Here is a 285836-nt window from a genome sequence, read left to right as displayed (position 1 = left end):
CCAGGACTGGACCCAGCACACACATCGTTCCATCCTGACAACTGCCAGGCTGGCTGAGTTCAAACGACTAAGAGGAGAAACGAGGAAGAGTTCAGGAAACAATGCAACGGGCATCCCTGCCGTGTTCTGTGTCTGGCCAAACGCTGTTGTCAGTATTCCTTTCCATTCAACAGTGGTTGTGGCCCATCCTTAGCCAAGAGCAGTACTGCACAAAGATGAAGATGCAGTGGTCCCTGCCGTCCAGAGTTCCAGGCCCAGCAGGCCAGACCCAGACACCCAGGAACCGTAATGACGGTTGGGTATGACCCAACAATGATAAAACCGTGTGTGCAGCAAAGCACTGGTGTGAGCAATCAGTGTGACTCTGTCCAGGGGAATCAGGAAAGACTTCATAGAGAAGGCGATACCTCATTAGGGTGTTGAAGGATGAACAGGAGTCTGCCAACATATTTTATATAATTGGCTCCTACCCTCAATCACTCCCTCTTCCTCCCTCTCTCTTTCCCCACCCACCTTCTTTGAAGCATTTTATGGGACATAACATTTGCACATCACTCCTCCATCACTAAGGTGGAGGGGAAGACTGGTCTGTTTACCATCATGTAGACAAAACACCCAAGCAAAGAGGGCAAATGTCTTCCCTAAATAAAATGCATGATGAAGCTCAGAATCCTCGATCGGCCCATGTGGCCCCCAGGAGGCTGGTGGGACAGGTCACAGCCTCAGGACTGCCCTGGAGGGGAAGGGAGGGCAGGCAGGGGAGGGGAGGGGAAGAGGACCTCCAGCCCCTCCCTGATTTCACGCTTCCACGGCCCCCCGCCAGGACCACCAGAATCACGAGGTGTGGGCAGAAGAAGGAGGTGACTAAAGCAAGAGACCAAAAGGCAGGGTTTTTAAGGACAGAAAAGACAGCTGCCTCGTGCCTACGGATGCAGATCCTGTGGGTCTGGGATCGCAGCTCTGCCTTCCACTCACCCCACCCCCATCACAGATTATTAAAAAGTAATTCTGAGTCGCCCGTGTGGCGCCTTAATGGTGCATCCGCCTCACACTAGAGGATTTGGCCAAAGGAGGCAGATTTAGAGGACGAAGTTAAACGCAGTCAAACCCGCCTTCCCCAGCCTGCTCAGCCGCGCCCTGCGGGGCGCCTGCGTCACCCGGCTAGGGCTGAGCTTCTCCGAGCTTCCGTCCTCCCAGCAGGTGGGTCAGACTCAGCCGCCTACCCGCGGTGCCTGGGGGGCCCTGCAAACCAGCACGCCAGGCCACCGCAGACTTCCCCAACCAGCGCAGGGGTCCCCCCCATCTGCTGTGGCAGCCCCACTCTCATTGCACATCTCGATTCATTTGCTGACACAACTGAGAATAATGAGATCGGACAGCCATGCAGCTCCTACGCTGTGCCTGGGAGGCGTCCGTAACCCCACTGAACACATGAGAAAACTGAGGCCCAGAGAAACCACCCACCGCACAGCCGCCTAAGAACATGGATTCTGGAGTGCGGCGGCCAGGTTCAAATTCCAGGGCTGCCACTGAGCTGCGATTTACTTAACTCCTTTGTGCCTTGGCTCTTCTAACTGCAAATGGGGTGCAAGCAGCACCCGCCTGGTGGGACTGTGGCGAGGCCTGAATGAGTTCACTCATGCAAAGCCGGAGCGCGGACCTGGAGCGACAAAGCACTGGGTGAGCGCGTGTTGGGGGTTGGGAGGGAGAGACCCCAGCCCGGCCGGGCCACCCCCATCACCCCTGGAGCCCTGGTCTGCCTGCTTCCTGGGCCCCTCACAGCAGCCGGGCAGCAGCGGCTCAGATCTAGGCGGAGGGTGGGCCGAGAGGAGGCTCCCCCTGCTCTCCGCAACAAGCCCCTTCTCGGCGGGTCCCAACCTTCACTCCAGCAGGCCTTTCAAGCAGGGGCCTCCCAGTTACAGAGCTTGTCCTGTCCAAGGTCACACCTGGAATCAGACACACGGCAGCCTAGCCCGCCCCCCAGGCCGCCACTGCCTTCCAGGGCCGTCATCCCCCTCTCCCAGCAGGCGTGTATATGCCAACGCTCCCCAGGGGCACCTACGTTCGTGCCCACTTGCAATCCATCCACGTCTTACCAACCATCAACTCGAGTCATTTATCTGTGGAAACCAGAGGCCCACGTGGGGGACCTCTATATTCCCGGGACACTGGAGTGACCGCTGCCCGCTGGAACGGCAGCTGAGAGCCACGGCCCAAGCACTGGGGGCGGGGGGGTGGGGAGCGGCTGTGTGTGGGTGCATGTCCAGGGGCCCCGGGAACCTTCTCGGTAACCCAGCACCCTCCTGTGATGAGCATACCCGCTGGACCAGGCTCTGACCAATGAATGACTCCTGGAATATGCAGGTCACTGGTGAATAGAACCAGGATCCCTTGCTGACCGGCACTCAGAACACTTCCAAACACTGAAGGACACAGTCTGAAGGCTCAGCTATGCAAGTCATAAAAGGCTTCATTCAGTAAAATTCCTGGATTTCTGTTTTAATCTTCCAATAAAACTTCAGCAAAGCCTCGGGCAGAGAGGGGCTGTAGGGTAACCACAGCCACTGTGAGATCACAGGAGAAACACTTCTGGGCTGGCTTCACTTCCCCAAAGTGAAGAGGCCAAACAGCCTGTAATAAGCGCAGGCCAAGGCTGACGGGCTTCACCCACGTGCGAAAATAACTTTGGGGATCCAGGCCCAGCAGGAGCCCAGAGGCCAGCCTCGGCAGCCGCGCCCACGGAGGCTGGAGGTTGAGTCGGGGTGCTGGGCAGGGAGAAGTGAGTGCCGGCTTCCCGGCCTGTCCAGCGCTGGGAGACCACTCAGCTTTGGACCCCCAGCTCCCTCACTCCCTCCCCCGGATAAAGGTGTGTGTTCCAGCCATGGAGACTGCACAAACTGGTCCCCACTGCACCATCCCACAGTGGGCCTCGCCGGACCACGCAGCCTCCAAGAAGCCCTTCCCAAGCCCAGCCCTTCGCAGGAAGGGACCAGAGAGCCCGTGTGACACCTGCACTTGGAGTCACACTGTGACTCTGGGTCACATCGGCGGATCTTTCCAGAAAACATCTGCATAACGGCTGCTGGTGTGTTCAAGGTTCATGACCTTTGACTAGTGACCCTTTCAGGGAATTTGTCCTAGGAAACTGTCAGACACATAAAGAGTTGCCTCCAGAGGTGTTGATTTGGTTAATGATGTCAATACCATTGTTCATAATGAAAACTGAGCTTCCTTCCAAGAATACAACTATAGGAAAACGATAAAGAAATGACAGTTTGGGCTTCCCTGGTGGCGCAGTGGTTGAGAGTCCGCCTACCGATGAAGGGGACACGGGTTCGTGCCCCGGTCCCGGAAGATTCCACATGCCGCAGAGCGGCTGGGCCCGTGAGCCATGGCCGCTGAGCCTGTGCTCCGCAACGGGAGAGGCCACAACAGTGAGAGGCCCGCGTACCGCAAAGAAAAAAAAAAAAAAAGAAATGACAGTTCTTAAGAGGTGCAAACTTCCAGTTACAAAATAAATGTCACAGGCACGAAATGTACAGTGTGGGGAATACAATCAGTAGTTATGTAATATCTTTGAACGGTGACAGATCGAATCTAGAATTATCATGGTGATGATTTTGAAAGGCACAGAAATATCCAATCACCATGTTGTATAACAGGAACGAACACAGAGTTGTAGGTCAATTATACTTCAAAAACAAGCAAACAAAACTCAGAGAAGAAGAGATCAGATTTGTGGCTACCATAGGTGGGCTTAGGGGGACGGGGAATTGGATGAAGGCTGTCAAAAGGTACAGACTTCCAGTTGTGAGATAAGTAAGTACTAGAGATGTAATGTACAACATGATAAATATCACTAACACTGCTGTATGTTTCACATGAAAGTTGTTAAGAGAATAAATCCTAAGAGTTCTTACCATAAGGAAAAAAGGCGCTTTTTTTTTCTATTTCTTTAATGTTGTATCTATACAAGAGGACGGATGTTCACTAAACCCATTGTGGTCATCAATTCATGACGTATGTAAGTCAAATCATCACGCTGTACACCTTAAACTTATACAGTGCTGTATGTCAATTACATCTCAATAAAACTGGAAGAAAAAAATTTTAATAAAGTTCTAAAACAACAACAACAAAAGATGTGATTGGGCTTCCCTGGTGGCGCAGTGGTTGAGAGTCCGCCTGCAGACGCAGGGGACATGGGTTCGTGCCCCGGTCCAGGAAGATCCCACGTGCCGCGGAGCGGCTGGGCCCGTGAGCCATGACCGCTGAGCCTGCGCGTCCGGAGCCTGTGCTCCGCAGCTGGAGAGGCCACAACAGTGAGAGGCCCGCGTACCGCAAAAAAAGAAAAAAAAAAAAAAAGAGTGATAGTTCATTCACTGTAGTTTTCGAAGGATTTCCAACGACGGAGGAAAATGCTGACAACAACATAATGTTAAGTGTACAAAGAATTCTAAACTGTATCACTGGGTTCTAATCTTTGCTCAGAAAGGGAACGATCAAAAGGTTGGACACTGTTATCTCTGAGGATTATCAGTAATTTCAGGTTTCCTTTTTCTTAGAACTTTCTTCTTGCAAGGTCTAAGATGAGCACGGGTTACATCCTTAATCGATCGCAACACGAGTCCGGATTTTCTGCTGTTCGGTGGGTCATTGGTTTTTAATGAACTACACACCTTGGTCAATTCAGGGCTCCGGAGGTCTGAGATGTCAGCATCTGGGGGGCCTAGGAGGGAGCAGGACCAAAGCAGAGGAGCCCTCCCTCCACTGTCCCGGCAGGGGTCTGCCCGAATAAGAGACAGAAGAAGCCCCTGCAGGGTAACTAGTGGATTAACTGAGGCAGAGTGGTGAAAGACGAGCAATGGTTTTCCAGCCTCCATTTGGTTCCTCTGCAGCAAATCTCTCCAGGCCTGCCCTGTGACCACACCTGCTGTGCCTGGCCCCGCCCACCTGTGCACTTCCACACCCACCTCTGCCACCCTGAGCCTCTCCAACTGTTTCCTGAGGCTCCAGCTCTCTCTAGCCACTTCCCCGGGGTGCCCTTTCTCACCCCATCTGTTCCCCCTGCCTAACCACAGCACCTGCGCCCCCCCCCACCCGCTCTGCTCCAGCCACGCCACCTTCTTTTTAACAGTTTTGTTGAGACAAAATTCACACACCATAAATGTGTCTATTTACAGGGTACAAGTCAATGGTTCTCAGTGCATCCACAGAGTTGTGAAAACATCACCATATTCATTTAGAATATTTTCGTCATCTCAAAAAGAAACCCCATACCTTTAGTTACCACTCCCCACCCCTCCATCCCTCCATCCCCCTGGCCCCTGGCGGTCACTTCCCTACCTTCTGTCTCTATGCATTTGCCTGTTCTAGACATTTCACACAAACGGGACCACACAATATGCGGTCTTGTGTGACTGGCTTCCTTCACTCTGCATCGTGTTTCCAAAGTTCATGCATTTCGTGTATCAGTACTTCATTTCTTTTAATGGCCAAATAACATTCCATTTATGGGTATAGCACATTGCCAATCCATCCATCAGTGGATGGGCATTTGGGTTGCTTCCACTGTGGGCTGTTGTGAATAGCTCCGATCAACAATCACGTACACGTTTCTATGTGGGTTTTTACTTCTCTGGAGTAAAAACATAGATATACATATATCTAGGGGTGAGACTGCTGGGTTGCGAGGCACTGCCCTTCTTTCTGTCCCCCAAACCTGCCAAGCCCATTCCCAGCTCAGACCCTGGTCTTGCATGCAGGCTCCTAAGCCATCCCTGATCACCGCAGGTCATTGTTGGTTTGATTTTCTCCGTAGCATTTACCACCATCTGAACTTACTTTGCTGGCTTCAGGTTATGTGTCTCTCTCCCCCTGATAAAATGCAAGCTCCACAAAGGGGGTTTGTCTGATTTGGTCATGACTGAATCTCTACCGCCTAGCACAGGGCTGGAGACTCAGGCGATACTCAATGCATATGGGCTTAAGTTAATGTAATTTAATTCCCCACATCTCAGTGAAGGGCCTCCTCTTCCGGGAAGCCTGCCCTGATCCTTCCCCCGCAGCCCTGGTCACTGCTTACTTGTCCATCTGCTCACTGGACTCGGGGAGGCTGGCGGGCAGGGCTTACATGTCTTCTTACTCTGCCTCACGTGTGCCCACGCGGGCCTGGCACACAGCAGGCGCAGATGAGTCTTGCCAGCTCACGGGTCCCCCTGACACCACTCCACCTTGCGATGGTTCATACCGCTCAGAGAACTGGGCGCTTTTCTCACCTGTCCCCCGATTCAACTCGCCCTCTTGCACACCTCGAATTGGAAGGACACGGAGTGTAACCCCGGCCACTGAGGAAGCCCCGACCGAGTTCTCTGATCCTGCTGGCCACTGCCTGAGAGAGCGCGCCCCATGGAGGGGTACAGCCCAAGAGCTCATGGAAATCCAGGCACTGGGCCCGCCCACCGACTCCCACTCAGGACATTGGAGGCGAGTTCGGGCCTCTGCCTTTATAACAAGCTCTCCCAGGAGAGTCTGATACACACCAGTTTGGAAATAAGTCATCGAGGACGTCAGTTCAGCGACTCAGGGGGAAAACATAAACGAAAAAGAAGGTGATACTATTTGCCCACCAGAACACGGGGACATCTGGTCAACCCCAGGGGTGGGGAGCCGGCTCTGCCAGTGTGAAGGAGAAAGGCAACGTGATTAGGTGCTGAACTGGGCACCTCCCTGAGCTGGTGCATTTGCCCACATAAGTTATTATGATTTCTTAAACATCATTCTGCTTCTTAAAGCCTTCTTTCCTCTCTCTGACAAATCAGCGGGGCTTTACTTCGTTTTGGAAAATCATTCCTTTTTTAAGAAACTGTGTGGGTGCTACTTAACTAATCATTTACTTTCTATAGCAACTTGGAAACAAACTGAACGCGCAGTGTGCTGAAATCATTTCTTGGAAGGTTCACGCAAGCTCACCCCCTAAATCCCTTCCCACTGCACAGTCCCAGCAAGCACTCGGGAAGGGACTAAAAACAGCAGGTCTGAGCACCAGCCTGGGGAGGGCACCCCACAGTGCTGGACACAGCATAAGGGCACCTCCCCTCTGAGCCAGGCAGCAGGCCCAGCCCTTGCCTGAATCAACCCCACCCACCGAAATGAACACTGAGCAGATAGGTATGTCCAGAAAATCAGTTTCAAGGGACACCAACACGTAGACCTGCCTGAGACACACCCACGGCCCCACTTGGGTGTAGGAATCAGGAAAGCAGGCCCCTTCCTTTCCTTCTTCCTCTCCTCCATCCATGTGTTCCTCTACCCCAATTATTTTCTGAGGTCCTACTATGCACCAGGCCTTAACTTAGGTATTAGGGTGCAGAGGTGAATTGGAGGCCCCTGTTCCAACACTGCACCCTCCAGTGGTGGAAGGTCACACCAACACCAATATGTACCGCACACCAGGAGAGCGTGGCCCGGTCCCCTCTCGTCCCGAGCCTCCGTCTCTGCTTCAGGAGCTGGGGAAACAGCACGGAGCTGGCCCTCCTCACTCCAGGGCGGCCTCCCCACATCAGGGCTGCAGCCAGGGCTTGAGGACAAAGCCAGACTCAGAATCTGCAGCCTCAGCCCACCGCCAGCGACGCTAAGCCCGCCGGGCTGAGCGGCCAGCACTGGCTGCTGTGTTAATGCTGGGAACGCTTTTCGTGGAACTAGCACTAAAATCCATTCCACAAATCTCTGGCTTCTTACACCGAGTGAGCCAAACACTCCTTTATTTTCACACGGACACGGAGGCGTGACTCTGAGGCCGCGTGGTGGCCCCTGAGGGGCCTGGGCTGGAGCTGCTCCTGGCTCCAGGTCGGGGTCCCATCTGTCCTGCAGGGCCTCCCGCGTGCCCGCCAAGTTCCCAAGCCGTGACAGCAGTTCTCAAACGTGGCTGCAGGTTAGAATCATGCAGGTGCCCAGGCCCACGAAACCAGGCTCCCTGGAGTGGGGCCCAGGCAGCAGAAACTCTAAAGTCAAGTTAGGGACCCCCGGATCCGGAGGACTTCGACACCCGGGGCACCTCAAACTCAGCATGGCCCCGAAGTCTGACACCATCCCTGTATTCAGGAAACTATTTCTGATAGAGACAGAAAAACAGACAGACAGACATGCAGACAAAAAGATAAATCAAATAGAGTTTTCACAGTGTAATTAAGGAAACGGGTGGAGACTAAAAGGACACGTTTAAGGAGACTGATGGGAAGTCTTTGCTGAAAAGATCCCCAAAGTGAGACGGAGGGAATCGCAGGCACACGGAGGCTGAGGTGGGGAGGGCCTGGCATGTTCCAGAAGCTGAAAGAACGGGGCTCTATAGAGTGCAGAGGGCAGGGTGAGTGGAGGCCAGGCAAAGAGTCTGGATTTTATCCCAAGAACAGTGGGAAGCCCCAGGACGGTTGTCCACATACAAACGTGGGTGGAGGGATGCGTATTAGAAACAAGACACGACACCCCATCAGGCTCCATCGTCACAGTATTAAAGGGTTGCCTTCTCGACCTTTATCGTCAAATCCCCACCAGCTTCAGAGACTTGAAAACACACGTGGAGTATGGAATCAACCATTAGTTAAATACAGGAAAGGTATCAAATCGATTTTAAATTCCCTAATCTCCTATTTCCATCCCATATGCCGAGCAGAAATAGAGAAAAAGAATATGCGTTACGTTTAACAAGGCACAGCGTTTTGAATGTCTTTAATCTCTGGAGAGAGGAATTATTTCAGTGGGCTGAAGCCGATACCTATAATTAATATCTATGAAAAGTTGAACCCAAGAAAAAACTTTTTCAGGCTCAAAACCCTCGTGTGATTTCTAGGTAATTAACAGTTTGGTCTCCACCACGGTAAAAATAGGCTTCCACCTGAAACTAATTCCCTCCTTGGCTACCAAGGCCATTCTCTGAGTGATGGAGGAGAAGAAAGCTATTTGAATCCATTTACGCGGCACAAATAGGAAGTGACACCTGGTGGGATGGGAGGTGAGCCGGCCAAGTGCAACTTGGAGCACAGACTCTCCTTGTTTGGGTTTCTTTCACTGTTTAGCACAAGCTTCTACTTCAGCCAAGTCCGACAGCTCACAAACCTCCAAAACTGAGCTTCTGCCCCTGGAGGGGCCCTCCTGAGTCCTGGCCCATCCGGTGGCTCAGCCCACCCTGGCCATTCACCCTGGTCTGCAGGGAGAGCTCCGCGTCACACGCGGGGCGGCCAGGCCACCGAGGGGTGCGATGGTCCGCCCAAGGTCACAGATAACCAGCGGAAGGCGCAGGCCTGGGACCCTGTTCCCCAAGTTCACCATGACCCCAGCTCAGCTTAGCTGTCCCCTCTCCAGGGCTCTCAGCTGTCCCCCAGATCCCTCAACCCTCGCCATCCTAACATCCAGGCATCCATGCAAGACCCCGGCCCTGCAGAAGGAGCTGCCCGCCACCCCCCTTCCGTTTCATCCATTTGTGCACCGTTGTCACACACACATCCGCACACAACTAAATAATAAGTAACTTGAGAGCAGAGGGCACAGGCCTTGGGCACTTTGGTTGTGGGCATGAGGGCCACACCCTTTCACCCACCCCGAGGGATCCGCCTTCTGTTCGCAAATGTTCAACAAATATTTGCTGATTCGATATCATTCAAAGTTGGCCGTGGGACCTCCCTGGCGGTCTAGTGGTCAGGACTCCGTGCTTTCGCCGCTGAGGACACCGGTTCGATCCCTGGTCAGGGAACTAAGATCCCATGAGACGTGCAGCGCAGCCAAATTAAAAAAAAAAAAAAAAAAGTTGGCCAAATTTTACCTCCAAGCGGCTTAAAAACCTTCATCTTAAGTAAAATCATGCAGATTCAGGCCCCTGGTAGGGGCTGTTTGTCCCGTGGACCCCCAAGCAGGTCTACAGGCAGAACGACGGACCCGAGAGGCCAAAAAGCAGCCAAGTCGGTTAAATGCGCTTTAAAAATAACTTTCATTTACCCGCAACTCACTACGGACTCTTCCACTCGCCCGTCTGTCCCACAAACATTCACTGAGACCCGCCGTGCCCGAGGGCTCTGGCACCTGCAAGGCTGCGGGGTCCTCGGGCCCCAAGCGGGGCCACGGTGTCCCGGGGAGATGAGAGAAGGCGCAACACTATGGTGTTGAGTGGGGGCTCCGACGGGGGCAAAGCAGGGGAGGCCAGCAGTTAGGAGCCCAGGCTGGAAGGTTCCAGGTTGAGGAGACGCGGTCACAGGGGCAAAGGTCAAGAGACAAGGGGAGGGAGGGACCTGAGGACAGTCGGTGGCAGCTGTGGCATGAAGGCCAGGCAAGGCTGGTGAGAGAAGAGGGTGGCGACAGGCTGATAACAGCCCCCAGAGATGCCCACGTCCTAATGCCCAGAACTGGTACCTATGCTACCTCGTAAGGGACTCTGCAGATGTGATGAGGGATCCTGAGATGAGCAGGTGGTCCTGGATTATCCAGGTGGGCCCAGGGTACTCACGAGGGTCCTTGTAAGAGGGAGGCGGACTGGACTGCAGCCCGGTGAGACTGACGGTGGACTTCTGACCTCCAGAACTGTAAGAAAATACATCTGTGCTGTTCCCAGCCGCCAGGTTTGTGTTGTTTGTGACAGCGGCCAAAGGAGGAATCAGTGCAGAGAAACGTGGCCTTGGGAGGACGGCCCTAGCCGCAGACCCCACCCGTCTGTCCACCACTGCCGGCCCCAGGTGGGCCAGTCCTGGGCTGGGTTTCCACTGGTGGCGGTGCTCACCATCACAAAGACAAGGCAAGCCGATCTCGCCTTCGCCTCCGCTTCCTAATGTATCAGCCGGCAGCAAAGCTGGGGCCACTCAGCAGTGCCGTGCGTCACCGTGCCTTCCCTGAGGTTCACGGGTCAACAAGGCACGCAGCCCAGAAAGCCAACCAGCAAAGACAGGCATCCTTCGCGCCCATCCGGACGACACACCCTGCTTGCGGCACTGCCTTCTAACACAACCTCAACTCGGTGCTGACCTCAGCTGCTCTCAGCAAGCCCAGACACCCTGGAATGTGCCGTCCCGGGAAGGGGGTGAGCCTCCCGTCGCTGGAAAGATCCCAGCTGGGGCTCGGTGGCCTCTGAGTCCACCCCGGGACTCCTCCTTGGCAGCCATCCTGTGCACAGTAGGTGCCCACGTGGCATCTGCTGAATGAACCTGCCCCGAGGGCCTTCCCACCCAACAGCTGTCCTTTTGGTGGAAGAAGCTGACTTCCTTCTCGGAGACAAGCGGAGGCCCATCTGTGATTCACCTTCTCCCACGAGTCCTGTCAGACACCAGGGCTGCAGACTGGAGGCAAAGACACCAAAACAAAGAGTCGCAGCCGACTTCCTGCCAGAGGGGAGCCAAGCCCTGCCCACGGCTCGCTGGCCGCCGGGAGCCCCTCCCTGCAGCTCAGGGTAGAGACGGGACACAAAAGGCTGGGGAGGCTGCTACAGCCACCCCAATCCCTGGAGGCTCAACCAGGGCTGCTCGGGCATCTGAGAGCCTTGCCCAGGGTCCACCCCCAGGCCCTCTGGGTCTCCATCTGGAAAGAGCCCTGGCCTGGGACCCTGCAGACCTGGTCTAGCCCCACTCTGCCACCCGCGGCTTTGGACTCTGTTCAAACCACTCGACTTCCCAGGGCCTCAGTTTTCTCATCTGTAAACTAAGGCCACGGGGCTCTGAGATGCCTTACGACACCCACAGCCCTGCGTGAACTCAGCGGCTCCTGACTTCTTTGGGTTGAGATTTTGGCAGCACAGGGACGGAGAGACTCAAATCACAGCCAAATCACGGAAGCGTGGGTCCCCTCGGCTCCAGGCCAGGATGACCACACCAGACACGGCCCACTTCCCTGACCGCCTTCTGTCCGTGTCACCATCTGAGAGGGTCGCCTCCAGCCTGCCTGGGCTGTCCTGCGGTCCACGTCCAGGGCGCCAAGACCTCGGGTGTCCCAGGACACGCCCGCCCCTGCCCGGGGTGGCACTGGCTGCCCCCTGCACTTCACCCCACGTCCAGCCACCGCCGCTAGGCCCCAGTGGACCTACGGTGAGCACTGACCAAAAGACAGCACAGGTGGCCCGCACAGGAGCATCCAGGCCACCGTGAGATGCGGTTGAGTGCCACACACCAGGAGTCTCCTCTGCTCTGAGCTACGTGGACGCAGGCATGGCCCCTGGCAGAGCCGACAGGCCTGCGGCTTCACCGCTCAGCGCACCATAAAAAGCAGAAGTGTGGGGCTGTCTCGGCCTTGACCACGTGGAAATCACGCAGCCCATAACTGACCCCTCTGGGAGTGCAGGGCATTGGGGGAGGGAGTGGGGTGTCATCGGCGGCCATGGGTATTCTCCCAACGTGGGAGGATGACCCTCCAATGACAAAGCCGGGAGAGACGTGACGCTGCTGCTGGACCCCCAACTCACGACAACGCCCTCTGCAGGGTCCTACCCAAAACTACGCTCTCGGTCTAGTGCGCGTGGGTCCAGGGTTGGGGCCCTGGCCTTACAATCAGCATATCAGCCCTCTGGCCGAGGTGACGGGTCGGGGTGGGCATGTGACCCATGCCGGCCAGTGGGTCTCTGTTCTGGGCTTCCACTGGGAAGGACTGGTGGACGGCAGCATTCTCCAGCCTCAGGTTCTCAGGGAGCCGTGACCCAGGTGGGCTGTCGGAGAAGGAGGCCAACACACAGGGAAGCTGAGCCCAGGGACAGGGACAGAGGCTGAGGGACACAGGCTGAGAGACTGCACCTGGGGCCCCTGGAGCCAGCCACACCTGAGGGCAGAACCCTGGACTTTCTGGACCTGTGAGCCTACGAGTCCACTTTTTCACTTAGGCTAGTTGGAGTCGGGTTTCTGTGACTTGTGACCAAGAATCTTGCTTAACACACCCCGTTCTGTGCACAGCCTTACAGAAGCCATGGGAATGGCAGGAAATAAGAACACACACCACACCCTCCTGTAACCTTAGACCGAACCAGGAAGACCTGACCAATCGGCCCAAACACACCAGGTGGGGACACAGGATGTGACCAGTACTGCCGACTAGAGGCTGGGGGAGAGGAAGACCCCAGAGGGCCGAGTGACAGGAGCCAGATCTCACTCCTGGGCCCCCTGCACTCTGTGCTTTCTCTTCCTTCCACAAGAATTCCTCTCCCCACTGGGGGGACGGGAACTCCACCAGGGCAGCCATGGAGATTCAGGGCACTAAAGGAGATGTAACCACACATATTGCTGGGAACGTTCTTGAAAGAATTAGACAGAAACAGACACCAGATAACGTTCATTATATACTTGCACTGCTATAGACAATGGACATTACATTTTCCTCCAGGTGAAGCAAGAATAAAAGGGATTAAGGATTAGCTGACAGAGTCTTCGCCCCTCGCCCAGGCCCCCTCCACCTCGTCACACCCACCTCCCTCCTAACGATCTGGGGACGTGTATGCACTTGGTCGATGATCCACGTCTTCTAAAAGGTACCGTGACATACAAAGTAACCTATCTACAAAACAGAAACAGACCCACAGACATAGACAACAGACCTGTGGTTGCCAAGGCTGGGCGGCGGGGGGGGGGGACTGGGAGTTTGGGGGTGATAGATGCAAACAATTACATTTAAAATGGATAAACAACAAGGTCCTGCTGTAGCGCACAGGGAGCTATACTGAATATCCTGTGATAAACCATAAAGGAAAAGAATATAAAAAAGAATGTCTCTATGTGTATAACTGAGTCACTCTGCTGTACAGCAGAAAGTAACACAGCATTGGAAATCAACTAGATTTCAATTAAAAATTTATTTTTAATTAAAAAAAACAAAGAGGGCTTTCACTAGTTAGAATTTCTGTTGTCTCTTTGTTAAAATTCTGAGAACTTTATTTGATTTCTTTGATATAGCATAGATGAAAAACAAACAAAAATAAAAGGCACCGTGACAAATGTTAGGTAAGTGACCGTCCCAGTGTCACCGCCTGGCTCCTCCCAGGGACCCTCCCTTCTGGGTTCTCCTTCCCCCACCCCACCCCAAATTCCCAAACTCACCAAGATTCAACAACGGGCCCAGCCTTTGCCCTGCTGTTCCCACTACCTGGATGCCCTCCTTCCTCCCACCCTCCTTTCCCGGCCACCACCTCTGGGAAGCCTTCCCAGATTTCTCCAGGAAGGGAAGTTCAGGGGGAAGTTTTGTTCCCTGCAGTAGGATGAAGACTCAAAGTCAGAATTTATTGACTTCAAGAAAAAAATGCAGACACATGAAATTTCTTGCAGTGAGTTTGTGGCCCCGACTCAGCCCTGCTGTAAACTTTCAGGCGTTCTGAGGAGCAGAGGGAGCTCCTGGAAGAGCCCTGTGGGCACCAAGGTGCTGGCAGCTGGCAGGCCACCACCACCTCCCCCAAAATGCCTCTCTCGTAGGCTCAGGAACGGCCGATGCCACTCAGCAGGTGGGAGATCCTTGTACCCCCTTCCTGGAATAAGAGGGGTGCCAGGCTCGGTGGGGTCTTGACTGGGAGAGGACAGGCGGCCCTGAGCACCACAGCCACCATCCCAGGCACCCCCAGGTCCAGAGAGGACGTCGGACAGAGAGAGGGAGGGAGAAAGCGCCAAGGACAAGGGCAGCCTGGCTGCTTTCCCTGAGCGCTCCCCACTGCAGCCCTGCACAGCACCGCCCAGGTCACCCTCCAGACCTCCTGGAAATGCCACCCCCTCCTTGGGACCCCTCCCTGACCACTAGCTCAATCGGGCCCTTGCTTCCCCTACCCCAGTTAGAGACCCCCATCACCTGTGCCTTCCCCCACAGCATCCCTCCCACCTGCCCCTGCCCTTGTGTCCCCAGGTCATCAGGTCATTGTCTGCCCCTCTCCCCAGGCAGGGACCATGCTTCATCCTGGCCATGTCACCCCTTCCACCTGGCAGAGGGTCTGGCCCATAACTCAGAATCGATGAACGAATCAACCACTGCAAAAGCCTCTCTGAAACGCTCTGGGGCAAATGCAAACTCAGGCCAAGCCCCCATGGGCATCAACGAAAGCTCTGGATTCGCTGGTGAGTGGGGTCATCTGGAGCTCGGCCCTCCTCCATCACGCTGAAAACAAGCTGAAGATGGCATCGGGGTGAGTTAAGAGGGAAACACCAGACTAGAAACGCTGACCTGTGAGTTTGGGATCACGTGCACGTCAGGCCAGCCGCCACAGTTAGGGAGCTCTGCCCGCCCCGTACCCAAACGTGCAACCCATCGGGGACCGAGCCTACCCACAGCAGCCCAGCAGAGGGGCACGTGCCGGCACCTCCAGCCGGCCTCACCGCCGGCGGGCCACCTTCCAGCGGAGGAGGTCCAAGGGCTTCCTACCGAGCAGGGGCATCTGGCCCGACGGTCCGCACAGGCCCCCCACCCCCAGACGTCCCACCCACCCCAGGACGGGCCAGCCAAGCCCAGAAGGATGAGGTGGCCTGGAGGGGCCGAGCAGAAGCTGGCCGCCCAGCATGGAGCCGAGCCCTAGCACGCACCGGCCTTCAGTCCACAGGCCCGAGTGGGCCTCGTCACCCCTTTTAGGATGAGAAAGACAAAGGTCCATGGGATTAGGAGCTGGCCGGGCCACACGTGGCCAAGAGGCGACAGAGCAGAGTGGACACCCCAGTGGAGGGCGGTGGGCGTGAAGAGGGCCTGAGTGTGGTCGGGGGCAGGTGGGTGAGGCAGACAGGACCACCCTCCGGGCTCTGCCCGTCCCAAGCCAGGGCAGGGGAGCCAGGCAGCTCGCAGACCCAGCCAGCGTCTCGGAGCTCCTTCCCGGGCTCACGAGACCCAGACCGGGGCACGGCCGCAGGCTCACCCAAGAGACTAGAGAAGATTCATCCCCACAGAGGACCCCAGGGACCCTGAGGGAGACAGAGCACGGCAATCCCGGCCCGCGGGTCCTGCTCGGCCCCAACTGAGGCAGAGAGGGGCAGAGCCACAGCCTCTCATCCTTATAAAAGGCTGCGTGGGCCCTGCTCGCGGGCTGTGGGGCTCAGGGGATAACGCTGCACGGGCTCTGCACTGGGCACGGGACAGGCAGGGCTGGGGCCCCATCACGTGACAGGAGCCTCAGCCAGAGCCCCGCCCCCGGTCCCCTCCCACCAAGCCCCTGCCCTGGCGATAATTCCCCATCACTCCAGTGGACAGCGTCGCTTGGATATGCTCCAGAAAACAGGACTCCCAGGAGCCCTGGAGAACTGAGGGCAATCCGCTTCCTTCCCCCATGTGCCATGTGGATGGCCCCCAGCCCCACCCTTCTCCCAGGTCAGAGGTCAAGGTGGCCAGCACCAAAGTCGGCCAAGTCTCCACATCCCAGAAGAGCGAGGTGCCAGGTCAGGCAGGGCAGGGCAAGGCCACCTCAGCACCCAGGGTCCGCCTGCTTGCTCCTCTGTGCCAGGGAAGGCACATGTGACTGCAGGGCCGGCTCCCTCCCTGGGGCAGGGGAAGCTGCGGGATCTAGGGGAAGCGGGTCCCAAAGGGCCCTTCCCTCCAGACCCCGCCCGTAAGGCCATGGGTTTCGGGTTTCCCCTTGGCTGCCTGCCGGGCCTCTGCTCCGTGAGATGGAAAGAAAGTCTGACTTGACCTTAGGAGGTGAGCATTTCAGGTGATAATTCGTATCAGGAAACTTGCAAAAAAAAAAAACAGACGTCAACGAGAAATCCTCCCTCTAAAAGTGGGCTCCTGGAGCCCACGCTGCTGGGCTTGGCTGTGCTTTAGCAAACTACTCAGGAAATGGGACGAAAATGGAGCCACGCCACCCCCCGCACGTCAGCGGGGCCCTGGCCAGATGCTGGGGTGAGCTCCGAGCCCACACATCCCTCAGCCCCCCAGGGAGTAAGGGGAGGGTGCGAGCACGCAGCCACAGCCTCCGAAGGTGGCACCTTCTCAAGCGTTAAAAAGGTAACGTGCTGGGACTTCCCTGGTGGTCCGGGGGCTCCCAATGCAAGGGGCCTGGGTTCGATCCCTGCTCAGGAAACTAGATCCCCCACGCCACAACTAAAGATCCCACACGTGGCAACGAAGATCCCACGTGCCGCAGCTAAGACCCGGCTCAGCCAAATAATAAATAATTTGTTTAAAGGTAACTTGCTGATGTGACTTTAAAGAAAAGACACGGGCAAACACAGAACGAAGGTGACGAGGACCAAAACCATTTTCGGGGGCTCCCCCACCCCAGGGCTGATATCAGGACCTAGTTATCCCCGTAAGGCTGGCCCAGAGGAAACGCTCAATGCAGGTCTGATGGACGGATGAATGAACGAGGGACCAAGCGGGTGACACTTAGAAAGACACCCATCAGAAAGCCGACCTTCCCAGCTTCCCCCAGGTGGCCCTCCAGAAAAGCACCTCCGTGTTTAAACCCACCCAGGGTTGCTTATCTGCTGCAAAGCGGAGCCAACCATCTCCTGGGTGCTGTGTTACGTTTTATGTGAATGAAATGAGGCTGGGAGCAGAGAAGCAATTTAAAAGCGCCAGCTTCATTTGGGGACTGATGCTCCCTCCCCACTGAGCACCCTGGCTCCTGGCTGAGCCACCCCAGCCGAAGGGCAGAGGCCCGGCCAGGGGGAGGCACAGGGCGCCGTGGCCTGGCTGCACGGCCACTGCTGCCAGTCGAAGCTTCTGGGCAGAAAGCTTTGGGCAAGAAGCAGTCTCTCCATCTCCCCCAAAGGGCTCTTCCCTACGGGGAAGGCTCAGGATCCTCACTGAACACAGGTGGGGACAAATGAGTGCTTTACAGAGCTTCAGAGGTCACATGGGGAGCAGGCAACTGAACAGGGAGGCCAGCTCTGTCACCCACCGGCCACGGGGTCCTTCCCAGATCCTCAGCAGAGAAGGAGGTGGGCCGGGCCTCTGAGCTCATAGCCCTTCAGGACCAATGAGCCCCTCCTATCCTACTCATCTGGTCAGTTGCCAGTGTTTACTGAGCATCTGCTAAGCACCTAGCACTGGGAGACAGCAGAGAACAGACAGACCAAAGCTCCGCCCTCGCGGGGTCCACACCCTTAGGGGCCTGGGGGAGATAGGACACTGGGAGCAGGCACTGGGGTGGGGGGTGGCGGAGAAGAGAATCATCCCCACGGGGTCCGTCTGTCCCCTCTCTTTCCCAAGAGCCACGTCCTACCTGGCTTCTTCACTTCTATTCACTTCATTTCTTCACTACTCACCTGTGATTCCCCGCCAGCTCTGCTGGGACCACAGAATCCAGGGGCCCATGAACTTGGGTGGAGAAACAAGAACTGGGTTTATTTTCATCAACTCCGACTGAAATTGGGCGTTTCCTTCATCATAAAGCAACAAGTCACAATGTTGTCATTAGTACCTGGGACTTTGTCACCAACAGAAATCACAGGTGTTTTCCCGGGCACGCTCACAGCTGTTGCCGACCCCGAAATATCGTTTACGTCCATCACAACTTCAGAACTGTGGTACTTATCACACTTGCTGCTAACTCTTGTTGATGTGTTACTAAAGAAATCAGCTTTAATATTCTGGTAACTTTATTGCCATAGCATTTATTTTTTAATAATCATCCTTTAATCCTATCTATTCTATGTTATGCTGGTTATAAAAACTACATTCTGAGAAACTTCATGGGCTTCTCCAGACTTGGGGTGGGGAGAGTCTATGGCACAGAAGGAGCTGAGAACCTCTGTGTCAGGATGGGCGGGGGGGGGTCCTTGGAGCCGGGAAGCCCCTCCGCGTGTGTCCCGGGGCAGCCCGTGGTGTGACACCCAGCAAGGCACCCAGCAGCCGCCTCAAACGACTGAGACAGAACGGCTGCAGGAATTAAATAAAATCCCCGAAGCCCCTGCACGGTCAAGTGATCAATCAGCACATAAACCTGGATGGGGTTAAGCAGTATCGATGGGAATAAACTGAAAAAAACGTAAGATTTTTTACTGAGCGCTTCATTTTTACGAGTGAAAATTGAATTATTTAACTGGTCAATGAGCTAGTCAATAGGGAAAAGGGCCTAAACGCAGGGAGGAAGTGAAGTGCACGTGAACTTGAAATACAAACGGCAGGAGCTCCGGACCACGCCCCCCTGGACCATTTCCTACCCCCCGCAGGCCCCCCACCGCCAGACCAGTCAGCCTATTTCTGACTTTCCAACGTTGACAGATCTGGATGTCCTGGGCTCCAAGCAACAGCCAGCCCCTCCCCTTGGGTCACACATAGCAGAATGGGGGGTTATCAGAAGAAACCAGAAACAGCACCACTCCCACCCACTGTACTGTCTCCCTGCTGTGTCCTTTCCAGGTATGGGATGGCCCTTAGTGCTGTGAATATTTCTCCCCCAAAACCACAGGGTGACAGATTTCTTTGGGGATTGCAACCACGCAACAAATTAGCAAGTGGGCAAAAACTCAAAGCAGACACAAGAACGATGTCTGCTGTAGTTAAGACCTCAGGCTCAATCCAAAAACTAACACAGAATTCTGCAATCCCACTTCTGAGTATACAGCCAGAAGAAGAGAAAGCAGGGGTTTGAACAGACATTTGTACCCCAATGTCCACAGCAGCGTTGCTCACTCTAGCCCAGAGATGGGAGCAGCCCAAGGGTCCACGGATGAATGAACAAGAAAACAAATGTGGTCCATCCACACAGTGAAATATGATTCAGCTTCAAAAAGGAAGGAAATTCTGACACAGGCTACAACTTGGATGAACGTCGAGGACATCATGCCCAGTGACGTAAGCCCGTCACATAAGGATAAACACTGTGTCACTCCACTTATATAAGGTCCCTAGAAAAAACAGCCAAATTCACAAACGGAAGTAGAATGGTGGTTTGCAGGGAAAGGGGGAGACAGGAGGCGATGGGGGGCTAGTGTTTAACGGGGACAGAGTTTCCATCTGGGAAGATGAAAAAGTTCTGGAGGTGGATGGTGGTGACGGTTGCATAACAATGTGAATGTACTTCATGCCACTCAACTGTATACTTAAATTGGTTAAGAGGGTAAATTTTATCTGTATTTTATCACCATTAAAAAATAACAATAAAGAAAAAAGAGTAGAAATATTTCTTGCACTAAAAAAATAGCACTCAGGGACTTCCCTGGTGGCACAGTGGTTGAGAATCCGCCTGCCAACACAGGGGACACGGGTTCGAGCCCTGGTCCGGGAAGATCCTACATGTCGCAGAGCAACTAAGCCCGCGCGCTGTTACTACTGAGCCTGCGCTCTAGAGCCCGCGAGCCACAACTACTGAGCCCGCGTGCCACAACTACTGAAGCCCGCGTGCCTAGGGCCCGTGCTCCGCAACAAGAGAAGCCACCGCAATGAGAAGGCCGCACACCACAACGAAGAGTCGCTCCCACTCGCCACAACTAAAGAAAAGCCCACACGCAGCAACGAAGACCCAACGCAGCCAAAAACAAATAAATAAATAAATTTATTTTTAAAAAAATAGCACTCAGGCTCAAGAGTGAAGAAGGAAATCGCATCTCAGACCCTTTTTAGCTGTGTGACTTTGGGCCAGTCCCCTGGATGCTGTGAACCTTTCTTTTCTCGTCTGTAAAATGAATATAATAATCGTATCTATTTTTTTAGGACTGTCTCCAGGACTAAATGAGTTAATGCCTGTGATGTGCTCGGCACAGCCATGGACACATAAAAGGGGACTGTGATTATTGACTTCATTATTACTAATCAGAAGCAATATGTAAATAATGAGAAATTGTTATTATAAGATAAAATTACCTCCGAAGGAGAAGCACGGAGGCGATCCTAAATGCCATCTCTGCAGCTAAGGCCTGGAAGATGGTATCTCTACCTCTGACGCCTCAGAATTATGCGCAGCACAGAAAACTCATAAAGAGCCCTTTCTGAATTAAAAGTGATCTGAAGAGAAGCAGCCACACTCGGCCTGGCTCTTTTCTTACTTTAATTTGAACTTAATTTATCTCTGAGCATCAGGAAACGGCGTCATGCAAGAGATGTGCCCTGTCGGAGTCAAGGCGAGCTCAACATTGCGGGAAATGATCTGCTTTTGCAAGAAAATCACGAAGGAAGGAGGGTGCTGTTATTTTAAGATCTTCGAGCTGGTGTGAGAAGAAACTAATTAAATGATTGTAATTTTCTGTGCAAATGCAGCAACTTGACTACTGCAGAGATGCAAAATAAGAAGGAACTTTTCCACCTCAAAAGAACAGCGGAGTCTTAATTTTTTCTTCTTTCCGGTTCTCCAGTGACAGCTCACATTCAAGTACTCCTATTAAACGTTTAAAACAACAAACAGAGCTTATGCGGGACAAAGATGATGTGCACACTGTGTGCTCTGGGAAGTGTCCTGGAATCACGGGGCTGGAGTAGAAATGGTTTTGTTGCTGCCCTCAGTGGGCTGTCAGTCGCCAGCTCACAGCGCAACTGGGAACAGGTTGCGAGAGTCTGTGCTCTGCAACCCACCGGAGGGACGGCTGCACCGTGGGAACCCGCGTGGGGCAGAAGCGGGGCCTTCGCCATCCCCACCATCCACTGGACAGAACCGGAAGGGCCACGGGTGCATGTTTCCATGGCGGTTCTATGCCCAGCATCCAAGCTCACGCCCCGAATGAGGCTTTCAAAGGGCTCCCACAGGCAAGAGCAGGCTGGGGACAGACCCACACGCATGCTTCACCCTCCAGATACTGGGATGGAGACCTTGTCGTGACCACGATGAGAGCCAGAGTTCCCCTGCTCCCTGAGCTTCCACACCTGGGCACACGCTGGCCAGGAACAGGGCTGCAGTAACAGCTGGCTTCACGGGTCATCACATCCCTCCGTGCTCCATAAAGCACCCATGCAAACTCGGGAATTAGGAGCGCGAGGGCGAAACGGGCTATTGGTAAGAATCTATAAATAACTCACTCTTCGGATGCTAAAAAAAAAAAAAAGAAAAGTGAGGAAGCTCCCAAACAGAAGGCAGTTTACAAGCTCGCCCTCCGGGTCTTCCTGAAATGGAAACGCTCAGGGATGCTCAGCGTGTCGCCAGCGCATGTTCTCATGGCTCCAGCTCTGCACTCCCACGGTGTCATCCTCGGGGGCTTAGCCTGCCTCTGACAAATTATAATAAAGTAACATGTTAAAACAACAGGAGCTCCAAAGAAGGCCTAATGCAAGCACTGGGCTGCCTTCTAATCTGAAGGGGCGTGCAGAAGAATCAAGTTAATTTATGACCTCTTTAAAACACTCTCAGGAACCCTCATGCAACCACAAATTAAATAGCCACTTCATTAAAGTAAACGTAGATCTGTGCAATGTGTTTGGGAACGTTATTAACAGGGCTGTTTTGATGCCTTTGAGCCAAAAGCTTCTTGATTGACGGACCTGTTCTTTCTCTGCCTGGTGCTCCGGGGTCTTCAGGACCCCGGGCCTCTCCCTCAGCCTGCACAGTCTCACCATCGCAACATCCTCCTCAGCCCAGGTGACACTGACTCTACCCACCCTTCAGAGCTGCTGGATCATCACCTCCTCCAGGAAGTCCTCCCTGACCTCCCCAGCACAGATCCTTAAAGCACCAGAATTCTGTAATGAACTCCTGTCCAGTCCCAATGTCCTGCCAGGACAGGGGCCATGAGTGATTTTGCTTGTCACTGTACCCCGGCACCTAACAGACCCTCTTAGAAAGCAGCTGCTCTGAAGGCTACTATGAGGTCTCTTCTCACCTGGGGCTCTCAAACTTTGTGTGATCTCTCCAGGCACAGACAGAATGCAGAAGACCCTAGGTGGTCCCAGGCACAGGGCAAGCGTACCCCCAAGTACAACACTGCTGCCTTGCATGCCAGGACTTCCCCAGGCTCTGCCCACCAAGCATACGTGTCCACTGAGCGACACCCATCCCACAACACAGGCTGCCCTCGCTCTCTCATCACTCTTGGTCCAGCCGCCAGGCCCAGGGTCCCCGACAGGCGGCACAGCTGGCTTCCTGACAACAAATGTGACAGGCACTCAGTGCTGGTCACAGCATCCCGTGACCTCTGTCTGCCTCTGTCCGTCTCTGGGTGGCCACTGGCCGCCCTTGGTGAAGCTGCCACGACAGAGAAGTGCTTCATCTGGGGGCAGAGGCCCACAGCCACGCACTGAGCAGTCACAACTCAGCCACCCATGAACCGGACCGCTCTGTCCAAGGGAGTCCCCACCCCAAAACGCCGGGAGGCCCGCACTGTGCTGGTCTGGAATCCCGAAATTTCTCACGGAAAGTTCGGCAGACTTGGAGCCACCAAGCCCGCCCACAAGAGCGGAGCGGAGCCGTCACCACGAAACCACAGCCGTCAGACTCAAGGCTACAAATCAGCTTTGTCGCTGGATTCATTCAAGAACCCGAAGGGCTTTCCACGAAGGCCTTCATGGTCCCTGGACGCTGGAGCCTGGCCGTGAGCCGTGAGGCCTCCGTGGGGGGTTGGGGAGCCACGTCCCGTCCATCCTCACCTGAACCCTCTCTCAGACCTGCTCTTCCCTCCCTCGGCCCCCTCCAGGGCCCTGGGCCAGGCCTCACCATCACAGCAGCCTCCTCCTCGAGTCTCTGTACAGGTCTCACCTCCACGGCCCCTCACCAAGCCCACCCTGCGCACTGCCCCCGGGTCACTGGCTGAAACTCAGCCCAGCCCTGCTATCACTCCCTGAGCACCTGCTGCAGGCCAGACCCTGTCCGAGCACTTTACGTGGATTACCCTACTGAACCTGCACCACAGACAGACCTATGAGCCTTCACTTCCCCCAAATCTAAGACACTGAGGCCCAGAGAGGTCAGTCCATCCACCCCAAATCTCAGAGCCAGAGAGGAGCAGGGCCGGGTACAAGCCCAAGAAGGCTGAAGCTCAAGCACCAGTAACCCCCCCCCCCGCACTGCCACGCTAGGCTGTTCAGCCTCATATTTGGGACCCATTAGGAGTGGACTTCAACCAGTTTCTTCCAAACTTCTTTCCTCTGATTCCTCTCCACGCACAATGCATTCACTGTCTCCGTGTATGACACAGACATACCTTCAGATTCCCACCTCCCAGACCTTGCTCAAGCAGTTCCTCACCCAGAATGTTCCTCTCCATCTCCCATATACTCCCCCTACTCGTCCCATAAGTCCACCCTGATGCCACCTCTTCCATGCAGTCTTCCCTGATTTCCCCACTGGGGAAGATGGTGCTCACCCCTCGTATCCCAACTGTTCACATCTATCCCTTTTTTCCCCACAGGACTACTCTGAGCTCCCCTGCGTTAAGCTCAGGGGATGCAAAAGTAATTGAGGCCCCTCCCCTGCTGTTACAAGCTGAACTGTGCCCCCCTCACTGCCCCCCACAAATCACATATTTAAGTCCTAACCCCCAGGACCTCAGGATGTGACTATACTTGGAGATATGGTCTTTAAAGAGGGGATTAGGGTAAAATGAGGCCACTGGAGTGGGCCCTGATTCAATATGGTTGGTGTCCTTATAAGAAGAGATTAGGACACAAACACAAAGAGAAGACAGCCATCTATAGGCCAAAGAGAGAGGCCTCAGGAGGAACCAACCCTACTGATCCCTTGATCTTGGACATCCAGCCTCTGAAATGGAGAATGCATTCTGCTGTTAAAGCCGTCCAGTCTGTGGCACTTTGCTGTGGAGGCTAATACACCTGCCCTCAAGGAACCTGACATCTGACAGCTGTGTTAGGTGTGACCCATTTCACACCTTCAGAAGCTCCATGCTTCTGACTTGGAGCTCTGGCTCTCTGGGTATAAAATATGCACAGATAGCAGGTTCCTGAAGATCCCTGAGCAGAGAGCATGAATAGTCAGGGCAGAATTACCTCTGCATACAGCTCCCCTCGACATCCTCAACCCTGCAGGACAGCACAGAGCAGATGTGGAGCGGGGGTGGGGGACATGCCGATCTGCTGACCACCAGCGACAAAACTGAACCAACTGGGCCTGGCTGCAGGAAGCTCACATTCTAGTCCACTGACGCATCAAAACTGAAGTTCCAGTGCCGTGAGGGAAAGCGTACAGGTGAGCTGTACTTAAGTATAACGAGCACGCGATTTCCCAGAAATGGTAAAATTGGGACAGGGCACGGCACCGTCCCATTGGGGCAGCATGAAGCCCTGACCTCGGAGGCAGGGACCTGCATTGCCATGCTTGTCTCCAGATCACACCTCTGCCTCTGAGGCAGCTCGGGAGATCCAGAACCTGGAGCCTCCGTGCATGACCCGTTCTGGATCCATCGAAGGTAACACCAGTTGGTTTCAATGAAACACTCATTTCACACCTAACAATTCATTTCTACAGCTAAACGGCAGACAGAAAGGCAGTGTTCGAACTTCCAAGCTAGTCCCCTTCTGTATCTCCATGGGAGCGGGAAGACACCGAGCCTTTGGAAGGAAAACGCACATATGTTCTCAGTGCTACAGCGACGGGGCCTGTCCCGGAATGAGCTCGAATCCTGCCGTTCCTTTCTGCAGATGCTCTAGAATACCATTTTAAACAGTCTATCCCTCTCCACGTGCTTTTTTTAACTTTGTAAAACACCTGACATGGTAAAGCGAACACCATCTCTGCTCTTGGAGAGCACATCTGCAGAGCGTAGCTCCTTGGGTTCGGATACCTGTGCAAATCAGATGACATAAAATTTTTAAAAGACTCTGCTCAGCAAATCAGCCTCAAGTTAGTTTCTTTTCCGTTTTAGCTTTCGAAGATGGGGCTTTCAAGCGGAGGTGAACCACGTGCAGAATCCTGGCTAAAATCCTTAGCCCTGCGGCTGCCAGAGGGACCAAAGCGCATTTCTCAGACACTTCACGTGCGGAGAAAACAATGCAACGCATGCGCGCGGAGTGCTGAGAAAATAATGGTTTGAAAAAAGGGTTTTCCTTGGCTCTCGGTTACAGCTTTCACTCCTCTTGAGTTCTTCCCAGGCAAGTGAAACCCTTAAAGCATCACCTGCTCCCCAAGTCAAAGGATGATGCGCTTATCCAGCGAGAACTCCCGTCTCCCCGACTTCCCAAGTCTGAGAATGGGTGAGGGGGGGGCGGGGCTGGCAAGAGAAGTGGGAGGTGCTTGAGCCAAACGCCGGGTCAGCATCTCCAGAACCACAGCCGGTAAGAGTGATGAGTACTCGGGCTTCGCCTCCCGTCTGCTGAGTGCCAGGCCACGCCCTGCTCTCCACAGCCACCCCTGCCCCCCATTTCCCAGCGGCCAGGGGAGAGCTGCCTCTCTCAAAGCTCCTCCCCGGATCTGGACTTCCCACCGCCCACTAAAGAGAAGTCAGCACCTCCCCACATTCCCACTCCCCACTCCCAAGCCCCCCCTCCAGGCAATCAGCTGCCAGCAGCCAGGAGACAGTCACAAGGAGTCACTCAGCTCAGCCACTGTCCCCAAGCAGCAAAGCCAGGTGGGCTCCTCTGCCAGGCCCCGCCCCCAGGGCCCCGCCCCACTGGCCCAGACTCCTCCTCAGTCTCTCCAGGGGAGCTCTGCTCTCAGGACGGGGGTGGGCGGGCGGGCTGGGTGTCAGTGAGCCCTGAAGGTGCTGGTCCCACCTGGGAGGCTGCTCTCCACCCCTCTGGGTCTCCCTAACTTCTCTCACCCCTACCGCCCCCCACCACGAAGCTGAAAAGAGTGAGCTTCTGGAAGAACAACCTGGGGGGAGGGGGCTTGGTTTGGATGTTCCGGCTCCACTGGTCTGTTAATGCTTACTGGTTCCTTTGAGTTACTGGTGTCCGGGTTACCTTGCAGGCCCTGAGTTACAGCTTACGGTACATAGGACACGATTTGTTCCCGAGTATTGGGAAGGAAGGAAGAAGGGCGGGATCCAGCTGCACGTCTGGAGGCGCCCCTCTCTCCAGATGTACGTGGGGACGTTCCCCCAAGGGCTCTTCGAGGGAGGGGCGCCTGCTCCCCTCCCTAAAGCACCGCCCCTCCCCCCCTGCTGGCCGGCGGAGCGCAGGGGGTCAGCGCCGACCCGCCCCTCCCCCCAGGGCTTCCAGTCTGACTGAAGACGGCTGAGGTGACCAAGGACCAGAGACCCGGCACATGCGTGAGAAGCTGGCTGGGGAGGGGGTCCGGCAGGGCGCCGCGCTCTGGACCAATCAGGCCCATCCAGTGCCGCCCCTGCCCCAAGAAGCGCATCCACCCGCCCCTCCCTTCTCCCCGCAGAGTTCCCCAGCCAGCGGGGCTAGACAGAGGAGGTGGGTAACAGTGCCGCCCAGCCCAGGCTACACCCCTGCGGTGACTAGAGAAGCACCTGCCTCCCCGCCCCTCCACTCCCAATGGATGCAGGGGCCCTGGCCCAGCGCGGCTTCCCCAGAACTTTGGGAAGCCTTGGTCAAGGAGAAGGGTCGGGGCTCAGCCACTGGACAGTGAGTGGACATTTATGGAAAGGAGTGACGAGGGGCTCCCATCTCTTCTCCCCATAACCTCGCGCGCACACACAGCTGCCACCTCCCTCCACCACTCCCTCTCCCAAAACTAGAGATGATCCACGTGGGGCTGCCGACAGGTGACCCCAAGATAGATGACCACGGGTTATCTGCTCCGGCGGGAATAGAGCGGGGTGGGAGGGAAACGACGCTGTGGCACCCCCCCCCGGGGAAGAATATGAGGGTATCCCCATGCCCGGGACACACCACCAAAAAGGAAGAGGCGGGATCCAAGAGGGGGCAGGACCCACAGAGCTGGTGGAAGGAGGCGCCGGAGGACCTTAACAGAAGTGTGTTTGCAGAGCAAGGGGTGTCCAACTTCCAGCTGGAGCGAGGCCGAAGTAGCGGCCAAGGTGGGGGAGGGCAGGGAGTGCAAGGAGCTGGCCTCCGCTCCCAGCCCCGCGGGTAAGCAGATCCCGGCGCATCCAGGTGCGTCAGCGGCGGGTCCTCAAGGCAGCCGCGGGTCGCCCTACGGGAACGCGGGGAGAGCGGCGGCCCCAGAATCGAGGGTCCCAGAATCGGACGCCGGGCTGACCGGGGAAGTCCTAGAGCCCGTGGAGGTGCCACGAGCGGGGTCCCGGGTAGACCAGGGTGGAGCGGGTCCTGGAACCAAAAATCCCAAAGCAACGCTGGGTGGACCGGGTGGAGTCTGAAGGCGATAAAGGCGCAACACCGAGTCGTGAATGATCTTAAAGGGCCTGGGGGCGCCCCAAGGTGGCCGGGGTCCCGAAACCTCTGGAGACACCCACCCCCCAACCTGCGATCTGGAGGCCAGTGGGGCCGCCCCTGAGGTGGCTCAGGGTCCCGGAAATCAGCGGAAATGCCCCCCGAGGTGAGGCAGGGCGCTCACGTATCTGGTCCCCAAGTAACCAGTGGCCAGGGGCCAGCAGGGGCGCCGCCGAGGTGACTCTCGTCCCCAAGTCTCCGAGAATGCCCGGGGTGACCGCGGGGCCGTCCGGAAGTGGGGGCTCCGAGGTGTCCGGGGCAGGGCCCGGGGGGACGCGCGGAGGTCACTTACGCTGCTGTTCTCGCCCGTCCAGTGCACCATCGCCTGGTTGTGCGTCGCGTCCCCCTTGAGCACGAACGACGTGCTGATGAGTGAGACCTGCGCTTGCGAAGCCGCTCCGGCCACCGGAGCCGCCCGTGCCCAGCGCCCCTGGCCCGCGGCGGGGGCGCCGTCCTCGCCGGGACCCGGAGCCTGACCGGGACCCGGGGCGCCGGGTTCCGCGCCACGCGCCTGCCGGTCCTCGCCGCCGCCGGGCAGCGCGCGCCCTGCAGGCGGGCTTGGCGGCGCCCGGGTCAGCCGGGCGCGGGGACCCAGGCGCCAGGACTCGGGGGAGCGCCCCGCCGCCCCGCAGGCGGCCAGCAGCAGTAGCAGCAGCAGCAGGAGCGGCCGCGAGCGCGGCGAGCGCGGCGGCGGCGGCGCCCGGGGGCTAGGGGCTCGGGCGGCGGGGCCGGGGCCCTTCGGGGCGCGCGGGGGTCCCCGGTGCGCCATGGTCGCCGAGGGGCGGCGGCGGGGCCGGCGGCGGGGCGGCGCGGGCAAGGGAGACCGCGGCCGGGAGAGCGGAGAGCGCTGGGGAGCGCGAGCGAGAGCTCAGAGAAAGGAGCCGTAGAGGGGAGGGAGCCGGCGGGAGGAGGGGACTCGCCGCTCCGCCGCCGCCACCCGCGCAGCCGAGGGCGCACCGCCACCTGCCGGCCGGCTCCGTGCCCGCCCGTGCGAGCGCCAGCCGCTCAGGAACCAGGGGCCGGAGGTCCTAGAGCAGGCCGCCACCCTCCAGGGCCACAGGCCACAGACCCCTCTCCTCCCTTCCTTGCTCCTTCCTTACTCCTTCCCTCCTCTCCCGCCCTCTTGCCTTCCTTCCGCCCTTTCTTCTTGCATTTACTGACCACTTACTCTTGGCCAGCAGAGTTCCAGGCAGTGGGGACACAGGGGTAAACACAGCCAGGTGCCTGTTCCCACTGCTGAGAGTCTAATGTGGGAGAAAGACCACACCTAAGTGGACACGTTCACGGACAAAATCACCCCAGAGAACCAGAATGAAGCCAGACCGTAAGTCGGGAGGTGGTCTCCGGAAGGAGCCTCTGAAGGAGTAACAGTGGAGACAGGACCTAGCTCCTTGAGGGTGAGGAGGAGACCTTCTAGGCAGCCGGAGGGCCCTGCGAAGACGCTAAGGCAGCTTCCAGATGACCTACAGGTGCAGCCACTCCTGTGGCTTAGGCTTCAGGACTTGCAGACAGTGGCTTTATGTCCCAACCCCGGGGGCCACCAAGGGGGCAGTCCCTGAACATAAGGACAGACGCCTGGGCGAGGAGAGGGTGTGGGACAAGGTCCCATTCAGAGCCTGGCAGCCACGGTGCAGAGCTGGGGAAACAGAGGCTCAGCGCACCAAGTCCCCACCCAAGGTCATGAACCTACTTTAGGTAGATTTCAATGTAACTTCATTGAGCACCCACCATGTGCTCCGCACTGGCCTCAGGGAAAAGACACAGGAGCACGAGATTCTCCGAGGCAAGGCCAGGGTCAGAGTAGCTGTGCATCCTCAGCCAGGGGCCACCCCGCCTCCTCCTTCCCCAGTGGCCCCCACATTAAATAAAAATCCTCAGGCTGTTGTGAAGCTGAAACTAACATACCATTGTAAAGCAATTATACTCCAATAAAGATGTTAAAAAAAAAAAATCCTCAGGCTCAGGCTTCCCTGGTGGCGCAGTGGTTAAGAATCCGCCTGCCAATGCAGGGGACATGCATTCGAGCCCTGGTCCAAGAAGATCCCACATGCCGCGGAGCAACTAAGCCCGTGCGCCACAACTACTGAGCCTGCGCTCTAGAGCCCGCGAGCCACAACTACTGAGCTCACGTGCTACAACTACTGAAGCCCGTGCACCTAGAGCCCGTGCTCCGCAGCAAGAGAAGCCACCGCAATGAGAAGCCCGCACAAGGCAACAAAGAGTAGCCCCCGCTCGCCACAGCTAGAGAAAGCCCGCGCGCAGCAACGAAGACCCAGTGCAGCCAAAAATAAATAAATTAAATAAATAAATTTTTTTAAAAAATCCTCAGGTTCAGCATCCCCGTCACACTCACCTCCCAGTTGGGTCTCTTTGCTTCAGAGAGAGAGAGAGAGAGAGAGAGCAGAGTGAGAGAGCCTAACGGGGCCAAGGAGCAAAGGCTCGAACGTTTGGGAAAGACAGACAGTGGGGCTTCCCGCTGGCCCCCAAAGAGCTGAAGCACCCAGCACCCTGTCTTCTGCTTGCTCACCCAGGCTCACCCGGAATTCATAGCCAATAACAGACTGGGCTCGCCCTCTGCCCAGTGCTGGGGTGGGGGGTGGGGCTTGGCTGGATACCTATGAAGTCTCCTACCTTGGAATGTGCCCTCACCCCCTCCGTGGTGTAAATTCCCAATCTGTCAGAGTCTACGTCTCCAGCTCAGGCCCAGGGTCGGGAGCCAGCAGCTGTGGGAACATCTGGTCTAGCACGGGGAGCAGAGAAGAACAGAACAGGGTCAGCGCAGCGCTGACGGGAGGGGAGACAAAACCAAGTGGCAGGCGGGCCCTAAAATGACGCCTACGAGCAAAGCAACACTGCAGACAGTGGCTGGTGGGAAGGTGCTCGCTGCACGGCGGTCAGAAGAGCTGGGTCTGTCCCGCCTTAGACACAAATTCACCAAGAGGCTCCCTGATGCTCGCTCAGTCTCCATGTCCCTGGCTGGGAAGGGAAGGGGGCTACACAGTCTCTAAGGGCTCTTCCAGTTGTTTGTTCGTTTTGTTTTGTCTTGTTTTTAAATAAAGGAAGGCCTCCAAGTACTGTCCTCAAGAAAACTTGACAGTGACACATGATCGAGCACCTACTGTGTGCTGGGCACTTTCCTAGGGACTGGCTGCGTCCTGGAAAAGAAGATGGGGGCCTCTGCTCCTGGGCTGGGTGATGTTGCAGGTTATATTTAACTCTCACCATCAGGCTGTCCCCATCTTACAGACACGGAAACAGACTCAGAGTGATGACTGCCCAAGGTCACCTGGCCAGAGTCAGGGGCCAGACTCCAGGCACGTTTTCTGGCCCCAAGGGGGCGCTCTTTCCACCCCACCCCGGTCACTTGCCATCTGTGCGTGTTACCCCTCCAAGGCGTGGAGAGCTCAGCCAGGCAGGGAGGTAATGTGAACACACATCACCCCCAGGCTCAGACCGAGGCCACGTCATTAGGGATTTGGTTAATGTCCCAACAAACCGGGGAGAGGGTCCAGGTCTGGAATGCAGAGGCCATGATGCCTCACCAGTGCTCCCTCCAGAACAACTGGCTGCCTCTGCCCTAATAAGGCCACAAGGCATTCGGAAGAGCAGGACTGATTCATCCCGTTTCTGAATCCAAATCCGGAGACGCTGTGATTCCCCGGATCTCTCAGCTCACAAACATCACTGGACCCCCAGGAACACAGTGATGAGGGAGACAGACAAGTTCCCTGTGCTGGGGAGGAGCGTCCGTCCTCATGCAGCTAGACAGATCCGGGGGAAAACCTAGACAGTGCTGCATACCCAGGAGAAAATAAGGCAGGTGTGCGATGGCAACGAGGAGGTGCTGGGGGCCAGGTGACTTGGAGCTGAGAGGCCCGGCACGAGCCTGGCGGGAAGAGCCATCCCAGCAGAGGGGGAGCACGTGAGCCCCAGCCCGGCCCAGAGCAACTGGGTATTCGGAGGAGGAACTGCCGGGCTTCACTTGTATCCACAGACCGCTGCAAAGCCTCTGGAGGGTCTCAGGCAGGAGAGTGAGACCAGCAGCGTTCTTACAGCATCACTCTGGCCGCCAGGAGGACAGGTGCAGGAAGGCACTGAGGACACGACTGTGCAGGACAAGAGAGAAGTCGTGGCAGCTGGGCACAGGGCAGTGGGCAGCGACGGAGGAGGGGAGAGTGGAGGGGAGCCCGCTTCTGGGTGCCTCCCTCACCCCAGTCTCACGCCCCCTACCCCCGCACTCACCCTCCTTAGTGACTCACATCAGGGACTCAGGAGAAAGGTGCAGGCAAGTGTAGAAAGCAAAGGAGAGCTTCGATCAGGCATCCTGTCCGACACCCCCGGCGCAGTGGGGTCTCCGGAGGCCACAGAGGCAGTGTCTGCGGTGCCCACCGAGGTGGCCGACAGCTCAGCAGGTGTCTGGGCATGAACACATGGAGGCAGGCCACGTGCAGGAGCCGGGGTTCAGCGCCTGGCATCAGGGTGCATGCGTGAGATAAATATTAAACCCCCTCCAGATCTGTAACACCTGATTCTTCACAACAGCAAGATCCTAAGACGGGGAAACCAGCCCCAGTCATCCTCCCTCTTCGCCTCCATGCAGGGCACTGGGCTCCAGATGGAGTCAGGCCTGGTCCTGCTCCTGGAGAGCTCACAGTCTGATGGGGGAGGCACACGGCTGAACAGTGAAGTCAGGGAAGCAGGCGATCCCAGGGAGGTGTCTGGGGGCCTAAAGGAAGGGGGAGCCGCCATCTGGCCTTCTGCTCTTCCACTCATCCCTCCAGGTAACAGTAACAATAACAACCGAGACTGCCACTCGAGCGCCTCCTCTGGGCCAGGCACTGTTCCTGATGGAAGAACCCAGCGCACCTCTGACTCCCCTAGAGGGTAAGTACTGTTTTCCCCAATTTAAAGGTGGGGAAGGTGAAAGCACACAGGGGGCAGTAATTTACCCAAAGGATTCAAAGGCCCACGTCCTCATGTACCAACTGGGTGTCCTGAGCGTGGCCCAACTTCACCTCTCTGTTCCATAAACTGCTTCACCTGTGAAATGGGGCCAGCACGGCCCTGACTCGGTGGCTCTCAATGTGTCATCCCTGGACCCGCAGCATCTGCGTTAATGGGTTGATTTCTGGGCCCACCCCAGACCTACTGAACCAGAAACTCCGGGCTGCGGCCCCGATCTGTGTCCAACACGCCCTCTAGGTGGTCCTGACGCACCCAGTGGCTCTGGGCCCAGGCTGCACAATTGGCATCACTTGGAGGACTTCAGAAAAATACCGACGCCCAAGCCCCACCCCTGACCGCGCCATCTCTGTGGGGCACCTCTAAGCTCCCAGGTGATGCCAATGTCAGCCAGCCGCGAGCCCCTGGCCTGCAGCACAGCTTTTTATAAGGATTCGTGAGAGGACAGATGCCGAGTGCCTGGCGTACGGCTGGACCACAGTAAATGGTGCCTTTCCTGACAGGTACGTGGGGGTCCCTGCAACCCCAGGCCAAATCTTTTAGTTTCAAGACCCAGCCTTGCTTCCCGGTTCCAGGACAATGCTCTCATCCAGAAAGCAGAAGAAATACTTCGTCACTCCAGCATTTTTTGTTTTGTTTTGTTTTGTTTTTTTTGCAGTACGCGGGCCTCTCACTGTTGTGGCCTCTCCCGTTGCGGAGCACAGGCTCCGGACGCGCAGGCTCAGCGGCCATGGCTCTCGGGCCCAGCCGCTCCACGGCATGTGGGATCCTCCCGGACCGGGGCATGAACCCGCGTCCCCTGCATCGGCAGGCGGACTCTCAACCACTGCGCCACCAGGGAAGCCCACTCCAACTTTTAATCAGACTGCTTGCTCATTAAAAGTCTCAAGCTTTTTTAAATGATCAAAGGTCTCTAGTGATAATATTTTAATTTCTCTTTATAATCGTGACGAAGCTCAGCAGACGCGGCTCCCCGAGCAGGCCCGTCTCAGAGACAGTCAAGGAATCACGAGCGATACTCACCAGGGACGCTGGGGGACCCGGCAGGAGGGAGGCTGAGGGAACAGGCTTTCGGGGTGCTGGTGGGGTGCTGGTGGGGTGCTGGGGTCCACAGAGGGGAGCCCCGGCCACTCCCTCAGCTGCCCAGCTCGGCCTCCAGCAATGCTGAGAAGCTCTCTGCCTGCTCCGGGGCAGGAGGGCAGCGGTAACTTGCAGACAAGTGTCCTGATGACTGTCAGGGAACAGCAAGGGTTCGAGGTACCAGCTTTGCGGAGAAGGATCAACCAATGCTACAGCCTCATCACCAGGCTGGCCAGGGAGAAGGCAGTGGGGACAGCTGGTCGGGACACTAACTTGGACCAGGACAAAAGTCTGCTCCCGCAACAGCAGGGAAACGCGTCCAGACGGAGGAGGAAGACGAGGCCCCACAGCGAGACAGACAGTGCGCAGGCTGCCCCGAGCCAAAGAGGGCGGGGAGACAGGGAGGAAACGGCGGCAGCTCCTTGGGTGGTGCCGCGTAGGGGTGCATTATAGGCAGTGGTGAGGGTGGTTGCTTTTTGGTGGTGGCAGGGATTTCCATCCCCGGAGCACCAGCACTGTGGGCCACCAAAGCCCTGACGTGTGAGAGGCTAGCCAGGTAGTAGGCCCGAACCGGACAGAGAGCAGATGACAAGTGGCCCTTTCCCGGCCATCAGGGCTCTCTTTAATCACGGACACCGCACAGTTAGCGCCTGCAAACAGCTTGGTTCATTTCTTCCGCTCATCAAATGTTTACTGAGCACCTACTGTGTGCCTGGCATGAGTCTAGGCCCCAGGGAGAGAACAGGAAATGAACCAGACCAAATCCCTGGAGGCATAAACAGGAACTGGTGGTGAGACCGGGAAGAGTGGTCCTGGCAGAGGGACCAGCGTGTGGCACGAGCTGGAAGAAGACAGCATGGGGTCCTTAGAGGAACCAGCGGGTGAAGAGCTCCAGGGCAGCTGAGTGCAGGGCAGGGCGGGCAGGGCCAGTGAGAGCGGAGGCTCCACGGTTCCTCAAGCGTCCACCACAGTGTCAGGGGACCAGGCGATGACCAGAACCAGTGCCCAGCCTCAGGAAGGTCAGCGCCAGCAATGGGGACAAGGACGTCAAAGACACTGCAGCAGAGACGTAGATACCTCCCCAGCACGGGGCACCAGCCCTGCTCCAGGCCTTTGCAGGGCTGCCTTGCTCCCCGCCCCGTAGCTGGGGGGGGGGGGGTCCATCACCGTCTCCTTTTCACACAGGAGGAAACTGTGGCACAGCATAACCAAGCAGAGGGGCTCGCCCAAGTTTACGTCAGCAGCACGAGGGTGGCAGTGGGCCATGAACCCACGCTTCCGCATGTGCCAACGAGCTCTGGGGCGTGGGGTGGGCCCGGGGTGCCCCACCTCTCCCCATGCCGGGCTCCTCTGCCTCAGCTTTCACATCTGTAACCCTCCCGACCCTGTGGGGCTGGGTTGACTGTCAGCTCCACTGATACCCGGTGAGACCAAGGCTCTCGGCGTGACAGTGACCGGCCTACCCCGTGCAGCAGGGAAGCACAGGCAGTGGGGCCTGAGCCTGGAACCCCAGTGCCCTGCTGCTGCCCACTCTCCACGTGACACAGAACACTGTGGAGACAGAGCAGGGGCAGTGACCACGCTGGCCAGTGCAGGGCAGGTGCCACCCGATACCCCACTCTTACTGGGTTGGAATGTGGCTCAGAAGTGAGCCCTCAGGGCCTCGGGGCACTACAGTACCTGACCATCTCCTGATGGGCACCAGGGGAGGCTGGGAAAGTAGCCCCCACGGGCCCAGGGAAGTGGGATCCCCCGTCTGTCCATCTGGGGCCAGAGCCCAGTTTGGTCAGCGTAGTGGGCAGGGCAGAGAGGAGAAAGGCTGGACCTGGGAGTGACATACAACCAAAGAGAGACCATCCTTGGGGAAGACGGCAGAGGCCGGAGTCTTACCACTGAAGCCGAATGCACAGGCCCTGGGCTGCAGCAGGAGCCCAGGGAAGGTCTAGGGACCAAAGCAGGGAGGCGGGAAACGGGGAGGACACAGCCAGCCCCGGGGGGCACAGCCTCCCTCAGCCCCACCCAGCCCCGCCCCACACACCAGGGTTCACCGGAACTGGGGAGGGGGCAGAACTTGCCAATAGCCTCCCATGTACCAGTGCCGGGGTGCATCGCTATTCTGATGTTAGAAACGGAGGAGGAAACAGAGGCCCAGAGAGGCTAAGTCACCTGCCTTGGATCACACAGCTGGAGAGCGGCAGCCCTCGGGACAAGGATGCTGATGGTAATGTTTCAGGTGCCCCTGTGAGCACACTGGCAACACCTGCCTCACAGGTGGGTGTCCTGTGTCTGCAAGCGCCCACCTCATCAGTGTGTACTTAGCGTGCACTGGGGGGAAATGAGCTCAGAGCGCGGGCGGGAAGCGAGGCCGGAGCTGAACTCCGCCCCAGCCCTGCAGGGCTCTGGGTGAGTCACTGAATGTCTTTGTGCCTCTGTCTCCTCCTGTGTTCAGTAAGAATGGTCATCAGTCGTTGTGCGGATAAATGAGTGTCTGTAAGATGCTCAGGAGGGCATTTCTGCAGAGTGCGCTGCAGAGAGAAGGCCTTCACGGGGGACAGTGACAGAACGACCCACAGTAAGTCCCGTCTGTGTCACACACACCTCATCTATGGTCTGTGACCGTCCACTCTGAAGACTCAGTCCAGACACCCAAAAGCCCCGTCTGGGATGCAGCGCACATTCATTCACAACGGAAACGTTCTCCAAGGCCGGGGCAGAGCAGTAAGTCCCAGAGATGCTCAGTGGGTGGGGGTCTCTAACTCAAGGGGCCCCCCTCTGCCCGCAGGGCAGCCCCCTGGGAAGCCAGCTGCCTCAGCCCAGCCACTCAGTGCTGTGTGCCCGGGGCCTCAGTCTCCCAAAGGGTGAAACGAGGGGGTGAGCTACATAAGAACTTCAGCAGGACACGAGCCCAATGAGACACCCTCCAGAAATGTACCTGTGGTTTAGGAAATGCCTCTGAGTCTATCCTGTGACATGTACGTATTAAGGACGGAAAAGTTCTGCAGTTTCAAAATCTGTTTCATTTTGATTACTTCAGTTTCCCCCCAACTTTCTGACCCTGTAGTTCTTTACTTCTACTTAACAGCACGAACACCCCAGAGAACACGGGCTATTATGGAAATAATAGCACGGAGGAAGAAATGGAGGGAAGAATGTATTCTGCCTCAAGTGTTGGTGTCAGAAAAAAATACATTTGAGCAGGTCTTGAATGATGAGTCGGGACCCAGCTGGAGTAAAACAGAGGGTACGGCGCACACAAGGGACAAAGGAATCAGGGTGCCTGGTCCGCTCAGGGTGGGCACACAGGCCTGGCCCTGCAGGACGGAGCCGTGGCTACCAGACTGGAGGAGAAAGCGGGCCCAGGAGCTATGGGCTTGCACCTTCTCCTGAGGTCAAAGAGAACCTTCTGGGGTTTTCAGAAAAGGAGCAACAAGATGAGATTTGTGTTGCGGAAAGCTAATTCCGGCAGCTTCTGAAAGCTGGAGCTTGGAAGAGAGACAGAGAGACCAGCTGGGGGGCCATGGCGTTGGTCCAGGAGAGCAATGACGAGACCTGACCAGGATCGTGGGGGGCTATGGAGAAGGAGAGGTAGAGGCGGCTCCCCAGAACCTCTGATTATGCAAGAGGAGAGAGGGGGAGGAGTCAAAGAGGCTCTGAGATATTTGGGAAAACAAGGATGCCATGTTCCTCATTAGGGAACAAATCTGAAGGAGAAGGTGTCTGTGGGGCATCCTGAAGGTATTCGTCAGGTGAGGCCAGGCGGCGCCGCAGTAACAAAGAACTCCAAATCTCAGAGGGGTAACCCAAGAAAGGTGTATCTCACCCATTCGCAAAGTCTTACACAGGTCGACTGGGCCCCCTCCAGCCTGTGGCCCCGCGGTCTGGAACACATGACCTCCAGGGTCACTGAGGCAGAGGAGAGAGAAGCACACAAGATGTTTTGTGGGGGTCAGACCTGGGAGGTGCTCCATCACTCACATCCTACTGGCCAGAGTCTCAGTTGACGGCCTCCACCTACCTGCAGGGGAGGCTGCAGGTGTAGGAGCACGTGGACATTTGGCGAGCCCTACTCGCCACGGTCACACTGCCAGGGAGGCTCCAGAGGCCCTTGGAAACGGTGATCAGCGGAGTATCAGGGCCTGAGACGTAGATTTGGGCATGACTGTTGAGTGAGACCACCCAGGAAAAAAAAAACAAAAAGGAAAAGAGAACAATGGGGTAAAAGAGGTAACACCTCCAAGGTTGCATTTAGGAATTCCCAGAGGATGACAAGATCTAGTCCAAAGTCTCTTGTTTCCAAATATCTGATTATTTGTTGTCACGTAGACAAGGCATCCAGAATTTTTGCTGAATTTTTCAGTTTCCATATGGTTCCTTGGCATCGCACAGGCAGCTAAGAGCAGTTGGCAGGTGTCTGAGTACCACACCATCCATAATGCTCTGTGTAAGGCCAAGGGCCTCACGATGACAGATTTGTCTGGAGCAGAGGTTTTCAAAGCCTTCAATTTCAATAAACGTTTTTTCCTTTTGTTTTTTGTGGGTTTTTTGCGGTACGCGGGCCTCTCACCGCTGTGGCCTCTCCCGCTGCGGAGCACAGGCTCCGGACGCGCAGGCTCAGCGGCCATGGCTCACAGGCCCAGCCGCTCCGTGGCATGTGGGATCTTCCCGGACCAGGGCACGAACCCGCGTCCCCTGCATCGGCAGGCGGACTCTCAACCACTGTGCCACCAGGGAAGCCCTCAATAAATGTCTTGAAAGAGACCTCACCGTATTCTTGCCTTTAAGATTCACTTCAGAAATCAAAACTTTTGCTACAAAACTAATGAATATGAAACTGATTTTTTTAGTTTAACTGCTTTGTACGCTTAACATTTTTTTCAAAAATAAAATTGTCCACAAATAAAATTTTGGTTGAAAATCATGGTTTGAGGGAAAACTCACTGTTTTCCTTGGAAAGTGCTCCTGCCTTAATCAAGACTACCAGAGAAGCAGGGGATGCTTCTTCCAAATGGCTCCTGCAAAGCCTTTTCCTGAGGCTACGGTCCCAACTCGGAGACCATGAGCTTCCTGAGCCCTGGGACTGTGTCAGTGTTTGTTCTCCACTTATCCTCACTATCCAGCACCGAGCTGGGCACAGAGTAGGCACTCGATCCATATTGGGTAGAGGGATGGAGGGATGGAGGGATGGAAGGGCCTTACACTGAAAACCCCTAGACATTCCGACTTCTAAACTACAACTGCTAAAATGAACAGCAATTTGCTGGAAGGGAAAAGCATTGGACTGGGAGTCAGGAGACCCAGGTCCCGTGTCAGCACTCCAAGGACTGAGCTTTGACAACTTGGGAAAATCCCTTTCCCTGTGGATACTACTCTTTTCCTCCTCTGCTAAATGAGGTCTCACCACTCAAGCCAACCTTTATACCCTCATATCCCGTCACTTCTCCCCTACCCATATCCTTCCAAGGGCCCTGAACTGTGCCCCAACATTCCTAGTCGAAAATGCACTTCAGGGAGGCAGAACTTGTACTTACAGCCAAGTGAAGAAGTTGGCAGATCCTCTCTCCAAAAGTCAATTATGAAACTGCACAAATTGATAAAAACAACCATTTCCACACTCTGGAAGTCAGCCAAGAGCATGCAACCATGGGAGAAGTGTTTATGCTTGAAGACGGCTGAACTTCAGGTACAAACACTGAGTCTGCAGCTTTCTGGCCCAGGGCTGCTCCCACACCACTGTCCCAGCTGGGGAGACTCAGAGATCCTGCAAGGTGGGGCAGGCCCTGAGGGCCAGCAGCTGCCGTGCCCCAGCGGAAGGGGAATCACACAGTTTGGAACAGTGGGTGATGGCCACGCCCAACAGCATTGTCTATGGCAATCACCATCCTGGAGGTTGTGTAGAACGACTGAGGCTATGTGACTCTGGAAAGGGCCCAAGCCAGCCACAGACTCCTAGCTGACCCTAAGGCCATGTATAGGCACACAGGAAACATCCAAGGCCTAGTGAAAAGGGAAAGCCGGGCAGACTTGAAAATGCCTAAATTTTGAATGTGTTCCTCTTCTCTCCACACACAGGTCTTTGACCTGTGTCAGATAGATAGATAAAGGCTTACTAGATCAAGGTGTTTCAGAATGACGTCTGATCAAAAACCGGCTGACCTCTAGGCTATGCAGAAACAGGGGCTCAAAAGCCAGGCTTAAAAATAAAAATTAGAAACTTAAAAAAAAACAAAAAACCCACAGCAGCAACTGCACACAGCAAGGGAGATGAATTTCACAGATTTAACCCAGACATGTTACTAAACAAACAAACAAACGAACAAGCAAAAAATAGCAACGACCTTCTGGAGGAAATCAAAATTCAGAGCTGCTACAGTATATAACCTAAGATGGTCAGTTTTCAACACCAACAAAAATATTATAAGAAATGCAAAGAAACAGGAAAATGTGACCAATATCTGGGGGTGGGCAGTCGTTAGAGGTCTCCAGAAATTGGATTTGGTAGTGAAAGACTTCAAAGCAGCTATCAGAAATATGATCAAAGAATTAAAGGGAAGTATGACAATTATCAGTCAACAAGTGAAGAGTCTCAATAAGGAGGAGAAATCATGTAAAAGAACCAAGGGCAGATCTGAGATAGCAGGAGATCAGTGAACTTGTAGAGTAATGCAAATTATCAATATGAGAACAGAAAGAAAGAAAACATTGATGAAAAACGAACAGAGCCTCAGAGACCCACAGAACAACTTCAAGCACACCTGTGTGTACTGTGGGTCCTAGTGGATAGGAGAGAGAGAATGGGGCTGAAAAAACACCTGAGAAGTAATACCCAAAAAGCTTTGAAGACTGATGAAAATCCTTAAACATCCAAGAAACTCAAGAAATCCCAAGTAGGTTAAATACAAAGAGATGTGCACCTAGGCACATCATAACCTGTTGAAAGACAAAGAGAAATCATGAAAGAGAAAACCAACTTACTAGGTATTGAGGAACAATATGACCAACAGGAAAAAAAACAGGACAGACACTGTGGAATGACACATTCAAAATGCTAAACGAAAAAGAAGGGCCACTAAGAATTCTATATCTAGCAAGACTATCCTCCAAAAGAGGCAGATGAAATCAAGATATTCCCAGATAAACAAAGGGCGACGGAATTCACTGCTAACAGACTTGCCTTACAAGAAATACTGAAGGAAGTCCCTCAGGCTGAAAAGAAATGACACCAGATGGTAAATGAAATCGATAAGAAGAAATAAAAAGCACCAGAAATGGTAAATATGAGGGTTAATATCAAATACTCTACAAATACTCTTAAATTCTTTAAAAGACATTCATAATAATCACAACTCTTGTTGTTTGGTTTATAACATTAAAAATGTAATATATATGTGATAATCATACCACAAAGAGGGGGAAAATTGAAACTATATTAGAGCAAGGTTTCCACATTTGATTGGAAGTAAGTTAGTATTAATCTGAAGTAGATTGTGACAAATTAAAATGTATTTTGCCGTCTCTAGAGCAACCACTAAGAAAATAATTTAAAATATATTATTTTTTTAAAGGGATTAAAATGGGACATTAAAAATATTTCTTTGACACAAAAGAAAACAATAAAGGAAGAAGAGAAGAACCAGACAACAACAATAGCAACAACAAAACCCACAGGAGAAATACAGAAAACAGCAAAATGGCCAGTGAAATGACATATATATATAAATTCCATTAAATGTGAATTAGACTAGGGGACTTCCCTGGTGGCACAGTGGTTAAGAATCTGCCTGCCAACGCAGGGGACATGGGTTCGAGCTCTGGTCCAGGAAGATCCCATGTGCTGCAGAGCAACTAAACCCATGCGCCACAACTACTGAGCCTGTGTACCTAGAGCCCATGCTCTGCGACAAGAGAAGCCACCGCAATGAGAAGCCCGCGCATCACAACGAAGAGTAGCCCCCGCTCTCCACAACTAGAGAAAGCCCGTGGGCAGCAATAAAGACCCAATGCAGCCAAAAATAAATATATAACTAATAAAAATAATACTTTAAAAAAAAAGAAAGAAAACAGAAAAGCAATAGAGAAAATCAATGAAACTAAAAGCTGGTTCTTTAAAAAATTAACAAAAATTGACAAAGTTTTAGCCAGATGAACAAAGGAAAACAAAAGAGAAAAAGAGGCACAAATTCCCAAAATCAAGCATGACCGATAATAGAGAAATTAATGCCAACAAATTATACTACTTAGATAAATGGACACATTCCTAGAAATACACAAATTACCAAAACTGACTCAAAATGAAATACAAAATCTGAATAGACCTGCAACAAAGAACCTGAGTTAATAATTTTAAATCTTCCTACAAGAAAAGCCCAGACCCACACAGCTTCACTGGTGAATTATACCAAATATTTAAAGACGAAATTATCAATCCTTCACAAACTCTTTCAGAAAATAGAGGAGGGAACACTTTTCAATTCATTTATTCCTCAATTTATCCCTTATTAAACTGATACCAAAACCCTTAACCAAATAGCACCAAACTGAATCCAGCAACATGCAAAAAGGATTCTACACCATGACCCAGTGGGATTTATCCTAGGAATACAAGGTTAGTTTACATCCAAATATCAATTAATGTAATACAGCGTATCAACAGAATAAAGGAAAAAAATCACATGATTATCGTACAGAAAAAGCATTTGAAAAAATTCAGTACCCACTGATGATAAAAACTCTCAACTAAGTAGAAATAAAAGGGAATTCTTCAGCCTGATAAAGGACATCTACAGAAGTCCACGGCCAATATTATACTTAATGATGAAAACAAACGAACAACAACAAAAGACCTGAATGTTCCCCTCAAAGATCTGGACTAGGGCAAGGACATCTGCCTGTACCACGTTTACTCAGTATTTTACTGGAGGTTCTAACCAGAGCAATAAAACAAATAATCAAAAGCGTCCAGATTCAAAATGAAAACATTAAACTATCTTTATTCACAGATGACACGATCCTTTATGTAGAAAATCCCCACAGATCCATAAAAACTCTATGAGAACTAAAAAACAAGGTTAGCGAGGCTGCACAGTACAAGATCAATATACAAAAAACAATTGTATTTCTACGTACTAGCAACTAACAATCCAAAAAAGAAATTAAGAAAACAATTCCATCTATAATAACGTCAAAAAGAATAAATTTCACAAAAGAACTGCAATACCTACACTGAAATCTACCAAACATTGCCGAGAGGGAGAAACTGAACATGCTCTAAGTAAGTGGAGAGATATTCCATGTTCATGGATTGGAAGACTCAATATTGTCAAGACGGTAATTCTCCACAAATTGATCAATAAATCCCATGCAATCCCTGTCAAAATCTCATTAGACTTTTTCATGGAAATTCATAAGCTGATCTTAATTTTATATGAAAATGCAAAAAGACCTAAAATTGCCAAAACTATTTTCAAAAAGAACAAAGTTGGAAGACTTATTCTACCTTTCAGACTTCCTATTAAGCCTCAGTAGTTAACACATTGGGGTGTTCATGGAAGGACAGATGTATAAATGAATGGAACAGAATTAAGAGTCCAGAAATCAAGTCTTACATTAGGTAATTGATTTTTGGCAAAGGTGCCAAGAGAATTCAATGGGGGGTAAAGGATAGCCTTGGATCCAGAACATATGGACTCTTAAAACTTGAGAAGACCCCCCCAAAAAATAAAAAGCAATTTAAACACGGACAGAAGAATTGAATAGACATTCCACCAAAGGAGATATGCAAATGGATAATAAGCACATAAGAAAACACTCAGCACCATTAGTCATTAGGGAAATGCACATTAAAACCACAATGAGATCCTGCTACATACCCACTAAAGTGACCATGATAAAAAAGACAGACACGAAAAAGATACGGGGAAACTAGAGCTGCACACATTGCTGGGGAGGGAATGTACAATGGCACAGCCACCTTGGGGGAGAAAAAGCTGACAGTTTCTTTAAAAGTTAACATGGACTTTGCATAACACACTCAATGCCCCGGAGCCTCACTCTCCTCATCTGGAAAATGGGGGTGACTATAAGCAGGTCCTGCGAGGTCCACCTCGCAGGGACGTGAGAGCAATGTCACTCCTAAGAATCCAACCGAGAGAAATAAAACATCCACCCCCACAAAGAATATACGTGAAAATTCACAGCAACATCGCCCATAATAGCCCCAAACTAGAAACGACCCAAATGCCCATCAAATGAGCGGTGGATAAACAAGATACAGCAGACGCATCTTTATCGATGAAAGGGAATGAACGGATAGCTGAGGCCTGCTACACCATGGACAAACCTCAGAAACATCATGCCAAGTGCAAAAAGCCCAACTCCAAATATGACATAGTGTATGATTCCATTTATTTCAAATGTGCAGACGAGGCCAACTTGCAGGAACAGAAAGCAGACCAGTGGTCGCCTGGGGCTGGGGTGGGGATGGGGACTGACTGCAAATGGGCACAGGCTGGGGTGGTGGCCTTGCTCCAAAGCTGGATTGAGGGATGACTGCACAAATCTAGGAACGTACTGAAAGTCGCCGGATGGTACACTTAAAATGGTGGATTTTACGATGTGTACACTGCACCTCAATAAAGCTGTTTTTTTAAAAAGAAAGAAAAGTGCTTCGGGCTTTCATCCTTCACTTGTTTAACCACCATTTCTTGAGCGTTTCCCCCATGTGGCCTCTGCTGGCTGCTGGTACAAGTAGCTAACGGAGACGAAAAGGCCACTGCTTATCTTACCTCGCCTCTCATCCCTCACAAGGGCCCCACGAGGTGGGCCCTGTGACCCTCACCCCCAATTTACAGATGGGGAGAGTGAGGCTCCCAGCGGGAGTGCTGTGCAAAGTAACCCGATTACCGTCAGAGTCAAGGTTTGAACTCGCGCAGCCCGCAGCCCGGCCCTCACTCCCACGCCCTTCACCTCCACCTTGGTCCTCACACTTGCCCCTGTTCTGATCCAGCAGAGCACCACAGAGGCAGCCCGAAAGCCTTCACCCTGGGAGCTGGCCTCCACCCCTCTGCAGGACGACCTCCCCTTGCTCCTCTGTACCTTTGCTCCCACCCCTCCCACCCTGCAGTGGCCTCGCCTGGCCGCCTCCCCCAGTTCCCATCTGCCCTTCAGGACCTGCTCTCGTGTCCCGCCCGTCCTGAACTTCGTCCTCCTCCAGCACGGGGTCCCACTCAGGGGCCACACCTCCTTGACTTGGCCTGACATTGGGGTCCCTGTCTTCCCCACCCCCCCAGACCTTAGGGGCTGGTCTAGGGGGTGAAGGTCTGTAGTGAGTTGACTTCTGTCCCCCAAGAAGATCCGTCCAAATCCTACCCCCCAGAACCTGTCCATGTGACCTTATTTGGAAACAGGATCTTTGCAGATGGAATTATTTAAGGATCTGGAGGTGAGATCATCCTTGTGGTTCTAAATCTAACCACCCATCTCCTTATAAGAGACAGAAAGAAGGGGACGGCCACGTGGAGACAGAGGCAGAGATCGCAGCGACGTGCCTACAAGCCGAGAAATGCCGCAGGTTGCCAGCAACCACCAGAAGCCAGGAGACAGGCCTGAAGCAGGTTCCCTTCAGAGCCTCCAGAAGGAACCAACCCTGCCCACCCCTCGACCTTGGCCTCTGGCCCCTCAACTGTGAGAGAATAGCTTCCTGTTGTTTTCACACGTGCAGTCTGTGGTCATCTGTTACGGCAGCACCAGGAAACTCAGACAGGGTCCATGCCCAATGCGTGTCTGCACCGCCAGCCCTGACACAGCGCTGGCCCCATCTGGGAGAACCAGAAACGTGTTTGAGTCTCAACCTCCTTGTCCCTCTGATTCATCAGTTGGAGCTTCCTCCCTGAGACGGTCAGAGCTGCTCCAGGGATGGTTTTGTCTTTTCTAGAAAATCGGATACTGCATCCGTGATCCGCGGCCTGCCCGTCTTCACTGGGAGCTCCTTACCGCTTCAGAGCAAGAGGCTCTGTCCTCACAGCAAAACCAGTCCAGGACAAAGGCCACTGAGAATGAGAACAGAAATCAGCATGTCTGGTGAAGGGCGGGGGCGGGCACATAAGTTACAAAGGAAAGAACAAAGAAGCTCAGGGGGGCTCCTGGAGCAGACAGCTCTCCTTCCTGCGCTGGGCGCTGGGACACAGGTGTGTTCAGCCAGAGAAACCACAGAGCTGTTTCCTCACGATACCCGCCCTTTGCAGGCTGTATACTTTATTCCCATGAAACGTTTTACAAATGGAACCGAGAATTACGAACGTGAACTGATTCTGCCCTCTATGTAACAAAACTGTAGATGTAATTGGACTAAAGGGCTGATTTTTAGGACCAGTCAAGTAGAAGTCAAAGCTTGCACTGGGGTATTTTCCGCTGTGATTTTTTTCTAAGAAAGTTCTGTGATGGCGAAATACAACATCCTTCACTTTGGTTTTTTTGTTATGGCTGGCCCACTTGACACCCAGAGAGCGGGCAGAACATTACTTCTGGGTGTCTCTGTGAGGGTGTTTCCAGAAGAAATTAGCATTTGCAGCAATGGACAAAGGTAGATGGTCCCCCTGGATACAGGTGGGCCTCACCCCATCCACTGAGGGCCTGAATAGAGCTACAGGTGGAGGGAGGGGAATTTGCTCTCTGTCTGGCTGCTTGAGCTGGGACATGGATCTGCCCTCGGTGGCCTGGTTCTCATGCCTTCAGACCCGGACCAGAATCTACACCTCCGCTCTCTGGTGCCCAGGCCTTCAAACTGCACCACCAGTTTTCCTGAGTCTCCAGTGGCAGACAGCAGGTTGCAGGGCTTCTCAGCCTCCATAGTTGTGCGAGCCAACACCTAGAATGAGATTTATCAGAAGACACAATATATGTTCTACTTGTTTTGTTTCTCTGGAGAACCCCAATAGAACAGCGAAAGCAGGTCCCTTCTCCAGCATAGTGGAGGGCTTCACCACATCAGAGTGTCCTTTTGGGAGCATCGTGCCGACTCCCTGTTCTTCTGTCACTTGCTCTCTAGTAGCACCAGGCTCTCCTTCACCACGTGCTTGTGACCGAAGCAGTTCCCTGACCTCACCTGCAGGACTTCATGAAACTCTGCACCTTTGCCGAGAGTCACCGCTTGCCTTTGCTGTTGGTCTGCATTGTGTTTGCCTGACTCTCGAGAAGGTCCAGAGTCCAGATATCACAGAGGCACGAGCCACGCTGACTTGGCAGGTGAGAGCGACTCCCGCAGTCAGACACGGGGTGGTGATCGGGAACTACCTTCTAAGTGGTCAGGTCAAAGTACCAGAAACTTGGGGCTTAAGACAACAAATTTTATTCCCTCACAGTTCTGGAGACCAGAAGTCCAGAGTCAAGGTGCTGGCAAGGTGGGCTCCTTCTGAAAGCTCTAGAGGAGAATCCATTTCCTCAGCTTTTCCAGCTTCTAGAGGCACCCACATCCCTTGGCTCGTGGCCCCCTCCTCCCTCTTCAAAGCCGGCAGCCTGGCATCTTCCCATCTGTCTCTGTCTGACCTCTCACTCGGCATCACATCTCCTTCTCAGACCTCTTGCCTCCCTCTCAGAAGGACCCTGGCGATTACCTTAGGCCACCTGGATAATCCAGGACAATCTCTCCATCTCAAGATCCTTTTTTTCATACCTGCAAAGTCCCTTTTGCCATATGAGGCAACATCATCACAGGTTCTGGGGATTAGGGTCGGATATCCTGGGTGGGGGGGGAATATTCCATATTATCAGCCACCTTCACCCCCCCAACCCAGCCACCCCCTGCTCCTTGCTCTCCCCTAATTGCCCAGAGCCTACCCCATACCTTCCTCCTTCTCTGGCCAACTAGCCGCCCGTGCCCTGCAGCCCCGTGCCCTGCTCGCGCTGAGGACTGGATGATTTCCACCACCAGTCCATCGCCTACTCCCTGGGTGACTCAGGAGGGGTCACTGAACGTCCAAATCTCCACCCCAGTCTCTCAACGACAAGTCTCGTCTGCCTGCCACGTCCATGGCGTGCGAAGGGACATTTTCCTCTGTTCAGCCCCTCCTTAACCACACCCCCCATTAGTCAAGGTCCAGGCAGGTGACAGGGTCACATGGACAGGTGGGCAGGGCCCGGACATCAAACATTGTGCAAATCTGCCTGCTGTTTCTGCCGTCCAGGTGGCGGGTGGGTAAAGGCTCGGGACGGGGCTTCCCATGTCCACCTTCTCCAGCGGCATCCACTGGACTGGATGGTGAGTACGGTGAGTCCGCGACTTAGAATCAGAAGGAGAAGGTCTCACAGCGGTTTCGACCCCAGACACGTCCACTGCCCCGGCACTCACGGGAACCCGACGTTCCGGTGCTGGACATTCATGTTGAGACAGTAAAGTGGGCTCAGCCCCCTCAGGAGCCCCAGGAGGAGGAGAAGGGCATGGTGAGCCCCAAATTGTGAATTTCTGGGGCCCTGACTATTCAATAGCATCAAAACCAAAAACTGCTACTCCTGTATCAATGAGACTGAGGGGGGCTTTGTAAGGGGCATAAACAAAGTACAAAGCCATGACGGACCAAGTGCCCATCGAACGATGGATGGGTAAACAAAATGTGGTCTGTTCATACGATGGAATGTTATTCAGGCTTAAGAAGGAAGGAAATGCTGATGCAGGCTGCACCCTGAGTGAACCTGGAGGACGTGTGCTTGGGCACACAAGCCAGTCGCACAAAGACAGATACTGTAGGAGTCCACTTGCATGAGGGACTTGGAACAGCCAAGTCCACAGGGACGGACACTGTAAACGTGGTCACCAGGGGCTGGGGAAGGGGCGCGGGGAGTTGTTCACTGGATACAGTTTCAGTTTTGCAAGATGAAAAGAGTTCTGGAAATAGATGGGGGTGATGATCTCACAACAACGTGAACGTGCTTACCATTTTCAACTATACACTTAAAAATGGTTAAGATGGTAAATTTTATATGTATTTTACCATAATTTTTTAAAAAACATAATAAAGGGCTTCCCTGGTGGCGCAGTGGTTGAGGGTCCGCCTGCCGATGCAGGGGATGCGGGTTCGTGCCCCGGTCCGGGAGGATCCCAAGTGCCGCGGAGCAGCTGGGCCCGTGAGACGTGGCCGCTGGGCCTGCGCGTCCGGGGCCTGTGCTCCGCGACGGGAGAGGCCACAACAGTGAGAGGCCCGCGTACCGTAATAAAAAATAAAATAAAATAAAATAAAACATAATAAATTACCACCACCACCTTCATCCTCTTCCCCATCTTCCTCATCTTCATTCCCCACGGTGGATTCAGGCCGGGACAGCTAACAGTCTCCACCCACATGCTGACTGTGATCCAATGGGAGCGTCTGCCTGGAGCTGCCCCCTGAGATCAAGGCTTAACAGGACCCTGTGCCTGATCGATGAGTGATGTCTGCTAGGGGATCGTCAGCAGCTGCGTGGTTCATCCGTCTTGGTTTAAGGTGTTGTGCCTCCCAGGGCATTTCACTTTAACAGGAGGATTTGAGGGTTGTATGTTCAAGGGTGGAATCTGTAGCACACGTATAATGGGAGGAGCCATCTGGGGGAGGGAACTTTCCTAGGAGCTCCCACCCACCGGCGAAACTACAGAGTGATTTCCAATCCCACGGAGAGGTCAGGTCTGCCAATGGAACCTTCCACCATCCTGCAGGACACCTGATTTTCCGTGCCAAGTTGTGGGTGATTTTCCCAGCTTCCTTTTCAAATCGCCGAAATCAGATATGGTTTGACTAGAGAAAGATTTGCAGGGCCGTCGAAACAAAAGTCAATTTCCGTAATCACATGGAGATCCTGATAGGTAAGTGTGCCGACAGGTGAGTGACGGTGGGATTGAAACACATTTGTACTAAAAATATTCTAAAAGCCCTTCTCTTGATTTATACCCAAAAGAAAATATTGCAAAGGAGAATGAGTTTTCAACTCAAGGAGCACTTATGCTTGATCTAACTAAATTAAGCTCTTTTGAACAGGTGGTTTTGCTCTGTTGCCTTTAATAAAAATAACAATAATGTGCATTTAGAGAGTGTTGCATCCTCTCCAAAGCACAGATCTTTTGCAGTGTACAGTCCCTCTCATCCGTGCAGGGTGACAGGCAAGGTGGGATGGGGGTTTGAGGGCATGAGTTAACAGCAGCTGATCACATTTGGTAAAATCAGCAAATTTCAAATACACAGTAAAGCCAGTGTCACAGTGCTCTGAGGCCAGAAGCCGGGTCTTCCCCTCGTTACGGACTAAATCATTTTCCCCCCAAAATTCATACGCTGAGGGTATTTGGAGGTGGGGCCTTGGGGACCTGATTAGGTTACATGAGGTCATGAGAGTGGGGCCCACAGGATGGAATTCGTGTCCTTATAAGAAGAGGAAGAGGGACTTCCCTGGTGGCGCAGTGGTTAAGAATCCGCCTTCCAATGCAGGGGACACAGGTTTGATCCCTGGTCAGGGAACTAAGATCCCACATGCCGCGGGGCAACTAAGCCCGCGCGCCACAACTAGAGAGAAGCCCGTGCACCACAACAAAAGATCCCGCATGCCGCAACTAAGACCTGATGCAGCCAAAAGTAAAAATAAATAATTCTTTTAAAAAAAGAAGAGGAAGAGACATAGCCCTTCCTCTCTCCCGCGGCCATGTGACGATACCATGAGAAGGCAGCCCCCGCCAGACACTGGAACTTCTAGTAATCTTAGACCTTGACCTTGTACTCCCCAACTTCCAGAACTGTGAGAAATAAATGTCTGCTGTTTAAGCCCCCTAGTCTGCAATGCCCTGTTTTGGCAGCCTGAGCTGACCAAGGCACCATCTTTTCTCTGAAGTTTGAGCTTGGGGCCCTGGTGTAGAGACGTCAGGAGGTGTAGCTTCGAGTCTCAGGCCTGAACTGACCCAGAGCAGCCTCGGGACGCATCCCCTCCCACCTGGAGAGCGCCGCCCTCCCTCTGGCTGGCCCACCCAGAAGTCGCACGGGTAAAAGGCAGGGACTGGCCCGACACCAAGCTGCTTGCAGTTCCCACCACTCCTCTCCCGTGACCCACACGTTGCTGCCTGATTTCAGGTGGTTCCTATGCACACATTCCCCGGTCCCTTCACCGCAGTTAATTCCTTCTTGCTTAGCTTTTAAAACCGATGCTCATTCAGTACCACCTCCTCCAAGAAGCCTGTCCTGACCACCCACCCCTCAGAAGAGTGACGACCCCCTGCCCTCCTGCAGCCTCCTGCAGATCCCAGCACTCGCGGTTGTCACTGTCTTGGGCACATCCGCCTCCCCCGCTGGAGCGGGAGCCACCTGGGGCAGAGCATGGGAGTTATCCCAGCAGCCGCACAGAACAGGCTCGACAGATGCTTCGAGACCCCGGTTTAACGTGAGGCTCGCTGCTCCCCACCTGCAAGCTCAGCCCTGTCACAGGTCTGGGGGGACCTGAGGAGCCTGAAATCTATGCCAAGTGGCTCTTCATTAGTCCACGGCCCAGCCTGCAGTTCAAGGACCTACTATCGTGACTTTGTAAAACAAGCCCCCAAATCCAAACTCAGCCCAAGACAGGGACTGGGGTCCAGCTCTGCCCCTGAATACCAGCCCTAGATCACAGCCAGGACCACCTGTGGAGTGAGTCCTGCGGGCCAGCCCAGTGCCAGCTCTTTACATGAGTCACCTCCCTCCATCTTGTAGGACAAGCATCATCACCCCATTTCCCAGATGAAGAAACTGAGGCTCCTGGAGGGAGCTGTTTGGGCTCCCATTGCTGGCAAGTGGCTGGGCTTGGATTGAATCCCACCTGACTCCACAGCCAGAGGTCCCCACCAAGTGTCTGGACCACCACAGGGGCAGCTGGGTCCAGGGGAAGAAGGGGGTGGGGCCCCTGCCAGAAAGAGTCCAGCATTTTCTACTGCTCTGGAATGCATGCTCTCCTTGCAGACGCTCTCAATCATCACCAAGGAGCGAGCTCTTCTCTCCTTACCCTTGACATTTTTCTTTGTATTGAGATTATTTTGATCGCAAGCGAGGGCATCCCAGCCAGAGCGCACAGCATGGGCAAAGGCATGGAGGTGTGACACGGGATGACAGATTTAGGAAGCTATGAATCATTCGGGGCGGGGCTGCCAGCAGTGGGTCCGAGGCTGGAGAGGCAAGCCCAGGCAGAGTAGTGAAGGGCTTCAGATACTGTTCCCCAGGTCGCGGGAGTCCCAGTGGGTCCGACACGTTGCCCTTCAGGAAGCGCCCCCTGGTGGCTGTTCAGCAAGGGGGTTGGTGGGTGATTCTGTGCCATCCCTAAATTACTCACCCAGACCTCTCCTCCAAGGAGTGTCAGCCCCAGGGCGCTGCCAGGAGTAGCTGACCACAGCCCGGCCCACCACAGCACCTGGACTCACCACCCTTCCCCTGGGTTTCCAGGCTTTCTTACCCTCAGACCTCCCCACCCTCCCCATTCAATGCAGTGATACGGAAAACACAGGTAAAGAAAACACAGGCTGGGACACGGAAGGGCATCAGCTTTCATTACAGAAAACAAACGAGGCCCCAGAATGCCAGGGAGCTTACGCTGCAGAAATTCCAAGGCTCCGGGGATGAGTAATATATGAACAATCATATAACTTTGCACTTTTAAAATGCTTTAATCCAAGGGTTTCGGGCCCTTTGAAAATCACACATTTGATTCAGGGAACATCCTCCAAACACCTCCTCTCTACGCTGGGCACTGGGTAATCCGGAATCATCCGTGCATTCAGGAAAGACCCAGGGGTGCTGCCTGGGTGCCTCACTCAGAGAGGTGATGACAATGGTTCAGTGAAGGGGCTTTCACACAGGCACAGGCTGGGGTTGAGGGATCTCCACAGGAAGATGTAGCTCTCCAGGGTCAACAGCAGGCAGTGTCCCACTCCTAGGCCTGACTGTGGACACACTGACTTCGGTAGCCATGAGTGGGGCCTCCGGACAGGAGAGCACAGCCTCTTCTAGGACCAAGTGCAGGCAGGTAGGAAAGCAGGAGGAAATACTCCGGCCTCTCTCTCCCCGGGCCTTCCAGCCTCCCGCTGGTGAATCCCATTGGCCGAACACGACTGCCTGGATGGGCACATCCACAGAGGTCAGCTTCTGGGGCTGCAGCAGGGCTGGGAAGGGGGATTGAGGGGGTCCGAGGGTGGCAAACAGACGATGGCCTGCACACGGGAAGGTCCAGGCACTAGAGGTGCAAGGGCGGCTGCTGGGCCTTTTTGCCCTAACTTTTCTCCTGTGCAGTATTTATTAGTTTCCCAGGGCTGCTGTCACAAAGTATCACAGATCGAGTGGCTTAAACAACAGCAATGTATTGTCTCCTGGACCTGGAGGTCAGAAGTTTGGGATCAGGTGTCAACAGGCTGGGTCCTTCTGAGCCAGAGGGAGGATCTGTTCTAGGACTCTCTCCTAGTTTCTGGGGCTTTGCTGGCCATCCCTGGTGCTCCTTGGCCTATAGATTTCTTCCTTCGTCATCACATGGCTTTCTGTGTGTATGTGTGACCCCATACCCAAATGTCCCCACTTTTAAAAGGACACGGTCATGTTGGATTAGGACCCATCCTAATGACCTCACTTCAATTTGATCATCTGTAGAGACCTTGTCTCCACATAAGGTCACGTTCTGAGATCCTGGGGGTTAGGATCTGAATTGGTTGGGGGGGGGTGCGGGAATTGGTTGGGGGGGGTGCGGGAACCACAGTTAAATCCACAGCACAGTCTAATATACACACATAAGAGTACATGAAACATATGAATTGGTTGGGGGGGGGTGCGGGAACCACAGTTAAATCCACAGCACAGTCTAATATACACACATAAGAGTACATGAAACGGAAATCTCCGGCTTCACCAGGACTCTCACCCAAGCGACCACAACCCAGGACAAGAAGCAGAACATGGTGGTCCCAGAGGCCCCTGGGTCTTTCCCGAGGTAGCCAGGATCCGACTGTGATGTCACGGCAGCCTTGCCGTGCTGTGTGGTTCTGCCCCCACAGCCCATGTGCACCTGGACCCAGAGCTCAGCTGTTATGACATCGCATAAATGGAGTCGCACACAGAGGCTAGCTGCTTCTGCTCACCACGTTTGCAGGTTCACCCTGTCACCGAGCATGCCTTCCCGCTGCAGGAGACTCACCAGGGCCCCGTCGTGTGAACACAGCACCGTCTGCATCCACTTCCACTGTGTGGACACAGCACCATCCCCCCGGGCTGTCCGTGCATCCCTGTCCTACATCCCTGCCCACGGAACGTCAGGGTGGATCTGCTGGATCCGCGGAGATGAGCACCGTGACTTCCCTGGAGAACGGCAAACTGTTTTCCCAAGTGGTGGCGCTGCCCGAGAGCAAGTTTCAGGGAGAGAACGGTGCACGGCACCCAGAGGAATTCGAACGTCTGTTCTCCAGAGCTGGGTTGCCGGCGTTCTCGGGAGGGGGGCCCTTCCTGGGCACCAGCTCTGGGCCAGGCATCCGTCCACTTTGTCTGGAATCATCTCCTAACGGCCCTGGAAGGTGTGGTCCACACGTCCCCAGTGAGAGGGCGGAGTGACTGGTCCAGGGTCACATGGCAGATCTGAGTTTGGAACCCAGACCTGTCCGCGCATGTGTGAACGTGAGGGAACGCACAGCAGGCAGTCGGGAAGAGAGAAGCTTTCAGATCTAACACCCTCATGCCAGGCGTAAGCTGAGAGGAGCAGAACAGGATATGACATCTCTGAACAGGCACAATATCGCTCAATTCTCCCCGGCCCCAAATCCCTCACACTATTAGCTCCTGGACATGCGGAAGCCCGTGCTCGGACTCCACCGAGCTGCCCTAGATGTGTTCAAACCTCGGGGCGATTTAAATGTGCTTTGTGCTTCATGATTCATAGACGAAGGAAGTCCTGGAGAAAGCCTGCTCAGGTGGCCACAGGACGCATGTTCGTAGAACAGCATTCACGTGAGTTATTTCTGGTCTGCTGGGCGGGAAGACCACACTTCTCCCTTCTGCAAGCCTTGGAGGATCTGTCCTGACCAGGGAAATCTCAGAGAATTTATTCTTAGGTAGAATCTGGGCTTTGCTCCCTGCTTTCCTAATCATCTCTCATGCAGTTAATATTCAACCGTTCAGAGCAGTGAGACGCGCCAGCGATTAACCGGAAACATTAATTCTCTGGAGTCCCGTTTTCAGCCCCTCTTGGCACCCTGGTGAAATCGTCAACATCAGCTATGTCTGTCCTCGTGGCTCTGGGCCTCTCCTTCCCCGGGATCAGGACCTGTCCCCCAAGCACCACGGTGGCTTCCAACCCAGGATAAGTTACCCTCGGCCAGCACTTTTCAGGTTACAAAGCCCATTCACGGGGGGCGGACATGTGGGTCACCCCTTGGCGAGGAGACAACGGGTAGCCCCATTTTACCAGATAAGGAAACTGCGTGTCTGGGAAACAAGCCGCCCGGCACAGAGCTAACATCAGGGCCGGAGCCGGGACCACACTGCTCTCCCCCACGGCTCATCTGAGTGCTGTGGTCACAGGACCATGGATATCCCAGTTTCCAATCTGCCTGGGAGACTGACATGGGGGGAACAACTTCTATCGAAGCGGCGAGGTTAACAACGCTAACTGCCTGGGATGGTTTGAATTGCGTCCTCCCGGAATTCATACACTGAAGTCCTAAACCCTGTGCCTCAGAACGTGACCTTATTTGGAAATAATAAGTTCCATTGCAAGAGTAATTAATTAAGATGAAGTCATGCTGGAGTTGGATGGACCTAATCCAACACCGACTGGTATCCTTCTAATAAGGGGACATTTGGACACAGACAGGCACGCAGGGAGGAGGCCATGTGACGATGCAGTCAGAGATTGGGGTGACGCTTCTAGAAACCAAAGATCACCAGCAAACCCCAGAAGCCAGGGCAGAGGCCTGGGACAGAGGCGCCCTTTCGGCCTCAGAAGGAACCACCCCCGCTGATACCTTGATCTTGGACTTGTGGCCTCCGGAACGTGGTGTAGGCCCCCAGCCTGTGGACCTCGTGATAGCAGGACACCAGGGCACCGCCCCTTAGCAGTGCCTGCTTAGCAGGGTGTGCAGGATCCCGAGGCTGGAGTCCAAACTTGGGCCCTGCGCTGCCGGCCGGGTGCCCTGGGCTGCGCCTCCCACCCCCTCGGAACTCCAGAGTCTTTAGGAATTAAGGTTGCCTTTGACAGCAGATTCTTAAATCTCACCCCCAAATGGCTTAAACAATAAGGAAAAGGTACTATCCTCACATCACAAGAGGTCTGGAGGAGGGGTCGCTTGGGGGCCCTGAGGGGAGACCCAGCTCACCCCGTGCAACCCCCTGGCCCTCAGAACCGGGAGACAACGAGTGTGCATGGTTTTAGGCTGCTGAGTGCGGGGCCATATGTTACGCAGCAGTGGGAAGCTCATACAGTGCGGAACAAGGTGAAAACGGAAGCTAGCTCGCGGTCCCTCCTCGTGGGAGCCAGGAACGCTCATTCAGACAGGAGATCACAGTTGAAATGAACTAGATCCATGTGTATCAACACAGATACATCTCCAGAAACATGGTGTGCAGTGAGCTGGGCGAGTTGCTAAGGGGATAACTGTGCGGCCCTCTATGTAAATATGGGCGACAGCATGTATCACTACAGCTAAAATGCCCTTCGTTGCAAGTGCCAAGCCTCCCTGCGAATGGCAGCATCACCCAGGGAACAGGGGCTGCTTCTGGGGATGGGAGGAGGGGCAGGAGGGATCGGCACCCACGCTGTGTCGGCAGCACTCAGGTCCACGGGCGGGTGTGGAGAGAAAGAAGTCTAAGACTGTAAACAGTGTCAATGGTGGGTACGTGGGTGCTTTGTGGTTGTTTTCTGATTTTTTCTGCATGTGTTAAGAGTGTTTAAAACATTTACATTGGTTCTAGTACCTGGGCCTGCCACTTATCCAAGGATCTGGCCAAACTTGGAGAAAATCTCCAAATGTCTTGTAGACCTATGGGTGGACCCATCCCTCCATCCCTTGGTTGAGCACCGTCGCCCCCGCCCCTTGCCCCCGAAGCCCTCTCACGGGTCACTGTGGTGCCCTGGCTCCTCCTCATGGAGAATCGGAGCCCTAGATCTCCCTGGGGTTGGCACTGGGTGTGAGGCAGCTCAAGGACGCACAATGCCGCCTCCTGGGGTTGTGCAAGGTTCACGCGGCGCAGCTTACAGGGCAGCCCAGCCCGTTAAGATCTGTGTCCAGCGCTAGCAGTTCTAAGGGATGAAGGCGGAGGGCCTACATCATCAAGGCCGTCCAAGGTCAAGATCAAGCCCCAACCCTCCCATCAGGGGATGGGACTCCGTGTCCTGAGCCCCATCACGGGCCAGCTTCTCCTTGTTTGGTCTGTTTACCCTCTGCACTCCTCCCACCCGGGGAAGAGATGAAGCTGCCCCTTACAGCCTCCCCCCTGCCTCTGGAACACCTCCTAAATTGCTCCACCCCACCCCCTTCTCCCCCATCTGCCTGGCTAAGGCCTCGAAGACAGCTCCGGAGCCACCTCCTCCAGGAAGCCTGCCCTGATCTCTGAGTGCAGGACTCTGGGCCCCTCCCCCCTCCAGCAGGGCTTACATGTCCCCCACATGGAATGAAGGATGTCAGCGTGTGTGTCGTCTTCTCCACTAGCCTGTGGGCTCCCTGAGGGCAGTGGCCACGTCTTATTCCTCACACCCGGGGCCCAGTGCGAAGTAGCCCTCCGGGGATGATGAATGAACGAATGAATGAACGAGTGAGCGAAGTGACTTGCCCAAGGTCACATCCTCCACCCTCACAGTGACAGCTCAGTAAACACGCCAGCCCCACCGGAGCAGGCGTCCTGAGCTGTCTACACGCGGCATTCCACAAGATGCCCGTTCTAGAAGGAACCAGAGCTCCACTCCAGCCAGCCTCCCCGGGCCAGGACACCCAGGGCCCCAGAGGGCCAGCGCTCCCCAGGAGGGGCCAGCCTGGCCATGCTGCCCAGGGTTCCTCTGACCCCCGGGGCCTGAGCTGAACTCAGACTGACGGTCATTCTCCCAGAGCCTCAAGTTGGACTTCTTTCTTAAATTTAGAAATAAATTGTTGAAGGTAGAAGGAATGCGTTCCTGCTGAAAAAGAACCTCAGCGTTCAGATACACATAAGCACATAAGAGTAAGTGTGCCCTCCCCTCCCCCGCCCAGCCACTGTGAACAAGTAGGTGTGGATCCTTCCAGATGTTTGCTCCCTCCCACCTCCACACACACACGCCAGTGTTTACTTCACGACGCCTAGACTTCAACATTGACATTCTGCCCTCTAACTCGAACGAAGCCTTGTATGCTTTGTCTAAAAGTAGATTCTAAAACACAGCGTCCAAGACACAGCCTCCGTAAAGATGTGGTTAAATAGATATTATCCACTGCCCAGAATCCAGAAAGCATTTAAGACGCATAGAGAAAAAATGTAATCCAACGTCATTAAAACCACCACTCCAAAGAGACTCTTCTTTGGGTCAATGAGAGAGAATCTTCTTTCATTCTTTCGTTGAACAAACATTTACTGAGTGCCTATCACGGAGCGATGCTTCTCTGACTGCTGGGGGCAAGCGGCACACGGCAGGAATCCCTGCCTCCTTGAGCTTCTTTTCTAGTGGAGGGAGGGAGACCATAAACAGAGAAATAAACAAAACTCTATTGTGTGTCAGACACTATGTTCCAAGGGAAAAGACAAAGGCAGGAAAGGGAGACGGGGGTGCAGCGAGGGTCTGACCACAGACTCTGGGCACCGCTCCAATCACTGGCCCGTCTCCTGCCCCCCTCTCTGTTGGCACCCACCTGTGCCCAGGGCCCAGGCACTTTCAGATTGGGAGAAAACATCACACCCTGAGCCTGGGATCTGGGTCCCTGAATGGCCAGGGAGGGCTGGATGAAACAACACAGACCTGTGAGTGGATGAACTCCCTGGGGGCGTGAACCTTAACCTGTGAGAAACAGGATGGAGAGAAAAGGTAGGCAGACCCATCCCACCTCTGTGCTCTCACCTGTGGACTCCTCCAAAACACGATCCCTTCCTGCAAACGCCCTGGAGAATTCCTGTGCACCAAGCGGCCTCCTGTGCATCGTCACGGTTCACCGTGAAACCCGTGACACGGTGGCCCCTTCCCCCATCCTCGCTGGGTCCCTTTCCCCTCATCCCCACCAGCCTGGACCGGCACCTCCCAAACGAAGCACGAACGCCGCAATCCTAGCCTCAGGCTCTGCTTTCTTTAGGACCACAAGATGCAGTTTTAAACATTCCAAAAGGCACTATCCTCACTAAGAAAGGACATTTGCCAAAAGCCTCAAAGAGGAGAGAGAAGCAGCCACGCGGATATCTGGGAAAAGAGCGTTCTAAGCAGAGGACACAGCAAGTGCAAAGGCCCTGAGGCAGGAGCATTTCTGGTGGTTTCTAGAGACAGTGTGGAGGCCGGCGTGGAGGGAGCACGTGAGCGGGAGAAGGAGCGGGGGTGGCGTCTGAGTGAAGCAGGAACCAGCTAGAGGCCTCTGACCGCGGGGCAACTTGATCTCCCAGGGTGCCTGGATGCTGAGTTGAAAACAGACTTAGGGGGATGCAGGGGGGAGGCAGGGAGACCCGATAATTCAATAATCCAGGTGTCAGAGGGTGGAGGCTTGAATCAGGATGGAAGTGGCAAGAAGAGGAGAGACTAGAAGAGGGATTCTGGATAGATTTGGTTGGCAGAGTGAACAGGCTGTGCTGACACATTGAAGACGGGGCATAGGAGGAAGATAAGATTCAAGGATGAGCCCCAAGATGTCCTGTCCCAGCACGAGAAGGATGGAGTCACCAGCAACTAAGATGCGAAAAAAAGAGGGAGGAGCAGTATGTGGGAAAGGGCAGAAGTCTGCGTTTGGAAATGTTAAGTTTGAGCATCAATTATACTCCCAAGGTGGGAAATCATGTAGGCAGCCGGACATACAAGATTTGAGCTGAGGGAGGCAAATGAGGACGGAGATGGGTATGTGATAGTCCATGTTCATGTCAGTGCTTCGAGACTAGATGAGATCACAGGGTAAAAAACATAGATTAATAAGAAAAGGGTCCGAGAATTGGGTGGGTGGAAGAATGGATGGATGAATGGTGGGTGGGTGGGTGGGTGGATGGTGGATGGATGGATGGATGGATGGACTGATGGGTGGGCAGATAGATGCATGAGTGGATGAGTGGGTGGGTGGATAGGTAGATGGGTGGGTAGATATTAGAATGGATGGGTATCTGTTGGGGAGATGTATAAACAAGATAGGTAGATGGATGAATGGATGTTATGACAGGCAGGTATTTGTTGAATGGATGTTATGGTAGATGGGTGTTTGTTAGATGGATGGATGCGTGGATAGATGCTAAAATAAATGGGTTTTGTTAGATAAAGTTTGAATGAAGATGTTTGTTGGGTAAATGGACGGTTGGGTGCACGCACGAGTAGGCGAATGAGTGGTTCCTCTTGGGATGTTTAAGATGCTTTAAGTTCTTAAAATGCAAGTGTTCAAGCAAGTTCACTGGCCAGCCTCATTTCCCTCAATGAAAATGTCTCATGGTTCCACAGTTATCTGTGAAAAGAAAGAGCACTGGGTTAGGAGTATAGGGCTGCTCTCCGGGACTGGGCCAGGTGGCAGGTAGATGGTTCAGAAGCCTACATGAACTGAGCACAAACTGTATGCAAGTGTCCTGCAAAACACACACATTACATTGCTATCTTCACAAAGCCCCTATGATTAGGATGACGGTGAAATTTCTTGTCCAAACCCAGCAGGGACACCGCTGAGATGAAAGGGAGCGTAATTATTCTCAGTAGTTATGCCGTGATAGCATGCACACAGCAGGACTGTCTCAGGCAACAGGACACGTGGTCACCTATCTGTGCTGTACTATTTGTCACCCCCAATTTAAAGATGAGGAAACTGAAACTCGGGGACATCAAGCAGCGTTAGAAGGTCCCCTCCTTCTCACTGGCCCCCTTCGCATCATTCCCCGCACTGAATGCGCCCACCTGACTGGGCAACCCCCTCACCAGGGCCAGCACCACTGACCTCAGACACCACTGCCCATTCGGGGGGCTTGCCCAGCAGCCCTGTGCAGGCGCAGACATACTTCTCCACGCGACCCTCCATGGCGCCGAGACCCTCCCTTCCGCTGGCCCTCAGCTTGGAGGAGGGTAATCCTGCTGCTCCCCGTCCTGTTCTCGGCCACACTCTTCCCAATGCCTGCGTCTGATCCGGGGGATGGAGGATGTCCTGACGGGGGTCCCTTGCCACCCTCGGGCCCCCCACTCCAGGAGCAGCTGAGAAGGGAACTGAACAGACATCTCTTCTCCAACACCATATCCTTCCTTCCCTTTTTTGAAGAATGATTTATCATGAGTTGAATAATTTGTCAAAAATTTATCACAAAGTGAACAACACTCATGTAACCAGCACGCAGATCAAGAAATGGGTCATTGCCAAGACCTCCAGCGCCCCTCCTTGAGCCAGGCCCCCCTCCCGATATAACCCCTATCAAAAGGTAACACGCTGTGAACTCCCAGGCGGTCCAGTGGTTGGGACTCTGTGCCTCCTCTTCTGGGGGGCCAGGTTCGATTCCTGGTCGGGGGGCTAGCATCTCGCAAGCACACGGCCAAAAAAAAATTTTTTTAAAACACTTCTCTTAATGGAAATAAAAACAAAAATAAACAAATGGGACCTAATGAAACTTCAAAGTTTTTGCACAGCAAAGGAAACCATAAATAAACCATAAATAAGACCATAAATAAGACCAAACCATAAATAAGACAACCCTCAGAATGGGAGAAAATATTTGCAAATGAAGCAACTGACAAAGGATTAATTTCCAAAATTTACAAGCAGCTCATGCAGCTCAATAACAAAAAAACAAACAACCCAATCCAAAAATGGGCAGAAGACCTAAATAGACATTTCTCCAAAGAAGATATACAGACTGCCAACAAACACATGAAAGGATGCTCAACATCATTAATCATTAGAGAAATGCAAATCAAAACTACAATGAGATATCATCTCACACCAGTCAGAATGGCCATCATCAAAAAATCTACAAACAATAAATGCTGGAGAGGGTGTGGAGAAAAGGGAACACTCTTGCACTGCTGGTGGGAATGTGAATTGGTTCAGCCACTATGGAGAACAGTATGGAGGTTCCTTAAAAAACTACAAATACAACTACCATATGACCCAGCAATCCCACTACTGGGCATATACCCTGAGAAAACCAAAATTCAAAAAGAGTCATATACCAAAATGTTCATTGCAGCTCTATTTACAATAGCCCGGAGATGGAAACAACCTAAGTGCCCATCATCGGATGAATGGATAAAGAAGATGTGGCACATATATACAATGGAATATTACTCAGCCATAAAAAGAAGCGAAATTGAGCTATTTGTAATGAGGTGGATGGACCTAGAGTCTGTCATACAGAGCGAAGTAAGTCAGAAAGAGAAAGACAAATACCGTATGCTAACACATATATATGGAATTTAAGAAAAAAAATGTCATGAAGAACCTAGGGGTAAGACAGGAATAAAGACACAGACCTACTGGAGAACAGACTTGAGGATATGGGGAGGGGGAAGGGTGAGCTGTGACAGGGCGAGAGAGAGTCATGGACATATACACAGTAACAAACGTAAGGAAGACAGCTAGTGGGAAGCAGCCGCATGGCACAGGGATATCGGCTCGGTGCTTTGTGACCGCCTGGAGGGGTGAGATAGGGAGGGTGGGAGGGAGGGAGACACAAGAGGGAAGAGACATGGGAACATATGTATATGTATAACTGATTCACTTTGTTATAAAGTAGAAACTAACACACCATTGTAAAGCAATTATACCCCAATAAAGATGTTAAAAAAAAAAAACACACTTCTCTTCTTTATAGATTTCTATCTAAACCAGCATCCCAAGACACTATATACTTTAACAGCCTTATTGCAGTATCATTGACAGATGATAAACTTATTTAAGGTGTAAAATCTGATATGTTTTGACCCTGTACAGCTCGTGAAACCATCACCATAATCAGGAAAATAAATCCATCAGCCCAAACGTTCCCTGGTGCCCCTTGTAATCCTCTCTCCACCGCCCCCTCCTCCCCACCGCCCTAATCCCTGGGAAGCCGCCAACTTCCTCCCTACACACCCCTGAGGTTCCCCACCAAGCCTCTGCTCCCTCTGCAGCCCCCATGCAGCTCACCTGCGCCCCAGACGCCACCTTCTCTGTGCGGCCACACCGTCTGTGTTACCACTGTGTCCTAACTGCTGCCTGCTCGCCCAAAGGCCCCAGACCAGCTCTAGGTTAGGAAACCCAGCCGAGTTCCCTGCTGTTGGGTAGGCTGAGCCACACCCCCTCCAAGGCAGCCCTGGCGGGAGAGGGGCCCTTCCAATTTCTTCTTCCTGGTTTCTCTCTCAGCCCTAAGCTACCATACAGAGTTTCCCTATACCTATGGGCACTCTTTCATCCGAGTTTAACTGTTCTTTACATTCAGCTTCTCTGTTTGACGCACTGTGTGGTTTTCAGCTCCTGACTGGACCCAGACTGCGGCAGTGACCTTGCCCTGAAATTAGAAGGACGTTCTCTCTTGGGATAAAAGTCTAGGTTGCTGTTTACTGCTGCCAGCTCGTCAGGGATACCGTTGGCTGTCTCATGGCTTGTTGACAAGTCAGCTGAGGCTCTAACCATTGCTCCTTGGAAGGAAAGCTGTCTTCTATAGCTGGGTGTTTAAGAGTTCCTCTTTACCTGTAGTTTTTGGAAGTTTTTACCATGGGGTAGAGAGATGTGGTTTCCTTTTATTTATCCTGCTTGAGGTTCACAGAGATTCCTCAACCTATGGTGTACTGTCTTTGTTATGGCTGAATTGTGTGTCCCCCACCCAAAAAACAATTCCTCTGTTAAAGCTCTAATCGCTGGTACCTCCAAATATGACTGTATTTGGAGACAGGATCTTTGAAGAGGTGATGAAGTCACAAGGAGGCTGTCAGGGTGGCCCTCATCTAATATGACTGTTGTTCTTATGAAAATAGGACAGTTTGATACAGACACAGAGGAAAGGCCATGTGAAGCCACAGTGAGAAGGCGGCTGTCTGCAAACCAACAAGAGAGGCCTCAGGAGAAACCACCCCCGCCAACACGTTGGTCTTGGACTTCCAGCCTCCAGAACCATGATAAAATAAAGTTCTGTTGCTTAAGCAACGCCCTCCTCCAAATCTGGCATTTTGGTATGTCAGCCCAAGCAAATTAATATAGTCTTCCATCAGTTCTCAGCCATTATCTCTTCAAATATTGCGTCTACCCCATTTCTTACCTTTTCTCCTGGAATTTCAGTTACACGTATGATAGACTTCTAACCGTATCTTAGCCTCTGTTTCTTTCTCTCTTCCATTTTCTATCCTTTGACTCTGTACTTCATTCTGGTTATTTTCTTTCAAGCCTTCTTATGTCACCAATTCTCTCTTCAGCTGTGGCCAATCTGCTGTTAAACCCATCCACTGGGTTCCCAACTTCATTGAGTATACTTTTGAGTTCTACAATTTCCAGTGAGGTCCTTTTTTGTGTGTGTGTGTGTGTGGCATGCGGGCCTCTCACTGCTGTGGCCTCTCCCGTTGCGGAGCACAGGCTCCGGACGCGCAGGCTCAGCGGCCATGGCTCACGGCCCCAGCCGCTCCACGGCATGTGGGATCCTCCCGGACCGGGGCACAAACCCACGTCCCCCGCATCGGCAGGCGGACTCTCAACCGCTGCGCCACCAGGGAAGCCCCCAGTGAGCTCCTTTTTATAGTTTCCAGATCTTCACTGACATCCTCAATCCTGTTTTTTTATCCCTTTGAATGCAGGAAACATAGTTATTTTAAAGCTCGTATCTGATAACCACTCTATCTGAATTCCCCGTGGGTCTGCTTCTTCACTCTGTTGTTTCTGTAGCTTTTGTCATGCTGCCTTGTCCCCTTGCGTGCCTGGTAATCTGTTATTGTGTCTAAACACTGTATTTACCTAACTGAGGTTTAGGATGATATCATCTCTGTCCAGAAAGGATTTACATGTGTACGCTGGTTGTCTGGGGCAGCAGCTATCCCGGATGAGCTCAGCACAACTTCAGGGATCAGGATTATGTGAAGTTGGCGTGAAGTGAAGTCCTGCAAGGGTCTGTCTACTCCTGTTCACCCTCACTTGTAAGGTGCAGCCCTTTGGGGTCCTAACTCAAAACGAGGTGGGTTGACCAGGTCAGGTGGCCTTGGAGGGTCCCTGTACTCATTTCCTATGGCAGCTGTAACAGATTACACACAAATTTGGTGGCTCAAGACAACATACATCTATTTTCTTACAATTCTCGAGGCCAGAAGTCTGAAATCAGTTTCTCTGGGAAAAGTCAAGGTGTTGACAGGGTTGTGCGCCCTCTGGAGGCTCTGGGGAGAATCCTTGCCTTTCCAGCCTCTGACATCTTCCCACACCCCTTCCTGCGTCTTCCAAGCCATCAGTGTGGCATCATCCTTCAGTGGCCACACGGCCTCACCTTCTGTCTCTGTCTTCTCCCTCTGCCTGCCTGTTTTAAGGCAAGTGTTAGCACTTAGGGCCCAGTCAGATAATCCAGAACAATCTCCCCACCTCAAGATCCTTACTCACATCTTTAAAGCCACTCTGCCATGGAAGGTAACACTCACAGGTTCCAGAGACTGAGACCTGATGTCTTTGCGGGGGCGGGGGGGGGGGCGTTACTCAGCCGGCTAGAGCCCTGGACCCCCGCTCCTGTCCCGGCACCGCGTGAAGCTGTCGAGGCAACACTCGACATCTCACAAAGCGTGCTCCGGGATAACCGTGGCCCCGGATGCCGCGCTCCCCTCCCCGAGCCTGTATCTCCCCAGAGACCCTGCCCCATTGTTAGTATTGCCCCATTTTCTGGTTCTCCTTCGTGGGAGGGATCGTCCCCCTAACGCTTCTAGGAAACAGAAGTTCCCCATGCTCTCTCCATGAGGAAGTGACAGTGGGCAGGGGCCAGGCCCCAAGTGAGGTCTCCCTGAGGGCTGGGAGTTAGGTGTTCCTATGTACCAGCCTTGGTCGTAGATCATAAGGACCCTGGCTTTTATGTTTAAATTATCAACCCTTTCTAAGTATAGAGCACTTTCATATTAGTTCATATTAGTCACTCCATTTAGTAATACTTATAGCACTATTCATTAACTACGCTCTACGTGCCAGGTTCTGGGTAAGCACTTTCCCAATTATTCGCACTTTTAACGCTCACGCTGAGCCTGCAGTGTGAGCACAACTGTCATCGCTATGAGATGGGGAAACTGAGGCTCCGGGGGCATGGACAGACTGCCCAGGCTTGCACAGCCAGTGGGCAGCAAAGTAATGCTCTGGACACAAATATTTCTGACTTGAAACCTTTATGCTTCCTTACATTGCGCCTAGGAACACAAACACGTGAGTGGCTCGAGCGACGCAGCACAGCAAATTCCTCACTTCAAATCCTCCTCCTTCCTGTTCTTAGTTCTTTCCCTGGTAAAATGCTTTCTCTGGCCCAGGTGAGTCAGGGAGGGGGTCCTAGAACTTGGAAACAAGACCAGTTTGACTTACTTTGACAGAAAATTGTACCTCCTAAGAGTTTCCAGAAAACTTGGCTCACATAAACCCCGACCCCCAATTAAGGGGAGGTGACCCTCCCAGGGACAGAGACAAGGTGGGAGCCTTTGGAAGCCTGCAGGGGCCCCAGGCATGGAGGTAACTCTTGAAAGCTGTGGCCTAACCCAGGACAGTCCCTGCTTGCTGGGGACACCAGAGAGAGGAGCCGACGGGGACCAATGAGGGATTAGACTGTGTTTAATCCAGCAACGTCTCTGCCAGGACAAGGGGGATCTGCTTTCAGAAGGACTCCCTGGGGGAAGAGAAGGGTTATTCCTTGGGGGTTTCAGCCTGCTAGAAGTAGCTGTTGAGAATAACTAAATCCATGTGTCTCATTCCAGGGCTCTCCTGTGAGAAAGGAGGAATCAATCAATAACAGATCAATCATTGCAGCTCGAAACCTTTTGATAAATGAGTTCAGCTAATACCAAGACACTGATTTCTAAAAACCGCCCTCTGAAAGGAAGCAAAGCGCCTAGGAAAAATGGCTAACTCCAGGTCTCGGGCAAAGACGGTACACAGTGGGTCTGCAACATCTTGCTGGTATGATAAAGAGTAACAGAGAATCCAAAATTCATGGGGACGGTACACTGCAGGGGGAAAAGGAATATATACATGAGGTGTGGAGTGGGGGAGGGAACACTCTGTTCAGAAGAATGGACACGATTAAATGGAGACAGAAAATACAACTAGAAAATCACCGCTTTTTGGCCATCATTGTACTCATTGATTCAGGCAAGGACCACGGATGGATGCTGAAGCCGCTGGTGAAGGGATGCTGGGTCATGACCTATCCCCACAGTCTCAGAACATTACCTGCTGGGTTACCGATGAATTACCAAGGGAAAGGCATCTTTATACTGGAGAAACCAGGTGGAGCCCACCTTAACCAGGTGACCAAAGGGGACAAAATGACTTCATGCCGTGTGCCTCCCGGCATGACGTACCGGGAAAGACACAACAAATGGTTGACCTGAATCTACAGTGAGGAAAAAATCAGCTAATTCAAAGCGAGAGACACTCTGCGAAATAAGTGGCCTGAATTCTTCTAAAGCATCAAGTTATAAACCTTTTATGGGGGTGGGGCTGTGCTAGGTTAAAGCAGAGCAGGAGGCGTGGCAGCTAAACACAACCTGTGATCCCTGACTGGATCCTGGCTTAAAAAAAGAGCCATAAAGAATATTACTGGGGGGCTTCCCTGGTGGCGCAGTGGTTAAGAATCCGCCTGCCAATGCAGGGGACACTGGTTCGAGCCCTAGTCTGGGAAGATCCCACAGGCCGTGGAGCAACTAAGCCTGTGCGCCACAACTACTGAGTCTGCGCTCTAGAGCCCGCAAGCCACAACAACTGAGCCCATGAGCCACAACTACTGGGCCCGTGAGCCACAACTACTGAGCCTGCGCTCTAGAGCCCACAAGCCACAACTACTGAGCCCATGAGCCACAACTACTGAGTCTGCGCTCTAGAGCCCGCGAGCCACAACTGCTGAGCCCACATGCCACAACTACTGAAGCTTGCGTGCCTAGAGCCCATGCTCCCAACAAGAGAAGCCACTGCAATGAGAAGCCCGTGCACTGCAACGAAGAGTAGCCCCCACTCGCCGCAACTAGAGTAGCCCCCACTCGCGCACAGCAACAAAGATCCAATACAGCCAAAAATAAATTAAGTAAATAATAATAAAATTTTTTAAAAAAGAATATTATTGAGTGGGGAAATCTGAATATGGATTTATTCTAGAAAATAATACTGTATCAATGTTAAATTTCTGGAGGGTGATCACTGTTGTGATGGTTAATTTTAGGTGTCAGCTTGGAGAGTGTTTTGGGATAAGATTAACACTTATATCGTTCAGTTTGGGGTAAAGTACGTTGCCCTGCATAATGGGGGTGGGCTGCATGCAATCAGTTGAAGGCCTGAATAGAACAAAAGCAGGTCTCCCCAAGGACCAGGGGATTCTCCAGCAGATGGCCTTCAGGCTCCATCTGCACCACTGACCCTCCTAGGTCTGCAGCCTGTGGGCCCACACTGTACCCACACTGCACCCGCACTGCACCCACACTGCAGACTCTGGATTTGCCAGTCCCCATAATCACAGGAGCCAGTTCCCTATAAAAAAAATCATGTTAGAGAGAGAGAGAGAGAGAGATGATAGAGAGACAGAGAGAGAGAGAGAGAGAGAGACAGATAGAGAGAGAGAGAGAGAGAGAGAGATGATAGAGAGACAGATAGAGAGAGAGAGAGAGAAAGAGAGAGATAGATCCCCTTCCAATTGCTCCTGTTTGTCTGGAGAACCCTGGCTAATACAATCGTGCTGTGGCTGTGTAGGAAGACATCCTTGCTCCTAGGAGATGTGGACTAAAGGATTCAGGAGTGAAGTGTCATATGTCTGCAACTTGCTCTCAGATCGCTCCGCAAACAAGAAAGCGTGTGCAGGATGTTAGGGGGTAGGAGATGTGTGTGTGTGTGTGTGCGTGCGTGTGTGTGTCTGTGTGCGTGCGTGTGCATGTGTGTGCGTGTCTGTGTGTGCGTGCATGCGTGTGTGTGTGTGGAGAGAGCGCGAAGGCAGCTGTGGTCCAGTATTAACCATCACTAGCTCTAGGGAAGAGCACACAGTTACACTGTTCTATTCTTCCCATGTTTCTAGAGGTTCTAAATGTTTCAAAATAAAAATACCCGTCGGGGAGGCGGACTCCTTTGATGCCTTCCTATTCCCTTCGAGTCTAGTTAAGACTCAGCACCTTCCGGGAGGCTGCTGGGTGTTGGGGACCCAGTAAGTGGCGCCCCACTTCCCTGTCCTGGTGCTGAGCCAACTGAGAAAGAGGCACAGGACTGAGCAGATAGGAAGCAATATATCAGCTCGGCTACGGACAGCTGATGACGCTGGCAAGGAGGAATGACCTGGAGAGAGCGGCTGGCCCCCCGCTGCCGCCCGGCCTGGAAGCAGCCCCCCAAGGAGAAGGAGCCTGCAGAGGAAAGCTGCCTTCCTGGGCGCTGGTCCAGGCGGGGGAGGGAGGGCAGGTCCAAAGAAACCGCCCCCCCACCCCGGACCTTTGATGGCAAGAAACGTGGACCAGAGAGTCAGCCGACCGGCAGGGCAGCCCTCCGCCTCCCGGGGAGCCGAGGACGAGGCCAGTACGGGTACCCGGCAACAAGGGCCTCGGTCCCCCTCACGCTGCCCGCGCCCACCTGTGCTCCTCGGCCTGCTCTTCCTGGGCTTCTCGGGGCCCAGAGCCGCCCTGGCCTTTCTACTCAAGCACTGTGGCTTCCCCGCCTCTCCCTGCGTCTCCCTGGGGGCTGCACAGTGCTGCGCCCCTCCCCCGCAGTCCCCGTCCCTCCCCCGCAGTCCCCGCCCCTCCCCAGTCGCTGCTTCTGCTGCTGCCCTTGCCTGTGGACATCTGTCTTGGTAAGGGGACCAGGGAGGTGGTTCGAGCCTGGCCGCCCTCCACGGTGTCCACTTTGGCACTGCAAATCCCAGCCCCGCCCCCGTGACGCTGGCTAAAGCAAGCGCTAGATGCAGCTGCGACGCGGGTGTATATAAATCCGGGTATGAAGTTGACCTTAGGGCCAAGTCAGCACATCTGCTGTGGGAGGGGCTCCTTCCCGCCAGGTGAGGCCTGGGGTGTACCATGTGTCTGTCCCTGTCCCTAAATTCTTCTGGTCTCTGGCCTCCTCTTGGAGCCCCAGCTCTGACTCTGGGGCAAGGGGAGACACCCTGGGCAGCACCTGGACCCAGGTGGTGGGCCACCCGGTGTACAGATGCTCACTGAAGCCCCCAGAACCTCTGGATGGTTGGAAGCAGACAAGGGGGCTGCTCTGTGACCAGCAATCCATCCCTGGTCATGTGGGCCCCACACGGCTCATGAGGGGACGGTATGAGCCTCCTCCCTGAGCACTGCCGGGGTGCTGGGAGCTGGGGGAGATCTGCGGGCCTCCGAGGGCTCCGTGGCGGCTTAGGCCACAGAGCACAATGCAGACTGAGGGGGAGCAGAGGAAACACTGGGAATGCACATGTGGACGAGGGCCAGAGCACGTGCGAGAGCAGGGCTCTGACCCTCGGGCCGCAGCCGCCAGCCCCGGGAGCCAGCCTGCTGGGAGTCGGACCCGCAGGAGGGCAGACTGCTGTCTCTAGTGACAAGCCAGGAGGCCAAACAGCCACCGCTGGACAATCGGCCAGGACTCGATCAATACTGACGGCCTCCCTAATCGTCGCCCTGCCTCCGACTCGGGACCAACCCCAGAAGGCCCCGCCTGCCCCCTGACCCGGGATGCCCCCCCTTCAGTCACCCTGAAGAACCCCCCCAGGCCTCCAGCCCCATCAGGCACCCTGAACCCCCTTTTCTCCACTGGGAAGCTCGCCCACGCCTCTGCCTGCCTCTGGGTCTCCACCAAACACAAGTGACAGTGGCCGACCCCCTGTTCAGCCAGCTCCAAGCAAACAGACTTCACTTTTCTCCTTTGGTTACTTTGTTTATTTCCTCAATGAACAGAGTAATAGGGACAAGCTTTAAAAACACACAACTTGGGACTTCCCTGGTGGCGCAGTGGTTAAGAATCCGTCTGCCAATGCAGGGGACACGGGTTCGTAGCCCTGGTCTGGGAAGATCCCACGTGCCGCGGAGCAACTAAGCCCGTGCGCCACGACTACTGAGCCCGGGTGCCTAGAGCCCGAGCTCCGCAACAAGAGAAGCCACCGCAGTGAGAAGCCCCCGCTCGCCGCAACTAGAGAAAGCCCGCGTGCAGCAGCGAAGACGCAACGCAACCAAAAATAAATAAATAAAATAACTTTTATAAATTAATTAATTAATTAAAACATAGAACTTAGCAAAACCACGTGAGCCATGCATCACAACTTCGCTGGTGTGAATTCAACTTACACGCACACACGTGTGCTCACCAGAAGCAACCCACGGACCAGCCCCTGAAGAATATGGAGGGGAACAAAGGGGCTTTGAGGGACGGTGTCATTCTGTTTCTTGACCTGAGTGGTGATCACACAGGTTTAGTAAATATTGTGAAAATCCTTCCAGCTCTACACTTAGGATCTGTGGACTTTTCTATGTGTGTGATTTTTCAATTAAAAGTTTACTCAAAATCCATGCCCAGAAAAAATCTGTGCACACTTTATAAAAATGAAGTGTGTAAGTGCATTAAACACTTACAACAGTCCTCTGGGGGAAAGGTGGGCAGGAAGGCGAGAGCGGGGAATGGGGATAGGGGATCACGGGCCACGAAGTGAGGACAAGCCCAACCCGGGGCCCCTCCGGACGGAGCAGAGGAACCAAGGGGTTGAAGTAGAAAAGGAGATTCACGCCGTATCATGAGTGTCCTGGGTTGTATTAAGAGCCTTCACGCCTCAGACAATGAGAATTGTAAAAGTTGCCAACACTCAGAGCCGTGAAAGTGTGGCTCGACCCTAACTGGCGGGCGAGTTTTGGATCTCCATCAAAGCTTTAAACACGTGACTGTTTTGACCCAGCAATCCGTTCCACTTCTAGCAAGACACGCGGTTGAGAACCGGCGGGCAGGCGGTAGGGGGCAGGCACCACGGCACGGCTGCGGTGATGTTTGTCAGCCAGGACGCTGGGAAACGCCGACGTGTCTCTGAGCGTCAGCCTCATGACGTGCACAGTGGACAGTCAGACCCAGACCCAGCCGGCTCCGGGCCACTGCGGAATGAGGTGGCCTCCCACCCACAGGGCAAAGGCCCAGGACAGAGCGAGCACGGACAGCAGGTGAACAGGAGGCACCACGTTCTGCTTCTGGAACACAGTTCCACGTTCATACATGTACTGAACAAATCACAGCGAATCTGAAAGTCCCCGCCAAGCTGTGGGGCGGCCACCTCGGGGCCGCGGCCGGGGAGGGTCCCCCTGTACCCGCCGATGCTCACGTCCTCACGGCGGATGCACCGCTTCTGCAGTTTTTAGATGAAACCCTGGTGGGAAGGGACAGGCTAGCTGAACGCGATACCAGGTTCCTTGTTGTGAGAAGGGCCTGGAGAAACACGTCCCGACTCCGTTTTGTCCTGTGTTTGCAGAAGACCCAGGCCAGGAGCAGGGAGCTGGGATCTCGACCGCAGTGGGAACTTGACCCGGCCCCTGCTCTCCGGGCCAGGGCTCCCTGGCCGATCGTGATCCCGGGAGCTGAGCAAGGTCATTTCCTGCTGCCCATCAGAAGCTGCTCCCAGTTGCCCTCTCCCCTGGCCACCTGCGTCCAGCCTCAGAAAGGCCTGTGGTTGCCCACCTGCCTGCAGGCCATCAGCCACCATGAGGACAGCAGCGGGCGGAGAGACACTGGCCTGGCCAAGCTCACCCGTGCTGAGCTCGGAGCAACCGGTTCTTGGCTTCTCACGCCTGACCCTGCCCAGGCGGTTCCCTCTGGGTCCACAGCAACCTGCCCCACCTCCTGCCCCTTCTTGCCTGGTGGGTCCCCCTCACCTGCTGCCACGCACGGACCAGCCCTCCAGCCTTCATGCGTCTGGCTCATCATCCAGGTACTTGCCAGCCAGGCCCCCGGGTCTGGAGGCCACCCCGGTGTAAGGGTGTCGACGCATCTCCTTATCCCTGGGGTTCAGATGTGGTTACTGAAGCAGGGAGGGCCCTGCAGGTCCCCTGACCCCAACACATCCCTGCGAACGGTGCCCTCATTAGCCCCTGTCCAGTCACTCCCCTCTGGAGAGGGGTTAAATGGGGGCCTCAGAAAGATATGCCCACATCCTCACCCCCAGAACCTGCGATTATGGCCTCATTTGGAAACAGCAGATGTAATTCAGGCTCTTGAAACGAGACCATCCTGGATTTAAGGTGGGCCCTAATCCAATGACCTGTGTCCTCATACGAGAAAGGAGGGAGACTGGAAACACAGGCACACACGGAGGAGACCGTGTGAGGACAGAGGGAGAGCCACGCCACCCCGAGGACTGCTGGAAGCGGCTGGGAGCTGGGAGAGGGGCCCGGAACAGACCCTCGATCGACGTCACCAGAGGAGCCACCCTGGAACAACCTTGGTGTCAGACGCCTGGCCTCCCGGACTGTGAGAGCAAAACTCTGTTATGTTAAGGCCCTTAGTTTGCGGCAAGTTGTTCCAACAGCTCTAGGACACGGACGCACCCTCTGGGGCCCCAGTGAACACAGGGCCACAGAAGAGGGGCTGCGGCCCCCTCTGCTGGGGGCCCCGCACCCCAGAGAAATCACAGCATATCCAGCATCCAGCATCCAGCGGGTCTAACTTTCCCAAAGCTGATGCCACCGGGACAGATGACAGAACGCACAGCTCAATGGACCCTCTCTCCAAGGCGACCCAAAAACCTGTCTCAGAGGTGTCCCCACTCTGCATGGTGTGTGACAAGCTGACTTCATCCGTCGACGGCGCTGCTCAAGCCGCCTTTGGGGGAGGCCCACAGAATCGCGTGGCCAAGAGGGGGGCCAGTCCCGCCAGCCCCGCCCCGCCGGCTCCCAGCGGCTTCTCCCTGCAGCTCTCGGGCTCACGGACGTGGCCAGAACTCGGCCTGCGGGGCGGATCCGGGGCCTCGTGCCAGGACATCGATCTCGGCCGCTGCAGTTTTCCCTTGTCCTTTACTGGCTCAAAACAGTGTGAAGCCGCATCTGGAGATGGACACTGTTATTTAGCAAAAGCGAATGTTCTGCAGGGTCTTTCTTGTCAGGAGAAAACACAGCTGAAGCCTCTGGGTTTGGCCAATTTCATGTTCTTTCTCCTTCCTGTCAGTCTGTCATTAGTCACTGTCTGAGTCAGCTCAGCCTGTCACGTAACGAAATACCACAGATCAAGTGGTTTAAATAACAGAGATATATTTTCTCACAGTTCCAGAGACCAGAGGTCCAAGATCAAGGTGTTGTCAGGGGCGGTTTCTGGCGAGGGCCCTCTTCCTGGGGAGCAGACGTCCATCTTCTCGCTGTGACCTCACATGGTGGAGAGGGAGTGAGCTCGGGTGTCCCTTTTTCTAAGGACACTAACCCCAGAGGGTCGGGGCCCCACCCTCATGGCCTCATTGAACCTTAATCAGCTCCTTAAAGCCCCCATCTCCAAATACGGTCACACTGGGGGTTGTGGCTTCAACATGTGAACTTGTGGGACACAATTCAGCCCATAGCAGGAGTCTTTATCCTCTTGGGATTTCATCTTTTGCATTTGGTCCAGTACACAGGTCTCTGCAGATGGAGACAAAGACGGGCTCTGCTGTGGACAGAAGCCCCCTCCTCCATGGAGGCTCACCCCCACGAGAATCCCAAATCCCCACCTGGCTGGTGACAAAGATGCCCTCCTCGACCCAACTCGAGACAGCCTCCACAGAGCCCTTTCTCAGGCCTCAACCTGGGCCGGCAAAGACTTGACCAAACACCACTGTAGTTTCTAACAGCTCAAGGCAGCCTCCCTAGGAGGACCCCAGGCCCCCTTGAAGAGCCTGCTTGGGAAGCTGAAGGCTGACAAGAACTGACTGTCTTTTCCAGCCCATACCTGAGGTGGGCCTGTGTCCCGGCCTCCGTGGGAGGGGAGGACCTAACTCCAGAAGCACAGTCAGCAAATCCAGATGGGCGCCACATGGACCCATGCCCCGTTCCACTCGTTGTAACTTTCAGCTCCCCAACTCCACCAAGCCCCCATCTCCCTACTCCCTCTAAGACGCCCAGTCACCTCTGCACAAATCCAAGTGAAGCTCGGGACACGCTGGACTCTTCCCTTCTGTGACAGTTATCACTGGTTGAAATCTGTCCTTGCCACTGCGGCCAGTGCCCGGCTTTGTTATCTTTGACACTGGCCACCGACCCAGCGCACACGGGGTCTCCACAGTTAAGCCTAATTCTCATGCCAAACCGCAGGTCAGAGCATGAAGAATCATCCACTCGCCCATCCCTTCAACAGCCCTGCCTCCTACTGTGTGCTGGCATTCGCAGTGGACACACTTGAACTTGAACTGCTTACACTGGCAGGTCCAAGGCAGTGGGTGCTGTTAGGAGGGGGCCAGCCATCAGGGGGCTGCGGTCCCAGCGGGTGCAGAGAGCCAGGCTGAGCACGGCACGTGGCGGGTGACACATGGTGCGTGGAGGCCCCTGTGCACACACACTGCTCCTGCCATGCTGACCGGCCTCTCCCCGACATGCCAGCAGAGTTCCAAGGTTCTTCCCCCACTGGAGAAGCTGCCCTCCCCACCGTAGTCAGGCATCCTGACCGGCTCCCGAAAGGTCCAGAATGCCTCCCAGGGCAGCAGCCCCCACCCGTGAGCAGACTGTGACCGTGGACGCGACATGAGCCTTTGCAACAGGGACACGCCGTGCCCACTGCCACGCCCCGTGAGGGGCTCCCATGATTCTGGACAACGGTACCGCCCAGAACTGCCTGCTTCCCCAGGCGCCAAGCTGGGGGACGTGTGTTAGGGCCAGGAGCGGGGGAGAGGGCAGGTGGAGAGCCCGGCCCCAGGCCTGCATCCCCGGCACAGCGTGTCTGGGGCTCTGCCCCCACAGCTGTGTGCCCTGGGCAGGTTACTCAGCCTCTCTGAGCCAGTCCACACAGAGGAGCGAACACCTGCCCTACGAGCCGGTGCGGACACACGTGCTGGGTGACAATCAGTGCACCTGGGCCCTTTCAAGGGACAGGAGCTACTTCTCCGAAACCCAGTGGCCTGGCTGTGGCTCATGTGGAAGGGGTGCCCCAGGGGTGAGGTAAGAGTTGTCTCTCTTTCCTCACAGGCCGAATATATTAACCCACCAAGGCCACTGTCACTATTGCTACTATTTTATTATAAGCTGAAACCTGAACCAGGAAAGGAAGCGTCATGCGCAAAGGCCCAGAGGCAAGAGAGACGGGCTTCACCCTCAGAACCACCGGGGCGGGACCCGGCTGGAGCAGGGGCGCATGGGTGAGTGTGCCAGGCAGGCCTCCAGAGGCAGGTCAGCACAGGGCCTCATGACTGCAATGGGGTTTGAACAGACGTGGCAGAGTCAGATTTCCCTGTGAGCGGACTTGCTCTTGCTAAAGTGTGAGAGACACACTGGGGTGTATGAGGCCAACGAGGAAAGAGAAGGCTCTGAGGATTCAGGTATGAGACGGTGGGTGTCCAGGCCTGGGCAGGGCCGGAGGGAGGATGCCACAGAGACCAGAGCTAGCTAAGAGGAAGAAACGGCAAGGCTGGCATGTGTCAAGGTGGGCGCAGTGTGGCTGAGGGGGCTGGAAGCATACGTAGCATCTTTCATCATCTACGGCACCTGGAGGCCCAGCCTTGGCTAGACAGAGCGCTCAACTCCAACTGGCCAAGGACACTGGGAATGGGTGTTGGGAGACAGACTCCCGCACCACGGAGCTCCCAAGTCCTACAGGGCCCCGCCTGCACTCACGGCACAGTAATTCTCGTCTCCCTGTACACAAATGAAGATGGTCAGTCTCCATCTGGGGTAGGAAAAGGGGATAAGCATTGTTACCCACAAGAGAGAAGTGAAAAGACCGCTCTGAGAGACAGCTATGATTCATAGCGGGGGTTTTGATTTATGAGGGGAGAGTAAAGGAACCCAGTCTGGATTGCTAGAGCGGGTAAGATGGGCCAGAGCTGAGGGACGTGCAGCCCTGAGAAATTCCATTTCGGGGCTGATCTGTGGGGTAAGACGGGCAGAAAAGCTGACAGATGAACGTGCAGTTTGAAAGTAGGAAATGACTTTCCAATACTGAGAGGGGATTTCCTGCCAGGCTTGGAGAATCGCCCACAAGCAGCAGAGAGCAGCAGCTCCCTCTCTGGACGTTCAGCTAACACAGGACTGCCCACACGTCCCTCTGGTGTGGAAGCCAGGCCCTTGGTGTGCAGAGATCACTCATCCAGGGGGCCATGCAGGACTCAGGTCCTAAATGAGGTGACAGGAGGTTCTCCGACCTGGCCCTTGAAGGGCTCTGTAGCCGTCAGGGCTCTCCAGAGACACAGAACCAGCAGAGTGAATGTGCGTGTGTGTGCACAGAGAGAGATTTATTTTAAGCAATTGGCTCGTGTCATGGCGAGGGCTGGCAAATCCAAAATCCTGCAGGGCAGGCCAACGAGCTGGAGACCCTGGGAAGAGCTGAAGGCCGTCTGCTGGCAGACCTCCCTCTTCCTTGGGGACTTCCGTCCTTTTCTCACGAAAGCCTTCACCTGATTGGGCGAGGCCCACCCACGCCACAGAGTGTCGTCGGCTTTCCTGCAAGTCTACTGACTTAAATGTTACTTTCATCTGAAAAATACCTTCACGGTGACACCTGGACGGGTGTTTGACCAAATATCTGGGCGCCGCAGCCCAGACAAAGTAACACAACAGGCAGACCCTAGCACGTGCAGGGAGTGGCCAGTCCAGGAGAATCTGGGCTCCAACGTGGGGGCAGGTCACCTGACAGCTCTCTCTCTCCTTGACACTGGGCTGGGGCCCCAGCTCTGCCACTTACAGGTGTGTGACCTATAGGCGAATCACTGAACTCCTCCGGGCCTCCGTGTCCTCATCTGTAAGTGGGGACAATCACAGTGCCGACCAACAGGGATGGCTCAAACGAGATCAACACACACAGAGCACTTAGAGCTCACCTGGCCGGAAGCGAGCTACCGCTCGCTGCTCCGTTACCAGGCTGCCCTGTGGCACAGTTTTTCTGTTCTTAAATCAGATCTAAACTCTTACACTTTGGGAAATAAAAACCAGCTGGAGACGTCCCTGATAACATTCTGGGTATTTTGAATTTATTTTTCTTCCCACACACATATCATATGGTATAAATAATTTTGCTTTTTTCACTTAAAATGTAACCATAAGCATTTTCCTATATTATGAAAATCTTTCATCAGCCCCATTTTTATGAAAACGATATAAAATCTTCTAGCGCATAAATATATAACTTATTTATTATCATCTATTGTTTCCAAATTTTTACTATTGTAAATGATTTTCATAAACATCTTCTCACCTCTTTATTTCTTTGTCCAAATTCTTTTTCCTCCCTTAATTCCCCAAAGTGGAATCCCTAAACCAAAGAGGAAGGCTCTTGAGAAACGGTGATGAATCACTTCCCAAAGACTTGTTTTAATTCAGCTGCCTAAAAGGTGGGTAGCGGCCTCCTCTGCAGCTGCTCAGACCCCACAATGTGCATTTTAGGAGCTACTCTCTGGCATCGTCTTAATCTCTTTTCTTTCTTTTCCCTTTAATGCCCACAAAGTTCTAGTTGTGAAAACTTTCAATCCCAGGCAGAGCAAGGTGGCACACACCTGGGTATTCATCATTCAGAACTCACAAATGATAGATTTTTCTTACAGTTTAAGAAAGTTCTTATAGTTTCTTAAATTCTTATAGTTTCTTACAGTTCTTACTGTCATTGCTTGAGGTCTTTTTATTATAAGAAACAAAACACTGCAGACACAGGCCTCCTTCACATCCCTGGGGCCTGTCCTCCCTCCTCTCCCAGGGCAACAATTACAGTGAAGTTGGCACATGGACAGCTAGTCTACACTCTCACTACCGTGTGTCCATAGGGAAATTAGAGAATTGTTCTGGTGTTTTTGAAATGTATGTAAACGATGTAAAGCATTAATTCTGCACCTTGCTCCGTCCTAAATGTTGCATTAAAACAAACTAAAATGTGAAATAAACAAAAAACGCCTCTTAAGGACCCTGGCAGGACCTGTATCACCTGCTCTAATAACATCATGTCCCACCATTTCCTCTCTTCCAGAAAACAAAGTTCATCATGAGTCCAGTAAAAAACATACAGATGTTTTTAATTCCCAGAATCACATGGTAATGAAAATGCTACATATCAAAACTTGTAGAGAACAGCTAAAGTTGTTCCTACAGGGAAATGTGTAGCCTTAACAGTTTCCACTGGAAAAGAATGACTGAAAACCAATGAGCTTTAAGCATCTAACTTAAGACATAAAAGTAACAGCTGAATAAACCCCAAAAAAGTAGAAGGAAGAGGATAAATAAGTGAAACAGAAAACAAAGAAAAATATAAATAACGAACGTCCATTATTTGGGAAGGCTAATGAAATACATACACTAATCTCTGGCAAGAATGATCAAGGAAAAAAACACATAACTAAACAATATTTCGAATTAAATGGCTACGACTATAGATATATTCGAGATTAAAATACTAATAAAACAATATGATAAGAATCTTCCTGACAATACATTTTAAATTTAAAATAAAATAGACAGGACTTCCCTGATGGCACAATGGTTAAGAATCCACCTGCCAATGCAGGGAACACAGGTTCAAGTCGTGGTCTGGGAAGATCCCACGTGCCGCGGAGCAACTAAGCCTGTGTACCACAACTACTGAGCCTGCATTCCAGAGCCTGCGAGCCACAATTACTGAGCCCACATGCCACAACTACTGAAGCCCACACACCTAGAGTCCGTGCACCGCTACAAAGAGTAGCCCCCACTCACCTTAACTAGAGAAAGCCCACGCGCAGCAACGAAGACCCAATGCAGCCAAAAATAAATTAATTAATTAATTAATTAAAATAAATAAAATAAAATAAAATAGACAAATTCCTAACAAGAATTATGACAACTGAACTTACTGAGGAAAAAAATTAAAATTTGAAGAGCCGCATGATTTAAAGTAGGATAACTGGGGCTTCCCCGGTGGCACAGTGGTTAAGAATCCACCTGCCAATACAGTGGACACGGGTTCAAGCCCTGGTCCGGGAAGATCCCACAAGCCACGGAGCAACTAAGCCCCTGCGCCACAACTACTGAGCCTGCGCTCTAGAGCCCGTGAGCCACAACTGCTAAGCCTGGGCGCCTAGAGCCCGTGCTCCGCAACAAGAGAAGCCACTGCAATGAGAAGCCCACGCACCGCAACGAAGAGTAGCCCCTGCTCACTGCAACTAGAGAAAGCCCGCGCACAACAATGAAGACCCAACACAGCCAAAAATAAAATAAATAAATTTTTTTAAAAATAGGATAACTGAATCAGTAGTTTCTCATAAAGAAAGCACCAAGCTTGAATGGTACCAAACGTTCAAGGAACAGATCATTCCAGTCTTATCCAAACTCTCCCATTCTGTGAGACTGGTATAACACGGATGCCAAAACCAGAGACAAAATGCGTGAGAGAGAAAAATTTAGCTGATTTCACTCATAAACAAAGATGGAAAAATCCTAAACAAAGCATTAGCAAGCAGAATCCAGCCTTATACACAAAATAAAGGTAAAAGTAAAGTGTAAATACACCATGACCAAGATGGGCTCATCCGGGTCATGCAAAGATGACGTAACATCCGAAATTCTTAAGCGCTTCACCATATGATCAGATTAAAGGGAAACATGATCATCTCAACAATGCATGAAAAGTTTCTGATAAAACCCAACACCATGACGTTAAATAAAACAAAAAAACATTTAGTGAATGAGAAATGGAAAGACATTTTCTTCACTTGAGAAGTATATCTACCAAAACCTAAAACAAACGTAATCTTTCCTGGGAGAAAACTTCAGAAGTGCATTCTCGCTGCTCCAGTAAGGCAAGGAAAATAAATACACGTATAAGAAAGTAGTAAAGACTCTCATTCACAAACAACATATCTACATAAAGAACACAAAAGAGACCTACCATCCAATTATGAGAAGTATTAAGAGAATCCAGAAAGCTTTTTGGACGTAAGCTTTATAGAGAAGACTCAATCCTATTTCTGTACACCAACAACAAGCAGAAAATGTAATTTTAAAAATATACCATGTAGAATATCCACACAAAATATTAACTACCTAGAAATAAATCTAATAACTATGTGCCAGGCTTTTATGGAAAAATCCTTTTGAGATATAAGGCATATACAGTTAAACCCCCCCCGTTGTGGTGTACAGTCCTGAGCCTTCGTCTAACCACCAGCACAATCAGAATGGAGAGCATTTCCATCACCCCAAAAAGTTCCCTTGTGCCCCTGAAGCTGTCCTCTTGGGCCCAGTGTCCTGTGTACCCAGTGGAATGTGTATGGCACTTAGGACAACGCCATCCAGTGCCAAGGGGCTGAGCTAGGGAAGGGTGAGTGGTAGCAAAGAACAGGGTAGACAGGAATGTCCCATTAATGGGACCCTGCTGGACAAAAGCTAACAGGTTCCTGGGCACAAAGCAGTTGGATGTTTTTGTTCAGTGGGACAGCAGCTTCCCCCACACCCAAGGGTTTCTCCAACCTCTAGCCCTGAAGCCCAGAGAGGTTAAGTCATGAACCCAGAGTCACAAAGCACCTGGGTGGCAGAAGTCCCAAACTCTCTGCCCTCCACGGCCGCAGACCCCCCGCTGCCCCCCGCACAGTCACAACCTCCCCACCATGAACTCTGCTTCTTGGCCTTTCTCTTCAGCCCAGAGGCCCAAGGCGTAGCAAGAGGAGGCGAGTGCAAACGCCACGTGAGCTTCACACTGACTTTTAAATGGTTTGGTGAAATGAGGCCTCCAGAGGCAGGTCTAAATGCTACCAGATGAGGTCAGGAGGGTGGCGACTTCGCAGTGGCTGCAGCGAGCGGGGTGGGAGGGACTCGGCTGCCTCTGGGCCTCGGCGCCAGGTCCACCACCAAAGCCCTTACGTCCCCAACAGAAGGGGTACCTGGCTTCCTGGCCCACCCCACCTGGAGATCCGGTGGGCCTCAGAGGAGAGGAGGACTCCATGCCCCATGCTCCTCCAGGGCTCAGCCTCACTCACTGGCAGTGGGCCTGCCCTTCCCACTGCCCTGGTCCCGGAAGAGCCCCCAAAGGGCAGGAGCCAACTCCGTTCAGGCCGTGTGCCCAGCTCTCAGCGCAGTAACCACAGGGCATGTCTGCAGGTGAGTGGGTGGCGGGTGGAGACAGGGCACCCTCAGGCCTCCCCACGTAGACCTTCCCCTCTCCCCTCCAGGACGGCCGCCCCTCCACGCATCGGCCTGCCAGATTCCCACCTGGGTTCAGACTCCTCAGTGTTCCCCGGCGATCCCGTGGCCCTGCATGGTGATGGACGGACTAGACCATGAACACCTCCAAGGCAGGACACAGCTGGGCTCCAACTCTGTCTTCCCCACTTATTTGCTGTGTGACCTTAAGCAAGTCACTTAAAGCCCCTGTGCCTGTTCCTCATTTGTAAAATGAGGTTAATAACAGCACCTAACTTACCACCTCACAACAGTCAGAACGGCCATCATTAAAAAGTCTACAAATAACAAATGCTGGAGAGGGTGTGGAGAAAAGGGAACCCTCCTACACGGTTGGTGGGAATGTAAGTTGGTGCAGCCACTGGAAAACAGTATGGAGGTTCCTCAGAAAACTAAAAATAGAATTACCATATGACGCAGCAATCCCACTCCTGGGCATATATCCAGACAAAACTATAATTCAAAAAGATACACCCACCCCTATGCTCATAGCAGCACTATTCACAACAGCCAAGACACAGAAACCACCTAAATGTCCATCAACAGATGAATGGGTAAAGAAGATGTGGTACATATATACAGTGGAATACTACTCAGCCATGAAAAAGAAAGAAATAATGCCATTTTCAGCAACATGGATGCAGCTAGAGATTATCATACTAAGTGAAGTAAGCCAGGCAGAGAAAGACAATACCATATGATATCACTGATACGTGGAATCTAAAATATGACACAAATGAACTTATCTACAAAACAGAAACAGACTCACAGACATAGAGAACAGACTTGTGGTTGCCAAGGGCAGAGGGATGGAGTGGGAGTTTGGGATTAGCAGCTGCAAACTATTACACAGAGAATGGATAAACAAGATCCTACTGTATAGCACAGGGAACTATATTCAATATCCCGGGATAAACCATACTGGAAAAGAGTAATAACAAGAGCACCTAACTTGCATGCATTTTACTTCAGCAAATTAAATGAGCAAATACATACAAAACGTTTTTGACATTTATCGTCTGTGTCCCCAGTGCCCAGGTCTCAGAAACACCTGTTGACTGACTCACTGACTGGGCAAACAACTTCGCCCCCGTCACCTCGCTGTGGCCTCTTTCTGGTAACAATGCTGCAGGTGCCGAGCAGTGATGTGGAGGCACAGAGTATAGACTCTGGAGCCAGGCTGCCAGGTTCCAATCCCAGCCCCACCAACTTCTCGCTGTGTGACACCAGGTGGCCCCTCAACCTCTCTGTTTCTGGGCTGTAAATGGAGGTGGTCATGTTTGTGCCCTGAAGAACAGCTGGGGGATGGGACAGAGGATGCGTAAAAGGTGCACGGTGAGCCCTCGAGAAGTCACTGTCGTTACGGCCATTAATAAGGATACCTTTGGGCTTCCCTGGTGGCGCAGTGGTTGAGAGTCCACCTGCAGATGCAGGGGACACGGGTTCGTGCCCCGGTCCGGGAAGATCCCACGTGCCGCGGAGCAGCTGGGCCCGTGAGCCATGGCCACCGAGCCTGCGCGTCCGGAGCCTGTGCTCCGCAACGGGAGAGGCCACAGCAGTGAGAGGCCCGCGTACCGCAAAAAAAATAAATAAATAAAAAATAAGGATACCTTTCCTTGCCCTCCTCCCTGGAAAGGCTGGGAAAGGGAGGCGAGGAAGCCGAGGACAGGAGAGTGATGAGGCCGTGATCACCCCGTCAGAAGGGACTGATAAATGGAGCCGGATCCAGAAAGGATTTCACAAGCCCCTCAAGTTGGCTGTAAATAAGGTGCTGGAGCCCAGGAAGGGGCTGCCTCGGCAGAGATAAATAGAGACAGACGGCCCACCACCCGTCGCCAGCAACCCCACCAGAGGCCCCAGCTCCAGGGCTGGCGTGTCAGTGGGCTTCAGGAGGCTCAGAAATTACCCCCTTTCAGTGGGTGCCCCCTGAAGATGGGGGGCAGGGACAAGCCAGGCTGGAGGGGACAAGTAGAGAGACTCAGCAAACAGTGGAGGGGCCTGCAGCCCCCGAACCTCCCCCAAGGCCCAGCTCGGGGCCAGGCTCTGTGCTTAGCAGCAGAGATGGTGGAGATGAATATGGCCCAGCCCCGTGAGAGCCATCAGGTGAGAGCCCAGCCCTGGAGCGGTTGATCCAGGGCCAGACGCTGCCTGGAAGGAGAGCCCCTGACAGATCTCGGGCAGACCGGGCAGGCAGAAGAGCAGGTGCTGAGCATGGGGAAGGGACTTGGCGGGGTCCCTGGTCCTGTCCAGAGGGGGAGGTGGGGCAGGCGGACAGGCCCAGGTCACGCCCGCACTGCCCTAGGGCCTCACATCACCCTGGGGGCTGCTCTTATCCCCACGTACAGCTGAGGAGACTGAGGCACACAGAGGCTAAGAAACTTGCCCGAGGCCGCTTGGCTAATACGCTGACTGAGCCAGAATGTGACCCCGCCCCCAACCCCCCAGGTGCCTTAATGCCTCTCGGGCAATAGGGAGCCACGGAAGGTTACTGAGGGAGGGAGGGGCCTGGCTGCCCTATGAGGGGCTGGGGGGAGGGGGAACGGAGGATGAGGCTGGAGGTGGAGGCCGGAGCACAACCCAGTCCGTGGCAGCGAGAAGCAGCTCCGGGACAGCAGAGCCAGGGCCACGTCAGAGTTTGGCAGTGATGGCAGCAGATCTGCCAGCCCTGAGGGCGGCAGGGGCAGGTCTGCAAGCCTCCTCCGATTGGCATTTCCCACCCCTTCCTCACGAGGTCAAGCACAGGTGGCCCACAAGTCCACTTCCCAGCTCTGCTGCCAGGCCCAGCTGGTGCCCACTTCCTCTCTCTTCCCAGAACCCACATCCCTGGTCCAAGGCCGGGGCCTCCTGGCTGCTCTGAAACACAGCGATGATGATGTGGCTTGGGACACCCCATTTTCAAAAGTCCCCACTTTACCTTTGCTGGGGGAGGCTGGCCCCAGTCTCTGCTGTTCTGCCCTGTGGCTCACCTGCAGCTCAACTATCCAAGAAAGAGGGAAGCTGTTTCCCTCCATCGGGTCTGCGATGCGGGCAGGGCGGACAGGTGGGTGGCGTCCTCCCAGCGAAGTCTATGCAGCCCCGCCCTGCCTGGCACAGACCCAGCTGGGTGCAAGAGTAACTAAACATGAAATTCAGATTAATGTTCTGTTTAGTCAGGATGTGACTTTCAAATCAGGCCCCGAGTCCACTCAGATTGACAGTAACCCATCTCCCAGAGCCCATCAATTAGCACCTGGTCCCCAGGCCCACCAGCCCCTTCGGCATCCAAGCAAGCGGCTTTCGCAGAGAAGCCCAGCGCATCGAGACAGGCGGGCGGGGGGCTTTGTGCCAAGACAGGCGGGTTGACACATCCCAGGTCCTGCCTTCCAAGGTCAGGGTCCCCCCCCACCCCGACCCGGGCTTCCACACCAGCCTTCCCCCAAAACCTCCAGTTGATGTGGGCTTTTCCAGCTTTATTGAGGGACAACTGACAAATGTGTAAGATATTTAAAGTGTATGTCATGGTGATTTGATATACGGATACAGAGTGGGACGATTCCTCCTATCTAGTTAATTAGCACAGCCGTCACGTCACACATTTATCATGTTTGCCTTTCTTTCTTTCTTCTTTTTTCCCTTTTTTTTTTTTTTTTTTGCTGAGAACATTTAAGTTCTACTCTCTTAGCAAAGTTCAATTATACAATACAATGTTATCAACCATAGTTACCGTGTTTTATGTTAGATCCTCACCCCTTATTCCTCCTACAGCTGAAAGTTTGTAACCTCTCACTAACCTCTCCCTCTTCCCCTCTTTCCCCACCCCCCAAGCCCTACTGCCCTGGCAACGACTTTTCTACTCTCCGTTTCTATGAATTTGACTTTTTTTTAAGATTCCACGTATAAGTGATACCAGGCAGTACCCGTCTGTCTCTGTCTGACTTATCTCACTTGCATGGTGCCCTCAAGGTCCAGCCGTGTTGTCACACATGGCAGGAGGTCCTTTCCGTGGCTGGATGAGATTCTGGTTGGTTTTTTCCCATTAATTTTGCTGCACTTTGCCATCTGCTACCATCGGTCCACACGAGAGCCAAGAGAAGATGCAGTCACTGGCCCATTCGATGCATTCCCCTTTCCCTGTGGCCCCTCCGGGCCTGGCACTGGCCAGCTGAAGGCTGTCCCTGCACTGGGACACCAAAGACACTGTGACCTGACGGTGTGCCCTGTTCCTGGCACCTCCTGTCTCACGCTCACCTTTGGCAGGTGCTCGACTCTCCTGACAGCCATTTCCGCACCTGAGAAATGGGGCGACACCACCTCCTGCAGAGACCTGGCCGTGCCCGCGTGTGAGCGGCTCAGTGACGCTCAACAAGTATTTATTCAGGCCTCCCGTGTCACAGGCCCCATCCTGGGCGGGCAGGGGGGTCAGGGGTGGACACCAGAGTGAACATATGGACCGAACTTTCTGCCCTCACGCAGCTGACGTTCCAGGCAGTGGTTCTTAACAGGGGTGGGTTTCTTCCCCCAGAGGCCACTTGACAATGTTGAGATGTGTCTGGTATTCACAAGTCTGGGGGTGGGGCTGCTCCGGGCCTCGGGTGGGTGGAGGACACAGATGCTACTCAACATCGTCTAACGGACCGGGCAGGCGCCCCACAGAGGGTGACGCAGCCCCAAACAGCAAGAGCGCTAGAGCTGAGGAGCACCGTTCTAGGGCGAGAGACAGAAAACAAGACAAACGAAGAAAACGAACAGATTGCTGTTAAGTGCTAAGAGCTAAAGAGTCAGCCCCACACATGGAAGCAAGAGCCGGGCTCCATCTTTGCCAGCACAGCAAGAATGAGATTTCGCAGGCAGGAAATACCCCCAAGCCTGAGACCCAGAGGCAGACTGCCCACCTGGCGCGGAACCAGGCTGGAGATGGCCCATGGTGGCTGCCGGTGGACGCGCCTGGGCCCCCAGAAGTGAATGGGGCCAGGCCCCTGCCCGCCGAGACCACCAGCCTAGCAGAGGCAACACACACATCGTGCCCAGTGCCCTGGCCACCTGTGGGCTGTGTGCTTTTCAGCAGGTGGCCTGACCCTCTCTCTCAGCCTCAGTTCTCCCGTATGTAAAATGGGGACAGTGGTGGGACTATTTTAGGGTCAAATGGGACCTAGTCATAGGAGTTGCTCAGTCAAGGGTCACTGGTGTCATGGTACACAGTGGGGGGGGGGTTCTGGAACACTGAGAGGAGGGAACGGTGAGTATGCCATCGGGACACAGAGGAGCTCAGAGAGGCTTCCCTGGGAAGGGACACCCACCTGGGGTCTCAAATGCAGAAGTTCACCAGGTAGTTAGATCAGGAAGGAAAGTAAGACAAAGGGACCCACTGGGTGGGTGTCACTGGGGTGTACATGTGTGTGTTTGGGAAGAAACTGGGGGACAGGGAGGGACAGGGCAGGAGGTGACACTGCAGCCCAGCACCTGCAAGGCCGTGATTGCCACAGCCAGGACTTTACTTCATCCTCACCTCCTGACTGCCCCCGACAGTCTGCTCTGGACTCCGCAGCCAGAGGTTCCCTTGAAACCCAAAGTCTGACCTTTCCCTCCCATCACAGGCAGTGTGCAAGCCACGTCCTTACAGAACACCACAACCTATTGGGACTGACATGCACACACCGCTGTATTGAAAATGGATAACCAACAAGGACCTACTGTAGAGCACAGGGAACTGTGCTCAATATTCTGTGATAACCTAAAGAGGAAAAGAACTTGAAAAAGAATGGATACATGTATATGTAAAACAGAATCACTCTGCTGTGCACCTGAAACTAACATGACATTGTAAGTCAACTGTAGTCCAATGTAAAATGAAAATTAAAAAATGAAAGCACACCCGACACTACCCAGACCTCGCCGTCTCAGCCCCTCTCTCTTACGCCCCCACGCCCCCTCCGCTCCAGCCACACGGGCCTCCTTGCTGTTCCAGAAACACTGGTGGCACACTCCTGCCTCAGGGCCTTTGTATCTGCTGTGCCCTCTACCAGGAGTCCACTGCCATCAGGACTCCAGGGTTTGCTCCACCCTCCTTCAGGGCTTTGCGCAGTCAGTGATGATGTCAAAGAGAACATGACCTTTGAGCTGGGCCTTGAGACAGAGTAGGGGTTTGTCAAACGAAGGAAGGGAGCCCCTTCCAGGCAGAGGGGTCCTGCAGAGCTGGAGGGTGCTGTGTGGGAGAGCACGGCAGACGGAGCTGAGGCCCAGCAGGGAGGCCTGTTAGAGATGACCCGGAGGAGAGAGGCAAGGAGGAGTTGCCACGCCTCAAAGGTGTGGAGCTCGGAGACCCCGGTGGCGCAGTGGTTAAGAATCCGCCTGCCAGTGCAGGGGACACGGGTTCGAGCCCTGGTCCGGGGAGATCCCACATGCCGCGGAGCAACTAAGCCAGTGCGCCACAACTACTGAGCCTGCGCTCTAGAGCCCGTGAGCCACAACTACTGAGCCCGCGTGCCACAACTAATGAAGCCCGCATGCCTTGAGCCCGTGCTCTGCAACAAGAGAAGCCACCGCAATGAGGAGCCCACACACTGCAGTGAAGAGTAGCCCCCACTCGCCGCAACTAGAGAAACCCCACGCACAGCAACGAAGACCCAATGCAGCCAAAAACAAATAAATAAATTAATTAAAAAAAAAAAAGAATCCGCCTGCCAATGCAGGGAACACGGGTTCAAGCCCTGGTCTGGGAAGAACCCACATGCCGCGGAGCAACTAATCCCCTGCGCCACGACTACTGAGCCTGTGCTCTAGAGCCCGCGAGCCACGACTACTGAAGCCCACCCGCCTAGAGCCTGTGCTCCGCAGCAAGAGAAGCCACCACAATGAGAATCCCGTGCACCGCAATGAAGACCCAACACAGCCAAAAATTAATTAATTAATTAATTAATTAATTCCTTTTTTTAAAAAAGCCCATCAGGGCCAAACGGCTTGCCCCACATCCAACCCAAGGTAACCCTGTCCGGATCCGGCTGCATCACTGCCTTGCTTTCCTTCACAGATAAGTCGGCATCATTGCCAAAAGCTCCCTATTTTGTTTTTAGATTTGTAAGTTATGGCGCTTACCGACTCTATAATCTTTTAAACGTACCTTCTCTCGCAATAGCATGTGGTTAATTAAGATCATCTGTTTCGTCGCACACACCTGCGGCTGTTCATTTTGCCGGCCGTGTGGCATTCCACTGGATGACTCTTCCGTAGCTGACTCGTCCAGTCTCCGGGTGACGTGCACCGGGCTGGTTCCCAGGCTCTGCGAGGGAACAAGGAGCTGCTGAGAACACTCTGCTGCGTGGCTCCTTCTGTGCGGGTGGAACTGCTGGTCCTGAGGCACTGAAGGCCCACCTTTAGCAGATCCTGCCAAGCCTGTTTCCAAAGGGGTGGCACCAACTCGCACTCCCACCTGCTACGGACAAGCCTCCCGATTGGTCCACATGCCTGCCAATGATTGGTCGGGGCATAGGCACGTAATGTCCATCTGGCCAATGAGATTGAGGAGAGGGCTGCCCCAAGGAATGCCGGGAGATTCCCTTAATTCCAGGAATGACGCGGAGGGGAGAGTACCTGTCCTCTTCGTCTGCACATCATTGTGTCCAGATGTGATTCTCCAGCCACCTTGTGACCACCAGGAACGCCCAGCAGAGCAGAGAAATGGAAAGATCTGGGACTTAGCGTCCATCAAGGAGCCCCTGAATTAACCACCCCTGGAGCTGCCCTGCCTTTGGATTTCCGCTTGTTACAGGGAACTGTGAATTTCTTTGTTGTTTTAGTCATTCTGAGCCGAGTTTGCTATTACTTTCCGTTGAATGCGCCCCAGCTGCCTCCCCACCTCGTTGTCGAGCAATTCCGTGGTGCCTTACTCTCCTTTGCAAGCAAATTCTTTTTCTGCTTAAATCGGTCAGATTTGATTTCGGTTACTTACAGCTTAGAACCCTGATGATACAGAGGAGAGTCTTAACGCAGGCCTGTCTGCCAACGAGCAATGGCGTTGAGACAGAAATGAGGGAGTTTGCTCGGAGGTGGAGATGAGAGAAGGTGGAGTTCCGAGGGTTAACCACCCACTCTCAGTGGGAACCTGGGAGGTCAGAGGGCAGGAAAACAGCAGGGGGCAGATCCTGGAAGGACTTGAACACCGAGCAGAAGAATATTGAGTTTATTCTTAAGGTCATGAGATTTTGACCAAAAGGGTCACCTACTGGAACTGACATTTCAGGGAATTTGCCTGGACTTAGGGTCCTTGGGGAGGGGCCTCTGGCATCCTCTGAGCTCCTCCAGAGCCAGTCAGGTCCCCACACCATCTAAGCGAATCCACACAGCTCCCTTCTGAGGGAGAGATTAATCTCTTTTCCAGATGAGAGGTCTGGGGTGCAAATCGGGAAGCGACCTGCCCACGCTGGCCAGCTGGGTAGGGGCACAGCGAGAATTGACAGGCACCAAACCTAGGCTCTTTCAATCACATCCTGCTGCAAACCCATGCATTAGAAGAGAGTTTGCGCTCCAGGTCTGATCCTGCCAAAATCGTCTGTGCTGCTCCAGGAAGGGAGAAACCTCTACACCGATCAGCAAAATGTTTCTGTAACTCTTAAGAGCCAGTGACCAGGTCACTAGCTTTAAGGCTGTCTCGTCACACGGCTGCCAAGGCCAATAAGTGATATTCCATCTTTTTATGCAACATTAATTTAAACAAAGCCTTTGCCAGATGACGATGCTTGTTTGTGTGTAATAAAGGCAGTTGAAGACATCTTAGAGCAACGCAGGAGCACTGAGGGAGAAAGGTGGAACCTTGTCGGGGTCTCAGGGCAACTAGGGGTAGCTCTTGGACCCTGGCCTGGGAGGCAGAGTCCAGAAGCTGTACTGCTTCTGCCGGGAAACGCCAAGCTGAGCTCTCTGCCAGCCTCTTCCCGGCCTGAACAACGTGCACAGGGCATGGGAGCTGTGCGGCTTTTGCAGAAACTCAGGGACAGTGATGAAGAGACAGCAATTCCTGCCATCTGCAGGGACCGGGCACTCTGGGGATAGATGCTATTTGATTCTCTCAGTCACCCCCTAAGGTAAGTGCTGCCCTTACCATCCTCATCGTATAGGTGGGAAACTGAGGCCCAGGGTTACTGGGGGACTCGCTCAAGTTCACACAGCTGACAGGTCCTGGACCCGAGCCCAGGGCTGTCTGATTCTGAGTCCAGTCCACTCACCTGCCCCTCACCGTGTGAGCACAGAATGACCAGGGAGGCTTCGTGGAGGAGGAGGCATTTGTGCTGAGCCCTGAAGGGTAAGTAAGAGCCAGAGCGGTTTAGGGCAGGGAAAGGCCTTTCCCAGAAAGGGGAGAAGGACGAGCTTAGGCACAGAGGTGAGCAGCCAGGAGGCAAAGCTGCAGGTCAAAACAGAGTCCTTTCAACCCTCCATGGTTCTCTCTTTTAAATTCATCTCAAGATGGGGAGCTGGAAGAAGCTACGTCCCAAAGGAAGATTTGGGGTTCCCTTTCTCCCTGGAACAAAACTCTTAGGCCAAAAAGGTTTTTTTTCATTTATCTATTTATTTTTGGCTGTGTTGGGTCTTCATTGCTGCGTGTGGGCTTTCTCTAGTTGCGGCGAGCAAGGGCTACTCTTCGTTGCGGTGTGCGGGCTTCTCATTGCGGTGGCTTCTCTTGTTGCGGAGCACGGGCTCCAGGCACGGGGCTCAGTAGTTGCGGCACGCGGGCTTATTTGCTCCACAGCACGTGGGATCTTCCCGGACCAGGGCTTGAACCCATGTCCCCTGCATTGGCAGGCGGATACTTAACCACTGCGCCACCCGGGAAGTCCCAAGGCCAGGATTTTAAAATTCTTTTTCCTCTTGGAGAAACATCCCCGGTTTCAAGCCTGCATTTTTGGCAACCTCATTCCCAGAGCCTCTCGCCATTCAGGAGAAACAATGCACTCAGACGGAAGGCACACAGCGTGCAACGGGGAGAGTAGCCTGGGAGGCCGTGAACAGACAGGGTGGGTGCAGAGAAGGAAAAGGAAGAAAGGAGGCCTGTGAGGGGTCTGATCCGGAGGGGGTGCCACAGCAGAGGGGAGGAAAGGAGCACCTACTACATGCCAGCACCACCGCCAGGGCCGCTGCCCACGCCTGCCCGGCAGCCTGCTTGGCCCGGATGCCACCCCAAACCCCAGTCCACCTTCCGGCCAACGTTAAAAACGCACCTGCTGGGTGCATGTGCCACTGTGTACCCGAGGCCAAGAACTCAGCCTCTGTGACTCCGTCCCCATCAGGAGAATGAATTTACTTCCTAGATCAGAAGGAACTAACATCATCAATAAGATAAGTGAGGAAGGGCTTCCCTGGTGGCGCAGTGGTTGAGAGTCCGCCTGCCGATGCAGGGGACGCGGGTTCGTGGCCCGGTCCGGGAAGGTCCCACGTGCCGCAGAGCGGCTGGGCCCGTGAGCCATGGCCGCTGAGCCTGCGCGTCCAGAGCCTGTGCTCCGCAACGGGAGAGGCCACAACAGTGAGAGGCCCGCGTGCCGCAAAAAATAAATAAATAAATAGGAGACATTCATTAATTGAAGACGTCCTCAATGGAAGGAGGACTTGTGTGGACAGACCTGGCAGCTGGTGAGGGCAGCAGCAGGCAAGCAGGTAGCCGCAGGGGGTGGGGTCAGCGCTTCAAGGACTCTGGGCACCCACTCTTCACTGGCGCTGGGACCACGTGAGACTCAGGCACAGGCCATGAGAAGCTCACGGTCCAGTGGAGAAGCCAACACACCAGCAGCCTGTGTGGAGGATACTTCTCTGCCCTACCAGGTTTGGCTTGGGGCCATGGCCTGTTAGAGGATGGGAGGCAAACAGAAGCTTTAAATGCACCTGTGTTGTGAGACTTGGCCTCTTGTGCTCTGGTGATCCGCCACAAGCCTGGCCCCCAGAATGAGACATGTTAGGAAACCTGAAACCAGCCCAAGGCTGGGAACCAAGCCCCACTGACCAACAGCCTTGGCCAGACTTGCTGCAGCCATCCTGAAGACCCAGGGGTGAGAAAATCAGTACTTTCTGTAATAAACCACCTAATTTGGGGATAATTTGTTATGCAGCATTATTGTAACCATAACTGAGTGATACATAATGACATGGTACAATCAGTGCTTGGTTAGAAGGATACCCAGGTGAGCTCAGAGGAAGCCCTGAGCAGTTAGAGAAGACTTCTGGGAGGAGGTGACATGTGGACTGAGCCTTGAAGGATAAGCATGAAAAGAAAATAAGTCTTTCCAGGCTGATAGAGTAACCACAGAAAAGGAACGAAGGCAGGAAAGAACATGGGCTCAGCAGGGAAGCTGCACTACCAGATGCTCAGTGTAACCAGAGCACGTGGGACGTGATCATCACGATAACAGCCCAGCTGGACCACGGCAGAACAGGAAACCCACAGAGTCCCTGGCAACTGTCGAGCCTGAGCAGTGATCCTTCCTTGGGGAGCCAATGGCCACTCTCGTACTTACTGCACCTGGGAGATGTTCTGTTGCCCACGATTCTCCACAGCCGTGGCTCAGTGCTCTGTGGGGAGGGAATCTGCTGGTCCCTGGGTCTCCATGGCCACCTCTGAGATGGTCATTGGAGAGAATGCCGTCATTCCTGGGGGCCAACCCCTTCGTAGCCCACCTGTTTCTGGTGCAACTTGGTTGGGGAGCCCAGGGACAGCCTTAGGGGTTCAATAGCCTCGAGCCCAGACAGATCTAAGGCGGCTTTAGTAACAGAATCCCCTCAAAAACCTAGAAAGCGTCCAGTCCATTCCATGTGCACACGTCCACAGTCTCGCTTAGGCTCAAAGCATGAAGACTCTAGTGTGTCCACCCTGTGCTCTGCCCAGGGCCCCAGCCTTAGCCCAGCTGTCTTCATCTTGAGGTCATTCAAGACACCAAGCTCCAGAGAGAAACACCGCCCTCAGCCGGATTAGTACTGGGTTGTTCTCTCAAGAGTACGTGCTGGCAGGAGGACTGGGGTATCCGGCCCATTTCCTGCTGCACCCGTGCCCCACCCCCAGGTCTGCCCACATCACTTTCAGTTTGCGGTAGAAAAGCACTGACCCTTTCACCTCTGGGAGGCCTGAGCTGGTCACCATACATGGCGGGCACAGCCTCATACTCACTGGTCCTCCTGCATCCCTCCTCATAGATGGGCTGGCTCTAGTCTCAGCTCACATGTCTCTTGAGGGACCTTTCCCAAAGCCCCGAGGAACCGGCCCATGCCAACATTCTGAAACTTTCCCTCCACCCTCCTCACGCTGCGACCAGACAGCACGTGGCCTTTGTCCAAAGCAGAGCAGAGGACCCTCAGATAGAATATTTCTCCACCGCATCGCATGGGTCACCAGCTTTCCAACCTGCGACGAGTCTGCACTAACGTCCCCTCCCACCCTTTTCCATTCAACCAAGTCCACATTTTCAGTGGTGTTACTCATGGCATCCGCTTCTGGGCACCGGAGTCCGCTTCGGCCAGGATCCCGTTCAGCTGCTTGTAACGGCAGCCTCCCTTCCACAGCCAGAGCTCCAAGGCAGGGCTGGGCTGCGTGGGACGCTGACTGTACCCGTGGGCACTCGGGAGCCTCCCTGGGAGGAGGACAGGCCCTCGGAAGGGCACTGGTTGGGGGGGATGGCGGGGCGGGGGAGGGCGGGGACTTCCTGCTTTCGCCAGCGGGTAAGATTTCAAGAACCACATCGGGGGAACTGACCCTCTAGGGTCACCCCCCCAGACTCCCCGTCAAGGAAGGAGGGAGCCAGCCTTCAATCCCCGCCCCCTCAGGAAAGTACCCGGCTGCCCGGCTCTGTGCCCAAGGCCGCGCCCTTGCAGGGCAGCCCACATTCAAGGATGGTCCAGGCTGGAATAGAAGGCCCTGACCATTCTGACCCAACATTTAACAACTCTGAAGGGCCTTTTAGCTCTAGAGCCCTCCATCAGGCTAGACAGGGCTGCCCCTGGGCCTGAGCTCAGCTGGACTTCTGCCGAACCCTGCTTCCCTCCCCTCCCTTTCCCGGGGCTTGGTTCCCAAGGGCACTCCCTGATACAACCGCGCACAATAACACCACCTCGGAGTCAGCTTCCTGGGAGGCCCCGCCTGGGACACCAAGGAGTAGCAGGTGCATCGCCAGAGGAGTGGTAGACGCTCTCAGATACAGCACTGGAGGAACAACCGGGTCCCCACAGCGGACCCAGGAGGAAAGATAAGGGCGCCCACACGTCTCAGGGGCCAGAGCTGCGAAGCCCTTCCAACGTCCAGGAAGGGCAGGTCCTGGAGCCGAGGGTCCTATGAGCAAAAAGTCCAGCAGTGCAGCGGTGGGAGACGAGGGGGTGGGCGGCAGGGGCAGGGCCTGACAATCCCAGCCTCGTAGGCAGAGCACACACGTGTGCACACACGCACCTGTGGCTGCCGTGGTGTCCCTCCAAACCGGGAGAATCAGCACAATCCTGTCTGTGTGCAGGAATGAGACACGCGAGAAGGCCGCCCAGGGAGGTGGTGCTGGGCACGGTATTTCAGTCATCAGGTGTCTGAACAGCCATGCAGTCTGGGGAGGTGCAGCAAACCATCACCCCCACCTGCCTGGATCACAGCCCCTGGGCAGTAGGAGTCCGTGGGCCGCCTGGGATGCTGGGAGTCTGTGAACCCTGCCGCCACGTTATAAATGCTCAACCCCCTCTCTGTGCAGCTGCCGTGTCCTGGGTCCAGGAGCCTGTGCCCTGGGACTGAGAGCCCGGCACACTTGGGCAGCAGCCCGGGGTGGCAGAGGCTTTGCCTCCAGTTGGGGAAGAAGAAAGGACTCAGAGGGGGGTTTCAGGGCCATCATGGAGGTGAAGGGGCCCTCAAGGACACAGAGGGGCTGAAGTTGGAGGTGAGGGCCGGGAACAGGAGGAGGGTGAGGCTGGTCTCTCCTGAGTTCATCCTGGGAGGGACAGCAAGGGCCAGAGGAAACAGGGCAGACTGCCTCAGGCAAAGAGCCCGGAAGACCTGGGGATGCGTTCCATAGCTGGACTCTCCAGCTAGGTTCTTATCTCCATCCCTTGGAACAGGCTGTTTCCTTCACTGTAAGGCTCTCTCCCATCACCTTTTCTCAGATAACAAGCAGGCTAGACAGCAGCAGTCCAGGATCGTCGGGAAGTTCCAGAACTTGTTCAGGGACCCAGACTCTTTCTGTCTCTAGGATCCTTGGGTTAGTGTCTCTCCTTATGGTCACAAGATGGCTGCCAGAATACCAGGCATCCCCTTGCCATTCCAGGCAGGAGGGTAGAGAAGCCCCACCCAGGAACTTGCACACACATCTCACGGCCAGCACTGAGTCCCATGGCCACCCAAACTGCAACAGGCCCTGGGGAATCTGCATTTTATCTGGACACAATGCTGCCCCCACACAAAATCAGGGTTCTGCCTGATGTAAAGAGGGAAGGGACTCATCGTTGGGTAAGCAACTCATCGTCTTCCAGCTGTGTGGAGGGTGGGCGGGAAGGTTCAGAATGGAGGCAGGAGCCCAGGGAGGGGCTGGGCAATGGTCCGGAAGAGAGCTGAGAAGGCCATGGGGCAGGAGGAGAGGGTAGCATGCCACACAGCAAAGCCACCTCCCACTGGTCCATGGGAGGAGCGGGCTGGCGGGGTCTGAGCCAGCGTGCAGGTGCCCCAAAGCCCGTGACCTTGCGAAGCTGGTGGTTTGGGGCCATGAGCACATTCCCATAGCAGCCTGGCCCAGGCCCCCTCGCGCAGCCCCCCACCCCGGGCCCTTCCGTCCTCCTTGCCCCAGTTACCTCCTTGCCCCAGGAAAAGCCTCCTGGCTTTTCCCTGGCGTCCTTGTCCTGGGTGCCCAGCCCAGGCCCGGAGGAGGGGTGGGCAGGGGGGAGGTTGGTAGGACAAGCCCAGGGAGGTGCTGTTGGCCCTGCACTTGGGGCTGGGAACAGTCCTTTTCTGGGAATTCCCGAGTCAACTCCTTTCCCTGTGCGGCGGCGGGCACGTGTTAAAGCCGCCTTAGACCAGAGGGCTGTGGGTGTGGGTTGTTTGGGTGGTTTTCTTAACATCCTCCCAGGTTTTAATTCTGCGGCGTTTGCCTAAACCTCTGCCTCGGAAGCCACCGGCTTGGGAGATCTGCAGGGGCTGCTGCAGGGGGCAGCTCAGCTTTCTTCCCGGCCCCGGTGGGACCGCCCGTGACCACCGACCACCGGCAGAGGGAGCGGAGCGGCCTGGCCCGGGGACCTGAGCCCGGCCTTCTCCCTGCAGGGCCCTGTTCCGACCCCCCTCACCACCCCCAAGTCAACCTGCCTCAGTTTCCCTCATCTGCCGTCATCCCTTCCCTGGCATCTGCCCTGCAGCCCCACCAGCGGTGCCTCTACCTCTGCCGCCTCCACGTGCCCCAGCCCTGAGAGGACACACGTTTACACACAACTTGCACACACGTGCATGTGTACACATACACTATGCATACGTGCGTGTGTACACGTATATGCACAGGTACATGCTCACACGTGCACTGTACACACTCACATGTGCACACACCACATGTGTGTGTGCGCGCATGCACTCATACACGCTCAAGTGCACGTGTACACACACAGGTACACGCTCACATGTGCACATGTACACACACTCTCACATGTGCACGTGTACACACTGCACACATTCCCACACATGTGTATGCACACGTGCACGTGTACACACATGCGCACAGGTACATGCCCACATGTGCACTTGTGTACACACACCACACGTCCCGACACGTGTGCACGCGCACATATGCACGTGTACACACTCACACGTGTGCATACGCGCATATTCACGCGCGCCCTCTTCTCCACCTACTGGCACGCCCACCACAGCCCACACCCACCCTGCCAGGACCACCAGTGGCCCTGCTGAGGCCCCGACACACAGCCGGCCTTCTCTCCCTCCCCCTCCCTCAGGGCAGCGCAGGGGCCCTCGTGCCTCCTCCAGCTGCGCCGCCTCCCTGGGCTCCTTTCCTCGCGCAGGCGCCGTGGTCCTGGCCCGTGACTCCAGCAAACTCCCCAGGCAGTAACTCTGTTCCAGCCGCCCCAACACAGCCAAGACCCTCCACGGGCCGGCGGAGGAGCTGTCTGGCTGCCTCTGTCTCTGTCAGAAAGCTCTGGTTGTGTTTGGGGGGTCCCACTGTGGCCCACCCATCTCCCACCCCAGGGCCCTTCTCAGGTCAGAGTCAGAACTCCACCGTCACTCCCTCCCTGCTGGTGGTGTCAGGGTTCAGCCTCCTGCCCCGCCCTTGTAGGTGCCACAGCCTTGGGGGCCTCTCTGGTTCTGGTCCAGCTGTGTGTCTTAAGGCAGGTCACTTAACCTCTCTGAACCTCAATCTTAGGACAGGGATACTGGCCTCTGCTTCAGTCCTGCGTTCAGCTTTGGCCCAACCATCTGGCCTGCCTGCTGAGGTCTCGCGCCCACCCTGCGGCAGGGAGGCCACGGCCCCGCCCTGACAGTCCGACTGGAGCCACCCGGAAGCGTGGGGGAGCTCCCAAAACTCCGGGGTGCTGGGCAGACGGACGTGCCTCTGTCTGTCCGGCATGGGGGTCGTGAGGATCTTTTGGTTCCTCTAAAGGGAGATTTAGCTCGTCCACTTTTCTGAGATAAACAGCCACCCCTCCCAAATAAAAGCTCTTCCCGTGGCCCCAGGCTGGCTGCTGGCTGGAAACCTCTTGGTTTTAACTTAGTCTCCAGAAGGTCTGTTTTCTAGACTTGGGTCTGGAAGGAGGTGTGGACCAGATGGAGGGAAATGGGCCTGGACGGAAACTCGCTGGTCCTGCAGAAGGTGCAGGCGGGGCCCCAAAGCAGGAGACACACCATAAAAATCCCACTTGGCTGAGTTACTGCCAAATTCTCACTTCCCCGCAAACGGTCCCTCTCATGTGTGCATACACACACACGCACGCACGCACTTCAAGGTGACGTTTGCATTGCCAGGAGAATCAGGCAGTCTTGTGTTGTCCTCATGCGCCCCGTCAGGGCCGGGGCCTTGGTCCCTGTTACCTTTTCTATGCTGAATGCACCGTACACATGCGGAGGCACCACCCAAAGTTGCGGCAAGGGCTTGCCCTCAGCATCCCAGCCCCCAGCTCGCAGGTGGAGGCCACATGGAGACCAGGGAAGCAGGGGAGGGGAAGGAAGGTGGGGAGAACCCGGGAGATATAAAGCTTACAGGGTCCCCAGGATAACACACTTGCCTGGAAGAGATTCCGGAATGCCCAGGCACAGCAATGAAACTGAGCTGTTTTCCTGGGCAGTCGTTGAAAGGTGCAAATCTAACAGAAACCCATTTTCCTGCAAGTATTTCCTATGAAATGACCCAAGAAAGGGGTGCTTTGAATTTAAAGACATGCCCCCATCGCCATGCTGAGTTTCACATGATTGTTAATGCTTGGGGCCCATTTTCAGAGTCATTCACCTAACAAATATACTGATTGAAAGCTTTGCTCTGTCCTTAGGCCCTGCTCTGGGCACTGGTGATACAGCAGTGACCGAGACATGCAGGACCCCTGGTCTCATGGGGCTGGTGTTTTAGAGGAAACCAGTGAAGGACATGTCAGGGGAGGATGCTGTTACTGTAGCTGTTTTCTTAACAGCTGTGGGGCTCAGCATCTGCCTTTACTATGCTACGGCCCTCATGCAGTAGGTGTCTTGGTTGAATGAATGAATAAACAAACGGAAAATAAAATGAGATCTGTAGGACCAATTTGCTAGATAGGAATAAAGTAACCCAAACATAAATCATCAGGAGCACAGCTGTGGCCCAGAAGTAGCTGATCCACCCCAGCCCTTGTTTTATTCCCCACGCCGAATCTCTCTCTCATGGGCCTCTTTGTCTCCTTGGCAGGCTTTCAGTTTTAGCAAATAAAAATACAGGACCTTCAGCAAGATTTGAATTTCAGATTAAGCAACGAATGATTTTTAGTAGTAAGTATGTCCCATACATTGTTTGGGATATATTTATACTAAAAACGATTCCCTGGGAATTCCCTGGCAGTCCAGTGGTTAGGACTCCACGCTTCCACTGCCAGGGACCTGGGTTCAATCCCTGGTCAGGGAACTAATATCCCACAAGTGCAGCCAAAAACAAGAATCTACAACTCAGTAAAGTAGTCATTGAAAGAAGCTAGAAATCATCAAAATAAAAATCCTACTTTGAAAAAAATACACATTAAAAGAAATTAAATAGGGCTTCCCTGGTGGCGCAGTGGTTGAGAGTCCGCCTGCCGATGCAGGGGACGCGGGTTCGTGCCCCGGTCCGGGAAGATCCCACATGCCGCGGAGCGGCTGGGCCCGTGAGCCATGGCCGCTCAGCCTGCGCGTCCGGAGCCTGTGCTTCTTAGCGGGAGAGGCCACAACAGTGAGAGGCCCGCGTACCGCAAAAAAAACAAAAAAAGCCCTCCCCGCCCTGTGAGGACTCCGTGCCTTGCCAGCCTGCCTGCCTCTCCTCCCTTACGCGTGAGGTCTGCCGGACCTGCCAATCCAAAATCTATCTTCCTGACACATGCCTAGCTCGAGCCCAGGCCTGGGAACCAAACTAGGCCCCGGAAGGTCTCCAAAGATTGGCCCCCTGGGCCAGGAGGGCTGGGGAAGCTCTCTCTTACTGTGGGATCTGAGTTCTGGGAACCACGGAAACCTGGATCGCGGGCAGTCAGCTTCCCCAGCTGCCCGGAAGAACTGCTCAATAAAGTCGAGGCCCAGTGGAAGGCAGACCCAGGAGGCGGAGAGAGAAGCGCACACAGCCCTGCCGCCCCCAGGTTCAGCAGAGCCCGGGCCAGCCCAACACCTGGCCTTGCTAATTACATGAGCCATCAACTCCCTCGCTGGGGCCAGCGTGAGCTGGGTTTCTGTCACCTGCAAGCGTAGCCAAAAATTCTACAACTAGCTGCGTGGGGGACATTGTTTTCGAGAACAGCTTGGTGAATTGGGCTCCATTTACCTGATTTCTGGCGCTAGCTTCGCGCCTAACCAGGTGATCCCAGCCAAGGCATTGTATCTTCCCACGACTCGATTTCCCAGCTATAAAATGGAGCCGATGTTCATAGCGGCTTCTAAGCACCCGTGAGTAAGTGATGAAACAACAGAGGTGAGAGGACGCTAGAAAGTCAAACTGCTGTTCAGAGGACTGGCTGGCGTCTCCCACCACTTCCACTTCCCCCCTCCGGACCACGGCTCCCTGACAACAGAAACCTCAATCTCCTCAGCTCTTTGCCCCCGACACCTGCCGCCAGACCTGGAAAGTGCTACAAGCCTGGGTGGGTTTACAGCCCAAAGAACCGAAAGCAGGGACTAGGACAGATGCTTGCACACCCATGTCCACAGCAGCGTTGTTCACAACAGCCAAGAGGTGGAAGCAGCCCTGGTGTCCCCAGATGGATGAGTGGATAAGCAAAGTGTGGTCCATCCACACAGCAGAATAACATTCAATCTTAAAAAGGAAGGACGTTCTGACACAGGCTACAACATGCATGAACATTGAGGACATTATTCCCAGTGAAATGTCAATCACAAAAGATAAATCCACTTACATGATTCCGCTTATATAAATCCCAGAGCAGTCAAATTCCTGGAGACAGAAAGTAGAATGTTGGGGGCCAGGGGCTGGGGGCGGGGGGACGGGGAGTTTCATGGGGACAGAGTTTGGGAAGATGGAAAAATTCTGGGGATGGATGGTGGTGACGGCCGCACCATCACGCCAAGAACATGCAGCAGTGAAGCCAGCACGGCTTCTGTGGCTGAGCCGTCATCATCCAGCTAGAAAAGAATATGAACCCAGGGGCAGCCCAGCAGCTGCACTTCACAATTCCAGGAGCCAGAACTTTTCTTGTCACCTGGCTGCCTCTCACCTCCCCGACCTCTGACCTCCGTGCTCCTTTCACGCCTGTGTCATCACAGCACCTTTGGTGCCTGCTTTGGAGAGAATTGGAATAACCCGTAAAGACCGTAACAGAAGGGCAGGCGGGTAGCTCATTCACCCCTGAACCCTGAGTACCTCACATCAAAATCAGGGACTTAAATAAATACGGAAGGATGGGAGGGAGGGAGTGGGGAGGGAAGAGGGGAGACGAGGAGAGCAGATGGTGGGGAGGAAAGGGAAGGAGGGATGAAGGGAGGGGGAGGGGGAGGGGGGAAGATTAAGGGGGCAGTTGCCAGCCTGGTATTGACCCAGCAGGGGCTTTGCACATAAATCTCTAATTGCCAGTCTTTTAGGCAAAATAAAGTAGTCATCAAATCTGAGTTATGGGAGCGTGGAAAGGAGCCAAGGTGTCTTGACACCTTTACAGGAATTCCACACTCCAAGGGCCAGGCAGCAAGCGGACAGCACGGTTTCTGACCCTTCAGCACATTCGGTCCGAGCCCTGGCTCTGGCCAACCCATTGGGTGGACGAATCACAGCTTCGCCTTCAGGGAGCCCGTGTCTGTACGATCAGAGGACAGACTGCCTGCGAGCTTCCTTGATTGCCCACAGAGCCAGCCCAGCTCATACTGCGGACACTCCTGGAGCTACCGCGGGGGACGTCCGAGGATCACTTAATCCTCACAAGCTCCCCATCGGGTGTGGGGGTGGCGCCGGAAGGAAGCAGAAGCAGAGGATGGGCATGGGAGAAACCTGCCAGGTCTCCAGGCTGCGAGGAGTTGGGATGTGAACGGAGGCAGTCCAGCTCCGGATCCCCGCGTGGTGCTGACCTGCCTCTCCCGGGGCGGGGTGGGTGGGAGCCCAGGACACTCAGGAGCCCCAGCATGGAGGGCCCTGACCCAGCCTGGGTGGGAGGGGCTGGGGAGGCTGCCAGGTGGCTGGGGCCTGAGTCAGAGAAGCAGAGGGGGGAGGGAGGAGACAAGCTCTCAGCTGGAGTGCAGCCAGGGGCCCGAGCCAAAATCCATTCCATTGGCCTGGTGTTTAGGGAATTGGGCAGAGGAGAGGTGATCTCACAGAGGAAAACGAGGACCAGACGCTGGGCCCCTGAGACTGTGTGAAGCGGAGGTATTTTACCCTAAAGGCAGTGAGGCGGCATGGCAGGGTTGAGGCAGCTGGTTGCCAGGGTCAGATCTGCCTTTTAGAAAGATGCCTCTGGATACCGCACGGAAGGTGGGTTCGAGGAGAGAGGTGAGGCTGAGGCCGGTAGAAGCCACCTAGACCACCAGGACAGTGGCCGTGAGGCTGGACACAAGTGGACACACTCAGGTGGACCATTCTGGAGACTTCCTGGTGACCATAGAAGCTGCACTGCACAAGCCCACAGCAGGCTCCAGCCTTGCCTCTGCCCCTTAAGCCATCATCGGTAAGGAAAAGATCACCCATTGCTTCCCACCAGCAGGAAAAACAAAAATAGCATGTGTTTCCGGTAAACGAACAAAAGCAAGAGAGGGCTTTCTTGGCACTTGGTACTGAGCCTGGAAAGAAGGGGGGTCTCCTGTGGACTGAATGTGTCCCCCCAAAATTCATATGATGAAGCCCTAACCCCCTCCCTTCCCCACTCCCCCCCCCCCCGAGCATGAGATGGTATTTGGAGGTGGGCCTTTGGGGTGATTAGGTCACAAGGTCATAAGGGTGGAGCCCCTGATGGGGTTAGTGCCCTCCTAAGAGGAGGAGACACCAGCGCTCTCTTTGTGAGGACACAGGGAGGAGGTGGCCATCCTCAGGTCAGGAAAAGAAACCCACCAGGAGCCCGACCATGCTGGTACCCTGATCTTGGACTTGTTGTCTCCAGAACCGTGAGAAGTAAGCCTGTGCTGTCTGAGCCCCCCCAGTCTGTGGTATTTTGTTAGGGCAGCCGAGCAAAAACAGGCATGACCACAGCAGCCTGGGATGTCGGCAGAGGGCCTTCTGGTCCAGGCTCACCTTCTCATCTTGAGATGCACAACCCTGGGGGCCTGTCCCCATTTGCAGATAAGGAACTGAGAAGAGAAGAGTGACCTGTGCAAAGTCACACATTTACTGAGGCGCAGAGACACCCCTCTAGGAGATACTTGTCATAGAATACGAGACCCAGCCTCAAATCCTGAGTCACCCTCTAATGGCGTCACCCTGGGAAATTGACTTAACCTTGAGCCTCAGTTTTACTCATCCATAAAATGGGAATAATAATATTAACCACAAAGAATCATTTCAACATATAAATGAAATGACGTATAAGAAATACTGTTGTAAACCGCAGAGTTCTGGGCATCCATGAGTTGGGATGCATGTTACTTCCTGAGGAAGGATGACGTTTTTATTTAGATGTCTTCTCCACTGGAAGAGCTCTTAGCCCTCCTTCAAAGCCCCTCCCCAACATCCCCCCCTCTAGGATGTTTATCGTGACTCTACCCTGCGGGATTCCAGGGTACAGACCCCAGACCAGCTTTCCCCCAGCACTGCGATGACGTGCCAATGTAGCTCTCCTCGCCAGTCCGAACTCATGGAGGGCAGGGACTGGCACCAGCTCCGTGCCTGATCCCCCAGAGGGGCTCAGAAAGGTTTGCTGAATTAATGCAAAATAAGGAAATTCACATTTACCTGGCGCCTACGTGGCATAGTCCCTTAAGCTACATGCTTTGCTTGCTTGCTATCACACTTGATAGAATCCTCCCCCCACCCCCAGGTGAGGACTGTCATCCCCACCCAGGAGAACTCGGGGGCAGGTCCCAGTCTTCAGCCAATAGAATCTGAGCACCAGTAGCCCCCATCACCTCTGGCGGAAGCTTCAGCACCAGTACAGGACATCTCATCCCCTTGTCCTGCAGAACCACCGGCAGCTCTTCAGGGAGCGGGGTCCCAGTCGGCCTGGGTTCCGGGGCAGAGCAGACGGGGTTGGTGCCCATCCTCGGTGTCACTGGTGCTTGGGCTTCCTTCCAGGACCCCGGCTCTGTCTCTGGGTGCTTGGCCTGGGTTTCTTTGCAGGTGGGTGAAAGTGCTGGGCAACCCACCTCCGGGGCCCATGATGGACAAGACTGCCGACAGTAACCTTGCCTTTGGGTGGGCGGTTCTATACCTTCTCCCAGGGCCCTGTGGGATTCAGTCCACTGTCCACAGGGGTCTTCTGCCCCCAAATAAAGCAGCCTCCTATGGCTCCTTCCCTCCCTCTCGCCTTCCCCCACTGACACTTCCTGCTGTCATCTCCCAGGTAAACTGCCTGCACGCAAAGCTTTATCCCAAGGACGGCTTTTGAGGACCCCAACCTCAGACAAGGGATGAGAAAGACGTCTTTTTTTTTTTTCATCCTGACCCTTTTATTGTTGCAATTAAAAAATAAAAGGTACTTAAATACAACGGTGAACACATAGGGCGAAACAGAATCATAAAATTTAATGTTGAATTAAGCAGTGAGCTGAATGTTTGGGTCTCCAAATTGGCTTTGAACCCAAAACCGCTTAAACATGGGTATGTTCACAGTTAACGGCAATTGGCTTATAGGTGAGAGATGAGGGTCTTGCAGGGCCCTCATCTGGCCCCTGAGTGCCGTGGGATTTGAGCAGGAGACAAGCCTTTGCTTCAAGCCCCTGGGATGGGGGAGCTGCTTGTTACGGCAGCAAAACTCAGGCGAGCCGGGAACCATGAGCCAGGTTGGAGATGCAGACGCAGGGCTCAGGGCGCGAGTGGCAGGGGAGGATCGGCTCACAGCGGTGTCCCACTCCAGGGCAGGCGCCCTTAGCCCACCTACCGGTGCAGGAGGTGGGGGGGGAGGGAGGTGACTCCTCCCAGCCTGCAGGACCCACAGGGCCCAGGGCCCCTGGCTTCACTGTGAGCAGCCAGGGCTCTGCCGCTGGTCCATGCAATCCTGCATCCTGTGACCACTGCTGTCCTCCCCACCGGAGGCCGTTTCTGCTCTTCAACCAGACCTTGCAGACCAGCACACACGCTGGCCCGGGGTCTGGAAAAGATGCCAGTCTCCTCTGGTGTTCATATTCTCCCCCGCAACGGAGCAGTATCCCCTTTCTCATCCACCTGGGGGAACGCCCACCAGCCTCTACACAGAGGCACCCCACTGAGATCGGCCCTGGTGCCCCTACTTTGGACCCTCCTGGGGACGGGGTTCTGTCTTTGGCGGGGAGTCTGGAAGGAGGTTGAGGGTGAATCTTTCTTCAGACCCTCCTTGGTCGGGCCAAAGGATCATTGCCAACTCTTTGTTTTCCAGACTCTGCAGTTTTTTTGGCAGCTCCGTGCTGGCTCTGGAAATTCTCAAGGTGTTTTTTGTTAAGTACTCTTTTAGCTTTAGTGAGAGAGGAGAGAGAAGAGGGGCGAGACACAGAGACAGAGAGACAGAGCGGGAGACATCTGAAGACCCACTTGGATCTGGTTCATCTCTCACAGCCATGGGCACAAGGGCAAACCTGAGGCTGGGGGGAGGGCTGCAGAGATCTGCTTAACAACTTGAAAGCCAGGGGCTGGACAAGTCCACCCCCTGACCCCTGGGCCTGGCTTGAAGGCTACATTTTTATAGGCTCTTTCTCTAGACACCGTGGCCGGAGTGCAGATGTGCATAAAACTTTCCTGGATGAGTTTCCATTGTTTGTTTTCTGGCCTCCTCAGGGACTGAGAGGTTCTCCCTGTTCTCACAGTGCCTGGCCAGAGCCGCCTGGCCTGGACTGGTGGAGAGCTCCCCGTCGCTGGAGGCATGCAAGCCAGGGATGCCTCCGATGGAGACGGCTCCCAGGCACCCAGCTGGATGTAACCCTGCCTAAGTAACTTCTCGCAGGGGCACTCCCTGCCGGAGTCTCGGCTCCAGCATCTGCCAGGGGAACGTGATCAGGTGTGGACACTGGTGGCTTGGGGCAAGTCCCCACCAGGTGTGACCTTGCACACGGGACTGTGTCACCTATCCTCTTTTCTCCATCTTTACAAGGGACAGGGGCGGCTCCTGCCTGGGTAAGGCCACGTGTGCCCAGACTTGGCACTGCCTCTCCACCCCGGCCACCACCAGGCTGCAGGCAGCACCTGGAGCCTTCAGGATCTCAGAAAAGGCAGGTCCACCCGAGAAAGGGGTGAGTCATGATCGGTCCACACCAGTCCTGGCATCACATTCCTCCGGCCTGCAATTGCTTAAAGGGTGGGCATGTATGACCCGGTGGTGACCAATGAGATATAAGGGGACTCTCATGGAGGAGCTTCCCTTCTTGACCCCAAAGCAAAGACCAGGGAGGGAAAAGGTCTTCCTGTCCTCCATCTTCCTGCCTGGGATGTGGATGTGATGACTGGAGCCACAGCAGCCTCATCCCTGGCAGCACGAGGCAGCAGCCGAAATCATGCCGGGGCCACTCCCTCCAGACTTCTTGTTCTGGTCCTTACAGGAGGAACATAAACTCCTATCTGTTCAAGTCCCTGCTGGTCAGGTTTTCAGACTTGCAGCTAAACTCATTCCTAACTGACCTGCGAAGGGCCTGCCCAGACCCAGTGCCGACCGAGGCAGAAAGCCCAACGTTCTCGCTTTCTGGGGGCCACTCAGCCTCAGCCCTGGGAAGATCAGGGAAGTGAACTTCCCAAAGAAGAGACCCAGCCTTTAGAAAAGCCCCATCTCCCTCCACCACGGGGAGCAGTGTCCCTCACACGTCACCGCCCACCATCCGCCCTCCTCTATCTAGCCTCAAGGTCACGCCCTCTTACAGATGAGGACCCTGAGGCTCAGAGTGATTAAGCAACTTGTCCAAGGCCACACAGGAAGGGACAGAGACTGTTTCAAATAAACTAACCAAGCCAGCCTTCTCTCCCTCCACTGCCTCCCCAGAGAGGCCAGCTGCAGGGTCCGGATCAGAGGCCAGCTCCTGGGCTTCTCAGGGGGTGCACATTTCTGGAGCATGTGGCCACGTCTTCACCCCAGTACACTGCCCTTCAGGGCCAATATCAATAACAGTGACTGCTGTTCTGTCTCGAGCACTTGCTCTGAGCCCCGTGCAGTGCTGAGACCTTTCATCCCCCTGAACCTGCACAGCATCCTGTGGGGCTGGTTCTGCTTCCCCTGTGTTTCTAGGGGAAGAAGTGGACGCTCAGCGGCGGGGGATTACTAGCCAGGGAGGGGTGGGGGTGAGCTAAAACTTGAGTCCATCAAACTCCAACACTCACACCCTCGCCCTACCTCAGACATCCCCAGAGAAGTTCCTGCAGGTAACGGAGCCCGGGGTGCACCCTACAGTGGCAGCGAGGGGAAGGAACCCGTCTGGGTCACCGAGAGGGCAGAGGGGAGGCGCAGGGCGGCCCCTGCCCCAGCTCCCCTCCCTGTCGTTTCCTCAAGACTTTTCAGCACCTCCACTGGGCACACACGCAGCCAGCGGAAGGCTGCACTGGCTGCAGTGGGCAGCCCACCGCGTCCCGCCCCTGACTGCGTGGAAGCCAGCTTTTATTAAGTTAGTTCAACGTGACACTCGTGCACCTATACCTTCCAGGTGCCTGGCCCTGTGCTGGATGTTGGGGATACACAGAGCACAAGACAGAGTCCTTGGCCTCAAGGAGCTTGTAGTCCAGGGGCCAGGGTGTGGGGGGGGAATGAACCCACAAAAAGGGCTGGCACTGCGCGTGGCAGGTGGCTCCGCAGAGAAGGTCCTAGGGAAGGGTTCTGACTTATACAGTGCTTTTCGGACTGTCTCACCTGGGGCACTTTGAGAGCAGGTGCGGGGCATCTCACCACCTCCTCCAGTGCTGATACCCACAGCCGTGCCCGGCACAGGGCGGATACCCGTCGTGTTTGTTGAACAGGCGTCGGCCCTGGGATGGGCCGGTTCCCAGGCGCTGGTGTACGTGGACGGTTGGTACCGGAAGCCCAAAACGGACCCGGCAAAGAGAAGCAGGTACCGGGAGCTCCAAGTCAGGCCGGCACACGGGCCACAGCCCAGCCCAGGGCTTACAGGCGCCGCCCACTGCTCCACGCCCCAAGCAGCTCCCAAAACAAAGGCCCTCCACTGTACTCCGCGATTTTCTGCAAGTTAGAATTCTGCCACGTAAATTACCCTGTATGTTGCCTTTGTGAAAATCATAACCTGCGTTGCGATCGAATACAGAATATTCCCTCTCAGAGCTGCAGGAGGTACTTAGCTGCTTTTCTCTGCCTGACGATCAGGTGTCCTGCTCCTGCCATAGGCATTCCTGCTGAGGTGGCTTCGTGACCCAGGGGCACGTCCTCTGCCCAGGCTCGGGATCCTGCAGGGAGGGCTGTTCTGAGGGCATATTGTCACGTTGTTCACTCAAGACCCTCATGAGCCCAGAGGTACAACTAATACTTCCCCGGCTGCACAAAGCAACGAGAATGCCTGCTCCCGCCTCCGCTCTCTGAAGACAAATTCCAAACGCCTGCAGTCATTCTCCTGGCGGTCGTTCGTCAGCCCAGATGCCTCCCCTGCTGGCAGGAATAGAAATGCACCGGCAGAAGGAAGTCCACCTTTCCCAGCTAAGGAGTGTGCTTAACATCACTTGTTGCATGGATTTTTCAAAATATAAATAGCGTGTGTAAGATATTTCCGGGAACAAAGAAAAATTGGGGGCCACTTATTTAAATCATCCCTCTGGGCTGAACTCTTGGCAGAGTTGGGAGTGGTAGTGGGGGAGGCAGCAAGGAGGCTCGGGACTGACCCGGGAACCACAGCTGGGCCGAGGCCCATTGGGCCACATTTATCACCTGCCCACTGAGCCACGTTTATCAGCTCGAAGCAAACCGCTTGCTTCTAGACAGGACCCGGCAAATGGCCAGACCTATCCGGTAAATCACAGCTGGTGTGGAACTGAAGGTGGGGGCAGCCCGGAGAGAAGGCTGGACTCCGAGACGGGGTGTCAGCAGCGCGGAAGGAGGCCGCTTGCAGCTCTGTCATTATCCCGGAGGAAGGAAGGGACCAGTAGGGGGCAGTGATGGGAGAAGGACGGGAGGAAAGACAGCTCCTTCTGTTCAGCTCAACGCCCTGAGAGGAGTCAAGCTGGACCCACAGCCTCAGTCAAGACAAGAGCAAAGACGCCCACACACGCACACACCTCTGTGTGGCCAGGGCCCCGACGGAGGAAGACACAGAGGAGAATCCTAAAGCAGCCTGGGCAATCTGGGCGAGGCTTCCTGGAGGAGGTGACGGCCCGGTTGGGACCTGAGTCAAAAGATAGCTATCAGCCAGGCAAAGGGAACTTGGGGTGGGGTGTTCAGGAGAGGAAGGAATGCTCCGGGCTGAGGCTCTAGAGACCAGGGGGTGTGCAAGACGTCAGTTCACTGTGCTGATGGGGTCTGGAGGGCACGCAGGGAGTTGAGGACGGCCATCCTAGGGATGTGAGCTTCATCCCGGTGGCAGCAGGGACCCACCTGTGGGCGGCAAAAAGGAACCACGGGATCAGATGTTCCCAGGGTCCCAGCCAGTGGCTCCTCTCCTATGTTTTCAACAAGAAAAGATGTCAGGAAAATGACATGGCAGATAGGAAACCAACATGGGAAACCTCTGTTGCTGGGGAAGTTGATTTTGGAGAATGTGGCTTCTATCTGTGGGCCAGTGGGTCTCCTGACAGCGGGCCCCAGGCCTCCCCAGTGTGGGCAGGCATCCTTCATCGGGCCAGGAGAAGTGTGCTCGGTCTCTGCTGCCAGACTTCATGGACTAGGACAGCCACCTGTCACTGGCTCAGAGCCCAGAAGCAGAGGTCTGAGTTGCTGCTCGTCAGGGCTCTCCAAAGGAACAGAACCGGGGATAGAGAGAGAATTACATAAGAGGAGGTTTATTATAGAACTCAGCTCACGGGGTTCTGGAGGCTGAGAAGACCCACAGTCTGCCATCTGCAAGCTGGAGACCCAGGAAAGCCGATGCTCTAATTCAGTCCAAGGCCAAAGGCCTGAGAGCCAGGCGGGTGTCAGGTGTAAGTCCCGGTCTGAATCCAAGAGCTGGAGACCCAGGAGCGGGTGCCTGAGGGCAGGAGAAGATGGACGTCTCAGCTCAAGCACAGAGATCGAATTCCTCCTTCCTCCACCTTTTGTTTGGAATATTCTGGAATACTATTCAGCCATATAAAAGAATGCAATACTGGGACTTCCCTGGCGGTCCAGTGGGTAAGACTCTGCGCTTCCACTGCAGGAGTTTGATCCCTGGTCGGGGAACTAAGATCCCACATGACACACGGTACAGCCGAAAGTAAATAAATAAATAATAATAAAATAAAATAAACATTTTTTTAAAAAAAAGGGGCTTTAAAAAATTGTTTTAAATAAAAGAATGCAATACAGATACATGGTACAATACAGATGAACCTTTAAAACATTCTGCTAAGTCAAAGAAACCAGTCACAAAAGACTTCATATTATATGATTCCATTTTAGGCAATGTCCCGAATAGGAAACTTTACAGAGACAGAAAGTAGATTATCATTTGCCGGGAGAGGGAAGAGGAGGAAATGCAGAATGACAGCTGATGGGCACAGGTTTCTCTTCGCGGCGATGAAAATGTCTGAAAACTAACTGTGGTGATGGTTGTATACGTATCTATGAATATACTAAAACCACTGAATCATATACTTTAAAAGAGTGAATTGTATGGTATGTGAACTATATTCAATAAAGCTGTTTTTTAATCTTTTAAAGAAAGGAAGGAAAGTGAAATATTGACCTCAGCTTCTACCATAAGAAACGAGAAATATAGGAAAGCTGAAACCCAAAATAAGCAGAAGAAAAGGAATAATAATAAAAACAAAAATCAGAGTAGAAATCAATGAAATAGAAAACAGAAAGCAATAGAGAAAATCACAAGTTGGTTCTTTGAAAAGGTTGATAAATTTTATAACCTCTAGTTAAATTAATCAGTAAAAGAAAGAAAAAAAAAAGACGACATAAATGACCAATATCAGGAACGAGAGGTAACATCATTACAGATCCTACAGACACTTTAAAAAAATTTTTTGCTCAGTTTGTGCCCAAACCACAAGCTTTTAATGAAAAACACTTTCCAGTTCTAAGAGATATGAAATCTCGGAAGAAGAAACAAAAACTCAGCGGAAACCATTTTGCTTTGTTTTACAAAATGCAACCATGTGCATTTTTTAGATTGTTTCAGGTAAACAGTTATAAAACAGTGTGATAAGCATTGTGATAGAAGAAGCCAAGTATTACATTTTATTCAGATTATGTATTCATGTGTTAATTTTCCCCATCAGACTCAGGGATTCTGTCTGATTTATCTCAGGATCCCCAGGAGCAGCCCACAGTAGGTGTGCAGTGAACAGTGAGTGAGTGAATGAATGGGTGTGGAGGTACCCATTCCCTGAGCACCACCTCCATGCCAGGTCTGGGACACAGAGAGGAGCACAGATTTGGGACTTTTTGTTTTGTTTTGTTTTTTGCGGTACACGGGCTTCTCTCTGTTGTGGCCTCTCCCATTGCGCAGCACAGGCTCCGGACGCGCAGGCTCAGCGGCCATGGCTCACGGGTGCAGCCGCTCTGCGGCATGTGGGATCTTCCCAGACCGGGGCACGAACCCGTGTCCCCTGCATCGGCAGGCGGACCCTCAACCACTGCGCCACCAGGGAAGCCCTGGGACTTTGACTTGATGGTATTTAGATGAGATTTTGGACTTAGAATTGATGCAGGAATGGTTTAGACCTGGGGGGATACTGGGATAGTGTGAACGCATTTTGCATGTGGGAAGGACGTGAATTTTGGGCAGCCAGAGGGCAGACTGTCATGGGTTGAATTCTGTCCCCTCCAAAGATACGTTGAAGTCCTAACCCTGCCCCCACCCCATGCCCGTCAATGTGACCTTACTTGGGAATGAGGTCTTTGCAGACGAATTAGTTATAGTTAAGATGGAGCGAGGTGGGCCCTGATCCCATTTGACTGGTGTCCTTTAAGAAGAGGGAAATTTGAACACAGTCACCGAGGGAAGAAAACATTTCTGTTGTTTTAAGCCACCTGTATTAGCTCCCCAGGGCTGCCATAACAAAGTATCATAACAGACGGGCTGGCTGAAACAATAGAAATTGAGTGCTTCACAGCTCTGGAGGCCAGAAATCCAAGGTCAAGGTGTCATCAGGGTGGTGCCTTCCAAGCTTGAGGGAAAATCTGTTCTCTGCCTCCCTCTCCCAGCTTCTGGGGTTTGCTGGCAATGTTTGGTGTTCCTTGGCTTGCAGAAGCATCACCCCAATTTCTGCTTTCATCTTCACATGACATCTCCCTGTGTGTCTGTGTCCAAATTTCCCCTTTTTATAAGAACATCAGTCATATTGGATTACAGCCCACCCTGATGACCTCGTTTTAACTTGATTACTCTGTTAAGACCCTGTTTCCAAATAAGGTCACATCCTGAAGCACTGAGGATTAAGATTTCAACATATAAATTTTGAGGTGGGGGGGGGAGAGAGAGAGAGAGAGAGAGAGAGAGAGAGAGAGAGAGAGAGAGAGAGACAATTTAATTCATAACACCTGTTCAAGGCTGGTTTCTTTCTCATCTTAATTGAAGATTTACAATGTAAATGGGCCATAAAATTTATCAATCCTGTTTTTGTGAAAAGCATTTAGGTTGTTGGTCTTGTATGTTTTGCTACTTAGAAGAAATTGAAATTGACTAAGCAGGAGGTCTCAAAGGGGTTTAATTTGCTTCCATTCCTCCCGATACTCTGCCAGGATTTTCCCAAGCATGTCCATGCCCATGTCTAGTAAAATTTTTCCAAACCCATCCTAGGTTTTTTTTTCTTACATTATTAATTGTTTTTGATTGTGGTAAAATATAGATAACAAAATTTTCCATTTTAACCATTTTCAAGTACACAGTTCAGTGGCATTAAGTGAATTCACTTTGTCGTGTAACCATCACCACCGTCCATCTCCAGAACTTTTCGAGACAGAAACCCTGTCCCTGTTAAATGACCACTCTCCATTCTCTCTCCCCTCTCAGCCCCTGGGAACCACTATTCTATTTCTGTCTCTATGGATTTGCCTATCCCGGATATTTCCTGTAAGTGGAGTCACACAGTATTTGTCCTTTTGTGTCTGGCTTATTTCACTTAGCATAATGTTTTCAAGTTTCATCCCTGTTGTAGCATGTGTCAGAATTTTCTTCCTTTTCAAGGCTGAATAACATTCCATTGTATATACATAACACATTTTGTTTAGCCATTTATTTGCCAATGAACATTTGGGCTGTTTCCACCTTTTGGCTATTGGGAGTAATGCTGTTATTAACATGACTGTGCAAATATCTCTTTGAGTTCCAGCTTTCAGTTCTTTCGGGTGAATACCTAGGAGTGGAATCGCTCATCCCAGATGTTTAACTGTCAAAAATCTTTAGGTCTGTGCACTTGGGTCTTACCTGATTGTCTAATACATTAGTAGGAACCAAACAGTTCCCCGGGGATTTCTACTCTGAAACTCTGGGAAACTCACCGTGTCCCCTGGAGGGAAGGATGTGAGGACTGACCTCTGACGCTCCTCCTGGCATCTCTGCTCAGCTTGACGCAGCTTTGATCCTTCAAGGAGGTGGGGGTAACGTGGTAACCACCTGGGTGACTCCAGACTGGCTTGGGGTGGACTTGCGGATTTCCACACAATCTGTTTACAATGAGCACAGATTGAATTCAGTTGGGATAAAAGCCAGCGGGAGTGCTGTTAGGTAAAGGATCCTGGGTTGAATAACGGGCAGCAAAAATCACAGGGAAGTCAGACGTCTGTTATATTTGAAAAGTAAGATAACATCAGGATTAAGGCTACCAGAGCCAGGACACACACACACAGACAAGACGCACACAGACAAGATACACAGAGGTACACACAGATACACACACACACAAATACACACACACACACACACACACACACAGGAGGGGCCCCTGTGTGGAGCGCCCAATGCGAAGTGAGCATCAGAGCCGTCGAGGTGAGTGAGAGAAACCAGAGGCTCCTCTGCAGCCTGGGAGGGACCAGGTGGGCGGGTGGTGACAGGTGTGACCGAGCAGAGACAAGGGAGAGGCCAAGGTGCCCAGAGGCGGGAGCAGCAAACACGGCTGCACAAACCAAAGGCCCCATCACCGCCTTCACCCACCTGCTCTTCTGCTCCTTCCGGTCACCCCTGAGCCTGCCCCTGAGCGCCACCACCGGCTGGCCCCAGTCTGGGTGCTGGCGGGAGGGCTGAGGGTGCCCACAGGGGAACCACCTGGCCCAGAGGCCACGCCTGGGGGCCCTGAGGCAGTCAGCGGGGCCGCAGCCGGTCTGGTGGGAAGACTGTGCAAAGCCGCCGGGGAGGCCACACGGCCCAGATGGTGCCACTGCCCGACGGCAGGCCCTTGTCCCGGGGCTCCTGGAGCCCCCGCCCCTAGACACGGGCCATGAGCACAGAATCCCCCTCACCGCCGCGTGGTCGTGGTAAAAGAAATATTCACATGGTGAGGTCTGGGGAAGTCATTCTGGCTTATCCGTGGGTCACCTTGGATTTCACGCTAACTCAGCCTGTTTGTGGCCTGTCAAACATACATTGTCCATCTGTTTAATTACTGAGGAAACGGGCACATTGACCAGATGTAAAGAATGTCCACCTTAAAAATAAAGGTTAAATGCCTCTGTTCCTGGGACGCCAACACTGGTCCTCCTTCTGTAATAGGGAAGAACCTTTCTGTACTCTATTACATGTTAATCAATAAAGGGATGTTGCCAATAAGCTTACATTACACATAAGTGTCCATTTCTGGGAATCCTGCTTCCCAGATAATGAGCATTAAGCTAAAATACCTTTGTTCAGCTCACAGGAAACATCCTGACCGGGCCCACCTGTGAATGACTGCAGGGGGAAGAAATGAACACATCCCCTCCAGAGGCTGACGGGAACCAGGAAGTGTTTGACTTTGCTCCCTCTTCTTTTAGTATAAAAGGAGCCTGAACTCTAATTCACACAGGATGGTTCTCTGGGGCACGAGCCCACCGTCTTCTCGGTCAGCTGGCTTCTGAATATTCTTTGTCCCAACAACTCCATCTATTGGCCTGTCTCACGGCAAGCAATACAAGCTTGGCCCCGGTAACAAAGTGAGACGTAAATGACAGAAAGAAAGATATAGAGAAGTCATAGCTGACTATACAGTTACTTGAAAAATAACGCTAATCAACTGAAAACAACTTTAAATAACCATTCAGTAAGTTGTAGTGAGTGAGGATCTCAGTGCAAGGAAAATGATCTGACCTCAAGGTGGCAGGAGAGTGGGATGAGAATCATTTGGGCTGCCTTTCGTCATGGCTGGATGGGGGGGGCAGGGGAGTCCCTCACAGTGTGAAACCTTCCGGAGACTGCAGCCCAGGGCCACCAGCCAGAGAGGGAGGAGGGCACGGGACCTCCTGGGGGAATCACTGGCGTCACTCAGCATCGTGTGGGGCGTCTCTGGGCCAGAGGGCTCTGAAGAGACACAGCCACCTGGAATCTTTCACAGGCCCCTTTGCTGGCAAATTTCACATGTGCAAAGGAGGCAGGCACCAAATGGCAAAAATATGTTTATCTGGCGTATATTTTAAGTAACTGGATGCGTAAAATTTGAGCTTGGGGCCAGCAGGCTTGGAGCTAACGGTCCAGGCTGCCGTGAGGAAGTAAGTAACCCAGGGCCACTATGGGGCCATCTTCAATCCATTTACATAACATGAGGTCAACATAGGAACACCATAGGCTCCCTACACACCAGTGGCGCATTTGCACAGAACAGCCCTTTCACACAGGCAGCAAAAGGAAAACTCTCCCACAATATATGCGCGAGAAAACAACAAAACCCTTCCTAAAGAAAAATTTAAGGGGATCTGAACAAAATGATTGCATCATTTTTCTGGAAGAGACAATTTAATATTATAAAGATGCCAGTTCTCCCGCAATTGATCTATACATTTCAACCTAAATATTCCAGTTCACGGGACTAAGAAGCTGACCCTAAAGTTCACCTGAAAGAGAAAAAGAGTAAGTATAACCAAAACATGTGGCTTTGATGATGAAAAAAAAAAGAAACAACCTAAATACAATATATTCATCATTAGGGAAATGGTTACATGATCAGCAGTTACCAGTAAAGAATATATTTACCGGCATGGAAATCAGTCTTTTTATTAAAAAAAAAAAAAAAAAAAAAAAGGCAAGTGGAGAACATAGAAATAACATGAGGAACCCATCTTTATAAAACCAAATCTATTAGCTAGTGGGAAGCAGCCGCATAGCACAGGGAGATCAGCTCGGTGCTTTGTGACCACCTAGAGGGGTGGGATAGGGAGGGTGGGAGGGAGGGAGACACAAGAGGGAGGAGATATGGGGATGTATGTATACATATAGCTGATTCACTTTGTTATACAGCAGAAACTAACACAATATTGTAAAGCAATTATACTCCAATAAAGATGTTAAAATAAATAAATAAATAAAACAAAGAGACGCAGTGAAGACGGAAAAAAAAATTCTATGCGTTTACCTATATATCTATCTACCTATCACCTACCCACATACACACATATGTACATGGCTAGGAATGTATCTGGAAGAATACATGACGACCTTTAAAAGTAGTTGAACATTTCAGGCATGCAGACTTTCATTCTGCGTTGTTTGGATTTTCACAAGAAGGTATTCATTGACCACTTGTGTAATCAAAACAGAAAATGTCTTTGATAATACAGAGGATTTTACCCTGCCCCTGATGTGGTGGGTCCTTCTCCTGCCCTGAGCACTGGGTCAGAGGGACGTAGTTCTCCCCGCCACCTCTTCCCACCCATCCCTCTGACACTCCATCCCTCGTCTGCAGGACGGATGAAGCCCCACCTTGCAGAGCTGCTTCGGGCTGAGCCCAAGGATTCCCCGCCCAGGGTCCAGCACGTGGCTGGTAGGTGACGTAAGCAGGAGAGGGCACAGAGGCCCCTCTTCTCATGAGTGCCATTGTTGTTGCTGAAGTTACCATCATCACACCAATAAGACGATGGTGAGAATTTCAGTGGAAGTAGATCGCAGGCAGTGCCATCACTCGGGGCAGGTTTGTGGGTGTCCTGATCTCTGTCACTGCACATCACGCTCGGCCACTCACACACCTGCTGAGGTCCTCCTGCTGGCGTTATGTGTAGCATGGGGCAGGGGGTGGCACCGTGCGGGGGGGAAGCCCAACCTCTGCCCCACAACTGTGCGTCGTCTGGCTCCAAGCCTCGGGTTCTTCATCTAGAAAACCCTCGCAGGGCTATGACGAAGCTGCCACACTGAGGTTGTCATGACGTAATTACACGAGAGACAGTGTGTGCTGGAAAGAGCACGAGGTCTAGAGCGAGCGAGATTGGCATCTGGATCCTGGATGCACCCCCTGCTCTGTCCATTGGGGTTACGGCCTTGGAAGTGACTGTCAACATGAATGTTAGTGAGGACCATGGGTTCTAAGGGACAGAAGACCAACTCAAACCAGCTTCAGCAAACGGGGCTAATTCGTAGTTGGTTCTCAAGGCTGGGACGGATGCTGAAATACCTCAGGAGTGAGGAAAAGGCTGCCAGAAGTGAAGATTTGGACACTGGAACAGGGACTCAGGCCCTCAGACTTCAGTCTCCCCACCTCCCTTCTCTACTTGTCTCTGCTGGTTCCCTCTGGGGTGGGGGGCAGGGATCACAGGGTCCAGATCTGTCTCCCAGCATGAGAACCCTGGCAGTGAGAGAGCTTCCTCCAGTTTCCATATAGCATTGCCAGGGAAGGATCTGATTGGCCCTGCCTGGGTCACATGGCCAGTCCTTGGACCAACCACAGTTGCCAAAAGGATGGGTATCTATAAAAGCCTGGGTCTCAGGCACAGCCTTCTGCCCAGTCTGTCACAAAAAGAAGGGAATTGAAACACATGCTGGGAGGTTCAAACAAAACAAAAAAAGCCAGTTGTAATTGTTTATTACAAAACAAGAGAAAACAACCACAGGGGCCACAGGATTCAATGAGTGAAGGTTTCTGATGCACTGGAAGAGGCCCTGGCACACAGTAGGTCCTCAACATGGGACAGAGAACATGCAAATGAGGTTCCCTTCCCCCAGCTGTCACCGCCACCCCCCGCCAGCAGAAAATCCTCCTCAAAAAACACTTTAAAGCATTGTGCATGTTTTTTGAACCCAATTTTTGAGCAACAGTATCTGGACCGAAGCATGTTTGCTTTGTACTCAAGACGCTTCTTGTTCAGAAATGAAACTCAGAACCGGCCATCTGTAGAATATGAAGCTGGGCAGATGGGCCGAGGCCCAGCAGGAGGGCAGGGAAGCCGGCGGGAGTGGACGGGCTTCTCCCTGGGGTCCCAGGCCCAGCCAGGCTCCGATCGGCTTTTCTACTGCCTTGGAACGCTGGCCTTGTCTCTGTTGAAAGGAAAATCTTCAGTTTTGAAAACTCACCTTAGAGAAAGTGCTTTCCGGGGCCCCACACCTCAGGGAAACGCAGTCAAGTCCGTGAAGCAGCTATAACTTTAATCATATCATGGAGAGGGAAACAATTCTCACGTGGTCATGAAAGGGAGGTTTTCTCCCCAGACTTCATGAAGCCCTAATTCATACATCCATTCACCTACGGGCGCTTGCACTGAGCCCCAGGGGCTGTCATGAGCTGCTGAGATCCGCAGCACATAAAACAGACCCCTCCTGCCCTCATGGAGCTTACGTTCTGGTCAGGAGAGGCCCACGGAGGACGAGACGAATAAGCAAGACAGATCTGCAACGGGATGGACTGGTGGGGCAGGGGGATGTGGACAGGGGGAGCAAATGCTGGAAGAACCAGGCTGGCTGGCCAGGCACATAGCGACCCAGTGCCACAGGCTGCAGCCCCTTCCGTGGCCCGCTGAGGACAGAAGGGGGCTGAGCTCGGGGCTGGGCTCCCCCGCCAAGCCCTGCAAGCCACGTCCTCATGGAGAGCACCTCTTTCTGACTGACACAAAGGCACCACAGGGGCTAATGGTGGCCACCGTGTCTGCTGTGAGCTAGTGGACGCCAGAGGGCACAGAGGAGAGGGCAGGTGGGTCCCAGCGTGGGGCTGGCCTTGTAGCCGGGACTGTGTGGGCTGGGAGTGCTCTGTACAGCGAGGACCGGAACAGAATAGACTGGGTGGTACCACCGGGGGCGGGTGTTGGCAGGGGCTGGAGGTGAACCTGTCCCCAAGGCCGAGCAACAGGACCTGCTGACAGACGGGGTGTCGGGGGTGAGAGTGGGAGGACCCTAGGGGTTTGGGCCAGAGATGGGGGCTGTGGTCAAGCGGGGTTGAAGGATTAGGGGTGGGGTGTGGGCCCGGGACAGACCCGGGCTCAAACCCTGGTTCCAGCATGCATTGGCTATGGACTTCACCCCTCTGGGCCTCAGTTTATCCATCAGTGGGGTGGGGAGATCGAGCATAGCCTAGAACTCGGGGGTGTTGAATGAGTGGGTGGAGAACCCACCCTTGCGGCCTGGCGAGAGCATGGCCCTGGCTCGTAGGAGGGGTTTGCTCCAATCCCTGGGATGTCAGGGAGGGGGTCCCCCATACCCAGAGGGAGTGGAGGGTCACGGAAGAGCCCAGGTGGAGCTGTTGCTGGTGTCCCCAAGCATCCTTTGTCCTCTGTGGGACTAGAATTTTAAGCTGGGAAGGGATCACTAGGAACAATGACCTCCTTCCCAGACTCCCTTGCAGCTAGGTGTGGCCATGTGACTAAGGCCAATAGGGAAGGAGCTGATATGGTACCTGGCATCCTGGCAACCTCCTTAGAAGACTCCTGCAGTGCAGCCTTTCCCTCCCCTCATCTCTGCTGGACTGCTGTTTGAGATATTGCTGTCAGGACCAGAGATCCATCCTCACCGTGAGGGCGAAGGCCCTGCCCTGGGGAGGGCAGAGCTGCGAGCAGGAAGGCGCCTGGGCCCCTGAGGACCTGAAGCCACAGAGCCACCTGGACTTTTGCAGATGGGGGACATAAACGCTTCTGGTTTGCTTTGGTTCCTGATCCAGGAGGGCTTAGGGTTAAGAGCAGGGGCAGGTGTACCCGCTGCTTCCATGGCTGCCCTGTGTGCACCCTGCATCCGTGTCCATGTTTCCAGACAGGCACCCGAGGCCACCGGTGGCAGGGGAAGGAGGTTCCTAAGCGGGTCCAGCCACAGGTCCTGGGAGCCCCTCTGCCCTCGAGCCCTGCTCGTGGGAAGCCCGGGCTTTTCGCAATAAGTGTCATTAGCCCCGTGATACAGGCAAGGGACCCAATCGTCTCTGCTCATCTCAGGGTCATAGCTGTCACCTCAAGATGCCTCTGGCTCCTGTTCTGGGTTTGTGATCAATCCAAGGTCAGGGTCAAGGGAAGACAGAGTGCAGGTGCCCAAGGTCCCAACAGGGATGAGAAAGAGGAACTCAGGAGGGAAAGGCTGATAGTCCTACACTCTCCTCCCATTTACATTTTGTAACATTTCTATGATGGGCATCCATTATTTTTATAATGAGAAACTGTCCCTCCCGCCAACCCGCAGGCTTTGCACCCTTCTGACCTTTCTTCTGGCCAATGGCTGATTCGACCGACACGCAGGAGCGCTCCAATCACAGTGGGCTTGTGATGAACAATTTAGTCAGCCTCGGATTCAGACTCTCTCTGACGTCCAAGGGCTCTTTAAGACACTCTCCTCGGGATTGGGGAGTTTGCCGCTGCTCTCTCCTTCCCTGTCCTTCCAGCGTCTCTGTGGGAGGAACTGATGGTGCCGAGGGCTGCGCCTGAGCCGTACCTAGAGGCCACTAGTTCCAGGCGGCTGCCGTTGGCCTTCAGATGCTCTCGGGGAAGCGGCTGCCAGTTAACGTGTTTGCTCCTTCCTCGTGCAACTGATTTGGCTCCTTCTGCAGAAAGCTATTTCAGCTTGAACGTCTGTGGCCCCTTCTGGTGGCATTTTCTTACCAAGAACATGCATTTCAGTTTGGCGCCCATGTGCTTGGGAGGAATGTCGGTGAAATCTGCCGGTTTCAGGTCCCTCTTCCAGCAAAGTCTCTTACCCGGGGAGCCCCTGTTTCCTCCAGGTGGAGGTTTTTATTTGGTGGGGGTCTCCTGTAGCACGGAAACAAATGAACAAACAAACAAAAGTGGGCCAAGAATAAGACCCCATGAAGGGAATGGGAACAAGGTTTATGGTTACTCCATTCTGTGTACTGATATCCCAAATACAGATAAAGTGGAGAGGAGAGAAGTAATGCCCCTCAAAAGGCCGGGCTGGGCTGTGGTCTGGGGACCCGCACAGATGGCCTGTGGAGTCCAGTGCCCTGAGACAGCAGATCTGAGGCCCTCATGTCCTCGCTGGTGGCTGGAGGGGGGCCGCCGTCTGCTCCCTGAGGCCACCTTCTCACTCCCCCGTCCGTCTTCGCACAAGCAGCAGTGATTCGAGTCTTCCTCTTGCTGTGAAGCTCTCTGCCTTGGCCTCCTAGAGGAAACTCTCTGCATTGAAAGGGCTCACCAAGGTCAAGCCCACCAGATACTCTCCATGAAGGTCACTGACTTGACACGCCAACTACATCTGCAAAGCCTCTTCACAGCAGCACCTAGATTAGTGTTTGACTGAATAACCAGAGGATGGGTATCTTGGGCCCATCTTTAGAATTCTGTGCACCACACCCATCATAGCCATATATATATTCTTTAATTTGCTTATTTCAGAGTTAAAGGATGAAATTCCATGCTCCAGCTGAGGGACAATAATAATAATAATAAAAGGTGACGACGCACCTTATGGCAGCAGCCAACGTTCTGATGAGGGTTCTGGCCCTGACGGTCACATGGGCTGGGATTAGTCGGGAAAAACAGGCAAGAGCTCTGCCTTTTCCCAAGTGTGTGACGAGCCTGGCCCATCCCCCGTCTCCCCATCACCGCAGGGCAGGCTGGTCCAGGAGAGGACACCTGCGCGGAGCCTGGCACTTGTGGGCACTCAGCTGTCATGAGCATCACACCCACAGCCCACATGCTGTTGCTTCTGCACAACCTTCTCCTGAGGACATTTTCTTTTAAACACAGCCCCATCCTTTTTGGGGGCACCATGGGCTGTTTAGCTTGCTCTTCCTGCACCCCCTGTCTGGGCCACCCACTCTCTTGGCTAGAAATTCATTCCAAGGGCTGATGCAGGAGTCTTCCCACACAGGCAGCTTCATCTCTGCGTGCTGATGACTTGCAATGTGGTGACAAAGAACTTCCAGACTTCACGGAACTACCTGAGCAGGCTCCCAAGGGCGTAGTTCCCAATGCTGCCACGAGGTGGCAGCACAGACAGGCCTCTGTTCCGGAAAATCTGCCGTTTTGGACGTAATAGATCTGGGGCCTGGCCTCTCGGCTGTCCTGCAGGGACCAGGGATTCAGTGTCGCAGAAACATCGCCACGGCAACAGCCAGTGCCTGGCTCTGTCTCAGGACACAGCGGCTACCACTGTTGATCGTCCCCATGCTGCACTGTGAGCTATTTACGGCAGGATTCCCATCTGATTCCCTTGAGCCCTAAGAGTTAGGAAATGAATAGTTGTACCTCTTTTAAACCTCACAATAAATGATATCATCCCAGGTCTACAGGGAGGGAATCAATGCTGAGAGCAATTAAATGACTTGCCCAAGGTCACCGCCAATGAGAAACATGACATGTTTTAAATTTAAAAAAAAAATTTTTTGGAGTATAGTTGATTTACAATGTTGTGTTAGTTTCAGGTGTACAGCAACGTGATTCAGTTATACATATATCTATATTCATTCTTTTTCAGTCTTTTCCCATATAGGTTATTACAGAATATTGAGCAGAGTTCCCTGTGCTCTACAGTAGGCCCTTTTAGACTATCTGTTTTACACATAGTAGTGTCCGTATGTTAATCCCAAGCTCCTAATTTATCCCTCCCCCTGACATGTTTTACATTTTGTTACAGAAAACTTCGGGGCTTCCCTGGTGGCGCAGTGGTTAAGAATCCGCCTGCCAATGCAGGGGAAAGGGGTTTGAGCCCTGGTCCGGGAAGAGCCCACACGCCGTGGTGCAACTAAGCCCGTGCGCCACAACTACTGAGCCTGCGCTCTAGAGCCCACGAGCCACAACTACTGAAGCCGGCGTGCCTCAACTACTGAAGCCCGCGCGCCTAGAGCCGGTGCTCCGCAACAAAAGAAGCCACCCCAATGAGAAGCCTGCGTATCGCAACGAAGAGTAGCCCCCGCTCGCCGCAACTACAGAAAACCCGCGCGCAGCAATGAAGACCCAAGGCAGCCAAAAAATTAATTAATTAATTTACAGAAAAACCAAAAAAAAACCCAAATATGGCATGCAGGCAGCACCACACTTGGGACACCACGGGCTCCAGCCCAGGACACCTCCTCTTCCAGCACCTCGGCTCCTTCGTGGCACGTGATACGGTAGCACTGACCTTTGATAGATTAACAAAAACATTTGTATTTATGAGCTTTGACTGTGTCCCCTGAGCCTTCCTCGGTGCTGTTCTTGTTATGCTTCGTGTTTTACTCTGATAAAACTGAAGGTGAAAGAAGAGGGCAAAGAGAAAACAACACACATCCAATTCCCCTCACCCAGCACCAACGCCGCCGTGCTGTGTCACATCTGCTTCCTGGGTTTTGGTTTTCGCCTTAATAAAACTGACAGGTAGCGACGGAGTCCCCTCCGGCCACCAGCCCTCGCCCCTTCCCCCTCCTCCGCCGCCGCCGCCGCGGAGCCGCAGGCAGGACGGGTGGTGCTCCCCTAACACTGTTTTTTTTTTTTTTTGCAGTACGTGGGCCTCTCACTGTTGTGGCCTCTCCCGTTGCGGAGCACAGGCTCCGGACGCGCAGGCTCAGCGGCCATAGCTCACGGGCCCAGCCGCTCCGCGGCGAGTGGGATCCTCCCGGACCGGGGCACGAACCCGCGTCCCCTGCATCGGCAGGCGGACTCTCAACCACTGCGCCAGCAGGGAAGCCCCCCTAACACTGTTTTAACCGACTTTTTTAAAGTCCTGCGGTTGCCCGTGGACGTGCTTTTGTCCTTGGCCTATTTGCATTTAGTCCACACTGAGCGCCCGGTGCCCGGCACGGTCGCAGCAGCTCGCGCTGCAAGGGAGAACAGGACAAATGCCAGCCCCGGCGCATCGCCGACTCCCAGAGGAAAGGGCGGCCTGAGACATACAACGTACAACCACGCGGGAAAACGGACTGCCACCTCTCTGCTCTCCCAAGTCCGTACTTCCGGCGTCCCACCCCCATGCTCCCTCCCTATTGGTTCTTCGTTTGACCACGCCCCTCCGCGGAGAGTCTCCTCCCACGGTTTCTTTCACCTTTCACCTCCTCACCTGCTCGGGCTCTGGAAGGCCTCAGACCCCGCCCACCGGGGGAGGGGAGAGTGCTACTCCAAGACCGGCAATTAGTGGTGAGTATGATCTGTCTATCAGAGGAGAAGCGGTGGTGGATTGGCTGAGGGGAAGTAGTTGGGAGGGGGAAGGAAGCACAGAGTCTGCGCGAGTGTCCTGGTGGCCGAGAGGAGGGGCCAGCCGCCTCCGCGCATGCCCCGTGCGCGCGCAGACCCCGCGGCAGTGATGGCGGCTCGGTGCGTGAGGGTGGCGCGGCACAGCCTTCCGGCTTTGGCGTTGTCTCTCAGGTAAGGGGCGCCGGCTGCCCGGGCTGAGGAAGGGCGCGGTGTGCGTGCCGCCCCCGTCCGCTCAGACCCGAGTCCTGCCCGGCTCCGGCCCGGGCGCTGTGGGCGGCGGTTCCCCCACGCGGGGCGCGGACACCGCGGGGTTGCCCCGCGGCCTCGCTGCCCGTGCTGCCCGCGCGGCGGACCCGGGGAGGATGGGACGGCGCCCCGCGCGAGCCCGAGGCCGCGCCGAGCCTCCCGCGAGCCCAGGCCGGCGCGAGGCGGCCGCGTGTGCGGGTCCCCGGGGCGCGGGGCGGCGGCGCGCTGGCTCCTTCCTCTCGGCCCGAGTCCTCGTCCACCTCCGCGTGCCCAGGAGCCTGAGGTCAGAAGGGCAGCGGTGCCTGCCCCACGGTGGCGACAGCGGCTTATTTATACAAGAGCGGTGACTCCGCGGCGGGGGTCACGAGGCAGTGCCCTCACCTTGGCTTTTCTTCTTTCGTGTTTTTTTTTAAACCGGCGGTTTCTGCTTTTTCAAAGTCTAGCCTCATAAGTTAGTTTAGAGAGTGCTTAGCACCGTCTGCGTTGGAGGAGCTTCCCAGAACCAGGTTATCTGGTAGAAGACAGATTGGGTAGAAGCTGCGCAGAGCAGGAGCTGGGCTTTCCCCGCAGGAGCTGCTTGAGTGATGGGGACACCGGGCCGGGCAGCGTGGACTACGGTAGCGCGCGGGATGCAGCGGCGATTCCAGCCCGATACGTGGTGTAGAACTGTGTGGGAACAAGCCCCCCTGGAAAGCCCGAGTGAAAAGGCCTCTTTGCTCGAGTAATTTGTGATTTTTGTATCTGGAATTAATTGCCAAGACGCGTGAATTTCTGCTCTGAGAACTGGGTTTGTGGCAAGAGGCTCACGTTGGGGAGTTTAGAGAGCTGAATAGTATGCGTAGCTTTCGGGGTAACTGAGCCCCCGGAGCCTCCGTCTCCCTCCCTGCAAAGCAAAGCGAGACTCGCTCTGGCTGCTGCGGGAGCCTCTGGCGCTCCAGGAGGGGGTCGGCAGAAACAGCTTGTTCAGCCGTCTCCTTCTGACAGCGATCTGTTTCCAGTTGCCGTAAACATCCTTGTACATATGCTCTGTGTACTCCTAGCTTTCCTGTTCATTGAGGCAGTTCGTTTTAATCTGGGAAGAAATCGCATGTGGTTTATTTTCAGGTTGGACTGTGGCATAATTAAGAGTTCCACTGGACCTGGTGCAGAGATGTGTATCATTCCTTAATGGCTTTGCGGCCTTGAGTTTATCACTTAACCTTTTTCATGTGGGGATCAGATTGGGTAATACTTTAAATCCCTTGCAGCATTAGTTTTAGAGCTCTTTGTATTTCCCCTGTACATACCATCCCCATGCTTTCCAACCTCCAGTCCTTCCGTCTTCCTGAAGTGCGTCTGTCTCATCCATTCCTGACTCTGTATGTGAACTCTTACTTATCCTTCAAAGCCTCGCTGCACAAACCCTTTCATTGCCTTCCATTTACCCAAAGCTAGAAATATTCTACTCTGAGCCTCCCAAAGTGCATGGTTCCTCTTTTATCACTTTCAGACCCCACATTACGGTTCTTTGTGTGTAGATATCTTTTTTGCATGCCCGAAGTACCGTGTGGGCAAGATCTCTGCCCCTCCAGCTTTGTAATCAGCATCAGCACTGGGCCTCACCTCCAGTAGTAGCTACTGCATTGCTGTGTGGTGGGCCTGGGTGACCATATCTCAGAAGGAGATGTTTAAAGTGGGAAGAAGAGGAGGTTAGTACCATAGCCTTGGTACACTGACATGTTAGTTTAGGCATTTGTTGCAGAAGACTTTATATCAACAAATAGCTTCTATACGTCATATGCCTTTATTGGATCTGAAATAAATCTTTTCTCCCCCATGGGTCAGTAGCACATAGTTTTAAATTCTGATTTCTTAAGTCATACATCTGACTTTAAGAAGCAAAACAAACATCTTAATTTCTAGCGTGTGGACTTGTCTTTAGGTCCTCTCCTCGGCTGCTGTGCACAGCTACAAAACAGAAGAACAATGGCCAGAACTTGGAAGAGGACATGGGTCAGAATGAACAGAAGACAGATCTGCCCTCTGCAGAGAAGACACTGATGGAAGAGAAGGTCAAGCTGGAAGAGCAGCTAAAGGAGACCATGGTAAGGTTGCGGGCTCTGGGGGGAGCGTGGTCGTTCAAACTCCAGGTGAGTCTTTTCCGAGGACGTCTGGCCAGCCTCCGTGACAACAGAGACGGAGCCCAGACAAATCCCATCGTTGTCCAAGGACTACGGCTGGGTCCTATAACAAGTTACTACCGGAGAAGGGATAGAACCCAAAGCCTGTGTGGCTCTGGTTGTCATGAGGGTCATCTCTATGTGCTACCTAGATTATATTGAATTGAGGCTTAAAATGGTCTTTACAGGTGAGGACTATTCAGTAGGGCCCTTTAAGCTGGTCCTAGGGAAGGACAAGGGTGGGGGGCAGAGGTACGGCCACGTGGCGCTCTCCTAGGGAGGTAGGAGTTCTGTGAACTGATTAGTAATATGGATTATGACCCCATGTGGAAAAGCATGAGTGGCACAAATCGAGCTCTGTGAGCATTTAAGAATGATAATATCAAATACTGTGTGCTGGGGCCGTTCTCACCCCTTTATTTATATTAATTCTCACAACAACCCTGTGAGTCAGCCGTTAATATCCCTGTTTACAGATGAGGAAACTGAGGTCCAGGACGGTTTGGTAAACTTGCCAAGGTCACCTGGCCACTGAGTGGCAGGGCGAGGGCCTGAGCCTGGGAGCCCTTGCTCTTAACCACGGCTCTGGAATCGCCTGAAGGCTGAACACAGTAACCTGGTGCACACGAAAAATAGAAATTCCAGGAGACGGATGAGATTACAGGAAAAGTTGGTGCAAAATGAGGAAGATACCAGAATTCAGATGATTAGTACACAATAAATGTTTCAACTGAATCATATCTGGGCAATGTTAACAATACCAGAGGTTCATTGATGGGGTTTTTCCTCTTCTGTGGCGTAGAGGCCAAAGCTGTCCACTCAGGTTCGTTGTTCTCCTAGACGTCTCTTCAGGGTGTGGGAACTGAGCGGGTCAGCCCCTAACCGGGCTTCTAGGATTCCCTTAAGTTGGAGATTCTGCTGAGGAATGAATGAATGGTCCTCCCTGGAGGAGAGCCATCGGAACCATGAGAAATGAGAAGCCTCTCCTTGTCCTTCCCCAGCTGCACACTGAGTGAGAATGCCCTTGGGGGCTATGTGAATACGCGACACCGGGCCATCTGTTCCCCACTTGCTGGAAACAGTGACACGGGTTAATGTGTTTGTGTTTATTAAGCAGCAGCTGTCTGTAACCCAAAATTTCAAACGTGATGATAGCTGTTGTTTGTGTTTTGACTTGGAGTTTGTTACATCAGATATGCTTTCTTACGAATTTGTTCCATATTTAATTCACGTGAATCAGTCTTTCTTTCTCCCTTTCTTTTTTTTAAGGAAAAGTATAAGCGAGCTTTAGCAGATACGGAGAACTTGCGGCAGAGGAGCCAAAAATTGGTGGAGGAGGCGAAACTATATGGTAACTTTCAACGTTACATGACATTGACCGAGGGAAACACGGGGCAAGGGAGGGGGTATCAGAGTGCCAGGCAAAGGGGCCAGCCCCGTGAGGAGGTGGGGAGCCTGCTGCTTCACTCCCTCCAGTGTTGGAGTTGGGTCAGCCGTTGTCTAGAAGGAGCAAAATTGCCCTTAGGACTCGCACTCGGAGTGGTGAGCGTGATTCCTTCAGTGAGGAGCGTGTGCTTTGCTCTTCCACAGAGACCTCGGTGTGAGCCTGCAGGTAACTAGCACGTCGGCTCTATGAGGTTCGGCTCCTTAGCTGGAGCAGCCCTAACACTGGTCTCACTTAGGACCTCCTCAGATTCTGTTTGCATTGTCACCTTTGTACGTTTCTGTTATCGTCCTTCCCGTTTTTACGGTTGAGATCAGTGAGGTTGAAATGACTTGCCATTCAGCGCAAACCTGGTAACGGCGCTGGCACTGAGGCCCGTCTCCCAACCCCAGATGTGTTGTGTTGATTACCCAAAAGGCTACCATTTGAGTACCTATGGGGACGGAGCTTTCAGTCCCCCTGTTGTAGATGCAGAACCTCAGGTTCACAGCAAGACCTTGAGTGCTCACAGTGGAAACTTGATAAGATCCGAGTTCAACACAGAGAACAAATCTCTTTTTTTTTTTAATTTTATTGAAGTATAGTTGATGTACAATGTTGTGTTAATTTCTGTTGTACAGCAAAGTGATTCAGTTATACATGTATATATTCCCTTTTTTTTTTTTTTTTTTTTTGCGGTACGCAGGCCCCTCATTGTTGTGGCCTCTCCTGTTGCGGAGCGCAAGCTCCGGACGCGCAGGCTCAGCGGCCATGGCTCACGGGCCCAGCCGCTCCGCGGCATGTGGGATCTTCCCGGACTGGGTCATGAACCCGTGTACCCTGCATCGGCAGGCGGACTCTCAACCACTGCGCCACCAGGGAAGCCCTATATTCCCTTTTCTATATTCTTTTTTTTATATATATATATAGATTTATTTATTTATTTTTGGCTGTGTTGGGTCCTCCTTTCTGTGCGAAGGCCTTCTCCAGTTGTGGCAAGCGGGGGCCACTCTTCACTGTGATGTGCGGGCCCCTCACTGTCGTGGCCTCTCTTGTTGCGGAGCACAGGCTCCAGACGCGCAGGCTTAGTAGTTGTGGCTCACGGGCCCAGTCGCTCCGCGGCATGTGGGATCTTCCCAGACCAGGACTCGAACCTGTCCCCCGCATTGGCAGGCAGACTCTTCAACCACTGTGCCACCAGGGAAGCCCTCCCTTTTTTATATTCTTTTCCATTATGGTTTATCACAGGATATTGAATGTAATTCCCTGTGCTCTACAGTAGGATCTTGTTGTTTATCCATTCCATATATAATAGTTTGCATCTGCTCATCCCAAACTCCCACTCCATCCCTTCCCCACCCCCCTGCCTTGTCCACCACAAGTCTGTTCTCTGTGTCTGATTCTGTTTCTGTTTCATAGATAGGTTTATTTTTGCCATACTTTAGATTCCACATATAAGTGATATCATATGGTATTTGTCTTCCTCTTTCTGACTTACTTCACTTGGTATGATAATCTCCAGTTGCATCTGTGTTGCTGCAAATGGCATAATTTCATTCTTTTTTTATGGCTGAGTCATATTCCATTGAATATACATATATACCACATCTTCTTTATCCATTCATCTGTCATTGAACATTTCCATGTTTCCATGTCTTGGCTATTGTAAGTAGTGCAGCTGTGAACATAGCAGTGCATGTATCTTTTTGAATTATGGTTTTGTCTGGATGTATGCCCAGGAGGGGGATTGCTGGGTCATATGGTAATTCTAGTTTTAGTTTTTTGAGGAACCTCCATACTGTTCTCCATAGTAGCTGTACCAATTTACATTCCCACCAACAGTATAGGAGGGTTCCCTTTTCTCCACACCCTCTCCAGCATTGGTTATTTGTAGACTTTTTAATGGTGGCCATTCTGACTGGTGTGAGGTGGTACCTCATTGGAGTTTTGATTTGCATTTCTCTAATAATTAGCGATGTTGAGCATCTTTTTGTGTGCTTATTGGCCATCTGTATGTCTTCTTTGGAGAAATGTCTATTTTGGTCTTCTGCCCATTTTTTGATTGAGTTGTTTGGTTTTTTGTTATTGAGTTTTATGAGCTGTTTGTATATTTTGGAAATTAAGCCCTTGTAGGTTGCATCATTTGCAAGTATTTTCTCCCAGTCTGTATGTTGTCTTTTTGTTTTGTTTTTAGTTTCCTTTGCTGTGCTAAAGCTTGTAAGTTTGATAGGACCCATTTGTTTATTTTTGCTTTTATCTCTGTTGCCTTGGGAGACTGACATGAGAAAACATTGGTAGAATTTATGTCAGAAGATGTTTTGTCTTTGTTCTCTTGTAGGGGTTTTACACTGTCTTGTCTTCTATTTAGGTCTTTATTTAAGCCATTTTGAGTTTATTTGTGTGTATGGTGAGAGGGTGTGTTCTAACTTCATTGATTGACCTGTGGCTGTCCAACTCTCCTAACACCACTTGCTAAACAGACTGTCTTTTCTCCATTGAATATTCTTGCCTCCTTTGTCAAAGATTAGTTGACTGTAGGTGTGTGGGTTTATTGCTGGGCTCTCTATTCTGTTCCATTGATCTATATGTTTGTCGTTGTGCCAGTACCATGCTGTTTTGATTACTGTAGCTTTGTAGTATTGTCTGAAGTCTGGGAGGGTTATGCCTCCAGCTTTGTTCTTCTTCCTCAGGATTGCTTTGGCAGTTCTGAGTCTTGTGGTTCTATATAAATTTTAGGATTATTTGTTCTAGTTCTGTGGAAAATGTCATGGGTAATTTGATAGGGATCACATTAAATCTGTAGATTGCTTTGGATAGTATGGCCATTTTAACAATGTTAATTCTTCCAGTCCAAGAGCACGGGGTATCTTTCCATTTCTTTGAATCATCTTCAGTTTCCTTTACTAATGGTTAATAGTTCTCAGCATGTAAGTCTTTCACCTCCTTGTCAGGTTTATTCCTAAGTATTATTTGATGGGATTTAAGAGGTATTGTTTTTTTTACTTTCCTTTTCTGATATTTCATTGTTAGTGTAAAGAAATGTAACCAGTTTCTGTATGTTAATCTTGTATCCTGCTACCTTGCTGAATTCCTTTATCAGTTCTAGTAGTTTTTGTGTGGAGGGTTTTCAAAATATAGTATCATGTCATCTGCATATAATGACAATTCTACCTCTTCCCTACCATTTTGGATACCTTTTATTTCTTTTTCTTGTGTGATTCCTGTGGCTAGGACTTCCAATACTATGTTGAATAGAAGTGGTGAGAGTGAGCATCCTTGTCTTGTTCCAGATTTTAGCGGGAAGGCTTTCAGCTTTTCACCATTGAGTATTATGTTGGCTGTGTGTTTGTCGTAAATAGCTTTAAATGTTGAGGTGTTTTCTTTGTACCTACTTTCATAAGAGTTTTTATCATGAATGGTTGGATTTTATCAGATGCTTTTTCTGCATCTACTGAGATGATCATGTGGTTTTTGTCTTCTCTTTTGTTGATGTGCTGTATCGCATTGATTGATTTGCATATGTTGAACCATTCTTATGACCCTGGGGTGAATCCAACTTGGTCGTGGTATATGATCCTTTTTTCCGTGTTGTTGGATTCGGTTTGCTGACATTTTGTTGAGAATTTTTGCATCTGTATTCATCAAAGATACTGGCCTGTAATTTTCTTCCTTGGTGGTGTCTTTGTCTGGTTTTGGCGTCAGGGTGATGGTGGCTTCATAGTGTCCTTCCTCTTCAGTCTTTTGGAAGAGTTTGAGAATTGCTATAGGTTCTTTGTGTGTTTGGTAGAATTCGTCTGTGAAGCCATCTGGTCCTGGACTTTTGTTTGTAGTGAGTTTTTTATTTTATTTTATTTTATTTATTTTTGGCTGCATTGGGTCTTTGTTGCTGCGCACGGGCTTTCTCTAGTTGTGGCAAGTGGGGGCTACTCTTTGTTGCAGTGCGCGGGCTTCTCGTTGTGGTGGCTTCTCTTGTTGTGGAGCACGGGCTCTAGGCGTGTGGGCTCAGTAGTTGTGGCACGTGGGCTCAGTAGTTGTGGCGCATGGGCTTAGTTGCTCCTTGGCATGTGGGATCTTCCCAGACCAGGGCTCGAACCCGTGTCCTCTGCATTGGCAGGCGGATTCTTAACCACTGCGCCACCAGGGAAGGCCCAAGGCCTGTTTTTAGTGTGGATGCCTGCCACCTCTTTCCTCATCATATCCTGGCCATTATCCCCTTGATAGGAGGTGTGACTGGTGGTGTGGTGACCAGAGTCTGCACTGGATTTGAGCAGGGCCTCCTCTCTGCTCTGTGGTTGTCACAGCCCTGTTGGGGGCAGGTCCTGCTCCCTAGTTGTTGGAATAGAGGCCCCCAGATCCGTTTCTGAGCTGCCTTGTGGGGCAGGCAGGATTGGAGCGCTCCTGCTGGAAGGGGAGCCACCCAGTATCCCTCCACCAGAGCCATCTACCAGGGAGTGTGCTCTGTGATGCCATCTGTCACCTGTTGTGCGGGCTCACAAAGTGCGCTGTTGTCAACTGCCCTCGGCCCCGCCTGCACCGTGGGAACGCAGGCAGTTGGCCCTGGGGTCCCTCAGGTGCTGTGTGCACAAAACCACCAGCACAGATCCACTGAGGTCAGGTACCAGGACCGGAGTAGTCGTGCGCCTGGACCTGCCGTGGGAGCCACCCAGACCCTGGCCCTGCTTCTGTGCGTGCCCACAGAGCCCACAGCTGCGAAGGCCGGACCTGTCCCAGCCGCGGGAGCACCCTTTCCACTCGGACGTCCCGCACGCGCTGCTGAGTTGACAGAGTCGGCGGCAGTGGCGTGGATCACACAGCCGCGAGGAGGGGGCTCTGTTTTCAGTCTCACCTCCGCGTGTGGGCACTGGTGCTCCCAGAGCTCATAAAGGCGGCACCCAGCAAGAGGCTGCCATGGCGGGCCCCACCCTTCCCTTGCGGGCCCCTTAACAGCGGCGCTTCACCTCTTCTAGGAACTCTTCGTTCCTGGATGCGGTCACCTCACCTCCTGTTGCTCCTCCTCTTCCGGGTCATGGCCTGCGCTGGCTGCGTGTCTGTCGCCCTCCATGTGTCTGGGTTCTTCAGGGCTCGGAGCAGGCCTCCCCCCTCCTCTCGCCGTCCCCCCTACTGACTTGCCCTCCCACGGGTCTGAATGGCATCCACGCACAGGTTCTCTTTCCAGTTCAGACATTTCTTCTGCGTTCTAGCCCTGTATGTCTTTACCTGGACGTCTCAGGGGTGTTTTAAACTGGATTCTCTCCTCTGCCTGTGCTTCCTGTCTTCCTCATTTGAGTAAATGATACTGTTGCCCGCCCAGGTGTCTAGGTCAGGCATGTGAACTGTCCTCTCCTCCCTCAAGCTCACTCCCCTCCCATCCGGTGAGTGGTGATGCTTGGACTCTGCTTCATCCACTTGTCTCTGCTGCCTCTGCCGTGGTCCAGGCCAGCTTCAGCTCTTGCATCCCTGCTCCACACCCTAGGCAGAGTGCCCACAGCAGACCTCTACCCATTCCACTGCACCATCTGGAACCTTCAGCTACTCTGGGTCTGCATCTTCCTGGTAGGCTGGCCGTCCTCAGTTCCTCCAACGTGTGGCTCCCTCCCGACTCTCCAGGCCTCAGTTCCCAGAACCCTCCTCTGCCTACCCTGCTGAACCACGTCCCTTAGGTTAATCTGTTCTCAGCACTCACGAGTGCGCCTTGTGTAAGTATCACTGTGATTGTACTTGCCACTTGTGTGACCATTTCTTGCCTGTCTCAGAGACCATACGGGAACTAGCACAGGGTTAATCCTTAATAGACGCTCCCATCTTTATCAGATAGGTGGAATTTTAATTTCATTTTAAAGCAGTGGGGTGAAAACCCTGTGTGAAAGAGTAAAGCCTAAAACGAGCGCTGCCTCCTTCGAGGCGCACAGCCTTCAAGACCCGAGAAGACTTGAGTGGGCCGTGCTAGAGCCTCACGGTCGCTGCGCTGCCAGGGCCCGGGTGGGGCGGGCCGGGGGAGCTGAGCCGTGTGCGCCTCTCATCCGCCCTGACCTCCTTCGTTCAGCAGCTGAAGCATTGTCTTGGAACCACAAACGTTTGTATCTGTGCGAAGTTTTTTAACACGTTATTTCTTCTGTTAGATAAAGGTTAAGGCTTGGGGTGTGTCCCGGTAACTTTTACCCCACGGTGCCAAATAATTGCTAACGTGTATTGAGTCCTTAAGTGTTCTAGGTGCTCTGAGTGTGTGTGGTTTTGTCCTCATAACCTCACTGTGTTAGGTACTGTTATCCCTGGTTTATAACCAAAGAAGCTGAGACCCAGAGAGGTTAACCAGATCACATGGGCAGTTCCGTGACAGCCAGGGATGTGGCCCCAGGCCCGTGCTCTTTAGCTGAGGCAGCCACCTGCGCCCCTTCCTGGCTCTGCCGTCTGCGGGGGTTGCACGTCCTCTTAGCCTGGAGCAGGACTGATGGTGGTTCTGCAGGTTTTCAGCTGCTGGTCTTTATACCTCATTGGCTTTTGTCTAAACCCCAGAAAAGTTTGTCTGTTTTTTAATCCAGCCATTGAAATTCTAGGGCAAACTAGTGATTTGAGACGGTGTCATTAAATAGACCGTGTGTGACGTAAATGGGGCTTACAGTGTTGAGTTGCCCGTGCAGTTGGTACAGAATGCAAACGCTGTTCTTCTTTAACTTCGTGTAGGCATTCAGGGCCTCTGCAAGGACTTGCTGGAGGTGGCGGACATTCTGGAGAAGGCAACACAGTGTGTCCCGAAGGAGGAGATTAGAGACGATAACCCGCACCTGAAGAACCTCTACGAGGGGCTCGTGATGACTGAGGTCCAGATCCAGAAGGTGTTCAGGAAGCACGGCTTACTGCGGCTGAACCCCGCGGGGGCCAAGTTCGACCCCTACGAGCACGAGGCCTTGTTCCACACGCCGGTTGAGGGCAAGGAGCCGGGCACGGTGGCGCTCGTTACCAAAGTGGGGTACAAGCTGCACGGGCGCACCCTGAGACCCGCCCTGGTTGGGGTGGTGAAGGCGGCTTAGCGGCCCCCACGGGCTCCGGGGCTTTGTTACCATCACTCGCTGACTCAGGCCACTTCATCTTTCCTCAGCTGCGGGTGCGTGTGACCTTTTCCTAAACCTTGTTGCCAGGCTTTAGTGACCAGTGGCTGGACAGGAAGTAAGCCAGTTGCACAGTTGTGTTAATGAACATTCGGGAGTTACTAGTTCCACGTGCTCACAGGACAGGCCGGCGGGATGCTACCGGACCCTAGGGTATCAGGAAAAACACCGTGTCTGCTCAAACTCTGGTGACGTCAGAGTATTTCAAATGAATAAAAGGTCTTCAGGAGTCCTGCTGTTTGCTAGCTGGCTGCGCCGGCTGCACTGCATCCTCTGCGTCTCACTGTAGCACGCGAGTTCCTGGACTGCTTAGCCACCACCCGTCACTCAGTGAAGGCAAGGCAAGAGTTTAAACATTTTTCTTGCTAAGAGAAATTGTACGACACCCTTGGTGAAGAACGCGTTTGCGTTCGTTTATGATCAGTTACTGTCTCGCTGCTAAGAGCGATCGTCTTCTGGCTTTGGGAGGTGTGAGACCAGCGGGCACACCCTAATGTCCTCACCTCCTTATTTTCCCAGTAACTGAATTTGACACACTCAGTTACTTTCGTCCTGTTTTGTTCATCTCTTTATAGAAAGGTTTAAATCTATACCCAACTAGTTACTAATGACCAGAAGGTACTTTACCCCTAGTAAGATGGACTTCCTTAGAAATCTGAGGGACTGTGTGCTTGGTATGTTTTAAATGTTAAATTTAAAATTTTATTTCAGAGGATTGAAGCCCTGTTGTTTATTTTCCTACGCTCTGCTAGCTGTGTGCTTTGGTGGAGGAGATCCTTACTAAGCAGAGAAGTCTGGCTTAGCTTTCCGGGTCTTTGCTCAAATCCTGCAGCTGTGCGCCTGACACACGTAAACGTGTTGGCTTCTGTCCCGGAAGGGGACCGTGGACACTTGGAAGCAGCAGCAAGGACACATGACCGGCAAGCGCTGGCCCTGTGACTCGCCGCCAGACCCTCCGATCCTCGCTTGAGGGGAAAAGTTGAATGACTGAGGTATTCTTATAAACGAGGGGAAAAAAAGTAACCTTCCACTAGCTTTGCTTCTAAGAGGTACTTCTAGGATTAAAGGTCAATACTACGTAAGAAAGGTGGGTAGTCGATTTGAAAGGTGTAGGTGATATTCCCATAATTAAAATTCCAATTTATACCATTTCAAGAAATTTCCCCCCCTTTTTATAAATTTATTTATTTTTGGATGCGTTGTGTCTTCGTTGCTGCGCACGGGCTTTCTCTAGTTGTGGCGAGCGGGGGCTGCTCTTCATTGTGGTGCGCGGCCTTCTCATTGCGGTGGCTTCTCCTGTTGCGGAGCTCAGGCTCTAGGCGCGCCGGCTTCAGTAGTTGTGGCGCATGGGCTCAGTAGTTGTGGCGCACGGGTTTAGTTGGTACACGGCACGTGGGATCTTCCTGGTCCCCTACATTGGCAGGCGGATTCTTAACCACTGCGCCACCAGGGAAGCCCGTCCCCCTTTTCTTTTAAGCTGCTTTAAATAGCTTGGTCAAGAGCATAGCCCAGAACTAAAGGCAACAGTACAGCATATTGAGAAACAGCCGAGAGTTATGCCTGCTCTTTACACTGTGGCTGTGAGCACAGCCTTTCGCCTCCCTGGACTCATCTGTAAAATGAGGGTGAATAAAGAAGTAATTTTCAAACTAATTTCTTGGAACGTGTGCAGTCCCATCCCATCCCTTTTCACCTAGAGCTGCACCTGCAAAAAGGTGCTAAACCTAGAGATGGTCTCGCTTAAAGGTGATCAGCTATTTGTTTACTGTTTCACTCATCCACAATCACCGCTAACAGGAAAACATTTAATTTTGTACACACTGACACTGGCAATTAAAGACCCGTGGGCTGCACTCTCGTCGAGTTCCTGGGTTTGCGCAGTCGTGGCCTGGATTCGTAGCACGTGTAGGTGACAGAGGCAGCGCTGTCTACTCACCATCGGTTCTCCCGGCCTGGCTCCACGAGAGCTCTGGCTGTTCCGCTTCTTTCAGGGAAGGAGAGTGGCGTAAAGGGGTTTCTGCTTAAGTGAAATCTATTTTAACTCCCCACAGTCTGGAGGAAAGACTGGTGTGACACGGAAGTGCCGCACTAAGACGTCACGGGCTGTCCCCCATCCTGATTTTGAAGGCTGGCTCATACCATCTACGAGACTGAAAAGCTAAGGCTCCAGGGGCAGGCGGTAAAAAGCAAGCAGTGACACTATTTGGTTCTCAACCTGTTTAATATGTAAAAGGGAAATAAGAACAGTAGGCAGAGTTTCGGTTTTAATACATTCTCGGAATGTTGGCCACCCAGAGCATCATTCTGAATAGCTGATTATCTTTTGTGACTCAAAGAGTTTAAATTCTGAAAAGACCTAATTAACTCCATGGGATTATGGTGACTAATTTATCATGAGAATTAAATATAGAAATTTAAAGGCTCTGAGCTAACAGCAGGGTAAGGACTAATGTGACAGTAATAGCTGGAGTTGATGGGATAAGAGGCAACCAATCATAAAATTACATTTCCCTTGTAACGAAGCGTTAATACTCTAACATAAATTATACATTCATTATGGTGTTTGTTTCAAAACAGTCAAGCCTAGATAAATTCTTCATACCATCAAAGAGATACACATACTGAAAACCTGCTTAAACACAAAAGTTTTTCACTTGACAGCTCTCAGCCAGGGCCACACACATTTACAGGGAGCTTTTGCTTCTCAAGCTTAATGAAAGTCTGGCAATCATTTTATATAAAAATAAGACTAAAGTTAAAACCTCATCAAACTAGGAATCTGATGTAGAAAATCAATGACATCAGAGTAGCTAAAGCCAGTAGTTCTCAAACTTCAGCCTGCATCCCGGTCACCTGGAAGGCCAGTAAGAACACAGCTCCACGGGCCCCACCCCTAGAGTTTCTGAGGACTGGGGCGGGGCCTGAGTACCTGAATTTCTAGCAGGTTCCCAGGGGGTGCTGATGCTGCCAGTCCAGGAACCCCAGGTGAGAACCACTGGCTGAACACCTGCGGGAACGTAGCACTGCCTCCGTCTCTGCTCAGTGGTGGACGGGACCCGCTCTCCGCCAGCCGTCGTCCTGCGGGGCACCGGGAGCAACAGCACGGCCCGCCACCGCGTGCTCACAGAGACGCCCTGGACTCCTCGCTAGGCCACAGGGAGCGCTTCTCTGCCAGCATGCCGTGCAGTTTACAACTAAAGCCATATACAGTGTATCTGAAGGGCTTACTTAATGCTGAAAATTTCACCCCTAGAGGACAGAAGAACGTAAAAAGAAAGGAAAAGGCACCGTAATTAAGTCGTTCTTGGAAATGATGAGGTTTTCTTCCTTTTTCTTTCAAATGACTTCACTTTAATGTAACTTCAAGCCCAAACACTCCGGGAGGTAAACAGTCTTGGTAGCTATGAGGGAGGAGGAGAGGCGAGAGGCAGGACGCGCCCCAGGAGGAACTGACTGCTGGGCTCTGGCCACTCCACCAACTCTAAAGCAGGGCCTTGGACACAGGAGCCCTGAGCAGTGGGAAGACGAGGGACTCCTCAGGTTCCGGAAGGAAGGTACCGTCCAGGTCCATGAAAGAGCGCCCCTGGGAGCATCTCTAAACAGGGCCAGGCAGAAGCCACCTCTGAGTGTGGTTCAAGACGGTGACCCAGAGAAGCGGTGCCCAGGCCTCGCCCTCGCCAAGCTGAGCGCCTGACACCACCCCAAGTAAGATGCAGGGCCAGAGTCGCAGCGAAAGAGGTACCTGCAACCAGGGTGAAAACCCTGGGGGGAGCTAACGCCAGAACCCAGAGAACTCTCAACCGTGAACCTTCTAAAACGAGTTCTTCCAAGTAAAACGCATGCAAGTTCTCAGAGCAGCAAAAAGCAGCCCCAGCATTCTGGCAGTCCGTGCGGGGCCCGGTGCCCCCGAGACCCAAGGGAGCCTGCCAAGGGCCGCTGCTCCTCCCACGGTGACCCCCTCACCCCCGGGAACAAGCCGGGGCGGTCGGATTCGGGAGCTACGGACGCTCCATTTGGCCAACTTGTTCCACACCACATTCCTCCTCTCCAGTCCCTACGGACGCCCTGTCCTGTCCTCCCCCGGCCTCTCTTCCACCTGCCCTGCCCGGCCCCCATCTAAAGTGCCACGTGCCGGGCTGTGCCGGGGTGTCAGGTCACAGGGCAGAGCTGGCAGCCCGGCAGGGCAAGGCGTCCCTCTGCCCACAGCACAACAGTCACGTACCAAAGGGAAGAAACTCACAAAGGGAAATTACCCAATCTCGTAATTCTCCAAACTGAACACTTAAAGGCAAATCGTCATCTTAAAGTATTACTTTCAGGACTAAGGTAAAATAGATACTTGTCTCCCTCATGATCTGATCTAAGTGTTACTATTGCTTCTGAAGAGGACCATAAAAAGAACTTATATCCCCCAAAGAGAACTCAATTTGTTTAAAAAAGAGCAACGGGAAAAAAGCGTTTCCTCGCCCCTCCCCTACCCCCCCCCACCCCCCGGGTCATTTTGGCTCACAAGCTTTTCAGCATCACTCCAGGTCTCACAGGGACTCGCCTTCAGGAAGCATCCCTGGAAATCCAACCACTCTCCGTGAGGAAGTTTAAAATCCTTTTCTTCAGGACCTTGTCCAGGTAGCTGGGCAGGCGGCTTTTGGAGGGGATGCCCTGCCGCTTCTGGAGGTGGTCCTTGATGATGATGGTCTTGACGGTCACGTAGCGAGCGGGGCTCAGGTTCACGGAGCTACAGAGCACCTTCTCGCGGTCCGACAGCAGCTCGAAGCCGGGCAGGTTCTCGATGGCGGCGAATTCGCTGTCCTTGCCGTCCTCCTTCCCCCGCTTGGAGCCAGCCGTGTTCTTGTTCTCCTTCCGCTTCTCCCGCTTGTGCCGGGCCGCCTCGTACTCGGCCGATTCCTCCATCTTGGTGATGCCGTTGCGCCGGTACCGCTGCAGCTCCCGGATCTTGGCGCGCAGCATCTTCTCCTTGTGCATGTTTTCAAAGAGGTCGTCGAACTCCTTGCAGGACATGAACTGGTAGAGCGGCCGCAGCTTCAGCCGCAGCTCCTTCTCCTCCTTGGTGACCTTGCGCTTGGCCGTCTTCTCCTTCTCCTTCTTGTCCTTGCCCAGGAAGGCGGGCACCAGGTTGTAGTCGCGCGCGATGTTCTTGCGCCGCTGCCGCTCCTTGAGCTTCCGCACGTACATGTCCACGTGCGCGCGCTTCAGCTCGATCTCCACGTCGTCGTCGTCGTAGTTGACCGAGAGCCCGCTGATGAGCGTCTCGGCGTCCTGGTCGTACTCGATCTCGTAGTCGTCCCGCAGTGGCATGTAGCCCAGCTGCTGCTGCTCGGCCACCGAGATGTCTAGGGGAGGCAAGGGGGTGGTGAGGCTGGGAGACAGGGGGCCTCCACTGGGGCAGGTGTGGTCTGTCACCCGATTGGGGATGGTGTCGGGGATGCAGGCTTTCCCCAGGTTTCCGTGGATGTACATGCTTACATAATGCTCCATCACTTCCTGGGGAGTCCGGGAAGCGCCAACGTGAGCAGCCATATCCTCCTACAAGGGCAAAGGTCAGAGGTCATTTCCAAAGTCAGAGTGTCAGACTCAGGGTTCGCGCGATTCCCTTAACGCTTTCACAAAGGTTCACCTGAACTACTTCCTATGGCTTCATTATGGTCCCCCCCGCACCGGAGACACTCCTCCTGCACGTTCTCTTGGGCTGGGCTGATCGCGTGGAAGTCAGCGCTAGAGGGAACTTCGAGGATTCCGCCCGCGAGAAAGTGAGGACCCAGAGAGGCACCAACGTGCACGGGGTCACGGTGCAAGCTGGCGGCAGAGTGGGGCTGGAACCCATGTCTGAGACCCCGACTCTCCTCCGGGCTCCCTAAGAGGGCGAGCAGAGGCCCCTGGCACGGGCCGATCTGCCCGCCGCGCGCCCCGCACTCGGGGCGGCTGTCGGGCTGAGGGGCTCACAGGACGCGGGCGCACAGCCAGAGCTCTGGGGCGCCCGCCTCATCCCAGCCCACCTCTCCATTCCCACACCGGACAACAGACGCACCCGGGTCTCCAGCGCGCTGCCCGCCTCCCAACAGAAACGGCCGAGGCCCGGTCTTTGACACCCCGGCCCCGAGAGTCCGCCTGTCCCTTTCCTAGGGGGCGGTCGGGTTGAGTGGGAAAGAGCCTTTCAAAGGAGAAGGCGAGCCATCACTTCTGACAGCCCCCGTGGTCTGGCAGCTGGAAACGCCCAGGCTGCAAGCAGGCGTTCATTCCTACAGAAGGTAACTGCCCGCGAACACAGGGTTATTAATGGGAGGAAATCGTACAACTCCCTCAATCTTTTCCTTCTGCCAAGAGGCCTCTTCCTCAAAGTCAACCGCTAAAGCCACTTCAGAAAGTAACTGCCCAGAATGCGCACTCATTCACCGGCAGCCACTCAGCACCCCGCCGGCCTCGCTCACCCCGCGCTCTGCCCTCCCGGCTCTGGCAGCCGCCGGGGCGTCGCACAGGCTGCCTTCCGCCCCAGAAACTCGCGCCCCCCGCCCCCCGAGATCGGGATGCTCCCTGCACCCCGAAAGGCCAAACTGGAACCCAAGAAAACAGCCGGCCCCCTCGGGCTGACGCTGCTGACAAACTGGGCACGGAGGGGAGGGGAGGGGAGGGAAGCATTAGGAAGGATCCCTGGTACAGTGACCAGACCCAGCGGCCCTCCCGGAGGTGCCGCGCAGAGGGCGGGGCTGAAAGGCACCGGAACAAAGAAGGCTGGACCAGGACCTAACTGCAAGGCCTCTTTCTGAGCACCATGCAGGGAAAAGGGAGGACCAGAGCTAAAGCTAGACTCTGTCCCATGGAGAAACTACATGCTTTCTTCTTTAAAAATCACTCTTAGCGGGTTTCTTCCCTGGTGGAACAGTGGTTGGGAATCCGCCTGCCAGTGCAGCGGACATGGGTTCGAGCCCTAGTCCGGGAAGATCTCACATGCCGCGGAGCAACTAAGCCCGTGCGCCACAACTACTGAGCCTGCGCTCTAGAGCCCGCGAGCCACAACTACTGAGCCCGCGAGCCACGGCTACAGAGCCTGCGCTCTAGAGCCTGTGCTCCGCCACTGCACAGAGAAGCCACTGCAATGAGAAGCCTGCACACGGCAACAAAGAGTAGCCCCCGCTTGCCGCAACTAGAGAAAGCCCGTGCGCAGCAACGAAGACCCAACACAGCCAAAAATAAAATAAATTTATTAAAAAAAAAACACTCAAAAAAATCACTCACTCTTAGCATCAACTCTGTCATTATCCTTCCCCAGGAAGCATTTCGTCCAAAAAACAACAAAACAAAAGCAAGTCACAACCATTCCCAACAGCTACTGTCACTGACGCAGGCTGGCCCCGCCCTCCTCGGAGCCTTGAGTCCCACAGTAAAGGAGCAAGAGCCCCCCTCAGCGGCCGGCGAGGCTCTCGTGGACGGTAACGGTCTTCCTCCACCCCACCCTGGGGCCCGGGAGCCCCTGGGACACGCTGGGAAGACACTGTCCCTGACCCACGCCCTTTCGGGAGCATGTGACCCTGGTGAGCGTGTCGGGAGCGGGACTGCCGCCTGCGCCTGGTCTGAGCTGTCAGCTCGGGGAGCCGCGCCCCTCGGCCTCTCCCCCTCACCGCAGCTTCCACCCAGGCTGCGTGCGTAGGAACTTGGGCCCCCGATCTGGGCCCCGTCCCTGGTGCGGTGCAGACCTGCTGTGAGAGCTCTGCCCTCCAGCAAGTCCGCTGTCCACCCTGAACCCCAGCGACCTGCCTCCCAGAAAGCATCAGATGCTCAGAGCACCACACTGAGGGTAAAATTTAAACCCTGAAAGAACAGAAGGATTCTCGGCAGTAAAGCTGCATCTGACCAAACCAAGGTATTTTTATTGATCTGAGGTTCTCTCCATCAATCCCGACACTCTGGGAACAGACCGCAGAGGCTGTGGAGGCAGCAAGGAAGCCTGGGGGCCGCAGGCCAGGGATGCACGGCGCGTCCTCCCGGCGAGGGCTCCCGGGGCCTCACCCGCGTTCGCTCCCACATGGGGCAGCTGAAAACGCACGCAGCAGAAGGGTGTGTTCACGCTGCTGCCCTCGTGCCCTCGTGCCAAAACGGCTGGGAGACAGAAAGCTCTCCGCCTGTGGTGCATCAGACACCTTCTAAGGACACACGACTCCAGCCCCGTCCCCCAGGGCATCGGGTGGGGTTGGCAGTGGGCCACTTCACTGCACACCTTCTCACGACTTAGCGTTTTCAAGTTATGAACGTACTGCCCATTTTTAAAACTAAGGAATAGTCCCAAGCAGAGGGAAGCATCGGGAAAGGGGACCCTGATCAGCTCTGTTCACCACTGTGAGGCCAGGGCCCGGCAGCCAACCCCAAACTACAGACGCCCCACAAGCACCGGGCCAGCACTCCCCACAGGCGTCCCGGGCCCAGAGACACGGAAGGAAGTGTGCAGACCCAGAGAGGACGAGACGTGGCAGCTACCTCAACGGGGGTGCTGGTGGGACCCTGGGCCTGTCTGTGCGTGGGCTAATGGCTCTGGGCCAATGCTGGCTTCCTGCACGGGGCAGATGCACGATGCTCACACTTCGCGAGGGATTCTGTGTGCTGGGTTTTCACTTCTTTTGAGTAAAACTACAAGTATTTTTTAAGTAAAGTTAAATTCTGCCTCAATTCTCTGTTTACACAGGTCTAAGATTTTCATCCAAAATGTGTAAAGGAAAAACATACAGAGCCCTTAAAAGACACGGCTCTTGGGCTCCCCTGGTGGCGCAGTGGTTGAGGGTCCGCCTGCCGATGCAGGGGACTCGGGTTCGTGCCCCGGTCCGGGAGGATCCCACGTGCCGCGGGGTGGCTGGACCCGTGAGCCGTGGCCGCTGAGCCTGCGCGTCCGGAGCCTGTGCTCCGCAACGGGAGAGGCCACAACAGTGAGAGGCCCGCGTACTGCCAAAAAAAAAAAAAAAGACACGGCTCTTGTGTTCCAGGGGGCGACACCCCAACGCTTCCGTGGCTGCACGCCTCGCTCTGCAAATCTGCAGACACTCCCGCGCTGCGTGGAGGCCAGGCAGTTTCCGGCCTTGCCAGGCAAGAGGGCCACACAGCTGCGGGCCCTGCGCTGACACCTCTGTTATCCAGCTCCTCTTCAGGTAACAAAGGGGGTCTCTGGCTCCAGACGGACCCGGGTGAGGGGTTATTTATGAAGCCACAGATCAGTGGGGCGCTGTGGGGCTAGCGCCCTGTCACCAGGAGCCCAGGAACCCCCACCAGCAATCAGGCCAGCCACTGCCAGGAGACACTGGCCGCCAGCTGCTGCTGAAGAGAATCGCCCCCCAGGGGCCACCACGTGGGCTTAACGAGCAATGAGCGAGGCCCGGGAAAGCGCGCAAGATCCTGGTTTCCAAGGACCCTCAAGCAGGGAGGGTCATAATGGAACAGTCTAAGTGACAGCGATGACCCAGCTCTGATTCTAAAAGGAGTCCACAGAAGGCAGACAGGTTCAGGGAAGCGAAACCATAGAAAGATGATAGTTAAAAACAGCAACGGCACTCCTGCCACAGGCCCAGCACCCTGCTCGTCACCCCCTTCAAGCTTCACGTGTCAGTGGTCACACAAGGCCAGCCCACACACATGAGAGAAGTGTCCCATCACCAAGTGACAGCGTCCCATGTGACAGCAGGGGGGTGAATGGGAGGGAAGTTCTTTCCCTCACACGTTCAAGGTCAAAGTTGTTGCTTAATCTGGATGGATGGATAGACGGATAGATAGATGGACAGAAGATGGATGGATGGAAGGACAGATGAACAGAAGCATGGATGGACAGACAGACGGCTGGGCAGGCAGGAGCAACAAAAGTGAGTTTGGGGGAAAGAGATTTGAAGAGAAAGTTCACTTCAAGTACAACTAGAACTAAACAAGGAACACAACTGTATCCTGCGGTTGGTTCCGCTCCCACCGCAGCACGCAGTAACACACCACAAGTAGCCCGAAGTCTAACGCTAAACACTCAGAAAAAAAGAGACTCCCATCTTTGCAAAAAGGTAAGGAGAGTTAGGGATGCTGCTTCCTTAAGTCCTCCGAAAAATAAAGGAAAACGTGTCTCTCAGACACTGAACTGGGCCCGTGAAGTCTACTTTCCAAGGTCACTAGACCCAGGCCAGGATGCGGCCTCTCCAGGAGAGGAAGGAGGCCCCAGTGGGCAACAGCTCCACCGGGCTCTCTGGCTGCTCTGCACGCCCTCCGGCCTTTCCAGGCGCACGCATGCCAGCCTCCAGCACCTGAGCAGGGAAAGGGAGAAAGAACCGTCTAGAGAGCCGCCAGCACTGCGGGCCGGCCCGCTCCCGCCAGTGGCGCCGCCTCGGGGTCTCTGCCCTCCGTGCTGGCCGCTCTCACCCGAGGCAGCCTCGGCCCCTCCTGACCTGAAAGTCTGCTCGCCGGGCTGCCGTGCCGACATCCTCCAGACAAGTGCCGACCATCCTCCACGTGCGCAGGCTGGGGCCAGGCCTCGCGGCCCACTCCTGGCTCCACCCCTTCACTGCTCAGCAACTCAGACGAGTCACCTCTCTGTGCCTCAGTCTCCCTGTCTGAATTACGGAGGTAATGCTACCACCTCCTTCACGGCACAGAAGAGGGAGTTAATGAGGTGATGCACGCACAGTGCTTTGGCCCAGTGCCGGGCACAGTGTGCCCCCAGGGATGTTGGCTATTGTTACTACTACGAAGCTGTCAGCGTCACTTCCACAACCTGTGTTTATTCTCAAGACCCAGATCATCTCCTCCAGGGAGGCTTTGACGATCCCCAGAACTAGGGTCAGATTCTGGCTCAATTACTCACTAGCGTGGGGTCCTTATCCTCTCAACTTCTGCTGCTTGATCTGTAATTCCTCCTCTTAAAGGGTTTGGTCAGGATAAAACAAAAATCATCATGAATAGCGTACGACCCTTTACATCTGTCACCTCGTTTCATCCTCCTAGCAGTTCCCACGAGGTACCATGACTTTTACAGACTGGGAGAATAACCCTAGGTGAAGCTACCCCCAGGGCACCGGCCAGCACTCGCCCACCCGGTGGCGCAGGGCACAGCAAGAGCAGGCCGTGCAGTCAACTGCTTTCTGAGACGTTCAAAAGGCAGCGCAAGGCCCCGCCGCTGGGCTCCAGCTCTCCCTTCCAGACGGACCACATCACAGAAGTGCAGCCGCGGCTCCCTCTCTCCCCTCCGGGATGTGTGAGGGCACTGCATGACCTACTTCTTCCCGGGCAGAGAATTCAGTCCAATCTTTGTGCACAAACCAGTGCCTTTAACAGAACGACTATCTTTAGCGTCACAGAGCATCCTTCCTGTGCAGGCTGGCGGTTCTGCTCTAGAGCGTCCTAGAGAGCGCACATCCTTTCTCGGCGGCAGCGTCTGCCTTTGCTCCGGAGGCTCAGGGGCCAGGCCCGGGGCGGACGTGCGCTGCATCTCCCCAGAGAGGCCCCGCTCCAGCTTCCTTTCTCTTTAAGGGAAGAAGCCTCAAGGGGACAGAAGCAACCCGGCAGTCCCGGGGGCTGGCTTCGGACCCGGACCCGGACCTGCAGCCCCGCCTGGACCTCTGCGCCCCCGCATGCATGTGTGCCCTTCTCCTCGGACCGGCTGCGAGGACCCCGGGCCAGGCCAGCCCCCTGCGCGCTCACACAGGGCCCTGGACGCGGCCATTGCCTCCTCCAGCCCCGGCCGGTCACCTTTCACACTGAAGAGAACAGCCCGCCTGCCTCTGGGGGCTGGAAGGACGCCCTGGGCCACCCATCCCACATCGTAGGCCCCAGACCTTCCCCTGCCTTCCAGCCCGACCCCTCCTCCGGGATGCGCTGCTGTCCAGGTCAGGGCCGCCTCCGACAGCAGAGGTTGGTGACTAACACGGGTCTCTCGTCTGTGCTTCCAGGTCATCAGCCATTCCATGGGCCCTGTTTCCCGGGGCCACTAATCCTGTCTGCTAGGTTTTTTAGCTGGAAAGTTCTGTAAGCCTCCCCCCAGTTCCAGGTTCCCTGTCTGCCTCCCTAAACTCACTCAGGATTCACCAGCTCACACAGGGGACTGGCCCTCAAGGGGACTAAAGCCTCTCGGGCCAAATCAGGCCACCTGTGAAATAGCCTGATAAAGCTGTGTGCCCCACTGCAAAAACAGAGCACGGCAGGTCCTCAAAAAGACTACACAGATCCAGCAATTCCATCTCCTGGTATCTACCCAAAATAAGGACTCCAAAAGATAACTGCACACCTACATTCACTGCAGCATCATTCCCAACAGCCAAAAGTGGAAGCAACCCAAGTGCCCATCGAGGAAGACTGGATAAGCAAAAGGTGGTCGGTCCACATAATGGAGTATTATTCAGCCTTAAGGAGGAAGGACGTCCTGACACCTGCTACAACCCTGACGAACCTGGGGAACATTATCCTAAGTGAAACAAGCCAGTCACAAAAGCACAAACATTATTACGTGAACCCACTTACGTGAGGTCCCCAGAACAGGCAAACCCACAGGGACACAAAGTAGAATAGCAACTACGAGGGGCTGGGGGAGGTGGAGACGGGGGACGGAGTTTCTGTCTGTGAAGATGTTCTGGGGACGATGGTGGTGATGGCTGCCCAACGTGGATGTACTAATGCCGCCGAACTGGACACTTACAACTGGTTAAAATGGCAACGTTTATATTATGTATGTTTCACCACAATAAAAATATATAATTTTTTTAAAAATAATAAAAGTTTTAGAAGTCACAGGCCGTGCTCCACATCAGTGGTGTTTAAGGAGGGCCCCTGGGCCAGCGGCAGCTTCACCGGTGAAGTGGTGAGAAATGCAGATTCTCACACCAAGACTCAGACCTGTGACTTCAGAACCCGGAGGGGGAGGGGGGCAGGACCCGCGTTTAACAAGCCGACCAAGCGCTCTCAGTCACACTGCTCTGCATAACCGTGCCCATCCTGGCTGGTTTCTCCATCCAGGCTCTTCCCCCCGCTGCCTCCTCGCCATCCGCAATGGCGACTGAGAACCCCGCCGTCGGGAGGCTCACGGGATGGACTTGCCCGCTCCCACCAACACAGAAGGGACTTGCGCCTGGTTGAGAAGGTGACAGTTCTCATGGTCCCCAAACGAGGCTCTGCTGACCCACTGCATTAGGACTCCCAGAGAACGTCTGTAAACACCTATTTCCAGACCTCACCCAGGGGCTACTCTGTGCACCTAGCACAGGGGCTGACATAAAACGGGCCCCAGGGCTTTCCTGGTGGCGCAGTGGTTGAGAGTCCACCTGCCGATGCAGGGGACGCGGGTTTGTGCCCCGGTCCGGGAAGATCCCACGTGCCGCGGAGCGGCTGGGCCGTGAGCCATGGCCGCTGAGCCTGCGCGTCCGGAGCCTGTGCTCCGCAACGGGAGAGGCCACAACAGTGAGAGGCCCGCGTACCGCAAAAAAAAAAAAAAAAAAAACGGGCCCCAAGTAAGTGCCAGATGAACAAATGAACCAACGACTGCACAGCACAGCGATCACCTACATATCCGGCATCACCCAGGCTGCCGGACGCCTACTGTCATCTACAAGCGTAAAACTCCTTGTTCAGGACATTCCACCTGCCTCCAATAATCAGGCCGAATGTCTGTGCACAAGCACAAGCCCCCGCAGAGTCCACAGAGAGCTTCGCCTCCTTTTTCAATTTGAAATCTAGCTTCAAGGCCAGCTTGAACCCCACCTCCCCCTAGAGTCCTCCTGACCACCGTCTGCAGGAGCCCGGGCCTCCCTCAAACTGTTCAGTGCTCCAGCAACCAATCAACAAACGTAGAATATTTCACCCTTGTGTTTACATCTGTATCTGCTCCTGCAGGATCCGTGTCTCATTCTGAATCTGCACAGCGTCCACAACACAACCGGCTGCCCTTGGGGGAGGAGGTCTCAATACCCACGGTGATGAGACCCTGTGGGCCCACCCGCCAGCCCTTCCCCGGTCTCGCCGTCACAGCTGTGTGTCCCCCCCGGCCCCCGCGGCTCGTCCCCAAACCCTCCCGGCCTTACTGCCAGTACCCCTCGGCCGGGCCCGCAGCGCTGGGACAAGGCGTGAGCAGATGGCCCGGGCTTCACGGCAGCCTGTCCCCACAAAGTCCCCACGACCCCGCGCTCACACGAACCATCGGAGAAATCAGAATGAAGGCTGTCACCTGCCTCCGCGCCACCGTCCCCACTGCCTTTCTCCACACTTCGCACTCAGCCCGTGAAAGCCGGTTCCTGCACCCCGCCCCGTCTCACCCACTCACCTCCCACCGAGCCCGGTCCAGACCTGGCTCCTCACGTCGCTCGTTACCCCGGGGAGGCTAAGGCCCAGGCTCCGGGGTCAGGCCTGTGTCTAAACCCTGGCTCCACCGCGTGGAAGGCTGGGGCATCCTGCACGAGCACTTTAAGTTCTCAGAGTCGCTGCTCTTCAGCTGTAAACTAAGAGCAACCCCACAGGGCCGCTGGGAGGAGCGTCACCCAGAACCGGCGCTTGCCAACGACAGCAAGCGTGGGACACACCGCTTACGAGCGCACACCGAGCGCACACCTGGAAACGACACACATCTCAGAGCAGCAGAGGAGCTTCTGATGACGCACAGTGAAGCTCAGGGTAAAGCAGCCCCAGAGAGCACAGCTACAGACACGGGAGCCGGCGCCTCGGCGTGGCCTGTGGCCCTCCAGGCCTGGCTAGCCTACCCCAGAAACCCACCCCCGGTTCGGCAGGGAGAAGCACCCGGCTTTGTCTCGGCTTTGTCTCTCGTAACAGCCGAGCCTGCTGCCGGCCGGGAGCCGGAATCTGCATTTTTAACAAGCTCCCCAGGTGATTCATGTGCAAGTTAAAGTTTGAAAAGTACTGCTTTCCAGAACGCCCTCCCAGCTTCCTCCGATACACTACAAATGTTTTAGTCCCCGGCTTGTTTTTCGAGCATTTTCCACAGTGCTGCAGGGCAGGCAGTGTAGACAGTGCAGCTAGGAGCACAGCCTCTGAAGTCAAACTATTCAGTTTAAAACCTGCTGCACTGGGCTGCCGGGAAGATCTCACAAGCAACACAGGAGAGCTCAGCACGGTGCCTGGCACCCAGCTAGGCTGTCGGTCCACGCTAGCTATTCTGAGCTGCTACTGTAGAGATAAGAGCTGCAAGAATGAAGTGGGGAAGGGAAGGCTCTCTAAGGCACTGATATACAGGAAGAAAGACTAGTCACGAGCCATGATCTGGGGGAAGAACTCTCTAAGCAGAAGAACTAAAAAATGATCAAGGAGGATAGCAGCGGGGATCCCAGGAGTAGGCAGGAAATATAAGGCCTGCAGGCCCTGAAGTTTCATCTGCAGAGAACTGGACGCCACTGAAAGCTGATGTGACGTGACGTGTCCTCAAAGATCACTCTGATCCTGTTGCCTGGAATGGGCTGCAGGGCACAAGCATGAAGCAGAGAGGCCAGTAAGGAGGCTCCCGAAGTGCTCGGGCGAGAGGTAAACATCAGCCCGGACTAAGGCTGTGACAAGAGGTTAGATTCTAGAAATATTCTGAAGACAGGCCTGCTGCTGAACTGGACCCAGAAGGCCCTGAGGATGGCTCTTCATGTGCAGCCCGAGCAACTGCTCGAGGTGTGAGATCTGGGTCAGGGAACGTCGAGGTGTCCGGGAGACAAGCACGAGGATGTCTGGGACGGGTTTGCGATCGAAGGCCGGAGCTCAGGGCAGAACTCCAGGCTCGGGGCCAGCTGCTCACAGCACTGTAAGCCCCTGAAGACCCGCGTGAAGCCTTTCTGTAACACGCTCAGAGCAGATGCTCCACACACATCAATAAACGGCATTTCAGGACAAAGTGAGAAGGAAGGTTTTGGCGGGTGGCAATCATGACGCTGGTGCCTAGGTGAGAATTTGTACAGCAGTGTCTCTAAGGAGTTGGGGAGAAGAGTAAAGATTCCAGGGCTGTGGAACGGGTACTGGTCCCTGAAGACTGGCTCACTTTACAGAAAGAAAAGCAAACATAAATAAAGGCAGGGTGTGTTTGGGAATGTGGGGAGAAGTGTGGAATGTCTTCCAGTAAGCCCAAGAGGAGGGGTGTACGGTCGGCTCTTGGTACCCGTGGGTTCAACCCCGCTTCACCATTTTATACAAGGGACTGAGTACTGGAGGACTCTGGTGGCCTGGGAGGGTTCTGAAACGCATTCCCCATGGATACTGAGGGCCGGCTGTACTGCTGGAGAAGTGGCAGCAAGATGAAATACTGGTTCGGGGAAGCTAGGGGACCATCAAGTGGAAGGGTCTGGAAAGATGGGGAGCTGGGGTCGGGTCTCTCCTCCCTACTTCTCACAATGCCTGGAAGTGGCCGCACATCCTTGGCGGTTGCGGCCCAGAGTACAGCCAGGCTTTTTCCCTTCTAATAGGGATGAGAGCTTCCTCTTGCAGAGTGAAAAGAGCGCTCCTCAGGGACCACCTAGAGAAGCACCGCCACGTCTCTCTCTCTCAAGGAGCCCGCTGTAAACGAATCCAGTCCAGCTCTCGCCTTTTCCTCTCAGATAAGTGTCCCTATAGAAACCTCCTGACAGAGGAAGAGACCAAAACCCAGGACGGGACGTTCCTGTGGCGGAACCCACTGAGTCCTCCTCACACGAGGTCCTGGTGTCAAAGAGACGCCAGGATGAACAAGTGCCTGGCAGGGGACACAGGCCACAAAGCGAGCGGGGCCATGAAGGCAAGGTGAGCGCCTGCGAGGCGGTGGGAGAGGCCGCGGGCCCGTGAGGAGCTCGTCTGGCCTTCACCACCACTGTCCTCCAGGCAAAACCAACTCCATCCTCGGGCGCCTACTGCTGTCAAGTCTGCGGACCTGCCTGTGTCCCCCGACTCCCACTCCGTCCGGTGTCTCGCCCAAGAGGTGCATTCGGCAGACACCTACGGAAGGAATCCCAAAGGCGGGGAAAACGGCCCTGGTGTCAAGACAGCCACGGTCCGAATCCCCGCTCCGCTACTTCCTGCTGTGTGACCTTGGGCGGGTGGCTTAACCTCTCTGCGCCGGGTCTGGGGCGTGAACTGGCCCTGTCCCCCCGGCCCTCCACGGCCGCGCCGAACCCGCAGGTGCGCCGGCCTCCCGGCCCGCTGCTCACCCAGTTTCCGAAGCCGAACTGCTCGATGGCATCCAGCAAAAGCTGCTCCTCGCGGCTGGTCCAGCCGCCCTCGGCCTCGGGCCCCCACAGCGTGAAGCGCCCGCCGTCCACCAGCTGGTAGCCGTGGTAGCGGCGGTGGTGGCCGATCTCGGCGCCGGCTGAGAAGCACTCGGGGCACAGCTCGATGTCCTGGCACTCGGTGCAGCGGAAGCGCAGCGGGCTCACCTCGGCCAGGCAGTACACGCAGTACTTCTTACCGAGCTCCGCCATCTTCCCCCGCCCGCCGCCCGCGCCCGCCGCCGCCGCGCCCGCCGTCAGCGCGCCGCCGCCCGGGCCCGCCGCCGCGCTCCAGCAACCGTCGCCCGCCGCCGCGGCCGCCGCCACCGCGCCGCCCCGCCCAGGCGCCGCCGGAGCCGGCCTGCCGGGCCGCGTCCCGCCTCAACACGCAGGCGCCCTCGGGCCGGCCCGGCCGCCGCCGCCGCCGCCGCCGTCGCCCCGCTGCACCGCGCAGGCGCCCCGCGCGCGCCACCGCGCGGGGGCCCGGCCCGCCGCGCTGCGCCTGCGCGTCCTTAGCGCCGGTCATCCGCCGCTCCCAGAGTCTCCCCGACGCCCCGCCCCAGGCCGGGCGCGGGGAAAAGGGCGGAAAGGAAGCGCGGCACACGCGCCACGCCCCTCGTGGAGCGAGCCTACGGCCTCCCCCAATCAACGCTACCCGTCGTCCGCTCGCGACCTCCCATTGGCCTGTTCTTGCCAGGAGGCGGGGGAAAGGGGCAGGGCGTCAGGAGGACGTCCAGCCAATCGCCGAGCCCACCGCGCGCGCCCCTGGTTGCCCCTGGAAACTTAACAGCCTGCAGCCAGGGTCCGTGGCGCCGGCCCGGCGGGAGGGAGATGGACGACCGCTCCGACCACAATGGGGACCCCGAGAAGGAAGCTGGAGCTGTGGAGAGCCTGGCCTCACGGCTGTCCGGGATCAAAACCAGCTCTGGCCCCCAGTCCGCGGCCGAACCCGCGGAGCCGGAGGCGGAGGCAGTAGAGGCTTCAGAGGAAGGCGCCGAGCCGGCCGAGTCCCAGGAACAGCCGGCGGCCACCGAGGTTGCTGGCGAGAAGGGGCCCGGAGAGCCGGAGTGGCCGGCCGAGGCCGAGGCGGAGGCCGAGCCACGGGACCTGGCGGAGGCGGGGCCTGAGGAACCAGCGAAGCCGGAGCCCGAAGGCGGCCCCGAGGAACCAGAGGAGGAGTGGAAGGAGGAGGACGAGGCGGAGGTGGCGGCGGAGCCGAGGAGGAAGGAAATCCTGTCGCAGGTCTGTCTGCAGCAGGCCACGGCCGGCAAGGAAGAGGCTGCGCCAGACCGAGAGGCTGAGCGGGAAGGACAGCTGGCGGAGGAAGGAGAAGAGAGCGAGGAGAGCGAGAAGCAGCTTGTGCAAGGAGGCCTGGGCAAAACCGAGGACGAGCTGGGGGATTTGGACGAGGGACCCGAGCTTGAGAGCTGCGACTGGACTGAGGAGGTGCAGAAGCAGCAGGAGCAGCAGCTGCGCGCCGAGCTCCTGGCACAGTTCCGCTCCCTGACGGCGGAGCGAGAGCGCCAACAGCGTTACAGCATCTACCTGCAGCACAGGATCCTCGAGGCGCTGCGCAAGAAGGGCCTGGATGCAGCCGAGGTGCCCGAGAAGGGCGCGGAGCCTGAGGCCCCCGAGAAACAGCAAGCGTACCTACGCCATCTGGCCATGCTGGAGGATCTGAAGAAGCAGGAGTCAGATGACCTGCGCTGGTACCACCGCGAGCTGGACCAGCTGAAGCGGCAGTGCGAAGAGAAGCTCTCCCGGGTGGAGGAGGAATGGCGACGCTTGCAGGCACTCAAGAAGCAGGTGGTGATGCAGGCCATGGGCAGCTGCTGGATGAGGGGTGGTCGCCAGGCCGCTCTGCGAGAGGTGGAGCGGATCCAGGCGTTGGAGGATAAGAAGGAGAAGGCGATAAGCGCTGTGAGGCTAGAGAACGTGCAGCTGAAGCAGAGTTTGGTGCACTTTGAAAACAAGCTGAGGGCCCAGGAGGACCAGACAGAGGGCCTGCTCCTGATAGATTTTGAACAGCTTAAGACTGAGAACCAGACCTTGCATGAGAAAGTCGAGGAGAGAAATGAGGAGCTTTTGAAACTGCGCAGCAAGGTGACCAACCATGTGCAAATCATAACCCATGTGAAGGAAAAGTTACACTTTGTGGACATAGAAAATGCGTGTAAAAAGTCAGAGCTTATGCAGACTGAGGCTCAGGTGGCCCTAAAGAGGGACATCCTGACCAAGACTAAGCAAGCCCGGGACAGCCTGCGGACTGACAACATCAAGCTGAATCAGAAGTGCGGGCTTCTGGGCAAGGAAGCACTCCTTCGGGACATGGAAGAGAAGGTGGACAGGACTGAAGAACTCAGCCAGCACTTGGAAGCCCTGAAGCACCATCACGCTGGGCTTATTCTGTCCTGCAGAGGCGTGAAGCAGAAGATCAGGGAAGCCAAAGCCTTTCTGCCTCCTTGACGGGAAAGAGTCGGCAGAGCGTCTTCGATCTCACCAAACTTCATCCTTCGTTAACGCTTATGCTCCATTTCTTGCCATTCTTAAGGCAGCCTATGATGCCTGGGATGGAACTGTGTTTTGTCTTCTTAATTTTTCAGCTTCCCAATTAGTGCTGCGCACAAAATTGAGTTAGCACTCAGTTCATACAGGGTTAAGTAAAACAGGTACAGAGGAACGAACAGGGATGACTTACTCCTCATAAAAAGCTGTCAAAAGCCCTTTTCTATCTGAGCAATTCCATAATTTCAGTGTCCTGACACTGAGGAGAACTCCTTCCTCCATGTGTGACAGGGTTCGACAAAGGGGCAGGGTGCCAACAACATTCCTGTGCATTAAGCTGTGTGAAATGCCCCTTGAATGCATTGAACTGTGTGGTCCTGAGTCTCCCGGCTCGGTTCGAACCTCACTAATTCCCTTAGTCTAAAATTGTTTTGCATGTAAGTAGCACTAGCTTCTGGGGTAATAAAAAAATACCCAGGAACAGGAGGAATGAGAACCAGGGAAAGGAGCTGACGTTCCTTCGTCTCTCCTTTTCCAATGAAAGGAGGCTCAGTCTGTCTGCTTAACTGTGAATGTTTGTTTCTGGCTCAACGAGTCTTCAATTCTAATGAAACGTTTTCTTGGATCCACGAAAGAAATGCATTGATCTGTACCAAAAAATGAAATTTTGTCTTCCAGTGAAGACAGAGTGGTGACTGTATTGTGTATTTTGCCAGGTGCAAAATATATAGACTGGTGACTGCCGACTGTCTGTAAGCCTTTTGTTTTCAGCGAGATATTTTCAGATCTTGGACCCTCACTGTGCACATGATTTCACTCTGTATCAAATATTAAAACATCTCTCATTCCTTGAGTTCATGTAAGAAACACCTGATAGGTCTATCTCCTTAACCTGGAATCAGTGATGAATATTTTCCGGTTTCTTTGACACTTTGGGGAGCTAGGGGCTTGGTTTTATTTCTTCTTAATCTTAGCTTGAATTTTGAGATGTGCAGATTTGGGATTAACAGTATTCTCCCATCGCTAAACTTAAGAATAAGAAAGATCATAAGGAGGGTGATCTCTTTTTTGGTGCTAAACACCTTTGGAAACCCTTCTCTAGGCAGATGACTCAGTTGGTCGTGAGAAAATCACAATAACTTTCATCTTTTGATGACATGATTTTGTTTTCTGAAGTGTGTTCCCTTTAAAGCCAATAAAGGTTGATTAAAATTCCTTCAGCACACTTACACACTTTTTTATAACACTGTACTTATCAGAGCACACAAATGTTAACAAGGAGGGGAGTAAAAAGCTTTGCCTTCCTACTTCCCTTCTCCTCAACCTCTACTACCTCTAATTTCTGTCTTCTCTCCACCCTATTCATCAAGACCAAAGTGAAGTAGTGAATCACTGACAAATAGAACTTGGTTTTCCCGGTGTCTCAAACTGAAAGCGACACAGGCGCACTAGGTTCTGTTGTGGCTGAGGAGGCTTGAAAGTCAAACTGGCAACAGGCTCGGTGCCTTCACCAAGCGAGCAGCTTTCATTATCAGTATCCAGCCCCTTGGTTCACTAGAGAGAACAGGTATTTTCAGCTGACTCTGAACCACTGGCAGTTACCCAGGTGGATCCAAACCTTTCCTCATAAGCCTTCAACCCAGTGACTAGCAGGTCTCTGCGAGCACAAAGACACAAAACAGACTGATGAGGCTGGCCTTGCTTTAAGCAGCAAAGCTGCCGATGGTCTCTCAAATTACATGACCTGTGCTGGAGATGTTCCAACTGACTAGATAATCTGTTGATTATAGAAGCCAGGACCCTAAAGCATCCTCTCCCCCGTCTTACAGCCCTCTGCACCCCACAGCAGCCTGCGTTTAGCCCCATGCCAGCCTTTGACCCACCGCTTTGTGAATGTCTGCTTCATCCTCTGTGCCCCCGAGACAAAGGCCCCGGAAGACAAGGACTGTTGGCTTACCATCCTCCTTAATGGCCAAGCACAGTGCCAAGCACACAATCAATGTTGAATAAATGTGTTGGACTAATGCATGATGTCAGTCTCATTTTCTGAAAATAAGGGTTACTTGAATGCCTATTATATGTCAGGCACCAAGTTCTATGTCAGATTCAGAAACAATTACAGGCAGAAAAGAGGATTTCTCACGAAGTAGAACCACTGAGGAAAATGACAGGGGAGCAGGCTTGCAGCCACGGAAGAAGGACATGCACAGAGTTGTCCATTCCAGCAGAGACCCTGCCTTCCATGAGGGGAAAGTTATAGAGAGTAGTGCCTGAGTTTGGACTAGAAATCCCTAAAACTAAGATTATTTTTATGAACACTAAAAGGCTAAAGTGTTTTTTTATCTCTGTGTCAAAAAGTACAGGGCTTCCCTGGTGGCGCAGTGGTTAAGAATCTGCTGCCAATGCAGGGGACACGGGTTCGAGTCCTGGTCCGGGAAGATCCCACATGCCGCGGAGCAACTAAGCCCGTGCGCCTGCGCTCTAGAGCCCGCAAGCACCTCAACGAAGAATAGCCCCCGCTCTCCGCAACTAGAGAAAGCCTACACGCGCAGCAATGAAGACCCAACACAGCCAAAAATAAATAAAATAAAATAAAGTACAGGGCCTGAAAAATGCAGACACGAGAAAATTTGAATGAGGTGTTACATGAAACTAGCCTTCTGGGTTTTTTTTGTTTTCAACACTTTATTCTAATTTCGAAATACAAATGTACAACCACTTCTAATCTTCAGGTAGACAGCCAAGGCCTTCCCTTAAGGGTAGATTCTTTGATTCTCGAATGACTGCACCCATTTTGAATTGTCTATGGATTTCAGAAACTTAAATTTCTTGTAAAATAATCTCAGCACAGACTCCATTATTATTTTCTTTCAAAATCCTGGCCACACCACTTCCTAAATCAGGCAAGTTGCTCAGCCTCTTTGTACCTTGGTTTTCTCAGTACCCATTTCAGAGTTACTGTGAGGAGCAAACAGATATTTTATATAAAGGCTTAACGTAGTGCCTGACACACAGCAAACACCCAACAGATGTTAACTATTTTCCAGTTGTGTCACCCACACCCAATTCAATAGCATTTTAAAGAGATCTGCCTTTATTGAGACTTTTCAAAGCTTTTAGTGTTCTTAGAAACAACAATTTCTTTTTGCACCATCGGTTCACATAACATTAAATTATGTAAATACAGTAACTACTACCATTGGCATAAACAAACTTTGGAACAAGAATCACAGTGACTTACACTCAACTCGTAGATGTGGACATGCCAGAGAGCAGCCTACTGGGCCAGGAACGTTCAGGGTAAACTAGCCTTTTTGAAAACATTGGTCTGAGTCGGACGTGCCCACTGTTACAGAGGGTTTTTTGTTTGTTTTGGGCAGCAGTTGGCAGGAGTGAAGCAGGCACTATCTGGATAGAGCTCCAGGCATCTGAAAAAGAAACGCTTTTTTATTGGTAAATGAAAATCATTTTTTGGTGACATCACATTGGAAATTTTGTACTACATAAGTGGAAATACATGTTCATCTGCAGCTGTAATTTAGATTTTTGCCACTCAACAGGGATGCCTGTCTATAAAAAGAGTTAATGCACCCCAATTTGGTACTGTTTATGTTTTAAACTTTCAGGTAAGTCTTAAGTCAGAGTGATGAAACATGCAAATGCTATGAGTGAAAAGGACTCCAGGAGCGTACCTCCGCCGCTTCCCATCTGAGGACTTCCTTAGCTCTAAGTTCCCTCCGCTGGCCGCGCCCTTCCTCTGGTCCACCTGGTGACCAACAGCTCACCCCAAGGCTCCACTGGGTGGCCGGCACCTCCCCACCCCACTGGCAGCACCTCGTTCCCTCTCCTGCCTTCTCGGCAGGCTGCACACTGCGGGGGCGTGGTTTTTGAACTGTCAGCCCCCAGTTTCTCTCGGGAAAACGGTCCCCAACTTCCGCTCCCACCCACGGCTCACGCGTTGCAAGGGGGTCCTCCCCCAGGGGCCGGCCGTCGGGCACGGCTCTACCTCCTCCGAGCTGAGGTCAGAGGTCCCAGAGGAAAGCTTCCGAAGGCCCCAGAGCAACGTGTTCTCTGGGGAGGGGTGTTTCTGAGCAAGGGCTGGGGAGCCACAAGGCCAGAGTCTGAACCCCAGCTCTGCCACCAACTGGCTGCAGGGGCCCAAGCAGATCACTTCTGAGCCACACCTCAGAAATGGGGCAGTGACAGAGCCGCCGTGGACAGGAATCAGGTCAGCCACGGAGCACTCAGCCCAGAGCCCGGCACGGGTGGAGCAGTGAGCGAGCCCCCGGCAGTCAATCCTCGAGCACCCTCAGCCTGCGGAGGACGGACACCACAGGGCAGTGGCCCAGAGCGGTGAGGCAGGTCACTCGCGGAGAGAGGGCACCGTTTCTGAGCACCGTGTGAGGGCCCAAACACCCCACGAGCCGCGCGCCTCCGAGCACTGGAAGGAAGGGCGCACCGAAACGTGGGCATCGCTCTGCCCAGCTCAGCGGGACCTGGCGGCCTGCTCCGAGCCCACCGCTGCCACGGGCGGTGCTGCTGGTCTCCACCCCAGACGGGAAGGGGCCACGGCCGCCCGCTGACCTTACGAGGCTCCCAGCAGGGTCGAGGTACTGTCAAGAGCCCGGCGGCTGGCCCAGAAAGCCCGATGACCTGCTCGCACGGGCGGCAGGCTCAGGGATGTGAGCAGGTGAGTGTGGCAGACATGTGGAGACGAGGGGCTAAAGCCACGGGCGCTCAGGCTCGAGGGGCAGCAAGGCTGGGGCTCCCCTCCGCCTAGAAGGGGTGCAGCGCTAACTTTCCAGCCCTTGACTAAATTACTATAACTGTACCATCTTCCTTATTTAACTGAGACTAGTAAGTGGATTTTAAAATATTCAAACAGCAAGATACTCAAGATTTTACCATGCTTCAGGGTGAGAACTCCAACTTTAAACCAAACTGCCGTGAACGTAAGTAACAATTTTACATGACTTTTATTTAATAAAACCACATATTTACAATTGAAAAAGTCCTAGTTTGATACACTTTACTAAATAAAATTAAAGGTTAACTGTACAAGCAATTAAAACATGATATGTAGAGCAAGTGTCATCAGGGGTTTTCTATCAGCAAACTATTTAAAATAGTCAAAAACTGAGCTGTTAAAAAGTACCCTTTAAAGTGAACGTTTCTCCAGATGGGATTTCAATGACTGGTGGGGACACAGCATCCGACTCTGAAGTACCAGCTGCACAGAGGTCCCAAACCTGAAGTCTCACATCCTGAAAATCAATGGCACGGGAAGCGGAGAGGGCAGGCTTCCAGGGGCTGCACTTCAATTTCTGCTTCCAGTTTTTCTAAACGAGAAGGTCAAGCAGAGAAGCACAGCCCTGTGCTGTCCGGCAGCCCTCTGCGGAAAGGTGCGAAGTGACCCTAGACTTGGACTTAGAACTTCCCGGCCTCTGAAGTGGACGCATCAAACCAGCAAGAGCTTGTGTGGTCCCTGGACAGGTCAGGAAAACCTCCTTTGAACTAAAGATGTGGAAGTATTCCAGATTGGCCTGGAATCCTGTTTAAAAATGTAATGCATATATGGTGCTATCCAAAGAGATTTATGTCAAACTGTCTGACGATAATGTTGAGGGCTGGGGTCTGACTACACGTGAAGTTGCACAAACGCATTCTCGATAACTTGCCCACGCCCCCTGCTGCATCGCTTTCTGTCACCACTTAAGGAACATCTTTATGTACAGTAAGAAAATATATACATCTTTCAAGAACAGAAAGCCCATGTCATGGAACAAAACCAAGTACATCCGTGAGGAACGGTGTGACAGGGCTCGCGGCCCACTTCCCAGGCCGGGCTCAGCCTGGGTTACGCTCAGCCGCGTGACGTCAGGGAACGGCTGTGTCTGGAAGGCTGCCGAGAGCTGGGTGGAGACACAACACCTCCTCCAAGAGGTCAGGCAAGTCAGCGTTTAAAGGCTGAGGCAGACGGTGTATGCAAGATGCTCTGCAACCTCCCTGGAGAGTTCAGCCAGGAACACAAGGGAAAAAATGACACACGGAACAGAGCTGGGACGGAGGGCATGAGGATGGCCACTGGCTCGGCACCTTGCTTTGTACCTGAAGTGTCATCGGCGGATATGGCAGATACAGAAAACCTATAAAAATAATGCTGTAGTTAGGCTCTACCCCAACCCGTGTCTCCCTGCCGCACGCTATGCTCTCAGAGCCGAGGGCGCTCCCGACATCAGGAACCAGGTCAGCTGGGGGCACTCCCTGGGGGTGGGACAGGGGGCTGACAAGGGCTGCAGGGCAGCAGGTGCCCTTGAACCTGGCCTACTGAGCGCGCCAGAGACCAACATGCCAACGCGTTAGCATGGAACCGGTTTCCATGGAGACTGGCCTGTCCTTTGGACCCTTCTGTGCCAAAACTCTTCATGTCTTTGAATTTGGATAACCAAAGTTCTCAATACAAAGTTCTCCAAATTAGTCAAGGAAAAGCTAGAACAAAAAAGTTGCTAACGAACTTGGGGGAAAACCAGCTATGCGGGGGAAAGGCTGCCAGCACGGATACTGAGAATCCTGACAAGACGTGCGGGCTGCTGGATCCTCAGTCCTTACAACCGTCCGTCTGTAAGTCAAATGCGTGAGGCGGGATCACCGCACGCAGGACTGCGCCTGCCGTTTAGGGGACAAGGGGAGTGCGCTGGCAGAACAAGGGCGCAGCCCCCGACCCCGCCGTGCTGCGCCGGCCTCCACAGGAGCCAGGAGGGTGCATGAGGGGGTGGGTCTGAACGCCCTCTTGCCTCCCCTCCGGCTCAGAGGGGCCGCCGCCGTTCGTTTCCCACTAGCGTGAAGCCTGTCTCAACTGTTGCAGCATCTCCGTGCGCACCTCCTCCTGCTTGGACTCGTCGCCACCGCTGGACAAACGTGGGCGCAGCCTCTGGGACAGCAGGGCTCCCACTGCAACCTAAGCATGCACTGTCAGCCCTCCTGCTGGAATTCTGTCAAGGCAACGTGGTAGAAGGTCAACCTGAAGGTCAGATCGTGTCCCGGGGAGCCCATGCGCACTCGTCAGCGGCTGTCCTGTGAGAACCCACTTTCCTGTAATGTTATCTTTGGTAGTTGGGCTTTAGAAACATGACCTGCGGCCCTCGAAAGATTATCTCGGTAACTAAATCAGTAATCCCTTTCTGACGAAAATATGAGCCAATAACATCTCTGAGGTCTCCCAAATAACGTTTCTCATGCACCCTGGCTATGAAAAATTGTAATGTACTTTCCAGTAGTTGACATAAAAGCATTACAATTTAATTAACTTTTGCTGCAAAGAGGGGAGGGGATTAGCCACTGCCCTATTTTTAAACCATGCAGAATATGCAGTGGTTGGCCATGGCCATCATTCCACCGAGCTTCTTAAGGCTTAGCCTTGGTTTAATTCTTTTAAAACTTTTTTTGTTTGTTTTGTTTTTGTTTAAGGCCAACTCCAGCATTAGGAATCAAACGTGAAAACAGCCCCAGTTCTTCAGAGCTGCCAGTGTGTCCGCCTGTAACAACACAGGTGCCACTTGGAGAACTGCTTCAGTGCCGAGCGCAAGTCCACCTGCCGCCTCAGTGTCTGAGAGATGGGCTTCCTTTCTCCATTTCCCGGCTGTCCTTCTGCAAGGCGGTCAGTACCTGGGAATCACAGGAAGACATCAGTGGGTGATCTGCAACACACCCTGAACACAGGTCCTGACAGCCTCCTGTCACCTGCCACCTCTCTGGTCCGTCTGCCACTTCATCCAGACCCACCCTTCAGCGTGGAAATCCGAGCACGCGTCGCCGGGCTAACGTCTACGACCACTTCCCACCAGCCAGCAGGTACCAATGGCAAGGCAGGGCTACGGGGCTCTGTTCCTTCCACAGTCTGGCTCCAGCCCCCGCACGCCCCACTCTAGAATGCCAACATCCTCTGGGGCCTTCACACGCAGCTGCCCCCGCTGCCCTGCCCCTCTCTCTCCACCAGCAAATGATGCATCCTTCTAAGGCCTAAGAGACATCAGCTCCTCGCACGCCTTCCTGGGAGTTCCCAAGGCAACTGAGCTCACTCAACTGGGTGCTCAGCTCTTAGTTAACACCTTTGTTTTTAAAAACATGACATTCCACTCTGATTGCTTTATAACAGCCGTGACATAACAATAGGCCCCATTTATCGCACGCCCACTCTAGCCAAGCAGGGCCCTTGCCAGGCACCTCCAGCACAGCAGCTGTTTAATCCACACAACACTGTAAGTCACCTGAACAACAGACACTCATACAAGTGACCTGCTAAAAGCCAAACAGCTCATATGGACTCAAACCCAGATCTGTCTGATTTCATAACCAAGGGACTCTCTGTAGCACCTGTGCTAAACTACCTGGGCCAGGCACTATGCCACTTTAACTGAATTACAAAGTACAAGGGGTAAAGCAGAAACATTTTCTGTGGGTTTCAAATAAATTGCGCAGAAGGGCTAAAGGTAGAGAAAAGTCCCTCTCTCTACGTCTAAGTAAGTGACACTTTCAGCTAAACATAGACACTTAACTGTTTTGTAAAGCGCACCAGGATCTTAACCTTAAGCACAGTGTTTAAGAGAAACGGGCATAAAGCACAGTTCCCATGGGACCTGGAACTAAATAACCTCGTGGTGCCTACCAGCAGGCTAACTCCCATTACTGTCCCACCGTCAGAGAATGTCCTACTATTTAATAACCTTTGACCTGGTTTTAACCAATAATTTTCACCTAAAATGCAAGGAGCAAAATGACAGATCTGGATTCAGTCCTTCTCTCTTCGCGTGTCTCTGTGGGTACGCGGGCGAGGGTGGGGATAGAGGGAAGGACCAGTGAAATACTGGGATGGCCAAAGAGTCCCTTCGGGTTTTTCCGTAATCTTACGGAAAGATACTAATACTAATTAAGGATTTCAAGATGTAGCCCCGTATTTTCATTCTGCGTTAATCAGAGAAAGGCTCTTCCCTCTTGCCAGATCCCTGATAATTATATAGCCAGTCCCGCTCACACGTGAGCTGAGTTGTTTTAACGGCTTTGCTGAGATACAGTTCACATACCACACAATTCACCCATTTAGAGTGCACAATTCAGGGGCTTTGAGTATATTCGTAGATATGTGCAACCCTCGCCACCGTCAATTTTAGAACATTTTCATCACCCCATCCTCCAGCTATCACAGCCCTGCCCCCCACCTCGCCCATTCCCTTGGCAACCGCTAATCTACTTCCTGTCTCTACAGATTTCCCTTTCTGAAACTGCATATGAGTGGAACCACACAGTATGTGGTCTTCAGCGTCTGGCTTTGTCACGTAACATAATGTTTTGAAGGTGCATCCATGTTGTAGCATGAGTCAGTACTTCATTCCTTTTTATAAACGGAACATATTTACTTCAGAAATGCAACTCATGTCACACTAAGCACAAAACAGTGGCCACCCCGCCCTGTAAAAGCAGGGGAGCATTTCACAGTAACACCCAAGGGCCCACTATAGCAGCTGTGCTCCTTCCCAAAAGACCCAGATAGGAAGGAAGACCACCAGCCAGAGAGCATCATGTAACAGGACAGGGAGATGAGGAAGGACTAGCCGCGAGGCAGACCGAAGGGCCCAGGTGAGAGGGGAACCTCTCTCTGGTTAATAAGTAAACAGGAACTGAACTGTACACTTGTAAAAAGGTGAATTTTATGGTATGTAAATTAATAAAGCTGTTATAAAAATAAAGAGTCTGCTAACTAAGACCAAAGGGAGAGAGTCTAATCACCTATGAAGTAATCTGGCCAAACATAAAAACTGACTGAGCCTTCAGATCTGTCAATTTACAGGACATACAGCGTGGAAGGACCACGTTAAACACCACCACAGGGGACTTCCCTGGCGGTCCAGCAGTTAAGACTCTGCGCTTTCACCGCGGGGGGCGCAGGTTCAATTCCTGATCTGGGAACTAAGATCCCGCGTGCTGTGTGGCAGGCACGAATGAATGAATACATTTTAAAAACACCACAGGGATAGAACCTGCAAAATCCAGATAGTGGGAACTGCTATTGGACAAATGACCTCGTTTCCTCAGTAAATAAAGGGGGAAGGGAGAAGTGGAAAGGTGGGTAGCCTATACACTAAAAAAAAAAAAAAAGACTTAAAAGACATTTCAACCAGCTGCAATGTGTGGACCTTATTTGGATCTTGACTTAAGCAAACTATAAAGCTGCGGCTGACACCTGACAACAGGAACCTGAGACTGGAGATTTGACAGGTACATGGGGGTCCGTTATTCCATCTCATTCCATTTTTGAATGTACTTTAAATCTTCTACTAATAAAGAAGATTAATCAGGAACACGCATCGTATGGCACACCTGAGCAAGTGCAAGCCCCCCCGGGACCTGATGCTCAGGCAAACTGAGCATACGCTGCGTCAGGAAGCACGGTTTTATTCTTTCCCTTTCGGAATGATCAAGACTAGAACCAGACAACAACAGCCAATCCCACAGGGGACAAAACCTAAGAGGGGTGTCCAGAGGAGAAGAGAGGAACCTAGAAGAAGCAGGCCCAGGGTGGACGCGCTCCCGCGCTATCGGCTCAGCTGCTCCGCTAACAGCTGCTAGAGCCGGAGCAACATATCCCCACATCCAGGGAAGCCCTCCTCCCGCCCTCCCCCCTCCCCCTCCTCCCCCCACCCTCCTCTGCCTCCGCAACTGCTGAGAACACACAGTTCACCTCTTTGGGCCTCCCTTGTTTATCCGTGACATGGGGACAAGTTAGTTCCCTTTGTTTACTGTCTCTGACATTTAAAAAAAGGGGGGAAGGCTTGTTTTACAAAACACTATCTGACACGCAGAGAGTACCGGGATGGCAAACCAGAAGTTCTGACCTCCCAGTGCCACTGCAGAAGGGGTGGGAAGGCTTTTATTCTCCAGCCCCTTCTTCTGGCAGAGACCCAGAGAGGAAGCGCCTGCCCAAGACCCCCCTGTGGCAGAGCCAAGCCTCAAGCCCAGGTCACCTCACTTCCAGCCCAAGAACCACTCCAGAGAGGGCTGTTTCCTCAAAGGGCACTCGGCATAACTCACTTCCTGAATCAGACCACTGAGCCATGGCTCTACGGAGTAGAGAACAAAAGACCCGCTTACCTGAGCCCACTTCTTGTTTCGACTTTGCATCTGAACTGCAGCTATGGAAGCAAAAAGCTCCTCTGCCGGCAAGTCCTCGGGCAGCCGCGTTAGGAACTGAGCTATGTGAATGAAGTCCATGTGGGTCAGGATGTCCTCGAACAGCTTCAGGAGGCCCAGGGCCGTGCGGAACAGAAACTGCTCCCCGTCACGACAGAACACATCCCACACACGACAGGCCAGATCCAGGGGCAAAGATTTGCTGTATAAAGTAAAGATCCTGGAAAAAAAGTTTGAGTTGTTCGCATTCTGGATGGCACAAAGAAAGAGCTCTGAATTCAGGTTGAATCCATTAAAATGCTCCCTGAGTTAGTCACTTTCATACTTACACTGCGAGGTGGTGGGGGGGAGGTGGAGAAGCCCTAAGCCTGCATTAACTCTGATGGTCAATTTAAACATTTTATAGAACAGCATTATCAGGGAGCTTCCTTGGTGGCACAGGGGTTAAGACCCCGTGCTCCCAGTACAGGGGGCCTGGGTTCGACCCCTGGTCAGGGAACTAGATCCCACATGCGTGTCGCAACTAAGGAGCCCCTGAGCCACAATGAAGGGGCCCTCCTGCCACAACCAAGACCTGGCACAACCAAATAAATGAAAAACAAAAAACAGCTTTATCAGCTTTCACAGAGAATCTCAAACACCGTACAGTTTCTGAATTAGACATCAATTACTTCTGCATACAACACATATTCACCGTGCACCTACTATGTGCTTATTACTCTGAGGTAAGTGCTAGATATAAGGTTAATAAGGCAGACAGAGCTTAGAGTCTGGTAGGGAGTAAAAACAGTCAACGGAAATGTATAATTCAGGGACTTCCCTGGCCGTCCAGTGGTTAAGACTCCACGCCTCCACTGCAGGGGACACAGGATCGACCCCTGGTCAGGGAACTAAGATCCTACGTGCCACGCAGTGTGGCCACAAAACACACACACACACACACACACACACACACACACACACACACACACACACACACACACACACACACACACACACACACACACACACACACACACACACACACACACACACACACACACACACACACACACACACACAAATTCAGCATACACAAGTACCCATTACTTCTGAAGAGTACCATACATTTTTCTCCCACTAGGGGTCAGCAAAGGAACAGAGTAAATTCTTCGAAATAAATTTGACAGTGGATTACAAGAAATTGATCTTATATTTAGCAATGCAAACCATCAGATGAAAAAAGTAAGTGAAACACAGATATGTACCCCCTTAGAAAACTGGGATGATCACAAATCAAACTACCAAACAAATACAGTCTTAGGTGAGCAAACAGGTCTAATCATCTCTACCCTGGACTTGGGCCTATGTCACAAAGCAAGGCGAGTCCAGGGTGTGATGCAGGCCAAGCTGATTCTCTGTGAATCCGCCCTCCTCCCGCAGCTGTGAGACGCAGCCCGGGTGCCATCTCCGGGTGCTTCCTGACCCCCACCCGCTCCGGGCCCCGCTCTGCCCCTGTGCTTTGACCGCGAGCTGTTTGCTCCTGTCTTCCCCACGGACACTGCCCAAGAGCAGGGACCCCACCCACTGCATCTCCATCCGCAGCACCTGGCGCAGCACCTGGCATTCTCTGCTGAGGAAGTGTGTCCACAAACTCCCAGCCGATCCAGGACGGTACAGGTGTTAGTGGTTCTCGCTGCCTTCTTCCCTGTATTAGTCCTCATCACAAGTGGGGACGTTCTCTAGCCCTCCTGGAAAATCACTTGTCCACAGGTTTCAGTATTTCCTCAGTGCCCATGCTGACTCGAGACCCACAGGGCCCGTGAAGGCAGCTGAGCTCAGGTGCTGGACTCAGACGGCGGGGCTGCCTTGGTCAGGAGGTAGTGTCACCAGGCCTTTAACAGCAGGACTCTCACTCTCCTACAACATATCCTACCAGAAACATTACACCGGGACCTCGCTGGTGGTCCAGCGGTAAAGAATCCTCCTTATAATGTAGAGAAGGCGGGTTCGATCCCTGGTCAGGGAACTAAGATCTCACATGCTGCGGGTCAACTAAGCCCGCGTGCGGCAACTACTGAGCCTGCACGCCTCAACAAGAGCCCGCGAGCCGCAACTAAGACCCGACGGGGCCAAAAGTAATGAATAAAGTAAATAAATAATAAATCTTAAAAAAAAAAAAGAAATGTCACCCCATGCTGGCAGACGTGCTCACAGGTTTCACAGGCACGGGCTTCCTGTCTGCCGCAATCTACTCTGCCTCTCTTCCCCTGGCAGGATGCTCTGCGGAGGAGCATTCATACAGCGTGCTGAGACCCAGTAACCTTCAGGGCTACCCCCGTCAGTGCTTTACAAGGTTCAAGAAAGGCATAATAATCTAGATTTCAACTCAGATGATGGAAGAGGGAGACAGATGTCAGAGAAAAATCACCCCAGCTCCCGCCACCAGTGACAGAACCAGACCCTGAACCCATGCCCTGAATGTCCACAGTGGGCCACGTGCCCTCAGGCAACATGCTGGGGAGGACAACCTACCTTTAAAAGGTACAACCAACCTTCAGCCTGAGGGTTTTACTGTCTCAAAAGACAGAAAACCATCTCATTACTCAGTCTAGAAAACACAGTTCAAGGGACAGCCAAGAGATCTTTGTTTCGCCTCTCAGTCTGAACATTCTCAATTCTATCTCGAAGACATTTTATTTTTAAAAAATGAAAAAGAACTGACCTAATCCATGCCAATTCATCAGTGGAAATCAAACCTTTACATCTTAAAAGCAGAGTCTTGAGCAAAAAAAGATGGGAAAATTGAGTAGGTATAGGCAAAGAGGGAGAAAAACAACAAAAGAAATTTCTCCAACATAATATTCTCGAGTTCAGATTTGTGTGTGGGTCTTCATAAACTACTTCAGATATATTCTGAACTTTACAAAATTAAGCCAACATCCAAATGATGGAGAATGCCACGTTCATCTGGGACACAGTAAAAGTTCTATACAAGTGTGATTTATTATTACATTTTTTAAAAATGTATACCAAAAATGATATATATTAAACACATTCGAAGTACTGTCTATGGAGTGGGGATGGGATAAAAAGGAATAACGACAGACAAACAAGAGTAGCCTTGCATGAAACAGTGACACTAGTTTACCATGAACTCAGAAGTATGATTAATTTAATCCTCTTCAATTTACATTTTTTAAAAAATTCACAAGAATTTACCAATCAAGCTGTTATCAACCATTTGCTTTACTGAGTTGGCAAATACGGATTATTTGCAGGTAGCATTTGTAGTAAGTCAACGGTTCAAAGTTCAAAAAACTCACCCTGAACTTAGGATGAACTTAAGATATAAAAACTGGACTTCCCTGGTGGTGCAGTGGTTAAGAATCCGCCTGCCAATGCAGGGGACACGGGTTCGAGCCCTGGTCCGGGAAGATCCCACATGCCGCGAAGCAACTAAGCCCGTGTGCCACAACTGCTGAGCCTGCACTCTAGAGCCCGTGAGCCACAACTACTGAAGCCCGTGTGCCTAGAGCCCGTGCTCTGCAACAAGAGCAGCTACCACAATGAGAAGCCCGCACACCGCAACAAAGAGTAGCCCTTGCTCACCGCAACTAGAGAAAGTCCACACGCAGCAACGAAGACCCAACACAGCCAAATAAAAAAATAAATAAGATATAAAAATTACAGCCAAGCCCAGCCCACCCCAAAAAGAAAAAAAAAAAAAAAGGGAGCGCCACCCTTAATGCCTGTGATGCCCACCTGCTCCATCCTGCCAACCATCCTAGGCATCCCATTACTCCATGAGGTCACTTCCGAGATCTGAGCCCTGCTGGTTCTCATCAGGTCAGTCCATTCATCATCAATATTTTCCAAAGCCTGCTCTATGCCAGTCCCTGTTCTTTGTGCTGAGGCTATACAGCACAGAACAGAACAGACAAGTTTCCCTGCCCTCAGGGGTGGAAAGGATATGCACAGAATGTCAGATGTTGATTTAAATAAAAGCAGGGGTGGGAGATAGGGACTGCCAGTGTGGCTGTGTAAACAGGACGGTCAAGGAGAGTGCCTCACTGAAAAGTGACACTTCCATAAAGCCCTGAAGAGGAAGCGGCAAGGCAGGAGAAAGGGTCAGGGAAGTACCCAGACAGAGGAAGTGGTGAGTTCACGAGCTCTGAGGCAGGAGTAAACCCAGCAACACGCAAAGAAGAGCAAGGAGGCCACTGGGCTGAAGCCAAAAACAGCCAAGGGGAGAACACGAGGATGCCTGTGGGGACCAGGGGCCCAGCCCACAGGACCTTACAGGCTGTTACAAGGTCTGCAGGTTTTATTCTATGAGTGGAGCATCTGACCAGGGGTGGGGCCTGTCCCCTGCGCTGAGAAGCGCCTGCAGGGGAACGCAGGCCTCACTGGGCGACCACTGAAACAATCAGGCAGGTCAGCACAGCACGGCAGCAGTGGAGGTGGCCTGAAGCAGAGAGACTGTGGACAGACTCTGCGATGGATGTGTCTCACGGGAAATGCAATGGAGGGGTCTAAGATGCAATTCAAAGGATGGAGTTCTCGTTTAAGGAGATGTGGGATCGCTGGTTTGGACAGGAAGGTCAGGAGGTGAGTTTGAGGCATGTTACGTTGGTAAGCCGGACATCCAAGCGGATAAATGAATTAATCTGGAGTTCAGAGGGCTCTGGGCTGGCGACAGTTTGTGTATAGATGGTATCAGATAGAGGAAGTATTCTAGAATCAGAGAGTGAAGAATGTCAAATGCTGCTGAAAAGTCAAATAAGACTGAGAACTGATCACCAAGCACATACTTCATGCAGAAAAGTAGGAACTGTGCCATACATTGTGTCATTTACTATTTTTTATGTACTGAAATGGAATTATTAAGGCCTTGAATGTACTATATCTTAAATAAAATGTGCCTTTCAAATAAAAACATTTTAAAATCTTCCCCTGGCAAATGTCTACTCACCCACAGCTCAGCGTAGGTGACCCTCTCTGGGAAGGCTGTTTCCTGGCCCCTGGGCTAGGCTGGGTCTCTCCCGTTAGATGTTCACACTGCACCTCATACATCCCTTTCATAACATTCATCGAATGGGGATGGGCCTCCCACCCCAGCTACCTTCCATGCTCTGAGCCTCACAGGCTCTGGGAGGCCTTCCAGCAGTCAGCTGCCGGCCCCTGGGATCCAGCCCGGGCCACCTCCCGCTCGACACCAAAAGTCCAGGGTCACTGCCTCCCGGTCTCCTGCTCTGGACGGCCAGCCTCTGAGCAGGGAGGTTGTTCTCCTCCCCCCTCCCCTTCAAGCAGGGCTGCTCTGATGTGCTCCAGCGTCCGCAGGCTCCCTCCCTCTCCTCCCAGCTCCTCTTTCACTGGAAAACCATTCATTACCAGCAGCTTTCAAATGCTTGACTGTATTCTAAACCACATTCAGACTCAGAACCAGCTGTGAAGAGGACACTGAAACAATGCTCTCTCCTGGTTTCCTCTCAGAAGAGTGGTTAATCAGACTCCATTCCTGCGTGTGAAGAGCCACTCAGCTCCCGCGGGGCTGAGGTGAGCCGCACCAGCCCACAGCCCACAGCCCACAGCCCAGGAACACGAGGGCTGCTGTGCTGTGTGCACAGGGCCCTCCCTGCCTGCAGTCCTGCAAGTCTGCTCCCCAAGGTGGACTCGGCTTCACCCTGCTCCAGCCAGGATGCGTGTGGAAGAAACGGGGTCAGACGGCGAAAGCCCCACGGGCCTTCCCGGGACCGCTGGTGGTGTTCTCCCATGGAGGAAGAGAGAATTCGAGGATTTCTCCCCCAAGACACGCTTGCTTTGCTCCCCTGGACCACTGCATATTACTGCACTGTATATGAAAGATGACAGTTTCAGGTACCGATTCAACTAATACATAAAACTGTCCTTTTCTATTGCTAAACTAATGAAGTGGCTATAGGCTCATAAAAGACAACAAACACAAATTGTGTGTATCTATCTCCCCCTTAATGTATGTAAGAGGAACAGTTTCTTCCCTGTCAAGCCTTCACAATTTCCAGAAAACATTCTTATCTGGCGATGCCTAATCTAACTGCTTGCCTGCCAACAGGGAGCACAGTCGGGGAAGGGAGATGGGGAGGGAGTCCACCACTTCCAAAGCCGGGCATGGAGGCAAAGCTCCTTCTCAGGAACCAGTAGTGGGAGAACGGACACCCACCCTGGTCTGCTTCTCAAAGGCCCTGGCGCTGCAGGTAAAACAGAGCCGCCAGGAAGCACATACTTCCCGGGGCTGGGCGCTGCTTTATAAGCTCCTACCTGGATTACCCAGTTTATTCCTTGAGGAAGTACAACAACCACCTCCATTTTACAGGTGAAGAAACCACAAATAAAGGGAGGCTGTAGGAACACAGACTTAGCCTGAGGTAAAAGGGCAAAGGTCACCTAGCAGTCTCCCTCATGGAGAAGCCACCGTCAGAGACGTGGACCTTCACGGCCTGACATCACCGATTTCCAGCTGTGCCCACATTTTCCCATCCTGACCAGTTCCTAAGAATGAGCCTTCGTCCCCAGAGCCCTGAAACCCACTCCCAAGCCCACGGTGCTCCAGAAACTCAGACAAGCAGGGAAGACGCTGCTGGATAACTACCGAGCCTCCTTAGATGCCGTGAGGAGTAAATAAAACAACACTGGACACCCAACGCACAGCTGCATTCATTAAAAAATTGAAGGCAGTTGTATGTGTCTCGGTTCAAACTTAATTAATAAGCCCAACCCCTGACGCAAGCCTGGAAGCCATCAGCCGGATCCGCCTCTGAGCCCCCAGAGCACCCTCCCACTTGAGCCCGAAGGTGTTCTCACCTTAGGTGCAGCACCAAGCAGCAGGTAAATAATGTGGCCCCTGCATTAGCGCCTGGGCTCCATCTCAGCCAGGCTGCGGTGCGCTGGCGACCACAGGCTGCGCGGGCCCTTCCTGCGAGCAGCTTTCCCACCTGCGGCCTTGGAACCCTCCTCCAGCCCTCCACACGCGCTGAGGAGGCCCCCGCGTGGGCCGGATTCTACTCCGGATGCCGGGAGCTCTGCGCGACAACCCCACCCTGGAGGAGCTCTCAGGCAGACCCGGAAGTTAGAAGCTAATGGGTGAGGGGCTTCCCTGGTGGCGCAGTGGTTAAGAATCCACCTGCCAATGAAGGGGACATGGGTTCGAGCCCTGGTCTGGGAAGACCCCACATGCCTTGGAGCAACTAAGCCCGTGCGCCTGAGCCTGCACTCTAGAGCCCGCGAGCCACAACTACTGAGCCCGCGTGCCACAACTACTGAAGCCCGCGCGCCTAGAGCCCGTGCTCCGCAAGAAGAGAAGCCATCGCAATGAGAAGCCCGCGCACCGCAACAAACAGTAGCCCCCGCTCGCGGCAACTAGAGAAAGCCCGTGGCAACAACGAAGACCCAATGCAGACAAAAATAAAATGAATAAATTAATTTAAAAATAAATAAATAAAAGCTAATGGTGAAATGTATGCAAGATGCGATGGAAACTAAAATCTTCCGACGGTAATTTCACCTTGAACCTGCCTTTAAGGTAGAGACTGAGTGTAATGACAGGATCTCCAAGTATCACCAAACGTCATTCAAGAAACGTTAATCAGGATAGAGAAAGTTCTGCTTGACTCTTTTATTAATTCAGGATTATATATTACAAAACCTACTCACGCCTCCGAATAATTCTGCCGTTTGACAGCAGTGGGAAATGTCTTTGTAAGTTAAATGACCACATGTCAGTCCTCTGCCTGAACACTGAAAACTCTGTGGGAAGATGAGCACAGCGGGCAAGACCCTGTTGTGACCCTCCCGTCTCCGTGTGAGCAAAGAAGAGCGACAAGCACACTAAATAAGACCCCTTGTCAGGAAGGCGGCATCGGCAAGTGAATCTAAGTCTCAGCTGTGAAGTCTCTGTAGCGCTGGGCAGACGGCAGCCCCCAGTCCACGTGGGGAGGCTAGCACCCGAGTGAGCCTCGGGCTGGACTCCATGGATTTTAAACCCAGGACGGGCCCCTCAGGAACAGATGCGTTCTTGGCTCTAGGACTCTGAGCCCAGCACGGGGCCAGGCACTAGGGACACAGAGGGGACTGACAAAGCTCAGTCCGTTACCGGAGCAGCAAGAAACCAACGATGCTCTCAGTGGGTCGGTGCTGTGATGGACGGAAGCGTCAACTGCTGGGGTGGAGGGGAGAGAAAAGAGGATTCTGGAAGAATAACTCTTAAACTGGTCAAGACAACGTCCTATAAAGCTACAGTGTTATAATCCAGGGGGTGGAGAAACTGTCCTGGGAGTGAAGAAGGACAATTCCTAGATGGCCTCTGGTGGGCAGACGGCGGGGCAGGAGAGGAGATTTTGTCATCTAATCTGAGCACCTACACAGCTCACCCAGGACACTCGGCGGCCGAACCACAGGGGCTCCACAACCCTCCGACATGGACAAGGAGAGTCAGCCACCGGCACCCTCTGCAGACCACACACAGTGCAGCTCCACCAGGCGTGTGCAGCTCAGGCAGGCCCTGATGTCAGGGCTGTAGATGCGGCTTTGGGAAAGTGATGTGATGTAGCAGAAGAAGCAAAAGCTCTGAAGAGAGACCGATCTGGACCGCTCACCACGGGTGTGACACTGGGTAAGGGGCCTCAGTGGCTTCCTCTGTGCTAAGACGGACCTGCTCCAGATGCTGTGAAGGTGAAACAAAGCAATGAATGTCTCTGAAATGCCAGCGTCTAGGGCAGGTCCTGAGCAACACCTGCTCTTTCCCTGGGCCTCCTTCCCATTGCCCACCCTGTTTCTGATCTGAGCTTCTACCAAGAGCCTGAATCACTGCAGACCTTCTATAAATGTGGACTGCAAGGAATCATGAATGCACTCAACTCAAATAGTTACTAAGGCCTGCGCTAGGACTGCGGATACAGGCAAGGTTCTACTTGGTCCTAATTCTAGAAAGCAGTCCAGCACTTCACCAAGAATAAGCCAACACCACAGAGGCCGAGGCACCAAAGCACAGCGGGCAGCATTCACGAGGCATCAGGCACCGACATCACATCACAAAGGTCTCGGGAGAGGAATCCTCGGAGCCCCGTTCATTGAGACACCCAGGGCTCTGCTGCACGTTCACTGCCCACGTGTCTGACGCACACTGTACGCGCTCTCGTCAGAGTGCTGATGCGTCTTTGAGCTCTGGGACCCACCTCGTGGGCTACGCTGCCTCATAACTAAATCCCTTAGCGAGGACTCTGTGGGGAGGCGCACAGGCTCTGGAGCATGAACACCAGCGGTACCATCCAGCTGGCCGGGTGGCCTTGGGCAGGTCACTCTGCCTCTCCGGGCCTCTATTTCCTCACATGTAAAACAGAGGTGTTACAATTCCCTCCAAGGGCTTGTCCTAAGGGTTAAATGAGATCACGTGAGAAGCAGTGGAGTCAATCGGTGCGAGTCCCCTTGGCCTCTGCCCCCGCTGGGTTACAGCTATCCTCGGCCTAGAAAAAAGACAGAGAAGCGCTCCCCAGGACAGCGCTCTTCACACTGCCCGTCGTGACCATCACTGATCTCTTGCACCGTGACATCATCAGAGTAGGTCAGCACCAGCTTTTTGAACAAAAACAATAGGAAATTCCAGGGCGCTCTGCACATAGTAAAGGCCAGGTGCTGCTTCAAAACACCTGTCTCAGTCATATATGTATATATACATATTACATTGCTGCACACATGGCCACACACCGGGTCACAACACAAAGTTTATTTCCTTTTGCAAGTCAGGGTGAAAAAAGTTTGAAAGACACTATTCCAAGACAGTGTTTTCCAAACCTCCCTTTAACCTGGAATCCTAAGAATCTAACTTGGGGGCCTAAAACAGATAAGGTAGAAGTTGGAGACTCTGGTCCCATGTGATCCTCTCGTAACACCCTCCCCGAGGGGTCACAGGCCCCAGGCCTGGGAATCTGTGAGGCCAGGGTTCATAGTCAAATTACAGCACACGTGCACCAACAGGGGTGCAGAGGCACAGCCTATGCAAAAGTTGACTGTTCATGGTGTAGAGAAATCATTTGTTGGTTAAATTAAGGTGGCCTTTCAGGCAGGCCCCAAACACTCCCACCCGGCACAGCCAGACAGGTGAGCCCAGCACCCCAGCAGTGGCCGCTTCACGGCCTGATGTCTATACTATTCTGTAGTGACGTCAGCACTTGTGGCCTCAGCTACGAGCTCTGACCTCCAAACCCTTGTTCCCAGCAAGAATTCAGCGTAGTCAGAACAGTCTCAGGGTTTAGAACGGAAGTAATGAAACGCCAAAAGTCCCAAAGGCTCATTCCCACGGGTGCAGACAAATCAGCTTTATTTAAGGGACTGAGCCTCGTTTCAGATGACATTCGGACTTGACCTTCTAGAAGTAAGTCTTTTGTCTCCTGAAAAAAGTGAGCAAAAAAAAAAAAGTCAAACCAGCTACACGTTCCCAGCAGTTTTAGATTCACTGCGCAAATTAGTGCTGGAGCCCAAACGGGCCTTTCAGTCGAAGTACATCTTTCCTTCTGCAGAGCCCCTTCTGCAGGGCGGGGCAGGGGGGTGTAGGGTGATCACCTTACAAGGCCCTGAAAGGCTAACCATCTGGGTAGACAGATGAGGAAACAGGCTCAGAGAGGCTCCACGGCCCTCACTCAGGCCACAGTTAAGTAACGAGAGAGGCCGGGGGTCGGGCGGGACTGTAGGACCCCGGAACTGACACTCCTCCTGCAGTGGGGCCTGAGGCGCTGCTCCCTCTCTGCCCCCGGCTACCGCCAGCCTTCTCAACTGGCCCCCTGCGGGTGACATTCCAGCCTTTCCCCAGGCCGCCACATCCACTGTGAGAGAAGACTTGCCGGTCTACCGCTCCACCCCGGAACTCTCTGGAAGCCTGTAAGTATACTCGGAGGTCCGACAGGTTCCCTAAAGCTGCCCGGTCGCCGCATCCGGCCCCTCTGATCTCGGCTGGTCCCTGGTCCCGTAGCACTTGCCCTGGGGCCCCAGCCCGCCCTGGCCAGCGCCCCTCCCTCACCCTCCACCCACTTCTGCGGCCTTGGCTCAGGCCCTGCTCTTCCACCCTTCGTCTGTCCCGCCTCCAGGCTCCCCCGCCTCCCCTAACCTAAAACTCACTTCCAACAGAACGCACCTCCATCCTCACCCCAAGCAAAGGCCTTCAACTGCTCCCTCTGGCCCCGGTAATCCTGCCCGAGCTCCTCAGCTTGGCATCCAAGATGCACCAGACTCGGCCTCCCGAGCTCTCGCCAGCCATTCTCTGCCCTGCACTTTAGGTTCCCACATCGCCACGCCAACTGCTGCTGCCCTGATGATGCTGCAGCACCGCATGCTCATGTCACGTCTTGCTCAAACTCCCGTGTTACCTTGTGTACCCTGACCCCTCGGCCTGTCTCCAGGCCTTGGTCCTCCCCTTGTTCCAGAGACGGCATTCATCACATGCTGCGCAGCCTCGCTGTGCACGGACAGCCTCTCCCCCGAGACAGAAGCTCCGGACAGGCAGCTCCGCCTGCCTGTCTCCGATCCCAGCGGAGAGCCCGCACAGACCTGGTGCTTAGCGACGCCTCGCAGAAGGAATGGGTAAACGGCACCTTGGCAGCTGAGAGTCCAAGACACCCTTCTCCCCTGGAGGGAGTTCAGGAGGACCAGTCACAGTCACAGGCAGCGCTCAAGAGAGTAACAGAGCCGAGCAGGTGACCAGCAGCACGGGGCTGAGGACACGGGGCTGAGGACACGGGGCGTATCGTGCTCAGGGCGGCTGGGGAGACTGTAAGGCAGGACGTGGGGCTCAGGTGAGCCCTGAGAGAAGCTGGCAGTGAGGAATGAAAAATGGGGGCACGGAGATGAGAAAACACTCTGAAAACACATAAAAATGCAGTCTTACCAATCGATTAGGTAGATGTCTGGAGTTAAGTTGTTTTTCTTGAAATGAGCAAATAATTTCGGCAAATTTTCTTCAAAGAATACCTCAAATGCAGCAAAATAAGTCAACATCTAGGGAGATAATGTGAAATACACTAATAAACTCGTTATCAGCACACGTTTCCAATCTACCAAAAACAGTCAATATACTTACACCTTTAGAATCTAACAATCATCTTCGTATGTAAATTCTCACACACCTTCATCGGCAACCCGAAACTAGGCACTACACAGGCAATTTCTAAATAAGCTCACTCTCTAACCTCATATAACGTTACCGACTACATCTTATTATTTGTTCCACTTGTAGATAACTGAAACTCAGAGCAGTTGCGTAGCTTGCCTAATGAGGTCACATCACCAGCGTGTGGCAAGGCAGGGCCCTGAACCCGTGCCTGTCCCGCAGGCTAGGCTGACTCCTGATGGGCTCAGTCTTTTCTAAGAACCAGGAACGAATTAACTGTCGAAAATGATCTCAAAAAACACGCCTGCCTCCCTGCTGACCCCCAGCATTTCCAGAGGGCATATAATGCTAATACTGAGGCAGGGCAACAGCGCTCTGGCTCAAAAGTGCAGCTCTTCTGAGGCACTGAGGGAGAAAACGCTGAAGGGAAGGGAAGCGGCCACAGCCTGTTTTATGAGCACATGCTTTTCAACTTCTTACAAGGTTTGCAGGGAAACGAAACACACAGAGCAGCGGTGCGGTGCTGAAACAGAAAGAACAGCTCCAAGTGGGTGGGAGCGATATGATCTCAGAGGCTGGATGCACGTGGGCAGACGGCAACTCCCGGATGCTGTTCGCACATCTTCATGAAGGCATGTACGGTAAACCCGGGGTTCCCAACTGGGGGGCATCTGCCTCCCGGAGGACATCTGGCTGTGCCTCGGGACATTTCTGGTTGCTCCATCTAGAATGGGGGGGTGCTACTGCATCTGGTGGGTAGAGGCCAAGGATGCTGCTAAACAGCCTCGATGCACAGGACAGCCTCCACCGCGGCTACCCGGCCCCAAATGTCCACAGCGCTGCTGCAAAGAAACCCTGCTGGAAATGCAGGTCCCACTCAACGTTATGATTCTATGATTTTTCCTTAATAATACAAGCTAAAATTTTTAAGCACAGTTTTTATCATGTGTTTCCAAAGAGGAAGCTGGGGTCTTATCTTCAAAATGAGGAGGTGTTTAGATGTAAGTCATTTTATTATATATAAAGAGTTTTTTCCTGACTATGAAAGTAGTATCTGTTAAAATGCTCACTGTGGAAAACTTATGAAGCACAGAAATGAATAAAGATCATCCGTAAACACTGTTACGATTGTGGTATATTTCCTTTTATCGTTAAATATGGTAGCTGTTATGGAATACGTTCTGTTATACATGCTTTTGAAAAACTTAGCATTTTATCTTAAATATTTCTCCAATACAATTCTTTGCAATCAGTACTGCGCTGGATATATTTCCAGATTTTAAGGAACCATTCTGCATTCCCTTAAATCCCCATTTTTAAATGTTTTCATTTTTTACAATGAAAAATAATTTTAAATTTTATTGAATAACTACAAACAACCGTGTAATAACCACCTTTGTGCAGAGTGCCTTGCCCACACTTGAACTTTCTTAGAACCGATTCTTACGAGCAGAATTATATACCAACGCCGTTTACTGCTACTGACATCTAACACCAAACTGTCTTCTAGAAGGACTCTGCCGATTTAACATTTCCCTTCACAGCCAGCATTCAGCAGCAGCTTTAAAACAGTTCTTTAAAAAAAAAAAATGTATGTATGGGCTGAGCAAGAAATACTCAGGAGTCCTTAAGGTGTCAAGGAGAAATACTGCCTAGCTGATCTAAATTGTTAGATCGCTTTGGTCCTAAAGTACTGACGATAAATTAATTATCAGTGAACTATCAACAAATGATCAGCAAATCAAGACAACGTTAATTAAAAAGCTGATGATCTGCTGAACTGGTGACTCCTCGTCTGGGCTACGGGAAGCAGAAGGGGTTCCGACGCCGGCTGCTCGCGGACCAGCTATGCGCCTCGAAGGAACCCCGTCACTCCCGAGCCTCACTTCCTCACCGCGCCAGGAGCAGGTAGGGCCTCCCTAGGGCAAGGACTGCCAACTCCTTCCTGAACACGCCGCCGCCCATGGAGACGCTGGTCTCAAACGCGTCTCCCCTCCTGCGTACCAGCCCACCGCGTGAAGCAGAGCCCCACGTGGCAGCGGGCAGCCACAGGGCCCCACCATGCGACGGGCTATTGGACAGACCCTAACGTGGGGCCTGCTCCTGAGCTTCTGCTTGGACACAAAGTGTGTACGTTTGTGCAGGAGTCTCCCTCCTCCCTCACTTAAAGAATGTATTTTCAGAAATACTTTCTCAAAGAAGGTACTAAGAAATTCATGCGTATGGCTATTGACCACGTTTTTAAAGTCCAACACAACGCCCCAAATGAGCCGCCACGTTACCTAGGGCGACTTATTCTCAGTATCTTAGTGGAGGGAGAATGCATTCTTTATCCCGCTGAAGAGAATGATTAGGCAACGCTTGCTGCGTGAGGACACAGCACCCAGGACACAACACACACAGGGGATACTTACGAGGCCGTGGTCCACTCGGAAAAACGCCATTTGACAGGGTTTATTCAAAAGATTAGAAAAAGCAATGAAGGCATCTGCAGTATCTAAGTTCAAGATCAACACGGCCGCTATAAAGGACATGCCCTGAACCTGAGAGGAGAAGAGAAAGGGGCGTTAAACGAACGGCAGCCGCCACAGTCAGAGCAGCTCTTCCATCTTATTGAAAGAGGAACCCAAGCACCCTCACGCTGGAAGGTCCCACACTGCGCCCACCCATCGCCACCCACCAGAGGCTGGACCGACAGCCTCATGGATCCCGGCCCGCCCTGACTCGGAACCAGCGCCCTGGTGCGCCAGCCGCCTGTGTGAGCTCCTTCAGTCCCACCCCTAACACGTGGGAAACCGTAACCGCCCCCACCTCTGCATTTGACACGCTGCCCTGCAGAAATGTACAGCTTCCTGGTGCCGCAGAAATGTACGTCTGAGCGAACACGTCACTCTTTCTAAAGCCATGCATGCACACGTCTGCTAAGCCACAGAAACGTCAGCAGCATAGCTTTAAAAACTGTTCTTGCTAAAAGCTTTCCTGATTTAACGCTGAGAAAAAAAAATCACATGCAAAAACTGAAAATCAAACCCAGTTAAAATGTAGTCAATGCCACAGAGCGGCCATGTCAGCTCCATTTCTCTACGAGGAAACTGAGGCAAGTCATTTACCGTGAGACTTTCCATACCCAACAAAACATGGCATTCAACCCGACATCCGCACCTACGATGTGCCGGGCAATATTGTGACTTTCTAGAGGAGAACATTATAAAATATTGGAAAAGTTCACTTACATAACCCACATCCGGTCGGTAACAAGTGTAAGCGCCCAAAATGCTGTGCAACATGTCGTGGTACGGGCCACCCTACAGGGACCAACACACCAAAGACATGCGTCAGCCGTGTTAGTGCTTGGGTGATGGATGTCGCCGCCACCAGGCACACCTGCTGTTTCTGAGCAGACCTCGTGGCCAAGCATTATTAAGCAGCTCGGCGCGTAGCGCGTGACTGGACAAACGCTGTCTACCGACCCACAGCTGACCAGGTCATCTGTAGCTCCGCCTACGAAGCTGAGCTGAGCTGGTGGGCCAGGTGTGAGCCCTGCGCTAGAACAACTCCCTTAGCTTGGCTGCTGCTGTGTGACTGTAGTTCCCCGGCAAGTTCAGCAGGTGACCAGGTACCCAGGCTCTTCAGAGCCGGTGCGTGCCCACCGGCGCTCTGCCCCCCCCACCCCCGGCACGCCCCCCTCCTGACCACCCTTTCTGCCTCCTTTGCCCTAACGGCCACTGTCTGGGTTTCTTTTGTATTTTTCAGCATGGCAGGTGCAGGAGATACCCTCTGATTCTTAAGTCCTAATAGCTACCTTTTTATTCTAAGCATTCTCCAGCTCTTCCATCCCTCCAAGATTTCCATTTGTTCCTGTAACTTCTTCCAAAAATTTAAGTGTTGGAATTTCTTTTTCCTAACTGAGCACAGAGGTGCCTCGCACTGATGCGAACGTGTCTGAAGACACGGAGCTGACGGGCTCAGCCCACGTCACATGCTCACTGTGCACGTCCGCCGTGTGGCTACACGAGAGTGCCATGGCCCAGCCATCCCATCCTGACGTATAAAAAGAAGAAGCACTTCCGAACCACAGAGGGACAAAAGCAAACAGCAATGGGAGGGTAAAAAGACGACATCCAGGGCTAAGCGGGTAAGAGAAGGGGGGACAAGGAGGGACCCTGCGGTAGCGTCAAATGTCCACCCGAGGATTAGTGTCGACTGTCACCAAGTGAAATCTGGTCTAAGGCCAAATGAGAAAAAAGCAAAAGCACTATACTGAGCTTTCCTTAAAGCTAAACGTTCTTAACTTACAAGGTTTCCCACCACCCTTCTGATTACGTCCCTCTAACTTTGGGGCTAAATGGCCTTTGTTTGGTGAAAATATGGTGCCCAGATGGCAGTTCCTTATTTTAAACGTCCTTAGCTTGCTCTGGACATTTCATAGTTTCCCCACACCCCCCTTGGATGTTTTCAATACCGCCCATTTATGAAATCTAGAACTTTGGGAACCACAGACTGAGAGAGACACGCCTGAAGGAAGCCAGAGCACAGAGGAAAGCCAATTGTCCCCAGCCTCACCCGAAAGAGATCCCTAAAGCTCTCCTCCTCTTCTGAACACGTCTTTCAGCACCAAGTTAATCACCCGGTGACTCTCAAAGTCAGTGATGCCGAACCCCCAAGAGACGTTCCACGGAAAACATTCTGGGGCCTGGGTCTGGGAAAGGCTGGACCTCGGTGCCCACAGGGTGCAAGCACCCTCTCAGACCCTGTCCCAGTTCTGTGACGGCCCTTCGTGGCTACACTCCAAGTGTGTCTCAAAGCTCTGCCCTTACACTCTCTTTCCTCCAGAGCAGGGACTGCCCTGCAGCTGGTTCCTACCTCAAACAGAGCAGCCAACAGTTAGTAAGTAGGGTCCACGGAATTGAGCTGTATCCTCCCTGTTCATTCCTTTAGCGAGGTTCCCTCTCCCAAAAGGAACTGGGGATTCCCTGAACCATAAGCTGTTTGATGCTTCCATTCTGGTCCTCCTTCTGCCTGGAATGTCTTTCCCATTCTCTGGTCAGGCTGTCAATTCAAACCTAGTCCAACCACAGCCCAAGAGCCACTTCCTCAGTGACAGCATGCCTGATGCCTCATCCCTGACCTCTCCCGGCTGCCGTATGTACTACCAGGAGAGCACCTGGGACACGCCACATTTTTGAAAAGCCCAGCTGTGTCTAAGCTCTGCACCTCCCGGCTCACTCTAGGTGGTCGCTAACTGATCTGCTGTAATTTATTCCACTGTCCTTTACTGGTTACCTGGTATGTACAAGGCATGATGCTAGCAACAGGGGCATGACAGAATCAGATTGGGTATTCCTAAGTCATATTAAATATTTGTTGGAAAGGATCAGTTACCCTTATTTTTAAAAGTCTAACTGTATTAACAAAGGACCCTCCCTCCCAACAAAAATCCCTAGTACTTTTCAAACTTGATTACAAATACATGCAATTTGACATCTGTGAATTTTAGACAAAACATACTTAGAGCAACAAATCACTGCCACCACCTACTTGCTGGAAAATGCAGAGATTAGGGAATGTTCTGGAAATGTCCAGTTTAATTAGCTCCAGACTGGCTTCTCTGTCTGCTGCTGAAAAACCAGCATCTGTCAAAAGATCAAGAGTCATCACACCTCTCAGAGGTGAGTGTGTGGAATAACTGCGAGGCTCAGAACTTTTACAAGAATGAAACAAGGGAAGGAAGTTCCTCCGAAGCACACGAGCCTAATTACAACTTGAACCAACAGGATCAACAATTTGTAGGATTTCTTGCTTTAAGAGTTAAAAATCTCAGAGCACCATCTAATGTTAGCTCATCATCAGACATTTTCTAGAGTCTGAAATCAAAATCTAATTTGAAATTACCTTTTATCAACGACTGTCAGTGGAAGTAAGGGCACGTCAGGGAACAGACACAAATGAATTCCAGACACAGAAAACACCAAAAGAATCATTATTTAATCCAGAACATCACTGGTATGAACGTAGAATATGTGTGGGTTACCGCAGTATAACACTCATGTGTACTATTTCTAACAAATAATTATGAATAACTTGCTTTATATTTTTTAAATTCCAATACCACACAGACAGTATTAAAAAAGAGTGGCAAAAAAGATACTAGTTAACCAACAGAAGTAATCATAACCATTCTCGTGTGTCCCAGAAAATCCTAAAAGCATAACCTAGGAAATACGCAGTGTTCTTCTCTCTTTGGAAGTAGCTCTGATGCTCCTATATAAACCAACACTCAAGCAATCCCGGGTGCCAGGCCACTGTACATCACTGAGCAGTGAATAAAGGAAAAGATATCGGTCATGACCAGCCCTCCAGCATGCTAGGACACTAACAAGTCTCAGGGACTCGTATAATCTTTCTTATAAAAGTTCTCTTCTTTAACCTGTTTGCTCTAAAAACTCCCTTTTCGGGGATTCCCTGGCAGTCCAGCGGTTGAGGACTCGGCACGTTCACTGCTGTGGCCGGGGTTCCATCCCTGGTCAGGGAACTAAGATCCCGCAAGCTGCTCTGCGCGGCCAAAAAATAAAAATTTAAAAAATCCCCTTTCCCATGAAGCTTTTATAAATTTGCACCAACCACTACTTCAGTTAAGTAAACCTTCCTTGTCATGTACTAAATGATGATACGCGTAACTGATCAAAGGAGCCCACTGGGGTTAGCGCCATGTATACCTTCGTTCTCCACTTCAGAGCCTCCCGTGCTAAAGCACCGCCACCGTTCCTTGGCTCGGGCAAGACAGATGTCAAAGAGCTCTGGAAGAGAAGCCTTTGGGTAAGTGTCACGTGCACACGTGTCTCCTCAGAAACACCAGAGAAGACACTGCTGCCTCGTTCAAATATTTACAGTTCAACTACGCACCACAGGCTTATTAGAGCTAGTAAAACGATCCCCCCAACTTAGCCAGAAGGTACTTCTATTGTCTATAGACATCACTATATACAAAGAAGTACATAAAATGCCTCCATGCCCGGTATTCACTCTGTTACACAACCCACCCATAAAGCGATATTGTTTTGATGTGTTTGTGAGTCTCTTGCCTTACTAGACTGTGAGCTCCTTGGGGTAAGACCATGAGGGTCTCTCATTCATGTCTGTATCCAGAGCAAATAGCTCTGGGATTGACACATATCAATATAATCAATGAATACCTGACTGATGAAGAAAGGGAGAAACAAGCAGAAAGCCCAGAACAAGCAGAAAATCTGGTTTCAAATAAAGACAAGATGGAACCGCTACCCCCTGGCCCAGTCTTCCTGAACTTGCTGCCTGAAAGTGGGAGAGGGGTGCAAGCAACACAGGCAGAGGTTTCAAAAAATAAGGATTCTTGGTGGCAGAGACGTATCAAGACAGGTCTCTCACAAGACAGCTTCCAAATCTCCTCCATATTCAGAACTTATTTTTTCAATAATTCTTCTCTTTGGGTAGTTAGGCAACAGTTAAATAACTCACACTCACAAATCTCACTTTTATACCCAGACCTCCAGGGGTATAGCCATGCCCCACTCCTCCCGAAAGACGGAACCCACAGAGAGAGGCCTCCCAGGCCTCTGCTGGCCCACCCGTCTGGTGGGTGCCTCCCATGCCGCCCAGCCATCGGTTGCCCTGGATCACGAACGACCACTAGTCAGTCACTAAGACTTCAATTGCAGCTACCCAGAGAATTTCGACCACTTTATTTTCTCCATCAATATTTCTGGAAAATAAAGCAGAGCACATCTGCCTTCCAGACAGTATGTGCTATTTTTTTAAATACAAGTTAAATTCTAGTAACACTGTTGTGTTCCAACAAGCTAAATTTTGATTGATGACCTTCTTCCAACCTTGTGAAGGATCTGATTTACCATCTACACTAGTCTGCAAGGGCAGTACAACTATGAAATATAACTTCACACTAACGTCATCACCTGGAAGGACTGCATGCATCTTAACTCAAATGCTTATGGAACAAATCTGGAGGTGTGCTGAGCTGGAGGCTAGAGGGTCTGGGGAACTTCCGCCCACTCCCAGTTTCCAGGAGGTGGGCTTAGCTTTGCTCCTTTTGGCAGGAGGTGGAGGAAAACAACTGTGTGGCCCCTGACCACTGGCAACAACTTTCCAAATGAGGTTATTTGACAGTTAAAGCACAGATGCTGGCAGCCTCAGGGTAAAATGGCTCAAAGTGTCAGTTTTTAAAACACCCGCATGGTTTTACTGGCGTGTGTCTGTGGGGGGGAGAGGGAGTTAGAACAGTGAACACACCTTCTTTCCAGACGAAACTTCAAAGTACAAGGGTGACTTCCCAAAGAGTGAAGTTTAACAGTACGATTAGGTTGACCTTCAGTGAGTTTCCAACTGCACAGCCACAAAAAGAGCAAAACCGTGGGGCTTCCAAATCGCAACACAGGCTTCAGAGTCAGCCAGTGGCTGACTTTCTCAGTAGGGAAATAAGGTCAACAATACCTGCCCCTCAGACCGCTGCCAATGTTAACTAAGACGCGAGTAAAGAACCTAATCCGATGCCAGGCCTCAACAGCAGACTTCAAGATCATCTGTGTTGTCACATTGGCTTGAATATGCAGCAAAACTGAGGTTAAGAAGGACCCAATAAGGTGGCACCCATTCATTCATTCATTCAGCAAATACTTCCTGAGGGCCTGACTGCACAGAGAGCTGTGCTGGGCTCGGGTGATGGAAAGGAAAGCATGACAGGTGAGGCCCCAGCTTCCTGAGCATCAATTCTATGGGGGCAACTGACACTAGGCAGCTAATTACACAAGAAAGACACAATTTAAATAAAACGAGCCAATATCAAAATGTAGACAAACTTTCAAGGCATGTGACTGCTTAATTAGCCATTTAGCCTGATATACTATGATGATACGGTCTATGAAGGATTTTAATTTAAATAAAATCAGTGCAGCCAACAGTGAGCACCAAAAATTAAACACACACACACAGAGTACCCTGCATTACATCCAACTGGTGTAGAGTTGTTGATACAGTTTAGAAATTTTCAAGAACAGGGACTGAGATAAATGGTCATCCATTTCTCCAAACATCTACTTCCAGGGAAGCTGCGGAAAAACCATTTCCACAAGGTAAATGCTATACATCTTCTCACGTACAGATGCTAAGTTTGGGGCAGCTATGGATTAGCCGAAAAAATGGAACTTTGAGGAGATCACAATGAAAGGAAACCAGTCCCCATTCACCCAACCAGCTGTCATTACTCAAGACGGAGCACACCGCCGGCCAAGGCTACCACTGCACGTGGTGAGATCAACACCTGACAAAATAAAAATGACAATAACGACACGAGCCCGAGCCACACAGAGAAGACACAAATCAATCTACTTTAAACTCAGGGGCCTTCAACAGGGTGAAAACTGCCACCACCAACTCCACAGCTGGGCACTGATACAGAGAAGACAAGGAAGGCGCTCTTGTCCTGAGCAACTGAGACGGCAGACAGGGAGGAAGAGGGAAAAAGGAAGGATTACCATTTCTTCAGCACTTAATTGTAAGTCTATGAGCTCCTAGCGTCAGTTTCACCCTGGGTCACAGCCTGCAGAGCGCTGGGCGGAGAGGGGAGTGAACCAGTGAACACACTGGTGGAGGAGAAGCACACCCAAACTGTACGAGTGCGTATGGCGGGACAAACAGCCCTAAGAAAGGAGGGTACAGAGCTCGCCTCCCTCTGGTCTCAAGCTACTAGACCCTCGAGGACCCAGTCCTAGCACAGTATGCTGTCCCCTCTAAGGTGCTGACGTATAAGATGCCTAGGGAAAAAAAAAAGTCACAAAAAACCAGAAGTACCCCAGATACAGCACCTCCACAGAAAGAACCATCCTTCCCTTCCACTTTCACGTCCCCATCAAGGCTCGCTTTCTGCAGGACTCTGAGAAGAGATCCGAACATGGCTCAGCCCACGAAAGCTTTGAGCCCCATGTATGCTCCCCACGTACTCAGGGAAGGTGACAGCTATCAGGAAGAAGGCGGGCGTCCGCTCTCAACTGACACCAGATAACTGTAGCACCCAGGAGGAGCCCCGGCTCCCCACCGGCTCCGCTCCTGGAAGACACACTTACCTGGCCTCTCCGAAGACACAGCGGCGTGGAGATGGCTGCATTTCTTCCTAATGGGGCAAATGGGACAGGAGAAGCCACAGGACCCAGGGGTGGACTCCCCAGGCCTAGGGTCATGCAAGCCACTCACCGTGGGTGATGTTTAACTCGTTGCCAATGGCTAAGCTCCAGACCTTGCCTCTCACGCTGGGAGGGATTCCCTGCCACCATAAGTCTCGAACTTTCCTAGAGCACCACCTGGACAAAAACGGAAGCATGAGTTTATGAGTTTGTTCTCAGTGACGAAATGTTTGTCTACCCATGTGCTTAACCCCAAACCACAAAAGCGGGGGAGGCACAGTCGTTACGTCACAGCCCCTGGCCTCAGGGAGCTTACAGTCCACCGTTCCAGACAGACAGGCCAGGAGGTCGACAACTACCTTCCACTGGGTTACTGCTGTGCCAGGTGTGCCACAGGCACTGCACACGCAGAGATGGGCGCCACAAACCAGGAGCCCAGGGCGCTACTGTGGAGCCAAATTCTCAGTGACCAGTAGCAGTGGAAGCAGAGGAAGGGTGGAAAGGATGTTCTGCACAGGAAGCACAGCAACGAGAAATAAGCCGGCCTGCTCCGGGAACGGCAGGCAGCTGCGCACGGTGTGCGGAGCCAGCAGGCACTGCCGCAGAGCTGCTGACGGAGGGCAGGCCCCAGGGGGCCTCGAGAAGGGAGCCCGAGGGCACAGCCGCCAGCCTCTGCACAGCTGCACACACACAGCTGAAGCGCTCAGGCAAGGCAACTCTAACGGCAGGACAGCTCTGCTAACTCAGAACGTTCGGAACTGCAGAGTCGCTGAGGTCTGCTGGTCACAATGAACACACACTGCTGACAGACTGGGACAGACATAAAGGTGCCAAAGGCTCCCAACACGGTGCTCCCCGGCACAGCGCAGAGGGGAGAGCACGGGCTGACGCTGCAGAAACCGGGGCTGCAGCCCCATAACACCCTTAGCTGGGGAACCCGGAGCAAACTCCTTCTCCTCTCACTATCATTCTCCCTAAACCAAGATGATGGAACCTTCCCCCTGACCCCCAAGGGCTGCTGTGAGGATTAAGTGGCACAAACCAGAAAGGTGCCCGGCACCCAGCTGGCGGTCATTAGGCGGCAGTTCCTGTATGAGTGCAGGCGTCTGGACCACATCAAGCATCAGTCAGTGTGGGGTGGGCCAGGGCTCTGCAGCCACACAGGGAGTCAGTCCAAGGGTTCTGAGGACCTTAACTCCTGTTACTGGGCCCCACTGCCCAGAAAAGCAGGCTCTGGGCACAGCGTGTGTTCCCCATGCAGAGCCTCAACAGGGCAACCTCTGCTCCCCCCGGACCCCACCCCCACAGTGGGAGTGAGTAACACCCAGGCAAGCGCCAGAAGCAAGTCCCCAACAACCTGACACACGGTTCAGGTTGGAAGAGAAAAAAAGGAAACTGGCGTCCAAGCTCCCCCAGCTCCTGCTGAAAGGGGGAGGCCCAAAAGGAGCCACCAGCCTCTGTGCGTGGCTCCAAGACTGCTGTCCAGACACCGGCCCCTAACCATTCTGACCACGCAGGAGGAAAGACCTACAGCTGTCCCTCAGACGCGAAGGAGACAACAGTGCCGGACTCTACTGTGTGCCGGCTACCGGGGGCGGTCACCAAAGCACACCCGGCGCCCCTCCTCAGACAGGACAACAGAAACTCGAGCAGACAGATGCAGTGTACCCAGCGGGGTCCTCTACAGGCACCTGGAGCCAGGGCGAGGGCAGGAAAGGCTTCTCCAAGGAAGACTGAGCTTTAAAGAACAAAGTGTTAACCGAATGAGGAGATACAGGGCAAGAGCACTCGATGCAGAGGGAATGGAACATGCAAAGGCCCTGAGGCTCCCTAAGGAAAGGGCACTGTCCAAGCAAAGGAGAGATGAAAGGTGAGGCTACAGGGAAAGGGACGTGCTGTCCCACGAAGGGTCCTGTCGGCTAAGCCAAGCAATTCCAATTTTACACCGAGAGTCACAGGAAGTTACTGAAATGTAAAGTATGGAAGTGACACAGATTCGTGCCTTAGAAGATCCCTCTGGCTGCTGAGCAGAAGACAAGTGGAAGGGGTGGGAGGGGAGCTGTCACAGTACCAGGTGAGAAACGACAAGGGCTGAACCAAGGCAGAGGAAGGAGACTCTGTGCAACTTAAACTTATCAGATAATTTCATCAGGGGCTGTGAGAGGAGCTACAATTAATACAGCCGCTTCCCCTGAATTCTGCAAAGAAGTGTAGCGTCTAGAGAGCTTACATTGTTTCCCAGTTAGGCAAAATCTCATTATTCCAAGTGAGGACAGCATTTCCAATACTTTCTTCTAATCTGCATCTTTCTTCCAGCTGCTTTTTTCTCCTCTGGGCTTCTTTCAGCTCTAGAAATCACAGTTAAAAGAAGGAAACATCTATTAACTGATATCCACTGATTTCAAGCTAGGTGACTTTTCTCAAAGAGCCAGGCTGCAAAAACACCAGGAAGAGGGCAGTGAAGTAGAGCACTGAGACCTGACCTCTTCCGAGACTCATTTCACACCTTACGGAGTTTAGAAAGCTTAGGCGTTATCCACCTTTTAGTAAGCTTTTCTGTAACGTGATACAGTATAACATATAAACAGAAAAGTATACAAATAAGAACCTAATGAAATTATCACAAAATAGACAAACCCATGAAACGACAGCCCCAGTCAAAAGACCGAACAGGAACAGACACACCAGAAGCCTCTCTGTGCTCGCCTCACCCTTTCCAATGGAACCTGCAACTTCACTTCTCACAGCTTCAGAATAACTCTTAGGGTATAACAGCAACTCTGAGAAATACCATGCATTTTCATTTATATATACTTTTTTTGTGGTAAAATACACAAAACATAACATTTACCATTTTAAGTGCACACCCAGTGGCGTGAAGTACATTTCACATTGTTACGCACCCATCACCACAGTCCATCTCCAGAACTTTTTCATCTTCCCGAACTGGAACTCTCTCCCCACGAAACACTAACTTCTCAACCCCCCAACACACACACCCCGCCCTGCTCCCCAGCCCCCGGCAACCTCCACTCTACTTTCTGTCTCTATGAATCTGACTCTTCTAGATACCTCATATAAGTGGAAGCACACAGCATTTGTCCTTTTGTGTCTGGCTTATATCACTTAGAATAATGTCTTCAAGCTTCATGTTAAGTGTGTGTCAGAATTTCATTCCTTTTTAAGGCTGAATAATATTCCATTGTACAGACAGACCACATTTTACTATACATACTTTTTAAACATCTAAGAATCATAGGGTTTTTAGGTGTCACAAGGCACTTTGTCAAATCCCATCACATCTTCTTGTAAATAAGGAAAACTGAGCCCACAGACAGAAAGAGATCTGCCTCTCCAGCATCACTGGCTAAAGCTTTCTCCAGCCTAGTACTTTTATCCTACACAGTCTCTTTCCTTGTATAAATTCAAAGTGCTATTATCTTGAATGAGGTAACCAGGAATAAGTAGTTAGTAGAAACATACGTTTTTGATGAAAATTATAAATCTCAAAATATTAAATAAAGCATTCACCAAAGTTCAGGTTCTACAGCTCCATCAGGTAAAGAGAAAATATCCACAAAGACACAAAATCTTGTGCTGACTTACATAACCAAACACATGTGAGCTCCATTACCTCGTTTTTTGGCCTGAACCACCATTTCTTCATACTGTTGCCTGTGTTTCTGAGCTTCTTCAGCTGGCTTCGCCGGGAGATTTCTTGATAGAAAAGAAATGATTTTTCACCATTTTAAATATTAAATAAGAGAAACTTGAAGCATCATTTACTAACAAATGAAAAGCTCAAAGACCAAAACCACATTTGTTAGATGATAAAGACGCAGCTCTTTCATAAACTAAAAATATTTTTTTACAAAAGTATTAAAATAAGCTCATTTTTAAAAACTTGGAGTCTAAAGATTAGCAGAAAGAAGAAAATAGCAATTAACCATGACTCCAATGGAGATAAACACTTAATCTTTGGGTGTTTTTTTTTTCACCCCAGTCTCCAAAGAAACTTTGATTTGACCACATCGCACGAATACAATAATTGTCAACAGTTACCCTTGAAGTAGAGTACCCTAACGGCATATGTTATTGATACATCTATGTATGAATATATTCCCTGGCCAGTTTTTTTAAGTAAGTTTCATACTAGCTATGTGGTTCATCTCATTTATATACACACACACACACACACACACACACACAGATTCATACAATAGTTCTAAACGACTAAATGTGCTATACAACTCTGAATCCCGGTTAAAAAAATAAAACGCATGTTCTCTTTCAGAAACGTGCTGGTGAATTTGCTGGTCCTTGAAAACTGGGAGGGCGGCAATGTCTGGCTGTCTGCGCACATCACAGTGTTTTTGCTGCAGGAGAACAGGGCACGACTTCCCACAGCTCATGTTTTAGACAGCATTACAGGACGGATCCTCACAGTGCGGCGGCTGCTACCAATAATCTCTACCTACCTTCTGAATCCTCCATTTCAGGGTTTCTCTCCCCATCTACCCACACATCCACAATTTCCAAGGACCGAAAATTAACATCAGAAGACACATTTCTTCTGCAGACTTCATCAATTTTAAATGTCAGGGTTGGCAGGGACCTTAGGGATCCTAGCCGAATGTTTTACAATCTCTCTTTTTCTTAAAAGCTGTGGACGGGCTTCCCTGGTGGCGCAGTGGTTGAGAGTCCGCCTGCTGATGCAGGGGACGCGGGTTCGTGCCCCGGTCCGGGAAGATCCCACATGCCGCGGAGCGGCTGGGCCCGTGAGCCATGGCCGCTGAGCCTGCGCGTCCGGAGCCTGTGCTCCGCAACGGGAGAGGCCACAACGGTAAGAAAAAGCTGTGGAATCTTTCTATTCAAATACAGTGTTCTATGGAAACTCGATGCTTAAATAGAGATAAGCTATGGCCTGGTACAATGGAGCAATCCCTTTCCCTTACTAAGGTCTCCAAACACGATCTACAAGCCCGTCATCAAAACCCATCTCTCCTCATCAGATGGATGGAAACCAGAGGCCCAGAAGGGAAGGGAACTTGCTGGGATCACCCAGCCTGTTTTCTGCAGATCCCAAAGAACCAGGAGGCTAGTCCGGGAATTGTTCTACAATACTGGGGTGCCTCCAGAGCACCCACTTTCGAGTATACTTCCTGGTGCTTCTTACCGTTACAAGCCAGTCTACAATTAATAACAGCTCCTTAAGCATCTGGAAATGCTAAATTAAAGTAAAAAATCACCTGAATGGAAAATCCTGATCAAAAACTTCTACATTAAATGAAAGTTTTCCAAATCAGTCATGCTACCATATAGAATACACATTAGTGGAGGGAATGAAGAGGGGCCCCGCATTTTTAGTAAGTGACGTGCTAATTTTTCTTCCCCTTTTCTAATGGAAAGGTGACTAGCAAATGTACTTATCCCTGAAAACAAACTCTCCACAGACTCTTCTTCAGACTCACGCTGGTCTGTCTTCCAGGATGAGTGCGGTGGTGGAAAGAGGCTCAAAGTCAAGATGCTTCCTCACATTCTGCTTTGGAGAGGGTGGCCTGCTAGGTCGTCCAGCCTTGTCTTCATATTCCTAGGACAAAGAAACCAGGGATAACTCCAGGCCCGGCCAATTCTGATATTACGAAGCCCTTTTCAAAGTAAGCAAGGTGTTTTGTTGTGAAGTCCTTTAAGTCGATTTTGAGGAGGATGCACTGAAAATATTTCTTGCACTTTAAAAGGAAAAACTGCCCATGAAAGGGGTTCAGCTCTGCAGTTCAGGCCATCACGTTATGGGGACTGTGGGCTTCCCATACTGGTAGGGAAGTCGCTAAGGATCTCATCATCCCAGCTGCTCCGCTAAGGGCCCGCAAACATCGACTCGGGTCTCCTAGGCTGCTTCTGGGTAAGAGGTGTGTATTCTGTCTTCTGGACACTGTAAATTTGAACTGATTATTGCAGTGGTCACAGGGAAGCTCAGAGTCAGAGTGATAGCCAATTCTAGCATTCATCTGACCCCCACCCCTGGCTTCATCTCCCACTCCCACCCTAAATTTCTAATGCATTTCCTTTTACCCCACAGCATTTTATCTATTTTTGTTTGCCTTTCAAACCTTTCCTGAAATGAGGATGGGCTTAAAAATTAAAAATCTTTTGCTTGAAGATGATGAAAGCTGTTTCATTTTCTTAAAGCAGAAACGTCAAGAAAGAAATTCTTTAACATCTTTGTGCGAAGCCATCACTGCAAGCTGTTACACGAATAATTGTGCCATGCCCTGGAAATCTACGAGCGGCCTCCACACTTCCAGGTCATTAATTTGTCCTATGAGCTGCAACCACAAAACCTCAGTCACACCTGGTGACCCACATTCCAAACACCCAACCAGCAGAGTTCAGGAGAGCCAAGTAATCTGTGCCAAAGAGTCCAGTTTCTGCAACTGTGTGTGTATGCGTGCCTGTGCATGTGTACCCTTAGCCCTCTGCAAAAATAAAAAAACAGTGTTCTCTTGTTGCCTATTATAGACAAGGCTCTCAGGACCCTCCCTTAAGGGAAGGCAACCTAACTGGGAAGACAGGACAAACAACCCAGTAGTTTAAACTAAGATTTAAATAACCACTCCCGATACAATAGAAGCAGTATCAGGAGTGGAAAGTGATGACTTGCTAAATGAATTTTATTAACACTAGTTGTCAAGTGGGGTGTTACTGGTAAAATTATTCGGCAAGCAATTATTCTCTCAGCCAGGAAAGCCTACAGAGGCTTCTAAAAAGTTAAAAGAAAAAATGTTTTCCTCAAAACCCACAGGCTATGAGACGCATGTGCACCAAGAAACAGGTCGGTGGGGCAGTTTCTGTACATCTGGATGTACAAGGTTAGATGTCTTAACATTGTTCACCCCGGTGTAAAATGGTTCCATTAAAATCTAAAACGACCTCCACTCACCCAAAGCGGAGAAAATGGACTCACTGTGTCATCCATTCAAACATCTGAGCACCTCCACGTGCCAAGCACTCAGCTGCAACTTCACATGCTACAACAGCCATCCCAAGTATCCTATGTAGCCATCAGATTCTACATACGTACCCAATGTAAAATCTTTAATTTTATAGGGAATCTACCAAAAGTTGTGTGCTGAGAAAGATCCTGAGGCACGCTGCATATTAACAGGAATTGTTAGCGAACGCCCTGTACGGTGCTACTTACTTGCTGATGCCAGTCAAGTGAGCTCTATGCCAAGGCCAAAGGTGCTGAGCCCCGAAGTCAGATGCCCCAGCGTGCGGATGCCCACCTCCACTGGCTTTGTGTGCTTTACACATAGTTTAACTTTATCTCCATAACGATCTCTATGGCAAGTGTCACCGCATTTGACAGGTAGGGCCACTGAGGCTCAGAGTGAAGTGACTTGCCCCCAAGTCCACAGCCAGCAAGGAGCCGGGCCTGCAGGACTCCCCACTCCGCCACTCTGCGCAGGCCCAACCTCTCCTGTGGATATACTCAACAAACAGGTGTGCAGTTCTGGAGGGAAAAGGCCAGGTCCTACTCGAGTTAAGTGTGGTCTTCGGGGCCAGACGGGCCTGGGAGCAAATTCAGATCCACCAGGAACTAGCTGTGACCCCCGGCAAAGCACAGCTTAGAATCCCTGCACCTCATTTCCACATCTGCAAAAAGGGAAACAGCACCTAGCAGAGAGGGCTGTCTAAGGAGTGGCAGAGGCTTGTGAAGCAGTCAGCACAGGCCTCTCGGTGCAGAGGAAGTGCTCCGTAAAGGCTGGCCCTGGCTGCCGTCTGCCATGACCCTTTTTCTCCTCAGGCTTGAAACTGTATAAGGCAGAAAAAATGCTCTATGGCCAAACAACAATCAAGGAGCCCTGCAAGGTCTGCAAAGAGCACAGGTACGAAGACGCGTTGTAAAGTTAATTAAATGCCTTGACTTGTGATTTTAAAAAAATCAGTCTCTTCAGTTAGAGCTCGGAGACTCCATCACAAACGGTAACAAGCAGCACAGTCGCAACGGGCCAAGCACTTTACACACACGGAATGGGCTCCGCTTGCCCTTCACACTAGCTCCCCACAACCCCGAGAGAGGAGCTGCCAGAAGGTGGAGGCCGGGCTGGGGCTGGAGGAGCTGGACCAGAGGCCAGCACCCTGGCTCTGCCCCTGCACTGCTCACCGCAGACCGCCACTCGCTAGAATGCATGATCCAGTTTAATCATTTATATTCAGTCTAAATGAAGCCTTCAACTATGACACAAACCTGTAATAGTGAATTAAGTGCAGATGCAAGTCAAATACTTATGTTTTAACCACACAGAGCCCTGCATGATTTAAAAAAAAGGAGGCCTGGCCTGTCCATACTTGAAATCCCAGGGAAAGCCTTTTCAAAATTCTAAATGGCATTTCAGAATACGAATGGCTTTGGAAATTGTTAACAGATCCTACTCCAAATGTAGTTCTCACACTGCTACCTAGAGGGGTCGACAGTAAGCTCATCTTCCAAGCCAGACAAACCAACTTCAGGAACAAGAAAGGGGACGATTCACTCTCAGGACAAACAACTTTCAGCTGTGAGTTACCAACACTGAGGTCAGCATGTGATATGGCAAGAGCTAGGGCTTTGGAAGCGAAAAGACTGAGTTCTAAATCTAAGTCCTGGCTCTGATCTGGGGCAAATCATCTTGCTTCTCTCTCGGCTATAAAACGGTAGCAACTGTGAAGACTCCTGTGATGATGAGATCACGAGACAAACATTCAACGGCTGCCCATAAAGTATGAGCCCTTTCTGTGTGCCAGGCAAATGGTGGGGTCGGCCCAGCCCCGGTGCAACTCATCGTTCGGAAGTTTCTTCTCCTCTTGGGGCCCTTATGGAATCACGTTGAAGTCTCTTGCTTTAAACCAAGTAACAATACCATTCATTGCTGTGCTCATCAGAAGTCCTGCAGGCTCATCAGTATAAACCATCCATTCGAGGAACCACTACAGATTCCAACACGCTGCATAACCCTAGAGGGAATTTAGAACAGGGTTCTGCAAAGTTCTAGTGGCAAATCAGTTTTACTGGTCACGACAGTATTTTTTTTAAATCAAACAACACAAAAATACAGAGTGCACACAGTAAGGACAGTTTGTTTCAGTTCTATACCTACTTATAGCTATGCCTTCTTGAGAGAAATGAGTCTCAACCTAAATTTTCTAACCCGGGGATGGGGGTGGGGTGTTGTGTCAGAATAAAAAGTTTACAAGTCACTAATTTAGAAGAGGTCACAGTCCCTGCCCAGAGTGGTGTGCCTTGTATCCTGCTGGGAAGGTAAGACCAACACCAGAGACACAGCAGCTAACAAAGCCTACTGCACCCAACGGGGGGCTAAGTGCGGCTGTGGTCTGATAATGCAGCAAAGGTTCAGGAAGAAAGCAGTGCACCAGGGCAGCCGAGCAGAGCCTCAACTCACACAGGGGCCAGGAGCTCATTTGTGAAGGGGCCTGGCACTTTAGCAGACCTGCAGACCCCACCTTGAAGGGCTCACTCACTCTAGCAGGGGCAGTACGATGCCAGCAGAGGCTATGAAGCCAGAGCAGACGATAAAAATGTGGGAGCCCCAAGGACAGGACACCTGTGGCTGGAGAGAATCAAAGGAAACAGCTCATAAAGGGCGCCACCTCAATGGACAAAGGACAGGGGAGAGCTGGGCTGGAGGCCGCGAGGGAGGGGCAGCCCGACAGCACAAGCAGCAGCCGGGAGATGACGGCGGACAGGCTTCTCTGTGGGTGAGCACGAACGCTCTACGTGGCGAATGGCGCCGGGTCCAAGTTCTGTTCTAGACTTCATGGTCTCAACAACAAGCTTCCCAGAGCTGACGGGACAAGCCAAGACCAAGCGAGAGAGAGAAAGGAAGAGCTAGACTGGGGTAGAGCCCGAAAGTAAACAGTGTGAGGTGTGATGCGCCCATTCGATACATGCAATGGCAAGGTCTCCATCATGTGCATGATCTGAACAGTGCTGGAGATAAGGACGGGGCTGGAGATAAGGAGATTAGACTCCTAAATAAAGTTATAATCTGCCAGCTGAAGAAGAAAAGAAAAAAATGTCTACCTCGACAGACATCTGTGTAAGAGGAGAAGATCAAGATCCTCAAACAGTAAAGAAAGTGCTCCTGGTAGGATGACAAGAGGGGTGTCACTGCTACGCACAGAACTGGAAGAGTGCTGTAAAAGACAGCCAATTACGCCCAAACGTGGTAACAGAAGCCCCCTGGCTTCCTGGAAATCTATGTTAGTTACAAGGAGAGAGGCTCATCAGTTAAAACCTGTGCTTAAGCCTTGGACTCAACTGGTTATAGCATCAAGATTAGCCTTTTAAAATAACCAGGGGGTTTTAGAGGTACATCTGGAATAAAGCATAGCAGGTCACCACGTGGCACCTATGAACAGACTGACGTGAAACCAGCGTGAGGGACAGAGAGTACGGCAACCCTGTGGGCGCCGGCTGAGGACCCTGCGGGGGAAGCACTGTGAGTTGGCAGCAGGCCTGGGTCTGAACCATCACCTCCAGATCATCACCAACGGCAGCGTGACCTTGGGCATGTTCCTTCGCCCCTCCAAGCCTGCTTCCCCACCTATTAAATGAGAATGAATTAACGAAAGACACATGGCCATAGCAGGTGCCTCAAAATGACAGGGAGTATTACTGTCATTATTTTGCCGCAGAATTACTTTTCACAACACTTCCCGCTAAGAGTGGTGCTTAATAAGGTTGTGAAGAGTAGATGAAAGTAAAGAGCCCAGAACACGGCAGCTGGCGTCACACTTTGCCATTTATAACAAGCAACTTTTGGGGGGAGAGGGGTGTTGTCTCACAATCTGGGACGAGATCTGTTCTATTTTGCCATTTTTAGTGGTTAAGAGTGGCCTGAACAGGTCTTACAAATGCTGGGACTTCCAAAACGACAGTACTGGTGACCAATGAGGCTGACCTCACGGTAAGAAGGACCCTCCGGAATCCTCTGAAGGGCTCCTCAGACTTCAACTCTTTTCTCTCCTTACCACAGTCTTTTTCCCAGAAAGCATCCTCTAGGTTACCAGAAATGTTGGCATTTGGGACAGCAACTCTCAGGGGGCCTTTCTAATTGTCATGTTACTTACAAAACATGTAGAACACAGAAGTTCACCTGTAGACTGGTGAATGAAATGTGTTAAAACTGAACTGTGGGTTTTAACAAGCTTGGTTACTGCTACGATCTGACCACCTTACTCGGACCCTGAGCAAACGGGGTACAGCCTGAGCTCCGTACAAAGGCTTCTTGCCCCCAGGATCACGGGCAATGAATGCCATTCAGGCCTCTAAGAGGGGTGCCTGGCCTGGCCTGACCTCAGTCTGAACACAGGGTGCGATCCCCCTCTGGGTGGTAAGAATTAGGACGCGCTGGCTCTCTCTCCTACAGTCCCCCACTGTACCCATTAAAACTCAACCCTGTGAGGAAATTACATGGAATCACAGACAAAGAATGGCAGGGGGGAGGAAGGCGCATCACCGCGGCCACATGCAAGCTTCAGCTCGTTGGAACAGATGCGTGTAACACACACACATGCACACGGGCGCACCCACGCTGGGGCCTCCGGCCGGTGACGGGCGGGCAGACCCCCGGAGGGGCGCGGGCGGGGCCCCGGCCCCACTCACCATGAACGCCGCGGGGCTCAGAGGCGCGCGGCCGGCGGCTCCATGCCCGAGTGAGCGGGCGAACGAGCGAGCAAGCGGGGCTCCGCGGCGGGACCTCGGGCGGCGGCTCCGGCGGCCGGGCGGGGGCGGCAGGCCGCTCAATCGCGCGCAGATGCCGCGCAGCCGATCCGCGGCTCGGTTTCGGCGCGTCAGGCCTGGCTCGCCGGGATCCTGGGCGCCGGGCGGGGCTGGGGGAGGACCCGGGTCCCCCAAGTCCCAAGGGGTTCCTCCTCTGGCCGCCCAGGTAGGGAAGGTCACGCGGCGCCCTCCAGACACCGGACGTGCCCACGCAGGCGGGGAGTCCAGACGCGGGCTGTCCGCCCGCGATACAAACGGGGCCTAAATGCTCGCGCCAAGCGAGTTAGGCTGCGTCCTCAGCACACAAATATCACGCTGGAAAACGTACACTCCAAAAAGGAAGCGGTGACACGCCAAACAACGTACGCCAAAGCTCTGCTTTGTGAGATTTTCTAAAAAATGACACAAGTACATTACCGGAAGGCACTACATAAGAATAGTAACACTAGTAACCTCTGGGTAGTGGAGTGACTATGAGCCATTTTATTCTCTTCTTTATACGCTACTGCGGATCAAATGCTTTCCACAGTAAGATCCGTTCAATCAGAGCGTCAGGGTGCACGCAGGAACACCTAGTGATGGAAATCTGCCTAGTGACTGCTTCTCGGGGACTGACTGGGAAGGGGCAGAACATATCCCCAGGGGGTTGCAGAAGTATCGTCTTGATAAACATTCATCACAACTAACTGAAGAGTACACTTCGGACGGCAGCATTCCACTGTTTGGAGAGCATACCTCAATGTTTTAAGTCTTTAAAATCTGCATAAGGTCAAAATTATTTCTGGTCAGCCCATGGGTCCAATGTCCAAGTGCTGAACAAACTGGGCTTGAGACAACACAGACTCTCCTTCCGGAAGGGAACTCACAAGTCCTCAGACCATGGTACCACGCTTTCCGCAGCTGATTTTCTGGATGATAGCATTACCAAGTTGCCACCAGAAACTTCTTCACTCAGAAGGAGCCTACAATGTCCATCAAGCTATAATCGAGAAGACAGACAATGACAGGTGATGGCGAGAATGTGGAGAATCTGGAATTTTCATAAGTCACTAGCAGTTGCAGCCATTTTTGAAAACAATCTGGCAGTTTCTTACGTAGTTCAATATACACCTACCGCACTCCTAGGAACCTACCCAAGAGAAATAAAAAATACACCCAATAAAAGACTTGCCTGCCAATGTTCACAGCAGCATTATTCATAAGAGCCCAACACCAAAAAAAATTCCAAAAACCCATTAAGTGAGGAATGCATAAACAGCACTGACGCAACAATGAAAAGGGCACTGATACCCGCTACCACATGGACACCACACGGGTGAGCCTCAGGGACATTGTGCTTAGTGAAAAGATGCCAGACAAAAGGTAATGTGCATGATTCCATTTATATGAAATTTCCTTCTCTAGAGACAAAGCTAATTGACGTTTGCTTGGAGCTGGAGGCGGAAGCGGAGATCCACTGCAAACAGGCGTGAGGGGACTTTGTCGAGGGGTGAAAATATTCTAAAACCGGATTGCTGTGACAGTTGCATAGCTGCATAAGTTTATTAAAAGTCATGAACATGTACAATGAGTGAATTCTATGGTATAAAAATTATACCACAATAAAGCCATTTTTTAAAAGTAATAGGATAAAACTGGAGAGGCTGATTCTGGCTGGAATGATTAGGGAAAGCCTTGTTATAAAAAAATTATTCAAACTTTGGAAATAAGACAAAAGCATGGAGGAGAGGTGCCTTTTCCATTTATACCTGGGCGTTTTTGGGTTTTTTTTTTTTGCGGTACGCGGGCTTCTCACTGCTGTGGCCTCTCCCGTTGCGGAGCACAGGCTCCGGACGCGCAGGCTCAACGGCCATGGCTCACGGGCCCAGCCGCTCCGCGGCATGTGGGATCTTCCCGGACCGGGGCACGAACCCGCGTCCCCTGCATCGGCAGGCGGACTCTCAACCACTGCGCCACCAGGGAAGCCCCTACCTGGGCGTTTTTAATATGCCTGCCTGAGGTTTATTTAATTCTCTAGGAGAATGTGCCTGTGCTACTTACTACTCTATTAGAGCCCAGACACTGTGAAGTGACATATTAACTTGTGGATTTATGTCCAATAGAATAGATAACTCTGAAGATGATGTTTTCTTAAATCTAATGTAGCAACCTTATTCTAACTTTTTTGGTTTTATGTCTATAAATACCTAGTTCCTCAAATGCCTTTGGAATCAATTTTACCATCTTACTGGTTCATTTAACTCATTTAATGCATCTCCTCAATGTGTTAAATGAACCTTTAACTAACAAGATCATTCAAAAAAAAAAAAGGTAAATGTCATGAAAGAATGGTAGAGTAACTGTTTTAAGAGAATAAAGTGACAAATAACTAAAGGCAATACACAAACCTGATTGGAGGCTGGTTCATAAAGAACAGTTTGGTGTAACTAGAGAAAGCAGAACATGATCTGGTCACGAACATGGTCTGAACATGGTCATGGTAAGATGCTATTATGGAAATTAACTGATAATTTTCTTAAGCCTGATAACACCTTCATGGTTGTGTAGAGAGCTGAATGAATGCTGATGTATTTATGGATAAGATGTCATGATATCTGCAACTTACTTTCAAATGATTCCATTTTTTAAAACTAGAAAGAGGCACAATAAGTGAATATGGAAAAATGTCAACAACTGTTCAATCTAAGTGGAGCATATATGGCTGTTCATCATTAAACTATTCCTTGAACCCTTCTCCAGGTTTGAAATTTTTCTTCACAAGGGGAATAAACCAGTAAGAAGGCTGATGACCAATCCTTTAGATCTCATCTTAAATACACATCCCCACAGAAACACTTCCTGCCCTACCATGTAAACTACAGCAAGGCCCTGGTTCCTCTCTCTCCTAGCATCAGGTTCTGTTTTCTCATAGCACTTAATCACAACTTGTAATTACATGACTCTCTGATTAATATTTATTTCCCTCAAGAGACTGTGAAACCTCTGAGGGCGGGGTCTTACTGTAGTCTTCTCCGCGCTGATTGCTAACAAAGTACATGGCACAGAGGAGACACTCAGCATCACTGTTCCATCCTTCATTGCACCCGTCCGATAAGCACTTATGGCGCTTGGCCTTAAGAATAAAGATGAACAAGGTCCCTGCCCTCAAGTCCCTCACAGACCAGCAAACAGACAATTACCACACTATACGGGTGCTCAGTCCTATGACTGAGAGAAATCTGAGGGCTCCAGGAGCCCCAGGAGGCAGCTGGCCTGGCCTGAGGAGTTACTGGTGACTCTCCAGAAATAATTCCTGCAACTGGAAGAGAGCTGGCGTCCTTCTCACAGCGAGGCGTGGGTTCTCAGCCCCTCCACGCCTCCTACCAACACGTAGTGCTATGCATACTGTAGACATCAGCCAACCGGGGCCCACAGGCTCACTAAATGTAAATACGAGACAGACGCATTAAGCATGTGTTAAATACACATTAAGATGTGCTTCCAAAGCACACTGCTTATCTCCTCTGACCGGCTGTAACCTGCAGGTTACTTTACCAACAGTTTCTATCACATATTTCGGAACTGGGTACCATTCATAAAGGTTTAACTATTATACCATGTGATGACAGGTTGACTTTTACTAAATTTTGAAACTTAAAGCAAAAATAAGACGTTAACAGAAGCTTTTTCTCTATCTCAATCTGGCATTAGATGTGACTTCTATCTTAATCCACCTGAAAAGAATTCTTCCTCCTGAAGTTTTTGAGTTAACCAGCACTCAACCCCCTGCTTCCTGTATCTCCACCAGCACACTGGATTTACTTGCTTATTGATTAACCTACACCATTGTTGTCTCTATCCTTTGAGATCAAGGAGGGAAGACTGGGTGATTTGTTTGATGCAGCATCCTAAGAGACAGGCTGACAAACCCAACCTTGCTAGACCACCAGGTTTCACAGGATCAAAAGGTCACTGAAGGGCTTCCCTGGTGGCGCAGTGGTTGAGAATCTGCCTGCCAATGCAGGGGACACGGGTTCGAGCCTTGGTCTGGGAAGATCCCACATGCCGTGGAGCAACTGGGCCCGTGAGCCACAACTACTGAGCCTGCGCATCTGGAGCCTGTGCTCTACAACAAGAGAGGCCGCGACTGAGAGGCCCGCGCACCACAATGAAGAGTGGACCCCACTCGCCGCAACTAGAGAAAGACCTCGCACAGAAATGAAGACCCAACACAGCCAAATAAATACATAAATAAAATAAATCTATTTAAAAAAAAAAGGTCACTGAAGGAACGACTTCAACCTGGGAGACTGGTTAAGTGAACCATGATACAGCTACACAAAGGCCATTACTTAGTGAGTAAAAACGAGATCATGGAAGAATATTTAATGATATGGGGAAATGTCTCTGTTGTCATAGAGATAAGAAGAAAGTCTACAAAGTGGAATGTTTTGAAATTTTGACATTCATCCATCTAACAAACCTGTATTAACCATTCACTAAAGCTAGGTACTTACTATTCTGGGCCCTGGAGATAAAGTGAGAACCAAACAAGGTCTGGTCCTAGGTTTCATGGGCTGTGCAGAAAATACCTGAGAGTTCTGTGACAGAGTGACAACGGATGGGGCGACAGTGGGTGGTTCTTCAGACGGGGTGGTCAGGGAAAACTTCTTAGAAGACACCACCTAGGAAGGAGCATCTGAGCTAGGACCCGATGAGTCTCATTCAACCCTAACAATCCCATGAGGTAAAGTACTGTGCTACGCTGAGTGACGGCCCCCAAACATGCCCATGTCTTAATCCCTGGGACCTGTGACTGTTACCTTACATGGCACAAGGGACTTTGCAGATGGGATTAACGTTATGGACCTTGAGATGGGGAGATTATCGTCAATTATCTGGGTGAGCCCAAAATAACCACAAGTGTCCTTAAAAGATGGAAGCAGGGACTTCCCTGGTGGAGCAGTGGTTAAGAATCCGCCTGCCAATGCAGGGGACATGGGTTCGAGCCCTGATCCGGGAAGATCCCACATGCCGCGGAGCAACTAAGCCCGTGCACCACAACTACTGAGGCTGTGCTCTAGAGCCCGCGAGCCGCAACTACTGAAGCCCACGCGCCACAACTGCTGAAGCCCGTGCACCTAGAGCCCGTGCTCCGCAACAAGAGAAGCCACCATGACGAGAAGCCTGTGCGCCGCAACGAAGAGTAGCCCCCGCTCGCCACAACTCAAGGAAGCCCATGAGCAGCAACAATGACCCAGCAGAGCCAAAAATAAATAAATAAATAAATTTATTAAAAAAAAAAAAAAAGATGGAAGCAGAGCGAGATGTGACTATAGAAGGGGAAGGCAGTGTGTTGATGGGAACAGAAATTCCTTGGCCACAAGCCAAGGAATGCCAGCAGCTTATAGAATCTGGAAAAGAAAGAACAGATTCTCTCCTGGAGCTCCTAAAAAGACCAGCCCTGCCAACACTTTGATTTTAATCTGGAAGACTCATTTCAGACTTCTGACCCCCAAACTATAGGAGAATAAATCTGAATTGTTGTAAGCCACCAAGTTGGTGGTAACTTATTACAGGAGCAACAGGAAACGAATATAGGTACTATCACCATCATCTCCCCTACCCCCCTCGATGCAGCAACTAAGGCTCTGAGTAACTTCCCCAGTTAAGTAAACAGCTGGTCAGATGCAGGGTGGGATTTAAACCCAGGCGGTCTGGCTCCAGGGCCTCTTCCTATCAACTCCCCTGATGCACTGCCTCTGAACTAGGATCCCAAAACAGTGTTCCCTTTGTGGCCCTAAGGCCTTGTTAACTACCAGACACAGGCATAAGATCAAGGAATAAATGCAACACTTGCCTATTAATTAGGGATATCACGGAGTTTCCAGCACCAAAGAGAAGACTCCACCCAAAGTGCTTCCACACGCTGACAAGATGTTAAGTAATATTCTGAGTCCAACTTAGACAAGCAACTTAAAGGGGAGTTTAGAGGAAACTTAACTCGAAGGAAAGCAAGGTTAACAGCCTTGCTCTTCTCAAATCTGAGGTTTCTCCAAGTCTACGCGGGCGCTTGCCGATGACGCCTCCTCGGGAAGGCCAGCTGTGCTCCGGGCCCTGCACCACGCACCACAGCCCAAGACAAGCCAGCCGGGCCTGGCAAAGACCCAAGAAGCGTCTCCCCTGCTGATCCAACAGTGTTTAGAGATTATCTAATACTTTAAAATCTCAACCTTCCATCGGGAATTAGATCAATGTGAAAAAAGCAGTTTTCTTTGGCTGTCAGTATTTTCATGTCAACACATTAAATTGCTCGGGGAAGGGCAAAAGCACGTGAAAGCTCCCAAGGGCCACCTCCCCAGGCCTTCCTAGGAAGCTGCCTCGATTCAGCTACTTCCAGGAAACGTGCTTTTCTGGTTCAGCTTATTCAACAGGCCACCCAACTGCAGACGCTATCGCCTGAGCCCAGAGTCGGTCAGAAAGTGGATTCAGAACACGGACGGTCGCTTCCGAAGAGCCCCGGCCACAGCACCTTCAAGGTCAGTGCTGGGCAGGTCTCCTGAGAACCGATCGTGGACACACCAGAGAGAAGCTGCACAACTCTCTCACAAACGTATGCATGTGAGTGAAACGTACAAACGTAATCTGGCTCAGAGAAAGGCCTGGGAGGGTGGGCACTAAACGGTCAGAGACTACAACCAGGAAGGGGCTGTGGAGTCTCGGGTGAAGAGGGCTTTCCCATTTGATTCTGCCCACCTCCATCATTTGGGTATTTTACAGGTATTTTTTCATGAACTATTTTTTATAATTTGAAAAAAAAAAACAATTTTTAAGCCATTTCAGATGGAATCCAAGACTGATTTTGGCAACGGCAAGTTCCCAAACACACTGAACACGCCTGAGCAACAGCAAAGTTTTTGTTTTTATCCACTCAGAGGAGTAAAGATGTAGCCATGATGTAAGACCAGAACGAGAGAAACCACTGACCTTTACTGAGCTCCCACTGGACACCAACCACTGCTCCAGGAACACCCACACTTCATCCTACTGAACCTTCATGAGCACAGGCATGATGGGCATTATCTTTGCAGAGGAGAAGACCAAAGGTCAGAGAGGCAAAGTCAAGTCGGCGGCCTAAAGTCACACAACTGACTATGAGTGACAGAATCAGGACACAGACAAGGGGCTCTGTGATCCCAAAGTTAGAGTCCTTCCCAGGCCCCCTGCCTTCCCAAGCCTGAGACCCCTCTGACCCCAGCACTGTTAGTGGTCCCAGTAAAGATCTGTCCATTTCCTGTTCTCTGAACTCCTGTCTCTTCCTGGGAGCCACAGCGGTAAGACTGAAAGTGTGCTCTGAATGCTGCCCTCTCAGACTGACGGGGAAGTGTCCACATTAGGAAAAACAAGCAAACCTTAAGAAGCACTATGCACTAGAATTTCAGTTTATATTATTAAAGGCATCTGAGGTAAGAGAGTTATATTCCTCAGATCAACTAACTGTTGCCACGACAACAGTAGGAGACAATCTACCCATAGAATAAAACAAAGTTCAAATTAAATGACCACGCTGCCATTTCCCTTTCTTCTCTCTCCCCCTTTTCTTTCTCTTCCAGAAAGGCATCATGTAGAAATTTGATACGTAATTAACTTGCTGCCTCTCTAAAATCCAAAATGAATAACAATTAGACATTGAGGTGATTTCCTGATAGACTCACCCTCACCCGAAAGGTCCTGGTCCTGTACACGCGTGCCACCTACCACCTGGACAAGCCAAACTTTCCAGAACAGGCTCAGCTTTCTCCTCTGGATCACCCCTCACTGGGTAAAGTTGCCCTCTTTGCCCTACCACTAGGAAGCTCAGTGTCAAATTTGTAGTGTGCCTCTACGAGCTACATGGGAATCTGTGAGCTGTAGTCTGGGGTATCCACTAGGCTCTTGTTTCGTCTTGTGGTCCTTTGCCCAAATTCCTTAACACTTTTTCGTCTACCATTCTGCATACTTTTTAAAAACTTTTTTTAGAGTAGACGTGCACACAAAATAAAATCCAAAAGGTATAAAAGGGTAAACAGTGAAAGTGGGTCTCCCTCCTCCCCCAGTTCATTCGCCTCTCCAAAGCAATGCTATTATTATGTTTCCTAAGGGGCCTCCCTGATACAGTATGCGCACTTACGAGCATATGCATGTATCTCATGCATACAGAGCACACTGATGGTTATTCAGCTTGCTTTTTTAAGGTATGCACTGCATTGCATTTAGGAATTTAACCAATTCCCTACTGCCAGGCATTTAGATGGCTTCCGGTCTTTTCTAATCAATCTTTTTTGTAATCTTCCAATCGTTTGCAATCAATACCCTTATAAAACCGTCAGTTTACCTACGCAGTAACTCATCTGTAAGATAAATTCCTAGAAGTGGAAATGCTGGGTCAAAAGTACCCTAACTGCTTGATTGATTCATTCATTCATGTTAGTTTTATTTTTTAAATTAACATATAGTTAGCTTTTTGGTGTGTAAGTTCTAGGACTATTAAAACACACTGTCTTATAGCCATCACAATCAAGATACAGGACAGTTCCATCCTCCCCAAAACCTTGTCCATGCTCTCCCTTAGTACTCACTCCTGGCACTGCAGCTTTATCTCTTCAAGCATATCATACAAATGAAATCATACAGCACATATGTAACCTTTTGAGACTGGATTCCTACAGTCAGATAATACCCGTGAGATCTGCCCAAGATTGTTAAAATCGTGGATTACACTGATTGATTTTCAAATAATAAACCAGCTTTGCACTCCTGGATAAATGCCACATTTAAATGTATTGCTGAATTCAATTTGCTGATAATGTGTTGAGGACTCCGTGTGTCTTCATAAGGGATACTGGCCTCCAATGTGCTTCTTTTGTACTGTCCTTGTCTGGTTTTGCTATCAGGGTAATACTGGCTTCATATTATGAGTCAGTCCTTCCTCTTTGAAAATTGGTGTTATTTTTCTTCAAATATGCAGGAGAACTCATCAATGAAACCCCCTCTGGGCTTGGAGATTTCTTTTGCGGGAGGCTTTTAACTAAAATTTCCATTTCATTAATAATTACAGGACAACTTGGGTTATCTATTGCATCCTGGGTGAGTTTTGGTGATTTGTGATTTTCAAGGAAATGGACCATTCCATCTAAGTTATCAAACTTACGTACATAGAGTTATTCATAACATTCTCTTATTATCCTTTTAATTTCTTCAGGGTCTATAGTAGTATCTCCTTTTTTCATTACTCTTACTGATAATTTGGTTCTTCTCTCTTTTCTGTCAGTTTTGTTAGCATTTGATTTTGTTGATAATTTCCAAGAACCAGCTTTTGGTTTCACTGACTATTAATTTTTCTGCTTTCAATTTCAGTGATTTCTGTTCTTATGTGTATTATTTTCTTCCTTTTGCTTGCTTTGGGTTTATTTGCTCCTTTTACAGTTTCTTAAGGTAGAAAATTAGATTGGAGAACTTTTTTCTTTACTAATCTGACTGGTTTAATGCTATAAATTTCCTTCTAAGCACTGCACCCCACAAATTTTGATAGGCTGTGTTTCTGTTCAGTTCAAAATATTTTCTCATTTTCCTTGTGACATCGTTATTGTTCCAAAACATATTTAGAAGCATGTTGCTTGTTTAATTTCCAAGTTTGGGGAGATGTTCTTGTTATCTTTCTGTCACTGTTTTAGTGTAATTTCATTGTGGTTAGAGAACGTATTTTGTGTAATTTTAATCCTTTCCGATTTAGTTTCTTTTATAACGCAGGTTACGGTCTATCTTGGTGGCCATCCACGTGTGCTTGAAAAGAATGTGTGTTGTGCTCTTGTTGGAGGGTGGAGCGTTCTCTAAATGTCCGTTAGCCTGGCTCACTGACGGTAGGTTCTTCTATGTCCTGGCTAATTCTGTCAATAGTTCTATCAATTACAAAGGGGGTGCTGACACTTCAGTTGTAACTATGGATTTGTCTACCTGTTTCAGATCTGTCAGGTTTTGTACCATGTATTTTTGCAGGTCTTTTATTAGGTACACACTCATTTAATAGCATTATGTCTTCACTGGTAATTACCTTACCTTATCCCTGGTAATTTTCTTTGCTCTGAAGTCTACTTTTTCTGATACTAATCTATCTACCCCATCTTCATTTTGGCTAATGTTTTCATGGTGGTGTTATCTTTTTCCATCCTTTAATTTCAACTGCCTACTTTATATTTGAAGTGAATTTCTTTTTTTTTTTTTTTTTTGTGGTACACAGGCCTCTCACTGTTGTGGCCTCTCCCGTTGTGGAGCACAGGCTCCGGATGTGCAGGCTCAGCGGCCATGGCTCAGGGCCCAGCCGCTCCGCGGCATGTGGGATCTTCCCGGACCAGGGCACGAACCCGCGTCCCCTGCATCGGCAGGCGGACTCTCAACCACTGTGCCACCAGGGAAGCCCGAAGTGAATTTCTTTTAGACAGCAATCTGTCAGGACTGAGCATTCAGACACACAACTGGTATGCTCACACAATTTACATGAAGGTAAATTATTGGTATCTTTCAATTTGGGCCTACCATCTTATTTGTTTTCTATTTTTCCTTCTTCTATTTCCTCTTTCCTATCTTGATTTCAGTTCTTGGAACTTTGGAGAATTCTATTTTAACATACTGTGTTTTTCACTCTCTCTATGTGTAGTTTAGTGGTTGATCTGAGATTTACAATATATATTTTTCACAATCTAATTAGTATCAATATTTTAGCACTTCAAGTGGAATGGAGAAACTTTTCCATCATATCCCCTCCTCCTTCGTGTTTTATTTGTAATACGTATTACATCCAATGTGCTGAAAACCCCATACAACATTATACTTTTTGCTGAAACCAAACATATTTAAAAGAATTCATTAAGAGAACAATGGTCTACTGTATTCATGTGGACATTTACCATTTCTGTTCCTCTTCCTTCCTAATGTTTCAAGTTTCCTTCTCGTATAATGTCCCTACTGTCTGGAAAACTTCCTTTAGTAATTTTTTTAGATCTGCTGGCAACAAATTCTCTCAGTTTTCCTTTATCTGAAAAGATCTTTATTTCACTTTCATTCCTGAAGGGCATTTTTGCTGGATATAGAATTTGGGGTTGATAGTTCTTTTCTTTTAGCACTTTAAAAATGCTGAAATCACTTCCTGCTGGCCTCCATGGTTTCTGATGGGAAAATCACAGTCAGCTTCCTTTTTCTTAATTTGTTAATATCTTATACATCTTTTACACGTGAATATAACCGAGAAGTATTACTAATTTATCTAAAGGAGCCCCTTCCCCACTTCCCAATAACGGACCACAAAGCCACAACCACCTCCTGCCAAGGCTACACCAGGAGCACCTCTTTAAGAAGATTTCATCCACATGACCTCACTGGAGCAGAGGCTCAAAATTTCCCAGCAAGTCACTACTTCTCAAACCTTAGGGCACATCGGATTCACCCACAGAGCCTAAACAAAAACAAAACACCTGTCAGACTGGAAGCAAGGTATGAGAAAGAGAAGTCAAGAGCAATTCTAAAGTTTCAGGCCTGAAAAAGAAGGCTAAGGCTGTCATTCACCAAAATGGGGAAAGCTGCAAAGGGAACAGGTCTGACAGAGTGGAAAAAGAAAATCAGAGTCGGGACTTCCCTGGTGGCGCAGTGGTTAAGTATCCGCCTGCCAATGCAGAGGACACTGGTTCGAGCCCTGGTCAGGGAAGATCCCATGTGCCGCGGAGCAGCTAAGCCCGTGCACCACAACTACCGAGTCTGCACTCTACAGCCCGTGAGCCACAACTACTGAGCCCACGTGCTGCAACTGCTGAAGCCCTCGTGCCTAGAGCCCGTGCTCCGCAACAAGAGAAGCCACCGCAATGAGAAGCCCGTGCACTACAACGAAGAGTAGCCCCCGCTCACCGCGACTAGAGAAAGCCCGTGTGCAGCACCGGAGACCCAACACAGCCAAAAATAAATAAATAATTTTTTAAAGAAAAAGAAAGAAAGAAAATCAGAGTTTAGCTCGGTGCTTGTTAGCCACGAAGTGTCTATCAGACGTCCAGGTGGAGCTGTCCAGTAGGCAGCTGGCTGCCTACGTCTGGAGTTCAGGGGTGAAGGCCTGGCTGGTGGTCAGCGTAGGCATGACATTTACAGCCTGAGTCCAGCGGAGATCTCCCAGAGGCGCCCACAGATGAAGAAGCGCTCGAGAGGCACCCTAATGTTCAGAGGGCTGGAAAGCTGAGGGCACCCAGCAAAGGAAACTGAAAAAGGAGGAAGAGTGTGGTGACCTGGAAGCCACAGTAAGAAAGCCTCCCAAGGAGCAGAGAAGTGGACAAGGGCTGAGGGAAATAACCACTGGACCTAGCACCTGGAGGTCACCTGAAAACCAACCTCAGAGAAATGTGCTCAGTGGTACAGAAGCGTCTCAGGACGGCTGCGCTCTACTTTTCCTTCACAACATTTATCACAGCTACAATTATCTGTGGAGTTACTTGTTCAAATCTTTCTTTCCCCGACCCCTGGTAAGTTCCAGTGAAGGCAGGGGCCAAATAAGTCTTTGCCCTTCATTATAATAACCAGGATTGATCCACACAGTGTCTCAAATTTGTGGAACACGTGAAAGGACCATGGAATCCAAGAAAGAAGGTTCCTCTTCATTCACAAACAAAGGACTGTACTTCTGAGACAGCATCGCCTCCCGCGCCAATGTGGCCAGAGCCCTGGTCCATACAAACCCAATGACAGGAGATCTGAAGGCAGCTATCTTCAAATACCTTCTCCCCGGCTTTATTCTCAAGAGCTTCGCCAGTCCACCAGCAATGGCCGAAAGTGTACACGGCATACCTGGGCCCTTTATTTAACCTGCTGTGGGCAAAGACGGCTCTTTTCCTCCTAATAGCCAGCATTCCCTTCTCACACAGCAGTGGTTCTTAAATTTTGGTGTGCGTTAGAACAAATGCCTGGAGCATTGTTAAGACACAACGTGTTGTGCCCCAGCCCCAGAGTTTGTTTCAGTGTGTCTGGGGTGAGAGGCCTGAGAACTTGTGTTTCTAACAAATGCCCAGGTGATGATGATGTTAGCTTGGGGACCACAATTTGAGAACCACTGGTTTAGTGTGATTCTCATAGTTATTCTTGGTCATTTTTGCTTCCCCTAGGAAAAATCATAATGCAAGCTGACAGAAAATTACTTGCACTTCAAAATGTTTATGAAATTTGAAAAGTTAACGGGAAGTATCAATAACATTGCATCATTTCCTTAAAAATGGCAACCAAAAAAGAAGGCCCAAACCAAGAGAATGTGGTCCAGTTACAGTGAAGTCAGCTGTGCCCCAGAGCACCCTGGGCAAACCACATACAGCACCCAGTCCACTTAATGGACCAATTTATTAACAAAAAGTCACGACAGCCACACCCGAGTGCTAACTCTGGGCCACACACTGTACTAAACATTGGGCAAAAATACTTCACATACATTATCTGTTAATTTATAAGTTAACAGGCCCATTCTGCAGATGAGGAACCAGAGAAGTCACTGGCCCAAGGTCATACAGACAAGAAGAGGGGACGCCGGAAATCAAACCCGAGCCTTCAAGTCCAAAGATCTTGGCTGGTGTTCGTACCTGAACCCTCGGCTCACCACGGGCTCCTTGAGACATGTCCACCCATCCGCTTTTGTGTTTCCAGTGCCCAGTACAAGACCTGGCCCCAAAATGGCGCAAGGTTTGCTGAACAAGCAAACTAAGGGATCTATGGAGGGCACAGGCTCACCCTCTCACACTGTGGTCCATTTCTCAGTCAAAGGAAACAAACAATGATACCAGCAGACACTTTCTAGCACTTGGGACATTCATAACTGCTTGCAGCACATGATGTATACTCACTCATTTAATCCTCACCACCTCGGAGGTAGGTACTATTGTTCTCCTAACGTTAAAGAGCAGGAAAATGAGGCTCAGAAGGGTTAAGGAACTTGCCCAAAGTCACACAGCCAAAGTGTAGCAGAGCTGGGATCCAAACGCAATAAGTCTGACTCCAGAGTCCATGCTTTTAAATCACTACGTGATGCTACCTCTCTCAAGTATAAAAAACTTCCAAAGACAAAGGGAAAAGGAATTAGAGTTTACTAAGTATCTCAGTTATGCTTTAGCTCTAACTAGAGTTATTGTCACCATTTGGGATCACAAGTCTGGACACTCGGACCCCAGTGATGGGCTCTCTAAAGTGGGGAGGGGAGGCTGTGTGAGCCGACACCTGTGACAGCAACCAGCTCAAGCCTGGTGCCCAGGAGCTTCCTCCCAGGGGCAGGTCCCCGGCTCTGGATCCCTCTCAGGCCTTGCCAGCTCGGGGGAGGAGGGGACAGGGTGACAAATGAGAGGGCCAGAGACACAAAGCATGAGCAAACAGGACAGAGGCAGGATTGTATGACGCATGCAGGTACGATTACATCCTTTATTATTGATGGTTAGAGCCAGATGGCCCTCTTCTTTGCAGTACTGTGTTACTACATAATTAGCTGACCTAGTCACTTCAGTTCACAAAAATCCTTTAAGTCCAAGAACATAATCCACGTTCACCTTAAAAAAACGGTACGACACAGATAACAAAGAAATTCAAACATGATGCAAGTGACATTAAGAGCCATGGGAAAATCTATTTAGCATGATGGTTACTTTTTTGAGAACCATAGATTTCTTTAAGAATTTTATAACAGCTTAGCTACTGAGTTTCCTAAGAAATGTATAGCTTAGCTCTGCATACAAACACATCACATTTTAATTGTGTGCTATTTTAACAAGCCTACACAATAAGTGATTCAAATTCAAAATGTAACAGTCTAGAAAAATGAATTCCAACACTGATTTACTTTGTGAGTTTCCTAGGTCCAGACAACTGCTATAAGGAACACTACACAACATTCAAAACATCTTTAATTTGACGAGGCATAAAAAATGAAATACGTGCAAAGCCAGCTTGTTGTCCAAGCCAGAGCCCCAGCACGTGCTCACACACTGCAGCCCTGGACCTCACATGTTTATCCTCAGAGGGCCGCAATACTCTGCAGCCCCACTGCCACCACTGCACTGAGCCAGACCCCACTGTCTCCCACCTGGACTAGTCCAAGAGCCACACTCTCGCCAGGGGGACCTCCTCACTCCCTACATGAGTAAAACCCTTCAGGGGCTCCCCAGAGCCTCCAGGTTAGAGACAGGTTCTGCATGCATCACATCCCACCCCACAGGCCCCGTGGACAGCCCCTCTCACTGCTCCCTGGGTTCACGCTGCACGAGCCGCCCAGCACCTGCCCCTCCCTTCCTGCAGGGGCACAGCAGCTGCGAGGGCCCTGGCGCCCAAATGCCTGGGGCTGAACTCCAGCTCTGCCGCTTACTAGCCGCACAAGTCACTCAGCCTGGTCTCAGGGCTTCTTTGGTAAAATGAAGACAGTAACAGTGCCTTCTTCATAAGGTTGTTGCGAGTCTTAAATGAACTAGAAACCCACGTGCTGGCTCATTTATCGCCAGGACATAGTAATCACTCAGTACACGATCCCCATTACTATTAATTCTCTGTCACACCGTTAAACTCAGACTTCTGTGCCACGTCACCCACCAGGCCCGGCCTCCCTGCCACGCACCTGCAACACCTGCACTGGCATCACTCCCTCACCAGAGGGGTGCTCTGGAGCCTGGGTGCAGTGCCATCTCTCTTAACTCCAGTGCTGACACTTAGAAGTGTTTGTTGAACAACTGTCCGTGAATACAAAACTGAGGTTGGGGGGTAAGGCTGCTGCGGGGCAGTGTCACAGCACCGGGCAAGCACCGCACTGTTAGGACGGCTGGGACTCAGGGCCAAGCAGAAGATGCGGGTGGTAACAATCAGGGCTGCCGAGGCCGCTGACACCCGGGGCCTGGCTGAGTCTGTGCTTGAGCCCCCCTCCCCGCGAAGATGAGCGCATGCCTCCAGCAGCTAGCATCACTCCCTCCACGGGGAGCGAAGTAGCCCAGTGGTGGTGAGATTCCACGCACCTGGCCTGGCCCTGAACCCCACCTTCTCCTCCCAAGACATGTGGGCAGCGTCGGCCCGCGAGGGGAAGAGGTCATACTGCAGCCTGGGTAACAGTGGCCCTAGGTTTCCTGGTCCAAGGAAGCACTGGAAGGATTAAGTCCTTCCCAAGAAACCCCTGGGATCAGAGAGGGAGAATTCTTTAACATCAAACACAATTAATAAAAATTAGATCGTAAACATATTTGCAACTCTTATTGAAAAAAAACTGATTAAATTTCATCAAGTTATAAATATCTAAAGCCCGGCTCTCTCAACTGAACTTTCCTACGTGTGCATACGAGCTATAAGAAGTGAAAAAGGTTAAAGTCATCCACATTCTGAAGACAGACTTAAATTTTAGGTACTTAGCATGCAAGTGAAAGCAAACTTTCCAATCTCAAAGCCTCCGGAATGGTCCTTTCTGCACGGTTCATAAATGCATGCTGTGCCGCACGTTGCTGTGTTTCTGTATCGTGTATACCTTTTGTATTTTCTTTGACTCTTTCTGAGCATTCTCTCGCAGTGGTACTTTTCCAAATAACTTCCATCCCAAGTCATTTTGTTTGTCAAGTCTTGCATTTTGTTTTCTAGCAAGCAAATTCCTATAGGAAGAAAATAAAAGGGTTAGGGAATTGTTGGGTATTTACAGAAACACTAGGACAGCCAAATCACTCTCTAATGAAAACAAGCAGACTTTCCTTTCAGAGAACAATGTGATGAACCACAAACTTTAATTCTGCAGACTTGATTTTCATGTCGACAAAGAATTATGAAGCAGGTGAAAAGACCTTGAACCACAGCAAGCTTTTTGTTATTCACCAATAGCATGTACGAGTTCTATCATTTGGAGTAAGGAAATGTATTATAGCGTAACAAAGCATATCCAAAAAAGTGAGCTTTGAAGTCAGACCAAACTGAATTGAAACCCTGGCTCAATCACTCACTAGCTGTGTGACTCTGACCGGTAATATTAACCTCTCTGAGGCTCAGTTTCCTTATGTCTAACAAGGGTCACTATATGAATTAAAATTACAGGTACATGATCAGTGCTCAAAGGATAACAGTTGTTTTAGTACTTAAACCTCTAACTTAGTTTAAATTATCTATAAGGTAAATTTATACTATCTATTTACAAAGAGTCTCCATGTATCATAAAAAGAAAGCCACTCATGAGATAATCACAAGGTCTTCTCTCCCAACAACACGTGAACAAACCCAGGTAACATAAATAAATCCCAAATGGTACTACAAAATAAACTATGTTTTGGAATGCATTGTATTGGTACATTCATTAAAAACAAATGGTTTCTAGGGCTCACTGGAAAGTATAAGATGAGCATGAAGCATCTTGCGTGCTAGAAAGAAGGTGCTCAAAGAAATATGGGGACAAGTTTCATGAAAACAGTACCAGCTTGAAAAGGACTCTCACTAGCTAAATCCGGAACAATGTAATCATCAAAATAAATAATGGGGTTATAACCCATCAAATGAAACAGAAATCCATGAGCCCAAGTGGATATGGATACAAATACACAAACAGAGGAGGAAGGAAAACTCTTAGAATGTCCCCCTTATAAGTAGAGAAAGACTGATGGGGTTAGGAATTAATCAATGGATGCTGAAACTGGTAGGTGAAAGCTGGATGAAGAAAAGGAATTTTACTTAGTTTGAAAGTATCTCCCACAAATTACTTGTAATGACAAAGACAAAAATAGTTAACTTTACAGTCGAGAAACCTCATTAGCCAAGTGATCAAAGCTGGCATCCCCCAGGTCAGGATGGACAGCACACGTCACCTGCTCTGATGCTGAGAACAACACACCATGTCAATGGCAGTTACCAAAAGTGCATCACCTGAATATAACCATGAGGAGATGCAGACACACCCAAACTGAGGGACAGCCTATGAAATAATGAATCTCACTCTAAAAAGGCCAGTGTCACATGTGGACAAAAAAATAGTGCCTGTCATTTCGGTAAACAGAGAATGTTGCACCCATCCAGCCATTAGCCACTGTAGCCATCTCAACGGTGCGCCCTGAGGGGATTCTGGATGGAGAAAAACTGGGATCCTGGCCCTAGCTAGTGAAGATGCATACCAAAGGAATAATTTCAATCAGCCCAGACTCTTACATCTTCCCATACAATCGTTAACTTGAGAGGTCTGGTTTGTGATTAGCAGTAATCTTTTGATGCTCAACTGCATGGTTTTTTGTTTTTGCTTTTTTCAGCAAAAACTCCTGTATATCCTGGCTCCTTGCTTATCTCTTTGGAACAGTCCCTCAGAGCTATCTGCGAGGCTGCCTTCCTGGGCTATAGACCTCAGAAAGGCCACCAAATAAAACGTAATTCTCAACTTTTAGGTTGTGCTTTTTTTTTTCAGTCGACAAAGAAAGGCTGAAGAATTGTTCCAGATTAAAAGGAGGCTAAAGAGACCTGACAATTAAATGCAGTAGGTGGATCCTGGACCACATCCTGGACCACGGGCCAAGACAGGTATAAAGAAGACTACTGGGACAATGGACGCAATTTGAACATAGAGTATAGAGGAGAACAGCATTGGGTTAATATTAAATTTCCTGATCTTGATAACTGTACTACAGTTACAGAAGAGGATGCCCTTGTTCTTACGAAACATACTGACATACTTAGGGGTAAACGGGCATGATACCTCCAAATGATTCTTCTAATGCTTCCTCAAAATTCTTATACACTTGGGCTTCCCTGGTGGCACAGTGGTTGAGAGCCCGCCTGCCGATGCAGGGGACGCGGGTTCGTGCCCCGGTCCAGGAGGATCCCACATGCTGCGGAGCGGCTGGGCCCGTGAGCCATGGCCGCTGAGCCTGCGCGTCCGGAGCCTGTGCTCCGCAACGGGAGAGGCCACAGCAGTGAGAGGACTGCGTACCGCAAAAAAAAAAAAAATTCTTATACACTTACATAAAATAGATACCACACTCACAGAATGAATAAAATAATGGAGTAAAATGTAAATGGCTAGTGAATTTGGGTAAAGGACATAAGGGAGTTCCTTGTATTTTTCTTGCAAAGTCTCAGTAAATTTGAAATTATATAAAAAAAAGTTATTATACAAAAACTTTCAAACAAGTTTTCTTTGTATTCTTCCTTGTTTTTCTGTTGTGGTTATAATAGAACCTATTTCAGAAATGGTTTCATACCCCAAGGCAATTTATATTTACATTAGTAAGAAATGAAGTTTGAGGTGTCTCCAGGCCCAACCTGTTTAACATCTAAGATTCAGCCAGCCGTGAAAGACTTAACACGATTAAAACCAAGCTAAAACCTCAGCCACCCAGAAAGGTTCTAAGAATTTGGGCATCCAGAGCCTGGATCCACTAACGGCTAACATTTTGCTAAAGAGGAGTTGCCTCTGAGGAAGGGAACTGGGTGCAAGGGACAAAAGGTGAGGAAACCAAACGCACCCAGAAAGGGGAGGGGCCAGGAGTGAGAGGTAGGCCTCCCAAAGGACCCTGACCTTACTCTGGAGGGACGTGAGTTGCTGAGGGTCTAGAGGGGTAACAGTAGAGAACCGCTCAGAAGGGACTGGGTACGGGGAAACTCAAAAGAAGCCTGGGCTTTGTGATCTGGGAGGCTGGGTGTAAACGGTGGTGCTATTCGCTGAGACCAACCAGCAGGAGGTGAACCAAGGGGAACAGAAACCTTGGCTTCTCTGCCCACTGCTAAGGCTACATAAGTTCACACAAATGTAGTGCAGATAAAGTTTATCAAAAATCAAAGTTGTGGGACTCCCCTGGCGGTCCAGTGGTTAAGACTCCACGCTTCCAGTGCAGGGGGCGCAGGTTCGATCCCTGGTCGGGGAACTAAGATCCCACATGCCGCATGGCGAGGCCAAAAAAATCAGAGTTGCAGAATTCTTTTTAGCATAAGAGCTTAAGCTATACATAACAGGCCACGACTCTTGAAAGGTCTGTAAAAGGTATCTTTGGATGTATTACTTTTTGTGAAGTTGCAGTCACCACACGTACCAGGAGCTCTGAGCACAAAGGAATCCGTCCCCAGCTTCAGCTGCTGTGCCGTCTGCGGCCCTGGCGCAGGCACAGGGAGTGGGGAAGCCCACCAGAAAACGGTTCCGGCCGCCGGCTCCCCTTCCAGGTCGAGGGTCATGGAGAGCCTGGCATGGAGCTGGCTGCCGGGCCCAGGAGCCAGGTGGCCCCAGGGACCCGCCTCTGCCCATCACACGACCCAACCCCACTCCGGGGGCCAGGTGCAGTGCGAGAACACGGGCGGCGGGGCGAGCCGTCCCTTCGGCACCTGTGCTGCCTTCCTGACTGGGTCTCAGAGGAGCCCTCAGGGACGCCCGCAAGTGCGGAGGCTCCTCCCCAGTCCAGGAGGGCCCAGAGGGAAGACGCGTCTGTGGATACCTCGGGAGGCCCCCGCGTGAGCTGTGTGACCACAGCCTCGGCCCAAGCCCGGCCCTCAGATGCCTAAGAGCGCTCTCGTGCTCCTGGGGAAGGCAGTGGTCACAGCCGCCGTCCCTGACACTTCACCAGGTGGCAGAACACGGGGGCTGTGTGACTGAAGCAAGTCCTCTTACTGAACACAGGTTACTCTGCAAAGCCTTGCCTGTCTGCCTGCCACCAGCCCAGCCCCCAGGCCTGGGCTCCCACACCAGCAGTTTCTAGAGCACTCACCAAGTTATTCTGTGTTTGTTGGAGCTACTCTGTCTGCTCCCCTCTCCACACACCTTTCCCCTGGGGTGGGGTGGCCCAGGCGGCAGGGCAGAGTCATCTCTGCATCCCCAGCGCTCTATCCAGCATGTGTCTGCTGGCAAATGGAGCAGCCAGCATAGGTGTCTGCAGGGGACGCGAGGAGGCAGGGTGGGAGCCGCCCCAAGGCCAGCGGGGGCCACCTCCAAGGGTGGGGCACACGCATGGGCACCCTCAAGGCAGGGCTCAAGGCAAGAGAGACGTATCTGGACAAATCAAAGCCCAGGACTGAGAATTACACAGAGGTAGCCTCTGAGCAGGGGCAGGAGTCCCCCTGGAAAGGAGGGGCAGTGGAAGGCGGGGGGCTGGGAGAGGCCGGGGCAGGGGGTGGCAGAGGACAGCACGGCAAGCTGGCTCCTGGGGGGAAGGAAGCCAGCGGGGGGTGATGGCTCCGGGGGAGCACCTGAGCACCGTGCCAAGGAGGCGATGAGAACCGGGCACCCCAGTAAAGGGCCCTTCGGTGCGAGGGCTAAACCCCTTCGCCATAAGGAAAGCAAGCACTTCCTCTATTGGCCGCGCTAGGGGCCTCGGCTGATGGCCTCAATTCGGTCTCCGACTGAAGGGCAAAAACAACATGGAAGTGGAGGAGACTCTTACCTGCACCTGAAGGGAATCAGACCACCAAGGGCTAATAAAGAACCCGTGCCGCTCCTGGATACGTCCCCTGTCTGCAATCCACAGGGCACAATGACAATCTTACCAAGACTGTCCACGTGGAGGTTCCCTGAGAGCCACCCAGGACTCCAGGCGATGAATCCTGCCCCACCTACCTGCACACATGCGGACACAAGCACAGCAACCTGGCACCCCTCACCCCACCTACCTACACACACACACACACACACGCGAGCGTGCGCGTGTGCGGGAGAGGGCATGGCCTAACTCCTCACTCGCCCCCTTCTTCCAAGCGGCCACTCAAACCCACTCAAATCCACTCAAATCCACTCAAATCCACTCAAATCCACTCAAACCCACTCAAACCCACTCAAACCCACTCAAACCCACTCAAATCCACTCAAACCCACTCAAACCCACTCAAACCCACCCTCCCACAGCTGGCACCGGAAGCACCTGAAGACTCTTCCGAAGACAGAGGACAAGCACGTCTCCCAAGAGGCTGACCGTGGCGACTAAGCCTCCAGCAACCCTGCCCCGGAAGCACCCCCTACAGGCAGGGGGCCAGAGTGCAGATGCCTCTCAACAACCCACCAGGCCTCATTCATTCAGCGAATACTCTCTGACGGCCTCAACTATACTGAACAGAAAAGGCAGCCTTATGTGCTTAGAAACCTTCGGCCTCTCCTCAGGCTAACGGCAAACCGCTCGGCCCGATGGCTATGGTCTGGCCGCCCCCTCGGGCCCGGGCCTTTAAGGGCCTGTGGTCCCTGTCCCTTGGGCACGGCTCCGTGACCCAACAAGCCCTGGGCACCTGCAGAACTCCAACACCATCTCTTCACACAGCGGCCGGGGCCGTCTCTTGAAAGCACGGATGGACCACGCAGCCCCGGCCCCAAATCCCTTCAGTGGCTTCCAGCTGCTCGCGGCACCGTCACACATGCTGTTCCCTCTGCCCTCGAAGTGCTCCTGAAAGAGGAGCCAGGAGTGCCTGCCTCACGGGGGGTCGTGAGGATTAACGAGGCGCTGGACCCCGCAGGCCGTGCACAGGCACTGGCATGCACGCTTGGCCACCAAAACTCCGCCTGGGGACTGAGCGCTGGCGAGCAGGGAGTGACCGCCCCCAGGCTCAACGCCCTTCAGCCGAGCCAGCCCTCTGCACCCGAAGGCGAGGCTTCAAGAACTGCGGGCTGAAGGAAGGTGACCTAGGAGGCTCCGGCTCCACCTCAGGAAACACGCTTTGGGGGCTGCCACATCCAACTGCAAGGGAAGAGCCTCATCCTGAAAGCCTGAGGGAGGCAAGAAGAAGGAGCCATCCCTGGCATCTACCCCAGGGCTTTCTGCAAAATATTTATTCCTGTCTCAATACGCACCAACTCAGAGGACAAGATATGGGACACCGGTGACAAAGCAGCGTTCGACATACAGTGCGTCAGGTCCTGCCAGCTCCCCCATGAGGCTGGATGCTCACAGGCACCGTGGACGCCATGCCACAAGACACCAGCGCCATCAGATTTAGGAGCCAGCTTGCTTACTGACGTTTAGCTGGGACGAGGTGGACCTGTAGGATCCCAGCCCTCAACAGGAAGAGTCAGGCGTGAGCCTGCTCACATCCTGACCACACCTTCCCTTTTCTCAACCTCCTCTGCACTCGAAGTCACCAGGATCCTTACTGCTGCAGGCTTGTCCCCTGTGCCCCACTGACAGGAGGTACAGGCAAAAGGCGGCTGAGTGTGAGTGGGGAAAGCAACACCTGGAGACCTGAACGCCCCTCACCTTCTGACAAAAGGTTTGGCCCTGTGCTGACCAACACCAGAGCCGCTAGCCACACGCGGCCACTGACCACTTGAAGGGTGCACATGTTGAAATGATGTATTGGCTTAGAAAAGATTTTCTTTCAAGTGTCACTGAAAGACTGCAACAGCCCCAGGGTTCATGATCTACTCATAGGCAGGCTTAAAGGATCAGGGGAGCCTTGAAGCTTATACAATTTGGGGAATCCTCTTTAAAGAAAGAAAAACTCATTAGGTACAAGTGAGAGGTCCTGAAGGTTAAGTATCGTTAACGTTGTCATAAACCCAATTATATGTCTTTGGCTTCTGAAACCTGGGACGAGTGTCGCAGCGGCTGCCGGTGCTCACAGGTGATGAAACTCCAGCAGGTGAAACTCCAGCACCAACTTATGTCCAACGTTCCATGTCTCTGTTTTTAGACAAGTGATCGTAGAGCCAAAAAACCAATAATACCCTTTCTTCGTAGGTGTTGTGAGGCCGAGGTTGTCACCTTCACCTCCACCCCGCACGAACTTAACTTTCCCAAGTTACTGAAGCCAAAAGAAGGCGATTCCAGGAGCAATTAAAAATGCTCGCTGACAGGGCTTCCCTGGTGGCGCAGTGGTTGAGAGTCCGCCTGCCGATGCAGGGGATGCGGGTTCGTGCCCCGGTCCGGGAAGATCCCACATGCCGCGGAGCGGCTGGGCCCGTGGGCCATGGCCGCTGAGCCTGCGCGTCCGGAGCCTGTGCTCCGCAACGGGAGAGGCCACAGCAGTGAGGGGCAAAATGCTCGCTGACAAGATTATGAGGTGTTAGACCTGGGTCCCTGTGCTCGCGAACATCGAGGTGCGGTGAGTGCGCTGATAGCAGTGTGGGCCCTCCAGCAGGCACTCAAGTACATTCCTAGATACTATTGACCTGTGATTTTGTCTTCTGTCACCAGAATGTAAAGTCCACGAGGGTGTATGCTGTCTCTTCTATTTACTGTGGTGCCTCTAGTGTCTGGAACAGTTCCTGGCATATAGGAAAAGACTCAAACTTACTGAATGTATGCTTTTTTCAGGGAATTTTCATAAAGATTACATGAGAATTATCCCCGCCCATTTAAAATAGGAGAAGCTAGGATTCAGAGAGATTGAGGAGTCCTGCCCAGAGAGACACAGCTAAACGGCACAGAGCGAGGCCACTCCCTGGCAGGTGTGGAGTCAGGGCTGTCCCAGAAGACAGAGGACAGCTGGGATGGAAGGACGTGATCCTCCCTGACCTGGTGGAGCAGGTTCCACAAGCCAGCGGCACTCCTCAGGGGTTTCTCAAAACTTCTCAGAGTCTTAAGAAATAAACCTCTAAAGTCCTCCTCCTTCAAGACAACGTACGCTTGAACTCCCGTTTGTAATTCAGTAATTACTTGGGGCTTCTTGCCCTCCCCTCCTGTCTCATTAACAAACTGTTAGCAAATCCTGCTTCCAAAGCAATCAGAAACAAGCAGAAACACCAGCTGCCCCGAGAACTCCCTGGCCCAGATGGGTATCTTCTCCACCACTTCCTGCATCACAGATCACCTGTCAGGCACTGGTCCTGCACCAAGCACTTCTAGTGTATCTTATGCGTGAAACAACCCTACAAGAAAGGTATTATAGTTACTACCACACAGACGGGACACAGGCTTGGTGAGGTTAAGCAATTTGCTCCTCAAGGGACATATCAATCGTGACGCTCATCTGAGGCAGAGAAGGGAAAAATCTCCACTGATTGCACTAAAGTTCCACCTCATAGGTATTTTTTCCAGACGTCCACCCCTCAAAAACTGACACGCTCCACTGCCACATATACTTACGCTGCACCTCTGACTCCGCTCTGAAAACGCAAGGGGAAGAGGCTAGCTCACTTCAACTGCCACAGAAACACCAAAGATAAAACAGCATTCTGCAAAGCAAACCTCCTGTGTGATAAAATTCTCCCTCCCCTGTGGGAAATAGGAAGTGAGTAAGAAAGACACGGAGGCGTTATTACTGCGATCAAAATCATTGTGCCAAAAATTCCTAGTTCCACACACAACTAAAAGTACCCGGAGTCTCTCCTCTTTCAGAAAATGTTACCCAAGTAGCATCTGACGCTAAACATTTAATCCCCTAAAAACAGGGATAACACACAAGGGAGGGGGGCGCGGGCAGTGAGCACGGATGTAAACACAGGCCCGAGAACTCGGGCACACACACACAGCAGACCCTTGCTGGATCAGACCCATTTTAAACTGAGGAATATCCAAAGAAACAACTCTGCCCCATGGTGGGGTGGGCAGGCTAAATCATGTTAAATCCTCCATAACGTGGTAGAAACCTTGCTCCAGTTAAGTCTCCAATTACAAAAGCAAGAAAGGCAAGACCGCAACCACAAACCTGTCCATTAACAGGAGCGCAGGGGAGCAGGCCATCACGTCTACGGCAAGCACCCGGGTCTGCATGGCCAGCCACAGAGGCGCTGACCCTCCCCTGGAAACATTCCTGCCCAACTGGGGCCACAGTCCCAGGAAACACTACGGGCGCCCTTCCAAGCCCTGCTCCACACCGCACCGTCTGGAAGACTGAGGCATGCAGGGCGGAGCGGGCCAGCTGGAAAGGCAGGCAGTGCGGGTAGGCTCTGACTCCTAACTAATCACAGGGAGGGAGGGTGTGGGGAGTCTGGGAAGCAAAGCTGAGTGACCGGGTTCCTGGGCCCCAGCACAGCTCTGCTCCCGCATCTCAGCACCCTGCCGAGACCCAGAGCCACACCACGCCAGGATAGGCGAACGACCACCAAACCCACGGCCACTGCTGGCCAAGAGGCAAGGCAAAATGTATCTGGAACCACTGTGAGCTACTCCTTTGGGCCAGGCCCCGCACTTTGTGAAGAAGCAACCAAGTATTTAGGTGAGTCACAAACACGGCCACATAAATCTCTGTCCAAATACCTGCATTAGAACCATCACTACGGGATTCTCCCTCCATGACTTCAAGTAGGGTTCAAAAATTTTAAAGGACAAGATCTGACTAACAACTTCAAGGTCTATGGAACTGATCTATTCTAAATCCACAAGAAGATACTATAGGTCGGCTGGCCCTTGGGGCAAGCATCGTTCAATTACGTGTCAACAATTAGCCCATGGTAATACAATCCTCCAGGCGCCTTGGCCAGGGTCCTCTTTCTAATAATCGGCTCCACCGTCCCTTTAAAAAAAAAAAAAAAAAATCTGTCGGCGTGTCTGCAACGTTTGAAACTACACAAAGAAAAGTCTGACTGGAGACAGTCATTAGATGGACATCTCTGGCAAGAGGAGGCGGTGAGGACCAAAGAGGGAAATTTTACTTCTACATTACAAATATCTGTATTGCTTTTTAAAAAAAATCAAACGTTGGCAACTAAAAAGAAAAGACAATCAAATATGGGAGGTAAGAGGGCACAAGAGTGGTACTGAGCACGTAGCCTGTGCCAGGCCCTGAGACCGGTGAACAAAACCGACAGAAGTCCTGCCCCAGGGCAGCTGACACTAACGCACATACTCTAACAATGCGGGGGACCCCAAAGTGGGGTGTCTGGACCAGAGGCAGCATTACCTGGGAGCTGGCTAGAAATACCAATTCTTGAGCCCCATCCAGACCTACTGAATCAGAAACTCTGGGGTAGGGCCCAGCAACCTCTGTTTAACGAGCCCTCCAGGTGGCTCTGATGCTGCTCAAGTTCGAGAAGCGCACTGTTCTGGACGATGTTTATATGCTTAAAATTCCTGCTGTCCTACTTAAAACTTCTGGTCAAATTCCTCACTGCCCAAGGAGCCAAACCGACCTTCCTCGTTCTGGCTCATCAGCAGCTCAGGGTGAGCGCAGAGTCATCACTGACAAAGTGACCACAACAACAGAGGAGTCAGCCACCCCCAACGCACGGCCCCCGCCTTTCTTCGGCTTCATCTTCGGTCTTTCTCGGGATGCTTTCTTTTCTCCTACACTACAGGAGAAACTACAGCTTCATGTCCCTACATGCTTCCAAATTTTTCCTCAACCTGCGGTATTCATGTTTTATAATTATACCTCAGCAAAAAATTTCCAAAAATATCCTTAATTTTAAAACTCACAGAGAAAACTCAGGTCCAGATGGTCTCACTGGTGAATTCTTCCAAACGTTTAAGGAAGAAACACACACACTCTTCCAGAGAACAAACCTTTTAATCCCCACACACCCCCTCCCCAAAGCAAATTTATTAGGTCACTCAATGGATACATTTATAGGTATTAGTCACCAAGAAAAAAAACAGGGCTTTCTGATGCTCCTTCAAGGATCATTTGACACGGAGTGTGTGTGTGTGTGTGTGTGTGTGTGTGTGTGTGTGTGTGTGTGTGTGTGTGTGTGTGTGTGTGTGTGTGTGCGCACGCACGTGTGTGTATACTTTTTAAAATTCCCATGAAGCTTTTAATTATTTTTTAAAATTCATATACAATAAAACTGACTTTTTGGTGTACAGGTCTATGAGTTTTAACACACTGGTCAGTTCGTTTAACCACCAGAGAAAAATCTTACAGAAACTCTTTGAGAAAACAGAAGAAAGAACATTCCTCAACCCGTTTTATAAGGTCAGCATAATCTTGATACCAAAACTTGTCAAGGACATTATAAGAAAGGAAAATTACAGGCTACACTCTTATGAATACAGAAAAATTTTTTAAAAACACAAAATATTAGCAAATCAAATCCAATAACAGATATAAAGGATGATCTATCAAGAACAAGTTGGGATTATTCTAAGAATGCAAAGTTAGCTTACTTAACATTAGAAAAATATGTTATTCACCACATAAACAAAATAAAGGAGAAAACACATATAACCATCAATAGATGCAGGAAAAAAGCATTTGATAAATGCAACATATTCATGATTTTTTTAAATCATAAAACTAGGAATAAAAGGGAACTTCCTTATTAATCTGGTAAAAATATTTATTATAAAGTAAGATATCTGATAAAAGGTATCTTACCGCAAAAATCACACTTAATGAGGAAATGGTGAAAACTTTCCCAGAGACCAGCACCACACAAGGCTTTCTGCCAGCACCACTTCAATTTAGCACTGTATGGGAGTTCCTAGTCATGCAATAAGGCAAGAAAACTAAATAAAAGGTATAAGAATTGGAAAGAAACAAAACTCATCCACAGACAGCATGATTTTCTACAGAGAAAACCCAAAAGAATCCATAAACTATCAGAACACCTGAATTTAGCAAGATCATGGGATTCAAGGTCTACACACAAAAATTAACTCCACTTCCAACTAACGTTTATAAAATGACATTTTAAAAACCATCAAAAAATAACAAATATCCTCGAATAAATTTAATGAAAGAAACACAGGACCTTTACATTAAAAAAAACTATAAAGTACTGTGGAGAAATTTTTAAAAACCTAAATAAATGGAAAGACATACCATATTCAGAGATCAGATGTCTTCATATAGTAAAAAATGACCAACAGATTCAATGTAAACCCAAACAAAACCACAGCAGATTTTTTGTGGTAATTGCCAAATTGATTTTAAAATTTACATGGAAATGAAAAGGACCTAGAATAACCAAAACAATGTTAAAGAAGAACAAAGTAGGAGGACTTACTCTATAGCTATTAAGACTTATTATATAGTAATAGTAATTAAAAGAACATTAGTGAGAGGACAAATAGATGATGGAACATATACAGTCACCTGATTTATTTCAAAGGCTCAGTGGGATGGACAATCTTTACAATAAATAAACATCAACCACTCACTACCTCACACTATAACAGAAAATTAATTCCGACAGATCATGGATCTAGTCTGTAATGACAAAACAAAGCTTCTAGAAGATAACACAGAATTTCTTAAACAGAACACAAAAGGCACTAACCATAAAAAGAAAAATTCTATAAAGCAGAATTCATTACCATTAAGAACTTTTGTTAGTTAAGAAAACAAAAGTTTAAAACATTAAGAGAATAAAAAGGTAAGCCATAGTGCAGGAGAAGATATTGCAATACATATGTCTCACAAAGGACTCGCCTCCTGAATACAGAAAGTACACCTACAAATCAGTAAGACAACCCCAGACAGGCAGGTCACAAAGGAAGGTGCCACATCGTCAATATGATATAAAAAAGTACAGCAAATTATTAGTCATCAGAGAAATGTAAATTAAAACCAAATACCCTTACCCTATTATCAGAATGGCAAAAAGAAAAGAAACAGAAAATTGAAAATTGCTAGTCCAAGTATATACTGGTACGACCACACTGGAAAACCACTTAGCAGTGTCCACTAAAGCAGACCCAGCAATTCCACCTGAGGTATATGTGCACCAAAAGACATTACGATTCGCATTCTCCCCAGTGGTCAGAAGCGAAACAAATCAAACATCCATCCACAGGAGAACATAAAGAGATATATTTGTTCAACTGAAAACTACACAGAATGAAAGAAAACAAATACTGCCGCCACACAGTGACCACCTGGGTGAACCTGAGACAAGGTTGAGCAAAGAAAGCCAGATGCAAAAGTATATGCTGGGACCTAGAGACTGTCATACAGAGTGAAGTAAGTCAGAAAGAGAAAAACAAATACTGCATGCTAACACGTATATATGGAATCTAAAAAAAAAACAATACATGGTTCTAAAGAACCTAGGGGCAGGACAGGGATAAAGACGCAGACGTAGAGAATGGACTTGAGGACACGGGGAGGGGGAAGGGTAAGCTGGGACGAAGTGAGAGAGAGGCATGGTCATATATATACTCCCAAATGTAAAATAGCTAGCTAGTGGGAAGCAGCCGCATAGCACAGGGAGATCAGCTCGGTGCTTTGTGACCACCTAGAGGGGTGGGGTAGGGAGGGTGAGAGGGAGGGAGACGCAAGAGGGAAGAGATATGGGAATATATGTATATGTTTAGCTGATTCACTTTGTTATAAAGCAGAAACTGACACACCATTGTAAAGCAATTATGCTCCAATAAAGATGTTAAAAAAAAAAAGTATATGCTGTATGACTCCATTTACCTGACATGCAAAAAAAGCAGAACTCATCCAGGGAGATGGAAGTCAAAACAATGGTTGCCCCTGGGGAGTGAGGTGCTGACCAGGAAGGGGTGTGACTGGGGGCACTGGGGATACTCTCCAGGACACATAAGAGAGGGCTCACATTGTCCATGTTCAACAAACACTAACAGCTCCAGCCACTCTCCTCTGGAGCCTTCCGGGCTGATGGGCCTCCTTCCTCCCGAGTCCCTCCTCTGTGCCCCCAAGAGCACTTTTACGTTGGTTTTACATTGATGTCTGACAGAGAGCTGGGGACTGTATGTTAGTTATTTATGCATCACCTCCCACTACATGGGGAGGGGTCCTTCTTGGTCTTTGTACCCCCAAGGCCTGGCATAAAACCTGCTGGATTGGGCTTCCCTGGTGGCGCAGTGGTTGAGAATCTGCCTGCCAATGCAGGGGACATGGGTTTGAGCCCTGGTCTGGGAAGTTCCTACATGCCGCGGAGCAACTAGGCCCGTGAGCCACAACTGCTGAGCCTGCGCATCTGGAGCTTGTGCTCCGCAACAAGAGAGGCCGCGATAGTGAGAGGCCCGCGCACCTCGATGAAGAGTGGACCCCGCTTGCCACAACTAGAGAAAGCCCTCGCACAGAAACAAAAACCCAACACAGCCATAAATTAATTAATTAATTAATTTTTTTTAAAAAACCTGCTGGATTTGCTGCATTAACAGGTAATTCATTAACTAACCCTGAAACGCACTCCCGCCTGTGCGCCTCTCACTGATAAGTCAGAGTGCAAAACAAAACCCACTGTTCTCCTGCGTCACGACCTCCTTGAAATCTCCTTTGAACGCTCCCAACATCTAAATACAGGAAGGAAAAATTAAATAGAGATGCCTTCTCTAACACCAGCTTAGGTTTTTACAAGGAGAGAAAGAGAAGGCAGGGTGAAAATGCCTATGTAATGTAGTACAGAACGTTGCTAAGGAAAAAAATACAAATTTATTCTTAATCTCCGACGGAATACTAAAGAAGAGAGGAAAAGCAGAGTTGCTAGTAATAGTCTGTAAGCATCACAAATCATAAGTGGTCTGGGGACCGCAGCGACAAGTTGAGAGAAGGGATGAAATGGCCGTGTTCTTTCCATTTTAGGGAACATAACGAATAAGATCTGCCCTGCGGCGGAAAGAGCAAACACAGGACTCAGCGTCAAGCAGATGTGGCCTCAGATCCCAGCTTCACAACAAGCTGCCTGACTTTGGGTAAGAAATGAACCTCTCAGTTTTCTCAGTGGAGCAGAGGCACCACCACTCAGTTACCTGGTTTGTGACTGTTATGTGTGCTTATCAGTAACACTAAAAGCATTCATTCATTACACAGGGCCAAGTATCTCATCTAATTTCATCTTGACCTGCGTCATACATGTTATTCTTTTCATTCGACAAATACACATTGAGCACTGATCATGTCCGAAGCTGTGACAAGTTCAGGGAATACAATCAATAACGACCAGAGACACAGGTCCCCATCCCCGACGGGCTTATGTGTGACTTTCAAGACGAGGAAATTCAGAGACATAACCTTGCCTAAGGTCACGCAGTAAACCGAAAGGCTTGGATTTGGACTTAAGCCACCAGTATTTTCCCCTGGTGGTTCTCAATCCTGGCTGCAAACTAGAATCACCTAGGGAGCTTTTGCAAAAATCCTAATGCCCAGCTCTCACCCCAAACCAATTAAAACTGATCTCTGAGGGCAGGGCCTGGACACTTTTTGTTTGTTTGTTTTTTAAGTTTCCCAAACAATTCTATTGTGCTGCAAAGGCTGAGAACTTTGCTCCTTAGCTAATAAATGTTCCCTTCCCATTCTATCTCGTTTCTTTAATTGATGCTTTAATCTACACATACAAATTTAAGATTAACTCCTTTCCAGCAGTTTCCATGAAGAGTGAATTACTTTTAGATTTTGCTTTAAACTATTCCAACAATTCTACTCACTAAAGTAAAACCAAACTGTGAACACCTGCCTTACAATGTAAACTTTTCTAGTATCTTCCAGTCTCCTCTGTTTCCACTGACCAGGCTACCTGGTCAGGTAGCTCTGGAGTTCACCTGGTGTGCCCTCTCCCTCCACTGCAGCATATCCAGGCCTTGTCCCCTGGATTTTCTGGAACCCAGCAGATCCCTATCTTTTCTCATGTGGAAAACGCTTAGCCCAGAGCGTACACGAAGCAGGCCCTGCCCGTGGGCATTAAACAAACCAGTCTCTTACATGCGGCTCCAGGGACAAGAGTCCATACTGTGCAATTGAACAGAACCAAGCCATGTTCTAATGTTCCAGGGCCAGTCAAGAACATTGACTGGACATCAGTTGGGCATCAGGGATGACAAAGACCCAGGCCCTGTCCCTGAGAGGCTCACAGTAAGAGCAAGACACAGAACAAAACTAGACTAAGCGAGGCTGTAGGAACAGAGAGCAGCATGCCAGGAGGAGGCTGCCTCTGCCCTGGCCACGCTGGGAAGGCTTCACAGAAGAGGTATCAGCTATGCTGGGCTGTAAGGCTGTGCAGAAATCGGCCAAGGGGACACAGAGCGGAGGGGAAGAGAGAATCTCAGGTAAAGGCAGGGCAGTGTGAACCAGCAATGCTGGGCTCAGAGCATTCAGTCCCATGAGCCAGAGCAAGGGCCCAGGAGAAGCAGAGGAGGAAACCAAAGGCACCTCTGCATTCTGTAGACCGAACGACCTGGAAGGACAAATCCTCCTAAACTTCAATTTACAGTAACCTGAGGCCGGAGCTACGAGCAATTCTAACAGTCCATCAGCTCTCGTTGAGAGTTTCCTCATTCATAAAACAGAGGCTGGACTTTCACTGCAGTAAACTTGCACCAAGGACAGAGGACTCCCAGAGGTTTGCCGTCATCACCTCAGGAGAAGGCAGATCAGAGCTGACCGGGGTCAGGACCGCAGTCAGGAAGCAAGAAGCACTCTGGGGGTCTGTCCCGGGGAATCATCTGAAATGCACACAATGCACACTGAGGTGCACACAGGTAATTTTATCATCGAAAAGCAGGAACAAAAACGATTTCCTTATTGTTGGATAAGTAAATGATTCACTGGACGGAATACCATAAAGATAGTCATAACTGTATGAACAATTCATTTTTAATCATGTGAGAAAATGTTTTCTATAAGTAAAAAAGCAGGATGCCAAGCTGTAGAAACAAAACCCTTTTTTTTTTTTTTTTCGGTATGCGGGCCTCTCACTGTTGTGGCCTCTCCCATTGCGGAGCACAGGCTCCGGACGCGCAGGCTCAGCGGCCATGGCTCACAGGCCCAGCCGCTCCGCGGCATGTGGGATCCTCCTGGACCAGGGCATGAACCCATGTCCCCTGCATCGGCAGGCGGACTCTCAACCACTGTGCCACCAGGGAAGCCCCAAAACCCATTTTTATGTTTAAATTTCATAGAAAGTCTGTAAGGAGATAACAGTAAAAAGGAAAATTAGTAGTAGGTGTAAAAGTGGAAAGGACAAAAACAGAATGATGAACATAAAAAGCACAAAATTTTCCTACGTTTTTGTTTTTTTTGTTTTTTGCGGTACGCGGGCCTCTCACCGTTGTGGCCTCTCCCGTTGCGGAGCACAGGCTCCAGACGCACAGGCTCAGCGGCCATGGCTCACGGGTCCAGCCGCTCCGCGGCATGTGGGATCCTCCCGGACCGGGGCATGAACCCGTGTCCCCTGCATCGGCAGGAGGACTCTCAACCACTGAGCCACCAGGGAAGCCCTTTCCTGTGTATTTTTAAACAAAGAGAAGCTTTAAGAGAACATAGGTAAAAAAGGTTTATTGTCAAAAACAAAAAACAAAAACCTCTGAGAAGAACATGCCAGTTTCGCAGACACCCCAGGTGTGGACGCCAAACGTGCAGTCTGAAACCTACTTTGATGGGTGACCTGACAAGGGAGACCAAACTGTTGGGGGGGGGGAGGGTCTTCTCCCAAATTCTAGAACAGTAATGTAGCCGAAAAGGAAAATATTTAGATTTTAAAAGTTAAGTACTCCAGATCTCTTTATTACTGTGTTAGACTTACAGTCTGCCCCTCCATCCCTTAAGGTTATTTACTGAACATCCACTCAGTGCCTGCACTGGCTAGGAAAAGAGAATGAATAAGACGCAGCCCCTGCCTTCCAGAAGCTCGTGAAGAGGCTGTGGTTGCTGTCGCAAAAGGGGGGCCTGCAGAGGGTGTGGGTGCTGTCTGAGGGCTCTGGAAGGGGGTAGGGTGATCAGAGAAGGCTTCCCAGAGGGGGTGTCACTTAAGCGGAACCCTAAAGGACAACAGGAGTTTGCCAGGCAGAGGGAGCAGAGCGGGCAAAGGTGCAGGGGTAAGGCACGGTTGGTTCAGAGAACTCCCTTTTTTCTTTTCCTTTGGCTGCGCTGCACGGCATGCGGGATCTTGGTTCCCTGAGCAGGGCTCGAACCCACGCCCCCTGCGTTGGGAGTGCGGAGTCTTACCCACTGTACCGCCAGGGAAGCGCCCAGAGAACGCTGAGTAACACTTTGTTGGGTCTGTGTCTGTAGCACAGGGCGGGGCTGGAGGCCTGAGAGGTGGGCAGCGGCTGGATCCAGAATGCCCCTTACAGTCAAGTAGTTGGGAGTTTAGGTTGCAGGCGGTGAGAACTACCACGTAAGCAAGAGAATGACGCAGCATTCACCTCACGGACTCCAGGCATCTAATTCTCATGAAGAAGGGGAATCAAGAAAAACGACCCCAGGGCTTCCCCGGTGGCGCAGTGGTCGAGGCTCCTAGCTCTTCACCAACCCATTTTCTCGTTACCCCAGGAACTGGTCCCATTCCCCAGCCTCCTTCACAGGTAGGTGTGGCCACGGGACAGTTCCAGACAATAAACTGTGAGTGGAGTGATGCGTACCACCTCAAGCGTGCCTACAGCCAGAAAACCTCCCACGCCCAGCGCCTTCAGGCTCTTTCCCCTCTTTGGCTTGATGCAAAGGAGCCCAGAGTCCGCAGGTTGCAATCGACAGAGCCGCAGATGGAAAGAACAGGGCAGAGTGTGGACATAAACTTCCCCTGTGTCTGAGCCATGATAGTTCACGTTTGTTACAGCAGCTGGCGCTCATCCAGGTAAATATCAATACATATTTGTGCGTTCTCCTCACGAACTTTGACCTCCACTCAATTTCTTCTACTTTAAAAACAACTGCTGTCAAGGGAACTTCTAGAAAGAATGAAACCTGTTCATTCCAGGGTAAAGACTTAGAGTAAATGAACCGTCAGGCGTGAGGGTGCATCAGGAAATATTTTTCCTCATGTGACTGGCCTCCTGCCCCTTCTTCCTCCTCATACTGGGCTCCCTTCCACCTGTGGACAAAAAAGTGCTGCCTGCCATTCCAGTAAACAAGGAACGTTGCCCACCATCAAACCATCAAGCCACTACGGCCAACCCTCTGGTGCGCCCTGAGGGGATTCAGGATGGAGAAAAACAGGATACTGGCCCAGATAGTTAAATGCACATCTAAGGAATCATTTCAATCAGCACAGACACTTGTATCTTCCCATACACAGAAAAGCTCTAAAATCATTAACTTGAGATATCTGGGGTTATTTTTGGTGATTTAGCAATAATCTTTTGTGCCTCACTGCAAGTTTTGCTTTTTTCCCCAGCAAAAAACTCCTATATATCCTGGCTCCTTGCTTATCTCTTTAGAACAGTCCCTCAGAGCTATCTGAGAGGCTGCCTTCCTGGGCTGTAGTCCTCAGTAAAGCCACCAAGTGAAACATAATTCTCAACTTTTAGGTTGCGCATCTTTTTTCAGTCAACACACCTCTGCAGGACGTGGACCGGGAGGCAGAGCCCATGCCCTCCTGACCTTTTCCCCTGGGCCTCCCCTCCTGGTGGGAAATGTATTTAACCACCCAAATCTGAAACCTAAAGGAAATCAGGACTTAAGTCCAAACCCTAATTTTCAAACCCCTACAAACATTTACTATTCCCTGTAACACCGTACACAGAGCCTGGATTCTAAAAGGCCTCTGGCTGCAAGCAAAGGAGAATTAACAGGAAAACTGGACGCTTGTGGGGCCCAAAACGGCTATTAGGCAAGTCTGCCTGACTCATCATTGTTCCATGTACAGAGCCTTACAGGAATCCTGAGACAAACCACAACTATTCACAACAAAGAATCAGCAAAACTGGAATTGAAACAACTCTCGGTTACACACCCAGTTCCCCTCACATAAACAGGAACTAGCTGATTTGATGTGGCAATCCAGTAGGATGTGTACCACGAAAAACGCAGAAGGCTCAGATGAGTTTAATGTTAGCTATATCAAGTACCCAGTGTTCTACGAACAAATACATAATCATTTTAGAATAGGCACTACTCGGGGCTTCCCTGGTGGTGCAGTGGTTGAGAATCTGCCTGCTAATGCAGGGGACACGGGTTCGAGCCCTGGTCTGGGAGGATCCCACATGCCGCGGAGCAACTAGGCCCGTGAGCCACAACTACTGAGCCTGCGCGTCTGGAGCCTGTGCTCCGCAACAAGAGGGGCCGCGATAGTGAGAGGCCCACGCACCGCGATGAAGAGTGGGGTGGCCCCCGCTTGCCACAACTAGAGAAAGCCCTCGCACAGAAACGAAGACCCAACACAGCAAAAATAAATAAATAAATTCCTACCCCCAACATCTTAAAAAAAAAAGAAAAAAAACTTCTAAAAAAAAAAAGAATAGGCACTACTCGAGGTAGAAAACAGAATAAGGCAGTTTTAATTGTTGTATCGCTCCACTAACATTTTTTAAGTAGAACAGATTTTACACCCACCTGGGCAAAGGGAAGTTAATTTATGAGTAGAAAGTAACTGATGGCTGAAGAACTGCTTTGCAGGAATGCGTTTTGCCTGTGGCTTTCTCACAATCCCACAAACTCCTATACCCCCCACAAAGTGTCCTGCATTTCACAGTGAATCACCCCTCCCAGGCTGACCATAACGTCAAACTTCCACAAAGACGCAGTGTATGATTTCCCGATAGCGCCAGCACACTGAGGGTGTTGCATAAACTCAGGAAGCCAGATGAACCTTGCAAAGAACAAATACATTCTCCTCACCCCCACTCCCCAAAACTACCCTGCTTATGGCTGTGAAATTTCTAAGGACATGAACACCTTCCAGAAGCCAGGGCAGAAACGCGGCAGAGAAATCAGTGCAGCCCGTGAGGTTTACCAGAAACATACATGGTCTGGCGACTGAATAGGACACATATGCGCAGGCTGAGGACATTCTCTCTTGGTTCTGTTCAGGCCGCTCCTGAATTTACCGATTCCGGCACTCTGCAGCGAAAAGTCCCTGCCCTCCCCCCCTGCGGCCAACCGGCATTTCAATGTCAGCACCCAACAATAAGTGGCTGAACTTAAAAGGTTTCTTTCCTCAGATACGGACAAGTTTCCTAACCCACAAACGCGAAGGAAACAGATCATCAAACCCAGCTGGGATCTCCCAGAATATCTTCCTGTTCCCTTAAGTTCCACACCTAACAGAGAACTGGCGAGACCACACAAAACCAACCAGTGGCCTGATTTTAATCAAGTCCATCAGTAACGTGAAAGAAATCCATTGTGTCCACCCTTCAGGGCTGACTGGATCCATTGTCTCTGTTTTCCCTTTCCTGCTGCTCATCTCCTGGGCACGTTACTAGCGTTCATTCATCCACTCAACCAAGAAGCAGGGAAGAGACCCCTAATAAATTCTAGAGAGGGCGCAGTACCGCCACCGTGCCAAGCGCTTTATTATATGCGTTGCCTCCTTATCGCCACTTCAGAGATAAGGGAACCAAGGTTCAGGAAAATGAAGCAACCTGCCCGCCACCCATCCAGAAGGGCAGAACGGATATTCACACCTTTGGCTCTACAACTGCACGCTCTGACTCCCCACTGACTTCACTGGAGGCACAACAGACACCTTCAGGACACACCTCTGAGGGGGCAGGCTCCTCCCCATCTACTCTTTTTTTTTTTAATATTTATTTTATTTACTTATTTTCTTTAGTTTTTTGGCCGCATCGGGTCTTAGTTGCAGCATGCAGGATCTTTTGTTGTGGCGCACAGGCCCCTCGCTAGTTGTGGCACACGGGCTCCAGAGCGCATGGGCTCTGTAGTTTGCGGCATGCAGGCTTAACTGCCCCGCGGCACGTGGCACCTTAGTTCCCCGACCAGAGATCGAACCCGCGTCCCCTGCATTGGAAGGCGGATTCTTTACCACTGGACCAGCAGGGAAGTCCTCCCCCTGTCCACTCTCAAGTATCTGGGGATATTGAAACCTGCACTAGAGCTCACAGGCAGTGTCCAGCAGGGCCTCCGGGCAGATCCTCAACACCCTGCAAGCGGCTCTCGCCCCGCACCCCTCCGCTCCAGAAGAGGAAGCAGGCCACCCTGTCTGCTTCCTCCCTCTTGCTAGGGGTCCCGTGGATGGTTCTTTCTACAGGCTTCCCTTGGCTTCAGACACTTCATAACTGATTCGCTTGTTTCACAACCACCATGTGCTGCTTTTACACATGAAAACAAAGGTGAAAACTCAAGCCACAGACTGTCATCTGGACGATCTAGACCAGCGCTGGACGACAGAATATCCCACAATGACGGGAACGTATAAATATGAGCTGTCTCATGGGACAGACCCTGGCCACGTGTGGCTACTGAGCCTGGAATGTGGCCAGTGTTACTGAGGAACCAAAGTTCCCATTTAAATTCAAACAGCTACGTGTGGCCAGTGGCTAACGTGCTGGACAGCTCAGGTCTGGACTCCAGCAGAAGCACCAACTGTGTCCCAACGTAAGGACCCAAACAACAAAGCAGGCCGCCTCTGCTGAAGCGTGCACGAGCTGCCGGGGGACCAGGGGCGTGGAGCCCACTGGGTTGCTCCTCAGGGAGATGGGTGCAGGTCAGCGGAGCCCATAAGACACACACATCAGAGAAACAAGGCAAGTCCCCACCAACCTCAGCACCTCTGTACCTGCCGTGTCCTTCTACCAGAACACTCTTGTTCATCTCACTCGGATCTCTGCTCAGGTGTCACCTGCTCAGTGATGCCCTCCCTGACCTCTCTATTTAAAACGGAACCTCCCGCAGCCCGACCCTACACCATCCCTCATCCCTCTCCCAAAACGGTGCTTTTGATCTCTCCCCAGCAGTTAAAGCCTGACATGGAGCATCTCCCACAACCCTGTGGCCAGAGTAGACGTAAGGGCCACTTGGTACTTTTGCTGCGGGAGGGGCTGTCGGCTGCTGCACCCCCAGCACCAGGTCCTGGGTGGCTATTCACCGAGGAAATGAACGACATCTGAATTCAACTATCAGACAAGCATCTACTGAGTTCTAACTAGATGCCAGCTTGGGATGAGTGAGATGTAGTCCCTCGGGCACCCAGGCCGGGGGAGGGGGGAACCCATCGGATGACACTACACAATGGCACGATGGCTCCCCGGGAACCTTCGGTAGATTCTTCTCGTTTAAAGTGTGCGCAGCAGTGAGGGGCAGAAAGGGAACCTACTCCAGGAGGGGTCGGCAGGCCTGTGGGAGGAAAGCAGGGGCTGCACGCAGGTGAGACACCGATTCAAGACGGCTCCTCCCGCTGGATCAACCAACCGCCTGGCCCAACTCTGCATTTCACACGTGGGAACGCAGCACCTGCAAAGCGACTTGCCACAGGTGCGAAGGGGGTAGGCGGCAGAGCTCTGAGGAAGAGGCCACCACCCGACGTCTCGGAGGGCTTCAATCAGGTTCCCACTGCCCCTTCCCACACGTCACTCCAGCTGAGCCCACGCCCCACCCCACCCCGGGAAAGGGTGGCCGCTAGTGTGTCACTGCACGTCCAGGCCTTTACTTGTGCAGTCCCCATGCTGCCCTCGAGTGGGCTCCAGCCCCGACAGACATTCTGGGAAGTGCTATTGCGGGGCGAAGGGGGGCACCCACGGACCTGGAATGGCCAGGAGATGGGGCCCACCAGGCGGAGGGCAGCCAAAGCCCCAGCACCGGGCAGCTGCGATGACGCACACAAGCTCCCCGGCCCCCAGTATCTTCCGTGAGCCCCCCTCTTGTGTGAACACGGGCTCCTCGGGGCACACAGAAGGCCCGTGAGGCTGGTCCCCACGTGGAGGATGGACCGGCCCTGCTGACACTGGCTAAGCATCTACAGGCATGTTTCAGGGTGCAGATCCTCAGAGGAGCATGGAGAAGGCGTCCCTGAGTGAGCAGGCCTGCGCCTGGACAGGGGGGCCACAGGAACATCAACACAAAGGCGCGGGCAGCCAGCGGGAGGGAGGGTGGAGTCCCCTGCAGACCAAGGACTGAAGAAGACGGAAGGACACCTCACATCCAGCCCGACAACGGTCACGTTCCTCGCAGACCTTTCTTTGTGGCATTTCTTTCCCCTCTTGCTATCCTGGCCTGGGCGGCCACTCCAGGGCACAAAGCCCCAGAGCAGGGCACCAATGTCCCATGCAGCTCCTTAGCAGTGGGGCCTGCAGTGAGCCCCGGGGAAGGGGGAGCCACACGGCCCATTCAGTGCTATTTCCCACGGTTCTCCCCCGGCCCCAAACACGGGACCCTGCACCCCACGCCAACGTCTCCCTGAGGACGGGGTGCTGTTCACAAATGGGGGCCTTCTTATACCCATGGCCAGCCCACCAGAGCAGTGCCGATCATGACCATGCCCCTGGGACAGCAGCGCTGCCTCCCTCTCCCTCCCCAGCACGCGACAGGAGCGGGACGAGGCACTTCGCCACCTTTCTTCAGCCTTCCCTGACCAGAGTCATCAGACAGAGCTCTAACAGTGTGGTGGCCCAGAGCAGAGCAGACAGACTGGGGCTGCGGAGGAGGCGGGCTGAGCCCCTCCAAGCCCCACTGCCAACTAGCCGTGTGACCCTAAGCCCGTTTGCTCTCGAGGTGAAGACCCCACCAACCTCGAGCCTTGCGTCTTTCCAACTGGCTCCTCTGATTTCCCCACCCACCAGAGTCTCTGCTGAGCCTTCCTCCTTTCACTGACCCTCACCCCCCAGACACCCCCTACCCCTGGCTCGGCTCCAAGGCCAGGTCACACTCTTACACATACCCTTGGCTCCCCTGCCTGCCTCTCACTTCACTGGACCCACTCAGCGAAACTACGCCCCTGCCCCACGTGCGTACCCGTGCAGGGAACCCACGGGAGAAGAGGCACAGCTGCCTGGTCTCCAGCCACGGGCCAGACCCCTGACGCCCCCGCAGTCACGCTGCCCTGCCCTTTACTCTCCCAGCCACCGGGATGGCGTTCACACCTCTTCCCTGCTCCTCCGTCGCCACCCTCGCTGTCAGCTGAGGATCTTGCTTCCTACTTCACCAAGAAAATGATGCAACAGAAAGAGAATTCCACTGACAACAGCAAATGCTGGCGAGAACGTGGAGCAACAGTAACTCTCGCTCACTGCTGGTGGGAACGCAGAATGGTGCAGCCACGTCGGAAGGCCGTGTGGCAGTCTCTTCCAAAACTAAACATACCCTTACCATTCCATCCAGCAATCAGGCTTCCTTGGTATTCACCCAAAGGAGCTGAAAACTTACTTCCACACAAAAACCCGCACACGCATGCTTACAGCAGCTTTATTGGGAATTGCCAAAACTTGGAAGCAACCAGTATGTCCTTCAGTAGGTGAAGGGATAAATAAACCGTGGTCCATCCATCCAGTGACTGTCACTCGGCACTAAAATGAGATGAGCCAGCAAGGCACTGAAAGCCATGGAGGAACCTTAAACGCATATCACTAAGTGAAAGAAGCCAATCTGAAAAAGCTGCGGACTGTATGATCCTGATGATGGAAAAGATAAAACTATGGAGGCAGTAAAAAAAAGCAGTCACCGGGGGTTAGTGGAGAGGGAGGGATGACGAGACAGAGCAAACAGATTTTTAGGGCTGTGCAGCTACTCTGTCTGATCCTATAATGGTGGATACATGTCATGACACACTTGTCCAAACCCACAGAATGTACAACACCAAGAGTGAACCCTCGGGGCTTCCCTGGTGGCGCAGTGGTTGACAGACCGCCTGCCGATGCAGGGGACACGGGTTCGTGCCCCAGTCCGGGAAGATCCCACATGCCGCGGAGCAGCTGGGCCCGTGAGCCATGGCCGCTGAGCCTGCGCGTCCGGAGCCTGTGCTCCGCAACGGGAGAGGCCACAACAGTGAGAGGCCCGCGTACCGCAATTAAAAAAAAAAAAGCGTGAACCCTCACGTAAACTATGGACTTTGGGTGATAACGATGTATCTATCGGGTTGGCCAAAAAGTTTATTCGGGTTTTTCCATAAAATGTTATGGAAAAACCAGAACGAGCTTTTTCGCCAACCCAGTATCAATGCAGGCTCATTGACTGCAACAAAGGTACCACTCTGGCAGGGATGCTGACAGTGGGGGTCTGCGCAGGTCCCAGGGGAGGAGGTATATGGGAACTCTGCTTCACGTTGCAGTGCACCTAAAACTGCTCTAAAAAATAAAGTCTACCTTTTAAAAAGCAAATATGTTGATTAAAATCTATATTCACACACACACACACAAAACAATGAAGCAGCATTAAAAACAATAAAGTAGTCTCTATGCACTGAAAAAGAGAGGACTTCCAGTCTCCTATGGCCACATGTGGCCTCCAACATCTGTGCCCACACACTCTGCTCCGCCGCCTGTCTATCCAGATGACGCCACCCGGCCAAAGCCAATTTCTCTATTTGAGCCCTAGATCCCACTCCGACGGAGGCAACTCAAGGACAAGGCTCCAGAATTCTCTACTCTCTCTGATATGGTCAACTTCTACTCTTTTACTTCACAGTAAACAAAAACAAAAGGATTTCTCCAGTCTTAAAGAAGCAAGCTCACACCACTTCTTCCTCCAGCTATCACCCCCTTTCCTTGCCCCCGACGCAGCTAACCCACCAAAAGCACTGCGCTTGCCGCTTCCAGCTTCCCTCCTCCCGTTCCCTTAACTTTGCTCCAGTCATGCTTGGCCCCGCACGGCTCCCCTAGAACAGCTCTGGCCAAGGTCCCTTTGCTAAAGTCACTTGTCCTCATCTCCCCTGACCCTCGAGCACCCTCGGCCCAGCCGATCACACCCCAACCCCGACGCCCTGTCTGGTCTGCTCCTGGCTTCCCTGGGCTCCGGCACCCCATTCCTCCACCTCCCCGGCCCACCTCCCGCGGGGCTCCTCCTCTCCGCAGGCCTCTCAGCGCTCCATGCTCGTTCCTCTTGGTGACCTCACCTTGTCCCAAACCCCCTGGAGTTGCTGGAGTGCCAACAACTCCAAACTCGCATCCCTGCTCAGACCCAGCTCCCCAGGTCCAGACTCCTCCGTCACCACCTACAGCAGCCTCCAGGCCCGCACAGGGCCTGGTCCCACTGACCTCAGCCCCCTCCTCACTGCTCGGCCTCTTCGCTCCCCGGCCTGAGGCGCTCCTCCCCCAGGCATCTGCTCCATGAACTTCCTTACCTGCTTCAAGTCTTTGCTTAAACCTCTCCTCTTCATTCACCCGATGGGCACTGCTTCGGTGGGCAACCCTGACCTGCCTTCTCCAGTCCCCCTGCCCCTCTTACCACCTCTACTCTCTCATTTTCCTCCCAGCACTCATCACTGCCCACATATATGCTTCACTTATTTATTAATGGTGCTTGTTATCTGCCTCCCCCCACTAGAATGTAAGCTCTCCGAGGACAAAGGTCTTTGGTCCACAGATCAATCCCAAGTACCTAGAACAGCGCCTTGGCATATGGTGGCTGCCCAGTAAATATTTCTGGAAAGAACGTATGATGAGAAACATACTTAAGGACCTAGCTCAGGGCTTGGTACACTGCAGGCACTCAATAAATAAGTAACTATGGCTGCGACTTGCTGCCAAAAGAAAACAAACAAAGCCTAGCAAAGCACAGGGAGGCAACGCACCCTCAACAAACCCAGCTGTTCCTTCTGAGCACGGCTGTATCGCCGACAGAAGGGCTCTCCAACAGTGCCTGCGGCGGCACCCAACCTCCCCCAGGTGTCCAGCACAGACGGCCGGCCTCCTGCGGCTCCCGTCACATGTTGGCAGAGGGCCACTATCTGCTGCATCTTCTCCGAACTCAAAGGACAACCTCAAACTGACCCTCACCTGGAGTGAGAGAAACATCTCTAGTCAAGGTCACCGATGACCTCCCAGGTGCCTAAACACCAGTTGGTGAGAACTGAGCTGGGCAAACAGGGGTCGGAAAAGAAGTGCAGGCATTCCGTAATCAAGGGGGCTGAGCTACTGAAAATCCATCTGGTACAAGAATTCACATCGGAGGCGCTGAAAACCCTGGGGTGCGGGTTTCAAAACAGGGTCAGAAGCCCCAGGGTAAACGTGTGCCTGTGAAAACAAGGCACACAGAAAGGGCAACACTCGGAATAACGGAGACGCCTCACAGACCTTTCGTTAGGGACATCGGAACCACCCTAGCAGGGTCCTTGCCTGCTAGAGCCCCCCTGCTCCTCCGCGCTCAAGGCCAAGGTGGCGCCTGGCACTGACCCTGCTCTGCCGCAGCCCCCCACGCCCCCGCCCGCGAGCCAGCAAGCCTCGGAGCTGACCCCAGCCCTGAGGAAGTGTCACGACCCTGTCCCCCGACCCACCCGGCTTAGTCTCTGCTCCTCCGGCCTGCAGAGTCTCCACCTCCTCTCCTCCTGCCCTCCCTGCCCAAGTCCCCCTCCCCTTTCTGATCACGACACACACGTGACAAGGGGCAGGGCTGTGTCTTCCGTAGAAAGAGCAGGGACTTCGGAGTTGGACAAGTGAAAGGTCACAGTCCCTACTCGAAGGGCTGTGAAACACATGCCTGAGGGAGAGTGAAGTGCCTGGTGTGTGCTCAGAACAGGGCAGCTACTCCCTCCCCCAAGGGGAGCCCCTCCTCTAACCAGGTTCAACCCTCTCTTGTCAAGGCAGTCATCAGCTCCTGGGCAGACCTGCATCTTACTGTGTGTGGCTCTTAATGTGCTTTGAGTGCTTTGAGCCTGAATGTGGGTCCTAAAGGCCCCGCCGAATATGAGTTCCTGCCCACCTTTCCATCTCCTCTCCCACCTCTGCTCTCCATCCTGAGCACCTCCTGCTACGGTGCTTTCCCAGAAATGCTGGGCTTTTCCCTGCTCCTGTGACGTTGACAAAGAAACACTGTCTCAACCTTGTGCACACGGAAGACACTTTCGAAGGCCTGCTGGCGTGTCAGCCCTGTATTTCTTTCTGGACCTCCCCAGGGCATTTGCTGCTGTGCTCCTATCTCTTTCCAAACCCTCATCACACGGCACAGTATAGGGATTTGCACAGCCGCCTGTAGCTGTGTCTGCCCATCTTCGTATCTTCTTGCCTGGCACTTGAGCTCGACACCTTGATCAGGTCCCTCCTTTCATTTTCACAACTCGGAGGAGGACACCCTCAGCTCATTTTGCAGACAAGGACCCTAAGCCCCAGAGAGGCTGAGTGGATGGCTTACCCAAGACCACACGCCAGCAAACAGGGAGATCAAGAGAACACCAACCAGCGCTCCATCCAGGTATCACAGCGGTGCATGTGTGTACACATACACACACCCCAGCAGCTCAGATATACAGCAGGTGTTTTCTGTATATCACTAATGCCAGGTCAAAGTCACCAAGAATATTGGCAAGCACATTTTACAGAAAATTCACAGTTACAATGTTATACCTCAATTCACTGATGCTAATTCTAAAATGGTCAAAGCAGTAGAAAACTACAGTCAGGCAAAAAAAAATAAACAAATAAATAAATTAGACATTAATATGCCTGCCATGTGCTGGGTGCTTCCCATCCATGTACATTTATTTCCTCCCCATTTAATCCTTTGAAGCATGAACTTATTTCTGTTTTCCAGAAAAGAAACCTAAGTTCAGAGTCCCAAACCCCGTATCATCTTTGTATCCCTTGCTAGCTACTTAACCACCTCTTGCCTCAGTTTCCTCACCTATAAATGAGAATTATTACGGCACTCACCTGAATCCATCAGCTTTCAGTGCAGCATACAGAACCCACTCTAGGAATTTTAAGCAGAAAGGGATTTAACTCAAGGAATTAGATGATTTCAAAATCGTTGTAAGGGCTGAGCTAGGCACCTCTAAACTGGGCCCCCAGGAACAGCTCCCTGAACACAGAACTGACGCACCAGGGGAGCTGCCACATCTGAACTGCCACTGGAATGGAATGCAACAGGATCAGGAAGCCACCACAACTCCTCTCAACCCTGGGATGCAGAACGCAGCCACCTCCTGCACCGCCGCGGCCTCTACACATTCGGGAAAGGGACACAGGGAGGATGCTGCAGGGAAGCCTCCCATCTCTATGACATCACTAAACAGCAGAAAACAGCCAAAAGGGGAAGAAACACGGTCTCCGCCTGACTTCGGCCTCAAATCTTTCACAAACGGGACCTAATTCATGCCTAGAACCCTGGCTGCAAGCATCTCTGGGAAACACACATTTTTAACTCCCTGGCTCCACAGTGCAGGAAAGGCCCCTAGAAGGATGAACAAGCCAGCCCATCGAATCTAACACATGGCACTCCCTCGTGTGGCAGTTGAAGATTAAGCAAGGTGACCCCTCAGAAGTGCTGAGAATGGCACCCGGCAGGCACTGGGCATTGTCTGTTACTCCCTGTGCCAACGGCTCTGGCTGTCACGTGTCTCTGAAGTGCGTCCACCCTGTTGGTAAGCTAACTCACCTCCCTAAAAAGAAAGCAGGGGGCAGATACGTTCCTTAGCACTGCTCATGTCGCTTTTCAAATGGTCAAATCCCAAATGCCTAGATCAGTACAGGAACTAAAATTTTAGTTGAGCACTTTCCCACTGAGTCAAAGTGTCCATCTAAAGATTTATTTTTCTTAAGCCAGTGGTTTCAAGTTTTTTCACACTCCCTTTTTAAAAAAGTGAAATCTTATGGGAAACCCAACAAAAGCAGAGAGCAGGGCCAGGAATCCAACCTGCTCCTACTGGGTATGTGCTCTGCCCAGAACCTCACCTGGAGGATGTCGTTTAACCTCCACATCAACGCTTCACAAAAGGCACAATTAACCCCCTGTCACCCAGTACACCCTGGGGACCACAGAGGTTATTAAGGAAGTTTCTTGAGGTCACACAGGTCAAAAATGGCAGAGCTGGGGTTCAAACCTGGGTCTGAGCAGCTCCGGCTCTGAACCACCAACTCCTCTGTCTCTATCTTTGAATTACAACTCAGTGCCAGGGCGAACCAGACACAGACTGTGCCCACAAGGACCTCTCAGCCAGGTCGGGAAGCGGACCGGAAAAATGCTTCATTACACTCCTTTAAACACACCCAGGGGCTCCCCGGCTCCCAGCCGTCCACAAGCTGTCCCCTCTGCCCCACGTCTTCGCTTGGCGAGCTCCTTCTCACCCTTCAGATGCAGTTCAAGCATCGCTTCTCAGCAAAGGATACTCAGCTCATCTCTCCTGAGAGCTTAATGAAGGGCTGCACAAAAGAAGGTGTAAGTGATCAAAGCTAATTACTACCTTCCAGCCCGGAGCAGATGAGTAGCCTTAAACCCCGGGCTTCACAGAAATCCCAGCCCTATCTCCTGTGGAAAACAAGCGTGTTACTGAATTCCTCTCATATTTGCTGTCCAGCTTTTTAGATAAAGGCTCTTACACTACACCGGGCTCAGAGGAGCCCTGAACACAGTCCCTCTCTTCTATATAAGATGAGGATCCTGGGCTTCCCTGGTGGCGCAGTGGTTGGGAGTCCGCCTGCCGATGCAGGGCACATGGGTTCCTGCCCCAGTCCGGGAAGATCCCACATGCCGCGGAGGGGCTGGGCCCGTGAGCCATGGCCGCTGAGCCTGCGCGTCCGGAGCCTGTGCTCCGCAACGGGAGAGACCACAGCAGTGAGAGGTCCGCGTACCGCAAAAAAAAAAAAAAAAAAAAAAAAAAAAAAAGATGAGGATCCTGCTTAAAATATATTACATCAGTGGAAGATAGCCAATATTTTATATTAACTTTTTTTTTTTTTAGTATTTATTTATTTGGCTGCACCGGGTCTTAGTCGCAGCACATGGGATCTTCGTTGAGGCACGCGGGACCTTTAGCTGTGGCACGCGGATCTTTGGTCGCGGCGTGTGGGATCTAGTTCCCTGACTAGGGATCGAACCCAGGCCCCCTGCATTGGGAGTGCAGAGTCTTAGCCACTGGACCACCAGGGAAGTCCCTATAATAACTTTAAATGGAGTAAATCTATTAAAATATTGAATCACTGAAACTAATATAATATTATAAATCAACTAGACTTTAACAAAAAATATACATATGTATACAACATTAGTAAATTTCCTTCAAAGAAGCAATTAAATACCAACACTTACAACCTGCTAGCTCAGCAGTCCTCGACAGTTGGGCGATTTTGCCCATCTCCCCACCCCAGCCCTCCAGGGACATTCGGCACTGTCTGAGGATATTTTCGGTTGTCACAGTTGGAAAGATGCTACTGGCATCTAGTGGGTAGAGGCCAGGGATGCTGCTAAACAGCCTTCAATGCACGGGACAGCTCCCACCACAAAGATTCACCCCTCCCCAAATGTCAACAGAACCAAAGAGGAGAAATCCTGATCTTTTTCAATCCTGGATTGATCAAAGTAAAGCACAATATGGCGATAAGAACCAGAGAAAGCTTTAGAAAACATATTTTTTAGAAATGATAATATTTATGTTAGAATCACTGATAGCTACTACTCATGGAGGGCCAGGAAGTGTGCTAGGTGCTTCACCTATTTGATCTCTAACCTTGCACAGTAGTTTTATGCCCCATTTAAGGCTCAGGGAGGTGAAGTAACTTGCCCATGGTCACACAGCTATTAAGTAGGACAGCTAACACGGAACCCAGCCAGCCCAACTCCTGAACCAGTGCTCCTGACCTCGGTACCCCCCAACACGCACGCGCGTGCACGCGCGCGCGCGCACACACACACACACACACAGAGCCCCATGTCAAGACTCGTGCCCCCCACCCCTGCAGTGTGTGTCCATCTCCCCCACTGGAGGGAGCTCCTTACGGGCAGGGACTATCTCTAAGCTCAGGGTGGAGTCTCCACAGGAGGTGCTTACCGCAGCCTATGTGAAGGAGGGGCCAAAGGCACAAACTGGAGCTGGGCCTGGGCTTCCTCGGGGCAGTGGCCGGGCTCAGCCAGCCCTCCTGGCGCTCCTCTGCTCCTGACTCGTCCAGGCCACCCTCATCAAGCAGTCAGGTTCACCAACAGGTCTGCTCCCTCAGGCTCCAAGTTCCCTGACCACCTCCACTGCTTCCTCTGAGCCCCATTCTCCTAGACCGACCTTCCACAATGCCGCCCACGCTGCTTTCTACAACCCAGAAGTGGACTTGGTGAGGATAAGGACAACAGACGGGCACGAGGGTCAAGGGAGTCGCTGGGTTGAGGGGACAGAGTGGAGACACAGGATGACTCAGAAGCCTGGGCTGGGAACCACGAAGGACCAGCTCCAGCCGCAGCCCTGCCCTCAACAAGAACTCACACGGTCCACCGTCCTCGAAGTACCTGCTGTGTGCCAGGCCCTGCCTATAAACTCACCTGTAAAATGTTTAGTGGGTTCCAGACATTTTTGCACAGAACCCCCCGTTTTCCTCTCAAAGGAATTATGGACTGAAACTCTTCTCTAACACTTAAGACTCCAGGACAAAAAAATTCACTACACTTGGCCCACGATATCACAGATCTTGATTCACTTGTCATTAATATGCCACCTGCTTCCCAAAGGTACTTAATAATGGCTCACAATAATAATGTCACAGTCATCAAAATGAGGGGAAGGAGATAAGAATTAAGAAATAAAACAAAGAGGAGACATTTGATTTCTGTGGCACAAAGCCGAGAAAGATTTTCAAGAAACAATCTGCAGTAATTGATGGTGTTTCCTTTCAAAGGAAATGAGGCTCCAACATAGACAGTAAGACAAAGGCAAGCAGACAAAGCAAGACGCAGTCACGACCATCACAACAAGCAACTGACGCTGCAACGTTCACTCTGTCTGGGTCCGTACTAAGGTCCACACGTGTGAGCCCACTTCGTCTCCCTGACCACCGCAGGAGTAGGCCTCGTCATACCCATTTTGTAGATGATGAAGCTGAGACAGAAAGCAAATGACGATGGGAACAATGCAGGTAAGACTACAAACACGGTATCAATAAATCAACAACACAATAGGCATCGTGTGCTAGGCTATTTACTAACGCTACTTTAGAGATGAGAAAGCTCAGAGAGGTGAAGTAACTTGTTCAAGGTCACACAGCTAGAATGTGGGTACAGATCTGTTGAATTCCAAAGTTAAGTTCTTTCCTCTATGCTGCCTCCCAGCCACCCCCATTTTCGAGCAAGGTTTCCCAAATTTGCCAAGAACCTCAGATGATTCTAAAAACCTGTCTCCAAAGCCCTTCCCCTGAGATTCTGATTCTGGAGTTCTGGGATGGAGCCTGAAGAGCCGTATTTAACAGGCACCCAGGCGGTATTCATCAACAGGCAAAGTTGAAGACACTGATCTGAGCAAAGGGAACAGTTCAGCCACACAGATCTGATCTGCAGCAGCACTGTTTTAGGGCTATGGCCTCAGTGAGGATCGTGGGTCTCCCCCATGGTTCTTGGGTTTCTCCCACTGAAGGCAACCGTGAAGTCACTGAGTTCTGGGGCCAGGAATTCTCCTGGGAGTAGCACAATACCTGTCTGCGGGTGCATCAGAGAGAAGAGGTGCCCCATAAAACCACAGCCGCCATCGGAGAGCTTCTCACTCAGGACTGGTCTCGGCTCATCCAAGACGACCCCACCGTCAGACGATGCGTGAGCCGAGGCAGCCGTAAGTGGACGTGCGCGCCCACAGCCGCAGAAGCCCCAGCTGATTCAAGCCAGCACGTCCACCACCTCGAAGGGACACCCGTACCGCCAAGTGTCCAACACGGGCTCCGCTACGGGCACAGACAGGGGCAGCCAGGTGGACCACGGCGGCGTTCCTACCTGCCAGGCCCTGGGCCCAGGCCCTCCAGAGAGCTGCTGGGGACCAGACGGCCCTTCTGCACACAGTCTCCAGGGCCCTCGGCCCTTCCCTGTGGCACTGCACAGTTTGGGAGTTCACGTTTGCCTATGTGACTGACTGATATGTCCACTTCCACCACCCCCAGCCCACAAGCCCACCCAAGGTCACGACCGAATTACTCCCATATTGCCTGTCAAGGGCAGAGCCCAGGACGCAAACACAAAACACTTGTTGAATGGAAACACGAGGGCACAAAAAAGAGGCTGTAGGAAGGGCTGCACGGGGCTTAAGGTGAGACACAGGGATGCCAGCATCCCGGTTCGGCGCCTGGGGACAGGGCACCGCGGGGAGTGGGGTGGATGGCCTGGTCCTAACACAGGTGGGAACGTGTGCGGCTGCAGTGCAGTGACAGCACACATCTCAGAAGCAGGCCCAGGGCCAGAACACGAACAAAAGAGCACAGCCAGGCAGGAGCACGGGGCGCGCGTCCAGGGGCACCCAGAAATACCTGCCCTGGGTTGTACCAGCGGAGGCTGGAGTTACTAAGTCCTTTATCACCCTCGCCAGCACCCTCTGCTTGGCCCAAGAAACTCAAGTTATCAGCATAAAGGGCCCTTCGGAGGCTAAAGCTGACAAAGGCTGCTGATTTGGTAACAGTGGCCACTTACAGGTCAGCCTCAGCCACAGCAGGTCAGAGGCCAGGAAGTGACAAGAGACTGTGCGAGTGACAGGGACACAGAAGTGACAGCCAGCAGTGAGGAATCGAACAGCAGAATCACCAGTCCTCCGCACAAGTCCACAGGACTCTGGGCTACTGGAAACGGCATAATTATCTGTATGACAGTGTCTGCTCTGTGGGCAGGAAACACAGGACACACTGCAGACAAGAACAACAACGCAACTGGTCTGAACTGAATAACCTGGCTCTTCTAGAGAGATAAAGACGGCATTACCTTGTAAAGAAGTTACTAAATGGTCCCAATATTTTCAATTTCCTCCCCTCCTCAGTTTCATCAACACAGTCCTGCTGGCGTAGGTCACGGGTTTCCTTGATGGAGCTCAAGGTGACATCAGTAAACTGTGGGTCATCGTCATTCTCCAGGGTCACGATGGCACTGGAGCTGCTCGTGACCACGAGGTCCAAGATGTCCTCATTGCTGACGGACAGCGTGGTTGACAGCTCTGTGCCGAGACTGGACACGCTGCAGACTGAGACATTGTCACTGCGGTTCAGGGTTTTGGAGGTGGGGCTGTAGAGCTTCACTGAGTCATAGCCTGTCCTGGGAAACGTGGAGGACTTCCGCACACTCTGTTCCCGCTCAGCACTGGTGGGAGCTGGTGGCGCGTAGGAAGGCAGTGGGCACGCGCTCTGGCAGGCTCGCTCAGGGATGATCTCCGACTCGGACTGTTTCCTCTTCACGTGGACCACGCTGCAGGGGACAGGTTCCGGGTTGCCGATCTCTAGGGTAGGGATGCCTGAGTCCACCGACTGAAGGCTGTGCCGATCTTCTAAAGCACCAAGTTTCAGCTTGGGCCCGTACTCAGGCAACGAGAGGGATCTGGGTGCCTTGAGATTCAGGGGTTGCAGGTTCTGAACGTGGTTTCCTGGTCGACCATCCAGAATGCCCACCAAGGCTACGCCATTTGTAGTGGTGGAAAGGTTTCCATCAGTCATCTTGGTCCACGGAAAAACTAGAAAAAACACCAAAACGGAAATCAGGACAGTGAATATAAAAGCCAAAGATGCAATTCCTCTGACGCACGTTCAAATGTTCTGACACCCCTTTTAAAAGAGGAATCCTTGAAACAAGCCCTACATACACAAGTTTTAATTCAGGGCCAGAAGCTAGAGTTTTAACATATATTATCATGATATAAAACAACAGGAAGATAATTCAAACAAAGGATACATCTAGGGTAAAAATACATAAAATAACCATCTTTATCATCCCCATCACTGCCCCCAGTCACATCTGTGATCCTCAGGACAGCACTGGGAGTGTGAGGGCTGTGCCGGACAGAGAGAAGGGGTTTTGTTTTCCATGTTTTTTTAAATGATAAACAGGATACCTCTGTCAAAAGTATGTGAATTCATAACCCATACATAAGTCAAGGTTCAACTTGTTCTGAGACAGCACCGAAATCGAGACGCCTTCCTCATGACAGAAAAGAAGATGAACTGTGTATGCCATGTGCAGTGAGATGACCCCAAACACATTCAAGTTAGCCACGGGTCTCCACAATGTTTTAGTCACCTTACTCAGGTCTACAAGGCGGGGCATATCATCCCCTTTACCATGGAAGAAACTGAGGCTCAGGTCAAGAAACGGGTCCATGGGACTTCCCTGGTGGCACAGTGGTTAAGAATCTGCCTGCCAATGCAAGGGACACGGGTTCGAGCCCTGGTCCGGGAAGATCCCACATGCCGCGGAGCAACTAAGCCCATGCGCCACAACTACTGAGCCTGCGCCCTAGAGCCCGTGAGCCACAACTACTGAGCCTGCGCCCTAGAGCCCGTGCTCCGCAACAAGAGAAGCCACCGCAATGAGAAGCCCATGCACCACAACAAAGAGTAGCCCCCGCTCGCCGCAACTAGAGAATGCCCGCGCGCAGCAACAAAGACCCAAGGCAACCAAAAAGAAAAAAAAAAAGAAATGGGTCCAGGATCACATTGTTATTTAGCCGCAGAGCTGGGATCTATAGGACTGACCCCAAAATAAGCCATAGTAGTGGATGAATGGTGTAGTTTGGGGTTATAAAAACCCAGGTCAGAAGGCTGGCTCAGTGAAGACGGATGATCAATAAAGGAAAAAATAAAGGCCATGAACCTGCAGTAAACACACAGGCCCTGCCTATGGTTCTCTGGCCTAAGACTGGGGTAGGAGGCGCATCAGCCTGGACAGCACAGTCCCCTGTGCTCTGAGAACCCTGGGGTTTGTTACATTACCTTCTCCTGTCCTTTTAAAACATCAAAAACTAAAGAAACCTGGTGGTGCCTTTAAATTTGATCCATCGAACAGAAACCACATAAAGAAGGGAACTTTGGGCTCAGTCCTTCCCGGGTTCTAATCCCAACTCCACTAGATTGCCTTGGGAGAATTAAATAAAGTGCCGTGAGAAAGGCATTCAGCAGGCGCCCCCCACCGCAGGCACTGTTAGCAGCTGCTGTCATACAACAGCAAACAGCTGAAGGTCTGAAGCCTGGCAGTAACACTGATAACCACCCCCTTTCGGGTGTTATTTTAGCTTTTGCAATGAGCTTCCCGCTCCCCTTCAGGAAGCCTGGTCTGCCTCTCACTGTCAACACGGCCAAAGCAAATTCATTAAAAGCAGAAAACGGGGGAGGGGTAATCTCCCCCCCTCCCAGACATGGAAGGAACCAGTCACACAGTACAGCACTGGAGCAAAAACAGAAATAAGAAGGAATGAATTCAATTGCGGAATTCAGAAATAGACTGAACTGGGCTTCCCTGGTGGCGCAGTGGTTGAGAGTCCGCCTGCCGATGCAGGGGACACGGGTTCGTGCCCCGGTCCGGGAAGATCCCACATGCCGCGGAGCGTCTGGGCCCGTGGGCCATGGCCGCTGAGCCTGCGCGTCTGGAGCCTGTGCTCCGCAGCGGGAGAGGCCGCAGCAGTGAGGGGCCCGCGTACCGCAAAAAAAAAAAAAAAGAAAGAAAGAAAGAAAGAAATAGACTAAACTATGAATAAAAACTTGAAATATGACCCAGTGAGTAAAGAAGGATTATTTAATCATGGTGTCGTACTAATTGGTTATCAATTTTTCTTGGAAGGTAGAACTACACCAAAACAAAACTACAAGCAAAATGACAGCTTAATACAAAAATGAGATTATAAAGGTATTGCACAAAATAAAGTGCTTCCCTAACCTACAGAGCAAAAACTCAGTTCATCCTCGGAAAGGATCTGGGCATTCACCTCACCACGTGGGAACCTGTCTTAACTGTTTTGCAGTTCACACTGCCCTGAATTTCCTGGGCTGTGGCCCCTACCCTGAGTCCCCAGCCAGGAGTTCCTCCCAGGCAAGGCCACAGCAAACTGTCTCTGGAACCCTGCGCTGGGAAAACTCCCGAACCAAACCATGATGTGAAACAACAGGATTCACGACGGGAAGACACAGGAAGATAAAGCTGTATACCAATTTGAAAGTTCTACTTTTTTTTTTTAATTAAGAGGAAAATCCAGTAAGAAACATTTTTAGCACATAGTTAAGAGCTAATCTTTGGCAACGCCAAAGGTAATGAGAATTATCCAAATACCATCAACACACCAACAGGTCAAACTGGCAAAAAGCCATAAACACAAGAGGAAAAACTCACAGTAAGCAGAGCCGAGACCCTCCGACAGCCCCAGCTGAAATTCTGGCCCTGCCACTTACTAGCTGGCGAGATGCTCAACTTTTCTGAGCCTCAACTTCCCTCCTCCCCAGGAGTAAAAGGGGGCGATACCATACACCTCACAGGCTGGCTAAGGTTAAGTGAAATGAGGTGTGGTGAAGCACCGGCACACCTGTACCTGACACACGGTAGGTGCCCGATAAACGTGAATTTCCTCCACTCCAGCCACACAAAGAGCCTAAGTACCTGAAAAAAAACCCATGAATTTAAACTGAAATTTTGACACTAGAATAGGCAGCAACATGGAACAAGTGTGTGATGTGAACCCAAGGACCCCTTCTCCTCTGAGTCGCCAAGATGGAAGCACAGGGAAGAAAGAAACAAGGTCGGACAGAGTCCCAAGCCGCTTGGTGGTGGCCTCGTCCTCCGTCTTCTCTCCTCTGCCTTGGGGCCACAGAGAGAAGCCCGAGGGCCTCTTCTAGGGAGAAGCTGAGGGACCTTTGGGGCCCCCGATGGCTCCAAGCCCAGCTTAAGTTCCTTAAACTTGAGGAACAGACTCAGAGAACAGCCTTCAGAGAAATAAACCTAAAAGGGAAAAAGTACTTCCCCTTGCACCATATTCTAAGACCAAACTCCGCAAGGGCCAAGGCCAACTGTCCTCAAGCCCTTTCACCTGGTGCTACCAGTGCCATAAAACCAGAAGCCACATGCCAGAGCACCTGCCTTCCGACGGGGCCCTGCCGGGGGAGGCTGCACAAAGGGGGTGCTTCCAAGAGAGGCTGCAGGGTGGACTCTGGAAGCCAGCCAGGAGACCAGCTGCGGATGGCCTGCCTCCAAATCACACGTTCTCTAAAGACAGAGTAAGCCTAAATTCCCCAAGCCGGCCCAGGGCCCTCTGGATCCGTCCCTGCCAGCCACACCAGCCTCATGCCGTCACCCTCACCTCTCTCAGCACCCAGCCGTCCTGCGCCACTGCCGCAGGTACTCTCCCCAGCTCTGCCATCAGCGCCCCTGGGGATCTGGGAGCGTGTGCCACAAGGAGACACAGCACCTCCCCTGAGAAGCCTTTCTCAACTCCCCCAGGAGGCTGCAGGCCCTCCTTTCTCCTGAGCTCCTTGTGGCCACACCCCACCTACAGCAGTTTCCGTGTCTCTCTCTCCTGGCTCCTGACTAAGCTTCAGGCGGGCACATGCTAACAGTTTCTGGATACCACTGCCTGGTCAAATGCCTAGCATGGTTAAGGATTAAAAAATCTATTTGCGGGACTCCCCTGGCGGTCCAGTGGTCAAGACTCCACGCTTCCACTGCAGGGGGCATAAGTTCGATTCCTGGTGGGGGAACTAAGATCCCACATGCCACGCAGTGCAGCCAAAAAAAAAAAAATTCTATTTGCTGAATTAATTATTACTAACAACTACATTCTAGTTGTGGGCAGGTTTCAGGGGCAATCCATCCAAGAAACATCTGTTGAGAGCTGGGTTGTGTTTCAAGAACAAGGTGAGCAGGGGAGGTCACAGAAGAGGAAGAAAATCCATCGCGCTCCCAGCCGTGCGTGCAGACGGCAGACCCAGCAAGTGAGCGGTGACCGCCCTGTGCGCCATATCCGCTGCTAGACTAGACGGCGACCAACACTGTCAACACTTGACGGCTCAGGAAAGTAAAACGAAATTTCCCTCTGCAGTTGTTTCCCAAAGTCTCACACGACCCCCTGCACAGTGGCTGCCACAGCATGCGACCTGGGCTCTCAGAGTCACCCGGGCACAGCCCGGCACCAGATCCAAGTCTGATGATGAGCAGCCGTCACCGTCCGGAGGAGAGAAACACACAAGACATAACGCACAGGTAAGACGAAGACTTTTTATTCCAGGCAGCAAGGCCACCTGAATTTTACTTACCTGCCACAAAACTGAGTTCTGCAGGAAGCAAAGAGGAAAAGTGCCCAAGAGACTGAAACAACCTTCACTCCCAGGGGCCCGTCTTTAGTTTAATACGAGTCAGAGAGTGGAGAGCAGCTCTGCCAGTGACTCTGAATAAGGCTTTGGAAAACAAGTCCATCTTGAAGCAACAATTTAATTTTCTCCTCCTTAAAAAGTAATGGGACTAAGTCTTGACCAAGTCTTCATAAATGAAAGAAACAGTTTATGAAACCAAAACTAAATGATTTAGTTAGGGTCCCAGGGGAAGAAAACTCCACTCACTGGTGGCTTCAGGGAGGGACAGCTCTGCCCGTCCATGCAGACATCCTCTGCACTCCTCTCCTCTCCCGTGGCTCCTTCCTGCCCACGGGGCGCATGCTATACACAGCCTCCCTCGTCCCAGCTCTCCCCTCTGGACACCGCGGAGGAGAGCGGCCCCCTCGCACCCCCATCAGCACGGGGACAGCGCCACTCTCCCTGATCCTCCACGGAGGGTGCGCTCATCTTCGCTGCCAAGCCTCCTGTCAACCCAGGCCTGCCGCTGCTCACCGTACCCTGCCGCTTAAGAGTCAGGCGCACACGGCCCCTTTCTATCAGCCATGGCCTGAGGGCCCATCTGTCACAGATCCAAAGTTTCCAGAGGGCAGGAACTCGGTCTGCAAGTCCTGACTACACCGGAGCACCACCATAAAACTACAATTTCATGAGGACCAGGCACCGTTCTAAGCTCTTAACATGCCATTCTGTGCCAGGGCCCTCAGCAGCCCTCTGCGCCGGGTACTACCCCCACCGCACAGAGGAGGAAGCCGAAGCCCTCTGCGCCGGGTACTACCCCCACCGCACAGAGGAGGAAGCCGAAGCACACAGCTTGCCCAGGTCTCCACTTGCACGTGGCAGCAGCTGGGGCCCGAGCCCAAGTCTGTGACCCCAAAGCCCCTTGGTAAGCTTTGCTACTTACAGCCCTAATGCAGACATCAAGCACCTCCTCAAATCCTTATCCCTCCCGTGAAAGAGGAGGATCTCACAGGTGGGAACAACGCTGGGCTGAGCCAGAGGCAGCAACCTGCCCAAGGTCTTGCAGGGAGGGTCCCACCTGAGTCTTCTCTCTCCAACACCTGCGTCACCCTCCAGAAGGCCTCTCAGGGGTCCTTCACGCTTCCTGGTGAGGAAGCTGGCGGGACCGCCAGACTCGCCACAGGAGTGGCTCTCTCAGGCCTTCACCTCAAGCCTAGACCAAACAAAAAGGAGAACCCACTGACCTGTGAGACATCTCCCATGACAATCAGACATTTGTGTAGAGGGGTCACAAGCACCAACCACTGTGAGTCTCTTTCTCTTTTTAATTCAAGCAGTGGAAAGAAAGGCATAGGACGTTCTGCATCTCAGGCGCCTCGGCATTAACAGTTAACACAAGCAGCTGCCTCTGCTCACCGGTGCACGCTGCACGGTAGGCACTGTGTTCGGTGTCCACACCCACCATCTATGACCTATGTAACCTCCCCAGCAACCCCCAGAGCTGAGGACACTGTCATCACCAGCTCACAGACAAGACCGAGGCGCAGATGGAACGCAGACTGAAGGGGTCCTGCTGGGGCTGACCTGGAGCCTACACTAAGGTGCTTACTCTTTCCACTGCTGCACAAGCGGCCTAAAATAATGGACTAATGTGCATTACATAGAAAGGGAAAGTCGGGACTTCCCTGGCGGTCCAGTGGTTAAGACTCCATGCTTCCACTGCCAGGGGAGGGGGTGGGGTTGATCCCTGGTCAGGGAACTAAGACCCCGCATGCTACGCGGCACAGCCAAAAAAAAAAAACCACAGAATAGGAAAGTCAACTAGAAAAGTAGTTTGTTTTTTTTAAAGAGTTATTCTTTAGGATAAAAACAATCCTAAAAAAGAATTTCCTAGAAGCCCAATATATTCCTCTGGACGGTGCACGGCAACTTTGAGGCACCTGGAACTCAACGCGATGTAGTTCAGTAAGTTTCCGTCCATCAGCAAACCAGGCAGAAACTGGCGTTAAACTGCTGAGGGTCCCCAGAGGCTCCTTCCCAACCCTAAGGAACAGATATTTAACTTACACCGCCCAAAGGTGGTGATGTTTAAAAGGCACAGGTGGGACATTTTAAATTAAGGACTTTCAGTGCACAGGGGAGGTTTCCCCTCTACCCCCAAATGTTTCAGCTTCATATATTTACCAAAACTAATCATCATAAGTACCTGTAAAGTGACCGGAAGGCAACTCACAGGTTCGGAAGATAGTCCACTTAACAAAGCCAACACAATTTATAATCTTAATTATTAATAAGTCAAATAATTTACTGAAAACTTACCAAACACCAAACATACCAGGAGCTATCACATGCTCTAATCATCACAAGCCTGCCAAGTACACCCAAGAAACTATGAGAGTCAGAGAAGCTGAGTGACACACCCAAGGTCACACAGCAAGAGAAACAGGATTCAAACCGGGTCTGACATCAAAGGCCAAACATGGCTTGCTGTTGGGCTTAAGAGTACAGACCCTAAACTTTGTGATCATCGATAAGTTAAATACAACAATATTTAGACTTCTCTGTATGTATGTTAGACTTCAATAGAAAAGTTTTAAAACTAAAATACACAAGGCGAAAAAATAATGCAGGTTCTGGAGGTAGACCACGTAAGTTCAAATCCTGGCTCCTCCGCCTAGCAGTTGTTGGACCTTGGACTAGTTTAACTTCTCTGTGCCTCAATTTCCACGTAGTAAGAGGGGGACAATAATAGACCCTATTTCATTAGGCAGTTGACAAGATCGGGGGAAGAAACCTACATAAAGCCTTTAGAATCGTGCCTTGGAAGATGCTCGCTGGCATCGCTCTTCCCCGGGCACCCGACACGGCCAGCCAGCTCAGGCCCCCTATTTTAGCAACTCATTTGCATAAGCAAGCCCAGACACAGCCAGTCTGCACAGCCTCACTGTACGGCTTCGCCCTGTCACCAGCATCTCTCCTCGCACCTCCGCTGCGGCACTGACCGAGCGCTGGGCCTCAGCTTCCCCATCTGTCAAATGAGGTGACTAGCCCAGCCAAGCTACCCGAGGTCCTTGCAACTTGACAATCTAGAATTCTAAACCCAGACCCTAGAAACTTTATACCCTCCCTACAGCAAACACTGACAAGACGTACCCATTTTCCTAAAATCCTCTCTTACATATTAGGTATAAATGTCTGGTGTGATGACAAATCTTCTCCAAGGTCTCAAAGCTCCGCGAGCACCCACGCCATGCTGGGCAGGCATCCTCTGTGCTGAGGGTGAGGACGTGACGGTCAGAAGCTCTGACCAACAGGGAAGACAGATTCTTAAGCATGTTGCTCTGATAAGCTGTGTCCTCTCTGTTGAGAGGCCTTCAGCAGAGCACAAGCAAGGGGAAGTGGAGGTAGGACGGGCAGGAACTCACCCGCTGGACAGAGGGAAGTAGGGCAGTGGGAGGGAGAGATGGAGAAGTGGAAGGGCGGAGGGGTGGAGGGGTGGAGAAGTAGAGAGAGGTGCTTGAGGGGAACTGCAGGGACCCGCGGAGGCCAGGTGAGGCAGCCCTGATTCGGAGCATGAGAGGGTGGGCTGGGGGCAGGCTGTAAACAGTCTTGCGAGCATGGAGCAAGCCCACCTCGGCGCCACGCAAAGTGCTAAGCAGGGACCTGCCAGGACCTGCTGGGGCCGTGAAGGACACTGAGATGAGCGGAGCCTGGCCCCCTGACCTGCCTCAGTGTGAATGTCATCCCTGCCCCTCTCCAGCTGGGTGACCCTGAACCGGTTACCTGACCGCCCTCGATGCGGCCCAAAGGGTGCATTCACTCAATAACCCTGAGCCCCAAGAACATGCCAGCTTCTCACAAGGGCTGTTAATCAGGTGAAGCCCACAGTCTCAAGGGGTCAAACATACCACCACCAAGACAGTAGTAAGACAGCCTTGGTTGGGGGGTGGGAGGGCGGAGCAACCCAGGTGGGACAGGGGCCAAGCAGTTGGGAAGAAGCCCTATCCAAACCTGAGACACAGGTTGGTACTGGCCAGATAAACCGGGCAAGAGGAAGGGACTGCTGTAAGGTCTGGTCTGGTCCATGCACAGCTCCTAACAGTGCCCAGCAGCCACCCATCCTCTACAAAGGTAGCCAAGACAACGGCGAGGTGCCAACAGCCTGCAGACACGGGCCCTAAGACACCGCCCTCCCCCGTAAACGAAGGGCGTGAGTCCGTGCCCAGGAGCCTCCTGCCCACAGAACTTCCCAAAGCCAAGCTTCCACTTCCACATCCAAGTTGGAGCAGATGGCGCCTGTCCAACTTTGAAACGCACGCGGCTGCCTGTGGCCCGCTGCGCAGGCGCGGGGTCTGGGGTCCGCCGGCCGGCGCTGCGGCCTCGTGAAGAGGAGCCTTCCCGGCGGCCGCAGGCCCCCAGCTCTGAGCCGCCGCCCCCCGCCGCTCCTTCCTCGGGGCAGCTCTCTGTCCCCATACAGCTCCTGCCCCTCAGCCTCCCGCTGGGATGCATCCCGAGGCGCGGGTCCCCGAGGCTGAGGGGGCTGTAGTCCAGGTACGGGGGCCCCTGAGGCAAAAGGGAGTCCCCGGCCTGGGGAGTAGGCGGTCCCAAGAGAAGGGGGCGTCTGCGGCCCCAGAACAGGGATCTGAGAAGCAAGGGGGTCGGGAGCTGCCAGGTGGACCCAGAGGTGGAGGGGGTTCCGGGCGGTCGGAGGCTCCGAGGTGTGGGGAGAGGGGCTCCGGCGAGTCGGGGACTGCAAAGTGCCGGGGGTCGCAGGGGTCGGGGGCCCTGAGGTGGAGGGGGTCCCGGCGGCTGGGGGGCTCCGAAGTGGCGGGATCCCGGTGTTCTGTGGCCCCGACGCCGTGGGGGCTCTTATGGGTCGGGGAGCGCCGAGCCGGCTCCTCTCCCGGCCCGGGAGCCCCGCGCGTCTGAGGGGGAAAACTTTTCGTCAAGTTCCGGGAAAGGAGCGGGTCGGGGCGCGCGTCTCACCGAGGAGCGGGCGAGCCGAGCGCCCCCGGGCCCCGCGATGCTCCCCGTGCCCCACGCGCTCCCCCAGCGCGGGAGGAAGCGGCGGCCGCGCGTCGAGGGGGCGCGCAGGCAGGACCCGAACCCGCGCGGCCAGCTCCGCCCCGCCTCAGGCCGCCTCCACGCTCCGGCCGACGCTGCAGCAGGTGGCAGCGGCCCCGCGCGCCCCGGCGCCCTCCCTCCCTCGCGGCCCGGCCCTCGCCGGAGGCCCTCAGTACCGGAGTTAGCGCGGCTCCGACGCCATCCCCGGGGCCAGCGGGCCCGCAGCCCAGGCCCTGCGGGACCCGCAACTTGCGCGGCGAGGACACCCGGCGCTGCAGGCGGCGGGCCGGGCCGGCAGGTGCCCGCGAGCTGCCCGCAGCCAACAGCAGCGCGCGCCCTCGCCCCGCCCCGCGCGCCCTCGCCCCGCCCCGCGCGCCCTCGCCCCGCCCCGCGCGCCCTCGCCCCGCCCCGCGCGCCCTCGCCCCGCCCCGCGCGCCCTCGCCCCGCCCCGCGCGCCCTCGCCCCGCCCCGCGCGCCCTCGCCCCGCCCCGCGCGCCCTCGCCCCGCCCCGCGCGCCCTCGCCCCGCCCCGCGCGCCCTCGCCCCGCCCCGCCCCCTGCCTGCGCAGGCTGCTCTTCCGCCCGGGCTGCCGCGCCCAGCCGGGCTGCCGCCGCTCCTCGAGCTCGACGCTCGTCCCGCTGCCCCTCCTCCGGCCCGCTCGCCCTCCCGCCACGGGCTGCGGAGCGGCGTTGCCGGACCTTTTCTCTCCCGAAGGGCAAGAGGAGCCTGTGGGGAGGCCTGAGGGGATTTTCATGCCCGCAGACCCCCCGTGAACACCCATCAGGGGCTTCCTTACCTGGTCGGCTCCACCCGCGGCCATCTTGGAAGTGGGAAGCGCCCGGGAGGGGGAAGGGGCACGCGCGGGCAGCGACCAGGCGTGGGGAGCCGAGCAGCGGAGCGCATCGATGGGCGCCCCTGCCCCCGAGTAGGTGTGCGGGGGAGGAAGAGCCCGGACCCCACCTGGCCGCCTGCGAGAGACCAGGTGGGCAAGATCCGAACTCGGGCCCGGGACGTACAGCCTCGGGAAGGTCGCTTTGAGGTCTTCCCTGCCGGGCCTTGGTCTCTTAATCTGTAAAACGGGCTTTTCTGTTAGTTGTCTTTTATCGAGCGGTTACGCAATGCACAGCGCCGTGCCTCCCCAAACTTGTCTGCACTTCAGCATCTCCTGGGGATCTTTGAAAATTTCAAAGCCCAGGCCACGCCCCAGGCCAACTGAATCAGTCTCTGGAGGTAAGGTACAGTTTTGGAAGCTGTGTAATGTGCAGACAAGTTTAGGAGCCGCTGGCCTAGCGTTCATGTGCATTACGTCCTGTCAATATTGCAGAAACTCCAGAGACAAGGTCTGTGATCAAAACCGTCGTACAGAGTGGGAGATGAAGTCACTTACCCAAGGTTCAGGGCTGGTCAGTAGCTGAGAGGGGTCAGGAATCAGATGCCCCGCCCCAGACCGCCTTCCAGCATCATGGAAGGCCCTGAATAAGAAAGGTCTTGTTCGCTCGTTGTTGACACCTACCTCATCCCCCTCCTAGAACGTAGGCTCCCTGAGCCAACCGGGCTTATCTTGTTTATTGGTATGTTCCCTGAGCCTGAAAGATTATGTTCTGAGGGCATCAAGGCAAGAGGAAAGACTCCAGTGGTTGGGAGCTGGAAGGCCTGGGTTCCAAGCTAGGATTGGCTCCTGCCAACCAGAACCCCTGAGGGCTGTCACGGCCAGAGCTACCACAGAGGAAACCTCAGAGAGACAGCCAGCTACATCTAGCAGGGCCGTCGGGGACAGGAAGGGTGATCTCTCCATCACAGCGTCTGGAAGCATGCACTGGAAGATTAATTTGGGCTGTGGTCATTAGCGTTGGGCCGAAGAGCCCCTGACTTGTTTCTCCTGCCTGGGTCATGGCTCTAATAACTCTTAGCGCCTATTGTGATAGCAGGAGGGGTGAGAACTTTACAAAGGAAATGTGTTAATAGAATACACTAACACCCGTCACAGTGCTTCTGTTATGCTTAGAGCATAATGGAGGCTTTATAAATGCTTACATTTCTGGATGTCTTAAGGAAAACTAATAGCAGGTCTCTTTCAAGCCCCGCCCCCCCAGTGTGCCCCCCTGAGCTTATTTTAAGGAAACAGGAAAGTACAGACTTGCTTCAGGCCTGACTTAATTAGCAATTTAATACATCAGATTAATAAATCTGCCTTTACAGTGTTCTTTGCGACTCCCCAAATCCCTTGGAGCCCTCATTGTCAGTCTTAGGGTTTTAAAACCCCACAATGACAGGAACCATTGTTCTACATCCAGAACCGAGGAAGTTTGTGGTCCGTGGGTTTGCATTTGGCGCCCTCTGTCTGCCTTCTCCTCACCCTCTCACCACCCTGCTGCCTCCCTGGCTCCCGCCCCTCCCCCTGCCGCAGCCCAGAGCTCCCCACTGGAGCCCATCTGTCACTTAACACCCTCAGTGTGATTTGACCTATTTCTTACCCCTTGTCATCAGCACCCAGGAGTGTTCTAGATGAATCCTCATTGCAACTTCAGCCTAACAAAATTAAAAATACAGTGAACAAGATTAGCTGCGTGGCAGTGGGCACTCACGTCACCTCTCAGAACCTCAGCACCTCCCAGCCCCCGTCTCTGATATGGAGATGAGAACTGTATCAGGGTGGTCAGTGCCGTGTCCCCCTCTGCTGGCTCACTGCTGCCTGCCTGGGGGAAGCCATCCCGGCTCCCCTGTGCAGACCTAACCGCCAGGGTCCCAAACTGATTCCCACCTGGTCGCTCCTTTGGGGGCTGCCGCTTGATGTAGAGAAGCACCAGGCCTGCAGCTGCCTCGCCTCAGTTGCAGGCACAGGACTGGTGGGTGGTGGCCTGGCCTGGATCAGCCCTGAAGCCTTCCCTCCCTTCCCTTCCCCAACTTTCCCCATCTCAACAAGGCTCTGAGCATCTCCACCTCCCGAACTGTGTGAGGATTAAATGTAAAACAACTGTCTGGGGAATTCCCTGGTGGTCCAGTGGTTAGGACTCCGCGCTTTCCCTGCCGAGGGCCTGGGGTTCAATCCCTGGTCGGGGAACTGAGATCCCACAAGCCACGCGGCACGACCAAAAAAGAAAAGAAAAAACCCAGCTGTCTGGTTCTGTCAGTTTCTGGCATATTTGAGGGAGCTCTTCCTAGCAATATAATGTAGAGAAAGTCAACCCGCCAAGGTGAGGAGAGATGCTAAGATTCTCCAGGGACCCCGCGGAGGGACTTCTTCAAGCCTAACCTGTGAGCCTTCCCCAAGCTCACCAAGCAGGAGTGGGAAGCCCTTCCCAGGGTGACCGAGTCCCACAGAAGGCAGCCCTGAGCCCACTGTGTGCCGGCGCCCTGGGCTCCGGGAACAGCAGAGTGACTGATAGCCCACAGTTCCTGCGCCCACGGAGCCCCCGTCTCGAGGGGCAGACAGACGTGGCACCTCGCAAATGCACTCACATCCCCTCACCAGGACAATAGGAACTCACCAGGGGCAGACCCCAGAAGGGTCACCAGCAGGGTGTCGGAGCTGGCGGGACCCTCTAGAGTCCTCAAGCCCACCCCTCTCATTATTCAGTGGGGAAAGTGAGGCCCAGAGACAGACGTGGGGAGGGGCCCAAGGTCAGGTGGGGAAGGGGGTGGGCACAGGACCTGGCCAGCAGCCTCTGCCCCACCAAACCCCTGTGCACCTCTTCTCGGGAGATGTGGGGTTCTAGCCTCCCAAATGCATATTTTGCCCCCGACTCTTCCCCAGCCCCGGGAATGTGAGCTCCTTAAATATTTGTTGACTGCGTGAATAAACCTTTGTCATACCTGCACTCGCGTGAGCCCTCCCAGGTGCCCCATGCTGTGCTGGCTGTTTCACCCCATCACCACACCTACTGGCACGTTGACTCCTGCTTTACAGGTGGGGAAGCAGGCGCTGTGAGGTGAGGCCGCTCAGCTTGGCCCTCACAGCTTGCCCCCCACTGTCCAAAAGCTCCCGCCCACTCGCCATCCTCCCTCCCACCCTCCTTGCCCCCAGCTTCTGTTCAGGGCCACCGGGGGCCCAGGGTGGGAATGAAAGTACCGGCGGCGGTGGTCACACTTCACTTGTGAGTGTCAGCGGGCCGTCCCCACCAGGCAGAGGCAGATTGAGCAACCATCATTTATTTCTAAAGAGCTTTCCGCTGGCCCAAGGGCTTTCAGAAATCCAGGAAAGCCCATCTTTTCTGTCTTCATTCCTTGGAATAAAGGAATTCACTGTGGAGATGGACGTTCTCGTTTTTAGGACACAAAGCCTGGAACTTGGGTTTGCCTTGTTGCTTCTGAAAATTGATCAAGATGAGGAAAAAAAAACAAAGTCAAAAGTAGCCCAGGTAGCTGGAGGTAAGCCTTCCAGCAACCTCAGGCCCAGAGAAGATGGCCAGAGACACGGAGACGGAAAAGTGTCATAACAACCAGAGTAGTCACCACGAACCTCTGCAGTTTGCGGCAAAGAAGCAGCATCAGACCCTCACAACCAGACCATCAACTCGTATTCTACTCAGTTTTAACAAGAGCAGTTACCTGTTTCTTACCTGCAGAGGTGAAAATCAGTGAATTCAGGGAGGTGGAACTCCTAGAAGTATTACAGCACATTTATAAAAGGGAGAAGGCATGGCTCCAGCAAAAGAGAAAATTATAACACACTGAATCCTTTTCATCTAATAGTGCACTTGAAGGGAGCTGTCCTTATAAAAAAAAAATAACCCCAAAGTCAGGCAAAGACTGTTGTAAAAATATGCTCACTGAACTGCTACTTACAACAGTGAAATGGATATGATGTGGACGTCCAATCATGGGGGAAGCTTAACTAACTGGAGAGACTTCTATGCAGCCATTTAAAAAATCTTTAGGGCTTCCCTGGTGGCGCAGTGGTTAAGAATCCGCCTGCCAATGCCGGGAACACGGGTTTGAACCCTGGTCCGGGAAGATCCCACATACCGCGGAGCAGCTAAGCCCGTGCACCACAACTACTGAGCCGGTGCTCTAGAGCCCACGAGCCACAACTACTGAGCCCACGTGCCACAATTACTGAAACCCACGCGCCTAGAGCCGGTGCTCCAGAACAAGAGAAGCCACCACAATGAGAAGCCCGCGCACCTCAAGGAAGAGTAGCCCCTGCTCGCCGCAACTAGAGAAAACCCACACGCAGCAACAAAGACCCAATGCAGCCAAAATTTAATTAATTAATTAATTTTTAAAAATAAAATAAAAAAATCTTCAAGCAGTTTATTATAGCAAGAGGAAATGCATAAGTTGTAAGAGTGATACTGAATTTTAAATAAAACATAATCATAGAATATGGAATGTCATCCACAGAAACAAACAGGTAGAAACACTCAAACGATATCAGAACACACATGATTACCTTCTGATTATGTATTTTGAAACTTTTAGATTTCCCGCAACAAACGAATGCTCTATTTATAATTTTTTTTTTTTTTTTTGGCCACGCCACGTGGCTTGTGGGATCTTAGTTCCCTGACCAGGGGTCGAACCCATGCCCCCAGCAGTGGAAGCGCAGAGTCCTAGCCACTGGCCGTCAGGGAATTCCCTGGAATATTATTATTCTATTTATAATGTAATAATATTATTATTATATTGTTATTACTATATTATAATAGTAATATTACTATTATAATATTATTCTATTTATAATAATATTTAAATATTATTCTATTTATAATGAGATGTGTTAAGATGCTGACTGATGGGTAACCGACAAGATTCAAGAGGCACAGTAACCTGAGGCCGTCGGATGAGGGCTCTGCACCCTGTCCCTTCTCATCAAAGCACGACAAGTCCTGTCACCATTTTGTCAGTGGGAACACGCGTGCTCCAGGGGGTTCGGTAATGAATGCACAGCCGAACACACTTGCTGTGATGGGAGTGCTGACCACAGAGCCCTGTGACTGCGGTCTGTGTGTTCTACCGTCTGTAACAGCGTCTCTAGCTGCCCTAGCAGCCCCAGGATGCTGTATTGTTGCCCCATTTTACTGGGGACACTTGAACCAGTGGGGTCTGGTGCCCAAATCAAAGGTCACTAATTCTCAGAGCATCCCAAGTAACTGCTTGGAGGAAGTAAGTTATAATGAAACCAACAGACCCTGCAAAGTATGGAATGCACAACCTGGCGATGGTGGGTGGCGTGGGGGGTGGGGTGTGGTGCCGGGGACCCCCTGTGGCTTGCGGCTCACTGAGGCTTAAGAGGAGCCCAGGGCTGGAGGCCTTAAGGCTCTAGGTACTAAGAAACCACAGAAAGCACGTGGGGGTGGGGCTCTGCGTTACAGCACACCACAGTGGAATTTTCCAAATAGCCTTGTTTTTTAAAGGCATCGCCCCGTTGCCTTCTGCTGCCGCCACCCTCAGAAAGCGAAACCCGATTTAGAAGCTGCGGGATCAGGTCTCACGTGGGAGCCACGTGAGATGGGTGCAGAGGGCAGAGGTGGCAGGGGATGCAGATGCTTCTCACGCCCGATCATCCCCTGCGGGAAACTCTCCCGCCCCTTCCACGCGTGCGGCTCCCCGGAAGCACCTGGAACTCTGTCAAGTCCTCCCCTTTGCACCTGCTCTGCCCTCGGCCTGGACCTCCTGGGATTCCCTTCTCCTCTACTTCCTAGTCCCCTCTGGTGTGTGGCTCAGAATGGTACCCCAGGTGCTCTGACCCTCGGAACGGCATCCCCGGCTCTTACCCAACTCCCACCCGAGGCCGTGCAGGGCTCCAGCAGCCCCTGGGCCACCTCCCAGATGCCTTACCATCTTGTCTGGTCTCTGTGCAGTCCCCAGGTCCCCAGCGGGTAGCCAGGGCCCACACGGAGGAGAGGGGAAGAGCATAGCCTGCCTGAGCCCTGCGCAGTGTGTGTCTACCGTCTTCGTCCTCGCAGTCGCCCGTGTTGCCGAGAAGAACTGAGGCTCACGCGGGGGAACGTTCCGTGCCCACGGCCCCATAGCTGCGAAGGACACAGGCAGGATTGGCAACCAGGCCGTCTGGCTCCAGGTAACATACAGCGTGGTGCTTGTTTGGTGGTGACAGACGGGACACCTGGGGTGAGGCCCTGCCCATGCCACACTCTCCCCACCCCTGCTTCCCCACTGCCCCTCCACAAGAGACCCCATTTTTTTCCAGCCCCTGAGAAGCAGTTGATGATAGTAGAGAACATGAGCTTTCACGTCAGGCAGATCTGGGCTGGAATCCCAGCTCTGGTGTTTACTGTGTGACTTTGGGCAAGTTACTTAACCTCTCTGAGCCTCGGTTTCCTCTTTCAGAGGAAGGGGTGTCCCACATACCTCAGGTGGGGGAGGGGTTTAATACGTGTTGTCTTTCTTCCTGACGCATCTACCCGCCCTGACCTAGCGACTTCAACCTTTCCCTTTGCTCCTCCATCCTAAGCCAACCTTAGATATTGCCCACCTTAGAGGAACCTTCTTGGATGCACTCCATGTTCCTCTTCTTGCCAAACCTCAGCCCCTATTTTCTCCTAACTCATCCACCCACCAACCAACAGCTCCTGAGACACACACACACACACAGAGTTGGGCCCAGCTCCCTCCTGGCTACAGAAGTTGGCTTCCTAAATGTCCCAGCACCCAGTCCAGCCGCTGTCCTTCCTCCGCCCTGCACCTGGAGTGGAGGATGTTCTTAGCTCTCACAAAAACACCCCTGGCGGCTCCTTGCCCTTCCCCCTCCAGAGCAGCCGCCCCTCCTCTTTGGGGAGGGAGCAGGCCTCAGCCTGCCCACCCCTGGGTCTCTGCCCCGAGGGGCCTCACACAAGCCCCAGGCCGGCTGACCTTCCTCCCCCCCCACCAAGTGTCACCCATCAGGAGACCTTCCCTCCCGCTGCCACTCCACCCCCAACCCCCAGATACTGTAGGCACCCTCTCTGCACCAGGCTCCGATGCCCAGCTGATACCCGGTGCGCGCCTGAACGAGGTCCACCTCTGCCCGTCAAGGTCTCAGAAGTCTCCAGGAAAAGCCTTGAGATTCTGCCGGGTCGCGCTGATTCTCTGAGCACTGGCTGCCCACTCCCTCCTACGGAGGGTGAGCTCATGGCTGGGAGACAGATGGCTGCAAGGCTTTTGTTCTTGTTTGAATCTGGGCGGGGGGACTTCCCAAGGACAGGCCTGCAGAGGTGAAGGTGAGGGTGTGTGGGCCCGAGAGGAGCAGCGTAGCAGCCAGGGTGACAAGTAGACAGAGGGGGGCGGATCCACCTCCAAACTGCTGCCTCTTCATTTGCACCCACCCCCCCCTACAGCCACCAGGCCACCAGCCCCGATCTCTCCAGGACCCTCCCAGATCCGGCCCCAGCCTAACCTTGCAGCCTCGCCGCCCCCTTTCCATCCAGACTGGCGTTTTCCAGACACGTCACAATCCCGGCTGCACAGAGCCCGCCTTTGCTTGTCCTGTTCCTTCTGCCTGGACCCCCTCCTGCCTTCTCCAGCCATCACAACCCTGGTCCCCTTGGCCACGTGCCACCCCCAGCTCCCACACCTGGCAGAGCTGGCCACGCCCTCCTGAGAGGCCCGGGAGCCCCTTGCTCATCCCCGTGGCCCTCCGTGCTGGGCACGTGGCAGGTGACCCAGATTCTCCGAGGGGGTGGCAGCCGCCGGATTAGGGGTCTCCCAACCCCACGCAGCCTGGCCTGGGACGCGCTCAGCGTCAACACCCGCCTGATGGTCCAGCCCTCCTCCTGCCCTGCGGGGGTGGGGCTGGGCTTGGGGGGAGAGCTGCCCCTAAACTCTAAAATGGGCCAAGATATCGGCCAAGAGCCTCAGGTGAGCTGTGCTGTCTGGAGCCGCAGGGAGACCAGGCCGAGCACCCTGGCCTCTGGTTTTCTCCTGGAGATCCCTCTCTGGGCCCTCTTGACATAGCCTCAGGTCCTGGTCAGTGGCCTCCAGAATTGTCTGTCCACCTGCCTCCCCATTAGGCTGTGAGCCTAACCCTGGCGCACAGGAAGTGCTCAGGACGGCTTGAGGACGGCTGTTCCGGGCATCAGGGTCCCCCTCCAGGCATTCCCAATCCCCGTGGGCCCAGCCCTCCAGGGAGATCCAGGCTCCACCCAACAAGCACAACCACTCCCCGAGTGGGACGTCCAGAAAAGATGGGCCTGGGGCTGCCCAGGGGCGCTGAGCAGAGCTGGGTTTGGGCTTCAGGGGCGAGAAAGAAAAAGCTGGTCACTCCCCCAGGGTCCACCAGGCTCCGGGCGCCTTCCCTGGGGGCCTCTTCGCATGCAGGGCCAGCCCCCAACTCCAGCTCCTCCCCTGGGCCCATGCGAGGCTCAGCTGCCTCCTGTCCCAGAAGGAGACAAACCTCTTCCGAGGCCTGCTCCCAGCTGCCGCTACCTCTTGCCAAACCTGCGCAGCTGAGCTTCCAGAAAGAGCGATCCGCACACTCGGGTCCACGCTGCCTCGCACCCTCTCACTGCCCTTGACGTGCAGGGCCGGGCCGCCCTGCTCTGCCCGCCTCTGCTCCCCCAGCACATGGTGGCGGTTGGAGACACCCGTCTGGCACTGGCTTGTCTTGACTTTGCCCTTCTCTGAGCCTCGGTTTCCTCATCTGTAAAATGCGGGTGACCGTCGCCACCTCCCTGGGCTCTTGGGAGCCCGTGGGGAGGTGCATCCCTGGGGAGAGGCGGGGCTGCAGTGGCAGGTGGGGTTCTGCGTGGAAGGGGCAGGCGTAGCACCACCTAGAGGAGGTGAGCGGGGGTGTGCCAGGGAGCCCTGAGCCGGGCCCACATTCTGGGGGACACAGAGCCTCCCTCAGCGCCCCATCGAGGCTCCCGGCAGATGTCTACATTGGAGACGTAGGAGGGGCCCAAGAAGCCGCCCTGAGCCCCTCCAGAGGCCTATGCAGGGAGACCACGTGGGGTCAGGAAAGAGACCCAAGCCAGGAGACTGGGGTCGGCACCCCATCCCAGTGTGACAATGGGGTGGCATATTTAACATGCCTGAACTTCAGTCTCCTCATCTGTGAAATGGGCACATCAGGAGGTGTGCGGTTTACCCAAGGCACGGAGTGTGTGGCACAGACAGAGCTCTAACGTGTGTGTGGAGTGAGACAAGCTAGAATTTCACAAGGATGATTTTAGATGTACAGGGATTAGCACTTGCATTTTTATGTGTTTTCCATATTAGAGGAAGGGACTTCCCTGGCGGTCCAGTGGTTAAGACTCTGAGCTTCCACTGCAGGGGGCGCATGTTCGATCCCTGGTTGTTGAAGTAAGATCCTGCGTGCCATGCAGTGCAGCAAAAAAAAAAAAAAGATATTAGAGGGAAAGGCTGGCCTTCCGTTTGCAGAAGATATAAAGCATCTTCGCAGAGACCCTGAGTGGCCCTCGAAGGGGCGAGGGCCCAGGTAGTTTGGGTTCCTGTTCGTTGACTGGCTGGTGGTGTGATTTTTACCCTAGGTACTTTTTACAGGTTAAAAAAAAAAAAAGGATCTTTTATCATTACTAAAATATTTACGAAATTATCTCGTGCGTGCCAGGTCATGTGGTAAAAGCTAGGACCCAGAAATGATTCAGAAACAATCTCCTCTCGGTTTATAGAGGAGACGTGTAAAACGATATTGTATTTTTTTCAAACTTTTACTTTAGCTCCATGTGAGAGTAATAGCCACCGTGGAAAATTTGGTGAATGCAGATGAGTCCACAGAAGAAAATACACGGTGCCTGCCACCCTCCCTTCCAGAGAGAGCCACTGGTGTGTGAGCCACTCAGACGTCCCCTCTGTCTTCTTTCCCTACGGACTACCCTCTGTGAGTAACAGTCAGCCCCGATGCGGTCCTTCTCTGCTGCTTACTCGGTGCAAGCCGCCTCTGTGAGCTGCACCTTCCTCATCTCTGAAATGGAGCTTAAAAAGCGTTCCCTCCCCCGTGGGACGGTGTGGAGTCGAGTGCAGCAGTGAATGTGGAGCGGTGTAGCCGGCGGGGCGGCAGGTGCTTGGTAGACAGCGGCTGCTGTGTGACGATGAGCAGCGTGTCTGTAGGCTATTGACTTCTCTTTATCGCCCTCCGACGTCACAGCCCAACCTCTTGCTCTCCGGATGCAGAAACTGAGGCCCAGGGAGGAGAGGGTTACAGGAGCGAAGATGAGAACCCAGCCTTTTCCCCTCCTGCCTGGGACCCACCATGGCCGGGCACGGCCTTAGAACATCTAATCCGACCCCTTCTGGGCTGTGGCCCCTGCAGTAAAGAGGGAAGTTTCTCGAAGGCGCCTGCTTCTCCACGAAGCCTGCCTGTTCGTCTGAGATGGTTGGCAAAGCATTGCTTTTGCATAAATGACACTGGTGCTCGAGCCCCAGTGGTCTCTGGAGAGTCTAGGGAGGCGGGGCTGCTTCTCTGTCGGAGGTTTTAGAACATCTTCCTGGTGCGAGACAATGTTTTGTGAACTTCCACGGAAAGCGCTGGGTGTAAAATCAAACCTATGGAATGGTGCTGACTGTGAAACATGCCTGTAGAAATCAGCCTGTGGTGGGATCTTACCACATACATGTTATAATTTGTTAACTTTCAAAATTTCTACAATCTTATTTTTTCTTTCTTTCTTTTTATTTTTTTTTTTAAGTTGTGGCATGCAGGGTCTTAGCTGTGGCACGTGGGATCTAGCTCTCTGACCAGGGATCGAACCCGGGCCCCCTGCATTGGGAGCGTGGAGTCTTAGCCACTGGACCACCAGGGAGGTCCCTTATTTTATCTTCATAATCAGAGTTTTAAAATCTTTACTAAAATAAGGTGGTGCAAGGGAGCAGAGTGACAGGTCTGCAGGGAGGTTACACTAGCCCCCACTGCCCCGCTTCACACATCCTCCGGGAGCGCCCATCCTGAGTGTGAGGGGCTCGTGGGGAGCAGAGGCAGGCACAGTTCCAGTCTTCGTGAAGCCTGTGGTTTTAGGGGGGGAGACACGGATCAAATAGTCACACAAAGTAGAGATACGGAAACTGTGACACGTGTCACCAAAACATGTACTGGGGTTTGGGGAAGGGGGTTGTCCTGGTCCAGGAGGCTGAGACCTGAAGGCCGGTGGGAATTAGTCGGGGAAGGGGTGGAAAGAGCGCCCAGCATAGGGACAGCATGTGCAAAGGTCCTGTGGTGGTGGCGGGGGCAACCGTGGGGAGACTCCCCCAGCACGACTGGGGCTGAAGAGGGGGTAAATGTGAGCGGTGAGGTCAGCTTTGCAGTTTGCAAAGATCGCACTGTCTGCAGTGCCAAGAACGTTTGGGTGCCTTGACAGTACAGCTTCGAAAGGCCAGGAGGAAGCCATCTATGAAGTTAAGCCACCCCTCGAGGGATGCAGGCAGGCGGAGGCAAACGAGAGTCCAGCGGCAAGAAGAGGTCTGCGCAGACCCGTGGAGCCCGCAAGCGCTGCTCCCCTGGCGCCCAGGTGGCTGGGGGGCGGCCCAGGGTCTGAAAGAGTGGAAGGAAGGCTCCCTCTTCTCCACCACATCTGCTGCCCAGCAAGGCGTGGGGCAGCCCAGGGAGGGGCTGGACACTGATTTTACACTCCATTCTCAAGCAGCAGGACTTCGGTTCTAGAGTGCTATGGGGAACCGTCCCCGGGCCAGACAGGGCGAGGCTGAGCGAGCTGTGCGTTTGCCTCTGGGAGGGGGCGTGCCCTGCGTGCGGGGGCTGAGAACCCGCCGGCTCCCTCCCGAGACGGTGCAGAACCAGCGGAGCTCCTGTCTCTGAGACAGGCGGGGACGGAGGCCCAGACATCGCCTGCCACGCCATCTTTGGAGCCAGCCGGACTCTTCAGAGTTAGGCTCCACCGCTGACTGCTGCTTACTCTGTCCACTTCTAACTTATTTGATTTTTAACGTTGAGAGCCTTTTTTTCTTTTTTGCGGTACGCGGGCCTCACACTGTTGTGGCCTCTCCCGTTGCGGAGCACAGGCTCTGGACGCCCAGGCTCAGCGGCCATGGCTCACGGGCCCAGCAGCTCCGCGGCACGTGGGATCTTCCCGGACCGGGGCACAAACCCGCGTCCCCTGCATCGGCAGGCGGACTCTCAACCACTGTGCCACCAGGGAAGCCCGAGAGCCATTTTTATTGTGGAAAATTTCAAACATATACACAGTGAACCGTAGAGTGATCCCCTAGGTACCCATCTCAACACTGGTTATATTCTGCTCTTCCTGTCACCACCCCATATTCTTGTTATTTTTATTTTTCCTGGATTCACTTAGAGTGTATCTCAGATATATCAGAACCCATGAAAATACTTCAGCTTGTTCCATGCACATCTTTAGTAGTAAGGTTTTTTTTTTTGAGGCATAATCATAATATCGTCAGATACGTATAAAATTAACAATAATTCCTCAGTGTTTTATAATTCCCCAATTATCTCTAAAAATGTCTTCTTATAGTTTGTTCAAATCAGGTTCTGGGAAATTCCCTGGCAGTCCAATGGTTAGAACTCTGCGCTTCCACTGCAGGGGGCACGGGTTCGATCCCTGGTCGGGGAATTAAGGTTCTAAATCAGGTTCCAAAAGCAACATACTGCACTTGGTAGATGGGTCATTACGTCTCTTTTAGTCTGAAATAGTTCTCCCTTGGTTTGTTTTTCCTACGTGATATATTTGATGACATTGCATTATTTGTCTTGTGGAATTTTCTGAATTATGGATTCAGAGGACTGTACATTTGTGGTGGTGTTGAACAAGCTCCTCTAGCCCCAGTATTTCCTATAAACTCAGTTTCATCCCAAGCAGCGGTCCTCAATTTTGCCCCCAAGGAACATTTTGCAGTATCCTCTGAAGAGAGTCCCTTAGGAGGCACTGCGCTGGGGATGGGAGTGGGACCAGTAGAGTGGTCTGCATCTAGGGGTCACTCCCAGCATCCACGCATGTGTACTTCCTACATGTCCCATCAGGAGTGGACAGCTTATCCCACTCTTAGCAACATCGCCTTGGACTAGGGGGTCCCGGTGCTGTCAGCACATCACCTGATGATTCCGCAACCATTCGTAATCATGGTCTAGATCAACCATTCGGGTTGCGGGATGGTGAGACCTATTTTTTTTTTAGTGTAATGCAATTATGACTTTAATACTTTCTCACATACTGTTTACAAAGGGCTTTCCCATCCAGGATCGAATAACCAAACTCACAGCTATGCTGGAGGCGGGTCCAATAATCTTCCTCTTTTTTTTTAAATTGATTTTTACTGGAGAATAGTTAATGTACAGTGTTGTGTTAGTTTCTGCTGTACAGCAAAGTGAATCAGTTATACATATACATATATCCACTCTTGTTTAGATTCTTTTCCCATATAGATCATTACAGAGTATTAACTAGAGTTCCCTGTGCTACACAGTAGGTTTTTTAAAAAATTAATTAATTATTACCTTTTTTTGGCTGCGTTGGGTCTTTGTTGCTGCGCGCGGGCTTTCTCTAGTTGTGGCAAGCGGGGGCTACTCTTTGTTGCGGTGCGTGGGCTTCTCATTGCAGTGGCTTCTCTTGTTGCGGAGCACGGGCTCTAGGCACATGGGCTTCAGTAGTTGTGGCACGTGGGCTCAGTAGTTGTGGCTCGCGGGCTCTAGAGCGCAGGCTCAGTAGTTGTGGCACACGGGCTTAGCTGCTCCGCGGCATGTGGGATCTTCCCAGACCAGAGCTCGAACCGTGTCCCCTGCACTGGCAGGCGGATTCTTAACCACTGTGCCCCCAGGGAAGCCCTATACCGTAGGTTCTTATTAGTTATCTATTTTATACATAGTAGTGTGTCTAAGTCAATCCCAATCTCCCCATTTATCGATAATCTTCTGATAATTTTCTCCAGACAAGGAGGCTGAGATCAGAGAAGGGAAGGGGCACAAGACCCCACAGCTCAGTAGGAGAAGCAGGCCAGGCCTGGGCAGGGCCGCCGCCCAGAGCTCCATTCACTGGAGGATGCTGAGCTCATGCAGCTGCAGAGAAGGGAGGGAAGGCCCTGTGATCTTCTTTTAAGAGCTACGAAAGTTCTAAAGGGTTCTCTGCTGTGCATCAGCTGTTTCTAGCATTCCTCTCCAACCTCAGAGACCACTGCTCACCCACGACACAAAGGGTGGCCCGGCTCACACCCCTTCAGGCCTCCTGCCACCTCCAGCATGAGACCCAAACCCTTTCAAGCCCCTCCCACATCTGTCTTCCCATCTTTTCCCACATCACTGTGCCCACCCCAGCCAAACCCAACTGGGACACCGAACTCGGATTCCGATACACTAACAGGAGGCTTCTGCTACGGCTTGGCCAGCTGCTCTCGGTGGGCGCCAAGGAGGCGGTTAAGCCCGTCCAGCACCCACGTGTGCAGGCTATACGTTATTGCTTTTAACGCTGGGGAGTGGGTTTCACCTCTTCAGCTTTCACATGAGAAAACCGAGGCTTGGAGAGGGTGACCGGCTTGCCAAAGGGGGCCGGAGCTCATGAGGAGCCGTGCAGGGCGGCCTCGGCCCGGGCTTCTTCCGGTGGCCCCAGGCAGCCACCTCCCCGGGGCTGGGAAAAGGTGGGCCCCAGAAAGTGTGGCGGAGAGCTCCACTCCACACGCCGTCGGAGCTCCCTGTGCCGGGCCTTGGTCTCCTGTGCTTTCTGTCATCTGCAGCGCACTGGAGAGCGGTCACTGCCAGGAAGGAAACCACGCTGTTCACGGCCAATCTGCAGAGTGACGGGGTGGAAACGGACCCCAGTATGTTTCTTCCAGATGAAACGGGTAACTCATTCCACAGGAAGGGCCGCGTGTATGCCCTTGGAGTGTGTGAAATTGACGACTGCACCGCCTTCCTCCCCCTGCCCTGCCCAGGGATATCACGTGGCCTTCCCAAGGCCACCCAGCTGTTCAGGACAGAGCTGGGCCCCGCACGCGTCACCCTGCACCCCTGGCCTGCTGACTTCCGAGGCCCCTGAGTGGGGCGGGGCTATCTGGGGGCAAGATAAGAAGAGCCAGCCTTCTAAGGAAGGGGGCTGCCTGGGCTCGGGGGGCTTCACCGCTTTCCTTCAAACTGCTGAAAACTTCAGAGGGCCAGAGCTCAGGCAGGCTGCAGAGACCCTCCGAAGTTTATCGAGGAGAGACGAAAGAGGAAATTGTGGTATCTTTATCACCAGACAGCTAGGGCTGAGGGAGGTTTACTGACTTAGAAAAATAAAATTCATACCATTGTTATAAAGCAGAAACTAACACACCATTGTAAAGCAATTATACTCCAATAAAGATGTTAAAAAAAAAAGATTCATACCAACATCAGGTCGAGGGCCTGGCACATTAGTAGGCTCTTAACATGTGTTTGTTGAATGAATGAATGAATGTTTCCAAACCCTATTTTTTGCGACCAAGGCCCAGAGACCTCCTTTTCTTCCCAATTAGTAGCTTAATGCCAACATGAAGACACGCTGGCCCCCAAAAGGCCCCAAACTGCTGTCCCTACTTCCACGTGACGGCTCAGTAAGGTCAAGGTGTAGACTCCAAGGCTCCACTGTTCTCCAACCTCGTCCAGGTAACAAAACACCCTCCCAGCACAATGGCACCAAGCCTGGGAGAAGCGTTTCTGAGCGGGGGACCCGAGTTCAGCATGAGGACATGACCCAGAGGCTCAGGTCTCCCCACTTCCTCCCAAGCTCAGGAAGGGGAGGCCCGGTGGGGGAGTGGGCCTGGGGAAGTGAGGGTCCCAGAAGGAGACCACCTGAGACCCTACCAACACCTGCTGGCAGAGAGGCCAGGCTCACCCAGCACCCCCAGTAGGGCCTTACTGGGGGGAGGTGGGGCTGCCAGCGGGACTGAGTGCCACGCAATTTCAGGCTCCCAAGGCTGGGGCACGGAGACAGGCCCAGGTGAGTGTGAGGGGTGGTGACCAGAGCAGCGCAGCACCGCCGCTAAGAGCCAGGGCCCACCACTGTGAGTGTGCCTCCCGAAGGGTCCCCAACCTCTCTGAGTAGTCCTGGGGTCTGCGAGCGATCGCTGCAGGCTACAGGGACGCCGGGGGCGCACGTGAGCCCAGAGGGGGAGCCGCGGAGGGGGCTGCTGCCCATCGCTGGCTCGCAGCTTCCGGTGTGTGGGAGGACGCCGTGGTCACACCCGACATCTGTGACCGGCAGGAATTGGGCCCTGAGCAGGGCCACAGGAGGTGCCCCCGGGGCTGGGAGGAGAAGAGCTGAGAGTCAGGCCCAGAAGGGCCAGGATGTGCTCGAGGCCCTCAGTGAGCCTGGGGTTTTCGGCACAGGGTCCAGGGTCCCTCTTCGGTAAAGGGAGGAAGCGCCCTGAAGCTGGCCTCCCAGCTGTCGCCCTGGGGCTCGCGGCCTGCGGCCCCCAGGCCTCCGTGTGTCCTCGAGGGGACCCCGAGCCCGCGGTGCTGCAGTCAGCCCAGGCTCCTCCGGGGGCTCTTCCCTCTGCTGAGGGTCTGACGGTGCAGGGGCAGGGGCGTGGGAGCATGGAGGCCACACGGGCGGTAGGCAGCCCGACCTGGGAGTGACAGCCCAGGCCTGCTCACCCCGGCTGGCGGTGCTCCTGGCCGGGCCCCTGGACTTCCCGAGCGAGGGAACGGAGGGGGCGGGCCCGTGGCAGGTCTGCTCTGGCCACGGCGGCGGGTCAGAGCAGGAGCTCCTGACGCGGGCCTGGTCTCCTCCACCCGTCCCAGACCCGGGCGCGTCCCAGACCCGCGCACTGGCTCGGGGACAGAGAGAAGCGCATGCGTGCGAGGGGAGGGGAGGGGAGGCAGCTTTACCTGCCCTTCACCAGTTGGCGGAGAGTGACCAGCTCAGGGTCACACGGCTGGCCGAGGTCACTTCGCACCTCCTCAGGTGGGCAACAAGAAGCGGGGAAGGGGCTTCCCTGGTGGCGCAGTGGTTGAGAGTCCACCTGCCGATGCAGGGGACACGGGTTCGTGCCCCGGTCCGGGAGGATCCCACACGCCGCGGAGCGGCTGGGCCCGTGAGCCATGGCCGCTGAGCCTGTGCGTCCGGAGCCTGTGCTCTGCAACCGGAGAGGCCACAGCAGTGAGAGGCCCGTGTACCGCAAAAAAAAAAAAAAAAAAAAAAAGCAGCGGGGAGGAAGGGGCCCTGCTCAGGTAGGCCGGCCTCTTCCTTTGAGAGGCCCAGCAGTCAGCGTGCCCTCCTCTGCCCCCTCCCCAGTCCCCCTCTGCGACCGAGGCTGGGGTTCAGGGGAGCCAGGGCCTGTTGGGATGGCAGGCCAGAGGGTGGGGCCTCCTCTGTCCCTCCCACACAGGCCTCCCCAGCTCTGGGTCCCCTGGACTGTGACATGAAGTGGCCAGCCCAGTGTGAGCTGCAGCCGGCCACGTGCCTGTCCCCCAGGGAGACAAGTGTTGGCCGAGTCCCAGCTGCTGCTTTGCCGCAGGGTCAGGGCCCTCCTGCCACCCTGGCTCCACTCCGATGGGCACACTTGGTTCTGCTGCGGCCCCGGCCCCCACCAGGAGGGACAGTGTGATCTCGTGAGAGTGACCGGGTAGGACTGAGCAGGCCACCTGATGGCCACGTGACCGCGGTGAGCGCCCAGGGCCACAGGCCTCTGCAGGGCCTGACCCTGAGCCCAGGGCTTTGCTGCCACTGGCTGGAGGGAGGGGAGGGGAGGAAGCGAGGGGCAGCCTGCAGAAGCTGTGATCTTCCTGAGCCACAGGGCTGGGCACGGCGGCTTCCGGGAGGGGTCTTGACGCTCACTCTAGCCCGTGCGGCTGCGCTGTTTCATCTTTACAGCCAACCCTGACGAGAGGTCCTGTCGTGATCTCCACTGACAGCCGAGGACACCGGGGCGTGGACACTCGCCCAGGAGCGCACGGCCAGCGGGTGGCAGAGCCAGGAGTCAACCCCCCCCCCCCCCGGCATCCTGTCTCAGTCTGGACTCCTGGAGATGACGCCCTTATGATTACGTAACTCACGAAGACTAGAAAGAGACGGAGGGGCAGAGGCGGCTGCTCAACACCTCCCCTCCCCCCCCAGCACACTTTTCATAGTGGCATTTTGGCCAGATGGAGGCTTTGGGATGGGCTCCACCGTTCACGAGGCGTGAGACCTAGGCGGGTGGTTACCTTCCCCCCGTGTATGCTTTCTCAGCCGTAAAGGGGGTCAGCTGTACCTACCCCACGGCGTTGAGAATGAACACCGAACACCGTCTGCGAGAACGCCCGGCACGTGCTCGGCTGGTACTGGTGACGCCGACCCCGCCCACGTGTCAGGAGCTGCTGTCAGTTCACTGAGGGAACTGTCCCCGAAAAATGCTGTCAACTACCTGCCAGCGACGAAAGGCCAGCGGCGGGCTCCGAAGCAGAGGCTCGGGTGCTGGTCTCCGTGCTGGCAACAGCCCAGCCTGGGAGGCCGTCCACCAGCTGCTCCCGAGGGAAACGGGGGCGGGGCCCTCCTGCTCCTCGACCGCTGTGCAGCCGCCAGCCTCCCACGCCTGGTCACAGTCACTTCACCCACGGGCCCAGGGCCGCCGGGACGGCGTCTGCAGTGGCAGAAGGGGCAAGGCCGGCACCTCAGGGACATCTAAGCAGGGGCCTTCACGCCCCTCCCTTCGCTGTTCACTCGGCTGTGACAGCACGGTTCCTGGGGACAGTAACAGGCCAGGGCCCCGCCTCCAGCTGCGGTGCACAGGGCAGCCCCGTTTCAGTCCAGCTCGACACCCCACCCTGCTTCTGCGGGTGAGGGCACTTGTGAAGCAGTTACGCTCGCAGGTCTTCAAAGAGCCACGACGACAGGTGGGGCCAATGGTCGCCGTGGCCACGAGGCGCACACCCGTGCAAGGGGCTGGCGGACGGGAGAGGTCCTGGACGCGGCAGCGGAGGGCACGCTCCTGTGACGTCTCCTGTCGCGCCCGCACACGGGGCCGCCCTGCCAGCCTCCGGCCCTGCCTCAGTGCCTCCGGCAGGGCGGCCGGCTGCCACCACACCGCCCACCTGGGCGCCGCGGCCAGACCAAGGAAGACGTAGTTCGGCCAGTTCAGCCAGGGAGGATGCAGACGCATCCCGGGATGGCGCCCACCCGCTGCTCAGCCACGAGAGAACGCTCGGGGGCTTGCTGGGCACGAGGCACTGCTTTAGGTACTCAGCCCTGGGGTTCCCTTTACAGATGTCACCTCCAGTCGGGTTGGGGAAGGATTTCACAGACAACGGTGCTGAGGCAGCCGCTCAGCTAGCTGGGAAAAGTGAAGCTGATTCCTTCAGCTTTGGTCCTTGTCTGCAAGATGCATGCTCCAGAGATTTGCTCTACCTAACGCGGGAGAATATTTTTTCACTCTTAAGATGGAGAAGGCATTTTAAAAACGTGCCTACACATCCCAGAAACCAGAAAAAAGAGATGGGTAGAACACAATTCGAATCCTCCTGTAGAAACCCACCTCTCCTCCGTGCTGACGAGAGGCAAGTGCTCAGCTTAAGGACGGTTGAAAAAAAGGAGGTCTAAGCTTTCTGAGGTTGACCGTGGGTAACTGAAACCCTGGAAAGTAAATCCACGGTAAGGGTGGGCAGCTGTACATGAATTTATACATGTGATAAAATGACACAGAATTATACATACATATTTCATCAACACATTATTTCCTGAGTCTGATATTGTACAATAGTTCTAGAAGATGTAGACATGGGGTAAACAGTGAAGGGTTCATGAGCCCTCTCTGTACTATCTTTGAAATTTCCTGTGAATCCGTAATTATTTTGAAATAAACTATTTTTAAAAGTCAAAAAAAAAAAAAGAAAAGAAAGGATGTCTAAGCTCATGCACAGGTCTAAAGGACCTTGTGTCAGTGTGACGTGGGCGACACCACAGCACCAGTAGCAGGCATCCCACGGGCTGGAACTGCCCTTCCGCAGCCATCGTCCAAGGAGACCCATGTTTAAGGACATCCACAGAAATGCTATTTAGAATACTGAACAAACACGAAAGGAACATTCTAAATGTTGATCCATGGACTTCCCTGGTGGCGCAGTGGTTAAGAACCCTGCCTGCCAGTGCGGGGGACACGGGTTCGATCCCCAGTCAGGGAAGATCCCACATGCCACGGAGCAACTAAGCCCGTGTGCCACAACTACTGAGCCTGTGCCCTAGAGCCCGTGAGCCACAGCTACTGAGCCCACATGCTGCAACTACTGAAGCCCACGTGCTCTAGGGGCCACATGCCTCAACTACTGAAGCCCACATGCCTAGAGCCCGCGCTCCACAACAAGAGAAGCCACCGCAACAAAAAGCCCGCACACTGCAACGAAGAGTAGCCCCCGCTCGCCACAACTACAGAAAAGCCCCTGCGCAGCAACGAAGACCCAGCGCAGCCAAAAAAAAAAATTGATCCACAAGGAACCTGTTAAATTCATATAATAGAATCATACAGCTATAAAAATGACGCAGATCTATCATTACTGACATGAAAAGATGTCTGAGAAA

At 52.5% G+C, this 285836-nt stretch overlaps 5 protein-coding genes across 12 annotated transcripts in view; 2 read left to right on the top strand and 3 right to left on the bottom strand.

Moving 5' to 3' along the window:
- SORCS2 (sortilin related VPS10 domain containing receptor 2) overlaps positions 1-28882 on the bottom strand; it is a 477363-nt gene extending 448481 nt beyond the window's left edge. Inside the window, exon 1 of the mRNA XM_060147451.1 lies at positions 28406-28882. Coding sequence (XP_060003434.1) covers positions 28406-28882 — 477 coding nt within the window. The remainder of the gene's footprint in view (positions 1-28405) is intronic.
- Positions 28883-125986: 97104 nt separating this feature from the next.
- Positions 125987-138551, top strand: GRPEL1 (GrpE like 1, mitochondrial). Its single transcript, XM_060148768.1, has 4 exons — positions 125987-126135; positions 128132-128294; positions 129639-129720; positions 136474-138551. The coding sequence occupies exons 1-4, from the start codon at positions 126041-126043 to the stop codon at positions 136818-136820; spliced, it is 687 nt and encodes a 228-aa protein (XP_060004751.1). The 5' UTR covers positions 125987-126040; the 3' UTR covers positions 136821-138551.
- Positions 138552-139100: 549 nt separating this feature from the next.
- TADA2B (transcriptional adaptor 2B) lies at positions 139101-154311 on the bottom strand. Of its 2 annotated transcripts, none has more exons than XM_060148766.1 (3): positions 154022-154311; positions 141409-142442; positions 139101-140147 (listed from the first exon to the last, which is right to left on the bottom strand). In XM_060148766.1, the coding sequence occupies exons 1-2, from the start codon at positions 154289-154291 to the stop codon at positions 141450-141452; spliced, it is 1263 nt and encodes a 420-aa protein (XP_060004749.1). In that variant the 5' UTR covers positions 154292-154311; the 3' UTR covers positions 139101-140147; positions 141409-141449. The 2 variants fall into 2 exon arrangements, with proteins under 2 accessions (XP_060004749.1, XP_060004750.1); XM_060148767.1 differs by having other exon boundaries at positions 141448-142442.
- Positions 154312-154851: 540 nt separating this feature from the next.
- On the top strand, positions 154852-156544 carry CCDC96 (coiled-coil domain containing 96). Its single transcript, XM_060147450.1, has one exon. The coding sequence runs from the start codon at positions 154910-154912 to the stop codon at positions 156542-156544; it is 1635 nt and encodes a 544-aa protein (XP_060003433.1). The 5' UTR covers positions 154852-154909.
- A 7316-nt stretch (positions 156545-163860) lies between these two features.
- Positions 163861-265387, bottom strand: TBC1D14 (TBC1 domain family member 14). 7 transcript variants are annotated; one of them, XM_060148758.1, is made up of 14 exons: positions 265265-265387; positions 254073-254811; positions 218356-218476; positions 195523-195641; positions 193686-193768; positions 192282-192399; positions 190122-190228; positions 186578-186679; positions 185421-185515; positions 183116-183187; positions 182297-182425; positions 179661-179770; positions 167729-167987; positions 163861-164248 (listed from the first exon to the last, which is right to left on the bottom strand). In XM_060148758.1, exons 2-14 carry the CDS (start codon positions 254792-254794, stop codon positions 164183-164185), a joined length of 2103 nt encoding a protein of 700 aa, XP_060004741.1. In that variant the 5' UTR covers positions 254795-254811; positions 265265-265387; the 3' UTR covers positions 163861-164182. The 7 variants fall into 7 exon arrangements, with proteins under 7 accessions (XP_060004741.1, XP_060004745.1, XP_060004746.1 ...); XM_060148762.1 differs by lacking the exon at positions 265265-265387 and adding an exon at positions 264646-264793; XM_060148763.1 differs by lacking the exon at positions 265265-265387 and adding an exon at positions 264646-264793 and having other exon boundaries at positions 186599-186679.
- Positions 265388-285836: the final 20449 nt, after the last annotated feature.

The sequence above is a fragment of the Lagenorhynchus albirostris genome, chromosome 4, assembly GCF_949774975.1.
Source record: "Lagenorhynchus albirostris chromosome 4, mLagAlb1.1, whole genome shotgun sequence".
NCBI lineage: Eukaryota > Metazoa > Chordata > Mammalia > Artiodactyla > Delphinidae > Lagenorhynchus > Lagenorhynchus albirostris.
This window is presented reverse-complemented; position numbering and strand designations above follow the sequence as displayed.

Excerpts from the sequence above, each read along its gene's own strand:
- TADA2B (XM_060148766.1), bottom strand. The coding sequence starts at position 154,291 with ATGGCGGAGCTCGGTAAGAAGTACTGCGTGTACTGCCTGGCCGAGGTG. Across the intron at positions 142,443-154,021 it reads AGTTCGGCTTCGGAAACTGG|GAGGATATGGCTGCTCACGT; the intron begins GTGAGCAGCGGG and ends TTGCCCTTGTAG.
- TBC1D14 (XM_060148758.1), bottom strand. The coding sequence starts at position 254,794 with ATGACTGATGGAAACCTTTCCACCACTACAAATGGCGTAGCCTTGGTG. Across the intron at positions 195,642-218,355 it reads AGTCAAAGAAAATACAAAAG|GAATATGAAGACAAGGCTGG; the intron begins GTATACACGATA and ends TCTTTGTCCTAG. Across the intron at positions 185,516-186,577 it reads TATACATGGCGCTAACCCCA|ATGCTGGTTTTTCAGCAGCA; the intron begins GTGGGCTCCTTT and ends ATCTTTTGACAG.
- GRPEL1 (XM_060148768.1), top strand. The coding sequence starts at position 126,041 with ATGCCCCGTGCGCGCGCAGACCCCGCGGCAGTGATGGCGGCTCGGTGC. Across the intron at positions 126,136-128,131 it reads GCTTTGGCGTTGTCTCTCAG|GTCCTCTCCTCGGCTGCTGT; the intron begins GTAAGGGGCGCC and ends ACTTGTCTTTAG. Across the intron at positions 129,721-136,473 it reads GGAGGAGGCGAAACTATATG|GCATTCAGGGCCTCTGCAAG; the intron begins GTAACTTTCAAC and ends AACTTCGTGTAG.
- CCDC96 (XM_060147450.1), top strand. The coding sequence starts at position 154,910 with ATGGACGACCGCTCCGACCACAATGGGGACCCCGAGAAGGAAGCTGGA.